Here is a 288358-nt window from a genome sequence, read left to right on the forward strand (position 1 = left end):
TAGTCCAACATATGACCCCCTGCTATTTTCTGAAAATTGCATTTTATGTTCTTAGTAATGAGTCTGTAAATTATGTAATGAATATGTCAATTATTAATAAGCGATTCCCTGCGATTTTTCCCCTTTTATGATAATTTCTTAGTAAGTCTGATTGGATCTTTTTTAATGTTTTTTTAACTTAACTTAATCTCTCTACATATAAAAGGGACATTTGTGGATATGTGTATGTGTCTGTTCGAAATGTTCAGCATACTTCCTGCCATGCTACAAACCTGAAATGTGGCATGTGGGTAGGTTCCATGGCATAGACAGTATAAAATATAACTTTTGCAAATGTTTGCGATCTGCAGTGCTTGGATATCTGTGTGTGTTTGTTCAAATTATTCAGCATAATTCCCAACATGCTACAAACCAGAAATGTGGCATGTGGGTAGTTACATGGTATAGACAATGAAACAAGGAATGAATATATGTTTTTTTGGATTTATTTTTTAAGCGGTCTACAATGCTTACCCCTGCCATATGGCTCTTTGCACTGTAGTTCTGCCATAGTTCTACGTGCATTGTTCCTTAAGTTCAGCAGTTCATGAAAACTCCAGCAGTTCATTGTCCCTAAACTTTCCCACTATCAGCATTCTAGCTGACAATAGCGGCACTCAATTTTGAAATCATACGCGTGGCACAATACAGTGTTTTTATAGTGATGTGGTTGACAGGAAATGGTGCATGTCTCTTCAATAGTGTCCGCAATGACGTGGTCTGTCACATTGTGGAAAATCTCTCATGATAATTACAGAAACCTCATTTCCTATGGAAGTTGATGAACGTATGCCATTTTAACAGTACCAAGTTTACATGCTTCAGCCCTAGACGTACAGCACTTATGTTGAGGTCGCTGCTGCCTCTGCTGCAGATCGGCACACCAATGATGTTGCTGTGCAATCTCAATGCTCCAACTCAAAATAGCTGGAATCGATTTTTGGCATTCATGCTATTCTCATGGTCAGCTTTATGTGGCTTGCTCCAGAGTGAGAAACAAAGACAACTTGTTCACACTAGTTCCCACAGGAAAGACTAGCAATATTGTCTACAAAGAAGCATTGGTTTAGTTAATTAAATAAACTACAAACTAGGACGGAAGTAGGAATTATCGTGCAAAGCACGGGTACACCTTCTAGTTTAGTATATAACATTAATTAATTGATTAATTCTTCACTATACATTTGTGTAATGTGTATGTGCTTTATGGTGAAAACCGAATAAAAGTATTTTAAATAAGAAGAAAATGTGTGGATAAAGAGAGGTGCTCACTATCTTCCACTCATCTGGTATGGTGGCAAGACAGTACAGGAAAACCTGTAATGCCTTTTGAGTTACTTGCAGTAGCTTTGGAGCAGTTACGCTACTCAGCACATATCACAAGGGAATGTCTTGCAGCAACCATTTCTGAAGAATGGTTTAAAATGTTGTAAATGTTATTATTAATTGCTCAGCAAGACAAAAATGTACCGCTGGACATACCTTGAGAACAGTGAGAGGTGCAATACCCCACCCTACAGGCCCATTTCGGCTTTGCATATAGACTGTGTCGGTATGCTCCAAAGCTGCAATGGATATCAATACATGTTTGCGGTCACTTGCCCCTTTTCATGCTGTATAGAAGCAGGACCATGTACCCATGCAGACACCAAGTCGGCTACTAAGTTTGTTGTGTGTGAGTTGTTTCCTCAATGGGGAGTGTGTGAAGTGTTAAGATCAGATAACGCACAGCACTTCGCAAATGAACTGTTTTCTGAAATGGCATCCCTGCTTGGCTTTAAGCACAAGCTTTATTCCGCTTATTATCTCAGGCCAACGAACATCTCGATGACCTTTTGAAGAAAACACTTTAAATAAAAGTTGGTTACATTGCCTTCCCCTGGCTCTCTCTGCCTTACGGAATCAGCCAGGATCAGACCACCACCTCACGCAGCATGAGATTGTGACGGGCAGAAGAATGCACGTCCCCATTTCGCCTCCCTTTTGGGCTCGATTGAATGAAGAAAGCTCGGCAACTGTTCTGGGAAATGAAATGCAGGATTATTTAACTGCAGTGACTAAATGTCTGAAATGTATTCCTCGACAGATCAAGGTACGGGGGGGTGCCATGAAGCAAGCAACGACAACAGAAGAGAGATTTTAGGTATAAATACTGGATTACTGCCACCCCAACTCTTCCCTGGGGACCTTCGATACATTAGAAACTTTGTTCGCATATGCCATGATTTGATGGCCCATATTCTGTCCATTATGCAACCAACCCCCCCACCCCCTTTAAAAGTGATAGGGAAAAAGGCTTGGGGGCATTGGGTGCATATAGGTGATTTAAATATTTGTAAAAGCATGCCCCCCCTGTCAGAGGAAGAAAGACAAGAAAAATAAGATGAGATGACCAGACCAAAGATGAGGGCGAGAATGAGAGCTGACCAGCAACACAAGGTGATGTCACAAACACGAATAATGGACATATCCAGTAAAACAGACCTTGTTCCCCTAATGCCTCAGTGTATGTCCAGAAAGAGAGGAGTTTTGGAGAAGATGGACACAATTAGCACTATGATTGTTGCTTTTTTCTTTTCCCTTTGTTGCCTCTGGTTCATTTATACAATGCAAATTGGCATAGCTGCTAACATGAGTGGAGAAACAAAGAGAGGTAGGAGAGGTGTGTCTGATGAAGAAAACCTTTTAAAAAACCACTTTGATGCTATAATGGAAGATTAAATCATTTGTGTTACTGTCACATGACCAAGGTGGGGAGAAAGAAATCAGATGAGAACTGCTTAGTATGCTCCCTCATTCCACATGCTTTGAGTACCTCCAAAGTGTTTGTGTCCAAAGAGGCACCAGAAAAAAGAGCACACTGCCAAACACATCTAGCAATGTGCAAACAAGAGGAAGTGTTTCAGGGCAAACAAGCTTATATGAAATGGGTTACAAAAGCAGACTTGCCTTATGAAGATAACGATATTAAATGAACGACAGTGAGAGGAACAAAAGAAATGGTAATGAAATACATATTATCAGGGCCACGTAGAGGTGAGGCAGCAATGATCGAACAGCCATTGTTGAAGTGTCCCGATTCAAAAGGGAAAGAAATACCCTTCTGTTAGACCACAATTGCACATAATCGGGGAAGTATACACCTCAAAAGGATGGGTAGAAGGAATAATGAAATGTAGATCAGAAGCCCTGATATGACTATGGGAAGGATTTTGGGTAAATGCAAACAGTGAATGACTTGATGAGAGTCCAACAATTACTAATTTGTTTACATTTGATAGAGGACGAAAGAGGGCATAATAAAGATGGTAAAGGCCTCATTGTGCTTCAGAAATAACAGCACTATAAAGGTAAGTGAGAAAGAAGGGTGCGGTTGCATCCTGGATTTGCCAGGTATGAAAGTAGGATCAGTCATGCTGATGGACCACTGTTAGGCCAGTGGTACCAAAGCTTATATGCAGCATATGCAAGATAGGGGTGGTATACGTTCACTGTCAGTGCATGCACGGGCACTGGCACTGGTAGTGCCACAGAGTAACGTGGTGCAGATTGGTGTTTACCCCCTGACAGATAAACAAAGAAATAAACAATCTTTGATAATATAGTGCACAAATAGAGATACGAAAATTATAAAGTCACTGGGTGCGATACCACCTGAATACAGGCTGTTCAGCAAAGCATCAATGTTCTATGCATCCTCCTTGTCCCTGGCTTGCAAACAGCTGCAAATGCTAAGCGGTTGCAGATAACCATATGGGAGTTATGATCAATGCCACTGCAAAGGGACTTAACACAATTAAGGAGGAATTGAGAGCAATCAGATTGATGACTCTCCAGAACAGGTAGGGTCTTGACGTCCTCACTGCCATGGAGGGTGGAGTGTGAGCAATGATCAGCTCAAGTTGCTTCACATTCAAACCAGCACACGATGAGCAGAATGGGAGCTTGATAGAAGCAATAACGTCACTGCAAGACCTGTATGAAGAAATGGGGCAGGAGACAGATACAACAGAAGATGAGGACTGGTTTGATTACTTGTTCTCATGGGCACTGTAAGAAACCCCAGGGTATCCTCACTCCTACTCCCGATGGATCCTCTGCTCAGGTGGACAGGGAAAGGCCATGGTTCTTGGATCCTGACCCTGGGGTTGGAGAAGCGAGGGAGGATCGTATGGATGGCGGGACCTTGGGGATTGGTAACAGGGTATCCCCAGGTGAGACATGTTATCCCCCTTTTCCCTGTGAAAACCAACCTAACCCTCCCCCGGCCTTTATGGGCTATTGTACAACAATTCCCCTCCATTTTCCTCATTCAGCCTACTATAGTACTGGGACGAGGAAGAGGCAACTAGGATCAGTGAATACTAGCATCCTATTTCACCACTGTAGAACTAGGATGAAGAAGATGCCTGCAGAGTATTGTGAAGGTCAGGCAACGGTTGTAATTGCAGTCAGGCAACTCTAATTGATGATTCACACCTGCAACCTATCAAGTGGTTGCAGGTGTATAAAAGGGGAGGATCCCAGCAACACACAGACCAACAGGGAGGCCTGTGTGGGTGAGTCCAGCAGGGAGTCCAGTCTGTGAGGAGGCAGCCATGGTGGGTCCTGCAGCACAGCCAGGATGCCGGCAGAAGACCCAAATGACTTGGGGTGCCCAGGAGCAGGCGGGACATGAAGAAACTGCAAGAGGCAGCGTCAAGGCCACAAGCAAATTGGGAGATGAAGGTCTCAGGCCTGAAAATAGGAAGTGAGTTGACATCTTCAAAATGAATCACAGCAGTCCCCCCATCTGTCCTTCCCCACCACGCTCCCGGCATCGCTTTAAAGTGCCCAGGTTCGGATGAGCAAACAAGCAGCCAATTAGGACTGGGTCCATCAGGTTGGCCACCAGAGCTTGGTGACAACCAATAAGCAAGCAGAATAGAGTGTAAACACATTTTAGTAGGCTGGCCTTAGGAGTAGCCATAAGTTGAAGACTATCCAATAGTAGAAGGCATTTTGTATAAGATATTTAGGTACTATTTTCCCTTAACCAATGCTAGAAGATGTGTTCTTATCACTATGACTTCATGTGTGACATATTTTGGACTTAAAAGCTTGTGCTTTACATTGTAATGTTGAGAATGCTGTTTTGTGTTTTACCAGCCACTTCATGTTTGAATAAAGATGGGTGTTTTCATGCACTTGAATGTACTCAATTCTCTTGAGTTTCTTTATTGATTATCGATTATTGATTGAGACCACCTTAACAACACGGTCAAGAAACACAAAGGTGTACAATAGCGGATGCCTTAGCAGTCCTGAAATGGCAGGGCAGGCACCTGCCTCAAAAAAACCCTTAAGAGCTGCCAGCAGAGAAATTGCTGTTGGCGCCGAACACCTCCTCCCTACAGTTTTAACCCCTTCAGGCATGAACGGAGCAGGCGGCTGGTGAACGGAAAGGGTGCTGGATCAAGCTGTTCACAGTCAGAGCTCCTTATGACCTGTGTTGTGCCCTTTGTGTATCTAGTGCAATGGAAGACAGGACTGTTAGCAAAATATTTACAACCAGCGATTCGTTCTTGATTGCTGCAGACACAGCTTTGAAGGGATGTGTGAATAATGTGTAATTAGAAAAGGAGGGGTGCAGGCTGCGTGCTGTGAGAAACAATAGTCAGGTGACATTATGCTGAACGCCTTTACATTTCTTCTGGATGGTCCTAAAGCTAGCTCCTATTACTTTGAAGCGCAGACCCGGGTCAGGATGAGCTGTGTGGTAAACATTGCTCCGGCAGGGAGAAGGCCATCCCCCCAGGGCAGATCCTGCATCGACAGAACTGGTGGGCTCTCTGTGAGCAGTGTGTGCAAAAGTTTGCAAATGTCCTTTGTGTTTGTTGTATCTAGATTTTCCGCCACCGGTTTGTGTAGCGATTTACGAAGTGTGAAAAAATACACACACGCAGTTGGGATCTCCTTTAATTCACGTTCTGGGTTCAGAGAATCCTTTGTTCCTGAGGGTAATGTAAAGCTTCAATATTTGTTGACTGTCAGGACTGCTTTCATAAATCCTTGTTCATTTACATTGTAAAACCTAACTTTAAAGCATGATACGCTTTCCTTTAAAGTCATGAAATAAAAAGCTGCTCTGCAATTTAATTGGGTAAGAGGGCACTGCTATCATTTGTTCTGACAGACATTTTAATTATGCAGACTTCTTCAGAGCTCTCCTTGTTGGCTTTAAACCTGTTGGGAAATGTTCACGGCAAAGAGGTGATGGCTGGAAGGTTTAGAATTCATCTTAAACCTCTGGCAATTGCTCTGGACAACCCTCCAGACTGTCGTTCTGCCGAACAATGATAGAAATATGAAAGACCCGTATTTTTAATGTTGTTTAATGTCCAGACCGGGCTACGAGTCCGGTCTGTGCAAATGTCCATTTGGCTGTCTAGCAATAGCTTTAATTAACATATATGTTCCGGGAGGATAGCTCAAGCGGAAACATGCTCGCCTTGGAAACAAGATGACATGAAGCAACAAAGGTTTGATCCCTGGGTCTGTGCTTAGAAACCTCTGGTATTAAGCACGTTATGACATATTCCTGTAACAGTGCCTCGATGCCCCTCGGGCTGTGTGAGCGCTTTAAAAATGCAAATAATTAAACAAATACATATGTTTGATCTTGGGCACCATAACTGACTAGGCTCTACCACACAACATGTAGCACATCTTTTCCTAAGGGTTTAATAGCAACGACAGAGACACATAACTTAGTACCAGAGAAAGCAAGGATGAACCATGTGGGCTTTCATTGCTCAGATAAACGTGAAGTATTTATTTAACCGATTCCAACACTCACACACAACAGCATATTCGTGTGCTGGCACTGAAGCAGTGCAAGCAGGAAGGTGTCATTTACAGGACTGAAGAAGGTTATACGTTTGATGGCACAAACAAGCAATCCATTCCAACCAATGAAAGGAAACATTTAGGAAAACTAAAGGTGATCCTCTCTTCATCCAGGACAGCACGAACCTCAGAAACAGTCGCTGAAACTGACTAATGAGTTTATACGGGTCATTGTGGTCAAGGAGTGATACAGGCAGAGCGAGAGAGGCACAGCGAGAGAGACAGATGAAACTGAAAAAACGGGAAATAAAGAATGATGGAGGCGATATAATGAGTAGGAGCGAGCACAAGGCAAGAGAATGATGTGAGTGTGAGGGAAGCAAGAGATTGACTGAGTGAAGGGGAAGGATAGGAGGAGACAGAGGGGGAGGAAGAGAGAGAGCGAAAGAGGCATACAGCAGGTTGGCAAGCTGGAGAGAGAGAGATAGAGAGAGAGAAAGAGAGAAATAGAGAGAGGGAGAGAAAGAGAGAGCGAGACTAATTATATCTTGCTGAGATGGAAACACCAGGACCGGCTGCCCTGCTCATGGATGGCAAGGGGCAATTTTAGTGCTCTGGAGAAGGTGTGGAAAGAGAGACAACATATATAATTGGAGGTGACAGTAGAGCAGACCAAATGGAGGAGAGAGGAGAGACAGAACGCAAGGGGAGAAAAGAGAGATTAAAAGAGAGTGAAAGAGAAAGAACATGAGAGAGGGTAAGAAAGAGAATGTGAGGGAGGATGATCCAAGCGACTGAACCAAAGTAAGAGTGAGTGAAGAGACAGAATGGAAGTGAGGGAGAACCATGAGACTGTATGAGAGGGGGAGCAAAGAGAATAGTAGGCATAAAGGGAAGAAACTAAACAAAATGTAAAGTCAGGATGGAAGGAAAAGAAGTGATACAGAAGGAGCGACGAAAACACAGGATACTAAATAGTAAGGCAATGAAGGAGAACATTGGTCAAGTATACAAGAGGCAATAGGAGAACACAAACGGGAGTGTGAAAGAGTGAGTAAGAGTACACACAGGACATCCGAAGCAGGGAGAGGGAGGGAAGGGGGACAGAACAGGGGAGGGACAGAAAGAACAGAGGAGGGAGCGTGAAGAATGTAGAGATAGTGGAGAGAGATTAGGGGAAGGTGAGTGATGAGGGAGAATAGAAGGCAGTTTAAATGAAGAATCCAAAACAAAAAAGACATATGTTCAGAGTGAGCCTCTTCCATGCTGTGCAAATTCCATCCTCTATGATCAGTCTTTGGATCTTTTACACTGGAAGTATATGCTCCCTCTCATCCACCTGCAATGAAACAATCTTAGACAATTGGTTCGAGGAGTTGGCTTCAACCCCTCCTCAATCCTCGTGCCGTAGAAGCATGCTATTACATTCCCATGGTGGTGTCCTCCTTGGTACGCATTTTCACCCTCCTCACAAACCAAATGTCATCTGGACCTCAACAGGATACTCCTCAAAAACATCCCAGCTTGTCCTCCCCTTCAATACTAAATGGGTTTAGTAGCATGCATTATAGTGAGGGAAGGTGGCATCTTGGCATGCCGTCACCCACAGCCAGCCCCTGCATAAGGGCTTGCTTGGTATACCACATGCCTCCCTTCCACATGTCTGCTAGAACCCATGACCAGGGATAGGTGGTTTGGGGCGCACCTGTGAAAAGGTTGGCATAAGAAAGTGTGGAAGCCGCTGCCCTATGATGAAGCTAAAGGCTTAAGTGTTGGGCTCAGCTTTTAGACGGCCCACGCCTCCCGTGATTAGCCTCTTTGCTAAGCTACATAGCTTCTGAATTGGGGTGAAAGAGGCATCTAATGGGCCAAAGGAAGCTTACATAGCTATTCAGCCTCCTGGGCTCAAAGGAAGTGGGGGGTCCACACGCAATTGCTTTAATGGCTACACTCACTACCAGCTTTCAAAACTGCCATCCAGCACCCCAAAATGTTGAGTCTTACTCTGCCCATGCTCCCCCACCCCACCTAGTCTACAATCCTGAACAGGACTATCAAGCGGGATGGGCAAGTATTGGTGAGTCTTTCTGAGTTCACCCACTGCACGTGGCAGCCCATTGGCCCCTACCTTACCTTTGGTGAAGCTATTTCTAACACCATCAGGAAATGCTCTGGAGCTTGGCACAGGATGTACCTAGAACCTTGGAATATTGACCCCAAAAGTGGAAAAAATATAGTGCCTATATAGTCTACTCGTAACCACTTATAAATAAATAAGTCAAAATTCTGCTGACAAAAGCAATTGACATCAGAATCACTGAAGAGCCGGTGCAGAATCATTCCTTCTTGATTACGCTGGTTTTGTAAATGATATCAGTAACTCATCGAAGACGAATTGTAAACAAGTTGTAAAGGTGTTTACACGCTGCCAATCAGACACCGTGCGTCAGTCGCTTATCTTCAACTTGGTGCAATGTCCCCGTAAATCCCTCTTGGGAGACCGACCCATTATCAGGCAAGAGGTCTCCTATACAAAGCGCTTGTTTTCCTCCGAGTAGTCGTGGGGGTCTCCAGCAAATGGCAGAGGAGGGGGGTAGTTGTAGATCCCCCCCACGAAAATCACAACAGTTGCCAAAAACATGATCGGCGTGACCAGGAAGAGGCAAAGCCGGTCCACAGTCCTCGCCATCCGGTTCCAATTATCCTTCTCCTGGTAAATTGAAAAGAGAAACGACGAGAGATGCAGTCAGAGAACAAATAGAGTGTCAAGAGTTAGAAAATGGGACTAGAAACATGAGCAAGCCAGGGATTCATTCTCCTAAGTGCTTTTAATGTTAAATAACAAAGGCTAAATCAGTCAGCAAGCAAGCGATGGAGTCATTTTCCTAAAATATGGTCTGATTGGAAAATCCCTCTTTCTAATCACAGTCTGCCTCCTCCACTTGATTTATTCCACATTTATATATAGTGCGTTGTGCTGGCTTCCTCCCATTTTTAAGCACTATTCCTAATACCCTCAGGGACGTCATTTCACCAAAATGCCAGGGGTAGCGGAAGTGACATCACATGACCCTTGACTCCTGGTGACATCACAGGAAGTGATGTAATTTGACCCCACCCCGAATTGAAATCGCAGGATGCGATGGAACGCGACCTTTCACCCGTTCACAAAACAGGAAGTGCTATTACATAGCATTGTACACTACAAAAAATATGGTTATCGTTAAGTGTGTATAGGCCCATATTACCAAATTACTGTGAATGCAAGCAGACGTCCATGACCAAATGATAATGATGTGTTATTATATAGCACTTACGCTTAAGCGCTTTATATAGAAAAAATATACGCCCAATATCACCCAACCTGTGTTGGTACTCATTTATCTATCTCAGAAAGATGAAAGGCTGAGTTGAGGCGTTTTAGAACAGACTAAATCAGTGACTCACCCCCTGAAGTGTGCCTGAAATAAACCTTTAATGAGTCCAGCAATTATTGTATAGAATTCCAGAAAGACACATTATTTGGTATTCCTAATCTTTCTTATTTAGGGTCAGTGCTGGAAGTGTTAAACTTGTGGCACTCCTGTTCTTCTTTTTCTTCTTCTTTTTTTTAAAGGGCTTTAACAAGAAAGCCAGCCACTCCAGAACTAAAGAGCCACATGGTGCTGGCCACAGCCCAGGAGCTTACATAAAAAAAAAAAACTTTTTTTTCTTTTATTTATAGAGGTCGCAAGGGTGACCACTGAGGTCGCAAGGGAGACATCAGAGGTCGCAGTTGCGACCTCTGGCGACTCCTAAATGACATCCCTGAATACCCTATTTAATTGTCCTCAATGTATGGACCTTGAAAGGAAGACGGGCTGAGTTGGGTCTTCCAGGTTTTAAATCTTTATCTTAAAGGATGAAGGTAGATAGCTGAGCGTGCGCTTTACTCTCAGAGCTTATAGTAAATCACTGATAATTGACTGATCGCTGGGCTGAAACATTACATGATTTAATGTCTCAAGGGAGGACTTACAACCGGCCAGGCACTGAAGAATCAGGTGGGGTAAAACATTCTAAAGTGGCCCAAACATTTTTAAAACCTTTTGTTTACAGTCGAGGAAATGGGCACTGGCAAGAGAGTGAACACTAGTGGTGGGCCCCTGGTGTAAACTGTCCATTTCCACCTTGACACTAAAGGATTGAATGGCTAAAAATAAATGAGTGAAACAAATACATTTTACCGACCACTGAAGGAGGTAGTGTTTCTGGAATACCTCTGAAGATATACCAAAAATCCCACCTCTGCCAGTGGTAAACTCTGAATTGGGTGGATTTTGTCTAATACCACCGGCAGAGGTGGTAACTGCCAATCGCGAAATTTCACACACAAAAATAACACAAACCTAAGTTTTCCATTGAATCTGCCTTCAGGGTGTTTCAACTAATTTCATGTTAGCTCTAAGTACATTTTTCTGGCTATGATATTGTTTACATATTCAGTGATCTTCCGCTTCTTCTTATGTTTAATTTCTTTGATCTCCCAGCTGGGATCCACATGTGACGCTAGTGACTTTCCTGACATTCTCAGTGATTTGCACAGATGATGTTACAGGTACTATCCAACATGCATCTCTATGCATTACTCCTGACACGTGCGCACAGGGTGCTCCTGAGAATGTCGGTTGTATTTCCGTGGGTTTACATTATTCATGCATGTGCACATGCTCTTAACATGGGGTTCATTATCTGCCATTTTACTATTCACTGGGTTTCCTTTTCAGAATTGATCATTCTACTGGGCTCTATTCTGACATACATCATCTATTGATTTGTACGGTCACCTGGGCCAACAATTCGGCTGCAAATGGCTTCTAATGAGATTTTTTAATCTATTATCAGTCATTGACACTTTGTATATATCCTTTATTAACTTGAAGTTATTGTGTATTGTAGACTTTCTTGAATTGCACCTGATGAAGGGAGCTTTATTTCCCGAAACAGGTTGTGCTGCTTGCTTATGAACATAAAAGAACATTTTGGACAAAGAATCTATCATTGACGAGTGTCATTTCTAAGCCTACACAAGAAATTGTTTTTACTACGTATGTGAATGTTAGAATGAGTAACTTTTCTGTATAATTTATTGCCTAACACTTGATAAAGGTATTGGCTGATGTTCAGCGGAAAAAGGTGTGCAGGGGACGGGAATGTCTGATAATCTTCAGACACCATCTATTCTTCTAAGTACATCATATACAACTCAGAGTAACACACATCTGGACATATTTCATTTTACCCTGCACACCAGCCTGATGGGTAAAAGATGGTAATAGTTAGGGAAAAGATGGTGAAATTAAAATCATGTGCTTGGTGGCCTCACAATATACATTCAGCAGACTTTGCTCTATTCTGAATCCCGAACCCACAGCCCACCGCTGTTCGTCTAGTGTATGCACACACACACACACACACACCTCCTTGTCATCGCTTGGACATGTAAAGTACACAGTAATCTTCCAATCGTCAGACACCATATCCCCAGGTATGTGCACCCCAAACCTCACCCTTGCTGTTAGGCAGAATCCTGTGCAGTTCCCTTTTCTTCCCCTTTTTAAAACTTGTGAAATGTCATTTTGCTCAGTTTTCATTTAAGTATTTCCTATACTGATGCACTGTCTTGCTTAAACTGGTCCACAAGCTTTTGGGAAGTGTTGCTAGGGTGTGTAAGAAGATATTTCTGTATAACTTGTGCTTTCCCTCCCTTATGAGAAATTGCTAGAGTATCCCTTGTGTGTGGTTTTCACGGTGCCGTTTTGCTCAGTTTTCACTCTGTTTCACCTGGTCTACAATTTAACTAGGGAGTGTGTATATTTTTCGTTGACTTATTTTAACTTGCTTGATGACTGTTATAGATGTGTTTAACTAGAAGTGTATAAAATAAATATATATCTACTTTTTAATACAAAGCTTTGGTCAGTGTTTCCTTGTGCCATAGTATTGTAGTCCTAATGTGTAAACCCTGAATACTGCTCATCTCCCTCTTGAGATAAGTCTGACTGCTCAGCCACAGCTACCAACTAAATCTTTCTGGTACAGACTGATACCAAAGGGGATTTATTGCTCTCACCTGTAGTCCTAATCTTCTGTAGTGCTCCCTAAGGGAACTGCACAGGATTCTGCCTAACACTTGCCAGGCTGTTTTTTACAAACCCCTTAGTCACAACACATGTACATGGATACCCTATTGACACTGCACACGCACACACTAACCTCTTTGCTGTCGAATATAATCATACAAAATTCACTGAACAAATACACACAAACCTCATCAGAGATGTACACGCAGGCCCCATCATGACTTTGCATGTACACAAGCCTCATCATAGTCGAACATGTACAGAAAAATCTCATATGATATATATGCACTGACCTCATCATGACTTGCACTGTACAATGAAACCTCCTTATCACTGAACAGATACCGACACCTTATCTGACATCTACACACAAACCTCATCATCATTGACTATGTACAGAAACACCTCATCAGACATGCATAGAAAACACATGCACAGAAAAAGCTCAACTCATATGTACATGCAGACCTAATATTGGCATGGCATGTACACACAAACCTCCTTATCACAAAACATGTACAGGCAAACCGTATCTGACATCTACACACAAGACTCATCATCATTGACTATGTACAGAAACACTTAATCTCATCAGACATGCATACAAACACATGCACAGAAAAAGCTCATCTCATATGTACATGCAGACCTCATATTGGCATGGCATGTACACACAAACCTCCTTATCACCGAACATGTACAGGCAAACCTTATCTAACATGTACACACAAACCTCAGCATGGATTGACATGTACACTCAATCCTCCTTATCACCGAACATGTAAAGACACACCTTATCTGACATGTACATAAACCTCAGCACTGTTGAAATGCACACTTAAACCTCAGCATGGTTTGACATGTACAAACAAACCTTATATGACATGTACCTCAGCACGGGTTGACATGTGCACATACACCTCATCATCATAGAACATGTACAGGCAACCCTTATCTGACATGTACACAAACATACACCACCTTATCACTGGACACGTACAGACACCCTTATCTGACGGTTTATGGTCTTTCCATCGAAAAATGTTTCCAACGAAACTTTTTCCATCGAAAGTTTTGCACCTTATTTTTTTACATTGAATGTTTGTGTGTGTGTGGGATAAATGCATTTTTAGTAATTTTACCCCCAAACCCTCTGTTTTTTACCTTTTGAAACCCACCCCAAAAAAATGAAACCTTTATCCCACACACACATACATTCGATGGAAAAAAAGTGTTGCAAAACTTTCGATGGAAAGGGTTTTCGCTGGAAACTCTTTCCATGCAAAGACCAGAGACCGTATCTGACATGTACACAAACCTCAGCACGGTTGATATGTACACACAAACCTCCTTATTACCGAACATGTACAGAAAAACCGCATGTACACAAACCTCCTTATCACTGACCATGTACAGACAAACGGTATCTGACATGAACACACAAACCTCAGCGTGTTGACATGTACACTAAAACCTCAGCATGGGTTGACATGTACATACAAACCTCCTTATCACTGAACACATACAGACAAACCGTATCTGACATGTAGACACAAACCTCCTTATCACCGAACACATACAGACAAACCGTATCTGACATGTACACACAAACCTCAGCATGGGTTGACATGTACACGCAAACCTCCTTATCACTGAACACATACAGACAAACCGTATCTCACATGTACAGAAACCTCAGCACGGGTTGACATGCACACACAAACCTCATCATGAGTTCACATGAACGCACACACACATCATCACCATCAAACATGCAAAGACAAACCTTATCTGACATGTTCACAAACCTTAGCACGGGTTGACATGTACCCTCCAACCTCATCATGAGTTCACATGCAGACACACACCTCATCACCATCAGACATGTAGAGACAAGCCTTATCTGACATGTTCACAAACCTTAGCACTGCCATGCACCCTCCAACCTCATCATGAGTTATGAGTTCACATGCAAGCACACACACCTCATTGTAGTCGTTTTTCTCCCTCATGTGCTTGACTATGAAGTTGGCCCCCTCGATGGCGGGCGTCATCTCCTGGAGCAGCAGATCGTCCACATCATTTGAGCTGAGAGGGTTCAGTCCTGGGGGGAGGAAAGAGAACAGCACGAGAGAGACGTGGGATCACAGGCGATACATCTCTGAGGAAGGTCCTCGTGGCTGAATATGTCACTATTTTCACTATAAGTGCAAATACCCGATCCCTATGTGTGCCTGGAGTGTTTGCCCAATGCCAGTTGCATGTTTCCCGTACGGTCTGAGGCAGTTTCCTTCCAGCTCTCGTTTATTAATGAACCGGCCCAGTGTGCAGTCGGCTACCACCCAACGCCTCCACAGCACAACACTAATCACGATGCATTTCCTATCCTTTGAGCGAGAAGGAGCCAAAGCATGCTTCACTAGGCACCAGTGGCGGAAGGGGGTTGAAAGGTGGTGCACCCCGGGGACCTCTTATCTTTCCCCCAAACCCCAGGGAGGATTGATGCAAACACCAGGGCCTGAACCGAAACCACATGCATCCACGGAAAGGTTTTACCAACGGACCCATACTGCCCGAGCGCGCAATAGCGCAGACATGCAACAGTGGAGCCCCTCCGCCTCGAAGTGTTAGTGGGATCCTCCCCACATGAACCTCTTGAAAACCCTGACACTCACGTTGCAGTTTATGGCACCTTTTCCCAAACATATTCGACAAATAATCTATCCTGTTCACAAGGGAATCGCCGAAATAATTGAATACTTCAAAGTCTCCCACACTAAGAGGGAACAGTTTTCCTCTGTGTCAGCAAATGCAGTAAAGTGCTGATAAAAACAAGCATTGGCAACGCCAATAGTTTTGGTTGACGTATATGCAAGGTTCCATGTTCTAACACTGCTGGGGGGCTTTACATCGATATGAGGGGCACAGCTTATTGTGTATTATTTTTTGAGTTTAGAAACCAGGGTAAAACCCTTTCTGCGCCCTCTTTTAAGTTTCTATTTCCCCACTAGCATACACTTTTCCCCAAGCAAAAATTAATTGAAGACTTTTTTTGCGTGCACTAAGTCAATTTTTTCCCTTGTGCTAATACCGTGCACAATTGCACTAGTACCGGTGCAATTCTACTGTAATGTGGCCCCAGAAGGGAACATACTAAAGCCCCCATGGCGGACAGTCCCTTACGTGCTGGGGTAGCCCTGCTGGCCAGTCCATGGCGTTCTGACTGCTTCTCAAACATCAGATCGCTGCGGGACTTGATGTTGAAGTACTCCTCCGCCTTGACGATATAGCCCACGGAGCTGCTGCGCCTCTGGAGGGCGCCCTCCCAGTGTTCGGGCGCGCTGTCTTCCGGCTGGGACATGTGGAGGATGCGCGGCAGCCGGTACAGGAAAAGCTGGGCTCAGGCAGAGAAAAAGGAAGACATTTTGAAACATTAACAAGAGTAACTGAGGAAACAGAAAGACTTTCCAGAGTAAACATCCTGCCCTTCCTATGGGCCACAGGTGGGAAAATATCTGCTGATGTTCTCGCCTCTCAATATTGCAATGAATGATTTGTAAAACAAAGAAAACAGAGGCCCACCACTGTATTCCAGAGTCAAAACAATCAGAGTCCTCTTCAGTTTTGGCTATGTGGTTGCGCTTAAGTGCCACCTGTAAGCTAAAACTATTGTATGGAAGTACAGCTAGGAGGGAGATGACATGTGAGGAGGGACACGCAACTTGTGGGCGTTGTTTGGCTATTTAACAACCATTCACTTCCTATGGCAGGCTAAAAAAACCCATGGAGATACCAAGCCAGTACTTGAAAGAGCACATCTTTCTGTGATCACTTTGAGCTACCTCTTTTGGGAAATGCCGCAGGGCCGCCCAAGGCGAGGCAGGGTAACTGATGTTACCATGTGGCAGGCCTGGGAGAGGGGCAGCCCCCATCCCCAAGCCTGCTCCTTTCCTCCCCACGGACACGGAGACACGCAGTCTCCAGCATACAAAAGCAAGGGAAGGGTGAGGTGTGAAGAATCACCTCACCCTTCCACCAAGCAACAAGGTGATAAGCACCAGGAAGGTAGCTATCAGGCAGGGCGCAGGGTCAGGGACCTGCCCACTCCCCTCCTGGGGGCATAGACAGTCCGCTACACCGGCCTGGGGGCTGGACTACAGCTCCCCCACTACGCACATCAAAGACCCAGGGCTCCCCTGGGTCTTATAAATAAGAGCAGGATGCTCTAAGAGAACACTACTTGTTTGTGGACCCTGAACGGGGACCCAAACAAACAGGAGGTTCGCTGTGCACTCAGCGTCCTCCAATCTCTGTTTCTTTAGCACAAAACCCACCCACCCTACAAAAGAAGGGAGAAGAACAAAGGAAAAAACGAAGAAGGACACTGTACGGTGACCACTACAAGTCGTGGGACAATAAGGAGGCACGGGCCAGAGGGGGTAACCTCTGGACCCAGTGCCCAAAAGTATGATGATATTATGATATGTGATTATTGTTATTCCATAACCATATCTGCACAATAAAATCCTACGGCCTTTTATTGCCAACACTTGACAAATGTGTGCTCTTGCTTATTACTGGTAAGGGTTCGGCCCATACAATTTGCATGCCTATGGGTTCAGCAGTTTCAAGCAGTATTATCAACCCTTGGCCGGCCACTGCTATTTCTAAGTAGTTTGTCGATGGTTAATGGCTTCACTACAGCTGCAAATTCGCTTCTGGTGTAAAAAAAAGCCTTAAGCAAGTGCGCCTTCAGCCACTTGCTTTATATCTATTCCTTACACTGATGTCCTGTTAAAAACAAGCACTGCCAAAGCCAACAGCTTGTGTGTAGTAGTAGATGGACATGTGTTGGGGGCTGCTATCATATGCCAAGGTAATCACCCAATCTTTTAGCTGCTGTGAACTCATAGCCAGGTAGTACCGCTATGATAGTGACTTGCAAATGCCTATCCCATGCCCACACAAAAGCCAACGTGGCTGGTCTTGGCAATGCTTGTTTTCAGTTCTTCCCTGCAACTCGTTTTCTTCTTTCGAGATATAATGCACAGAAGGTTCAAAGTGCTGAGACAGAGCTCCAGACAGCAGGATATTCCACAAAAGGCTCTAAAGTGACATAATGCCTGTAAATAATGTTTACGTGCAACAGTACATGCTTTGTGCTCTGCACATTGGTCAACTAGCTTAAAGTTAGTCCATACAATGTATCACAATTTCAGGTCAGGAAAGTTCCATTGCACTTGAGGTTTCATGATACATTCATGGCAGATGCATATTAAGTCATTTTTAGGCAAAAGGGCATTTTAGAAATGTGAATAATGTTGCCAAAGGCTGGAACACGTAATGTAAACACCAAGGGCCCGATTCATGAGTCAGGGTTTGTGTCGGCAGTGCAAACTCACTATGAACCGAGCAGAAATCCCATGACTAGGGCCCCAAGTTTATCGGGTGGCAATCATCAAGTAACCGGCCAGTAATAACTTACCTCCTTGGGACGCAGAGACTCTCCCACCCCCTGCAGTTTACTGCATGCCTAATGAAGCTTATGAGCCTAAGATCTCAGCAGGTGTAAATCCCCATTCACTGGCCCCCTGCTGAGTCTCCATGCATGACTCACGCTGTGCAATGCCGCTCATCTGATCGCCTGCGTTCTGTACCGCCATCGAAGAAAGCATGGGACCTACTGAATGACGTATATTGGACAGTCGTAGCACTGCATCAAACATAGCTCGACCAAAATGGCCGCTGAGGCGGCACTCTCCATGTTGAGGGGGCACCCCAGCTAAAGCATCGCCTCGCAGCAGAAACACCACAAGACGTGTGTGTATGAATGAAGCCTATATCCTGATCATAGGAATATTAAACAGCTGTGGACACTGGAATTATGGCGGACTGTGGTCAGAGCCGGCTTTAGCGGTGTCAGCGCCCCAGGCAGTGGAAGAAAAATGCGCCCCCCCACTTGCCCCATCCCGTGTCAATGCGAGGGTGGGGGGTGTGGAGGTGCCAATTTCTTTTTAACTACGTGCGCCGGAGCAGGGAGTTAATCACTATCAGCACCCTATTCTAATGAAAACCGCTCAGCTTCCGCGTGGGGAGGTAATCACCTCAATAGTGTGCCGATGCAAAAGCATGTTGGGAAGCCCGGCGCAGGCACATGAGCGGGAAAATTTAATTGCAATAGGACGCCTGCCACGCCTTCTCCCACCACGCCTGCTCGGGGGAGCCCTTGTAAGACTCCAGAAGCTGATGTGGCGGGGGGTTAGTGGCGCCCCGGGCAGTCACCCGGGTGCCCCTGCCCTAAGACCAGCCCTGACTGTGGTAGACCATTGGTTTGATGCCTGAGGGCAATGCTTGATGAGAAACTGACCATTACACCTGAGTCCCGTGTCTTGGGCCTTCATCTCTCATCTGAGAGCGCTCCAAAAGAATAACTGGCTGCTTCCGCCCTCCTGTCGGTGCTTTGCAAACTGATGCATATTCTCAGGGTTCGATGTGGATTCGGCAATCACATTGACTTTGGCCACGTTTTGCTCCACTCATGTAGGTGAGGCGATTTCCACTTTTAATGTGGGGTCCCCTCAGGCCCTCGAATAGTACTGGGGATAGCCGCTGTCACCCCTCAGCCTAAATCGGCACCCCTCTTTTCCACTTTTTCTGTTTGTGAAGGAATACTTTCAAAATGGAGGGAAATGCCCCGCACCCGAAGCTTCCTTCCATCCCTCCCCCGCCTTCCTGTTTTTATTAGTCAGTAATTAAAATGAGTTCATTTTAGCTTTCTCAAGTTTTAGTAAATTTGTATTTACGTGAACATTATTTTTACCTCTTTATTTGCAGTATTTTTTTTATTTCTTTAGGTGTGTTTCTCCTTATTATCAGAATAATATGTTATACCTGTGCTTTAGTCTGCACTGTCCCCGGGTGACAGAGGAACACCCGTAGGACAGAAGGGAAGCCGCTCTTTTATAGGTAGATTTCATTTCTCACGAAAACTGCAAAACACCCAGTGTGATATCAATTGCATGGACATTACAGGAAACACATCTACCTGAAACGTAACCACAAGATTAGAGTGCGCTACCGAAGAATACATGTCATAATTAAAGGTTGCTCTTCGCTGCCTGCTGTGCCTGCTGTTATGTTTCCCAGGACGTCAGTGTTGCGCTCCCATTATACCTCTGAATATCTTGACAAGATTCAATCCTTTTCCTGTGACTCTCATTTTTAATCTGACTCTTTCCATTGTCTGAAGTTAACACTTTTCTAAGACCCATTCTACTATTTGGAATTTTTCGCAGAACTTAATTTTCTTAGCACTGTTTTCTTCGCTACTGACGGAAGGCCTGGTTGAAAAATAAGTTACTGAGGAATCAAAAGTTACCAGGAGTAATTTGACTTACCCAAGACTCACCCTTGAAGAGACACTATCTGCCCGATTCATGGAATTATCTGCGTGAAAAACGCAGATTTGCGCACCTTTCTGCCTGAAAATCCCCATACTTCAAACAGGGATTTTTGGGCAGAAAGGGGCGCAAATCTGCGTTTTTCACGCAAATAATTCCATGAATCAGGCTGTATATGATTAATAAAGAAGTTACGAGAAGCAACTGTGAAATACTCATGAAAATAGAAGAGTTTGGGCCTCATTACAAGTTTGGCGGTAGCGGCTGCTGCCAAACTTGCAATTTTTTCTGGCACCCGCAAATGGGCAATTACCGGGTCATTACGGCCTTGCTGGACCCCTTTCGCGGGCGCCAGAATGAAATGCTCCCATTCCCATTTGAGCCCCATAGGGGTCAATGTGAATGGGGAGCACGGTTGCACCGGCTCACAATGGTGCCGGTGCTACCGTCTGTGTCTGTGGACAGGTGCCGTTCCGCCCGCAAGGTCAGACTTGGTGGGCGGGAGGGCACCCGCCCACAGAACTCGTAGTTTGTGGGGCCAGGAACAACGGTATCGGCAAGCTTACCATTACCGTAGTTCCCGGACCGGCAAACTTGTAATGACCCCCAATGTCGGGTGTAGGTGATAGATACAAGTGGACATTTTGTTTTTACCATTGAAAGTCACTGGTGCACTTATATACATTTTGTATGTTTGTTTGGCATACGTGCTAATTATTTACACCCTCATAAACGGACTCACTACTTGTTCTCATCTTTATGCTATTGTACAGGCACCCTTCGTGGGAATGCTTCCACCATCAGTAAATGTGTTATTATAAGACATTTTTGATCGAAATTGATCTCCCAGTTAGGTGAAAATATGTATCTCTAGACTCCCAAAGGAAACTAGTTTCATTAGAAACTAGTTTCATCGTTGTCTCTGTCTTCCCTCTGTTCCCCCTCCCTTGCCTCGTCGCGCTTTGAAACATTTATAGGTGCGTTATAAATGCTATATCATATTATATCATATCATAACCCAGGTATATATTCACTGCACCTCCATCACCAGGACACAGTTGTGGGATTGTAAATTAATATATTATATGGGAGTGAAAACCACCTATAAGTCAGTGTTTTGGATGATCCTGAGCACTGTGCAACTGTGTACAGTCTGCTGACCTGAATGGAATGTAATATCCCCGTTGGACTCCTCAGCTTCTAGCCAGTTTCCCCACTGTACAATGTGCTGCCACATTAATGGAAGTATCCTCAGTGTAGAGGCTTAAGTGCGAGCATAGCTCAGGCATGTTCAGTCCATCAATGTATGGCCTATGGTATTGGGGCAGAGGACAAGTTCCTGTAGCATCTAAACTTTAAAGTGAATGCCTTTCTCTTGTGATCAAGAACATTGGCGATTCTTAACACACGGGTGGACAGTCAGACTATATTCCTCTGCATTGCCTGAAACGTATGTGGTGATATTCTAAGGCATTTATTACCTTCGTCCTTCTATGGCTATGTAGCTCTTGACTCCTGGAAATTGGCCCAGGTCAGTACTAGATGGAGTTCGGCAAACAATAGCTCTTTTGGAACCTTTGGCTTTTGTTCATCCTCAATTAGGTGTGTGAGGTCAGAAATGCGAGATGGATAGTTTTCTCAATGTTTGCCATTTATTTAAATAAAAAGGGGTGAGATAAACACCTATCACTCCCTGTCCTAATGAGGATGTTGCTACCTAGAAAACTAAACTAAAGAAAGTTGACCTTGGCCCTCATTACGACCCTGGCGGAAAGCAACTGACCTGACCGCCATAGCGTAAATAGCGTTTCCGCCATGGCACGACAGAGTAAAGTGCGGCTAATTCTGACCCATCGGGCACGAGCAGTACGCCTTGGCGGAAGTGCAAAGTCCGCGATGGCGGAAATGTCCCCAAAACGCCCCTCACCGCCGTCGTACGGCGACCTAGGTGCAATTCCGCCACCGGACATAGCGGTCACCGTAAAGAGCGGCAATCGGAAAATACGGTGACCGTAAATATACGGAAACGGAAGCAAAAACATGGTCCCGGAACGGGAAACAGCACGCCGTACACCTATAAAATCAGAACATTCACACAACCATTAAAAACACTACCCTGAGAGACATCCCAACCCGTCATCCACCCTAGTGAAACCAAAACAATGGGAAAAGTAGCGAAAAAAGCGTGCGACCGCAAGCGGCAGGTCCACTTCTCACGTGAGGAACTCACGGTGCTCACAGAGACCCTCCTGGAGAATGCTGCCGTCGTCTTCTCGACGCAAATGACCAGGACGGCACTTGCGAACAAGAAGGCCATATGGGCCCTGGTGGCACAGCGGGTAAGTGCGGTGGGGACCGCACCCCGCAACCCACAGCAATGCAGAAAGCGATGGGACGACTTGCGGATACGCGTACGGAGCATACTATCCGCCAACCGTAACATTGCCACAGCTACCGGGGGAGGATCGGAATCACCCATCAAGCTGACCCCCTGGGAAGAAATCTGTGCCTCCACCATTGGAATGGAGACCAAAGAGGGAGTCGGAGGGATGGAGAAAGGAGTGCAGACATCCGAAGAATCAGGTAGGTGGCCCAAATAAAACTATGCTAAAACCACAATGTCCAATCATGTGAAGTACCATGTGTCCACATAGTGCAACAGAAACACATGTCCAGGAGAACGTCCACTTACATTGGCCTGATAGCGGACATTAAAAGTCAAATTAAATAAATAAATAATTAAAATTCCTAAAAACACCCTCTACACGTGCAGCAGGCACCCCCTAACTGCAGGCTGCAATACAACTGCACCCTCAATCCACACAAAAATGAAACCACCTCCAAGGCCCTGACCCAAATCACCCTCAGGTACCACCCCAATGCATGTGATACATTGCCATTCCAATTTCCACAGACCCATTAATAACGCTCGCCCTCCTTTACTCCACCACAGGGTCCGATTCTAACGACGAACTCCAGGACACAACTACCAGCACACCTGCAAAGAGGGCCAAGACCAACGGCCAAAGACCCTCCACCTCAGCTGCACGCATCAAGACACGGCAGCAGCACAAATCAAGTGGCAGCACACAGGAGGGGACTTCAACAGGCACCCCAGCAGCCAGCATGGCCACAACACCACCACCACCACAGGCCCCCCCAATGGATGCCACAGAAGGCACTGCTTCTGGTGGCAGCAGCACCATAGGTGACACTGCATTAATGGCAGCATGCTCCGACAAAGAAAACGGTGATGTCGATGTACGATTCATCTATGACCTGTCTCAATCCCCCTGTTTGTTTCATCCCGTACAACATGAGGATACCACGCAGGGGCACTCACAAGACGACGACTGGCCATCCCCCACAAGCCCTGTGTCAAGGCAACATGAGGTGATCAGCCCCTCTGTGACACCACCGCAAATGGCCATGGCCCAGCAGAGGCAAAAGTCCCTCGACCAGGTGATCGTGCAACAGCAGCAACTGGCCACGCTCCTCAAGGACCATGCTGATGAATGTGGGGGTACCAAGGCAGCCATAGAAACATGTACAGAGACACTAAGGGCAGAAATGGAGAGAAGCACCGAGAGCCTGAGAGTACAAATGGAGAGAAGCACCGAGAGCCTGAGAGTACAAATGGAGAGAAGGACCGAGAGCCTGAGGGGGGAACTGCATGCGACGTCCAAAGACGTATGTGCTGAACTTGCCGCTGTGCGCCGTGTGCTCACTGAGCTCTCACAAACCCTTAGGGACATGCATGGACGTGAGCAGGCAGAGACATCATCCGTTGCAAGTTCCGTCCAGGGCAGCCCCCAACGTAGATCTGGGAGGAACCTGCGCTCCACAGGCAGGGGTGCCCCTGATACCCGGAGAGGGGGCTTGCAATAGCGTCTGCCCACTGACAATGAGCATCCTTGGACACTGGTGTTCGGGGGGGAGGTAGGAGGGTGGAGGGGGTGTGTTGGGCTTACTTGGGTGGCGGGTCGATGGGGTGTGTAACACAATTTCACATTTGCTATAAACATTTCACAATCATCCAATGAGATGTGTGGACATTGATCTTTGTGTAGGAGGCCATCATAGGCGTACAGTTCATAATGTGCATGTTCCAGACACACACAGTGCCACAACTCCCGTGTCCATGTATCAACCACCAGGCGTGAGTGCTAGAAGCATGAATCTATGATAATCTGATGAATTTCACGGCCCTTCTGTGCCTCGCGGACTCCTTGAGGTTCTGCCACATCCCCACCCACATCATGACCATATTCTGGTGCTTGCAGTTCTGCGTCAGGGGGCATGGGCACATTTCTACGTATGCACATGTTGTGTTGCATGACACATGCCATGACCATCTTAGCAACCTTCTCATGGCGGTACAGGAGTGCCCCACCAGACCTGCTGAGGCAGCGGAAACGACCCTTCAGTAGGCCGAATGCCTGTTCTATGACTACACGGGTACGTGAGTGGGCATGGTTGTAGTCCTCCTCATGCTGGTCCTGTGGGTTCCGGAGTGGTGTAAGGAGCCATCTCTTCAGTGGATACCCGGCATCACCTGTATGTGGACAATAAAGGATGTTTGAGGAATGACATTGCTACGTAAGCACCCCCCCCCTTCCTGGCAGGTCATTGCCGCATCACATACCCCACATTATCATGCATGAAATGAGACTCACCGAGTAGCCAGGATCTGTTCCCTGCATGTCGCTCCATGTAGCGTGGTATTGTTGAGTTCCGTAAGACCATGGAATCATGGGTTGATCCAGGAAATCGGGCACAACAATGTGTAATGATCCTGTTTGAGTCACACGCCATTTGTACATTAAGAGAATGATATTGTTTTCGGTTGCGGTACTGGGCCTCCATGGCATGTGGGACAACCAATTCCACATGGGTGCAGTTGATGGCACCAATGCAACCCGGTATGCCGGCAAGTGCATGGAATCCCACTTTTGTGTTCGTAATTTCCTGCTCCGAGCGTGGTAGAGAGATGTAGTCGTCTGCGTGCTTCAGGAGGGCATCGAGCACTTGCAATAGTGTCCGTGACAACAGTGGCTGTGAAATGCCATGCAACTGTCCGACTGTGTGCTGGTAGGTGCCTGTGGCCAGGAAGTGGAGTACAGACACCACCTTCAGTAGGGGTGGGATGGCGGTTGGGCTATCTATCATGCTGACAAGGTCAGCGTGTGTCATGTCCACAATGGCGGTTATGGTGTCCCGGTCCAAACGGTAGAGGGTGTGGATCTGCTCATTAGTGAGGTTGAACGGATGTGCTTGGAGGCGTGGGATTGCGGGCTGCCTGCGTGGTGGTAGTGGCTGTGCTGGTGGGCCTTGCTGGCCCTGCCTTGCCCTCCTCCTCCTCCTGCGTCTCCTCTGTGCGGCCGGTTGTTGTAGTAGTTGGTGTTCGTCTTCTTCTTGAAGTTGGAGTACTTGCAGTGCTATCAGGTCCCCCAGGGCCAACATCGCAAGTCCTGCCGGTAGCATTTTGGAGTGGGTGTGGTTGTGGGAGGGGGTTGGGTGTGCAATTTATGTGTTTCCAAGCTGTATAGCCTCCACCTGTGGTGATTCATTCCACCTGTGCAAGCTGCAATCCCCTTTGGGCGAGCACGTCCCGCACACAACGCTGAAAATCGACGCATGGCATCTTGCTATTACAATCATGTATTTCATCCCGATGGCAGTGAGATTTTGCTTCATATGTTAATTCTGCTATGCTCCCATTGTTTCACATACTATCTTTGCAGTCGGGAACATACTTGTGAAGGGTCCGTGGAATGTAGTACTCGATTAACGGTAGACCCTCATGCAGCGCTGTACCGCGGTTCACCGACGGGCGGGGCGTCCCATTTGTGAGTGTAGCCAGTTGCCATTTTCACACACTGCCGCACTAAATGGATGGATTTGTGATTTCAAGCGGTCACAGATGCCTTTTCGACGTGATGTTGCAAATGAGGAATTCGAAGGACAGCGCTTTCGGTTTCCAGCTAGCGGCGAGGAGACGCCCACAGGTCTGACTGCAGATAGAAAGTTCTATTGTTTAATGTCCTTGGGACAGGGGCCATGCCGTGAATGCAATGATTGATATGAATAGTATGGGATGCGCAATAGCGTAGTGGAGGATAAGGCAGGACGTTCCCAAATACATGTTACTTCACAACACTAGAATTCCGGCCTGGAGCACAGTGGATTTAGCAGACTGCATTAAGCACAGATTCAATGGAAATTTCTAATGTTATGTGAGTAAATAATCAGGCGTTTTTATACCGGGATGAGGGAATGATGTATGGATGCATGGACAGATGATTTAATAGAGAGTCTGCCATGTACATGGCTTTTTGGAATCTATCAACTTCCTCTGCGCTATGTGATGCAGGGCTGCCATAGTGGGGCCATCGTCTATCTGCCCTTGTTGAACCCTCCCTGTCTCGACGCGCCTTCAAACACTTGTGTCTATGCACGTTACTAATCCCATCTAATGGATTCTGTTTTAACAGACGCATGCACACAAACACTCGTTTGTAATAGTGTTTTCACCTCGATTTATATGGTTATGATTCGCAAGTGATTATTGGGTGCGAATAATCCTTTTGAGTGGGCTAGCATGCATATGGCTGTGGATTTAGTGTGATCTTTGAAGTGAGTAATTCAAATGGAGTTCAGATGCCCATACTATTCTTTTTCGTTTCATTTGGGTGACAGGTATCTCCTCCCCTTTTGCCGCTGCCATCTGTATGCCACTCCTGCAGATGGCTTTTACTCCCGACACCTGCTGCTTCGTGTTAATCAGTGGAGCACCATTACGATCTTATGGGACGATCGCCAATGGCCCACATGCCCTTACGCAGTACTAGTGGCTAGGAGCAACATTTCGAGCTTTCAGCTGGACTAGTGCCTACCTAATGGGACGGCCCTGCGGTTCTAGGCGCTTCCATGTTGCCTTTTTGAACGTGGATGTAGCCCCTGCGTACCATGGAGGAACAGGGCGTCACACAAGAAGAAGCTGGTCATTTATTGCGGATGCAGCCCACAATTATGAGATATGATTTGGAGTTCATGACCTAATAGCTGTATGGCCCGGGTGATTTTGTTGTGCATTAAATTTTGATTATGATATTGACCTTGTAGCGTTATTCTTTGCAAGTAATGTAGCATATTCCTATTTGTGGAGCGATGTATTGTGAGGAGATCTGCTTTGGGTTCGGCCTTCTGAGCATAGTTGCGTGGTACTGTACTGGGCGCGTTTGCCTACGAAGGCCAGTAAGGTCAGGGATAGGGGCTGCCATTATGACTGTTTTAATGATGTCATGCTCATGGGAGGGGGATTGGCTTTTGTGTAACAGATGCCGGTCAGCCAGGTGGATTGGTGGAATGATGTGATTTTCAGAATATGGCTGGTCACAGGTGCCTGTGTTTGCGTGCGTTTCTTGGAGGGAGACTGAGGTCATGTCCATTGGAATGGCTTCTGTATTCGTGCCATCTGTGCCCTGCTGCTCCCATTGGCCCCTCTTGAGATGTGCCTGGCTGCTCAGTCACTCTGCCAACTTGTGTGGTACATGCTTATGCTGCTGGTTGGTTTGTTTACTGGCAGGAGTACAGGGCTGGTGCAGTCTCACTCAGGATACTGCTTTGTATGTTGCCTTGCACTGGTGTCAAGCGATGGGGGGCCTGTTTTTGTTTGTCTCAGTTTTCAGTTCATGTTGCTGTACTTGGAGCTTCACATGCCTGTGCTGCATCAGTACGGCAATGGTGCCATGGCTAATATGGATGGCCACTCACAAGGCACTTGGAGCCCCTACATTCATTTGTTCGTTGGCATGCATGGGTGACTTGTACATTTCACTGGTTGCATTGTTTGACTTCATTGCACCTACGAGGAGTTGTGCAATGTGGCCAGGGAGTGGTGTACAGGCACTCAGTAAGGCCTTTTACGGTTGGTTTGCGATGCCGTACTTATCACCATGGCGGAATGGTACTTTCCGCCATTCTTGATGGCGTTAGGTACATGTCCGCTAGGGTCAGAATTCCCGTACCGTTGCGCCATGGTGGTAATTACGGTTTCGCAGTGCGCGCGTGCGCGTACTTGGTGCAGTTAGCGTTGGCGTTCACTACGGTGTCGCTAATGGCATCGTACTTTACGGTGACGGGTCATAATCGCAACGGGCGGTATTCGATGGCGGTATTGCATTTCCGCCATCGTTTTTCGATTTCCGCCAGGGTCGTAATGAGGGCCAAAATATCTGTTCTTTCCAATGCAACCTTCCACTTGGCAAGGTAAAAGTCTCTTTCATAAACACTTGTTCAAAACTCAACGCAAGTGTTGTTCTCCACAATTTCCTTCTTTGGTACGGCAAATGTCTCTCATAAAACATAAGTTCACAAACCAAGGCAATTGTTTTCCTCAAGATGCGAAGCAATTATTAGCATATCACACTTAATCTTGAAATGGAATACTTATGTCAGCATAGTCCAGCAACCACGTTTGATAATATAAGAGTTTGTCAGAACGATGATACATTTAACAAATACTTTCCAGCACACATTTTTGCCACAACCTCACTTCTTCAAAACATCTCCTTCTTTCCTGGCATACTCGCCTGCCAGGACTAACTATTATTGATCCCTTTCCCGGTTTAGTCACCTGCCAGGAAGGACATGTGTACAACTACAAATGGTTTCAATAGCAATATTTGTTCCAAGATTCTCCCCACCAGTATCCCATGTGAGGAGGACTGAACAATGACTGCCTCTCTTTGTAGTCTCTTGACTCTTGGCAATGTGGGTTACAGGTTTCCCCAAACTGGAAACTCAAGAAAGGAGAATTACTCCCAGGTTGCCTCTCAAATGCTCCTTTACAGCCTTTTGGCTGTTGGCAATGCAGGTTACAGGTTCCACTAGTTGGTGTCCCAAAGAAGGGAAATTGCGCCCTTTTCACTTTTCTCCCATTTCGTCACAGCCTCTTGGCTGTTGGCAATGCGGGTTACATGTTTACCCAAATTGGTATCCCATAGAAGTGGAATTGTGCCTTTGTCGTCTGTTCACTTTATTAGTTTGGTAATTAAAAATATTAACTTCTGCCAAATGTCCTGCTTGGAGCACCCCAGGGTCACCATTAACTTTAGGCCAACTCACCTGTCTGTTTTGGCATTTCAGCTTCACTTTCTGCTTCTGCAACAGAATTCCTTCACCCGGTCCGCTCCGTTGCCGGCTTTCGTGTAACTTCAAATGTCCGCCCGCCTCTTCTCCGGAGCTTTGCAAGATCCATTGGATCTCTACATCCTCTTGCTTACTGCTGCAGCCCACGTCGGTTGGGAACACGTTTCCCATATGGCTGGGCTTCTCCTCCCGTTGCCGTCGATGACACTGCTTCCTACTGTGCGCACTCTGCAATGTTCAACGCCTTCTCTCCTCACGTCGGCTTCAGCTGGCGCTCTTATTTCTGCAGCAATTCCAGCACTCCAGACTACTTCTACCCCTACTACTCCTTCCACACCTCTCCTCACCTGATGCTCATTCTCAGGTTAAAATTCCTCTCAGGTGCCTTGCTCGACAGCAACTAGACTGCACATTCTTTTCAATGGTACCTCAGATCCTTAGTAACTCTGAGTCCCTCTTCCTCATCCCAGTACCACAGGCATTATGGATACTGAAGTGGTTTTGGCACTTTGACATTTATTTATTTATTTTGAGATTTGTAAAGCACCCAGAATTGTTTTGTGAACTGAGGGTTGTCATGGTTAGGGGCTATGTAAAAGGTTTGGGATTTAACATTGGGGCCAGAATCGCCACCTAAAACAGAATCATCCAATTAAAGGATGGCACATTTAATTCCAGAACTCCCAATGCACAATCCTTATTCTTTTTGGATGATTTTTCATAGCATGTTCTTTGAGTAGTTTCATTGGAGGGACTTGTACAATGACAGCATGCCATTAACTATTTGGGAATTATTGGACTTTCATCCTCACAAGAAGATGAATACTGCGTCTCTCCCAAAGGAGTCCCCACTTCCACTGATAGTCATCTCCTCCCATGTGATCCTCCCACATGATACCACCCCTCAGGGTTAGGATCAAGTAGCGTCTGCCTTCCCCTGGCCACATGGGAGGAGATCTTAGGCTGTGGTTCAGTGATGACTCTGCAAGATTCATCACATAGACCACTAGAACATTTCACACAAAAAGTGCCGGGCTGTCACTGCAAACGGAACGACAGGCATCTGGCACCATCCCTCCGTAATTAGCCTCTTTTGCTCCGTCTACATTTCTCTTTCACATAGCCAACGCTTGGCAAGTTTGGCCACAAGTCTTAGCGGTCACATAATTACCATTCTGGAGTCTCAGAATTACTATTCAGGAGTCTCAGAATTACTATACAGGGTCACAGAATTACTATTCTCGAGTCACAGAATTACTATTAGGGAGTCACAGGATGACTAATCAGGAGTCAAAGAATTACGTTTATGGAGTCACAAAATCACTATTCAGGGGCAGAATCACTATTCTGTAGCTACAGAATGAATAGTCTGCAATTTGCTTAATGAGAGAAATTAAATCTAATCTCAGGCAATAAAACCTATGCACTTCATACATACACACATATGGTTTTAACTTTTACAGCAGTTACACTTCTTTTTCATGAGAGATGAGGGTGAACTGCAAACCAGATGTGAATCATTGAAGATACTAGAATTGGAAGTTACATCCAGGTGATTACATACTTATAAGCATGACAGACAGATATGGGTTCAAAATACCTGAGTACAGAATAATTGATTATATATTTTGTATAATTCTTTGTAGGAATAAGCAAGAGACAAAGGGCAAGATCGAACTAAAAAAGCTCCTGATGAAGGGATTAGACCCCCGAAACCCTTCAAGCAAATTTGTGTCAAAAAACTAAGTTTTTGGTTCGACCATGATTGTTTAAAAGAAATTGCTTTTGTTGGATCTAAAAAAAACCTTTTTCAGAATTAATAATTGTGCATACAAGGTTATGACAATTGGAAATTGAATATATGAATGAAATATATTGTCTGTGGAAGAATTTTGATTAATTGAACAGTTAAATTGACAGATTATTACTTTATATTTTTATTACATTTTTATATAAAAAATATTTTCTGTAGTTTTTAAACACACACAGGGTGTGCAAGGGATGGGAGGGTTCCACAAAGTTGTGGACATCTGTTGGTTTTTACATCATGGAGTAATTGCTCATTGTTGTTTGATGTGGGATCATTTCAGATTCCTTCTACAATAGGTCACCATTACCAAGCTGGAGGGTGGTGGCAAGTGTACAGTTCTTCAAAGCTAAAATAAAGCAAGTTGTAATCGATAATGGTCACTTTCCAGCCAATAAATGAATGCAAGGACAAGGCCTCCAGAAAAAAAACACGGTCTAAAATCATGACCCAGAGAACTATGTAAACGACAGCATGATCTACTTTGCTACTTTGTCATTCATTATCAAACGTTGCTTTGCCTGGGAGGTCTATACCCATGTCATTTCATTTGAATAAATGTATGCATCGTTTTTCTCTGAAAACGGTGAACAGAGTGTTTAGAAAAGAATTGGTACAATCACATGATAATATAAAAATGAGTAGGAGCAGAAGATACAAAAGGCAGAAGAATTAGGAGGAAACGGAAGATACAAGACAAGCTTTCAGATTTGATTAAAAGATACAAAGAGATGCTGCTGAGCTTTAGAGCCCTTTTGGCTACAAGCATGCAAAGGGTGGGATGCAGAATAACTCTGACACCAAATGATCAAACCGACTCAGGAAGATGGCAAAGTTTACTGTTTTAACATCAATTGTCTAAAACAGGGAGTTACAACGGGCATCAACAGACGTTTGCTCGAGCTCTCCTACATTTCATGTAAAAAATCACAGCTATATAGTAAAAATTTGTCATAAATGACGTCATACTAGGAAACCTACGAGGGATTGTGATAAGCTCAAGGGGAACATCTAGGTATACTTTATATAAGGGGTTGGGTTGTGATTGGGTCTCTACTGTCGGCAGACATCTTGTGCCTACCTCTAGTGCAAGTCATCCTCAACTTTATTAAGTACATGGTATATCATTGGCTCTCAAACTATAAGGCCCTTCGTTATATGGCCTTCTACAATTGGTTGGCACACTCGTGCCATGTCTGGAACATTCGATTCACTTAGCAGCACAAAAGCTTGATCCCAGGTTCCAGGAGGTGGACTCGACTTTACCTCCCGAGTCAATTAGCCCAACATCTCTCATCACCCATATCTTCTGCCATGAAGATTGTCTTTGAACTTAGCCTTGCAGCATATTCTTGTCTCTGGGAATTTAAGGGAGTATGAGCGCACACTATCGTTATTCTAGTACTCCATGCTCACTCTATTTCCATCCTTGGCTCACTGACAGGAGACCACAATTTGGACCATTTTACAGCAATTAAATATCTTAAATGAATAAAACTTGGCACGCATGGTGTTCTTTCTTCACACCTTAAAAAGGGATGATTCCGCTTTTCATGTGAATCGGCCTTGGCTTGCTTCAACTTTGATAACAGGCCAGACAGCTTCACCATTCAAGTCCGTGATCTCAGCTAATTCTTACTGCAACGCAGTCCTCAGCATTCTTTCTCCATGGGTCTGAGCTTACTAAAATGATGACACCGATGTCCAGCTTCTATATAATGGAGGCTCTGCCTGCAGTCTATTTACCACATATAGCCAACTCCAATTATCACTTAGTCTATTTGAATTGCTGCATCTGTACAGGCTTGCATTTTTTGCAGTGCTCTTCACACGTGCAATCTTCTCAACGCATAAAATAGTTTACTCGATTCTTTACTTCGTCATCATTTTCTATAAGGGTCATGCATCTTCTTCAGCCTGTCTTCTCTGTGCGTCATACTCGCTTCTTGTGACCTTACTAGCTCCTTTTCTTGCTCGTTTTCATATTCGTTCTGGGAGTTCCCCCCTCAGATTGTCATCTCTTCAGGAGTACATCTGATGGGGTTTTGCTCAGAGGGTATCTTCTTTCGAATATTCTCTGTGGAATGGTCACAACTGCTGGTGTCAAGCATGGAACGATCTCAGGCCTCCAACATACAGGTGGGAGGGGGGCGAGACTTTCTGCAGAGACATTCGGCTGCTACTCTACATAGCAGAATGCAAAGAAAGAGGAAGAGAGTTCCAATGTTTAGGAGCTCATAGAGCAAAGGAACAGAAACAAGAAGAGGCCCAGGGGTGTTTAGGGACAGTAAGAAGGAATAGATTCTATGATCTAAGAGAGCGAGACGGAACATAGAATGAGACTAGCGAAGAATAATGACGGAACCAAACCATGGCACATTTAAAAGCAATTGAAAGAAAATGATAAATCAATCAAACCACTTAATTTGAACAAATTGCCAAAAAAGAATAAAAAACATGCATGAATATGCACACAAACATTAAGAATAATACAAATCACCAAAACAATATAAAATTCAGAAGATATTAATTTACAAACTCTGTATGTACATGCCAATACAACAAGGTTAAAAATACATCTATTTTCAATGAGAGAATGGATACGGAGAGACAACTACATAAGTTTACTAAAACCTTTTGCATCTCCGACCTGTTACCTTGATTTGCGCACAATCACAGGTATCTACCTTATTTGTTGTTATGAGCTAGACCAAAACTACCGGTGAGGCATAACACACTGATCCTCCTAGCTGTAGCTTGTCTCAAAAAAGATAATGACGACCAGCTCACAAACAGGTTTTCTGGCCAGAGAAGATATAACAAGGCCCTTTGGCATTGTGCGAGTTGTCTGTCTTTAAAAACTTGAGCCAATGTTCTTGCTCTGATGCCCTTAAAGATTGGGCAAAACAGCACGACATACAAAGTATCCTCCACGGCTGATAAAGAAGATGCGATTCAAATGTAAGCAGCAAAATGGAGAGTAGGGAAGATGGAATCGAAGAACGAGAAGATAAGGAAAAAAGAAGACGAATCGAGGAATTATAGATATAACAAAGAGGGAGAAGATGGGAGGCAGGAAGAGCAAGCAGAAGAGATGAACAGTAGTCAATTCTGGAAAAGACAAGAGAGAAGAGAAGAAGTTTAGTAGCGTGAAAAGAAAGATGGGGCATTCACGACAGATATTGAAGAATGCATAGCCACAAGAATGAGCAAAGGAGGAGAAGTGAAGTGAAAAGGAAAGAGAAAGATCAAATATTATGAACAAGTTGCGCACAGAAGAAGAAAACGGTAGAGAAGACCAAGGAAAATAGAGAGACAGAGGAGAAAGAGTAGGAGGAATAGTTGTAAGAACAGAACCTTAGTTTTAGAAGGGTTGGGGTGAAGAAAGTGGGATCACATCCAGTTTTGGACAGCAGAAAGACAGTTCTCAATTAATGTTCTCAGCCTGAGGTCCGAAAAAAGATATGAAACATTTGCTTAATATCTGTCCTAGGATCCTTTATTTGGATTGAAGGCAGAAAAAATGTGCTATCGTTCTCACCTAAGCTATCCTCATCATCAAGTCCCTTCCCAAATCACATGTCAAAATCCCTTGCCACTGTATGACGCAGGCTGACCTACTCATATAACTCTCCAATGGGCTCCTTTAAATTAGCAGTGTGGTTACTCACTCCATGACCAAAATATGGATTATAAAAATTCATAACGCATATAGGACTTCCATTTCAGCTATTGAGATGTGAACGCTGTTAGAATCTGATTCACAGGTTGTCACAGCACAGCCACCCACATGAGCAATCTGCCCAGGCAACCGTCTTTACGTTGGGCGTGGAGGGGATCTAGTAGGAGGTAAAGACATGTAGAGCCAACTGAAGCTCAGACACTTAATAGGATTTTATTGAAGCTCCTAATCAAGCCTGCCTAGCCACTGTCTATCCGTCTTGCCACAACGCCAGCTATCTTCCAACTTAATAGTTGTACCAGAGGCGGTTAACCTGTCCTCTCAGGGTACCACCCCTTTGAAATGTCATTTTCATCCCCAACATCAATACTAAAATGTACACTAATGGAGATATGTTGATAAAGAATCACAGTCTCATGAGGGAGGATACCTCAGGGGCAACGTGTTTGTCTTGGAAGCAAGACAACGCAGCGCAACACGCGTTTGAATCCTGATCCCACGCTTAGAAACCAATCTCTGGTATTAAGCCCGTTATAAAAGAACAATTATAATCTAATCTTATCATCTTGTTATATCTCTTATGTAGGCTTTACTCCTAAAAGACCAATGTAATTCAGCAAGGTAATTAGGGAGTTTGTCTGGCGTTTTAGGCCAAAACGCGCAGCAAAAAGTCAGGGCAAGCACAGAGCCGATGAACTTCCTCAAGAGTATGTAGTGGCCAAAATCGATTGGAGCCGGGAAAACCCTATGAACGGATCTCTTACATGGCTGCTGCTTTAGTGGTACAACATGAACCAAGCTCTGGATAGACCTCTGATGGGCATCAACCCTTCGCGAAAGTTAATAGGCTTTTTAGGACAGAACCTCCAATATACTCCTTTTCGAGGGGGCTACAGAGCTTAATGGACCTGTGGATGTGGGTGGTAAAATAGTCAGTTGCACCCTGGATTTCATAGAGTGCTCTTTTTGCCGAAATCCTAGAAGATCGTCCACAATCACTGCATTTCTAAAATGGAGCGATACAGCTTACCCACAAGTTGCTTTTTTATTGAAGCCCACCCAAATGGTGCTTCTTTCCGTAAGCATGCTTTTATTCACCCCACACCTTTACTACATGTGGTATTTAAAAAGTGCAGAACCGAAATAATTTAGGATCAGTTGCCTTCGTTAGTGCCATTGCAGGATAGAATGGCGTTGCCTGGAGCAAGGTTAAATGCAGCGGGCACCATCAGCAGTTTTGCAACCCACAGAGGTGGGAGGATTAAGGAATCGATATTGGGACTTTTACCCTGAGGATTACTGCGGTGTGGCACATTTTTCAAGGGGTTTTACAGCATTCCTATTTCCAATATTGGACAATGTATGGCAAGGGATCATAAGTCAGGCAGTCCCGATGGAATTCTTAAAGACTAGAGCTCGACATCACTTAGGGCTCTGTCTTTGAGAAGGAGAGGGGAGTAGTATTTGAAAGCGATCAATTCTCCTAAATGCCCACTCTTAAGCCATCGGGCGGACATTTGGAGGTGAAGACCAGAGTGAAGGCCACCAGCGATGAGGTTTTAAATAGAAGGTTCTTCAAACATATTGAATATAAATATGATGCTGGTGGAGGCGATGAGTTCTAGATTCAGTTTTGGTGAAAAAACTAGGGTGTGGGATTGGAATCTTAACTATTCCCATTTAGAGAAATTAAAGTCCTATCAGGCTGTGCCATGGGTGTTCCATCAATTCAAGTCCCCTCAGCGCTATCTAATTCAATGCACCGACCCAGCAGTCAAAATCCTAATTTTAAGGTTACGTATTAACCAACTTCCTGTCTTGACTGTGACAGATACAACGCTGGGCTCCCACTGGAAAATAGGTTATGTAGGATCTGTATGTTCAAACATGTCCCTGAGTCCACAAAGCATGTGATGACTGAATGTAAGCAGTTGGGCAGGGTGTATATGTAACCTGGAATCTTTTGTAAGAGACTATTAAAGGGCGAAGATTTTTGGTATTATTACCCAAACCCGGGCCTGGTATAGTGGCACATTGCACTTTACTGCATTTGGACAAATGTTGCTCGACTTCTGAGAATGCTTAAAATTTAAAGGAAAATATCTGTTTTAATATTTGCTAATAACTTTATTTTATTTTATTAGTGGTCTTGATGGAAATTCATTTTGTGAAATGTATCCATTTAAGCTTACAATTGTTTTGATCTTGTAAATATGTTTTTTTATGTGAAAGCTCAATGGAGCTAAGCACATTACAATTAAATTAAAAAACAGAAATCCAAATGAAGTAAGACAGGATTGACTAGGCTTTGTCCCTGGGAAGTCACAGAATACATATTACTTGTGCTAACTCCAGCTGACTGAGTCGCCAGTTTATCTTAACCGTTAAGTGCCAAAGAACCAGCCAGAACCTGAGGCTTTAAGGATCCACTTGTTTGCTGGAACTTTGCGATTAATGGCTCAACCACTCCCTCCACCTTCAGGTGCTTTAATGCCAAATAGTTTCTCCCCCCAGGGATCTTTCAGCCTTTGCCCTCTGATTTTGTCCCTTGATTTAGAATGTGGTTGTCATGACTTCCAAATTTTGGGTTTGGCAGCAAGGTTTTTCCGCCATGTCTACGCTTTTTCTTTTTGTTTAGACCTTAGCAATTCATATTTGCGCTGTAAAATGAATTTTGGTTTTGAAGGTTCCCTTGACAACACAGCACCCGCGTACATGCGTACTTGCTATTTGAGAGTACGCATAGGTACCCTTCCCTTAGTATATAGCCATTATTCCAGGAATTTACGAGGCTCTGATTTCTACCCTGCACGCTCTTTGGACAGAGAATCAACAGGGCATTTTTTCTTTTTTTGCCCAAAATACTACCAGATACAATCAATTTAAAACCTATGCCTGGAGAGCACTCTGCAAGACTCACTAACTGCATTGTCATTGGTTATGTATAATGCGCTTAACGCCCAATTGTCTAAACGCAGACCCGGGGATCGAACTTGTGTTGCTCTGCATCATCTTGGTTCCAAGACGAGCGCGTTGCCCATGAGCTATTCTCCTGAGGCATATCAACGGGCAATAATTGCAATGTTGGAGTAGCCAAGTTCCTGTATAGAGTTTGGTTAGCCTGGTCAAAATGCATTGTTATTTCATTTTACCATTACCAGCTGTTATGGCTATAGCTTATTGTTCATGTTACATGATGACTATTTTAAAGTGTGACGCTTTTATTATTATATTGTCGTATAGCATTATTCAACCTACATGTATTTCATGGATTGATTTGATAGTTTATTTTCTGCAAAGTATTGTGATTGTTGTTTTGTAAATTAACTAGCAGAATTGTGTTGATCGTGAATCGTATTGACTTACATACGTTTTGTAAAGCCTTATGACATGGCTCAATAAATTATTGATGATGATGTTGACTAAGGCTTTTCCCAAAATTCTAAGATTTGTTTTCTAATTAAACCAGGATCAAATGGTAACTCAATCAGATTAGCCAAGATAAAAGATAGCAGAATGCATTCAAATGTTAGACCCGCAACAGCCTATATCAGTTGAAGGCCAATCCTGGATGGTTCCAGTACCAGGTTTTGGATGAAGCCCCACTTCATCAACTGGGATTCTATTACAAAGATTGTCATGCAAGGTTGCATACAGTTGCCTAGAAACTTCTAATTCTGAAATAATTAATTTGGAAGCTATGCAAGGGGATAACACAGTACACAATGCCAATCTTTCCGTTTTTTTTTAAATTAAGAGTTTACTCTGCCAGAGTTCTTTTTTTGTTTGAGGTCACCAGCCACATTTCAATTAATTTTGTCTGAGTTTTTTAGTTTCTTAACCTTAACTTTCTCAATGTCAGAGCCTGTTGTAATTTTGTTCGCAGACATATCTAGTACAACTCAGTGTCATTACAGTTCATAGGAGCAGCACAATATTCACAGAACAGAATATTATAATAAAAATGCAAAAGTGATACAACATTAAAAGTTCAATTATTAAAATCTAAAATGCAATTCAGCTCAGGGCGTTGCCCTGCCACGTGTATCCCGCTGCAAGTAGCTCAAGTGTGTAAGCGAATGGTATAACTTCAGCTAGGCACAGAAATGTAGGTTTGGTGGAAGGCTTCACTGATCAATATTCCGGCTGTATCCTTTTTATCGCCATATGCTGATCGAGTGAAGTGCCACTCGCTATATCGGAAAACCATATTTCTGTGATAGCCAACAGGTGGAGGGAGAATTTTAAGATGAAGTTATGGGTGTTTTTGGTTTTGCTAAGAGCAAAGTGAACACTGAGTGAGGCTTCAGATCTCAGAATTGTTGGGGACAATGAGAATGACCCTGGGGTGCGAGGAGAATGGTGTGTACTTTTAGCCTTTAACATTCCAAGTAGAGCTATCCTACTGCTGAGTCAATGAGTAGTCACGGTAAAAAAGAATGTTCAGGCCAAGGGTAAGACTGAAAAGGTTCTGAGGTAGGTTTTGATAACAACCTGTGTTTGATACAGTGTATTCCTGGAGTATCCCGAGATCACTGCGGGACATGGAGGCATGTGATCTGCACTGAAGACCTGTGTTTGAGGCAGTGTATTCCTGGAGTATCCCGAGATCACTGCGGGATGTGGAGGAATTTGATGTGCACTGAAGATCTGTGTTTGATGCAGTGTATTCCTGGAGTATCTAGAGATCACTGAGGGATGTGGAGGCATGTGATCTGCACTGAAGATCTGTGTTTGAGGCAGTGTATTCCTGGAGTATCCAGAGATCACTGCGGGATGTGGAGGCATTTGATCTGCACTGAAGATCTGTGTTTGATGCAGTGTATTCCTGGAGTATCCAGAGATCACTGCGGGATGTGGAGGCATTTGATCTGCACTGAAGATCTGTGTTTGATGCAGTGTATTCCTGGAGTATGATGAGATCACTGCTTATGTGGAGGTGATCTGCACTGAAGATCTGTGTTTGATGCAGTGTATTCCTGGAGTATCTCGAGATAACAACAGGATGTGGAGGCATGTGATCTGCACTGGAGATCTGTGTTTGATGCAGTGTATTCCTGGAGTATCCAGAGATCACTGCGGGATGTGGAGGCATTTGATCTGCACTGAAGATCTGTGTTTGATGCAGTGTATTCCTGGAGTATGATGAGATCACTGCTTATGTGGAGGTGATCTGCACTGAAGATCTGTGTTTGATGCAATGTATTCCTGGAGTATCTCGAGATAACAACGGGATGTGGAGGCATGTGATCTGCACTGGAGATCTGTGTTTGATGCAGTGTATTCCTGGAGTATCCCGAGATCACTGTGGGATGTGGAGGTATGTGAACTGCACTGAAGATCTGTGTTTGATGCAGTGTATTCCTGGAGTATCCCGAGATCACTGCGGGACGTGGAGGCATGTGATCTGCACTGAAGATCTGTGTTTGATGAGGTGTATTCCTGGAGTATCCCGAGATCACTGCGGGATGTGGAGGCATGTGATCTGCACTGAAGACCTGTGTTTGATGCAGTGTATTCCTGGAGTATCCCGAGATCACTGCGGGATGTGGAGGCATGGGATCTGCTCTGAAGACCTGTGTTTGAGGCAGTGTATTCCTGGAGTATCCCGAGATCACTGCAGGATGTGGAGGCATGTGATCTGCACTGAAGACCTGTGTTTGAGGCAGTGTATTCCTGGAGTATCCCGAGATCACTGCGGGATGTGGAGGCATGCGATCTGCACTGAAGATCTGTGTTTGATGCAGTATATTCCTGGAGTATGATGAGATCACTGCTTATGTGGAGGTGATCTGCACTGAAGATCTGTGTTTGATGCAGTATATTCCTGGAGTATGATGAGATCACTGCTTATGTGGAGGTGATCTGCACTGAAGATCTGTGTTTGATGCAGTGTATTCCTGGAGTGCCTAGAGATCACTGAGGGATGTGGAGGCATGTGATCTGTACTGAAGATCTGTGTTTGAGGCAGTGTATTCCTGGAGTATCCAGAGATCACTGCGGGATGTGGAGGCATTTGATATGCACTGAAGATCTGTGTTTGATGCAGTGTATTCCTGGAGTATGATGAGATCACTGCTTATGTGGAGGTCATCTGCACTGAAGATCTGTGTTTGATGCAGTGTATTTCTGGAGTATCTCGAGATAACTGCGGGACGTGGAGGCATGTGATCTGCACTGGAGATCTGTGTTTGATGTAGTGTATTTCTGGAGTATCCCGAGATCACTGAGGGACGTGGAGGCATGTGATCTGCACTGAAGATCTGTGTTTGATGCAGTGTATTCCTGGAGTATCCAGAGATCACTGCGGGATGTGGAGGCATGTGATCTGCACTGAAGATCTGTGTTTGATGCAGTGTATTCCTGGAGTATCCCGAGATCACTGCGGGATGTGGAGGCATGTGATCTGCACTGAAGATCTGTGTTTGATGCAGTGTATTCCTGGAGTATCCAGAGATCACTGCGGGATGTGGAGGCATGTGATCTGCACTGAAGATATGTGTTTGATGCAGTGTATTCCTGGAGTATCCCGAGATCACTGCGGGATGTGGAGGCATTTGATCTGCACTGAAGATCTGTGTTTGATGCAGTGTATTCCTGGAGTATCCCGAGATCACTGCGGGACGTGGAGGCAGGTAATCTGCACTGAAGACCTGTGTTTGATACAGTGTATTCCTGGAGTATCCCGAGATCACTGCGGGATGTGGAGGGCCAATGACTCTCCTGTCCACCATCAGTGAGAGAGTGCTGCTCCTGTCCCACTCTACTGGTGCTGTAGTTCTTGATGAATGTTTACTTCCTCAGTAATACGTTGGAATTAACACATCTTTGTGGATGCCAGCGGAACCCACGGTTCCACCCCTTCTTAAGCCCTGACCTCGATTAACATCCGAATTGTGTTTCTTCCCCATTGGGAGATGCGCTCCCTACCGGCAAGCTCTTGGGAAGAGGTGCTACTGAGAAGGCATAGGGAGTAGCATCCAAGGTGAATGACCTGGGGAGGCCATTGGCATACATGTGGTACCTTGACTGGTTGTGATGGACTATAAGGCAGGGATAGTTATGGATAGTAGAACCGGGATGCTTGTACAGGCAGGCGGAGTAGTGTAGAGTAGACATGTTGCTTTTACCTTGAGCTTCAACTTCATCGCCATATCACAGAGAAGACCCTTTGGCCTGCTTTCTGGTCCTCTTTTCCTGCTCTGGTACTTTAGATTTCTGACACTCTCGCAGTGACATCAGTGTCAATGCCGATAGCTTCTCTTTGCCTTCTCCCCCAGGCTTGCTGTTCCCTCTGTGTGTCCGCAACGCTACTTTTCCTGAAGGTATGCTCTTCTTTTTCCTCCTGCCCAACTATTATAATTTTTCTATGCGTTATTTCGGCCAAAAATCAGCAGCAGAAAACTCAGCGATAAAAACCCTGGCGATGAATGAACATCCTACCACCTACACAACCTCTTCACGCTTGAGTTTCCCACTTGTGATATAGCTCTGGCCTCCTTTCCTTGCGGCGGACTCCAGCCCGCTAGCGGCATGCCATGCCGCATGGTGGTGTTTTAAGTCCCTTTTCATTGCTCAGGTCTGGTCTGTCTCTCTGCTCAGGTCATGTAGTAGCTGTGGCTCTTTAGTCCCTGAGAGAGCCGCTGTGCTGCCATTGCTAGAGGTATCGCCTTCCATGAGTCTTTGAGGGGGTTGAGAGGTGCGGGGATAGTGTGAGATATCTTTCAGCATCTGGGAAACCAGAGTATTTGCACACCACTGCCTGGGTAACACACTCTGAATGTCCTTCCCAGCATAAAATGCAGAGTGTTCTACCCACGGGGGGTGGTGGGGAGGGTATGGGTTGGGGAGGAGAAGCAATTAGTGGATACAGACTCCCCCCCCCTTTATCTCAGCTGTCCCTCTCCAGCTTGGTTTTCTTTTCTTTTCTTTTTTAATTACTCTTGTATTTTATTCTTTCCATCTGAGCTTTGCATGTTATGTCAAGCAATCCACTACCCCTATGAGTTAAGTTTATGCTAGAAACATACTTAGCACAAAATAAAATACAATAAAATAAAAACATTCTTGAGGAGTTTCCGTCACGTGACAGCAACAGCATCTCAAAAGCTGCAGGAAATCGGATGGTGGATGCCTCTCCAGTCAGTGCTGGCCCCATGCCTCCCAGTACCCTGTGTGAGATGTGTGAGTGCGCCTCCCGCCATTCTGGTCCACACACGCATAGTTGGCCCAGAATAAAACGCCATGCCACAATTTAAAAAAAGTGACGTTGGGTACATTAAAAATCATGCCACAGCAAGAAAGGGCTAGACAGGCTGCCCAAAAATGCCAGTCTAGCCCAGTAATAACACATATCATGCTTGCTTTATCATAGATGCGCAGAATTAAGTCATGCCACAATAAAGCCACATCTGTATGCAGAATGTATTCCTCATTTACTCCAACCATACACTTGTGCACACATACACCATACTGCACTCTCTCATTTACAGTCACACACCCACATTACATGATACTACATAACACACATCCTTGCATGCATGCATACATGTAGCACAAATTCACGTGCGCGGGCACACACAGCACTGGTTTCTACAATATGCCCCGAGTCAAACACACCCCTCTCCCAATGTTATGGACAGGCATGTTAAAAATGTCGCAGGATTGGTTCACGTGTAACCCCTGGTTTGACCGTGGTCTGATATTTCTGGGGTTACCAATCATCACCTACAGAATGAATAAACACAAACACACCACATTTTCTGTCCAGATAGAGTTTTATTTGGTATAGCATTCACTGATGTATGAATGCTCACCATAATGATACCTGCAGCTGCCATTTTATTTGGGGGTTTATAGGCAGAGATTCAGAAATGGCTGGTGATCGCTGAGTCCAGTAAAGGGGTTACCTAGAATTTTGAGACACTAGACGGTCTACCTCTGTGGTTTGAACTGTTGGTCGCTACCTTGACCATAAAGTGCACGAAAGTGTACTCTTGACTGGGAGATCGTTTGGACTTCTCTGGACTCTACTGACACGTTGCGGTTTGAATTACGGCTGTGAAAGAAGGAGGACGTCTTATATTGCAACATGGATGTTGCCTGACTCGCGAGAAACTAAAGTAATTATATCATTATACTTCCTTGTAAAGTGCATGAGAGTTTTGAACTGGCTGCGAATACGGCAGAGTCCCATGAATGCGCCCTTGAAGTGACCCTTGACGAATCGTGTAATCTACTTGAACGCTAGTGATGTCACTGTAGAAGCACGCCCCTGTGCTGATATTCTACTCTCTTCTCTTGTAGCTTGAAGTGATTGGATAAGTGGTTGAGGCCCCTCCCCCCTACCTCCTTCAGGAAATCTGAAATACCCAGAGTGCAGCGCACCCGCGCGTGCACCTGGAAGTGCACGAAAGTGTACTGTTGACTGTTCACTGGTCGCGGTGTGTGGAAGTTTGAAAGGTGCTGGATTTTGTATTATAACCATTTGATCATTTTTATTGAGTATATATTGTGTTATCTAATTAAAGATATGGAATTACGTTCCACAAAAAATCCTCAAGAGAAATTGCATGACTCAGTGCAATATAAAATGAAGCAAGCTGATATTAGTAATTTCAAAAATATGAATGATGGGAAGATAAACCGTGCGTACAAACGCAAGATTATTTCTCAACATGGGCTGCTGACAGACTGTAAGTTAGCCAAAATGACTACTTTTTTAAGTAAAATTGAGCCCCCTGGCACTAAAATGATTGAAGTAGGTGAACCTTTGATGACCTCTAAAGAGGTTGAAGGCAGTACATTAGAAATTATGAATGAATTATCAATGGCATTTCCTTGTATTGGTAGTAAATTGTTGTCACATGTGTTAAAATCTATCTCACCTCGCCAAGGGAAGAACAGTATACCATCAGCTAATTATAGTATACCTGATAGTTTGAATACTGTAACGCAGACTGAGTCATTGATAGAGGATAAAGCCTGTGAAAAATGTTGAGCTCCTAAACCCCGGAGAGAGGTTTGAAATTGACCCAAGTTCTGGTTTAATAGTCATAGGGCAAGCACGTCTAGCCAATTGATAATAACATGGCTGAGAAACAATTGGAAAGTCTTCATGAAGGCAAATCGAACTCAGCTAAAGTAGAGATATTAGATGAGACGAGCTTTATGAGTATGAATACAGAAGATCTATTCCAAGCACTTGAAAATGTTTTAGTTGCACTTGTGGAAAAATGCGAATCCATGGAAAGTAAATTAGCAATACACTCACTGTTACTATGTGATATTAGCAAATACACTCACTGTTACTATGTGATATTAGCAATACACTCACTGTTACTATGTGATATTAGCAAATACACTCACTGTTACTATGTGATATTAGCAATACACTCACTGTTACTATGTGATATTAGCAAATACACTCACTGTTACTATGTGATATTAGCACGAATACCATGATAGAAATAGAAAATGCAGGGGCGAAAGAACATGCAAAGACTTGTGATCTAAGCAAACCTAGTGAGTCTCATGAGGGAAAACACGAATATAATGTGACAGAATATATTTTGTTGAAGAAGAAGGGAAGTTGTAATAAGGCAAAATCTGAAAATATGAATTACAAAAAGACAAGTAAAACTGAAAAAGTGTAATAAGAAAATAAGATATGGACAAGCAGCCATGTATAGCTCAAATAAGATAAAACAAGTTAACAATGGTTGCATTGTTGATGTGAATGATATGTCAGCAATAAACAAGATTGGAATATCGGAATCTGTAATAAACCAGAAGAGAAACAAGACAGAAAATACTAACAATATATAAAGAAGCTAATTATGTGGGTGACCATAAAGCTGCGATCCATGAGCCCATGGTGAAGGAGAATAGTAAAGAAAAAAAGAAAAAATTTAAAAAGGTTAATGATACCGACATTAGAGAATTCCTAATCAATACACCAAAGATGCATCCAAGCAAAGACGGAGAAGAGTGGCAGGGCTTACCTAAGAAGGTGGTAATGAGAAAAAAGAAAAAGCTAAAACACTTGGAAATCATTGATGAAATACTTACAGGTGAGCATAAGTTATATGAGAACACACCACGTCCCTCTTAGGAAGGTGGAAGAAAAGAAAGTATGAAAAATACTAAAACATTGAGAAATAGGGTGTCGATCAATGGAATATCACAGTACCCTGAAAAGGCTATCGAAAAGTTTGTTAAAACAAATATACAAGAGAGGGTAGATACAAGTGATATGACACTGGTATTACAATTTGAAAAAATGGACGTAGCAGAGATGATTGTCCTTAATAGACACCAAATTCTGTCATTATGTTCATCTATTGTACCTTTGCGGATGATCGTATCAGACGATCTCAAAATTGTCGATCAGTTGGTGAGTTCTATTAGAGTTATTACGAATGTATGGTGTAAAGAATGGTCAACCCATGAATTCATATTGAGTGTTTGAGAAATTAGGATATACTTGTAATGAAAGCTACATGTATGAGGAGGAAACTTGCAAACAAACAGTGAGCAAGAATACCCAAGTAGGTAAAGAGAAAAATGTGAATACCTTGAATCCCAAGATACATCTAATAGACCGATTAACAAAGAAATACCAGATGGTTATTGGCAGTGGCTTCCCGTTGCATTTAAAGCTCACTTTGAAGCTTGTCCCTGATGACAGTGAGATTATATTATCCTGGAACACTCAAGGCAATGCCCATTATACATGTGAAGATGGGCTCTTGGATAATATCTTGCAAGCAATGCCTGACAAGGACCAAGGGGACGACCTAAGGGATGACTTGTGACCTCAATTAAACAACCATGGAGTGGGATAAATCATAAGGAATCCACCAATATGGTATTAGTAGTAATAGTAACTTGTATATCTTCAACCATAGATACATTTGTATTAGCCAATATATATAATCTGCCTGGGGGGAAGTATAATAACTAAAATACTTCTAGAATATGGCAATAAGTTTCCGTTAATCATAGTAGGCGACTTAAACGTCAAACTTAATTTTGTGTCTGAGATAATAACTGAAGAATATAACTCTGAACCCTTCACTATACGAAATAATAATAGGGAGGGTAAGGCATGGATATCCCTTTTTAATAAATTCCAACTTACTGTTTTGAATGGTAATACACCTGGGGATTGTGAGAAGAATGTGACTCGGATATGTGGCCAGAGTATGAGTACCCTCGATTACATGATTGTGAACAAAAGAGCTCAGGAGATTGTATGGGACATGGCCGTTGGTTGCAGAGAGGAAACTGATCATCTTCCTTTGTACCTTTTGTTAAGCGATAAAGCAACACATAGAAGTATGTATCAAATGAATGGAGAGATTGGAGTAAATACGGCAGGGAATCGAATAAACTGGAACCCTAGGACTATTGAGAAAGGGAATGAGATGGCAATACAATTGTTAGAAAATGTTATCGATGCATATGAATCTAGGCCAATGAAACCTGAGAGGAAGATCTTTAGTGAATTCGAACATGTCACGGTTAAAATAAAGGCGGCGGTTATGATAAAACAAGGTTATAGGTCAGTGAATGAAAAATGGAATCTGACACATCACAAGAAATTCGATAATGACATCCATCTGAAAAAAAAGAATGCTTAGATTAAACATTCATGAATGTATAAAGGAGAATGCAATATATGGAATAGAAAGGATACGTAAACTTAAGATGCAACATAATAGATGGATAAAAAATCATCTGAAAAAGAAAAAGGAAGATATATGGCTTATATGGCTTATATTGGCTAATGCATCAAAAATAAAAATGATCAAGCCATGTGGGATATTATAAACAGTAAAAAAGAAAAAAACACTTCCGGTTAATTGGGGTCCAGAGAGTAGCTGGATTACCTATTTTAAGAATACTTTGGGTAGTCTGGCGAGCGATGCAGTAAGCGTTAAAAATGATGTGATGGTCTGGAAGGGAACATTTACGGTTGCCTCCTTGACAATATTAATAAAGAAATTGCCTAAATCTAGAGCTGCGGGACCTGACAGTACCTGTAATGCCCTTCTGAATTGATCGCCAGAACTACGGGCTAAGGTGTTGTATATTATTTTTCAGTGGATTGGAAGATATGGGAAGGTGCCTGAATCATGGAAGAGGAGAATTATACTACCAATCTATAAAAAAGGAGCCCGCAAAGAACCTGCAAACTATAGGATGCTGGCCATGCTGGATATTCCAGCAAAAATGTTTGCTAAAAGTTTGTTAACTGAGATCAATCAGTGGATTTTAGGCTGTGGGATATTGCCTGATAATCAATCAGGATTTAGAGCAAGGTCATCGACATCCCATAACATAGCCATCTTAGTCAGTGTAATGGAATACTCATGGAAGACTCAAGGGCTGCCCGTTTATGCTGCTTACATCAATTTTTTGGCGGCCTTCGATACGGTTTCACGAAGCAAATTATGGGTCAAATTGAAACAATGGGGAATACCTCCTGGTTTGCTCTTTATGATACAATTATTATACCAGGACATGTCTGTTAGAGTTCGTCTTGACATAGAGGGGAAACTGTCAGATGCCATACCTACATTACATGGTGCCAGCAAGGCTGAACTTTAGCGGCCACTCTTTTTAATTTACACCTAGCAGATTTTTTAAGAGAGGTGGAGAAAACTCAGATGAATGATATTAAAATGAGTGTACTGAGGCTTGGATGGCTAGGGTATGCCGATGACATCCTTCTATTAGATTACACACAAAAGGGACTGCAAGTAAAGTTGGATGAACTTGAAAAGTTTGCTAATGCGAATGAATTAGTGATTAACACTGATAAAACAAAAATAATGAAGTTCAAAGTTAAAACCCTGAATAAAAATAAAAATACAATTTGGGTGATAGATAGGAGATCGATTGAAGTTGTAAATGAATATAAATATCTGGGTATTATTATTGATAATAAGCATAATTGGAAAAAACATTGGAATTAAACTAAAAGAAAGTGCATGATAGCTACAATGGCATTAAGTAAATTTATCGGATGTCAAGGGAATATCTCAACATGTACTGTGTTGAAACTATACTCTGCTAAAATTGTATCATGTATGGTATATGGTGTTGAAATCTGGGGGTGTCATTTCAAAAATTAATTGGATACATTTGAAGCTAAATTGCTGAAGATATTACTGAGGATGCCTAAAAACCTGTCATATGAATATATCTTATTAGAATGCAAGTTGAACAGTGTCAATAGTCGAATCCAATTAATGATTGCTATCTTATATGTCAAATTGACAAGACTTAATAATGACACATTTGTGGTGAAGCTAATAGAGCAATATGGGTGGGTAGATAACAAGGTTGACTTCCTAACGTTACATATCTGGAGAGGGGTCTGTGATAAATGGATAGGGAATGATACCTTTGGCTGGTTGTTATTCTCCATTGCTCAGGCAAAGTGCAAACTGAAAAAGAAGATATATGATTTGGATAGGGAACAAATGGTAGTCAAGTTGGTGACAAAAGAAAACAGTGGGCTATTTCTTGGTCACTTAGCAATAAGAGAGACTAAACCAACATATCAATGTGCATATCCATATTGTAATACTATCCACTGGTATTTGATGTTTAAATTTAACATATGTAATGTCCTAGTAATATTAGGAGCAAAACTTGGTATTCCAAAAGAGCTTAGATATTGTATTCTTTGTGGAGTAAGTACATTAGAAAGAGCATATCATATAATATGTGAGTGTGATAGTCTTGCAGGATTACGTAGTCTCTGGGCCTCATTCTGAGTAGGGCGGTAAGGGATACCGGGCACCGGTATGGAGACCGGTGCCGGTAATCCCTTACCACCCTACTACCAGCTCCCTTAGCGGGTCCCTTCCTTAACGCCTGGTCTGACCAGGTGTTAAGGACAGGACCCGTTAAGGGACCTGGGCGCAAATAACGGGCTTGGCATACGCCGGCCCGTTATTTGCGCCCTCCCCATTCCCATTGAACCCTATGGGGGCTCAAATGGGAATGGGGAATGGTTTGGTAAATGGGGATTTACCGGTCCCTCCAAGGTTGGAATGGACCAGTAAGTCCCCATTGTACCAAACCTGAGTCGGTACTGGTATGGGAGGCAGTCATGGCGCAAATAGCGCCATGACTACCACCATACTCGGAATGAGGACTTATATCTTATGAAATATAATAATAATATGTAAAATTGCAATATACAGGATACTTGGCAAAGACTACTTGACGGGAATGATATGAATTACATTTTTTATAAGATGAAATTTTATGTAGTGACCTTAGATATTTTAAAAGAGTTATCAAATGGTACATTTATGTTTTAATCATGAAGTATATTCTTATTGAGATTGATTCGTATTTTATGTGATTATATATGGAAAACTTTATTGTTGCAAGCATATTATTTAATAAATAAATAAATAAAGGTGATGGTTTGAAGAGTTCTGAAGAAGATACGAGAGAAGCAAGGGATTGGTAGCTCTTCTGGGGCAGTTACCCTGGGCAGTCTCCTAGGGGCTGCAGACAGGTAAGACCTGTTTTTTGAGGACTCTGGACAATACAGAAAGGTAAGATCCCGTCCCCTGCACGCCGTGAAAGGCCTGATAGTAGCCAAAACATGATTATATACATTTTTGGGCAAATCCATGTAAAGAATACCAAACGAGAATTGAATTAGATATTCAAACGAGTATCGAACAGAAAAAAGAAATTCACTGAGGTCTGTTGTCTTCCCAGGTTCTGGTTTCCTCCTTGTCTCAGGAGCATAGCTCAGGGACAATGTGCTCACCTTGGAAGCAAGATGATGCAATGCAATACTGGTTTGATCCCTGGGTCCGCACTTAGAAACCTCCTGGTATTAAGCGTGTTATAAATAACCAATTACAATGCAATGGGAAGCCCAACGTGTTTTGAGTTAAACACTCTTCATCAGGGGTACATTACTCTGATGTTTACTTTTCAAATAAAAAAATCCAGAAATCCTCTGGGATATGTAACCAATGCTCAGGTTTCAATGTGTTGTCACTGTTGTGACCATGAATCACTATACTGCGTTGCCCACCATCAATGCTGTGTGATTATTCTTTGGAATTCACCTACAATTTTCTGACATATGATTCCAGTTTTCTGTTATGCCTCTTCGATATGAACAGAGGTTGCGCGTTCTGGAATTTTCGCTAATACTTTTCTGTATTGTTTCTATGTGCGGTCCACGTGCCAGGACCGGTTTTCTCCCCTGCACCTTAAGTTTTATGTTTAATTGGTTCTAACGGTATACATGACTAGATAACTTTCCAACAGATGTCCTCACATAGGAGTGCGTTGTTACATATGTGTGTTTTTTGAGGACTCTGGGCCATCTCTGCCCAGTCCTCTTCCTCTGAATCGAGGTCCTGCTGGAGAATGAGCTCTCGGTAGAGGAGACTGTGGGAACAGTATGAAGAATGTGTGAGTCAGGGTCTGAGGAGAGGTGCTGATCCGGGGGTCCCACGCCGGTCCCATAGTTGGAGGGGATTTCAGCAGGGGGCCAAGAGTAAAACAATAGAAAAATAGGGGAACAATGCTCCTTCTGCTCTGCCCCCTTCCACCCACCCACAGATCCAATACTCACCATCATTCCCCTCTCCCTAATTCAAACCCGTACCTAGGACCTTCCTTTCTTTCACTCCACCAGAGGACACTACGTTTTACAAAAGTACAATGGAGGTGGTGAAAAAAAGTATGCATTTAAATGACCACCATTACCTACACAGCATGCAGCTTTGCGGAGCCCTCCCATTACCTGCAAAGACCACTGTGATTAGCAATCCAAAGGCAGATCACTGCCGAGCTGGGCTTTTTGTCACCTTGTCGCGGTGTACCTGACTTCAAATTAACGTTCGCGATACACCAGAGCGCTAGAACGTTACTTTGAAGTTGGGTACTTCAAAAACCATGTGCAGGGCCGGCTTAAGGGACGATACAGTGTGTCCCGATGCACTGTTTATTTGTGCGCACCGATCGATCGTGCCTTACGCCAGCCCTGTCTCCAGTAAGCAAGAAGGAAGTGAACGCGGTGCTCCTTCCCTCTGATTCAGTGGGAACAGCTGGACCATCGCACCTGCTCAGAGGCCATGCCTCCGGAAGCTCCAGGACAAGTCTTCATCACTCCTCTTCATCAGCCCCTTTGCAGCTGATGACCAGGAGCTCCTTTGCGACTGCTGGACCCAATCTCCTCCATCTGGGGGCAACTGGCAAGCACCATGGTTGCATCTCCCCCCCTGGGAAGCTCCAGAGGCTGGAGCTGCCGACTGTTGCCTGATCACTTTGCAAAACCTAAAACTCGCAAACTTTGAGATAGCTGATACCTCTCGGATGTGTTCCAGAGAAGGAATCACTGAAAATCATTCTTCCCTGGGCTCTCATTACGCTGACCCCATCATTGAAATCCTGCTCTTGAGCCTGTGGATGGTATAGGAATCAAGCATCTCCGGTGAGTACCGATGCAGCTCTGAAGAACCAACACCCACTTCCAAGGCTGCTGCGTCGTATCCGTGGATAGATTGGTGGAGAATATCTTTAATACTCTGTCTTTTTAAGGGGTCTGCTGGGTCCCTCTGCACCAGTGCATCCTCGCTGAAGCCTTTGAGGGTCTATGGAGAACCTTACCGTCGGACCGCCACTGAAACTGCGCTGCTCACCTGCAGTAAGACTGGCTACTGCACTCAGTGGTTTCTTTCTTTTCCCTCTACATGGCTGGAGGGCTTCATCTTGATCCTCAGTTGGGGATCCCCTCTTGAGATGCACCCTTTAATTTTGAGCAGAACACTGCAACTGCAACTGCTGCACTTTTTGCAAAAGTGAGACAACTTTGCACAAAGAACAAAGCTTTTCTGCAAGCCTTTGTCCCAACGGCTTCCTTTGAACTGCCCTTTCCCTCCTTTTCTAAAAAGAGATGCTTACTGGACACATTGGGCCTCATTACGAGTACGTCAGTGCGGTAGAAATTGTTGTAATACAGCAGTTACCAATGCGATACCAGCACATTACCATACTACCTAGCAAGGAGTTTGGTGGTACCGCCGACAATAATTCCACCAAAATTGCCATGGAGTCCTATTGACTCCAGAAATGGGGACTTCACCCACCTACCACCACTTGTAATCCTCAAGTAAAAAGTGAGGTAAGAAGTGGCGGTAACGGTAAAGCCGCTTGGCAGTATTTCAGCAGATTTACCACCAGAATACTGCCAAACAGGTCATGAGGCCCATTGATAACCCTGAGATTCTAGTGAGGAGGAATCACCTGGTTTCTAGAAATAATGTCTACGGAAAATCGTCCTAACAGCCCTCCTCCCCCACACTCATGCCTCTCAATTCTTCATATGGTCTGCTGACCAAGTTCCAAGATGAAGTTTGAAAGATCAAGAATCATGAGGGTATAGTTGATTGTATACATACACATCAATTAAAGAGAGGTTCGGGTCTTCGTGCTTACATTTCAGTAGTACATTTCTCCATTCTTTATTTTTCTCTTCGCTCATTTGTTTTTACCTTAAGGTTCAGGAAAACAACGATAACTCTTTGGACTGGATATCTATCCCCCCGAATCCACATTCTGATGGCATTTGTATTTGATGAGACCACAAACCATGAGCCCAGTTCCTAGGTCACAGTGAGGTCCAACAGGTGGGGAATTGGTTCAATTTCAAATTTTCAATTTTTCCCTGATTTTTGCTATCACTTGGAACACAAACGTGGGATTCAATGCTTTATGATCCAGGATGGAGAATTTAAAATCTTTGGTCCAGACATTTTCAAAGGATAATGATAAAGACATACATATAATACTGTGTGAGATAAAGAATACACACTGTAAACTAAATCACCTCTAAGATCTGATACTCGATGTCTCAGGTTTTGGCACGCTATATACATGTAAAAATAAATAAAGTAGTGAGGAAGTTCAGCCTAAAGGAAAGGATGGTTATCTAAACCTAAGAGTATAGTACAATACGACGAGGTGTGGATAGGGAATGGGGAGTAGGTTCCATGGCAAAATGCCATCCCCTGCAAGAACAGCAAGTGCTAACAATACAATGCGCAACAGGTTTTGAATGGAGGCATGGCGAGTTGTTCTTGAGGCATTTGATCTGGTCTTGGAATTTGCACACCATATGTAATAGATCTAGCAATGCCCAGATGTTGTGTAATTGAACAAGATGTGCAAACTTGCTAACATAATAATGTTTAAGACATTTACTGAAGGAAATCAAATATTATCTGAGAACATAAAGACCCCTCTCCCCTGTCCAGGCGGCTGGATATAGAAACAACTATGATGGTGATATGATTGGTTACTTATAATGCACTTAATACCCAGTGGTTTCTAAGCGCGGACCCAGGGATCGAACCTGTGTTGCTCCATGTCGTCTTGCTTCCAAGGCGAGGACGTTGCCCCTGAGCTATCCTCCCATGACATGTACTGAATAGCATATTTTTGCATGCCATCCAGATGAGTTTTGACGCATAGTTTATCACATGCAAAGCCTAAGATGTGGGGTACTGGGGTGGAATTCAACTAGAACTGTGAAAATTATTGGCTGGTTCCTTACCGTTCCTTCATGTCAACCTTACCTCTTTCACCCACGCTGGCATGGTGTGTGTGCTAGGGGTCCGGAAGTGGAGATTCAACACAATCACACAGCTCACCACCACCACTGTGACTAGGACCATGATGACCAACAAATACCTGCAACACCAGAAAAAATCCCATTATAGTCCCCTGTTTATTAATGTGTTGCTCCATATACCTGAGGGGTCTTTGTTCTGAGAGTCATGTCTTCTTTTTACAAAAGATACTATCATCGAGATCAATGGGCACATAAGACTTCTTTCTTCTAAGTCAATTTCTCATGAATATTCATGGTGGTCTTTCTTTCTAAAAACAATCTACTACTGGGAGCTTTTGGTACACAAACGTATAGCTTCCATGTAACCGAGGATTAACACAATAGGCAGCGTTCAAAATTGAGGGGAGCTGGGAGCTATTTAGCTCCTGCTTACAGCCAAAAAAAGCCTGGTTATCTTAAAATCAACAGGTGCCAGGAGCTACTTTTGGCTCCACAGGCCAGCTGATGCCAACCAAACACAACTATGTGAATTTAACTCTATGCGTTTAGGACAATCTTAGGACACATCTATATGACATTTAAAGCATAAAGGGTCCTAAATAATGGATTATATGTTTGCAGTTTATGTGGAAGTTAGATTTTCCTAACGGTAAGTATTAGCTCCACGTTCCCAAGTGGTAGCTCCTGGTGACTGGCTACTGCTGGATACCCAGGAGCTGCTCATAGCTCCAGTTTATCCAAACTCAACTTCGAGCCCTGCAATAGGCTTGGGGAACATTAAAAAGGTACTGGTGATAAAGGGAGGATAATGTCAAGTGCAATAAAGCCATTCGGGGATAGGACAGTAACATTTGCTATAGGTGGAGCAAGAACCAAAAGAAATATAGTTCTTCAGAGAAAATAGTCCCAGAACTCCCAGGAGCTAAAATCTCAAGGCCATCAGGCATCCACAGCATGGCTTAGTGTGATACCACATCACACTAGCGATGTTCTCCATACAACATCTGCATATCAACAAGGGACGCTCTCGCTGCTTTTCTTGATTACAATTCCTTCTGATCAAAACACCACAAACCATATGCACCGCCCAACAAGTCCTGTCACTCACCTTTATGTTTTAATTCTGTGAGCAAAGTCTGTGCATTTTTCTCTCCCTGTTTTTCCCCATTGTTCCCCTGTCCCTATCTCTTTGACCTGGATTCCTCTATACCACACAGACTAGGGTCTGGCTGATACCCTGGGTGCGGTCACAATTTGCCAGACAGGTTTTAGTGCTTTCAAACCTCTACGATGGAGTTGTGTGCAGTAATAATAAAACGAATGACATAAGGAAACATTCGAAAGGTATTCATTGGTATGATCTATGTGTTATTCTTCTTTAATGTGCAGTTCCTAGGTCTGCAACATTTGGCCCTCCAGATGTTTTGGACTACAACTCCCATCAGCCCTATCCATCATACTCAATGATGAGGAATCACGGAAGTTGTAGTCCAAAGCATCTGGTGACCCAAATGTTACAGATCCTTTGTGTAGCTGGGGGCATTAGAGTAGCACTCACTTACCCCATTTAAACTACTGGTTTAGGCTTTCACTTAGTTGAGGATACACTTATTCCTTGTGCATAGACAGCACATTTAGTTTCTATGTTATCATGTGAAGATGCCATTAATTTCTTCCAAAGTCTGAACTGTTAGTAATAGAGGCTCCAGGTTTAGCAGGAACATATGGGGTGAAAGGAAGTCTGATAAATGCCACTGACGAGAACACTGGCCTTCAGCACATTTTACGAGCCCTTGGTGATATTACTAGTTTGAGCCATTAGATGGTGCTCCAGCACCACCTATAAACTGAAACAATTGCATTAGAGTACAGCTAGGGAGAACTGGCATATGAGGAGGGACACAAAGCGTGTAAGTGTTGTTTGTTTATTTACCCACCCATTGACTGCCCAGGGCCATGCTAATCCTTATGTCCATTCCCACCCAATTCATGTCACTCTCCTCCCAAAACACAGCCTCACTGAGACACCTTCAGCTCACCTCAATCAAGTATTACCATCAAACTATGCACTCGAAGTGGTTGCTTGTGTTTTTTCAAAGCAGACTTCCAACAATCAATGACTACATTGGCGCTGTAAACACTCTACTGGTCTAATAAAAAATGGCCAGACCACGGCTGCCTTCAGCCACTCAATTTATAAGCACCATGCATGTCCTTCGCTGAAGTCCTGTTAAAAACAACCATTGGCAAAGCCAACAGTTTTGGCTTGTGTATAAGTATTAGGCATTTGCCAGGCATTTCTATTAGATGCCCGGGTACACACACCATTTTTCACCTGTTACCATCAATGGCCAGTTAATACCACTACGGCTATACCCATCCAGTGCCTTTCCCATGCCTAAACAAAAGCCCAAACCGTTGGCCTTGCCAATGCTAGTTAAACTGCGGAATATGCACCAACTTTGCTTCTTTTCAAGAAAAGGTCAAGAGACTTTATGAAAGGCTCTTCCCGCGTGTGGGGCAACTGCAGTTGTAGGTTTCTGGATATATTTGGTTGCTTTGATGAGGTTTTCAAAGAGTGTTAATCATTGCTGGCTAGTCAGCCCTTCAGAAAGTCAGTTTGGGAGAGGTGACCCAAACCTTTTTAGATGGTTTATGAGTACTTTTTTTTACTAAGGTCTATGCATTTTTGTTATTATCCTTAGAGCAAGATACTTTGCTTACTAACCTCAAGCAGATCTGATTTGCTCCCCTGATAAAAAAAAGCAATACCTCGTCTTGACGCACCCAGTCGCTATTGACCATTTGCTTGTATACCCTTTCTACCTCAAATCTTTGAAAATGGTGTTACCTTGCAACCCCAGACGCATATTGAGTCTTGCGATCTTTGCAGTCCACATCAATCCAGATTCCGAGCAGGACGTGCTACTGAAGCCGCCCATTATTGATGTCCGAGAACAACCTCTTTGGAATTTGGATGAAGTCTCGGAGTGTTTGCTCGTCAGGCTCCTTGGAAATCCTGGACCATGATCTAGTCCTTCAAAGGCTGTTTTCCTTGCCAAGGGTGTCAGGCGAACCCATTCAATGGTTTGCCTGATTTCTATCTGACGGAACTAACTGCAAAACTAGAGCCATATCCCGTCCTCGGCCATTGTGTATAGACGCGTTATAAATGCCATATCACATCATATCATATCATTCCCAGCTGGATTCAGGGTCCCACCGAGATCAGTCCGTTCCCTGCTATAATTACTAAATAAATCTCTAAAACCTTTTATGATTTACTGCAATCCCACATAGTGGGCGTTCGTTGTTACGCCACTGACTCCCGGTTCTTCGTCAAGCTCTGAGGGCCCTTTAGCAATTACAGCTTTTGCTTTGAAACAATCTTTGGAAAGATTAAAGATGATTGAAAACTAGTTGAGGCTCAACAGTAGCAAACCCAGGTTGCTTCATGCCCATCCACACTAAAAAGACAGATTCAAGCAAGCCCTGTTTCCTTACATGACCCTGGATTTCCAACATCTCCGCATGGTGCTGGAAGAGAAGACTCTTGGGGTGCTCCTTGATCTCTCAATTACTTTGAGATTTCATACACATTTTATTATTAGTAGCTCTTGTTGCAACATCGGGCTATTCCAACTAATTTTCCTTACTTAGACAAAGAACAACTTGGCCGAATCTCAGGCGGTACTGTCAGCACTACACTTGGGAAAGCCACTGAAATCATTGGTGCTCTCAAATACTGAGCAATCAACTCCAGGAAGAACAAAACTGTGTAGCCAAATTTAACAAGGTGCTCAACGAGTCACAATACAAATCCAAGAGGTTTTCCGTTTTTATTATAAAATGGTGTTACAAAAACAAGCAATGGGGCTTGCAGTGCAGGTGGGATGCCTGTACACACTTCCCTCAATCTTTGAGGGGGCTCCCACTTTCCTAGCCCAGTCTCCCTACTCCAACAGGTTTTACGGCAGTGCCAATTCACCCTCACTGCCTCTTCTATTCCTGTATTATGGAGGGCCTAAAGCCCATTGTATTGTCTCTGTGTGCCCTTCAGGGACCTCCTAGGTGATCTAGCTTGGTAATTTGGCTGTCGTGGTGCCCTTGTAATCAGTTGACCACGAATCAAACTTTTCCTTAGTCACCTTTCTCCTCTCCTCTCCATCCTCCTCTCTCTCTCATTGTCTCTGCACTTTGCCTCCTGGTCTTACCGTTCTCAACCTCTTATCATGTCTCCACCCTCCAATTGATATCTCCTCTCTTTCTAGTCTCTTTTTCTGGTCTTACCAGTCTCTCCCCCTTCTCCGTTTCCACCTATCATTTCCCTCCTGATCATATTCGCTTCTCTCCAAATATCACTCTTCCCAATACTGTATGTCCTCTCCTCTTCTGCCTCCAACTACCCTCTCTCCCTCTTACACACTCTTTTTGACTCCTCCATGTGACCTCTAGGGTAGGTCTGCTTCTGGTGCTGCCCTAGTAGGACACCTACCCAGTTGAGAGGGGATACCTGACCTCCCGTGACACAATCAAATCTATGACACTTCACACAACACAGTGAGCAAGGCACTCTTAAGAGCCAATGCTAACCCAACTACCCACTGCTTACATTCGTCACCTGCGGAGGCCAGAATTAAATTCAGTGGCAACATTATCCTACAAATGCTTTCATAACTTTGCCCCGGTGTGCTTGGCCTATTTGGTTGACTTCTGTATACTTTCTCCAACTTAATGATCGTCCTCTCTACCATTTTGATACTCTTACAAGATTTATTTTCAAGTCTGCAGGTGGAAAATGTTTTTCTATTCAAGGAGTTCTAATTTGGAATTTACCAGAATTTCGTGAAAATACACCTAATTTATTGACATCTCAGAACTTAGCTTTTTCAAACCTAGTTTTCTCCTTGAGCCAAATATCTTCATGCCACTTCAGTTGTACTTTAAGCGCTCTCATGACTCCGGGTGTGAGCACTACACCAACAGACAACAATATAACCTTGTCAATGTTGATTAAAGAAATGAGTCAGTAGTTTGCTGGTTGAAAATATTTCCCTGTTTCCAGAATGACAATTATAGTGTCTGATCTAGTTCCCGAAACCTTCTCTGAAATTATTACATTACTTTTATAGGTTTAAGAGATTTCTATGTAACTTTTAAAGAATAATGCTGTGAGGCCATCAATGCACTAGGCTTTAGCGGATTACATCACTTGTATGGCTTCCACGATTATCAGATTTTCATGAGAAGACTTAATTTGATTTTAATGTTCTCTGGAAGTTTACGTCCAATTCTGCCATTCAGGTAGTTATTAAGAGTAGATTTAGGAAAGTTTTTTGGGTTTTCAGCATGTCTGCTATACGTGTATTGATTGCAGGACCTGTGTGAGATTAAGAAACTAAAATGGATTAATAAGGAGTACATCTACCCATCTACCTTCACTAAAAGAACAACAGGCTGTTTTAGGTTGATTTGAGCCCTTTTACAACTTAAAATCCTCACACCATTTGTATTATTTTGTTGGAACATGTAACAACATATGTATCTACCAATTCTGCATTCAATCTTTTAGCATCAACTTCAAGGACCTATGTATCCTCAAGAAGCTCAAAGCCACATTTTAGGCTGAATAAGTAATGTAGGACCTTTTGCTTTTAGCAGGACGATTTAGACCCTTGATGTTAAAATTGCATCCATTTTTAGATTGATGAACATTGCAATCTAATAGGTTGGTCTGTGATCAGAAAATATTAGTACAGGTAAAATGAGTCCACAAATCAGTCTTATGTTAAAGTAAACTTCTGTGCCGTGTCACGAGTAGGGCTGAACAGAATATGGTTTGAGAGGTATCAGGACTCAGGATATGGAGTAAAACAAACTTAGCACAATACAAAGAGTCCATTTTACCATTGGACCTTTCCCATAGTTGTCTAGAGGCATGTCGAGCCCCGACAACCCTCCCCTTGTCAGGATGTAAGGGTTTCCTATCTGTGTCAAAGGGCTAACAACTTGGGTGGAGTCTAATTCAGTTCTTAAGGATGGGTTCGAAAATGGCCTACTAGAAGTGGCCAACTAAGTGGGAGAGATTTCTAAGCGAAATAGGGAAAGCTATGAGGAGAAAGACAACGTCTGTGATTTAGTTTTGGATTGTTATAAGGTGCCAACCACAGGCAAGCTATTACCTAGCGCCTCCAAAACAAAAGGAATGGGGAAGGGGAAACTGATCTTTCACCGGCTTTGGAAACATTCAGAGCTTTAGTGCTTGGGGAAGGGCCTGGAGACAAGGGTGGTTACATTGCACAAGGGAGAAAATAAAACGATGATTACATACGTGCAGTGCTTATAGGTTAAGTATCGGAGATTCAGAAGTCTGCTGATGTTCAGGATTCCAGTTTAAAGGATTTCCTTAAGAAGAGAGATTAGTACCTCTGGGCTTTTAGACTATGAATGAAAGTCCTGCCATGGTCTAAAATCTATTGTTAAAGACAAGCAAACTGAAGCCAATCCTTTAAGAATAATGGCCAGATAAGAAGATGGGTACATGTAGAGGGGTGAACACATAATATCACCGATTGGGTGTAAGGAATAACATGATCAGACTTTGTCAAAACCCAAGCATAGGTCCCGGAATGATTTCTGGTGGCCGGGAATGCACATTTAATGTGGAAGAGTCATGAGAAACTGTTTGCTGTTTGAGGTGACTGAAAACAACAAAATGAACCACAGTGCATCAAGGACAAGTGTGAGGCTTTTACGGATTTGTCTTGCAAGACAGGTTGCCTGAGAAATTGTGGAAGTTATCAGGTTTGGTGAGAGTATTCAATTGTACTGATTGATCCCCTGTCGAAGTGGGTGCAATTTAAACAATTGACAACATAGAAACTGGCAAAGGATTAAGGTTTCTGAATTAGAGAATAATTTGAGAAGATTATCCATTGGTGATTGTGATGTGCAATAGAGTACGATTTAGATCCAAGTAAATTGATTTTTTACTCTCACAAACCTAATGCAGTGTATCATTCTGAGACCAATGGCACTACTGAGAGTTTGAAAGGGATGTTTAAAGAAGATACACATGTCGCTAAGCATCCTGGCGTAAAGTGAAAGATACTGTTATTGCACATTGGTTAACTCCCAAATCTGTTACAGGGGAAATTCCATCTGAAGTATTAAGAGGTTGCAAGCCAAATACTACACTGTGTCCCCATTGGTTAGGGAGATCTAAAGTGCTTAGATCTGCATTTCTTAGGTGATAGAACAAATGATAAGTAAACAAGTGCAAAAAAAGTAAGATATTAGGTAAGAAAATTGACCAAATATTTGAGAATACATTGTGGAGCTTCGGTGAGAGAGATTTTGGCAGCTGTTTTAAGAAGGGGACATAAAATCATGGCAATGCCCACCCAGGAAGCCTAAGGAGGGGAGGCATAATGTTAGGTTATCAAAATATAAAATGGAAGAATGTGGATCCATATTGGAATGGCAAAATCTGTGGGACTATTGTGGGGTTGGAGAAGGGGAGTGAACATGCCAGGGTCAGACAAGGAAAGGAGTTTGCATAATGTGGCAAACCTGTGTGGTCTGCACATGGACTAGCTGAGTTCTAGAAAAGATTGTTGGAGTTTGGGAGGGTATGGAAGTAAACTGGCAGGGAAGAAATGTAATGGTTGTTCTGGTGGGGTATTTCTATCTGTGAAGCTTAGGAATGATTGTACACACACAAACTTCCAACCTCTGCTGTGGAACACTCCATTCTACAACGGGGATCCTGGTTTTCTATTGGTATTGTTAAATACAGATGAACAGAGAAAGAAACACATTTCTTTCCACTCTGTATTTATATTTGTAAATACTGAAAATAACAGTTTATTGTTTATTGTTTTTAGGTACTTGGGATTATTCAATGCCTGTCTTTCTTCAACCTAATCCTCTACTTTAGGATACCTCATCTCAAGAGTCTCACAACCGTCCATGCTGCTCAAGATAAAGGGAAATAGGTACACAGTCTAGGCCTGCTCCATGCAATATTGTTACAGCCTGTATCCATTTGTATTTAACCCTGTCTCCACCTTACTACAGCTCCTGGTCCTGATCAACCTTGTTCCTAGGGATGTGTCTAGTAGTGCTCCCCCCTTTTGGGAAGAAATTCATAGAGTTGTTGATACCAGCCGATGGGATTTTCTTGAAGGGTATTGCTTTGATAACTTCTGAGAAAAGCACCAATTACCATGTCACTTCCGGCATTGCTGACACCCTAGGCTTCAGAGATACCCGTGCTATAGCTAATGAGGACGGGGTTTGCTAGTGCGCACACCATCATTGTGAATCATCCACTGCACTGGAGGCAACCAGTAAAAAAAAATCACTGGAGGGAAGGCCCTATGTGGGAGGACTGAGGGCTCGAAATGTATGAAACAGAAAGCAGACCTGCCACTTATTAATTTAAACATACCATGGTTCATCTATGTATTGATCAGTCAAAAAATGTTGGCTGGAGTTATTCTGCCCTTTGAACCCATCCAAGGCCTATTTCTAGGTTCACAAATTCATTGTCCAAATAAATGAAGCTAGAACTTGTATATATCAAGGCAGCCCTCTTTAATTGGCTGTATCATTAATTGTCGTCATATCTTTGTTAAATTCATGTAGACAGACATAGTGATAATGATTTGTTTCTTAGCAATAAGAAAGACAAAATTAGCACTATAATGCACCAATGATCTCTGTGAAATGACGTTTCACCAAGAAGGAAGGACCCTGGGTGGGGTTGGAGATTAGGGACAATGACCATTGTTAATATATGAAATAATATAGGTTCTCGCATTTTAACATCCAATTATTTGTTTTTTTATGAGTATGACAATGTATTGTATATTGGTTTATAACACCTGGTGTGACAGGGATTTTTTGAGAACGTCTTGTACCTTCTTCCGGCCAATTTATTTTTGAATAAAGTAAATAAAGCTGGTTTCTTTGCGCATCAAGGTCCTCTGCTTTATTTTGGGATAAGTGAGTGTTTGGGAGCATGAATTTAGTTGCAGGCCCCAGTGAGATTTCAAGAGTCCTCAGGGGGTCCAAGGCTCCTAGGCTCACTCATTGGGCCGTGGTGTTGGCCCATCGAGATTGGAATACATGCACACAAGCAAGGAGGTTGGCAGGTGCCGAATTCTACGAAAAGCCTGCCTGATCTTGCGGTGAACAAGCTGGGCTGAGGGAAGTGCAGGCGGTTGCGGGAGGCTCCATATCGGAGGACCTCGGAAAACCTAGAATGTGAGTATACCCGTGCACGAAGAATAATAGCATTGTATTTATGCATGATTTGTTGTTTGTTTAAGTGTGAGATTACGAAGAGGAGAAAAGAAGCTATCGTTGGTGAACTAGGGAGTAAGGTCCCAGTGACCCAGGGATGCCATGTTGTTGTAGAATAGAAGTTTTATAAAGAGATAACGAAGAAACCTGAAGACGTGAATATCACTGTTTATAATGAGGGAAGACAGCATTGCCCAGTTTTAGTATTTGTGAATAAAGAGGCTATTCCCAGAGGGGGAAGGGCATGCTGTGTAGAATAGAAAAGGTCCTGTATATGAGGAGAGAACCTCATTGTATATAAGTGTTGTTTTTATTAAAAGTTGATGTTGTACAGTTATTGGTTGTTGAAATGTAGTGGGGTAGGATTTTTGTGTTTTGAATAAGGAAAGTTTTGAGGTTTGAGATGGTGTGAGGATATGTGTGGATGAATGAGAAGTGAATTTGTTGTGGTATTTTAAGTGTTTTGGAGTATATAATAAAAGGTGGGAGGGTGATTTGATTAAAGGGAAACATGGGATTAGGTGAAGGACGCTGCTGGAACAGTGTCAATTGAAATTGGTAAGTAGAATGTACTGTAATGTATGATGGATTCCCCGCTGGCAACATGAGCAAGTCTCTCCCCCAATATCGGGAGAAAATAGTAAAATATCATACAGAATGGGTACTAAAGAGAGCAGGCAAGATGTTTAGGACATGGCCCACAGAAGGAACACACACAGAGGTATTGCATCACATGTATACGCATGTGACTGCCATATATAAGGGAAGGAAATTGAAGAATGTATTAACCATTGCCAAGCTGTGGAGAATGTTTGAGGAGGAAGAGGAAAGCACGATCATGCAGGTCGGGGACAGCCCAAGAACATGACATTGCACACATGTGATAATAGATACACGAGAAAGCCCATGAATGACAAATCCCAAAATATGACAGTGCACAAATGTGTAAATCCAAAACTGTGACAGTGTACAAATGTGAAAAGACAAAAAGTATGTATTAGTCCCAGAATAGGAAAGTGGAGGAATGTGACAGTCCAAGAAGGGGAAAGTCCATGCATGTAGTAAATCACAAATGGGACAATGTTAAAGTCTAGGATTGTGATATCCCAGAAATGGCAAAGTCCAAACATTTTAATGTGTAAGAATGCCATGACCCACTAAAGGGAAAGTCCAGGAATGTTAGAGTCTAAGAATGTGACAGTTCATCAATGGGAAATACCAAAAATATGAAAGTCTGAAAATGTGAAGGATATAGTCAGAATATGCTATGCCCCCATTCTAGCATGCCATACAACACAATGACAATGATAATCACTACAGCTTTCGAGCTAAAATAAACTGTAGGTGATTGTGTGTTGAATTACTCGACAAATTAACTTGGCTACACAACTATATGCTGGTCATTGTATTCTCACAAGATGCAATTCTGACATAATAAATATGGAATGTGCAATGAAACCTGCCAACATGTTTTACACACAATCTCCCTTCTTAAGGTTCTTCATGGGGTGCATTTTTCAAATCATTTAAAAAGGCATGCTAGTTCCATTTCAATTAAATGAAACTCAGAAATCCCAGACTCTTATAGAGCTCATAATTAAGTAACGGCTTGGCATGCTATGCATTCACAGCTAGTCCACCACTGGTAACTATATTATTGAGGCGTGCAATACTATAATACAGGAACATTTAAAGAATTGCATAACGTGTTTTAAAAGTTTATCAACTAATTGGAAACATGTCTGCAAGCTGCTTGACCAATAATGGATCTTTAGCAGACATACATGATCTCCTGAAGAGTACAGAACAGCTGGGCAGATAACTCTTGCCTTTGATATGGTGCCAGGGTGCGCGTTACAAGTTCGAATTCTGGCAGTCACCGCTCAGCCCTTCCTCCTTCGAGGGACGATACAATCAGTCATATTAAATTGGTTAACTGGAGCAGCACTTTGAAGTGGGAAACACTTCACATGAAGTGCTATATAAAATAATGACATTATACTTTTTAGATATTGGAGTGCACATCTAGGAATTCAATGAGTCTATTAAGATCTGCAACAGCAGAAAGTATCCTTGATTGATCAGTGTTTTTGTTTAAGTGCCACTAAAACAATTTAAAATAGAGTGATTTTGAAATTAAAATTACACAGCCACAAAAAATCATGTAACACCATAAGTGTCATAGCAAAGGGCACTTTATCGTGGGAACAATTAGCTCAAAAATTGTACATGAAATCCTAACACCAGATTTCCTAACTTCCATTAGTAAAATCTTTTGACCTCTTAGTATCTTTTACACTTGGCCAACAAAAAAAAAAAAAAGCTTGATGCAGCCAAAGCAAGGACTGCTTCTCACTCTCCTAGGAGTTTACAAAAACATTCCTCCCCAGTTCATGCCCCAAAGCCATTGCACAGAGCCTCTCGTAAGGATTTGAATTTGGCGCCCATGAAGAGCATATGTTCCACAGTATCTCCCTGCAATATCAGCAAGAGACTTGTAAGTCTGTTTCTCTTATACACGAATAGGAACCTGTGTTTAGTGACCTGGAGCATAAGACTGCATATGACACATGAAACATGTGTGCAGGCAGGTCTCCTTTCCACTTACATGTTTAGGTTTTGGCTCATAGGTGACACTTTAGTGAGTTGATACAATGGTCATTTAATCAGCAAAGTCCCAGATGTGATAGACCAGTGGTTGTTTTGCTCTACTTTTTTTTTTTTTTAGATGTGTGCCTTTTCTGTGGCAAATTCTTTAATACTTGCTATCATTTGTAATAGTGATGCTCACTTTTAGTTATGGAATTAAGTTTACTGGGGACATTGGAGGCTGCAATCGGAAGGAAGCAGGGATTTAGGAGACTAGCACACATGGAAATGAAGAGCTGTATAGCTGACATTCTATCATACGTGTGCAATGTTAAGAAAAGCGCCTGCCCAGTACAGCACTTAACACATAGATCATCACATGTTTTGCGCAGAACCTCAAACGCTATAACTCTTTTTCAGAGAGGACACAAAACTAGTGCTTATCCTGATTGCTCTCCCAACATAACTGTGTGATGCTTCTGCTCCATGACCTTAAATAGTTAGATATTGCAATGAACAGCACATATTGTCTCAAACGATAAGATGCATAATCAATGGGAAGGTTTAAGATTAAAAGTAGCAGTTCTGTTACCAAACAATGCGATTTCTTGGCCAGCTGCGATGGAGTTGCAGAACGCCCACTTGCGACAGGATGTTGCCATCCACATGTGACCAGGAACGATTATAGATATTGTTCATATAATACAAGCGCGTGTGCAAGCTTTGAATCAAATGCATTGCTTACGTCCCAGTCATGGAACAGCACTCCGATGCTTCAGCTGGTTGCATGTTTAACAAAAGACGGCAAATAAATAAATAAGCAGAAAATAAGTGATGTTTGGGGGACTTTATTAAGGGGTGGGCACAGTAAATCTGTGCTTTTTATTATATTGGCGCAATTTAGATGAATGCAGTCTCTGCCCATCTTTGTGAAATTAAAAAAAGGAGTTCAAGGAGGTTGATGAGGATCATTTTAAAGTAAAGCCCTGAAAAGTGGTTCTTTCAACAATACCTGCCAGACACATAAAAATCCCTCTCTCCCACCACCAACAGTACCGCGTTACTGCATAAAAAGCCAAGCGCAATGCTGGCACAATACTGTGGTAAAGCGCTCCGCTGCTCTTGAGCTAGGTTTCCGCTATTAGCAATCAAATAAAATAAAGCCCTTTAGCACATTCTTTTGTTTTCAGAGAAACTGAAAAGTGGGGCGGGGGTGATGCTACCCCTGTTTTGAGCCCCTCACACCCTTATTCCTTCGACTAAGGAAATGTTTAAGAGGAAATGATACATTTGTAATCAGAGGACTTGGGTTTCGTTCCTGTCTTACCTGTTTTACAAACATGCTATGATCCTGGGCAAATGAGATTTCATACTATATGAAAACTAGAAAAGGGGCATTCTCTTCTGACTGGAATGGTTTAGGGGTGGTTCATCCGGCAGCGTTGAAATATGCACACAGGTTTCCTTGCTGGTAAGTTCACTTATAGCGAAAGATAGTGTGCTGTTCCGAACAAGGAGTCAGATGCTCAGAAGACATGATTCAGGCTTGTTTTTAAATGAAATTATAAGTAGAAGGCCTAACTTTCCATATCACTAAAGAGGATACCCTAAATAACCAACTCATATAAACCACAGGAATCATGTATACCTCCACCTGGTCTATGCTCCAGTTCTTTCAATAGTCTTGAATTATGCCACCCCTGAGTGGAACAGATAGGGCCTCATTACAACCCAGGCGTTAAGGGGTTAACGGCGCCGTAAAAGGTGTTGGCGCCGTTAAACCCTTAACGCCTGATTACGAGGTCCCTTTGCGGGTTGCACTTTAACGCTTTCTTTTAGCAGGCGTTAAAAAACCAACCCGCAAAGGGACCTAGGAGCTAATTACGGCACCGTAATTCACGGTGCCGTAATTAGTGCCTTCCCCAGTCCCATTGAGCCCTATGGGGCAAAAATGGGAATGGGGAAGGGCCATGGCGGCATGGGGAATTACCGCCCGCCAACCTTGGAATGGGGCGGTATTTCCCCATTCCACCATGGCGGACTCGTTACAACACCGGCACCAACCATGGTGCTAATAGCGCTATGGTTTAGCGCCGGGGTTGTAACAAGGGCCATAGTCTCTGGGATCAGCTCTTGTACCTACCCCAGAGCCCTTTTCTTTCTCTTGCTTTCTGTAGTCCTCTTTTCAAAATGTCTTTTGCAATAACCCTTTATTGCTACTCAGTTATTTGCATCCTCTTTCCAGGCCTTCTCCTTGTGAGCAGTTGGTAGGGGTTTACCTCTGCCCCTTTCTACGCTATTACTATCCTCTGTTCTCAGACTTTGAGGGTCTCTTTCTTTACTGGTTATCTCCCAGCGGCATTGATGCAGTGTCTCTCTTCTAGGCTTTTCACCTCTAGTGTAGGGGTCTCTCCACTTATTGCTCATACAACTGTGTGTCTTCTGACCCTCTCTTCTAGGCTTTTCACTTCTTAAATGAGATTGTTCAATATTTGATAACTCATTTTGAGTACTGGGATGCATTTCTTCTGCTAGATAACGATATCCTGCGACCCTCCCGCTTCGTCCAGTCCTCCAGGTCCCTCTTACTTTGTAGGGGCCGGTGTTTGGGTTTAGCTTTGGCTCGGGGCTGCCCTCTCTCTGCTGCTCGGCTTCTTATTGTTGGGTCTTCCTTGGACTCCTGTTTCATACTATTGCTGCTGCTGTGAAGCGACCCTAGCTTCCTGTATGGGCAGCCTCAGCATTGTTGTGGAGCGTCCTGGACACCACGTCCTGCTTGTGTTCACGTCACCACTGGGTTGCTTGCTATTCTCTCAATAGGCGTGAGACCCTTCTCATCTCTGCATGCGTCAGTTCTCTGGCGTCTTCCCCTCGCATTCTCTCTCTTTCCAGAAGTCGCAGGCTCTTTGACTAACGTATGCTCCACCTCCAGTCAGCGTAATGATGTCAGGGGGCTACCCCTGCGCATCAGGCTTCTCCTCTTATCTTTTCCTCCTTGGCACAGTTATATATGCATCTTGTATTAAAGAGACATCTTCCTTTTCTGATGTCATTAGGTTTCGTCTTGGACTGCCTTCAGCCAAAGGTAAGGATGCCACATTCTGAGGCTTATCAGGTAGTGCCATGTATGCGAATACATTAATTGGTGTAGGGAGTTCCTCACAGGAACGGTAGTCCTTGTCCCCAAAGGCGGAGTATCTCCCGGTGAGGTCCCACTTGCCTTGACCCCTATGGAGTGGGTTCACCTCCCTAGCCGCACAGGGGGGACACCCTCCCCTTAAGGTGCTGGCCTCCCCATATTTATCGAGAGAAAATCATCTGAGAAAGTGCTCTGGGATTAGTGTCTTTTCTTTTACTCACCCAGGTCAAGGGACAATTGTCCGTCAGCAATCCAAATTTTCTTTCTGTAAGGTAACACTTTAGGGGGACGAATGCCCATGTGATTGCTAGTGCTTCTAATTCTACCATAGCATAAGACTGCTCTCAGGGAAAGAGTTTGCAGCTTCTATACAAGACTGGGTGTTCCATCTCTTCATACTTTTGCCCCTAAACCCTTCTTTGATGCATCTGTTTGTAAAATACATTATAAATTAAAGTTGGACATCTTGAGGATAGGTTCTTGTCATAAAATGAGCTTTAGGCCCTTGAAACTCACTTGATCTTGTTTAGTCCAAACCAACTTCTAGGCTTGGGAGCTATTTAGTTTATCTGTTAAGTTTGCTGCCAAGGTGGGATAGTTGGGGATAAGCCATCTGTAATTGTCTGTTAGACCCAACAATGCTTGGAGATCTCATTTGGTTTTCGAGGAGGGGGTTTGTCGTACTGCTTTCACCTTCAACGTTTGAGGTTGGATTAAGCCATTCTCCATAAAGTATCCAAGATATTTCACTGCAGATTGGGCTGATGACACTTTCAAGGGTTGGTTTGAAGACCTGAATTCCTCAGAGCAGAGGTAATGGAGTACAGATGGTGCAAGTATTCTGGCCAGCTGTTGCTATGTATGAAAATATCGTCAAGGTGGGCCCAATAGAAAGCCGAGTACATGTTTAAAACTTTATCCATCAGTCGCTGAAAGGTGGCAGGTGCTCCATTGAGTTCAAAGGGTAGAACTTTGAATTGGAAAAGGCCCTGGGGTGTTAAAAAGGCTTTATTTTCCCCTTCTGCTGGATTTAGGGGAACGTGCCAATATCCTTTAGTTAAACTGAGAGTGGAAATGTGTTTGGCCGTCCCTAGCTTTTCAATTAAGTCGTCAATGCGGGGCATTGGGAAGTTGTCCAAAATGGATATTGAGTTCAGCTTTCTAAAATCTATACGGAATCACCATGACATATCAGGCTTTGCCACCAGGATAATAGGGGAGGACCAGGTATTCTCAGAGGGTCCGATAATATCAGCCTTGAGCATCTGCTCTATCCCCTGTTCAATAATCTTCCTCCTGGTCTTAGGGATCTTATGGGTTATGAGGTTTATAGTTTTTCCATCTGGAGTCAGATGTAATGAAAAAAATTATGAATCCTCCCAGTTTGGTCTGAAAACACCACTGAAAATTGAGCCAGTAAGTCACCTAGGCCTTTCTGATGGGATATGGCAACTCGGGTGGAATTAACTTGTTCTGAGCGTATCAGTTAGTGAGGAGGGTCGGCCATAGTGACAGTAGTAGGCTCACTAGGGTCTACTTTCCACTCCTTCAGGAGATTTACATGATAAACCTGGGTTTTCTGATTCCTATCAGGTTGTGAAATTAGATAGTTCAGAGGACCTTTTTCTCTAGAACCACGTAGGGTCTGTGCCACTTAGAGATCATATTGTTTTTCGAAGTTGGCAGGAGGACTAACACAGATTGCTCGATAGAAAAGGATTGGGTTACAGTACGTCTATTTGATATGCCGTTTTGCCATTCTTGAGCTTGACCTAAGTGATTCTTGACAATCTCCCTTACTGTAACCATATGGGATTTACATTTTTGGGCCAATTCGGGAGATGGGTAATATAGCCTCTTCTCCATCCTTCCAAGTTTCCTTAGACATGTCCAAAACATACTGGGGTTTCCATCCATTTAGCAATTCAAAGGGGGGGTATCCCAGGGAATATCTATATAATAATAATATATATAATAATATATGAGTATCTCTGACGGATTATCCTGGCTGTGAACAGTGCCCAGGGAATCATTACATACCAATTTCTCCAATCGGTTTCTACCACCTTTCACAAGATTTTATTTAGGGTCTGGTTAAACTGCTCTACTTAGCCATCGTTCTGGGGATGGTAAACCAACATTCAGAGGGTTTTTATGTTCAATAACTCTTTTACTTCTTTCATTAGTTGGCACCTAAAGGTGGTACCCTGGTCCATAAGAATTTCATTTGGGAATCCCACCCTGGATAGAAAGGGTAGTAGGTGTTTCAGTATTTGATGTGTGGTGTTGTTGCGGAGGGCGAAACGCCTGGTGGCATAGTCTACAATTACTAGAATTTTGCGATTTCCCATCTTAGAGTTTTCGAGTGTGCCTATTATATCCATTGTTATCCTAGAGAATGGGACCTTGATAACTGGTAGGGGATGGGTAGGGAATGTAGGGGTGCTATCAGAACTGGAGAGGATGCTGTACTCTGACAGATTTCACATGCCAGTACATCATTTTTAACATTGGGAAAAACCACCGGCCAATAGAACCGGTTTACAACTTGACTCGGTTTTCACTACTACTGGCTGTTAAGGGGGTATGGACCAATTCTAACACCACCCTTCTATGGCTTTACGGAACCACTATCTGGCTTTGGGCCAAACCATTATTTGTTAAATCCCCTCTATTCGGTAGGCCCTTCTTAATGAAGAGGAAAGCTCTGGATTGATTGTTTCTGGCTTTCTCAGTAGTCACCCTCTCGAAGGCCTCTGTGAGGGCCAGATCGCTCCTTATTGAGATAGCTAAGTCTGGAAGTGTGGAGGGGGGGCTTTTTTCGATTTCCTCATGAGAGGTTTCTGTTGGGAAAACATAAGCTTCCTTTGACCCCCTTGACACCCTCTTGATTCTTCTAACTCATTTATTTCTTGTGTTACGGGAATACATATTTCTCGAGAATCTCTTGGGCGATTTTCTCCCCTTCTTTAATGGTATAGGGATGACTACTGTGGTTGTGTAGTAGGACGTTAATGTCTCCCCTGAAGTCAGGGTCTATTCCTCCAGCCAGGACGTCTAAACCGTGTCACCAGGCTAATCCTGACTATGAGGCTAGCTGAATATATGTACCTTTAGGGTGTGCTAGAACAAGCCCTGTGGGTATCAATTGTCTCTCAATGGGAGGAATCAGGATTTCCCTGGTACTGTAGACATCGGAACCTATGTGCTCTACAGTGGCCACAGTAGGGGCTCAAGCTTAGCTTTATGGCTACTTTAGTAAACAAAACGGGTCGCCAACTACTAATCAGTTGGTTGACATCCCACTTCGACACCATATATGGTCAGGTCGGAAGAAGGAGTCGGACACTCAGAAGACAAGATTCTGGTTTTCTAAAATTAAATTGTAAGTGGGAGGCCTAACTTTCCTGATCACTAAAGGGAATACCCTACCTATCTAAAAAAAGAAAGGTGCTCTTCCATGGTTATAAATTCAAATGGAAACATGGCCTCCATCCAAACTACCCCATATGACCATGCCATTAACTAACTTAAATAAACCAAGGGAATGATTTGTCTTCGCCTGGTCTCCGTGTAGGTCATTCAATTGTCTTGAACTATGCCACCTCTTGGTGGAACAGAGTTTCTGCAGTCAACTCTTGTAGCTACCCCAAAGAGCTTTTCTTTCTCCTGCTTTCTGTGGTCCCTTTTCAAAATGTCTTTTACTATAACCTTTCTTGCTACTCAGATAGTTACTTGTAACCTCTTTCCAGGCCTTCTCCTCGGGAGCAGTTGGTAGGGGTTTTCCTCTGACCCTTTCTATGCTTCTATTAGCCTCTGTTGTCAGACTTTGAGTGTCTCTTTCTTTACTGTCCCCAAAGAGGGAGTATCTCCCGGTGAGGTCCCACTTGCCTCGACCCCAAGGGAGGGTTTTTTACGGAGCCGGCTCACCTTCATAGCTGCACAGGGGGAGGGGCTGCCTTGGGAAGAAGGGCGAATACCTGCGATTCGTCACAATATGTAATGAGGGAACATACACTTTGGTGGCTGGCCAACCCTGTCAGTAATGGCTACCACCGCAGTTTAGCGACCCGAGGTCGCATCAGGGGAGTTGAGGTGAACATCTAAGTCTCTGAGGAGGAGAAGCTTGGAGGACGAGTCCAGGAGAAAAGAGGTAAGGTCAGCCCATTCTGAGAGGAAGTGGGAGACCTGGCCAAGGGGTCTGTAGATGGTGGCCAGAATCAGAGAGAGGCCAGAAGAGACACCAAGTATGCAGAGAAGGCATTCAAAAGAGGAGTAGGCCTGATTGGGTATAATCAACACTGAACACAGATCCCCTTGCCCCCATATATGGCATTGCAGGAGTGAATGAGGTAAGTACATTTTATTAATTTTTCCTTTAGCCGTTAGCACCCACGTGTGCTTACTCACTGATATAAGCATGGGGGAGGAGGGGCGAGCAGGGGAGGCTAAGGGGCATGCAACACTGGGTAACTCGGAACATGGGCTTATACCAGAGAATACAGCCCACTTCCCAAGCTACCTGATTGACTAGTGACCCCACCCAGGGTCTGCATAAAACTGTGTTTCATTCACGTGTGGGGGGGGATGATGTACCCCATTTTCTTTTTATTTGTATTCACCATATTTTGTCACCTTGTTTGACGGAGCTCGACTTAGCAGAGAACAAGAGATAATAGCGCCCGGGGAACGGCGAGATCAAATCATCCGTTTTACCGAAAGGTTGGAGCCAGTACTCACAGCAAGCGTTGGCTTTTTGTGGTGTCCCTTTATTTGTAGTCTATTATTTAGGGGAAAATAGCATTGTATGTGCCTGGCAGCGTATTTATTCTCTAAACAACAGCCCTTAGCATCTCAGTCTATTACTCTGTGTGCTCATTGCGATTAAGCCCTTAGGGACTTCGCTCCAGATATTACCTCAGGCTGGCAGGCGGTTATCAACCGGTAAAGAGTTCTTATTGAAAATTATCTGCATTGGCAGTTTATGTGATGAACGTAATGGCATTTCAAATTGTAAGCAATCATGACCATTGTGTTTTTTCATGATGTGGTCTACCAGATGTAGAAGTGAGAAGAAACTATTGGGAACTGAGTTCCACTACTTTCATTTTTTTACTGTTAACAGTTCAAACGGCTTTTTCAAAAGCATGTGAACATTGTAGATGTGTTCTTTTTAAAGTTAAAGCATACCTCTTCATTTTACCATCCTGTAGCAACTAAAGCTAAACTGAAATCCGTGTGTCCATTTATCCACGAAGCCTGGATGTCACCTCAGCCCGGATGGACTCTAGCTGGCTTCATCTGAGGATGGAGAAAGCGGTGCTAACACTAACACGTAGTCTCTTCTCACACACCATCTCCCACTGATTTTTGGAAAACATGTTAAGTTCCTATCACAGATGAAATGCCTAGACGGTCTAGTTGATAAAGGACCAAACCATTCACAAGGGATGCTATTTTAATATCAGGTGTCTATGTGGGATTTGTCCCTTCGTGCTACTGGGCAAGTGTGTGGTTGTAACAGGAGCGTTAGTGACCAGTCACTTGGACTAATGTAATCCACTCCTGTGGGGTACGCCAATGAAATTGATTAGTAGACTCTAAGTGGCTCAGATTATTTTCTGATGTAGGATAAGTGAGCATGTCCAAGCTGCTTGTACAAGACAGAAGAGTAGAGAATTCAGCTTCAAATTCCCTGCATCATCTTCTGCTGTAGCTGTGGGGTCGCTCCACGGCATCACACTGAATAACCCAGGGTGGACCACGTGGTGTATGGGGGACCACCAGCTATTCATCCCTAGGTGTCTGTCAAACCAGAGGAGATACAGGTCTTTAAGCCATGGGACCTAGGCTTTGGATGAAATGACCAAATTATATGCATAACACTATATATTTCTATTTGGAGGCCCCGTTGAAACAGCATCCCTTCAGGTAGGTGTTCAGTATGGGTTCTATCAGATGTAAGATCGACGAGCAGAGGAAATTGAATTCACAAAGCCCGTACAGGAATCACCGAACTGACTGATCGACTCGGAGAAGAACATGAAATACCATAGAGAGGATCGTCTTCTTTTGCCCATTCCCCCCACTTGGCTGTCGACCCAGCCACAAACCCTCAACACATGGGTTGCTCCATGCTCCTATCTAGCCATCCCTTGCGCGCGTCACAGTGTCACTAGCTTGTTGGTATGCTTCTACCTGTGGGTTTTATTACGTTTGGATGTTCTATAAGTGTTATTTTGTATAATGGTGAAACACAACAACACCACGCAGGTCCTTGCTAGGCTTCAGGCCTTAGGCTTTAGGTCTAGCAAGGACCTGTGTGTTGTTTTGGAGGTTTATTAGGGAACATCTCCTTTCTGTTATGTTATGTGATTTGGCATTTATATAGCTCTCTATATATCATTGGTATGACGTCAAAGCACTTGTGGGTTGAACGCCCTCAGGGACTGTAGTCCAGGTCAGTCGAGAGAGTAGGGTAGCATAGGGTGCTTGGGTGCACTCAATATGTTAGCAGCTGATGCGATTGCCTCAATCTGTTGAATTCTCTGATGCTGTTGAGTTACAGAACTTAACATTCATATTATCCTGTCCCAGACGAGTTACTGATGTTGAAATACCAACACCGATGCTGTCAATGAATGGGTAACTTGGTGTGATTGGACTTACTGGGGATCAAACCAAATATTGCTTTGGTAGAAGAAGCCATGATGGCTAGACGAGAGTCTGGAACCTATGGCTTTACGGCACTATGCACTATGCTGACTATGGCCGAAGGGAGTTGTTGTCCAACATATCTGTAGACCCAAAGGCTGCAATCCAGGATCAAGCAATGAAATCTTATTGCCCACCAGATTCATTGACTGCACCAGCCCTCCAAATCATGTGCACCAGTTCCGATTAAAAAAGAATAGAGGGTGCCATGACTCACTTGCCGATGAGGGGGATGGCGAGAGAGGTCTCCGGAAGACGCTGGGAGATCAGCAGCAGGAAGACGGCCTGGGCCAGCAGCACCGAGATGGACAGGGTCATCTTCTCCCCACCTGGATGGATGGAAAATTATTAGAATTACTGTCCTTCTCACCAATGTCACCAGGTAACAGAGAGACAGACATACAAACAGGGACAGCAATTAAAAGCGAGCACCCCTAGACCCCATCCTATCCACCCCCTTAGCAAACTTTACAAATTCTTAAGACAACAGAGTCTCTGGCTTTACTTTAACGTACCCCTACTAATGGCCTTCTCGGTTTTGCATTAATCCAGTCCACGCGCAAACACATGTTTTTGTGAAGTATTCACACAAGTTGCATATTTGCAAAGGAAATTTGGAGAGTGGTCCAAATTCCACAAGTGCAGGTGCCCAGCAAGTGCAATGGAAGTCAGGTCCTTAACTCAAGTCCCGCCCACCAACCAAAGGGCTGCTTATCTTTGCTTATCTGCTCTAAACTTCTCTATTTGCCTTCCAACCCTACTCGGGTTTCCAGCCTTTTTCTCTTTCATGTTCAGGGCAAGTGGAGCAGGGTCACATGATACTTGGCCCTCCTATGAGCGCAATGGCTGCTTGTCATTGATTCTCCATCTTCAACTACACTCTATGCCTGTCTCGACTGCTCTTTACTTTCCTGCCCGTTTCTCTTTTTCAGTTCCACAGCCGTTGTGCGAGTGGAGTAAGGACACGTGACCCCTGCGCCAGCTAATCACAGCTTGCCTTTGTTTCATTCTCTTGTGCCATTCATTTCACCAGTCCCCTCCTCCTCTCTTCCTTCCTTCACATGGACTCCAATGTTTCTATTCTCTTGCTTGACCAGTGCAAGTGGAGCAAGGTCACATGAACCTTGGTCCTGGGGCCAACCAAACGTTGCTTGGCTATTTTCTCCCTCCTTCTCATGCTCTTTTCACCTTTTCCCACCCATGCCGAACCCACACACCCTCATTCAAACCCACCCTCATTCAAACCCGCCCCCACCCTGCATCCATCCCCCTCTCTTTCAATCTCACCCAACCTCATCCAGAGTCCGTTCATCACCTCATCCTTTCACCATCTGAAAAGTCATATAAAGTGTAATGCTTATTAATAATTAATAAAGGCATGCTCATTAATGCACACTCAAAAGGCCTTCATGCCACTGACATTGATGATCTCGGGAGGATAGCTCAGGGGCAACAAAACCCCTGGGTATTAATTGCGTTATCAATAACCAAATGTATAGATATATATATATCTCAAGACCACACAGCCTTGATGCTCTCTTACTGCCAGGGACCTGCTTCTCCCCTTCCACCACACACATCCTGGACATTCTCATCCCTTCAGAACGCAATACAGTGACCACTTGGGGAAAGCTGGTTGAGGCCTTGCAGTCAGTAAGAGGAGCACTTGAATCTGCACCGTCCAGGCACGTGCCTCATTCACGTTCACCAAAAAATGCTGAGCTGTCACTTCCAGCTCGAATGCAAAGGGGCCACCTTCCATCTGATGGACAGAAACTCTCCCCTGGCAAAGACAGACCTCCTCAACAAAATCACAGACCTGATCGCAACATCAGTCACAAACCCACTCCATCATCATCCTTGGCCATGGAATTCTACTGGGAACCCACACAATCAATAAAACCCAAGAATCCCTCTTCAACATCCTTGACACGAAGATCATCAACAGCTGGTCACCTGCTCCCTTATTTTGAACAGTGCTCTCTTGTTTCCCAGCTAGTTTTTCACAATATAAACCTCATGCGTGGGGCTAAAACCTGCACAATGAAGTGGCTGGTGGTTGTAATAAAGTGCATTATTGAGAAATCAATAATGCTCGCCCTGCGTGCCCTCCTCCCCCATGTGAAAATGTTGTGTCGCTGTCATGGAGAGAATGTTTTTGGTGTAGTTCTGACTGTGTGATTTGACAACCAAAGCACCCTTATCTTTCCCTCTTCATCTGATTATTGTAAATTAAAAAGAATTCTGATCACATTCCAAAATGTTCTGTAGCTTGGCTGGGCCATTAGGGAGCACTGTTCTGCTACCACCGTCCACCCCGCAGTTGAGTTTTAACACAGCTGAATCAGCGCTCTTCCACCCTAATCCCACCACCATCCACAGCAGCAGCAAAGGTGCCAGCATCATGGCTCACTGTCAGCAGGAAGGTAGAAGACAAGATTGGCCAGGAAGGAGATGAGGACGCAGGGGATGATGATGTTGATGATGTAGAAGAGCGGCTTGCGTTGGATGATCAGGTAGAAGGTGATGTCCTGGTACTTGGTGCTATCAGGCTGCACGCTTGTGTCGATGTTCCTCTTGGCTGGTCGATGAACAATCTCCCACTCTCCATTTTCTAGGGAATGAAAAATTGGGTGAGAAGAGTTACAAGGGATCAGACTTTTCAGACTTTTAGCCAGAAATGGAAACAGAAAGAATTTAGTCTGGCATCTCCCTATTGGCAGGCGGGCGCTATAATTGGGGTGAAAGGTAGGACTATGGGTCTTAGTGAACGTCTCTTTCAGACTATTGGTTGATTACTTCAGGAGCCATCATGTCACCGCCACAAACATACCTGCCTTCTCAGAAGGGCTCTCATACTTTTAATAAGTGGCGGCTGGTGAATTTTTGAACTGGAGGGCCGTAAATGTATATGTCTAATAGCTCGGGAGCTCAAACCAAACAAGGCGGACTCAGGGAGGTTCTCAGTTGAGAACATTTTTTAAATGATGGGTTAAAATAGTGCCTTTTGCAGCAATTTCTGTGACAAATTGGGTAAAAAGCCACATAGTTTGCAATCAGTTTTGCACAGTATCACATGAAAAAACCCAATAGGCGCAAGTCACCAACAGTGTACAGGACCATATTCCAACACATTTTCAATATGCCTTTGCCCACAGCATATTCCAGTATATCAAACATTTTCATGCTGGCTGTGTCCATATATGTCCATGCATGCTGCACCAATATTTGCCAGAATTACCATTCTAGGACTCCCAGACAGTAAAAAATGCAAGCAAGTACATCCAAACTGGCTATACCAAGATAGGCAAGGGTACCAAGTAATCCCCACTTATCTTTGCTTTTACTCTTGATGCAAAGTACAAAAATGTCAAGATACACAAAGAATATACGGCTAGACTGGAACCACCAAAGTAAGCAAGTCTAGCCACATAATAACACTCATCATGTTCGCTTTTACCCGTGATGTCAAGTAAAAATTAATAAATGCCATGCCGCAGTAAGAAGGTATATGCACACTGACACCATAGTCCAATTTAGCCAAGTAACAACACTTATCATGTTTGCTTTAACCTTAATGCCAAGTAAAAAATGTTATGCCACATTAAAACAGTAAATGCAGACTGACACTAGTAGTGCAAGTCTGCATATACTTTCTTAATGTGGCATGGTACTTTTTACTTGGCATCCAGGGTAACGTACAGATGGTAAGTGCTATTACATGGCTAGACTGACATACATTCAATTTAGGCCAGTCTAGCTAGGTATTAACGCTCATCATGTTTGCATTACCCTTGAAGATAAATAGAAAATGCCATGCCACATTTAGAAAGTATATGCAGACATGCACTGATAGTGATTCCCAAAGAAGGCAATGAATCCCGCCTAATGCCTGAGAATGCGGTCATGTGAACTGAGTAATTAGGAAGCAGCGGTTACAGTGAAATGCCCCAAATGCAAAACAGTGAATATGAATTTGGACTTGTTTTTTGAAAATGAAGAGAATTTCTTTACAAATAATAGAAGAGGCGTAGTTTGGGAGGGCGTGTACTTATTTGGGTTGTCATGGAAGCACTCTGGTAGGGATAATGTATAAGAATCATGGTTGACATGGTCGGGTCCTAACAATGGAAAGGATGAGGCACTAGCTTTTTCCTACCAGGTATCCTAACTGGCTTTTCTTGCAAGGCCTTGACTGAGTCGCAGCGGTTTCTGAGCACATGGCTGCTATTATTCCTTAGATTTGGCCAAGTTGAGCTGTTCATAATTGCAATGCAGCAGAAAGGGCCATGAGTTCAAGTGTGGCAAGTAGAGCAGTCCTGGCAAATTGACATGCTTTGACTCACCGATAACGCAGAGGAACTGATGAGCCATGGTACCGACCCTCTCAGCTTCCAAACCTTCCCCCAAGAGAGAATAGGCTGACCTGGCTGAGTCGGAAAGTTAAGCAACCATGGACCGTTTGGGCTGGACAGGAGCGCAGTGCGCCCCGTCCCTCGAACCCGAGGCATAGAAGCAGGAAGGCTTTGAAAAGCAGCGGTGCAGTGGAACGCTATTAGGGCTAGGGAGAGATCAGGAATACTCAGGCTTGCCTAGAGTCCTTCCACCATGTAGGTGCTCAGGCCCATTGCAGACCCCGGACTCACAAAGGTGGAAGGTCCGACAAATAATCACAGTCGTCAGAGAAACCTTGGGGCTAAAAGCAGCAGCTGGGATAAGAAACCCAGATGAAACATGGGTGACAAAGTTTTATGTTGGAATAGTGACAGGCATTTGAGATAGCGATGACGAATAACATTGAGTGGAGGAAGATGTAGGCAGAAACCACCCTTCGTCTTGGGAGGATAGCTCCGGGGCAACGTGCTCACCTTGGAAGCAAGACGATGCAGAGCGTTATAAATGACCAGTTACAATTACAATTTTGTAGGCTCGTTGATAGCTGGTCTTGTGCAAAAAACTGTATAAAAGTTAACCCCTGCAGTACTTCCAGAGAGCACAGAGACCTGTGAAGCCAGTCTGCAAGAAGACCTCCACTGATTCTTATTGCCATTCTTCTAAATTACCTCTCTGTCTGTCTCTCTCTCTCTCTCTCGCACTCTCTCTCACTCTCTCCTCCAGTGTCTCTCCAAACAAACTATGATGAAGTCACTGTGTCAACGAGTAATCTGATTTGTGGATCAGCTTTCCCTTTAGCGTTATTGACCCTTGCCTAATTGTTCCACCTCCTCCCTAATTATGAGTTTTTTCTTTTCTTCTGGTTTTAGGCCTCCTCTAAAACAAGCATCAGTCCCTTTGCCCTCAGTCCTATGTTACAAAAGCCTTGTCTGCTCATTTTGGGATAAGACAGCACCATCATGCAGGCAGGCTGGTCCAATGTTCTGACCCTCTCCTTGACAAGTCAGTTTGTTTACCTGCTTTCAGCATCGTGCCGTGTCTCTCTGTCTCTCTACTGCCGTATACTTTCTCTCTGGCTACAGTTTGTGCTCCATGTCTGGGCTCACCCCCCCGTCGTGTACAGTGACATGCTTGCCGCTTCTGGCCTAGAACCACAATTGGAGCAAACACTATTTAAACAAACACCCCATTGTTCTAGAGCTGTAAAACACAGGCTAAACACAAATGTACAGCGGATTTCGCTCTTTTGAGGGGTGTTTGAGGCTGAGCCCAAGGATTTTGACTCATTCTGCTCTTCCATGAAGCAGAAAGCACAGTGCCCCCTGACCTCTCTGTATTGGGCTTTTACACCCTTTGAGGACTGAATTTTAGGACCACCTAAGGAAAGCTCTGTGAATCCCCTTGTAATGCCTCCAAGGGTCACATCATTGAGTTGGTGACTCACCCTCGCCCCCAGATTTCTCCAACCTTCCATTATGGGTGACAAAAGGTGACCTAGTCAAACTTTTTAAATGTGCAAAGGAAAAATGTAAAGACATTGTTCAAGTCAACTTCCAGATACTTCCAAAATACCTTCCTTTTCGAGCCCTACCCTCAGTTACCTCCAACTCTCTAAGGGTCACTTCTCCAGGCAGAGAGTGGAGAGTAGATCTCTCTCCTCTGCAGGTGCCTCCATCTGGAATAGCCTCCCTGCCCTCGCAAACTTGAGCCAAACCACCTGATGTTCTGGAAGCAGCTCAAGACCTTCCTTTTCTCCTCTGCTTTCTCTCTCTCCCTCCCCTGCTGACCTACTGTCTGCTTCACAGACTGGTTGCTTGGTAACCCACAGAGTAACACTGGGTACCAGGCTCCTCCTTGATCAGTCTCCCCCGCACTGCCTCCAGGCATACTGCACACTTAGCGGATGTAACTGTAACCCTAAAGGTCCTTGCCTCCTTCGACTTACCCAGTGCTGCGCCACCCTGGCTGCACTTAGAGCATTGCTGCCCTGATTGCATTTCCCCTTTTCCTCTCCCTGTGCACTCCCCCCTCTCCTTTCCCCCTGCACTTTGCTTGTCGCACTTGCACAATCTGAATGGCACAAGTCCTAGTAAGATAATTTGTCCTGTCCTCTCTCTGTCTTCTTCCCTTGTCTTGTCATGCCTAGAAATACTTGTGTACCGACACGTTATAAATGATATATCATATCTTTCATATCATTGGACTTCCCAATATTGCTAAACTCTAGTGGCAGAATCCTGGCATCCTACAAATGGGATGTTGTTATTGAAGTAACGATCAACCAATAGTCTATCAAAGAAGAATATTGTGCAATTCTGACAAATTAAGTTATCAACAATACCAATTTTGGTCATTGGTTATCGTCAACCATTGACTCACACCCTTGGTTGTTCAGATAGTAGGAGTTTTAGATGGGCAAAGAGTCACCTTTTCTGAACAGCTGTTCTGTGACCTAGCGACTGCCAAGAAACACATTTGTATGCTTCATGTGAGAATGTCACACCCCACGAACCGGGTGAGGCTGGTTTCAAACTATGGGGCTGGGCCACACATAGGCCAGTGGAGCCCACACTTTGACTCCAGGAGCCAGATCATGGGTGGAGCGTAGGCAAGCAGGAACAGTTGACCCATGAAAGCTTGGTTTAGCAATCTTGTATTTTATCATATTTGCTACACTATGCTCTTATGTGGCTTTCGTGGCCTCTGGGAACTGTGGTAAGTGCGCATTGTGATGAATCTGGAGGCTTCATCCCTTCTTTGCTGGGGGTGCCACCCGCTTTGAGACTAGGGAGGTGGGCCTGCTCCGCAAAGACCTCCCCAGGAGTTTGGGAAAGCGGGACCTCGCTGGGAGTGACTCCCCTCTCGGGGACAAGGACTCACATTCCCATGGGGAACTCCCTATACCTAAAGTATTATGGAGTACAGTCTTTATAGCGAAAAATAAATAACAAATGAATGTATAATGAAAAATAAATAAGAAAGAAAATTATGAAAATATATGTGGGGGTGGGGTAAATGGTTAAATCTTGTGGGGAATTTTTTGTCATTATTTTTGTATCGTTATATGTTCATTCATTATAAATTGATTTGTTAATAAGACATGTAACCAGGTACTATCTGCATACACGGGAATCAGAGAAACTGATGTTACACTTATACATGGGACTCAAACTGATATTGGTAGTGCCCATAAACGTTTGGCTCCAGACAATGCTGGATTCTCCGTGGGCATGACAGCTGACGATAAACAACATGCCCCTGTTTGGTCACGGAGTGAGAATAAAGGGTCAATAACCCTTGATTGGAAGAGAAGGAACAATACGCAGAGGCAAGCCTCTGACGTGAGCACGTCATTGAGGGCCGGGGCTGCGCAACACAGCGGAACTGGCTAGGGTGCGCAGAGGACCCGGATATCGAGAGACACTGCCGATCTGGCCCAGTGACACGCAGAGTCGGCGAGGACGAACTGGAGTAAAGCAAGCCTTACCTGGAGGTGCGATCACGCCAAGAACGCGGTGGGCCCGGTGCCCGAGAACCGACGCCGAAACCAGGATACGAGGGAGGGACGAATTCTCTGCTCATAGCAAGAATCAAGGAACTTCCAAAGCGAGCGGAATACCAAACTCACTCGTTTTCTGACTGGAAGACCAGAAAGCCGCAGGGGACGCAACCACTACCGAATAGGCACTGCCTCACTGGAGCAAACCCTGCGACATAGAAGGTAGCCAGGTTGCCCAGGGCGGAAGGAGGCAGAGAGAGGAGAGAACAAAAGGGGGACACAGGAAGGATTGCCTTAGTCCCATACCATGGCCATAAAAGCCCAAAAGACCAAAATAACAAGATTTCAATACCGGTTACGGGAGCCGAAGAAACCTGAATGTTGTAATCATCCAGACAACTCACAGAAACAACCCACGAGGATCGCCATTTGCTATGATGGCTGTTGCACTTACAGCAGTCTGCTGTGCACCCTGAGCCTGACTTCTGCATTGTCCCTAATCTGGCCCAGGATTGGCTACAGCCATCTTCTTAACCTCCAATCCTGCGCTGGTAGTCGCGCGCCGGCTCCATGCACGAAGGCTCAAGCACAAAGGCAGTGCCTGTCCCGAGCCTGCCCAGAGAGTGTCCAGAGGCCAAGGCCGGAACCCCTGCTCAGCGGTCTACATATTCTACTACAGGCACACCCCCAAGCCTATGTGCTTACTCCGGAGCTCTGTGATATTACCCAGTACTCGGTCTAACCGGTAAGCATTGCACCAATGCGTTCTAGCCCCCATCACAATCACTTCTGAACATTCTCACCCATTCTAAGACCTACAGAACTCTGACAAGTGACGCGCATCGTGACATCTACCTTCAGTGCCCGTTCTATGCACAGACTCCTATTTACCCACTGTAATGACTATATGTTAACCGACCTAGTAAGTATAGCTCTGCCATATACCGAACAACAAGGTCCTAGGAGCCATTATAGTCAGCAATCCCCCACCTTCACCAACTACTTCACGTGCCCCATACCCTCTGAATCTGTACCATCTGCAAGTTTTATGCTTTACCTGCCATTTTGCGTTTGCAAAGGAGCATCTTGCATTTTTGTTAGCATTGTCTCTTCTAGCCTGTCTCAACTTATTGTTTGCACAACGGCATCTTGCACTTTAAAATGTCATGCCATTCTGTGTCCTTGGTAGCATGTCGCCTCTAGCATATCATATTATGTCATGCGCCCAGTAGTTGTTGACATTTAGATTCTTATGCTATATTGTACCCCCTGGCACATGTCGCCTCTAGAATTTCAGGCCATACCGTATTTCTAGCAGCATAGCGTACTTAGAATATACTCCTAGACTGTACTCAAACCATCATACTACATTCGTTTCTTTGCCTATTCAGATCTACTAAACAGGGCCCCATTCCTTGCACTGAGACTAATGCCGCCCAAACCCAGCTCTGCTCTCCCACCCTTTCTGTCCTACTCCATACTGAATCTAGTTATGCTAGGCGGGATACTCCTCACTATGCTCCCATATTGCATAGTCCAAGACAACATTCCTTGCACTGGTAACCACTTACTTGCTTTCAAAAATGGCTTGTCCAAACTGGCATGCCCAAGACATTACCCCATACCCTGCCCAACACCTTTCCTCCCACCAACCGCACCATTTCCAACTAGCACAGAACAGGCCCCTAGGGTCAGGTTTACCACTATGATTCCGGGACAAGATCTCGCACCCACCCAGATCCCGCTTCCTGTGGTAGACCACTTACCCACCACTAAGAACACTGTTGGCATACCCCACCCTATTATCGGGAAACAACAGAGTTTTTCGCCTAAGATCACATACTAAATTGATCCACTATAGCCACACCCCAATCTCGTAGTACCCAAGCAACCCAAACTCAATGTCCTTTGGCAAAACAAAAGGCACAAGCCACTTACCACTGGGTCTCCAAAATCTACGCTTAATGCCACTTACCCTCTCATATCTAAGAATGTAACTGCAATGGAACCTAAGACACCCACTAATGTTAAATGTGCCCTCATTAATGCCCGATCCCTGGGAGCACATGCCATTGAAATACATTACCTAATTATAGAACAAAACCTTAATTTATTAGTAATCACAGAATTCTGACTTAACCAAGCTTCGGGACCTCTACTATCTCTGGCCATCCCACCCGATTACACTTTCCTCAGAAATGATAGAGCCCATACCGTAGGAGGCGGTGTAGCCATCATAGCCAAAAGCAATCTGCAACTCAGATCAAGTCCCATTGAAGTCTTCTCAAGGTATGAATTGCTGCTAGCTAAACTTGCTATGAATGAAAACAACTACAATTACCTTTGTGGTGATCTATAGAACACCTAGCTCAAACAGTCATCCCAAAATAGACATCCCATTTCTTCTTGCACCTTTCATCAAACCCAATACGAAATGCACCATCCTTGGAGATTTGAACTTAGGTTTCAATGATGAACAAGACCTTAAAGCCGCAACTCTAGATGCAGCACTTAAACATGTGAATTTCACCCAATTGGTGAATGCTCCCACTCATATTAAGGGCAGAACCCTTGACTGGGTCCTCTCACTTATTACCAGACTAAGGGCCTCATTACGACCCTGGGGGATGGACCATGGTGCTAGTAGCACCATGGTCCATGCCGGTAACTCTCCGACTCCTCCATGGCGGAATGGGGAATTACCACCCCATTCCGAGGTTGGCGGAGTGGTAATTCCCCCTTTCGCCATGGCCCTTCCCCATTCCCATTTTTGCCCCATAGGGCATAATGGGAATGGGGAAGGCGCTAAGTATGGTGCCGCAAATTGCGGCACCGTACTTAGCACCAAGGTCCCTTTGCAGCATGGTTTTTAATGCCTGCAAAAAGCAGGCGTTAAAATCACCATCCCGCAAAGGGACCTTGTAATCAGGCGTTAAGGGTCGGCGCCGTTTACGGCGCTGTAAAACCCTTAACGCCCTGACTCGTAATGAGGCCCTAAATATTGATACCATTACCCCACTTAGTTGGTCAGACACCTTCTGCATTAATTTTACCCTCATGTGTGATGAACCATGTCCTCCCAAGACAATAGTTATGGATACTTTTGAAGCTAGAAACCCTAGAAAGCTCACCGTAGAGAACTTTGTCCCTACTCTTAACAAAACCCTAGCAACCAACTTAGTCACCAGTAACGACCCTAGCACCATTGCTGACTACTACCATAGATACCTCACCCTCAACATCGACCAAGTAGCATCCATCAAAACTAAAACGCGACATGCTAATAAAAAGTCCCATTTCTGGTTTGATGATGAACTAGCCGCCCTAGGAAGAACGAAACGCGCATTTGAACATGCCCACATCAAACAACCCACACCCGACTCTGCCAAAGCTTACAAAGACACCAACAGAAGCTATAAAACAGCCATTATCTCCCATAAAGCCAACTCCTACAACACACGCATCATCAATGCTGCATCAGACTCCAAAGAACTGTTTTCAATCCTTAGAGAATTAGAAAATCCTACCCCAACTGCAGCTCACACCAACGCCAGCAAAGAATGGTGCACCACCATTCAAGATGCACTTGCCTCCAAAATTGTCGTGTTACAAAATAAAATAAGTACCAAAAGACTTTTATTAGCAGACAAAAATGCCCTAGCCACCAGCACCCTCCCCTCTGCCAATGATAATACCAACTCACTATTCCACTTCCCACCTGTCTCTCAAGAACTAGTGTTTGACACTATTGCCAAGCTAAAACCATCCAACTGTAAAGGGGATAACGTCCCAGCTAAATTAGTGAAAGCATGCGCTTCCTCCCTCACCCCTACCATCACTAATTTTGTCAATTCCTCTTTCTGCACCAACACTGTTCCAACCAGCATCAAAGAAACCTGGGTCACCCCACTTCTGAAAAAAACATCTCTGGACCCTACAGTACCCACCAATTATCGTCCAATAACAACAGTCCCATTTCTCCTCAAACTTATAGATAAAATAGCTTACACACAAATACAAGCCCATCTGGAACAGAACCATCCACTAGGAATCAGACAATTAGGTTTCCGGCCCAACCATAGTACGGAAATAGCCCTCCTGCATCTCAAAATCCAAATGGACACTATCAGAGATTCAGGGAAACTCTGCATCATCCTGTTGTTAGACCTGTCTGCCGCATTTGACCTCGTGGACCTTGACAAACTGTGCAACTCATTAGCCAAAGATTTCCGTTTCTTCAACGATGCCACTATGTGGGTGAAATCCTTTCTGTCCGAACGCACCTCTACAGTTGCCATAGGCAAAGTAGTGGCCGATCCCATCCCAGACCCCACTGGAGTACCACAAGGATCATGTCTCTCTCCCACCATCTATAATGCCTATACTAAACTCCTTTTCTCAGCATTAGACGATATGGGTGTTATCTACACTAATTTCGCGGATGACGCCCAGATCCTCATACCCATCTCAGGAAACTATGACCAAGACATCATGATCATTAACAAAATGTACGCCATCATTTGAAATTGGATGGCGCTAAATAGTCTTTGTCTTAATGATGAGAAGACTGACGTTCTCATTGTTAGCTAAAATAGCTGTCCTCCACCCAGACTACTCTTCGATCAATATCAACGGCACCCTAATCCCAGTACTCAAGCAAGTAAAAACATTAGGTGTATACCTAGACTCCAACCTCACCATGACGAAACATATTAGTATGCTCACCTCCTCTTCAGCCTACACATCCAAACTCATAGCATTAAGTAGACAAATTCTGACTCCGACCAAGTGTCTCACCCTGGCCATGGGCCTAGTACTGTCTAAATTGGATTACTGTAATGTGTTATTGCTTGGGACCTCTAACTCCAATCTCAGCAAACTGCAATTGATTCAAAACAAAGCCTTAAGATCAGCCTTAGGGATAAAAAAGTTTGAGCATATTACCAAGGTAAGGAAAGAGGCCCATTGGTTACCAATCAAAACCAGAATTATTTTTAAAACTCTCTGCATCGCACACAAAGGCCTTGTCAAAAAAGCCCCGATCTACCTCAACAATGCCCGGCAGAAAAAAGAATCGACTAGAACTCTAAGGTCTAACGATAATTTACTAGTGACGTCCCGGCATAAAAATACCAGAGCATGGGAAGGGGGGGTAGCATCTTCTGGAACTCCCTCCCTATCTGTATCAAAAAAGAGACATCGCTCCCTGGCTTCAAAAAACTGCTAAAAACCTGGTTATTCGAAGCACACCTGATCTTATGAGTGTATTGTATAATCTTCTGTTGCTGTAATAATGTTTATGCACACTATGTTATTGTATGACTAATTTCTGAGCTGTCTGTAACCAAGCCGTGATATCCCAGGGTCTAGGCGTGTAACAAATGAAAAAAAAAAAACATGAGCTAAGAGAGGCACATGGGAAGAGGGGTTACCTAGACATTGGGACAGAGGAACCAAAGGGAGCCGGATGGGCCCAATAGACCAAGTGAAGAACAGATTCAAGGGGAGTTCAGAGGCACCCAAGACGAGAATCAACTGGAAAGAAACAAAGCCAGGTGGTGGAGAGGGATCAGGGAAATATCCCCACACCTAAAGAAACTTGAACATTTTGTATTTTCAGGAACTTGAGACTTTCTTTGATAAACTTGAGAGACATTTGTGAAACTTTGGTAGACTGCCAAGAACTGTTAAATACTGTGTTAATTACCATGCTGCCAGTGGTGGAGTCAGGGGAGGAGTAGGGAGGGTTGGTCGCCCCCACTTGGTGCAGAGTAGAGATCCTACACTTTCTAGTTACTGTATTGCATCCACAGCAATACTCTGAAGTCTACAGGCATTACTTCTGGGACTGGTACTCAGGATTTAATCAAGAAGGAATTGAGCTTGTTTTAAGATAGTGAGCCACAGTTGGACCTGTGATTGAGCCGCCTGATGCACCAAGCACCTGGCTACCTTCTGAGCCCTGAGCCACTAACGACATCACTTTGTCTGTACATAATCTGCTGCTTTAAAGAGAAGGATCAAGAAGTCCGCTTGAAATTGTCGAGCTTGCTTAAAAGGCTAAGGTCGTGAATTTGTAGACAAGGTACCCTGTCACAGACATTTCGAGGTACCTGACCCCCCTGGTATTTACCGTAGACACAACAGATTCATTAGGTGCCCCTTTTTCTAACTAAACCAAAGCCATATTAAAGCAAATTTAAGTGATTATTTTTGATTTCCCTTTTTCCTTTACCTGTCTGTTTTTGATGTGCTACCTGCAGTACAATTCAGACTTTAACTGTCTGTCTGTTCTCAGCCTGTATTAAGGTGTGCTCTTACCTTGCAGGGGGGCAGATTAGTGTGTTTAGCGAATCTGTGATTTTAGTCAAGTTTTTTGTTTTTGCAGAGCCTTGCCAGGACATTCCTTTTATTTTGGTACTTAACATGCTGCTGTTGTCTATATGTTACCAGTGATGATACATATCTGTATAGCCTGCCCTCGGACCTTGGTACTAACAAAGCGGCAAAGGAGGTATACTATTCACATTATACCCATTATTATTTATGTCTGAAACACAACTGAACCACGTTGTGGAACACGTGCGGGCATAGTACATAGAAGCCTTTGCTCCTCCTTGTACTTCCTCTCCCCAGAATCTGATTTTATCATACACATCATGCTTTCTTTTAACCTGATTTTTCTTTCCTTCCATTCTCACTGGCAGCTGTGATTTATTCATGCACACCTAAGCTGCAAGCCCCAACCAGAGAGGGAACACGTTTCTATTCGCTGTTGTGTCCTGTTAACCCCTCAAAGGGAATTCGCCCATCAAACTTCGAGAGGAGGACTGCATTCCTCTCACTCTGTCAGCCTAGCATCTTGGCAGTTCACCCTGATTAAGTTGCCACTCATACTGCCCCCTTGAGAATTCCGTTTACACGTTCCACTCCTCTATTTGTTCCAGGGTGATATATAGAACTTTTATGTACTATCTCACAACGTTTGCATTGGCTTAATTGTAAATTAGGAACGATTATCAGCGAGGATACTCAGTGTGTAATCGTTTCTGCAGCAAATGGAGGCAGGTATAAGGAGGGAGAAAATACCAGTTGTCCCTTAAAAATCCTTCTTTGAATTAAAACATACCTACTGTCAGGGGTAAAAAGTTAATCTTGCAAGCTACTAGTCATCCATAAAAAGTCACTTGCCACCTCAATTCTACACATACACACAGCAAACAATTTCTTACTTGCCAAGATTCAATTATCACTAGTCAATGGCTACTGATGTGCGCAACCTTCAATCCCAAAAAGTTCTGGGACATCATGCCCATAGTACAGCCTTTCTTGTTCTAGCAAGCACCACCCCACAGAGCATGTGAATGTTACTGTATAACACATACACTGCCATTTTACATGTAACCATGGGTTTGGAAGAAACGTGAGCCCTTACCTGTGAAGGCTTCTGTGTCAATAACAATGTACTCTACCAAAAATGTTTTCTCGGTCTCCACGTCAACGTCTGTGTTTATCTCCATTGTGATCTCCTTGGCGCTGTAGACCAGAGAACTGGGCGGAAACAGGAACAAGAACTGTGTGAGTTATCAATTATTAAAGTCAGGCAGATCTCTGCTAATTATGATTCCCATCGCTCTCAGGGTTTCAGTTCCCCAAGTTCTCTCTGGTAGGTTCAGTTTATAATTCTTGTAGCTCCTTGCTCTTTTGTGTCCGATGCAGGCTTGGTATGAACAGGACTGTTGATTCGTCTAGTGATTACATTGAAGCAGGGATTTTCTGTGAAACCTCTCAACATGAATCCCTATTTGCATGACCAGTTCCCCCTCCCAGCCCAGGCTCACTTCAGACACTTTACAAGAAGAACAGGAAAGAAACAGAACTGTTCATCTCCCACTGCTCTAAGGTAACCACTGAACCACCTCTTCCAGCTGATCCTATGCCTTCTCCAGGCCTCTCTACTAAGCACTGACCAATAATATGCAAAGAGATTAACAATAGTACAATTTGCAGATCAGTAACACCCTGCTAAAGGTAGAACATCTGAAGGGCCACTGAATACAACCAATCTTGCCTCTTACATACACACACACACACGCAATACAAAGTGCTTTTAAGTTGAGTGAAGCAGCAAGGAATTAAATAAATATAATTATTTTTTACCAAACCGACATTGCATTTTCATATGCTCTATTCACTTAACATATATATGTCATCAAACTGTTTTTCCCTATAAATGAAGGATCTGTTCCAGTTGTACTATTACGTCCTGAGAAAGAGACCCATGTACTCTGGTTAGCTATGTATAATAGAGAAGCAGATCCCATGGTACTTCTTGCTGTTGTGAACAACAAGTTACAGTAATTTTTCTGGCAATCAGTAGAGATGCTGTGCTGCTTCCCCAGCACAATTCACTCACATTGAGAGTCACATTCACCTAAACATCACAATCAGAGACTTGTGTTGGCCTGAAACCTGATGTGGAGTGCAACCACTAGCCTTTACTTCAATGCAAATACTCTAATGCATACTTCCACCTACTTAATTGGGGACTGGCTGAGGGGTCTGCTTATATGTAAGCACCTCTAAGGAGTGAGGTACAGTTCTGGGAGTAAATACCCTAGATGATATTGCATACTCCCAGAGCTCTCTTGCGTCTGTCTTTATACTACCATGAGGCCACCCACCTGCATCCAACTCTCCATTCCATAAATTCCATCTCAGATAATGGGGGGGTACTTGTATGTACCCACAAGGTGAGCAGAAACAATGGCATTACTTCTCTCTGACATTGGTAAATGTACTCTTTACTCTCTTTACTAACAAAGTATTTAATGACTTCACCATGTCTGTTGAAGTACTTTCAATACTTTGAAACGAATAACAAGTTTCTAAAGAGATTGTCACCTTGCTTGTTAAATCCTTGCTCACTATTCTTAGAGAGGCACAGCTCCACCCTACTGATGAGGTCCAACCAGACCAAAACATGGCTCTGGGGTTGCTGTTGGTACTCTTGTTCAGAGGAGAATTGCCAAGCATTTCGGTGCTGGACTGCCCCAGGGCAGGACAGAGACTGATATGTTTTGGATATTTCTCCTCTGTGAAAGATAGTGAGCTAAAGACTCTGGGTAAGTCTCTCGTAACCGGGACTAATGTCCGGCAGAGGGGCTCCAGGACCCCCCTTGTTTTTTGTTAAATCCAGCAGCACCACACTCAGCTTTATGGATCACAAATCATGTTAACTGCCAGGCTACTCTGCAAGTCTATGCAAAAAGGACTAGCATACTCGTCCTTGGCACTTAAGGGGTTAAAGTCAATTTGAGCCTATTTTGGGAGTCTGTAGGTGATCCACAGATGTGGGTAGACTAATTTACATTCACATTTTTAAATGTGTACCGCGCACCGCTGGCCCAGAGGCATACAGAGGCTATATGATGTTAAACTCCTCTCTCTGCATGGTATCGGCCATAAGAAAATAATAACATGGCTGCTTCACACATCAAGCCTCTTTCTGTGAAATTTCCCTGTGCATCAATTTGCATAAGTAATGGAGATAAGCCTTACGTGAACTTCAGAGAGCAATTCTGCCAGTCGAAAGGGAAGAAGTTGACATTGATAGGACAGGTGCTGCGGAAGATGGAAGGTGGCTGCCAAGACATGAAGCCGTTGCTGTAAACCAGAACATTGCAGTAATAGGCCATGTTGAAGACTGCATCATTGCTGGTAGGGAGTAAACAAAGGACATGATCACTGGTGGAGAGAAGAGTTTAGTAGGAACCAAATGGATCTACTGGATTTTGATGGAATCCAGCACATAGGCATTACGAGAGGTCTGTGTCCCAAATATAATTAAAATATGATTCCAGACAGTACTTTCAATCTGTCCACAGGTTTCTGAATGTAACATCTGTTCTGGTGACTTCTTATGAACTAGAGCATTATGCAGTAGTCTCCTTTCAGGATTGACAAGAGGAAACCTTCTTGTTAAAGGGTTTATTAAAACCATCAACCAGGACCTACAGCTTTCCTACTCAGTGGGACTCATTTTAGCAGCATGGCTACCTCCAAACTCGTGTCCGGGTCCCGCAAAAGGGGACTTACCGGGCCATTCCGACCTTGGAGGGCCCGGTAATTCCCTTTTACGGGACCCGGTACATTTCCATTCCCATTTGAGCCCCAATAGGGCTCAATGGGAATGGGGAGGATGCTAACAATGGGCCCGTTAATGACGGGCCCGTTGTTAGCATCCTGGTCTGCTAGCGGGTCCCGCTCTGCACGTCTGGTCTGACCAGCTGTGAAGAGCGGGACCCACTGCAGAACTCGTAATGGGGCGGCCTGGTATGAACGGTGCCGCTCCCTTACCGGCACCGTTCATACTGTGGCCGCCTTCGTTGTAATGAGGCCCAGTATCTCTGGAGCAACTGCAACAGGGGGGCCTTGGGGCCAGATGATCCCACGTTTCTCCTTGTGAAAAAAATGTAGCAAATGAATTGAGCACCAATTTTGCTTCTTAGATAATACAGAATGCAACAAACAGGGTTTGCCCAAATTTGTATTTAAAAAGGTTTTCACTAGGACATAAATGAAGCTGACTGTTTTATTTAATATGTTTACCGTGTAACCTGAGGATAAATGCAGCAAACATTTCTTTTTATGTTACAAAGCAAACATATTACAAAAAAAAGACTGCTTCATTTTTGCTTCTAGTGCAAATGTTTTTAGATAATACGGATTGTGACAAAACCTGTTTGCTCCATGCCTGGCTAGCTCAGCGTTTGCTCAATTATTTGCACTGGTGAAAGGTTTGATAATCTGTCCTTTGGGGTATACACTCTCACTGAGGTCTAGAAGAAGAACCAACATTGAACTGTCATTGAGAGCCCTTTAATTTCGGAACGATACAAGTCTGTACAGGCAGAGTAAGTGCATATAATACGATTGACGGTGTAGATAACAACAAATAGGTCTGACGACAATTCTGCAGTTTTCCAAGTGCATTGAGGCACCATCATGCAAGGAAGGGAGAGAGGGAAGATAGATAGACGTGTCCAAGGCATGGTACGTTCAGATCATTGCAAGTGCACGGATGATACAGGAGAGGGGAGGGGGGAAGACAAGTGCAGAGCGTGTCCAAGTGCACCCAGTCAGTAAAAAACTGGGGTAAGTGCTAAGAGATGCTACTCTCATGGTCATTGACCAAGGGCAGTAGCGATGGTGCAAGTGCAGGCCCGGAGGCAATGCGAGAGGACTGGTGGGTGTGCCAGTGATCTGTGAGACTCTGAGGTACACCCGGTGGCCAGTCAGCAAGCTGTGTGGAAAAAGGAGGGAGAGAGGGATAAAGCAGAGAGAGAGGTTAGCAGGGTAGAGGGAGAGAGAAAGAGGAGAAGGAGTATGTCTTAAGGAGTTTCCTGAACTTCAGTAGATCAACCTCAAGATGGAGGGCGGCAGGGAGGCTATTCCAGAGGGTGGCCCCTGCTGAGGATAAACATCTCCCTCCAAAACTCTGGTTGGAGAACCGGCTCATGCGCAGAAGGTTGGAGGTAAATGAAAGGAGGGCTCGAGAGGGACAGTATTTAGATAGGCAGTGTTGCATATAGGAAGGTTCCAGGCCCCAGAAAGCCTTGTGGACACTTCAGAGGGTCTTGAACTTGATCCTTGCATCCATGGGGAGCCAGTGGAGGGATTTCAGCACCAGAGAGATGCAGTCCCTGGACTTTAGGACAAGTATAAGTCTCACAGTTCTGTTCTGGATGAGTTGCAGAGGGTGCTAAGCAGAAGCAGGGAGGTTGAGGAAGAGGCTGTTGCAGTAGTCCAGCCTTGAGAGAACCAGGGCTCTGGAGACATTGAGCCACTGGGGGAAGGTGAGAAAAGCAAGAGTACTTCTGAGGAGGTGCAGCTGGTAGTTGGACTTTTTAGAAATGTCCGAAATGTGAGTGGAGAAGGATAGGTTGGAGTCAAAGATGACCCCAAGGTTTTTGCTTCGCAGGTGGGTGCAGGCACAGGGCCAAGGGAGGCCGGCCAGAGAGAGAGTGGGAAAGCGGGAGCAGGAGACCCAATGCGAACAATTTCAGTCTTACTGTCATTGAGGCAGAGGTTGTTTGTGGCACACCAGGATTGAATTGCGGACAGACAGTCAGATATGAGCGAGGTAGAGGAGGTGGCTAAGGGTAGCCTGAAGGAGAGTTGCGTGAAATATGCATAGCACTGGAAGTTAGAGATGAAGGTGGCAATCACACGTGCCAGGGCAGCCATGTAGACATTGAAGAACCAGGGGGATAGGTCAGAAACCTGGGGAATGCCACAGGTTGAAAGAATGGTAGTAGGGAGAAAGGGCCCAAGTTCCACCTGGGATGGGCGGTCAGAAAGAAAGGAGTTTAACCACGCCAGAGCCTGATCTGTGATTCCCAGGTTGTCATAGAGATGTGCGATTAGGATGTTGTGGTTTACCATGTCAAAGGCAGAGGAGAGGTCAAGAAGAATGAGGACAGAGGAAGTGTTAGTGTCAAGATTTGAGAGCAGGTCTTCACGGTTGTTCAGAAGAGCAGTTTCCATGCCTCTGGATGCTCTAAAGTCAAACTGATGGTTGTGGAGGCAACAAGCAGATTCAGTGTGGAGGGTGAGCTGAGAAATAGCCAGCTTCTCCAGCAGTTTGCCCAGGACAGGGGTGATAGAGATGGGGTGGTAGTTTGCTGGAATGGAGGGGTCAGCCGAGGGTTTCTTAAGCTGTAGGGTGCACAAAACTCCAGTGGAAAAAGAGAGATTGCAGAGATCAGCCAAGGCTGGAGCAAGCGAGTCAATGTTATACTTAATGGTTTTTGAGGGGCAGAGGTCCACCTGTTTGGATGAGGACTTCATAGACTGGACTTGTCTGGTGACTTTATTAGGTGTGACAGGAGTGAGGGAAGAGAGGGAAAGTGGTGGGGGGCAAGGGAGGCTCTAGAGGTGCTGGTGTATGATGTGGTGTGGAAGTGAGAGAGGAAAGGATGTCTTGGGTTTTTGCAGTGAAGTGTGCTGCCATGGCAGAGCAAAGGTCCTGGGTGGGGGTGACAGAAGAGGAGGCTGATGTGGGATTGGCCAGTTCCTTAAAGACTTTGAAAAGTTTGGCTGTATTGTTTGATGCCACAGAGATACAGGCGTGAATAAAGACTTTTCTTGGTATGGATGCATTGTCGATATTGCCTTTGAAGGAGGTGGCAGGCCAGTTTGCCAGAGGGTCCACCTGATGAATTCCATTTCTACTCAGCTGCCCTACACTTGCGTTACACTCCTATGGTTAAGGAGTGTAGCTAGTTCCATAGGAAACCCAAAACATTGAAGTGCTAATAACCTTTGACTTGTATGACGGATTTGGTTGATATTTTGCAAACATAAAGTGTGTCACGGGGCTCCCAGACTGGACATTTTGGAAAAGATTTGTAAAAAAATGAAAAATGATTAAGAAACCAAAAAACACGCTGTTGTCAGCCTACTCCCATTCATTTTCCCATAGAGAATAAGACAACATTTCTGCACAGCAAAAACCGCTGGATGGATTTGGACCAGGTACGAAACAACTTGGGCATGAAGCATTGATGCGATTTCCAGGAGGGATCTGGGGTTATTCTGTCCAGTAATTGATCAAATATTTAACAGCAAAGAGGTGTCCCATTCTCCCAAAATCATAGCTATAGATGTATCCCAGAATTCATCAGAGAGTCCGATAAAGCAGCCATTTGTTCTCCTAATTCTATTGCTGATAACGTTTGACTTGCTGGATGGATTTGGATGACATTTTAAAAAAAAAAGTTTGTCACAGCCCCTCCCCCAACTGCAAATTTTGGGAACAATAAATTATGAAATGGAAAGGTTATGAAGAAAACAAAACACCACAGTTTCACAATGTTCAGCCCATTCATTTTCCCATACAGAAAAATTCCAGTTTTTTAGCAGCTCTAGAGCACAAACCGCTGGGCAGATTCGAACCAAATAAGAAACAACTTAGGCACAAAGTGTTGCCTTAACTATCTTGACTCGTTTGGGGTAAATACATCCAGTAGTTTTGAAAATATTGGACAGCGAAGCATGTGGCCCCTGCTCCTTAAAACCTTTAAATCATCATTGGGGGTTTTTACGGCAGATAGGCTGAGCAAGGCTTATATCCTTTGACTACCTGGATGGATTTAGATGAAATTGACCAGATAAAAGGTTTGTCAAGAGCCCCGCTAGACATGACATTTTGGGAACAATTCATTAGAAAATGAAAAAGTTATTAAGAAAGCATACAAATACTGTTTTCAGCCTACTCACATTCATTTTCTCATATTGAAAAAGTGCGGTTTGGGAATGGGTGTAGCGAGAAAACCACTTGATAGTTTTGGACCAAATAAGAAACAATGTGGGCACAAAGCATTGACTTAATTTCCTTGACTGATATGGAGTAAATCCATCCAGTAGTTTAATAAATATTTGACAGAGACATGGGGTGCCCCTTGTTCCTTAAAACCGTCATATATATCTGCCTTGGTGCTTTACAGCAAAGAGATTTTTCAGAACTGAAAAGCCACCTATTTATTTTTGCTCGATGCAATTGATTCCCACTGTATTGCCAGGAGAAGCCACAAATGAAACAACTAAAAACACTATTTGGAGGAGGAAAAAGCCTGGCATCAAACTTTGGAATTAACTCCACCAGTACCTTAATAACGTTCTTAAGTTCAGAAAGAGATTCAAAACTCTTCTGTTTATGTAGTCACTCCTATGGCAACACGGATTCTTTTGAACCACAACACTTGGATGGCCTGACCGAAGGCGCTATATAGATACCAATAGCAATAGCAATCATATCAGGCTAGAGAGCGGGAGTGGGAAAGAAGATGCCATGTGAAGTTAGAGATTTGGGAGTGGGTTGGGGAGCTAGTTACAGGTAGAACATTTTCGGTTTATCATTTGAAGGCCGTGGGAATATCACGAGATTGCAGCGGCTAAGACGCAAGAAGCGATCAGAAAACAATGTGTGTCACATGAAGCGATATGTGATAGGGGGTAATGGGATAGGTTTAAGGAGGGCAAAAGCAATTTGTGAAAAAAGTGAGACACATGTTGAGTGCCTGTGAGGACGTGGAACCTTTTTTAATTCTGAGTAATTTTCCCCGTTATCGTGGGAATAGGCGAACTGCTACTCTACTGCAGGAATTTCTGTTTTTAGAAATGATTACTGGGAAATTATCGCAGGAATAAGGAGTTCGTAAAAAAAGGTTTAACATATGCAGTGCCTACATCTAATGGGAAGGGGACATTGGGTGTTTTTTAACAAATGAATGATTTGACATGGCCAGTGGCCATGGTTAATTGGAGCAAATGAAAGATATTGGTGAAATTTGCACACAGGCCACGTCTGAAGGCCATAACTAGTGAGACATCAAGAAACTATGTAACATGTTTAGCCATGGCCATTGGCCATGGCTAAAGACCATGGCGAGTAGGCCCAAAAGAAAACTATTGGTACAACATGTGTATTGGCCACAGCCGAAAGCCATGGCTATTGGGCCCTGAGGAAACAACGGTATAGCAAAACCCTTGAGATTCAGTGAAAACCATTTGTTAAGAGAGAGTTAAGGTGATCAGATTTAATGTAACAAATTTCAATGAAGTTCACTCCAGAGAAGAAAATGCATCACACAAACCAAACAGTGATAGGGGGTAATGGCCAGGAGTAGGACGGGGAGGAAAAAAGCAATTGAGGAGAGTGGTGGGACCATCAAAAGAGGAGGGGGCACTTGATGAGTGCCTGTGAGGACAGGGAAGAGTTTGGGATTTTCAAGCATTATACATATATACAGTGGTCACGGCCGAAGGCCATGGCTGGTGGGCTCTGAAGAAACCTATTAGTGCAATATGTACAGATTCACGGCCAAAGGCCGAGCCCACTGTCCATGGACAAAGGCCATGGCTAATAGGCCCCAAAGAAACCTATCTGTGCAACATGTACAGTGGCCATGTCCGAAGGCCATGGCTATTGGGCCCGAAGCAACCAACTGGTGCAACATCTACTGTGGACACGGCCGAAGGCCATGAACAATGTCCATGACTGAAGGCCATGGCTAGTGGGCCCAAAGGAAACCTATCAGTGCAACATGTACAGTGGCCACGTCCGAAGGCCATGGCTAGTGGGCCCAAAGGAAACCTATTGGTGCAACGTGTACAGTGGCACCAATGGTGGACCCTGAAGAAACTATAGTATAACAAAACCCTTGAAATTCAGTGAAAAACCTTTAGGAGAGAGTTAAGGTGATCAGATTTAACACCACAACACCCCTGAAATTGAGCAATCGCATTTCAGTCAAGTCCACCTTACCTATGCACCCCCTGTTGCATATACCCACAATGATGACATCACTAATTACATCCTACATGACATAATTGATGACATCACTAATGGTGTCATTAGTTACATCATGCATGACATCACTCACATCACTGGTTTCATTAATTGCATTCTTAAATATGACAGCTCTGTTTTTACCATAATATATATATGTACATATTTCATACTTAAACAGTACCATGCCCTTGTTTCTCTAAATGTATAGCGCGGCATTCAATTGTAAATACATGCAGACATTATTACAAAAGACGAATACTATGTAAGCATTTATGTACTTTGGAAGGTAATCTGTTATATTGGAATACACATTCACAATTTATTTTCAAAATAAAATGTCTAAAATATTAGTAATACCATTGCTATGTCTATAATTATTTACTTTCTAATCTTCATTTCTTTTCTATAAATGTAATTATGTAGTATCAGTAACTGATATTTTTTTACATATTAACCAAGCTTCAAATTCTTAGATTATATATTTTCACAATGAATGGGGACATGTACTTTCTTTTGTATGTGGTTATTTTTTTAATAAAATAATGAGTTCATGCAATGTTATTTCCAGTAAGGAGAATTATAAATGTAAATGTGAACATTGACTATTTTAATAACACTTACTTTTAAACATGTTTCTACTTCTATCCATATTTTTACTGCTACATGTACTTATTATATTTTGTTTGAAATAAGTAAAATAGATTCACCAGAATCAGGTACTTTCCCTAAAATGAAGCATTGTAATTGTTTACTAATGAATGAAATTCAAACCATTTGTATAACGGTACATATTTTTATTTTAAACTTTATTAGTTGATAAGCAGTAAAAATGAATGCTCCACATGTAATCATATAATACTTCTGTATCAGTGTATTGTTCCATGTCATGTTGTTATTACTGTCAAGTGTAATAAAATATATATCAAAACAGGTCAACAAAAATATTCTACTTTACTTAATCAGCAATGTCACACTTGATGTAATTAATGATCTCATCAGTGATGACATGTATGATGTAATTAGTGATGCCACCAGTGATGTCATCAGTGATATTGTTAGGCAGAATCATATGCAGTACCCTTTGGAAACACCACACACAATTAAGACAAGTGACAGTACAAATTCTCATTTGGTACAAGCCTGTACTACACAGTAAAGTGGTAGCGGTTGCTGAGCAGCCAGACTTATCTCAAGAGTAAAATGAGCAGTATCAGAAGTTACACAAAGGACACGGTTCAAACAAACACTGACTCAAGGTTTCTGAGTAAAATAATATACCTTTATTTACACAATCATTTGTAAAACAGTTCATTAAGTAAAGCAGCAGAAAATCACAATCTTAATACACTACACAACACCCAATGAATTCTGGAAAAGTTAAGATCAAAAGGAAGTGTGTGCAAAATGGCACTCCAGCAATTTAAAAAGGGAGGGAAAGACAAGGTTATTCACAATCAAGCAGCACCAACAAGTAAGTAGGCAGGGCAATCTAGAAAAGGCTTACTACAATGAGGATTCAAATCAATAGGCCTGGGCCAATGTTAATGGTTCAGAGTCTTTGCAGAGGATCACACAGTTCAGAGTAGCTTTCGGTTAAGTCTTTGCCAAGAGTTCGAAACGAAGTTGGTCAGAAGAAAAGTTACTTAGAAGAGTAGAGAAGGTCAAGCCCTCGGATTGGTGAAAGATTTAAAACACTTTCACCGCGGTCAGACAAAACGAACAACCAGGTTTGAACAGTACCTTAGAAGAAGAAGAATGCTGTAGCTGAGGCGGAAGTTCCTGGCAGATCCTGCAGGCTCATGGTTCCTGAAGCGACTGTCGGACTGACACGAAGGAGGAAGACTGGAGGGTCCTGCACTGCCCAGGGAAGAAACTATCAGCAGAGCAAAGCAACAAATACAAGGTGCGCTCCTTAAAACCCAACAGGATCTGGTCCTCCTGGCTATCCGGTTCACTGCAGCGATGCACAGCAAATTCGACCTGGGGAGGGAGGCCTTGCTTGGTGTTTGGCAAACTGGTTGGTCCCACCAGCTCGAGGGAAGAAGATTCCTAGCAGATCTTCTCTGTCGTCGAAGTGTCAGAGATTCGAAGCCCACAACTGGGCTTCACCACGACGTTCACTATTTGCTGCAGTTTTCTTCCTTCAGCTTTTCTTCGGTTCTCTCGATGCAGTGGTGACTCTGCCTTCCAAGTCCCAGAGACCTGCTTTTTATGCAGTTTTCCCCCATTCACACAGCCTGGCTGTCAATCACACAGCAGGGTGGCTGTCCTGGCAGGACAGTCTCCTAGCCATCAAACAAGAGTGCGACTTGGGTTCCAAGGAGACCCTCTGCAGGTGGCCTAAAACCCCTCCCTCACATCCTGTCTACCTAGACTCTCAGACACGTAAGGAGGGCTTCTGTGCAGAAGCCTGCCAAAGCACGGCGAACAAAGCAACCAAACCTGGTTTGGCGCGCAGAGTAAAACACGAGAAAGACCTTTACAAAAAGAAATGGCGAATAAACCCAGCCAGAACCAAATAAAAGTAAATGGGGTCCAGCAGATTAAAGTTCGAGGCTACTAACTTAGCCTAAAACAGTACCAAGGCTATTTTCATAGACCGCGGTAGGAAAAATATGGTAGATACCACTGCCACCAGCCAAATCTTAAAGAAAGGGGAACGAAATAATGTTCCATGAGAAACAGACAAAAAGGGATAACTATTAACCGTGTCCAGTACTCTATGGAAGATAGTTTGTACTGGGTCTGTGAATTTAAAAAGACTAATAAATTCAATGGCAACCTTACATGTTCTGGGAGACAGTAGTCAGTCCCAGAAAATGGAGTTTAAAGTGGGAAGTCTTAAAAAGACAACCCTCTGTCACTGCACTAAAGGTGCTGTGTGACACACAGTAAAAAGATTATGCCTATGGAATAGGTGAGGCTCACACTCTTACCAGGTGAAAAAAATAAAACCTAGAAATGCAGCAAATCTGCTGAGGGACTCAGTAGGTAAGGTAAATTAGCCATTCTGGAGAATTCTCCCTAACAGATATCATCTGTGATGTCATCATTGTAGTCATACGCTGCGCAACAGGGGACGCATAGTTAAGTTGGACTTACTTGAAATGCCATTGCTGAATGTCAGGGGTTTCGTTGTTTTAAATCTGATCACCATTACTCTCTCTTAACCCAGGTTTCTTTTCACTGAATATATATAAATATATTCAGTGAAAAACGTTAAAAGTGATGTTATGGTTAAGTTGCACTAACAAAAACCTATCAAATTCAGTGAAAAAACTTTGTTCAAGAGACGTTAAGATTACAAGTAAAATCGAAAAAACCCAAGAAATTCGCCAGTTATGGTAAGCTATGCAACGATAACTCACGCCACCACTATGCACTGCTAACACTAACACTCAGTATATCAAAGATGATGTCACAAATGACATAACAAATGGCATCACTGTTTGGGGCTTCGGGATAGCGTATGTTTTTCTTTCATATGTTTTTATGAGATCTAGATTAATTTTTGAGTGGCAAAAAAGAGTAAATACTTCAAAACTATAATATATTACGACATGGCAATCGCTGTGTTTGCTAGTTAGGGGAATTGGAGTATTGTAAGTTAATTTAGGAAGCAATTTGTTTGTTTTGTTTTAATATAAAATAAATACAAGTTAACTTAAAATGTGTGGGGGGCATTAGAGGGCTATTAGTGTTTTGGGGTGTTCAATGTACTTTAAAAGCTTTTATTTAATAAATGACATTGAAAAAAGTGTGCAATGGAAGGTCAAGGGAAGCCAATGCTTGTTTAGTATATCCTTTGTTTTGATTGAACAAGCTTCTCACGTGACTCTACAGTGAAGATCTTAATTCCCAATTGAAGTCAGCAGGGAAGATATCTTCATGATCACACCTCCATCTACTTTGTCACAGTAACTAATTAGCAATACTACCTGAACCTCTGCATCCCTCTTCCCCGTACCAGCACTGAATAGCAATCTTACCTATATACCCCCACATCCCATTTCCTCATCACAGTATACACTAGTAATCTTACCTTTACCACACATCCCTCTTCCTTGTCACAGTCCCCCACTAACCCACCTCATTCCTCTCATCACAGTCCCCAACTATCACCATGTCACTTTTTCTTGTCACAGTACCACACTATCACGATGTCACTCTTCCTGATCAGAGTATTCCACTACCACAAACTCACTATTCGTCATCATAGTCCCCCACTATCCCCACTTCGCTCTTCCTCGTCATTGTCCCCATCTATCACCATGTCTCTCTTCCTCATCACAGTACCCCACAAACACCACCTCACTCTTCCTCGTCACAGTCCCAACTACCACCACCTCCCTTCTCCTTATCACAGTACTCCACTACCAGCAACTCACTCTTCAGAGCTACCCACTACCACCACATCACTCTTCCTTGTTACAGTACCATGCTACTTCCATGTCACTCTTCTTTGTCACAGTACCCCAGTGCCACCACACCACTCTTCCTCGTCACAGTCCTCTACTATCACAATCTCACTCTTCCTCGTTACAGTACCCCACTACCACCAACTCACTCTTCCACTTTCGAGCCCAACACCACGTAAGTCTTCCTCCACACAGACCCCCTCTACCACCAACTCAATATTCCTTGTCACAGTTTCCCACTACTGCCACCTCGCTCCTCATCACAGTATAACACTACCACCATGTCATTCTTCCTCGTCACAGTACCCCACCATGACCACGTCATGCTTCCTCATTACAGTCCCCCACTACCACCACGTCACTCTTCCTCAACACATTACCCCACTACCACCACATCACTCATGCTCATCGCAGTACCCCACTAACACCAATTCCCCCTTCCTCTTCATAGTCCCCCAACTACCACCACATCACTCTTACTCATCATAGTACCTCACTACCACTACGTCACTCATCCTCATCACAGTCCCCACTACCACCATCTTACTCTTCCTCATCACAGAACCACACTACCACCAATTCACTCTGTCTTGTTACAGTGCTCCACTATCGAAACATCACTCATCCTTGTCACTGTCCCCCCTACCACCACATCACTCTTCCTCTCCACACCACCCCACTACCACCATGTCACTCATCCTCATCACAGTAACCCACTACCACCAACTCACACTTCCTCTCATCAGAGTAAAAACGACCAAAAAGGCACTCTTCCTCATCACAGTCCCCCACTACCACCATGTCACTCTTCCTCATCACAGTACCCCACTAACAACTCACACTTCCTCTTCACAGTACTACACTACCCCACCTCACCATCCCTCGCCAAAATTCCCCACTGTCACACCGCACTCTTCCTTGTCACAGTCCCCAACCACCCCTTCAATCTTTCTCATTATAGTACCCCACTACCACCACCTCACTCTACCACATCACTGTCCCCCACCACTACGTCACTCTTCCTCTTAACGGTACCCCACTACCACAAACTCATTTTTCCACCCCACAGCCTCCCACCTCCACTATGTCGCTCTTCCTCATCACAGTGCCCCACTACCACCAACTCATTATTCCTCATCACAGCCTCCCACTACCACCACATCACTCTTCCCTGTCACATTACCCCACTACCATTGCTTCACTCTTCCTCGTCCCCAGTACCTCATCTCACTCTTCCTGGTCACAGTCCCCAACTACCCCACTTCAGTCTTCTTTGTCACAGTCTCCCACTAAACCCACCTCAATCTTCCTTGTCACATTACACCATTAGTAATCGATTTTTATCTAGTGGACACAAAGAAAGATGAAATACTTGATAAACTCGATGTTGCGTAGCTGAAGAACAGATATTGATAACACATGATATAACATCAATTGTCTTATAAAAAAAAAGGCAGAGTTACAGGGGGTGGGTGGCATAGCAAAATAAAACCCTTGAAATTCAGTGAAAAAACTTTAGTTAAGGGACAGTTAAGGTGAACAAATTCAGTGCAACGAAACACTTGAAGTGACTTTAAGGTGCTGATTTAATGCCACAAAACCCCTAGAATTCAGCAGGTGTTGGAAGCTATGCCACCTTACCTATGAGGCCCCCATTGCACAACCCCTAAGCACACTGATGACATCACAAATGACATCATTTAAGACATCATCCATGATATCAGTGGTACAGTATAGAGAGATGCAACAAATAAAAAAGTGTGTTTCTGCATGTAGGGGTGGATTCAAATGCAAAGCTTGATTGCAGTTTGCATTTAAAAATACTGTGCATTTACAACCATGGTGTTCTTACACACCGAGTTACTCAGTATTGAATGAGCATTTACCAAGATGAGATACTCTAGTACCTTGATCATTCTCTTCTAAAAATATTCCCCTATACAAAGAAGACCATTGGGTAGGACAGTTATATAATTTTACCAGACCAGTGAAGAAGACAAAATACATGAGAATTAATAGTTTCTGAAATCATTGTATCTTCATATATCAGACTACTTACTGTCAGTATACGAAATGAAAAGGCAGACCGTGACCATGTCAAATGATAACGTGCAGGGCAGTGTGGCAAGGGTCAACAAGGTTAAAAACACATTCATGTTGTGAGGTCACACGTTATCAGGACTAGAGTAGCTATTGTACTAGACAAACGTTGTAATCGGTTTAGTGCTGGAGTTTAAACCCAGAATTCGGCTACTTGTTTTGGACTATGACTCCCAAAATCCCTCACCATTGCCTATGCTGGATAGGGCTGGGGTGGAAGGTGTAATGTAAAACCGCTGGAGATCCAAAGGTTGCGGACTCCTGCTATATTGAATCTGAAATTGTAGATTGCTACATGAAACGGTAGTTCCCCAACCATTATTTACAAGACTTGACAACCTTCATAAAAGACACAGTATAGTGGACAGTATTTTTAAATGCAAACTCCTAACAAACTTTGCTCTTGAATCCCTACGCTATTTTAGATGCAGCAACACACTTTTCAAAGGTTGCATCTCTCTTACTTTCACATGTGATCCGCTATACCAGTGAAGACATTGATGATGTAATAAGTGATGTCGTATATGATGACATCAGTGATGTCATTTGGGATGTCATCAGTCTGAGCTTAGAGGCTGCACAATGGGTAGCCTCATTGTTAAGGTGGCGTTAAGTTTTGTTGCATTAAATCGGCACCTTAATGTCACTTCAACTAACGTTTTTAATTGATTTTCAAGATATTGTTGCACTGGACTTATTCACCTTAACTGTTCATTAATAAAAGTTTTTGCACTTGATATCAAGGGTTGTGCTAGGGTATATGATATGATATGATATGGCATTTATAACGCACCTATACACAAGTGCTTCATGGCGCGACTAGGCAAGGGAGGGGGAACAGAGGGAAGACAGACAATGATCTTACTGGGCCAGGTGTCATTCAGATCGTGCAAGTGCAAGGGAAGGGGGAAAAGAAAAGTGCGGGGGCGGGGGAGGGGAAAGTGCAGTACATGGTATAATAAATAACAAGATAAATAAAAGAACGGCCAGCTGGTGGCAGTGCAGGGTGAGTGCAGACATAAGTGCTGGTGGGGGGACTGTAGGGATACAGAAAACAGTCCCCAGGTGGAGGGGTTGCCCAGACGGCAGTGTAGGCGTGCAACTTGCAGGGCATATCACCCGCCCCTTGTAAGTCTACCGTTTTTTCTTCTGTTATCCTAACTGATGGTATATTCTTTGTTATATAATGATATAATTTGTGTTCTTAAGCTACACAATATCGTGTTTTTTTCCCTGTTCAGATTTTTCCCTCATTGGTGGTCCATCTGGCCACTGTCCATGGGCCATTTTTTCCCAGCGCATGACCCGTATGCTCCGGTTTTTCACCAACAAGCGACTCCTTATGTGTCCAGCTGAACCAAATTTATGTCATAGGTTGTCGCTGTATACTGATGGCAGAGGTGTTGAGGCTTATCTGGTGTAAGGCAGCGAAATCGTTATGTGTCCACCTAGACTGAATTTGTCGTAGGCCGTCACTGCATTCTGATGCGTGCGTGCGGGTATGCCTGCGGCAGATGTCCACCGAAGTGCTGCGTTGATACGTACCTTGAGGCTTGGATGGAGCTTTGTTATTTATGCCACTGTCTGATCAGGTTGTCTGTGTGAGAAAGTCCTCTAGGCACACTAGCCGGGTTGACATAATAGGTCTTCTAAGCGTCATGAACAAGCTATCATAATGCATCTTGTGAGTGTGATAGACCGGTTGCCCTAAATACATCTAAGTACAAGAGATTTCCTGCCCCCCAAATACATCTAAGTCCAACACCTTTCCTGCCCCCAAATTACATCTAAGTGCAACACATTTCCTCCTCCCAAAATGTATCTAAGTGCAACACATTTCCTGCCCCAATACATAAATACACTTGCAGGTTCTGAATTCTCACAAGGCATAGGAGGTTCGGTCTCCCATTTCCCTCACTGTATTTTTTGTCTATTTAATTGTATTGCAATTTCCATGTCCCTCCCTGTTGCCCTGTGGGCGCTTTGAAACAAAATTTGTTTACTGTATAAGCGCCTAACAAGCAAACAATAAACTAAACTAAACAAAACATCTAAGTCCAACACCTTTCCTGCCCTCAAAATATATCTCAGTCCAACACATTTCCTGCCCCAAAATACATGTAAGTGCAAAACATTTCCTGCCCCCAAAATGTCTAAGTGCAGCACATTGTCTGCCCAACAAATAAATGTAGGTGTGACCCACTGCCTGCCCCTTAGATGCCTCAAGTGCAACACAACTTCTGACCTCCAAAATACATCCATTAGCCTAAGCAAGGAGTGCAGCAGGTAATCTACACAATGGGCCTCATTACAAGTGTTGCGGTCCGGAATTATGGGTGCCGTTCGCACCGTACCGGCACCCATTTCCGGACCGCCACACTACAACTCTGCTGGTGGGGGCCATGCGCCCGGCAGGTCAGACCTGCCAGGCATTATGGCCCACGGCCACAGAGTTTTCACAGAAGCACAGGCACTGTTAGCAATGGTGCTGGTGCTTCCATGTCTCCATTCCCGTGGGGCTCCATGGGAATGGGGACTAACATTTTCTAGTGCCTGACTTCCCCATCCGCCGGGACTTGTAATGTCCCGGTGGCACCGGGAAGTCAAGCGCCGGAAAAGTTTTACGAGTCAGACAGCAACCCGCCAGAAGCATAGGCAGGGTTACCGCCGGCTTCGTACTGAGGCCCAATGTTCTGATTTGAAGGTAGTAATGAAGAATTTGCAGGTTTTTAACTGAGCACAGTAATGGCTGTGCTCACCGCCCGTGCTACCTTACCTTGGTTAGTGCTGTAGGGTGCTATGTCAGGTGTCCATGGGTGAACAGGGGCAAACGGGAATGGGTGCCACCCAAAAAAGGAGCCGCCCCTTGACTCTAGATCCTCGCAGGCAGCCTGAGCAAGGCTGCCCTAGGAGAGATCCTGAAGTAGTGATGTTCTGGTTAAATGGGGAAGAGACAAGCCCCAATCACAGGCAAAGGGGAACCAGGGTAGTAGGGATAGTGGGGATTACAGAGGGTCCAAGCAGGGAAAGTAAAAAAATGATGCAATGCGCACATTGTGCTCTAAAGGTAAAATAAATGCACAAAGGCATGTGATAAGAAAGGGGAGGATGCAACAGGATGAAGAAGTGCCACTGCGGTGAGGAAGAGGGATTATGATTAAGAACAGCTAGAGTGACTGTGATGAGAAAGGGGAGGAGGCACCACAATGAAGAGTGTACTGTGATGAGGAAGAGGGATTGTGATGAGGAAGAAGTAGAGTGACGTGATGATAAAGGGGAGGAAACACTGCAATGAAGAAGAGCCACTGCACTTGAGTGATCTTGACGAGGAAGGGGTAGAGTGACTTTGATGAGATAGGGGGGAAGCACCACAATGAAGAAGTGCCACTGCGATGAGTAAGAGAGATTGTGAAGTGGAAGAAGTAGAGTGACAGTGATGAGAAAGGGGAGGAGGCACAAAGGATGAAGAAAATCCACTGGGATGAGGAAGAGGGATTGTGATCAGGCAGAGGGAGTGAATGTGATGAGAAAGGGGAGGAAGCACCACGATGAAGAAGTTCCACTGCACTGAGGAAATGGGATTGTGCTGAGGAAGAAGTAGAGTGACTGTGATGAGAAAGGGGAGGAGGCACTGCAATGAAGAAGTGCCACTGCAATGAGGAAGAGCGATTGTGACGAGCAAGAAGTAGACTAGCTGTGATGAGAAAGAGGCACTGAGACAAGGAGTTGAGGCTGGTCTTGCGATACTATCAATTATATAAATAATTAATTAATAATTGATAATATCCGTGTTAAGACACAAAGTTATAAACAGAGCAATCCAAATGAACACTTAGCCCACACCTCTTTCTTTTTTATGATTCTTGCTTGTTCCTGTCACCTGATTAAACTTCAACTAGACATTTTCTATATGAAGTGTGACATACGGATTTCCATTTTCTATATGTACTTTTATATGTGGATTTTATGTATGTGATCTACATGAATTTATCTAATGTTTACATGAAGATCGAGATTCTCATTAACCGAATCTCTTCCTACAGTTGGCCTGATTCCAGTATCCAGACGGAGATCGCGATCTTTTGACAAAATAGTGCAGATTTTCTGCCTCCTCACTGTGTCAGTTTCCAAAGTGACTCGACCCCTACCTCTCTTTCATGCTCCTTGCATCTTCCCTTGATCCAAAAAATCATAAATTACTGATGAAAGTCACGAACTTCAGCGATGACTTGCCGCGAAGATCTAGACCTTCAGTCTTACGTCACTTGAAACACTGGCCCAATCAAAGAAAAGAATATTGAAAACATGCATCAGTACCACTTGCGTGCCCAATCAAAGAAAAGAATATTGAAATATACATCAGTACCACTTGCGCTTCTCTGGTGCAATTTTATTTCTTCAAAAATCAATTATCCTCAATCCCACTCCACCAAATCCCCCGTACAACAGCCTACCACACATTTTAGGTTAATTTAGGAAGAGATCCCTGCATTTATTTATATATTTTTAATTCACTTGAAATACTTCTCCTCCACTCAACTGTCATATATTACGTTTGCTACATCTTATTATCATATATTTGTTACATACTTGCTCTTTTTTTGTCCCTCAATCAGAATCACCATCAAGGTCACGGGGAAACGCAAAAAAAAACAAAAACAAACTAATCTATGCTATCCCCAGACCCCACACCTTCATAAACCCTGCTCTCTGAGCTGGCCCTCATGCTCACCACCAATACAACTACACTATTGCGTCCTCTTATATCATTTTAAGACAATTTTGCAAACAGAATCTCACATTTTTAGCTCTCGTAAATCGCGATTATCAACATGGTGGATTTTGAAAACGGAAAAGATTTGGGTGCAGCAATGCATCATGGGAGTTATACATACATTTCTGCATGATAGGGGCATCTTGATGGCCACCAAAAATGTTAAGTAAAAATGGTCTTGCAACAATTGGCTCCCTAGATATTTTGGAGGGTCTATGTCTAAAGAGGGATGACCAGTGTAATGCTTCACAAATGCTGACACCCTAATGTCGCTTCCCATATTAGCCCTCCTCTGCCTTCCTCTGAGGGTCTCAGTGCAGCCCACATTGCGGTCCGTGGCATCCTGCCTTCACACCGCTCCATTGTGCTGCAGGCCCCTTCACATCCCCTTTCCAGTCCTTCCACCTGACTCAACTGCCTGGTGCCATAACTGCGGTGCCCGTCCGGCCGACTCCACAACGTCCTGCCGGCAGCGTATTGCATGCTGCCCTTCTGCCAGAAGTTTCCATTCCAGAAACAGTTTTGGTTCTACCGCTCCTATCAGCTCCAAGCAGCGCAGTCGACGTTGAGTGATCATGGGAATCATAGTTCAAAACACCTGGAGATCCCCGGATTGAGGGAAGAGGGTTGGCACTCCATCATTCACTTATGGATATAGGAGAATGTGCCTGTCCATAGGTGTCACATATCATGGAGCCCTTTGATCAAAGCATAATACCCACAATACATATCTAACTGCAAGTGCAAGGACACTTTTGGCAGCCTTTCACACTCAGCACCCCCTCTGGGTGTCAGCCTACTCGTCCGCTGTGCATGCGCTTACTCTCACTGACTTCCCAGACCCCACCGCCTCACTGTGGTCTCTGATTCCCCCTTCCCCTTAAACGCACAATACTGAAAGGGGTTTTTCCTTCTCCCCTGTGTGTAACCCTCCGCTCAACCCTTTTCTTCCAGTAGCCATATGAGAAGGTATTTTTCCTCCTTTGCACCCTCATTTTCACTGCACACCAATGGTTTATCCTTCAGGGTGCAAAGGCAACATTCAGGGATTAGACTTAACACACAGCCCCTCATTATTGCCTCTCACTGTAATCAAGCCAGTTGACCTGGGTTGAGAGCAATATATTACCACTAGTGCTCGCATACGTGAGATCTAAGGTTGGTGTTAACGCCGAATATGAGGGGTCCTCATGCCCTGCTTCCGAGAAAGACATCTCACTAGCAAGACCTCCTTTTCCAGCATCATACCTTTCAATTCTAAATGTGCCCAAGTACCATAAATCATGAAGAGAACTAGGATTATGATATTTTGGAGCCAATTCAACAACTCCCATTGGTGAGCACACTTGCTCACTCCCTCACTTACCTACTCATTCCGCTAATCACTCACACATTCACTCAGTGGCTCACTCATTCACCCACCCACTCTTTTGCTCCTTCACTCAATAATTCCAATAACTCACCTATTTCATCACCCTATCACCCAATTACTTGCTCTTTGATTAACCTACTCTGAACCTCACTATTTCCTAGTTTACATATTCAATAACACACTCAATATTCACTCACTAAACCTCCTTTCTCTGCTAACTCATCCATTCAGTCACACTTACTCTTTCACTCATCTACTCACACACCTGTGCAAATACATACAAACATTTATCTATACACTGAAACGCTCAGTTATGCACCCACACATTAAAACACACTCATGTAATCACTCATTCACTCACCCACACACTTAGTCATCCTTTGACTCAATTACACATCTAATAACTCACTCTCTCACAAACTAGAACATCTATTCACAGATTAACTCACCAGTGCACACTCATTTACTCACCTAGATTCACAAAATATACTCATCATTCATTTATTTGCCTCATAAAAAAATGAGATATCTGATTTCACAGTCTCCCGTTAGAGTAGTCTGTGGAACCTATCTTAAGTTTGGTGGTAAATGAAAAACTGGAGGTATTGGAACTATCGAATTTTTTCCAGCCCTCCTAAATATGCCCCTCATTATGAGTTGTGGTGGAACAATGCATTTTGGAGGGAAATTCTGTTCTGTCAACGCATACACAGGAAATTCCCAAAACCTGACACATGAGAAAAAGTTTGTTTTATTTTAAACAAGTTAGTGGCAGGCTGATGAAGAAGCATGAGGTGAGGTTAGTTGAGGGATGTGACGAAGAGTGAGGTGGAGTTAGTGGGGGACTGTGACAAGGAGGAGTGAGGTGGGGTAGTTGGGGACTGTGATGAGGAAGAGTGAGGTGGAATTAGTGGGGGACTGTGATGAGGAAGAGTGAGGAGGGGTAGTTGGGGGCTGTAATCAAGAAGAGTGAGGTGGAGTTAGATGGGGACTGTGACGAGCAAGAGGGGTGTGGGATATATAGGTAAGATTAGTATTCAGAACTGTGAAGATGAAGAGGGATTTAGGAGTTCAGGTGGGATTCCTAGCTAGGCACTGTGACGAAGAAGAGGGAGGTACGATCATGTAGATATCTTCCCGCCTGACATGAGGCATGGCAAGAGATCTTCACTGTCCAGTCACGTGAAAAGCTTGTCCAGTCACAACTAATGAAATAGTAAACAAGCTTCAGATTCCTCCGTTGTTTCATGGCACCCTTTTTATTAAATTAAGCAATTACAAGGTTTTTAAACACATTTAACAGCATAAAAACACAAACAGCCCCATAATGCACCCTTCCCACATATCTTAAATTAATGTAGGAAGCAATTCTTGTAATCTTTTTCATATTAAAAAAAGATTGCTTCCTAAATTAAATTAAAATACTCCTCTTACGCTATTTAGCAATCACAGTGATTGCCACATCTCAATCTTTATACATAAAGCTGTGTGTGTGTGTGTGGGCGTGTGTCTGTGCGTGCGCGTGCGCGTGCGCGCGCGCGTGTGTGTGTGTGTGTGTACACCACAGTTTGCATGGATTCCTCTATGTTTGCATGCAAAAAAAATCCACACCGTTGAACCCACTGCTACCAAATTTTGCATGGATTCCTCATTTGAGGCAAGAAAGTCTATGTTTGGATGTAAAAAATGCACTCCATAGACACCCTCATTTACTGATGGTCACCCCGATTCACTACAGTAGGTACTAGAAGGAGCCAACATTTGGAAAAGTGTCTGAAGCAAAATGTTCGATGTGTTGGTTATTCCTTTGAAATGTATTACTACTGTATACAGTTAGAAAGTGTTTATTAAAGCATTTTTAAAGGGAATTTTTTAAAAAAGTTACATTTGTTTTATCACACCACTCCAAATATGTAAAATGGCGAGATTACAGTTTACTTAAGTTCATTCCCAAGAAGAGAGCACAATCAATCTTTCTTGGACATTTTGTCAAATGTGCTGAAACCATTGGATGACTGAAACATGGCGCATAAAAAACGAACATGACTTGGAAAAGCTCCATCTGATGCAAAGTGAAAAATCCTATCATATCAGGAGCTTCTGAAACACAACAACAAACAGCAGCACGACTTGCCAACCAGAGGATAAAAGCAACTTTCTCCAGGGCAAATGAGATGCCAGAGCAAACTGAAGCAAGACTTGCCAAAAAAAGGATGAGAGCAACATCTTCCAGGGCACATGAAACACCACTCGATCAGGACATGGGTAATGCCGGGTACCCCAGTTAGTATATTATAGTTTTGAAGCAATTGTGCTTTGTTTTTTGCTGTTCATGCGTACTCGGGAAAAGGCTTGAAAAACAATAAACAAAACTACACCATCCCCAAACCCCAAACGGTCACAAATTATCCTTTGCTACCTTGCCCACATGTTCCCTAGCCCCAAAACAGCCCTAATCACACCTCTATATCATTTATGGGCAGTTTCCAAAAATTATCCCAGAACTTGATTCTCAAATCGGGTAATTGCGAATTTTCAGAAATGCAAAAGCGCAACACAAGGAATGCATCATGGGAAATTGTGAGAAGTAATAAAAGGAGCCAGTGAGCTGAAAACATTATTTTATTAAAAGATAAGGAGTGGGGGAGAGAGGCGGACACTGCCTTGAGCCCATAGACCTCTCTGCCTCCAACCATCACCAGTAGAACATTGGGATGATTGACGCCGGTCTTGAGCGGAGAACCAGAGCGAGCCCAGAGATACAACACTTCTTCCTCTTATCAAATAAGGACAACAACAGCAACAACCTTTAGTAAATTACATAATCCTTGTATTTCATTGGAGGACCCCTCAATATAGATCTTGTTTTTATAAACGTTTGCCCTACACGCTCTGTACCCTCCTCGTCTTGAGCCCTCTCACAGCTGTCTCTTTGTTCTTCATTCATCTAAACTACCGAAATATCCTCCTGTTCACTCTCTCTTTGTCCTTCCACCAATTCCTGCCACAACCATTGATTCTATCCTCACCTGCACTTACACCACCATTACTTGGTGTGATCCCATTCATGTTCCATCTATCACCATTTTCCAAATATACACATTCCCCTACACTCTTTCACCCTTTTAGGACTTGAAAATCTTGACAATCCCATCACAGTCTTTCCAGGAAATTTCACTCTAGTCCGATCACTGCTTCATATTTCAAGCATTTTCACTTGTTATTTGACATCGGTATACCTTTTCTGCTCACTTTGTTTATTTCATACTCTCTCACGCAACTCTCTCTGCATCTCCTCATTCCACTTATATTGTCTTCTTCATCCCCGACCCATCCTGGACACAACCTGTGACAAGGCAACCACCCGCACATTAACTGAAAAGGAGTCACTTCCATTACACTATGAAGAGTGTTACGGTATGAAACAACAAATTTGACCAACTCTCTCTTAATGTTGCAGTTATTTTGTATGCTCATCTGAACAAGTTCTTTCAATCTTCTATTAAACCTTTCAATCATGCCATTGGATTGTGGGTGATAAAGTGAAGTAAAAATATGTTCCACTTCAGCTCACTGAAAAATACTTCCATCTCCCTCGATTTAAATTGCACTCTGATGTCTGACACCACTTTCTCTGGTGCACCCTCATTCACAAATATCTTCTCTAACAAAATCTTCACATTCATGGTATTCACCTTACTCGTGGGTAGTCCATCACGCTGCTAGCACTTGGAATGGACCAGCTATGTCTATGGCAATCTTCTTCCAGGGGCATACTGGCAGATCCACAGGAGTCCTGGAACTCACTCTTGTATTAATGACCTCATCACTATTCTGAGACAGAACACATTGCATCACCACACTTTCTAGCTCTGAATCCATGCTTGTCCACCAAATGTCGGCTCTAATTCTTCTCTTCGTAGCCTATATTCCCAAGTGTACTTCATGAGTAACTTTGATTACTCTTGTCCTTTGCTCAGCTACCTCCAATTCTCTAATGGTTAGAATCTTCCCCAGACAGAGAATGGGGGTAGATCTCCCTCCTCTGCAGGTGTCTCCCTCTGGAATGGCCTCTCTCAAACTTGAGCTGGGCCACCTGAAGCTCCGTAAGCAGCTCATAACGTTCATCTTCTCTTCTGCTGTCGCTCTCTCCCTCCCCTGCGGACCTACCCAACATACCTGTCTGCTGTTCCGACTGGTTGCTTGGCTACCCTCAGAGTCTCATTGGGCACCAGGCACTTTCTTGATCAGTTACCCTTGCACTGCCTCCGGGCCTACCACACATTTAGGGGCTGTAACTGTAACACTACAGTCCATTGTTCTCCTTGCACTACCCAAAGCTGCGCTGCCCTGGCTGCTGCACTTACTCAGAGCATTGCTGCCCTGTTTTCCCCTCCCTGCTCCCTTGCACTTCCACCCTACCTTTCCCCTTGCACTTTTTGTTCTTGCATTTGCACAATCTGAATGACACAAGGACTAGTAATATAGTTTGTCTTGTCCTCCCTCTGTATTCCCTCCCTTGTCTTGTCACGCCTAGAAACACCTGTGTATAAATGACGTATCATATCATATCATATCATTACCCTCAAGGTCCTGGGTGGCATCAACACCTCACCTCTCGCAACACATTCTCCTTGAACACAAATTTCATCTGCTATTATTAACTCAATTCAACTTTCAATCCTCTCACAGACAGCAAACCCTTGACGCAATACTCTTTTATCCAGGTCAGAGCCTCAACCTTACTCACTTCTTCATGCCATTCATCTCTTGTAGTCACTTTTTCCCCTAGCCATCCGATTTCTGAACCAATTTGCTCTTCACTTTCAATCCATGCAACTTCACTTTCGGACTCTACTAGATCAATGGCTACCTCCTTTGGTAGCCTTTATAACCAATCAGCCAGACATTATCTCTACCCAGTATGCATTCTATCTTGAACTTATAACCCTGTAGTTTGAACACTATTCTCTGCAACCTCACACTTAGATGCATGCCTCCACCTGGAGCCAATACATTTAACAAAGGCTTACTGTCTGTTTTTATTGTAAATTCCGACCCCACACAAACACATTCTAAAATGTTCCACTGCCCATGTACAGGGGAGAGCCTCTTTTTTAATTACCGAATGCTTCAGTTCACTTTCAGATAAGGTTCTTGATGCTTGCGCAACCACTCGTTACCGACCATTATCCTTTTGTGATAAGGTTGCACCCAAACCACACCTAACACACATCTTTTCCCACTTTCAAATGTTTTAAGTGGTAATGCCACTTTAATTTCCTCCTTTATCTAAAACATGTGTCTTCTACTTCAGACCACTCAAACGTAGTTTCCTTCCTGAGTAATTTCTTCAAAGGTTCTGTTTTGTGTGCAAATAGCTCCACAAATATTGAATAAAACTCTGTTAATCCAAGAAAAGACCTTCACTGTTCTACATTCTATGGAGCTGGTGCTGCCTGTATAGCATCAACGTGATTCTTTTTGGGTTTGCATTCTGCTCTAGAAATGCTCTGACCTAGAGTCATGCCATTCTTTTCCATTATTGTCAAAACATCTGTCAAAATGTTATCATCTTCCTCCTCATTCTTGCCATAAATCAATACATCATCATGGAAAGCCACCTCTCCACTTAACCCCTTGGGGAGCACATGCATAATTCTCTGGAACACTGAAGAAGCACTTACTAACCCGAATGGCATTCTTTTAAATTGATATAATCCATAAGGTATTATAAAAGCTGTTAAGCGTCTCAAATATTTAGGTAACTTCACATGATGATATACACTAGTCATATCCAACGTGCTGAAATCTTTGGCCTCACCCAGTAGCGCTAACATTTCTTGCAAATTGGGCAAGGGATGACAATCAGCCACCACAAACTCATTAAGGTTCCTTAGATCAACACACAATCTCAGGCTTCCATCCGATTTTCTTTATAAGACCACAGAAGAACCCCATTCAGCACTCACTATGGGTTCAATGATATCATCCATCACCATCTCCTCCAATAACAATTCCAAATCTTTTCCAACTGTAATTGGTACCGTACGCACCTTATTTCGTACAGTCACTGCCCCTACTTTCAATTTGATCTCATACTCAAATGTACTTAGCATGCCCAAATCTTTTTTGAATAACCTAGGATAATCACTAATTATTCCTTGTGCCACTTTATTCCCTAAGCACAGCACGTGTTCCTCTTAACCCAGATGTAACTTAATTTGCAATTCACCCTGCTCAATCCAACCCAGTATGGGTGCACCTGAGCTCGTTATATACACCTTAGCTCGAGTTTTCCTTCCATTATATTCAATGTCACTGAGCATGTATTCTAAAATATATTTCTGTCACCCTCCATATCCTCCTGCATGAATATCAGATTTAAACAATTTGCACTCCCCAAACACATCCTTAAAGTCTTCCAATCCCAAAATGGTATCCTTCTAACACAAATCCACCATTACTCTCTTCTTATGTCCAGCAAACAATACTGCACACCAAGGTTTCTCACGATCGTCCTGATCTGGTCCTGCCCTTATCATCAGAACTTAGTCCGCCACTTCATCTTCTATGCTGACCTTGTTACCCTCGATATAGTGGACCTTGTTCTTATGTCTCACATAACACATCCTTGAAAAATGTCCTTTCCGGCCACAATTTGAACAATCTTTTTCTAACGCTGGACAGTCATTACAGTTTGCAAGATGATCTTCCTTGCCACACTTAAAACAATGTCTCCTGTCACCTCTATATTGATGCATGTTTGAGCTCTGACTGTCTCTTCTACCCGTCTGCATCGCCTTCCTTGCCGGCCCAATGGCATACAAATCATGCTTCTTCTCTCCTTCAAGGGCCTTAATGCTTAATTCTGACGCTTCAATACTCCTAGCAATTTCTATAGCAGAATGCAATTCAGGATTAACTCCCGTCCATAATCTCTCTCCAATGTTCTTATTGAAATCATTCATCAATATCTGGTCATGTAAAACTTGTTTGGGTGTATTTTTCTCAAAGTCGCAATTTGCTGCAAGACCTCTTAATGTTCCTACGTAGTCATCAATGCCTTCATCTGGCAACTGTTTCTTGAATAGAAATTGAAGCATTCTAACACCACATTTGTTTCTCCGCAAATCGTTCTTCCAGTCTTGCCATCCAAATGGTAAATAAATCCTTATCGTCTTCCCACCGACCTGGAGATAAATGGAGATAAATGTTCTAGTAAAAAATTTTATTTAAAAAATAGATAGGCAACATAAAAAAAAAATACTAGCATTCTCTGTTTTAAAACTTCCTATGTAAAATTTTGAGCTATTCAAGCTCAAAATTCGCAAAAGCAAGCACATGGGCGCATCCATTTTGTGAAATGGAGGCCCTCCTGTGCTGGCTTTTGCTTTTGCGGCACTAATGAAGGAAAAGCCAGCCAGCTGTAGTAAACAAAAGCTACCGCTGGGTGGCTTTCCCTTCATTAGTGCTGTAGGCGGAGGACGGGGACCGGAGACCAGAGCAGGAAAGCTGCAGCTGTATCTTGGTAAGTGCTATTTATTTTTTTTTAAAAAATAAGCACTAGCTGGAGGAGCCCGGAAAACTTAGAAATAAAACCGCAGCTTTAAAAACGTTGTATTTATATTTGCGGTCGCTTTTAAAGCCGGCCCGGAGGAGCCTGAGAAACTTGGAAAGAAAAACTGCAGCGTTTTCCAACACAACCGTGTTGTTTCTGCCTGAATCTGCTTTCCCATTTGGGGTTCTCGGGCTCCCCACGGGGAGCCCGAGAGCCCCAAATGGGAAAGCAGATTCAGGCAGAAAGAACGCGGCATTGCGGAAAACAACCGAGCCGGAGGAGCCTGAGAAACTTGGAAAGAAAAACTGCAGCGTTTTCCAACACAACCGTGTTGTTTCTGCCTGAATCTGCTTTCCCATTTGGGGTTCTCGGGCTCCCCACGGGGAGCCCGAGAGCCCCAAATGGGAAAGCAGATTCAGGCAGAAAGAACGCAGCATTGCGGAAAACAACCGAGCCGGAGGAGCCTGAGAAACTTGGAAAGAAAAACCGCAGCGTTTTCCAACACAATAACGTTGTATTTATGTTTGCGGTCGCTTCAAAAGCGACCGCAAACATAAATACAACGTTTTTAAAGCTGCGGTTTTATTTCTAAGTTTTCCGGGCTCCTCCAGCCCGGAAAACTTAGAAAAAAAAACGCAGCTAGTGCTTATTTAAAAAAAAAAATAAATAGCACTTACCGAGATTCAGCTGCAGCTTTCCTGCTCTGGTCTCCGGTCCCCGTCCTCCGCCTACAGCACTAATGAAGGGAAAGCCACACACCGGTAGCTTTTGTTTACTACAGCTGGCTGGCTTTTCCTTCATTAGTGCCGCAAAAGCAAAAGCCAGCACAGGAGGGCCTCCATTTCACAAAATGGAGGCGCCCATGTGCTTGCTTTTGCGAATTTTGAGCTTGAATAGCTCAAAATTTTACATAGGAAGTTTTAAAACGGAGAATGCTAGTATTTTTTTTTTTTATGTTGCCTATCTATTGTTTAAATAAACATTTTTACTAGACCATCCCTTTAACCGCTTCCACTCCTATGGCAATCTTCAACAATGACAATTTCTTCGACACTCACAACTGCTCCCCATCGTGTGCATCTAAATACACCTCAAAACGTCCTCTCCATAATTGCCATTTCATACTGGGATTACCTGGAGAAGTTAGAAGTGGAACTTGAGGTTTGACTGCCATATTTACATTTCTCCATACATTCATTCTGTCCTCTTCTATGTTTAAATGGACAAAAGAAAATGCCCTTATCTATTCAAAGTTCTTCCCTTTTCATCCTTGACATTAAAGTTGTATTCCTCTTTAACTTCCTTTAAATTTATTTATTTGCAAATCTCCACAGATCTGAATACTTGCTGCTGAATCATTATCTCCTGCCCCTCTCTCCCCCTTATAACGCTCCTTACCGACCTACAGAGTGGCTGAAGTTCATGTGCCTCACCGGGTTATTTCCTTCTTCAAATACCCGTTATGTAGAAGGGCGGAGCTCAAACACACCGGCGTGTAGAGCAATGTGAATTACCACAGTTCAGGTACCACCGCCGACGTGCCTTCCGATCTCATCCTCGTCGCCAGTTGTGAGAAGTCATAACAGGAGCCAGTTAGGTGAAAAAGTATTCTTTTATTTATTAAAAGATAAGGAGCGGGGGAGAGAGGCGGCCCCTGCCTGGAGCTGTTCGACCTCCCTGCCCCAACCATCAGCAGTAGAACATTGGGGTTGATCATGCCAGTCTTGAGCGGACAACCAGCGCAAGCCCACAGATACAACAGAAATATAACAAACATTTTGGGCACTGGGGCACCCCTCTCTATACCAAATAAACAAAAACGATTGGACAGTTTTATGCCAAGCTGTTAGGAAAGATTTCATAATTGTATGTAATTTTCCCTCCATGTGTCAACCTCCAAACTTTTTGCTGCTGTTTAGACACCATTTACTGACTTTGCCAGAGAAGCACAGCCTTCAGCTGCACTCCTCTGGGCTTTCCCTCACTTTTTATGGGGAAACTGACATGCCCTTAAGGCAGACTTTGTTTCCTTTAGTCCTTTCCTCATGTTGCAACTTTTGTGCAACATGTAACAAGTGTGCAATGTATTTTACCATACGGCACACTTGGGTCTATAGTCATTTCCTAAGGCCCTAGAAACTCTTTCTGGACTTTTTATGAACTGTGCAAATGTGTCATGGACAGGACTGGTGGCAGCTGTTTCTTCGCATTATTTTTAACCCTTTCCTGCCATGTTAACCGCATTAACCACGTTTGGCACGAATAGGTGGCCTGGCTCCAAAATGGCCATGCCACGAGGTTCTTTGTCCTGTCCTTTGGCCATCTTGCCCCTTCACCTTCCCCAGGTCGAGTCGACCCAGGTCAGTCCTTATTTGGTCATGCACTTTCCCGCGAATCCCAATGCTTTCGCAGGCTTCTGCATGCCTTGTGTGTTTGCCTCCAGGTTGTGGGCTGGAACGTCTGGTTCCAATACACATCCTGGGTGCCAGAGACTCTGGATTGCCCTGAATGCCTGGGACCACCGTGGTCCGTGATTGGTCCACATATGGAGTGTGTGAGCAGATCTCTCCTTGGGTCCTCTCTGTTTTGGCGCAAAGGGAACTTTGGGTAAGAGTTCTCACTGAACAAAGGATAGGATCCAAGTATCCTGCAACTACGAAGCTGAGTCGAGGAACCGCTGGTGACCCGCTGGAAGGTTTGGCACCCTGAGCCCACTGTCGGCCTGTGGGACCCCTCTGCATCTGGTCGTCCTAGAAGGTCTGCGAAGACGCTTCGACCCATTGGAATAGTGGGACCAACTATTCTTGGCACCTTCATCAAACCCTGCAAGTAAGCTTTCTCGGAAGTGTCCCTGGGCCAACCAGTGGACTGACCAGCTTACCCATTTGCTTTGCTCTGTCACTGCCGCTGTTTCGAGGAGGCCATCGAAACTTGGTATGCTGCTATCTCTGTGTCCCCGGCACTCTCACACCGAATTTCATACAATTGCATTCTCAGGTCTGAAGTGAGACGAGTGCACCAGCACCGGAGTAAACGCGGTTGCCGTGTCGCCCTGCAGCGGCAACATCCTTTGCAAGTCTGCAGCATTTGTGACCCTCTTGCTCCTGAAGCCTGCTGCAGTGAAACTGTGTTGATTCATCCACCCGGAGTGGAGAAATCGCCACTGTCCCGTTTGGGAATCATCGCTGTATCTCAGGAACTGAAAAGTGCTGAGGCGTCCTTTTTGCTGCATTCAAACCTGCAAGCGAAGTGGACTGAACTGGCGAAGTTTGGGTCAGCTTGCGTCAGGACCGGTGAGTACTCCATACCCCAACCGGTGGCCCCTAGTGCAAGGGACCATTTTACACACAAGGGGCCCCTGGGGGCCCCTCTCCTTTCCACTGCTATTGCGAAATAGCGACTCCATCTCAAACTCTCGAACTGCCTCTGCCTTCAAGTGGAGGTCCTTCTTGAATAGTGGGAACTTGTTCTGCATCACCTCATCCACCTTCCCGAGCTGCTAGAGACCCCTGAAGAGACCCTATTCTGCACATTGGAACAACCGTGTGCGCTTGCATTGCATGTACTATTCAGCACAAGGCTCCTCTCTTCTTAGGGCTTGGACTGCCTCTTAGTTAGGTGTATTTTCGATGTCGAACTGGGCCTAAAGAATATCTGCACGGCCTGTTTCCTTCCCCTCTAGGTTGTCGACATATTTTGTGCATTTAACCCTTTAGACCCCAATGGTCTTGTATATACATTGTATTGATAGTGTTGTGTTGGTTTACTTAGTGTTACTGTGATTCTTTTGCTATGGTCTATGTTACAAAGGCCTTGTAATAAATGTGTCAATATTTTTGATATAACACCTGTCTGGAGTAATTTGTAAGTCTCCTTGCTTTGTGTGCTCATTGAGGTCCTTCAGTCACCCTCATCCCTCCTGAGACTTAGTCTTGACCGCCTGCCATAGCTACCCTGATTGGTCTGGCTTGTCCAGAGGTTACACAATCAACTCAGAGAGACTAGAGGTAGTAATTTTTACGACCGATAGTGAACAGCCCTCTAAAAGCACGAACTATTAAACAATACACAATGTTCACTCGGTCCCTTGCTTCCCCAAGTCCATAGAAAAGTTTAACCCTACTATATGAGATTAGTCACCATTAAATTCTCATAGGCTGCACCACATTTTATCAAAAATAGTTATTTATTTTTCATATTTCAAAACATAGAAAACTTTTTATCTTTTTTTCTTTTTATCACCACTCTATTTTTATGGAGAGTTGTTCAAGTGTTTATACTAGATCACAAGATCTACAACATTGCGATAATCTATCGCTGTGTACATTTAATCTCATGTATCATTTGACTATTTAATATTTCACAAAATTCAGTTCTTAACCTGGATCTTAAAGGTGCTTATCTCTATCATAGAGGCAAGCAACTTAGTCCGTAAAAACCTTTCACTTCAACTTCATAAAACCCATGCTTACTTTCATACCACATTCAAACCATACCCGACATGTTTCATTCCTTCCACACTTACACACGAATCACAAGGAAATTCTTCAGGGGTAAAACTTTAAGCAACATTCAATCAAATGTACAATCATAATATTCTTCTTATAGTCTTATTCTTCTGTGGGAAACCGCTTTCTATAGGATTCCATCAAGCTTTTCTTTAGGGTCCAACCTTCACAATGGAAAAACTTTAGTTAGCTGATTCCTTTAGTGTATCTTCTTTTTGGGGTCCTTCTGATTTTTGAAACCAGAGGTTACCCTGTTCCAAGAAACTAGGCTGGCCTTCTGAACCTCTGCCCCTCCAGATCAGAGTTCAGAAATCCATCTTAACACGAGCCAGCAAAGGATTTATTTTGAGTGCTTCATGCCCGACTTGTTTCCTATTTCCCTATGGAAAAATGAATGGAAAAACACACAGTTTTTTCCCTTTATATTTTTTTAATGGTAACACGGATATGCATGAAATTTTCCAGTTCTAGGGGGCCGGCCCGAACTCTGGTTTGTAATATTTCATGCTGATCAGTCCTACGTCTGAAGGGTTATTAGTCATATTATGTTCGCATTTTCAATGGATGATAGGTTTCATATTAACTAAAGGGCGACTAGCGCCACCCTATAAAATATATATATATATTACAGGGCCTGCCGTAGCGGCCCTGTAGTTATGGTTACGTTGCTCAACCCACAGGAAGAGCACTTTTTTGGGCGGCTTATAACTTCACCCCTCCCGAACAAATCTTCATGAAACTTTGCAAAAAAAGTATATGGCCCCATCTGAAATGTTTGGCAAGTTTGGTGAGGTTTCATCAAGGGGTGCGGGGGGGGTCAAAGTTATAGATGGGGCCCGGCATTTGTTTTTTCCATAGACGCAAACAAATTTTGCTCACGCCTACATTCCAAACTGCTGGACGGACTTTCACCATATTTGCAGCAGGGGCGGTGGCTTGGTCCCAAAAACGTGCTGTTGTAAATTTGGTGTAAATCCGTCCAGTAGTTTTCTTGAAAACAGGCTAAAAGTAGGTAAAAAAAGAAAAGTGATATCTGGGTTCGGTCTGCAAACTCACTTCCCAGTTCGGTCTTTGGACGGGCCTCAGATTGGCACAGAGGTTGGCGTGATGTCCACGGACGCGCCCACTGATTGGATGGTGAAAAGCATGAAGTGCATCAGATTTTTGGAAATGCTCGCCATATTGGATTCGCAGAGACAAAATAATAAAAAACATATTAAAAAACACAACATTGCACTTGTCAAACTTATCAAACAATCTATGAGGAGGTCAGGGGCAATGAGGAAGGGATGGGATATGGCCGTAAAAAGCCAAAAAACAGTCCAGATGTTCGGGTACAGTCCTGTGATGTTCGCGAACACTTCGGATGTTCGGGGACATCTAATCCTATTTCTCCATTACAGGGTTGGTAAAAAGCAGTTTTTGGATGGCTTATAACATTGGCGCCACTCAATGAAACTGCATGAAATTTTGGAATTGTATTCTAGACCTGATTCTGAATGGTTTTGGAACGTGTGGAACTGTTTTGTCAAGAGGGATCAAAATTAGAGCGGGTTTCCAAAATATTGTAAAGGCTTATAAATGTGGTGCCATTTGATGAATCTGCACAAATGTTAGCAAAACAATTTTGAAATCTAGATATGAATGTTTTTGCAAAGTTTGGGGGGATTCCGTCAAGAGGGGGCAAAATTAAAAGGGGGTCCCAAAATATTGCAAAGACCTAAATGTGGTGCCATTTGACGAATCTACACAAAAGTTTGCAAAATGATTTTAGATCTAGATATAAATGTTTTATTTTTAAAGTTTGGTGGGATTTTGTCAAGAGGGGGCTAAATTAGAAGTGGGTCTCAACATTTTTAGATGGCTTATCACTTTGTTGTTGTTTGACAAATGTGGACAAACGTTTTCAGAAAGATTATAGACCCAACCTTAAATGTTTGTGAATGGATTTTGTCAAGTGGGGGCTAAATTATATGACTATTGTATGTACATACATTTTGACATTTATGAAAAAATAAAACATGGCGGATTTCCAGCAAACTTGTGTAAGAAGCATTGGCAAGGACCTTAAATCATGATTTTGCAAATGTGCACCTGTTTTATTTTTTGACAAGTGTCATAATGTAGATACAAAAAAGAGTGATATACCTTTGGTGACTAAGGTATAGCCTGTGGCCATGGGCAGTGGGAAGATTGATCGGGTCAGGGCATAAGGTCATGATCTGGACAATCTGGCTACTGGCCATGACCACGAGGGATGACAAATGGGGTTAAAGTGGCCATTTCCACCTGGGACCGGCTATATCGTAAAGTTATCTGAAAGTGGGATGGGTTTGAAAAGGAAAAAAAATAATGTGCGTGTGGTAATATTGTCATAGGGTTCTCTCTTCACCTTCTGCAGGCTGCCCTGGAAAGGGGAGAGGGGCTCTGTACGGAGCACCGCCTTCCCTTTCCATGGTGGCTATCTTGGAAAATCATTTTTTTTAGCACCCCAGGTTCCCACTTTGGCCTTTATCCCCTATTGCAGGGACTGGAATGGGGGATAACTTTCCGGAGCCCTCTCTTCGCTTGGGCCGATAACTTGGGCTGTCGGGCCATTATCCCCCGTTCAGAATGAATGCCACATTATTCCCATTAGCATAACACAAAATGCTAATGAAAATGTTGGAAAATCTTCCTTGTCTATGCACTTTACTGAGAAATGTAAAGTAGATGGAGTCTATAAGATTTTTATTTTGTTCTATTTTTTAACTGTGAAAGGTGGTTCCTAAACGAATCTTTCTTTTGTTGTTTTTGTATGTATTTTTTTTTTTTTGCATAAGAGGTTAGAACGTAAGGTGGGGAGGGAAATGAGGGAAGAGGCACCAAGCACTAATATGGAGGGGCAGGTGGACAGGGGAAGATGTTGCATGTGTGTTACTTGTATGGTAGGGGCCAGTGTTTCTCATGCTCCTTGATAACAGCTTTAAAAGCACTTTAAAATTGCTTCCCACTGCAGAGTGCTGTGTTGCAATATACAGAGAGGACTGTTGTCTTCGAAAGATATGGATCAACAGCCTCTTTTATTGCTTGCAAGGTAGCTGGTGGGACTTTGTGTCCCACAGAAGTAGGCTGTGTGGTTACAGTATTGGTTGAGGAAGATGAGGTTGATGAAGACAGCCTACTACTTGCTAAGAAAGGAACAACCTTTCTGAGAGCATTGCAATGGATTTGGTGTGGTGGTGCATGGAGGTGGTCCCGTAGGAGTACTGTCCAGGTAGTCCGTGACTGAGTACAAAGGGGCATTTTACTTTGGTAGCTTTAGCCTTTGGTACATTCCCAACAGTGGTAAAGAACTGGCACACCCATGATTCTCTCTGGGTGCTAGAGGTAGGCACTTCCTCTACCTCATGTTCTTGGTCCTCTTCATTGTCTTTGAAAGTATTGCGCTTTTTTGTTGTTGTGTAGGTCCTCCAGCTGGTGGTGGTGGTTCTTAGTGAGAAGGGATGGCAATAGCTATGCCATTTTTGAGATAAATAGCAGTTTTGCTAATATTCTTTCAAGTATGTGCTTTGTACTAGATTTTTAATGGATAATGAGTAAGTATAGGTGTAGGAGCTTTGCAAGGGTACATTTTGAGCTTGAAAGTTCCTAGAGCAGTAGAAAATGCAGTTCCAAATTGTCCTCAAAGCAAAGACCCAATCGCGAAGTGCGGACGCGTTCGCCGACATGTCTTCATGCTGCATGCGAGCGCATGGTCACTTGGCACTGTCCGGAAGGTCTGCGATGACATCAGACATTCGCGAACCTCAACAGACACAAAAACAGTGGAAAAAAATTGCAAAAAGTGTATAGAAGTGTTACAAATTATGCTATATGGTGGGAAATGGCAGAGTTTTTAGGTGAAATTTTGTAAATTGGACAAAAATGTTGTTATATTGGGGTAAATATGATATTAGTAAGTTGTAGGAATATAGTATGCACTCGTAAAAATCCATGAAATTCAATGAAAAAACGTTGTTAAAGGGACCTTATGGTTACAAGTAAAACCGAAAAACCTCAGAAATTCGCCAGTTATGGTAAGCTAAGCAACCATAACCCGCGCCACCACAGTGCACTGCTAAGACTAACATCCAGGACATCAAAGATGACATCACAAATGTCATTGATGACATCACTGATGACATCACATGTGCAATTAATTTTGAGTCCCTACAAGGGGTTGTGTTTATAATGTTGGTAACAAAATGTCAGGGGTGATCGGGAGACCTATCAGGAACTACTTAATCTATTAAAGAATGTACTCATCGAAACAACAGAATTGGAGTGTTGCTAATATAGGAACCTAATCATATATAAACATAGGCAATGGCTGCAGCATGCACCATAGAAGTACAATATTTATAAGCTTGTAATTCTGTATAGTAAAATAATGAATGCTACCTTATCAGAGTTTTGAGTAATGTTAAACATGTAACAACTAGCTTAACAATTCAAGACTTACTACACACGTGTGCTAGTACAAAGAATACATATGAAGACCCAAAATGCATATAAATCAGAGATACATACAGGGAAACTAAAGTTAAGGAAAAAAGAAACAGAAGCATCAGAAAATGTTAATAACCTTAAAGTTTATTTTCATGTATACAAATTAATTGTGTATTTGAGGCCTGCTCATTTCCCCATGTATGTGCACCATGAGCTGAGACCAAACCCTAAGGAAAGTACTTAAAGAACATATGACAAGGTTAACGTCTAGATATATAGAACCTTTTGAATTTTGATATTCTGTCAGTCTAAAAAAACACCTGGCCTAGATATGTCAGTGAACAAAAACAAGTGGCCCAGATATGTGATGTCATCAGTGATGTCATCAATGAGATTTGTGATGTCATCTTTGATGTCCTGGGTGTTAGTCTTAGCAGTGCACGGTGGTAGCGTGAGATACGGTTGCTTAGCTTACCATAACTGGTGAATTTCTGAGGTTTTTCGGTTTTACTTGTAACCATAACGTCCCTTTAACAAAGTTTGTTCAGTGAATATATACATATATGTATGTGTGTGCTCTCTAAATTAATATTTAATATTAGACACACCTTGTGTAGTCAAAACATCAAAACAATGGGCCTCAATACGAGTTTGGCGGTAGCCGTGCCTGTTTTACAGGCACGGCTACCGCCAAACTCGTTACCTGCACCGCCACCCGCAATTGGGCAATAACCGGCCCATTACTGGTTGAATGGGCCGGTAATTGCCCATTCGCAGGTCAGACTTGGTGGGCTGTCAGGCACCCGCGAGCAGAACTCGTAATTCGGCGGCACGGTATGAACGGTGCTGGTGCCTTACCGGCACCGTTCATACCGTAACCGCCAACATTATAACGAAGCCCAATGTGCTTTATTTTTCCCTGTTTAAGTGGCTGAACACTCAACAACTTATAACAAATCGTCTTAATGACCAAAAACACCTTTAATACATGTCGAGTCTCGCTATCTGTGCCATTTATTTCAAGTCAGCCTTCTTGAAGGAATTAAAACTTTCTGGAAATGCCACATGGATAGTTGAACTGGTTCACAACATGGTCTGTGCAAGTAAAATAAAATCGCATTCAGCATCAAATATTTTGCCAGACGAAGTGAAAATAATTTAAGTGTAATCTCTCACATTTGCCCAGTCTCTTGGCTTGTGGACATACATTAATAAATGTATTTAAGCAATAAACCTTGATGGACAGGAGCGTTACTGGGTCAGGTACTATCCCCAGCACATTAGCAGACCCAGTAATGCCCCCTCCTGGACGGGTTTATTGCTATGAGCATCACTGCATGGGGGCGTGGCCAGCAGCCATGCAGTGAGGCTGCCTTCTCTCAGAGCTCCCGCACAATCCTATAATTGGTTGTTGCATTAGTGCTTAAACATTGTAATTTTCCCTGCAGGGTGCAGGCTGCAGCAGAATTGTGAGCACAATGAAGAGGACTCGGCTGTGACGGCAAATGGAAACTGCAAGGAACGAGAATCCAACTCGGTGGCGAGAGGGGTGAGACTCTCAAGATGGCGATAGGGAGTTCTGAGAATGCCAAAAGTAGCAGAGCCTAGCTGGGGACACGGAAGGCGGTTGACCGACTGATGAGAAAAGGATGTGAAGGGTGACCGGAAGAACTGGACACAGTAAATTCCCTGAGAGATACCTGGGGTTGAAGCACCAGACCCGGTGGCAGGATGCGAGGGGGTGACTGCGCATTCGGCACAGACCAGTGGATTTCTGCCCCTCCACCCCCACTGGGCGAGACTCATGGAGCACCCGGCAGAATCAGCAGGATCCCGGGGCGGCAGCGAAGGGCAGCAGGGCTTCCTTCACAACTGGCACAAGCAGCACTGCACACAGCGGATGCTGCTACGTGTCTTCTGGCTGACACGAGAAAGTGTGCCTGGCAATTGCTCGAGGCCTGGCTCCGGTTGGTGATCAGGGAGGCTGCTAGAGCAGTTCAAGAAGACTTGTGAAAGTGGCTGCATTGTGCGGCTGCTGCGGACGCATCTGACCCTGGGGCCATGGCAGCGGTGGGTCCGTGTTGTGGAGTCACAATGCTGATGCTCAGAGGCAGGCTGGACTAGGGAAGATAACACACCTGGAGGCCGCTGTGTGTGCATGCAAATGCATCCTTACTCGGCTGCCTGAATAAGGATAAAACACCATCATTGTTGAGGTAGGGGGCCAGTACTACCCCTTATGTGAAAAAGATTGAGCAGCAGGCACTTAGGTCACCTCTGATGGCAGCAGAAAAGGCAAAGCCTTGAGGGGGACCTTAACAACCCACAGTTGAAGCAAACAAGAGCTCCAATAGACTGCTGACTTAAGGGGCACCCTGAGACACTGCCAAACACAATGAGGATATATCTGTCATGCCCATGGCAAGACCAGGAAGCTAGTTTGTGGGGTGGATGAGTTTCTGTGCAACAGAGCCTCACTTGAACCTCTTCCTGGGTTCTGGTGGCTAGGTGCGGTGCCCTTGAACAGTTGAATTGGTTAAGAGGTGTATACCTGCTGTGCCAAGCCTGAGAGCGCATTATTATGGAGTGGACAAGTTTGCAAACGATTGATGTATTCCTAGTGACTGGAGTGCGGGACAATTCTGGCCTGTGGCATGACAGTGTGAGTGCTATTCGGGGGCCCACCTGGCGCTCGAGGCTGAGCTGCACTCGGCGAGGCCTGCCGCAACGGTGGACTGTTAGACGACCAGCTGAGGGAGGACAAGTCTGCACAAATACTGGGTAAATATCAACGAGGCAAGGCAAAGCAAACAAACATGGAGGCGTTTGTCAAGAGGGACGCAGAGAAGGGGACCCGTCTGACTGGATAGGGACAGTGGAGACAAAGGTGAGAGAAAACACTTCCAACGTTGCTACCACACTTGCACAGGTGTCTGAACTGGAGGCCAGGATGCGCATATTGGAGCACCGGGTGGAAGACTTAGAGGGTGGAGCTCATAGAAACAACATAAGGATACTTGGGTTACCGGAGGGCAAAGAAGGCAGCAACCCGACTACCTATGTCGAAAAACTTGCTCCTGCAGGAGATGGGCCCTGGGACGCTAACCCAGGATTTCATGGTTGAAAGGGTGCACAGATCACTAGCTCGAAATCCCCCCACCCCCAAAAGCCTTGCCAGGACCAGTGATTGCAAGGATCATGATCTATAAAGATCAAGAGTGGATCCTGGCATTCTGCAGTACAAAAAGAAGAGGGCTATGTTTGGCCCCAAGAAAGAGCACCTGCGGAGAGCAAATGTAAGATATATGCTGAAAATCCGGTGAAACTTAAAGTAATTCATAAAGGGAAGTCATACTTCTTTGAGGACACAGAAGCCGCACACTCTTGGATGGACACACAGTGGATTGCTCAGCTCCCGGAGAGGAAAAAAAGGGCTCTGTGAAGAACGGAGTTGGAAAGGTGGGAAGCGACTGCCTTCACAAACACTTAAAGCAACAATTGGGATGCTATACGCGGGAGCAGATGCTTGCAGATGGTGAGAACTATGTTGAGAAGGCAGATGGTGGCCCTGGCATGCTGCTGGGACACCCCGGTTTACACTCTGTTTTTGATGCCTGTTCTAAGGCATCATGCTGCTGTGCAACTCACAAGTGGGGAAAGAGGGGAGTCCGGGAAGCAGTGGAGCCCATGCACACGTTACGATGCAGGGCACTTGGTTTATGATATGATATGATAGGTTATTTATAACGCGTTTAATACCCAGAGGATTCTAAGCGCAGACCCGAGAACCGGACCTGTGTTGCTTCGTGTCACCTTACTCCCTAGGTGGGCACGTTGGCGCTGAGCTATCCTTCCGAGACAATGGTTGGTGCCTGTACACAGGTGATTTGATGTTTTTAGTCCTAATGTAGGACTTATGTTCTGTCAACCTCTCCTTTGCTTTTCTGATGGTCTTGCCTACATAATATTTACTGTAGGGACAGCATAGCACTTAAATCACATTCTTTGTGTCGCAGGTGGCATCGTTTTTTTAGCATTATCTTTTTCCCTGTATTGGGGTGTCTAATGTGATCCCCTTTAATAATGCAAGAACAATGCTGGCATTTAAGGCATGGACACGTTCCGAATTTCTGTTTACAAAGTATGCCTTGAGTCAGTTGTTTAGGTTTCTCTGCTTTGATAAGCTGGTCTCTGAGGTTTCTTCCTCTTTTGTACGCCATCAGAGGTGGATCCGGAAAGAATTGATACAGTGTGCTGTCTGACCTAATGAGGTCCCAATTTTTATGGATTATCCTTTTGACTTGGAAGCTCTAACTTGAATATTTTAATGTATCAAATTTCTTTCTTCCTTTCTGTTGTTGCTTTCCAATAAGTTTCTTCGTACATGTGCATTCGTTCTCACAATTGCTTTATTGATGGTTTCGATGGGAAAACCTCTTTCTAGAAATCTCTCTTTCATGGTGTTGTACTCATTTTGCAATTGGTCTGAATTTGATGTGATTCTTTTGAGCCTAAGCAGCTGACTATAAGGTAAGTTCTCCTTGAGGTGTTTAGGATGGAAGCTGTTGTGATGCAGACAACTGTTCACATCAGTTGGTTTCCTATAGATTTTGGTATTGAGTCTTGTGGCTCTTCTATCTATGTTGACATCCAGGAAAATTACTGAAGGTTTACCTATTTCCATAGGTATACAATCTGCAGAGTTTTAAATCTAATATTTTGTCAGTGATCGCATTTTTGATCTGACATAAATATTGCTTTATTATTTTCAGAATATTAAGAATTAAGACTACATCTGCCTGGCCACCATGGGTTCGGAGCACTGTCTCCCACTAGTTCACAAGCAGAGTAAATAATACGAAGTGATGTTGAGAGTGAAATGACTCACAGTGAGTATTAGGTAAGAGAGAGGCCCCTCAGACACAGGGGCCCCATATTTCTACTATTGCTGCCTATGACAATTATCAAATACTGAGGACATTCAAAACTCATGTTGAGTGTCGGAAATCTTAGGATGCATTGAACACTAGATTCTACATACATAACCTCTTGAAGGATTAGAATAAGTTATTGGGTTGAAACCTTTTCTTGATTTTCAGATAAATGCAATGACTTAGCGCTTTCTGTTCTTCTTGTTCTGAAGAAATTTAAAGAAAGCAACATAATTCAAAATTTGTATGTTTTGATTTATAACTGAAACTAGAATAAGTACTTTAATTGATGTCCTACTTTATTTGGAAAATACTAAAATTTTCTTCATAAAATGTTTTTTCTTTGTAGAAATTGATTGAAAGAAATTGTTGCCCCTGGTGAAGAGTGGGCTATTTTGTATAATAAAATAATCATTTGTATTTTAAATACTCAATCTTGTCAAATGGTATACATTTGTTAACCTAAGAAATGAACTATATGTCATTATATAAATTGTTACCATGTGAAAAGACAAATTAATGAATGAATACTGTTTGACTACTCTGACAAACACAAGATGGTCTACTCAGTCCCCTGGCACAAGGGGAATAGACATTAGACTGTACTTTATTAATAAACCTTAGGCTTTGGCCATTAAATAGTGTGTAGGGGACACAGGGTTCATAATTCTAACTCCTTTCATCCTACATTTGAGGGAAGGGTGCACATGTTACAACAAGACTGATGGAACTGGGTGCATGGAGCCACAGCAAAGGGCAAGGTGTAAGGTGTAGAATGCAAGGTGCGACTGCTGGCGGCAGCATAGCAAAGGGCAGGGGAGTCCATAAAGAGGCATTGGGTCAGGTGGGGGACTTGTGGGAATTTCAGAGGCGAAGGAAAGAAAAGGGATAGAAAAAAGAAGGAAGTATGGCAGGCGACCTAGACATAATTTTGTGGAATGTCAGAGGGTTGAATGGCTTTGTCAAGAGACTTGGAGCACATACTTACCTTAAGAAATAAAATGTACAAGTGGCACTGCTGCAAGAGACACACTTAACCTCAGACAGGCAGAAAGTGATTAGTAAGAAATGGGGGGGGGGACTGTATGGCTCCAATTACTCGAGGTATGCAAGGGGCGTGTTAATATGGATGGCACCAGGGGGTCACCTTCCGACTGGTGAAGTTTAGGCACGTTGATGAGGGCAGGATGGTTCTGGCACACAGATTCATCGAAAACAGGGAAACATGCATTATTAACACTTATGCACCTAATAGCGATGCCACAACTTTCTTCAGGTCTCTTTATCACAGGGTCGCTGAGTTCTGAAGTGTTATGTGGGTGTAGGGAGGGGACCTCAACTGTATGCTTAATCCCCTACTGGATAGGGCAGAAAACAAATATACCAGACCCTCCCCTACCGCAAGAGCACTGGGAGCCATACTGAGGGTCCTGACACTAGTGGATATACCGAGGGGCATCCACGTTGAGGACAAAGGTTACTCGCATTATGCTGCTGTTTCTGGGGTCTACACTCGGCTGGACTACATTTTCACAGGCCAGACACTGCTGGGGAGTTTGTGAGGGCGGAGTACATGGCCAGAGTCCTTTCAGATCATGCCCCACTGATGGGCACCTGGCAGTGATACTCCCTATGCCTCGAATGCACACTTGGCACCTTCAAGTCGAGGCCCTACAGGCCTGCGAGTTCAGGGAACATCTTAAGGAGAGAATAAGGGAACATTTTGAAATAAATATGGGCAGCGTACGAGAGGGACGTGTACTGTGGGATGCATTCAAGACAGTAGTACGGGGAGCGGCTCTCGGGAAGATGGGGAGGCTCAGGAAGGAATTCCTAGAGACACTGGAGTGAGTGGAGGCGAAAATGGAACTGCTCGAAGAAAACGGGGACAAGGCGGGGAACATAAAGGGATACCTATTGGTAATGAGACAGAATTGCATTAAGGAGGGGGATAGACTCAGTAAATTTGATTATGTCAGATACACCCAGAGAATGCATGCAGAAGGGGATATGGCAGGCAGGCTGCTGCCATGGTTATGCAGTAGGGAGGAACCCCGGAAAATGATAAGCGCCATACAGGACGCGGCAAGGAATCTTGTGACCACACAACAGGAAATACATGGAGTGTTTTACAGGTATCATGAGACATTGTATTCCGCAAAACAGGCAGACAGCGATTGTGAAATTATGGAAGCCCTGGAGGAGATAGGACTGCCCCAGCTGGATGAGGCAGGGGCAGACAGCCTGGAAGTTCCACTTACGTTGGAAGAGATCCTGGCAGTTATACGGTCACTGACAACAGGCAAAACCCCTGGGCCGGATGGCCTGCCGGGAGATTTTTACAAAACATACGCGGCAGAGCTTGCACCGAAGATTCTGGAATTGTATGAGGAGGCATGGCAAAAGGGCATACTCCCTCAAAGTATGCAAGAGTCCGTGGCTGTACCTATATTAAAACTGTGGCTCTTATAGACCGCTGTCCATGATAAACCAAGATTATAAAAGTCTCACGCCCTGCTGGCGAATAGATTAAAGGATGTGATTAGCCGCTTAATACACGTGGATCAGACGGCCAAACAGGAGCACTATGTGGAATTTATGGCAATTACATCATATAATAGACGGTACCCGTCTTTTATGGATTTAATGCAGAGTAGCTTCATTGGATACAATCAAAGCATTTGACTCTGTCAGGTGGGACTGGATGCATGCAGCATTACAGAAATTTGGGATAGAGAGTGGGTTTCACAGATGGGTGGAATTGCTGTATACAAGGCCCCGGGCCCAGGTGCAAACCGGATGACAGTTATCCGAGGAATGGGGGCTGCAGAGAAGTTAATGTTAATGTTAATGTTAAAGGACATTTGTACCATGCACTATCACCACCGGAGTGGTCCCCTGGTGCTCTGGCGGCTCTGAAAGAGGGAGGGAGAGGTGGGTTAGTGGGTGAAGGCTGGAAAAGTGCAAGATTGCAGTGATGTGCTGTTGGCAGCCTCAGCCCGGTGGTTCCGTCGGCTGGGCCTGGGGTGTATGCGGCCGGTAGTCGTCGTGTGCTGATGTGCGAGTCTATGTGTGTTTTTGTTTTGTTGTTGCAGTGTAGTGAAGTTTGTGCGGTTTGTTGTGCTGGAGCTTTGTGGTTGTGTTTGGTTTGGAGTTTGAGAGGTGTATGCAGAGAAGGAAATTGTTAGTGGTATTGGTTAGTTGGTATCTCTACCCTGGATTGACGAGTTGGGCTCGTGTAATCATACACGACGGGGTGCTTGCGCACCCTGTGCCTCAGAAGGTGCCCGTTTTGCATTCGAGGCCCCTTGAGCATTTAGCTGTCCCCTCCGTCCGCTCACTCAATAACTTCGCATGCTCGTCACCCCCATCCACATGACCAGCGCACCTGCTAGTGCCAAACAGGGTTGCCTGTTGTCCGCAATGCTGTTCATCTTGGTTTTAGAGCCACTGGTAGTTTTCCTGCTCAAAGAATATGAGGCAGCAAGAATAATGGTGGGTAGCACTTGGCATCTCATCTCTATGTACGCAGACGACATGCTGGTCTATGTACACTCACCAGCAGTCAATTTGCAGCATATGCTGGTAACAATATACCAGTTTGGCAGGCTCTCTGGCATCCAAGTAAGTAGAGAGAACTTGTTCCCTCTTGCAAGTCTTGTGGGGGTAGACCCGGATAGCTTGCGCGAGTTGGGGCTGAGGTGGCAAGTAGAATCATTTCGAAACTTGGGGGTAACCGTTAAACACAACAGGATTACAGCGCATAAGCATAGCGCACAGAGGTTCATGGAGGGTGTTTATAGATCAATGGCCTTTTGGCAACGCCTGCCCCTGACGATGGTAGGTAGAGCGACCCTGCTTAAGATGGTGGTGTTGCCCCGTCTGCTCTACCACTTCATTAATATTCCATATAATCTCCCCAAAAAGTTCTTCGCAGATTTAGACTCAAAGGTTCGTACCTTCTTATGGGGGAATGGCAGATGCAGGGTAGCCTTGCAGGTCTTCCAAGGTGAATATGACCAAAGCGGAATAAGGCTGCCTAATTTCGAGCTGTGTTATCTTGAAGGGCAGCTACAGTTTGTGTCTCGTTGGCTGGCAGACGAGAATATGCTGGACACGAGGTTGTTGCAACAGTCAATAGGACAATACTTCTTGAAGGAGGTGCCGTGGGTGCCCCACTTAGGTGTCAGGGTAACACTGTGGCTCCTGCAATTAGGAATGATAATATGGCAATGAGTGTGGAAACTGCTGGGGACTGGGAACCCGTTCTCCCTGAACATTCTGCTTATTAGCTTAGCAGAGATAGGACGGGACCCTGAGTTGCAGATCAGGAAGAGATGGGAGACACATTGTTTAGCCACAATAGGGCACTTGCTAACAGATGCGAAACTGGTAGACTTTGGAACATTGAGGGAAAAAGATGGCATACACGGGGGACAGTTCTTGATGTTGCAGACCCTGGTTAACAACATTCAAAGGATATAGGCAAACTTGAAAGAGAGTATTGAGGAAGATTGCATACTGGACACGCTGTAGGACATAGCTGAAGGGGACACACGGTTTCTAGACTGTATGAACTGCTGCTGTCTACACATGATACAGTGGAACAAAAGCTGCATGAGAGATGGGAGGCAGAGGCTGGACAAGAGTTTATTGACACGGAATGGCTGCGTGCACTGGCATACACTAAACAAGTGTCTAGAAGTTCTAGAGTTAAGCTCATTCAGCTCTTTGTGTTGCACAGAGACAACCTGACCCCCCCTCATACGATATCAACGTTTCAGGGTGCAGAGTCATCTAACTGCTCCAGATGTGGACATGAGGTTGCCGACTTCTTTCACATGTTTTGGTCATGCCCTGTCACAGGCAGGTTCCTGCAAGGGGTGGTAACCTGTGCTCTGAGGGAGGAAAGGTGATGTGGACTTTGCCCCCTGAGGCGTTTTTGTTGGGTCTGTATGCTGGAAGGGGCAGACATAAGAGGCACATTACTCGTATGAAATACCTTATTTGTATACTAGGCAAGCAACGCATAGCTATGTCCTGGACGAAACCAGATGGACCCGGCATTGAAGCCTGGCGGGCTGACTTGAGAAAATGAGCTCTGGCTGAATCAGCGGCCTGGACGTCCTTTAGGGGTCACCAGAAGCCGCAAGAGTGACCGCTGCTGATTGGCCAGCAACCTCTGTCAATCTCTTGCGACCTCTGGCCTTTCCTCCGATCAGAGTAGGGGGCGTGGCCACAGCTATCATCAAGCAGTGCCGCATGTTTGGTGGTCGGTCCTCCATTTTGTCAGCAGCCAGCCAGCAGCATGTGTGGTTTCTCTTGCGTGCGTGGCACTCCTGTCCAAGGCCAACTTCTTCCAAGCCTGAAAAACACAGTGGGCCTCATAATAACCCAGGCGGGACGGGGATAACGGCGCCGGTAAAGGTGCCGGCGCCATCAACCCCGTCCCGCCTGATTACGAGGTCCCCTCGCCGGACCCGGTCTGCAGGTCTGGTTTCACCAGACGTGCAGACCGGGTCCCGCGAGGGGAGGAGGGAGCAAACAACGGGCTGCTCGTAATCGGCCCGTTGTTTGCTCCCTCGCCCATTCCCATTCAGCCCTGTGGGGGCTGAAATGGGAATGGGGAAGGTCTTGGTCCGGGTTCCTAGAAGGAGGAATTACCGGGCCCTCCAAACTCGGAATGGCCCAGTAATTCCTCATTCTGGGAACCCGGAACCAGACGCGATTTCGGCGGCAGCCATGCCGCCAATAGCGGCATGGCTACCGCCGAGGTCGTAATGAGGCCCAGTGAGTCTAACTGAGGTCGGGGTGCCTGTGTGTGCGAGTCTGACTGAGGTTGCAGGGCAGGTGTGTGCGGTGCCGGGTTGCTGCTAATGTTTAAGTTGCCGGCATGTGTGTGTGGTCGGTGCCCTCGCCTGTGGCCACGGCGCCACTGCAGTCCCAGGCTGAGGTCGGGTGTGCGTGTGTGCTACTCGCCTACGGCCGTGCAGGCCCAGGCTGAGGTCGGGTGTGTGTGCTTCACTCACCAGCAGCTCACCTGCGGTCACGGCGCTGCTGCAGGCCCAGGCTGAGGTTGGGTGTGCATGTGTGCTACTCGCCTGCGGGCGCGCAGGACCAGGCTGAAGTCAGGTGTGTGTGCTACACACCAACTGAGCTCGCCTGCAGCGGCTGCGGTGCTGCCGCAGACCCCTGCCCCACTGGCAGTTCCAGTCACACAAATCAGCCGCAGGGCGCAGGCGAGTTGAAATCGCATGTGGCCGCGGCAAGCCCAGGCTGACCTGCGTGCTTCAACTGAGCGAGTTCAGTTGAAGCACACAGGTCAGCCTAGGCCTGCCACGGCCGCAGGTGAGCTGAACTCGCCTGCGGCTGACTTGTGTGACTGTACCTAAACTGCAGAAGAAGAAAGGGGTTGGCTTGACTGTGTTTGTGCCCCCCACCCCTATGCCCTCTGTTACCTTGTTTGTACCCCTCCCGCCGACCCCCAGGCCCTCTGTGAACTTGTTGTGCCCCACCCCATGCCCCAGTGACTGTCTTTGGGCACCCCTCCATCCCCATGCCCTCAATGACCTTGTTTGTGACCCCCACCCACCCCCATGCCCTCCGTGACCGTGTTTGTGCCCCCACCCCCATACCCACCCCCATGTCCTCCATGAACTTGTTTGTACCACCCACCCCGACTGTCTTTAGTTGCGCATTTATAAAGCGCTAAATACCCAGAGGTTAATAAGCGCGCACCCGGGGATCGAACCTGCGTTGCTTTGTGTCGTTTTGTTACCGAGGCAAGCACGTTGCCGCTGAGCTATCCTCCGCGGTCTTTGTGCCCCCCTCTACCCCCTGACCACCCCCTGAATGGATTGTGCTTCTCGCCCCCCAGATGGATTGTGTGACCACCCACTCCCCCCACACCCCCTTGATCTCCCTTGTTGTGGTGTTGCTTTACTTATAAGCATTGTGTGTCCATGCATCTGTTCCTTGCACTGATTTCCTGTTAAAAACAAGCTTTGGCAAAGCCAACAGCCTTGACACCTGAATAGGCATTTGGCAGGCACTGCCTTAATATGCCCAGGTACTAACAACCTTCACCAGCTATTGTCATCTTTTGGCCACATCGTACCATTAAGGCAGTGACTGGAAAATGGCTTAATGCCAACACAAAAGCCATAGCTGTTTATTAGTAGTGGTGTGGATATAGCACTTCATGCCAGACTCGTGCTCCAGCGTCATATTCTCAAGGCATGCGCAATGGCTCTGACCTATCCTCCCAACCTTCACTGTGCTTGTTTGTTTTGCTGTGAGGTTGGCCTTGAAATGGGTGGTTGCGTAGCTCGGCTGTCTAAGCTGTTTATCAGCGCAGAGATGACACTTGAGTTTGCGATTAGAGTGGTGAAGATGGACAGTGGACAGAAAAGTTTCCTATGTTAAAAAAAAACCTTGCCATTAACCTTTGAGTTCACTGCTCTTCATCCGCAGAGCACTTTTTTGCCACTATCAGCTTACACTCCCCTGCATCATGAAGGATATCGAGTTCATACATGCTGACATTTAATTACCATTTACTTAAGCTATGGCCATCTGCTACTCTGTACATGTTTCTAGTTTCCTCTCTTTCAGGCTGTCGCCAATCACGTCCTTTCCACTGCAGAGATGTCATGGCTCAGTTGGAGCAGGTACCTCTTAAATTGCAAGAAATTAACACTGAAGAGCCATTTTGTCTTTATCTTTCAGGACCTTTGCAAAGCCAGATTTATTTTGCAGATCCAGAAAGACTTTCCCCATAAGTTATTTGTTGCACATGTACTATTTAAAAGGATTGTAACTTAATACTTGCTGTGGAAACCCATCTGTTGGTGCCACTTAAATCTTATGAATTTTAGACAATTTAGTAACTTTGGGTTGAACAATAATTATCCAACAGCTTATGCAAATTAAACCGCTTAATTTAACCACAGGCAGATGAAATCCAAGTCAATTGTGGCCTGCTGCCTATACATTTTGCAATGCAGTTGACTTATGCAAGCACTTTGAAGAGATACAGGAAGATGACCAGGCGGCAGTATTTGCCAATGCACTAATGAAACCCATTTTAAACTTAGCTCTAGGTTCTGAAGGAAATGAAAATCGGAGACGTCTGGCTGTTTTGTGCAGGAGTCATGAAGTCCATGAAACAACTGCAAACAGTGCAACACAACACTGAAGGTAACTTTTCGAATCAGAAGAAAATGGGGTAAGTGCCAAAATCATTAAAGACTGTGGATGCCATCAACTAGAAGAACACATGTTTTCTGGTGAAATATTCTCCCTCCCCATTTTATCCTGGCTTTCCCCTATCCCCATACCCACCTACCCGCCCCTGTCCCCCCAGAATGTGATTTTGCTCTGTAGTCCCATTGAAATAACAGGGCGAATCGACATAAAGAGGGGATTTGGGTTCATACACTTCCCATGGCAACATGGACCTTGACACACCGCTACATATGATGATCCGTTCTTGTGTGAAATGTGTCACAATACAGTGATATATTACCCATATTTTTGTAGTGTACTGATGTCACAGGGGTGTGTGGTCAAATGACATCACTTCCTGTGATGACACTCTTGGCGACGTGGCATTGTGATGTCACTTCCGCTACCCCTGGCATTTTGGTGAAATGACGTCCCTGGCGCAGGGCTGCACTGCGCGGGTCTGGAGAGGGATGCGCAGATTTGAATGCTTGGGATGCACTGGTGCAGGCAATGTTCCCCCCATCGGATGCACTTCCACCGTAGATCTTTGGTTGTCAATGCGTATGAGAACAAAAGTTTAGACCGGACCATTGGTAGGAGCCTGGGAGGGAGTGTGGAGGGAGTGGTCTTGCCTGGATGAGGGATCTTCTTAGGAGATTGCAGAACACATGGGACACTTGAGGTGCAATGAAGGAGCTCCCTCCCCTGAGTGTGGGGCGCGAGACTTAAAGACGGGTTGGCACTGGCCCCCATGATATGGTTTCACTCATGCACATGAGTAAAAAGCAGACAGTCGCTACTAAGGGCGACAGGAACATGCCATGAAAACCAGGGTGGCAGACTGTGGAACGCACGGTAATGGGGTCACTGTAGCAGGAGAGCCTGTCGTAAGAGGAAGTTGATTTGACATTATTTGAATGTACTCAGACATGGGATTTGCTGATTTGATCTATTTCCTTTTTGCCTCTTTCCTTCTTCTTTTCGTTTATTAAATGCAAATAAAGAGTTAAAAAAAAAGCATCACTGCGTGGTTTGCCGGGATGCTAATAGAAAGTTGAGAAACAGCGTGTTTGCCATTTCTGAACTTTAAAAAAACACAAAACAAGATGGGCGCCACAGACATGGTAGAAGGGAACTACATTTAGCCCCTTCTCCCTTTCCATGGCACCCACTACAGTCCCAGGGTAGCGCCGGGAATTCCAAGGGATGTGGAAAATGGTGGTGGGGTTGGGGGGGAAGGCACGGGGGAGCTCAGGGTGCACTTATCAATTCTCCCAGTGGGGAAGATGGTGGCCTCCCACTTCTCAGGAGGCTCGGAACAGGGGCTTTAACAGTAGGTAAAGACCCCGTTCTGAGCTTCTTGATGGGCTGGGAGGCCGTCTGACCCCCAAACTCCCACTAAAGTGAGAATAGCTAATCATGAGATGTACCTGAGCAAAGGCATACCTGCTCAGAAGAAAGCAAAAGCTGAATGGAAAAATAAAAGTTTCACTGTAAAAGAAGAAAATAAATAAAACATAACACGCTTCCAGCTGGGCTCTGCAAGCTACATGTTCAGAAACATTCAGAACTACTTTTGAAAATTACTTAAAACAGGACATGCCTCCTCAATTACACGCAGCTGGTAGTCAAACCCCTCTTTAGTTTCATAGCTAAGGATAGTTCAAAACGTGCTGTCAGGCCACTTAAGTTAGGAACATTTCTTGAGCAAACCGAAAATCTTAAATCTTGCTTGGTCCTAGCAACCCAACTCGTCATTGCAAATAAGAAGTTTTTAGAAAGGAAAATCTGAGCACAAGGTCTCAGGGCAAAGTCATAGGGCCTCATTACACTGACCTTGGAGCATGCCGGTAAAATACCGGCACCGCCTTGGTGGAAAGGGGAATTACCGCCCTATTCCAAGGTTGGTGGGGCGGTAATTCCCCCTTGCCCCATTGCCCTTCCCCATTCCCATTTTTGCCCCATAGGGCATAATGGGAATGGGGAAGGAGCTAATTACGGCACCGCAAATTGCGGTACCGTAATTAGCTCCCTGGTCCCTTTGCGGATTGGTTTTTAACGCCTGCAAAAAGCAGGCGTTAAATTCTCCAACCCGCAAAGGGACCTCGTAGTAAGGCGGTAAGGGTTAACGGTCACCGGTACCATTAACGGTGACCGTTAACCCTTACCGCTGTCCGTGTAATGAGGCCCAAAGAGTGCTGAATCCAGCTGTGAATTTGCCAAATTGTGAAGTCATTTATCTCAGATGTTGTGACGCTGTGCCCATGAGCTCCAGAAGTCAACTAGAGCTCAGAGAGTGGTAGCTACACCACAAAGCTACAAAAGATGACTTTACTCAGGTGCCATTTTAATCCGACAAATTCTCGTAGTTTGAATAGAAATGCTAATCTGTGTTTTATTTGTTCATGTTAATGGATATTTATACTGCGCGCTATCACCACCGGAGTGGTCCACTGGCGCTCCGGCGGATCTGAAAAGGAAGGCGAGAAGGATAGGGTAGGATGGGTTAGTAGGGAGGAGCGGGGAAAAGCGCAAGCGAGCAGTGATGTGCTGTTGGCAGCTTCAGTTCGGTTAACACTGTTCTCTTTCATTAATTGTTTTGTAATTTACACTTGCTCTATGCAAGTATATAGATGGGTGGGGATAGCACACACTACGGAGGGTGAATAAATCCCCCGTCGTATGTTCTCCCAAGAACACTAATTTTTATGCCATTTCTTTATGCTCCTAATTGGGAAAGCCTTATAACACTCTGGCAATACTGATCAATTACTCATTGTAGGGCTAGGGCCAGTTTTCCCTCCTTGTCTATCCTCTTTTAGATAGGCAATACTCCACTCTCAAACTAGGGACAGAACACTCTGTATGGTAAGGGTGTTCTTCCGGCCAGGGTCATAATAGGTAACTCAATCCCAGTATTGCCAAACTGAAGAAATATTAGTAATACCTATAGTCCTGTTCCTGTTTTGTGTGATATTATAGGCTGAATCCTGACAGAGGGAGGGGAAGGATTCAGGAAGAGGGTCTGGCCAGGTAGGGGAGTGGGCAGCGAACGCCGAAAATGGCAAAAAAACACTTTAAATTGTATACTGGCACAGATATTTAACATGGCTGGATGGGGGCAGCTGGGCAGGAAAATGCACTTACTGAGGTGCAGCAGGCAATGGAAATGACAAATGACACAAAAAAGAAGAACAATAAATCTTTGCAAAGGTAAATGGTAGAATGTAAATGGTGTAAAAGATCAAATCTAAATAGCCACTAAACCTTCGTAGATAAGAGCCTGCTCAACTTATTCAGCCACTCGATCAATTCATTGAGCCCACGATCATGACCTTGCAAACGTAGAATCCAATTTTTCTCATGGTACAATAAGCACGCTTTGGTAGACCAGTTAGTCCTATCGGGGTGAATGCTATTAATTATTAGCCCAAAAATATCGCTGTCAGAATCATGGTGGTCCAAATAGTGTTGGACTAAGCTCGCTTGTCTGTTGGCAATACGAATGTTGGACCTGTGCTCACATATGCATGTAGTAACTGCAGTACAGTATATCATATTTTTTGATTAACAGACTGTGTATCTCTTTAGTTCCCAAGTGAAATCAACATGTTTTTCTTGTGAATCTACACGATGCGCAGTGGCCGTGGGGTATTGTCCTTTGACAGCTGGCAAATGCAATGCTGCACAATGGCATTTCTCACTGGAGATGACTGTGAACAAGCTTATCTAACAGATGTTTGCCTCTCTTTATAGCACAAATGGGTTTGGACGTAGACATAGCAATTCTGCGCCAAAAGTGACAGTTTTTGCCATACAGCATGCTATATCTAAGCAATATTTACTGCACACTGGGGAATGCCAGATCTGTGGTCAGCAATGCTACTGCCATCGCTAATTTCATTAATGAATATAAGATAGATGCTTAATTCATCACAGAAACGGGTTATCTGATGTCTGTTTTGCACTACTCTCCATTAATGGTCTCAGATTGCAATCTGATCAAATGGGTCCTTAGGGTAAATTACTGGGGGCGAGGGATGGCAGCAATTTACAACTTCCATATTCTTGCGTCAAATTTTCGAAATTCTAAACTCGGATGAGTTGTCACAAATTTGTTAAATCAATTTCAAATTCTCCCATTCTAACTCTATAAAGTCTGTCATTGGCTACAGCACCCCAGTCCCTGCAAATAGATTTTCAGCTGGGTTGGAGGATTTTCTCTCCTCAGCTATCTCCTCAAGCAATAAACTCAAACTTGTATATTTCATAGGATGGCCCTGCTGATGATTTGAATTATTAGTTAGGGTCTTCAGCCCACAAGAGAACTTTCCACCTCCAGTCCTGCCTTTCTGAGATTAAATTTTGGTTGATTAACACTAAACTCCAATCTAACCCTCAAAGTTGGCGACCATGTTACTAGGCATTGTGAATCTTTTGAGAGACCCATTGAGATGCCCTCTGCCACTTTCCACATTCGGCCTGCGTTCCAAAACTAGCAAAGTAGATTAAGAACCTAGCAGTCCCTTGGCACCCTGAAATTAAACTAGCAATCCAAGTTAAGGAGGTTAGTAGAGCCGGTGTATGCTTAGATGCATTCTTCCTTTTCTCCTGCATGCCACCTGTGCAGTGGTGGTTTGCACCGTAGTGAACTCTCGTCCCAACTGCGCTAATGCTCTTTATGCTGGACTGCCGAATTACCTGCTCAAACGCTTGCAGGTTACCCAGAATATCACTGTCAGGCTTATTTGCAACGTACCAAGTCTGCTTCTGTCTCCGGCTCTTGGCGATTATTGCATCGTTTACCTGTTTCTCAACAGATTGCTTTCAAAGACCTGTGCTTGGTTTTCAAATGTATCCATGGTTTGGCACCAAAGTCTTGCACTAAAAATGAAGTCTTATCATTCTGGACGTCCTCTTCGTTCCTTCACTCTAGACCTGTTATGTATTAATTCCTCACACGTCTAACTAGAGTTGATTAACGCTTTTCCATACTGGGCGCTCATCTCTAGAATATCTCCCGGTCCACCTTCGTTCTGCAAATTCTCCAAAGATTTTTCCTAGATGATTGAAAAATCACCTGTTTACATAAGTCTCCCTTTATGTTGTAATTATATGTCATCACTTCTCAGGTAGCTTGTTTCTCTATTCTATCAGTAACCAGATGCAGCTGTAGCTGCCTGGTACATTGTGTTATGCGCTTATTTTTCAAATCCAACTAAATCTTTCCGGTGTACCGGGTGTAAGTGGTAACACATGTCAAAGTGTCAGACTTTTCAAACCCCAATTTAGGAGACAACAAAAAGTATTGGTGATAGTGGGATAGTCTTTTTACAGCCTGCATTCTCTTAGAGCCACTTTTGTGGTCAGTAACGGAATTACTGCAAACTTTACTGCTCTCCCAAATTCTGAATTTCGAGATGAAGTGGGGGAGTTACCTCAAGGTTGCAGCTAGAGATAATTCCTCAATTTTACCTCTAAAACTTGGTTGATTGACCATGGTGGAATTACCACTCAGAGTAAGGGCCTCATTATGAGGTCGACAGTAAAACCCATCGGTAGGCGGTGGGCTACCACCGACCCTGTAACACCATTTCCGTGGCCCCTACCAGCATATTCGTAGTTTGGCAGTCCAGAAAGGGTGCCGGTACGTTGCTAAAGGCACCCTTATTTCCAGACCGCCAAGTTTATAATGAGCATGTAAATCTGCGAAAATCACCTGGCGTCCTATGCTCTGCGAAAATGGTGATTAAAACCACCTTACCACAACTTGAAATTTGGCAGAAAATTCACTCGACTGAGTTGCGATAACAGTAAATGAGTTTGGCAGTAATACCACAGAAAATCATGGAATTAGTACCATACTGGCATTTAGGCCCAGCGGGCACCATTCCGAGTTTGACAGACTGGTAAAGGGGAGTAGTGGAATTACCATCATTTTTACCACTCTGCCAAATCCTGAGTTTGTCGTTGAAGTGGAAGATTTACCTCAAGCATGCATCAGTATTAGTAGTAATTGCAGCAGTAATTCTGACAAAATCCCCATGGAGACCTATGGATTCCAATCATGGGGACTAACACTGCCTTACCCCCACTTGTAATCCTGTGGTTAACCCTGGGACCAAGTAGCGGTAACAGTAACTGATTTTGTCAGTAATTTGGCAGAATGATTACCGAATTACCACCAAACTTGCATGAGGCCCAATGTGTTGCATGCTCATATGGAGAAAGTACCTCCAGCATATGCATGAAGGTATTACCTGCAAAGGTAATTGAGGAATTACCTCTGGTGGTAATTCCTCCATTCCCTAATGAAGTCCCATGGGACTTCAGAATGGGGACTAAGCACAACTCATAATCAGGTGAAAATTCACAGTTACCACTGTTGGTAACTCTTAATCAGTAGCAACGCTAATACCCCCAAACTCATAATGAGGCCCATATTTATTTTATCTGCATCATATGTTGATGTACCTGAAATGGAAACACTGAAACACTGTAACAAACGGTTAACATGCTTCACTCTCCAATCCTAAAATAAAGGTGAGGAGAGAGAAGAAAAGCAATTTGAGTGCAAAAACCACAAAAACATATTGATGAGAAGTATACCTTCAACAACATATGAAAAGGATAATTACTAAAAAAGTTGAAAAGAAAAGCAGATCGCATCTTTGGTTGATGTATAGAATTAAGCAATATATGAGAGATATATCAAGGAAACCACAAAATCCTTGGGAGGATAGCTCAGGGGCAATGTGCTCGCCTTGCAAGCAAGACGACACCGAGCAACACAGGTTCGATCCCGGGTTCGCGCTTAGAAACCTCTGGGTATTAAGCGCATTATAAATAACCTATCATATCATATCATATCACAAGGAAACTGTGATTATAAAAACAGTCAAATAAAATAAGACAATCAGCCCTGAAGAAGCTCACCATAAGACCCAGTAATGATCCATATGAGCCCACGAGTGAATCACATGTCAGCCGTTTTAGCAGGTCAGGTTAGTTAACCGGTTACTTTAGCAGGTTGTTCCAGGAATATAACAAGTTTGCTTGGGCCGCATAGACACGTAACTGGTTTAACAACACAGTGGACCTCATTACGAGTTTGCCGGTACAGTAACAATGGTACCGGTAACTTTGCTGGGACCGTTGTTACCGTACCAGCAAACTACGAGTTCTGCTCGTGGGTGCCTTTGCAGCCACCAGGTCTGACCTGGTGGCTGTACTGGCACCAGTGAGCAGAACATGACGGTTGCACCAGTACCGTTATTAACAGTACCGGTGCTACCACCTTCCGCATTCCCATTGAGCCCTATAGTGCTCAATGGGAATGGGGAAGACTTTTTACCGGCTCCCAGAAAAGGGCAATTACCGGGGCCGGCAAGGTCGTAATGACCCAGTAATTGCCCTTTTCTGGGTACCAGAAAAAAATGGATGCCGGCAGCAGCCGTGCCTGTACTACAGGCACGGCTATCGCCAGCCTCATAATGAGGCCCAGTTTGTTCTAATATTGTCAATACTCAAAAATTGAACATTGTTGGCACTAAAGTGGTATAATAGAGTGATACAAATCAAACTATTGATTGAAAACGTTTATGTTGAGTGGACAAAGTATGTGGATTTCATTGTGTTTACAAATGTGAACAAAATTCATTTAAAAATCAATTGCAATGAAAATTCACAAAAGGATGAACGAATAAAAATTAGAACGAGCCTCCTTAACACAAGGCTAATAAATAAACATGCACATGATATCCATGACCTCGTCTTGGATAGAGATATCGATACCATGTGTCTCACAGAAACCTGGATCCTAGACTCTGGTGGTCCCATGATTGAGAGAGCCGTCCCGGAGGGCTATTCCATTTTCTGCGGCAATAGGGAATCTGGATATGGAGGGGGAGTGATTTTCATCTTTAGAAATAAGTATAACTTCTTCCAATCCCTGTGTTTATGTCAAGGGTGCAAAATATTGCACATCAAAATAACGCCCCCCAATCAAAGCTGTGTCAACCTCATCTTGATCTATCGGCCACCGACAGCTATGCCAGGTTTTAACGAGGAAATAACTAGCCTATTAGGCATATTTAGTGGACCAAACTGTGGCACCTTATTTTTGGGGGACCTGAATCGTTGGAGGGGTAACCCCGCGGACAAAGATGCCGTGGACCTGGAGCGGTCCCTTAATAACTTCAGTTATGTCGTTCTTAACAATGAACGCACCTTGTACAAAAAGAACATACTAGACCGGGTACTGTCGTGAAATCTGGAAACCTTCCTTGATAAGACCCTGCCTTTTACCCAGTCAGACCATCACCGCGTCGACTTTCACATCCTTTTTCAGGGGACATTACCTCAGATTCCTAATAACCCTCACAAATTACTGAGTATGAACTTTAACAAGATCCTCCCGACGCACATCACCACTAGCATGCAGAACCTCATGATGCAGACCTCGGACACAGATTTGTGTAATTCCTTAGTGTCTGCGTTTTCATCTCCCTTTCTGGACTTGGTAGATAGAATAGCTCCCATTCGGTTCAAGTGGGTCAGTGCAAACTCCGGCCACCAAAAATGGATCACACCAGCACTTAAACTCCTTAAGACTGACAAAAGGAACCTGGAAGACATTTGGCTAAAATGTGCCTCAGTGGAAAATAAAACCAACTGGAAGCTAGCAGAAAAAACATACAAACTGAACATCTCAAATGCCAAAACAGATGTTTATAATGATCAAATCAACAAGGCACGAAACTCCACCAATCTTGAGATCTGTAGAGGAGCCAAAAGCCCTGGCTATTACGGTCCAGCCCAGCCACAGACTGTGCGGACGTACAAAACATGTTCAAAGCTAAAATTCACAAAGCAAGAGAAAAGATTATTCACGCATTGTCCCAGTCAGACGTGACCTCAGGACACCTGACAAATGATGTCAAATTACCAGAACAGGATACATTTGTATTCTCTCCCGTTACAAACGTGGATATGAGAGCCATGTTGAAAACCATGCGACCTACCTCATGCGCCAAAAATATTCTTCCCCTACGATCATTCTGGAACATCGAGAACTGTTCATCCCGTTTTTGTCCCATATGGTTAACGCCTCCTTTAGAGACAGTTATAGTCCTGAAGCCATCAAAGTTGTGATGGTCACTCCCCTGCTAAGAAAACACAGGCTTGGACCCCAAAGACTGAAGTAACCTTAGACTGATCAATAACTGCCATTTCCTGTTGAAAATCCTTGATAGTTATGCTGCAGGGCAGCTCCAACACTTTGTTGAGGCTAATAATATCCTACACAGGCAACAATCCGGTTTCAGGCAACCTCATAGCACGGAAACAGCATTCATTGATCTGCAGACCCACATGCTGAAGATAATGGATGATGGGAAAGCTGGAGTGATGGTGTTACTTAACCTGTCCGCTGCATTCAATTTATTGGACCACAACAAACTACTGCGATCCCTCGAACAGGCAGGAAATTGTTGAAAGGGGGTGATCGATTGGATCCACTCCTTCCTTGCTAATCAAAAATTCATTGGGGCGAAGCATTCTCATCACTGGCTGCAATTAGCTGTGGAGTACCCCAGGGTGCTAGCCTATCACCTGTGCTCTTTAACTTGTACCTCTGAGCCTTAGGTGCCCTTCTGGAAGATACTGGTACTTTCTTTATTAACTATGCCGACGACACTCAGCTGGTCGTAGAGCTGAGTGACAACTATATTGAGGACTCCGTTAAAATCTCAGGGGCCTACGATATCATTGAGGGTTGGATGACTACCAACTGTATGTGCTTTAAAGTCAGTAAGACTGAGCTTCTCATCTTTGGCTCCTGGCGGGCCTGCGCCAAGCTGAGCGTGGACTTCATAACCTTTGAAATCAAGAATAAGGCTATCCCAGTTTTAGGCAAAGTAAAGACCTTGGGCATCACTTTGGATCTTCCCTGAGCGCTGAAACCCATGTAAATCAAATAAGCAAGAACTGTCAGTACATCTACGTTTGCTTAGACACATCAGGCCCCTTGTCACTGAAGAGAACTGCTGTACCATTGCCCAAGCTACCATACTTTCGAGACTGGAATACGGCAATGCGTTATTGATAGCGGCAAACACCACTTGTCTGACAAAATGTCAGACAATTCAGAATAATGCTATACGCATCATTAAAAACATATGAAGAGGCGAACATGTATCAGCCAGTGGAAGGAACCTACACTGGCTGAATGTGAAGGATCAGATTGCTTTTAAATCTAGCTCCCTGAAGGATCAGATTGCTTTTAAATCTAGCTCCCTGGTACACCATTGCATTCATGGCACAGCTCCTTTCTATTTGAAATCATTGGTCTCCCCTTATGTCCTTTGAAGACCTCGGCGTTTGGGAAATCAGGGTCAGATCAATAGTGTAACCCACAAATGGGCCAACACACTAGGTAGGTATTTCCCCGTTAGAGCCGCCAAGATCTGGAACACTCTCCCTACTGCATTAAGACTGGAAAATCAACCACCTAAAGTTCCGTCGGGCTCTGAAGACTACCCTATTTAAGTAATCGTTAGAACAGACATGTATTCTCCTTTTTCTGTGTGTCCCGTCTAACTTTCCTGTTTTTGAGTTGGCGCCCTTATGCCTGCGGCATCTTATGAATATATAACTAAATAAATAAACTAACTCAGTGCAAATGGGCATTCCTTAGTAAGTTGTGATTTATATTCAGTGGCCACTTACAGGTGTGGTGTTCGTAAATTTGGCTAAATGCAGCAGAGGTATTAAAAGACATTAGTAATTGGCGCAACCAGGCTCAGAATAGTCAACTATGCCATTAGTAGTACCTGAAATGATGACATTTTTAGCATGGGAGCCATGGATCAGTGATTTTGTTATAACGGATCACTTTTGATCAAAAGGACACTTAGTGGTCTTACTTGTTCTCCAGAGTGATCTTGGGCAGCCAGACGAGGTCAGCAGGTATGCGAATAATCTCGATGCCATAGAATTCCGTCACATTCCATGTGAGCCTGTAATCATACCAGCCCTGAGAAAAACAAACATTAGTGCTTTAGTGATATTACAGCCCCACTCAGTGATTCCTGAAAGAATGATAGTGTTCTAGGGAGCAGTGAGACCCCCCTGAATGATCATGTCTAATTCCCCACCACACTGCAGCATCCACCTGTACATGACTGAAATAGGACCTCGTGGATCATCACATTCACCCATCTCCCCCTCCATGCTGTGGGGCAGAAATAAAGTAGCAATCACCCCCCAGCTTGAGGCAGCGTACATGGGTGGTAACAGCCCGCCAGCCCAAGCCTAGGCAGGCCCGGGTGAAGCGAGGGACTCGGCAAGGGATGTGGGCCATCTCCAGCCTGTTCGCCCCCATGTTTGGGAGTGATTGATATTCACAGTGGATAGCTTCCCAGTGAAGGCAGCTCAGCTTTGGAACTCCTTGCCACCCCCTTTGGGAGCTGACCAAACATTTATTACATTTAGACAGAATCTTATCATCTGGCTTAAAGATAAGGACCAGTAAGTCACCGGCTTCCTACCCTTCCTGCATTGTAAATAGATCTCAGTCTGCCTTTAAATGATGTTCCTTCCAGCACTGAGTCTTCCCTGTGCTATATGTATCTATATACCTACTAAATACCTATTATATTGTGTATCTCGCAATTTGTATGTTGTTCTTGCTTATAATGCCTTCTTGAAGTATATGCATCTTTATACTCACCATGTACCTACTTCACTGTATATTTTCACAACCGGTATGATATTTGCCACTTGTAACCAAAGCTGAAAGACTTATTGTATCTTCTGCGCCCTGATACCCTTGGGTCTGGCGCGCACTGTAAATAAATAAACAAAACAAACACTGCAGGGTTTGCCCGGGGTGCAAATAGTTTATTTTGTTCTTGGGTGAGGGGTTTCAACACTATTGGGCAAACCCAATCTACCAAGAAAATAAAATGGCTGCTGCCATTTCAAAATGGACTTGGTCCCTTTTCCATTTCCATGGGGACAGCTGTGGGCGGGAAGCGCTGCGGTCCAGAAATGGAGGTGCTAATATCATGGGGGGTGTGCACATGGGGCGGCAACAGGGTGAGGTTCCCTGTTGCCTCCCCACAATCAAGATGGCGCTGCCCGGGAAAGGGCCTCGGGTGGCTGCAAAGAGCGGGTGGTACACACTGTATTCACGCCCACTCTTCCAGTCACCTAATTGGCTGAGCGCCCTTCCCAGGCTGCGAATGTCTGTACTGTTATGATTGATCATGCACAAACCCTGTTATAGTTCATAAATGTTTCATAAACAAATGTCCAAGGAATTCATTTTCCATTGTGTTCAACCCCCTTCCTGTCTGCAAGCTCTTTCCTTATGTTCATATATTATGGTCCATGGAGTGTTGTGTCTAGCCCCTTGCTTTGCTGCAGGAAGAAAAAAGGTTACCCTGAAACAGTAGCTCTGTAGCCTTACCCTATTTCACAGCATGTTAAATGAGAGCCCCAGCCACCAGAAGGGAACCCCTTCTACTACTTTGCACCTTTAAAACAAGTGCTAAACATAGGCACTCAGACCCTATGCTGTCTCCAGATCTCCTCACCCACCTCACCACACCGTCTGCATGCAGATTGTTATCCTTGCATTTTATGTTAACAAGACCCCTGTAGCATCGGCCTTCAAGCCTAATTAGCCCAATCACGCACCGACACCAACAACGGACTCTACACAGGGGCTTTCAACAAGGAACTAACTTTATTCCGACCACCTCCTTCACGACATCACCTCAGGTCACATGAGCACACGTGTCCCACATGTTGCGTGCACCAGAACATCACAACCTCTCCCCAAATGAAATTGAGTAGAGATGACCCATTTCTTCAATCCGCCTTTTGGTGTGCTGTATGACTCTGCGTGGCCACTCCTCAGCGACTGGGACCATCTTGTTTTCTGGGTCGTCTTTTTTCCCAGTACCCTCGTCTGTCGACTCATCTTCACCACGAGGGTAACGCAAAGCTTCACTCTCCCTCGGAAACCAGGTGTCCTCTCTGCTCGCATCAGAACTAGATCCGGGTTCCGGGAGTTCTCATCAAGCAGGACAAGGATGTATATGCCCAAGTGAAGTCAATCGGCACTTCCTCCCACACATGGTCTGTTAGCGGGGTCATGTGCAGCGGTTCCGGGAAGGTGTGTGGCTGCAAGCTGAGACAGATGGAGCATGACTTGAGTGTTTTCTCTAGTAGGCTGTCCATGCCAGCGAACCACACCTTTTGGCTGAATAGACTTTTGGTAGACACAATTCGCCGGTGTCCCTCGTGTGCTACATCTATGGCTCGCTGATGCAGCAGAGACCATAGTATGATTCTACTGCATTTTAGTATGAAGTTGGAGGGAGCAACAGAGAGTTCTTCCCTCGCTTGGGACAACGTGCTTCACAGGCGTGCACCTATGGATGGGTTCAAAGGCACTGTATTGCCTGCTGAGAGCCACCACCCATTCTTGATGCATCTGGATATCAGGGACAGGACCGGGTCTTCCTTTGCCAGTTTTGAGAGCTCTTCCAGCGTGATCGTGGGTGTGCAAGCATGATGAACAAAATTGTTGATATACCCATCAGCACGGTGGCTCAACCTCCCCAGGTCTTGTCTCGGATGGCGAGAAAGAAAATCTGCATATTTAGCCTCTTTTCCACACTTGTGAACAATGTTGAACCTGTACTCCTGTAACTTTAGGCCCCACCAAGAGGTGCAAGGGGGATTTCACCCTGATGGTTTTCCATATATGGTGGTCAGAGCATGATGGTCGGTAATGTTCTTGCATGCCCACACAACGTTGCTCAGCTTCCGTAAGGCTCTTGCTGGTGTATGAGACAATCTTCTGCCGTGTGTGATCACTGCCAGAGTGCTGATCAAGAATGGCACAGAGCCCCATGGGGCTGGCGTCGACTGCCAGTTCCGTTGTCAAGTTCGGGTCAAAATATGATGTGCACACAGCCTCTGCAATATCTCGCCTCATGCAGTCCAGTGCAGTCTGATACAATGCATCCCATGAGAACTGGTGGTCTTTCTTCGTGAGTGTGCGCAAGGGGCTGCTGATGGCGTGAACTCCGGCAGATAGCACTTGCAGTAACTTGCAAGCCCCAGCAATGAATCCACTTGAGTCCACTGAGTACATTACTGTATTAGGAACAGTCGAATTATTCATCAAGAATTAATTAAAGCTAATAAAAATGAAAAGGAAATAAGGAACCTTGTGGACTCTACCTACCTACCCAGCTGAGTACGGACAAGAAGGTACTGTATATCAATTACAGCACCAGCGCCAATTGAGTAGAAACTAAAACCAAACGACCAGGACATACACATCAGGCACCACGAGCACGAGCATTCCAGCTTCTACCTGCCAGCTGCAAGTGCATTCAAGATTTGAAACAACAACAGGCGCGGCTACCCACAGTTCCTAGTGCTCAAAACTTCCCCATGAATGCACTTGAGCCACACTCATTGGGCGTGGGGCCTCCGTAAATGCTCTCATTTTGTCATGGTCTGGTTCTATTCCTTTGGCTGAGAAGATATGCCCGAAGAACTTCGGGGTGGATTTGTTGAACTCGCACCTATCTCTATTTAGTGTCAAGTTTGTGTCCTCCAGTGCTCTACACACCCTCAGAACTGTGGCATCATGAGCTTCTTGTGACTTGCCAAAAATCAGTATGTCGTCACTATAGTTTATGCAGTATGAAATGTGACATATCACCCTTGTTAGGCAGAAACCTGTGCAGTTCCCTTTGGGAACACTGCAAAAGATTTAGGACTACAGGTGTTAGCAGTAAACCCACTTGGTAGCAGTCCGCACCACCCAGATTTACCTGGTAGCTGTGGCTGAGCAGTCAGACTTCCCTCAAGAAGAGTTAGGCAGTATGCAAAGTATACACAATAGGTACTCAGACACGATAGCACAAGCAAGCGCTGACCAGAGCTTTGGTATCAAAGTATATAATTATTTATTTAAAAACACACTGTTTGAAACACTCGAGCACTCTTATTGTAAAACACTCTAAACACAGTTACTATTATAATATATACAACCCTTATTACTTATCAGACAAGTCTTAGTTAACACCACTTATTTCCAGACAGAGGTGAGCGCTTAACTATAGATGGCACTCCAATAAGTTCATGAAGAAGGGAGGGAAAAAGACAGAATATGTGAAGATACACCACTCTAAGATTTAGGAACACTTTTAGCAAGGCTGAAGAGCAAAAGTCACTTGTGAGCCAAAGTCCATAGGCTGGGCCCACTCTTAGAGAGAGCAGAGCACAAATGCGCCCAAGATCACACAGTTACACTAGGCTTTGAAAGTCTTGCAGAGAGTTCGAAAAGAGTTTAGAGAGGCTCAGAAAAGTTTAGCCAGGGTGTCCCAGGCTAACCCAGGTTCGAAAGCCGGGGGCTAAATCTACCCCGTACAGTCGGTGGCAAGGGAAGCCAGGCGGAACACGGTACCTTAAGTGGGAAGGATCCTCCAGCGATGGCAGTTGTTCCTGGCAGCGGGTGCAAGTCTCGGCGTCGTCCAGTGGAAGAGAAGATCTCGACTTGGAGGAAAGATGAAGTTTGTTGCACTGCCAGGGAAGAAACCAGCCGCAGAGTTTTCCGGTTAAAGGTATTACCCTTTATTTCGCGGTTGTGGTAAAACGTGGTATTCCTGTTGCCGGGGTGCTTGGCACAGGCAAGGCGGCCACGAGATGCGTCGGGAAGGCGAAAAGACAGTGAAACTGGTTATCCCCACCAGTTAAAGGAAGAAGACTCTCCGGCGGGAGATCTCCTCTGTCGTTGGGAAAAGTGGTGAGACGGTCCAGCAGGGCTCCACCGGTGGTTTCGTCATGGCAGGTCAGCTCAGCTTCTCCCTCATCGGATTCTTAGGTCCTGTGGCGACTTCTGAAGTTCCAGTCCCCAAAGCCCTGCTTTTATGCAAAAAAAAACCCATTCACTCAGCCTAGCTGTCACTCAAATATGCTAAGTGGTGAACCGGCCGGCTCACCACTTGGGCCAATCAGGACGGAGTGCGACTTGAGTTGCCTAGGCAACTCAGTCCAGGGTGCCTAAATCCCCCTCCACTCCTCCTAAGTACCCCAGACAGAGTGGCACCACTTTGGAGGGCTTCTGTGGAGAAGCTCGCCAAAAGGTGGAACAAAGGGCTCGACTTGGGTTGGAGTCACAGAAGAGAACACAAACGCCATTTTAGAACCGAGTTTTGGCAAAAAATACCAACCGGAGAATTAATAATAATTAAATAAACCGGCGGTATGTTCGAGGCTATCATAATTAAATAAATAAAGATAGTAGCCTCGAACAATGGGAAAATCCCATAGAGAAATATTCGTGGTTGAATATAAAAAGTAGTATCCACTGCCACCAGCCAAAACTCGATCAGGGGGGACGGAGACGTGCCCCCTCGACTAACAGACCCCGGGGCAATCGAATTGCCCCAGCCAGTACGTCCACAATATGATGGTTTGTACTGGTTCTGTTCAGAATTCAAGACTAGTAAAGTCAATGGTGACTTTACATGCCCTGGGAGACAGTAGTCAGTCCCAGGGTATGGAGTCTATACTGGGGGGTCATTATGACACCCCTGTGTTACTGCACTGAGGGTGCTGTGTAACACACATCAAAAAAACACATGAAGCCCTATGGAGCAAAAGACCCCATAGCCCATTAAACACATCTAGAGTCAAAGGAACACACTCAAATCATGTCCAAGAGTGAGGGTAAAAGAGTCTCACTCTTGGCAGGAGAAAAAAATAAACCCCAGAAATCCAGCAAAGCTGCTGGGGGACTGACTAGGTTAGGAAATTCAGCCTAAACAGAGAATTCTCCCTAACAACCCTCCGTATTTCTTCCTGGAAAATCTCTGCGGCTGATGATATTCTGAAACTCATTCATTTATAACAAAACAGTCCCAAGTGAGTGGTAAACGCTGCGATGTAGCGAGATTCCTCAATTACCTCGATTTAGTGATATCCCTTCGATAGGTCTAACCGGGAGAAGACGGTTGCCCCATTCAGTAAATGCATCATATCTGTGATGCGCGGTGTCTGATGTCGCTCTCTTAGGATTGTTTGTTTGGGCATCCTCATGTCTGGGCTTTTCTTGAGCACTGGGACCACTGGGGATATCCACAGAGTGGGCCCAGAGGCGGGCTTGATGATGCCCTCTCTCATGAGCGTTTCCAGCTCTTTCTGTACCTGTGATGAATATTAAGGGGTATTCCTCTGTAGTGTTGCACCACCGGCTTGATGCAAGCGTCGATATGTAATTTCATCTGTTGTCCTTTTAGCTTGCCTATTCCCTTGAACAGGGACGGGAAGGTTGCCTCTATTTTTGGAGCTGGAGTGATGGACTTGTCGACCATGATGTGGTATAGGATATGGATCAGCCCCATCTGAATGGATGACCTGAAACTAAGTATGCATCCACTTGTGGCTTCCGCAGCAATAACATGGACTGTGATGGCATCAGATTTATCCTTACAGGGACAAGTAGTGGTAAATGTACCTTTACAATGCAATGGCTCCTTGGTCCCATAGGCGTAAACCTCTATCCGTGCTTCCTTCAAACGCGGTGGCCCATTCAGTCTCATGAACACATCCTCAGGCATCACATTCACTGTTGCACCTGAGTCTATGAGGAAATAGTGTGTCTTTCCAAGTATCATCAAATGCAATTTTGGACTGTAACCCATTGCTGTTGGGTTGCCCAGGGCATACAGGTAACCCTTTTGTCACGCGTTGATGGGGTTGTCGTATGCCTGCAGGCTTTTGGCGCATTACAAATGCACAAATAAATAAATGTAGGGGATGTATTCACTTCTTTCCTGTCCTGCGTAACTCGGGCGAGCGGGAATGTCTTGACTTGAATCTGCGGTGTTACCGGGATGCATGTTTCCTATCAGAGTATTTATGTCTCTCCTCCCTTGACTGGCGGGCAGGTGACTTGTGCCGATATGACCAGTGTTCTTTACGGTACATCCCCACCCCCTTCAATGCCCTGCACGTTGATCTGAAATGGTCTTTGCCCCCACACGCTGAGCACTCCTGTCCCAATGCCAAAAATTAACCTTTCATAGGGAAACTGAAACCCATAGAGGAAACATTGTTTCTCATTCTGCTTATCTTCTCCTACTGGCGTGGCGTGAGCAGTAGGTTTAGGCGCCAATTCCTCCTTTACTGTTCCTTCCTGTTATCTGCAGCTTGCTCGGAGTCGATACCTGGTGCTCTAGTGCTCTGGTGGTTCTTGATAGTACCAGAATTCCAGCAGGGTGTGTGTCTTCTGTAACATTTTATGTTTGAATGTCATGGAGAGGCATCCTGTAATGATCTGTGAGTGGATTGCCTCCTCATTAGAGTAGCAGTGAAAATCACAGTTCCCGACCTTGGATCTCAGTTCCGTTACAAATTTGTCGTTAGATTCACCTTCCATCTGCATGGTGGTGTGGAAGATATGACGCTCGCCATGAACATTGTTGTTTTTTGCAGAGTGTTTGAGCGCTGGATAGGTGTAGTCCAAATCTTCAGGCAGCTCGAAAATAATGTCTCTCAACTCAGGGCCTGCAGTAAGCATGAGGAGTCCTCTCATCTCGGGGACCTTCAGCGTCTAGGCATACATCAAATTTCCTTATCCACCTAGACCATCTTGGCCCTATATTCGACGATTATGACATATCAAAGGGGAGCAGCGTTGGAATGGGGAGTTAGTTCCCTACCTGTTGTGCCAGCTGCTGTGTCACACCTCCTGACGCAGGGCCTGGGTTTGCCAGCACCTGGTCCTGACCTTCCATCCTGTTGCTCACCCAGGATACTTGTGTTTAATTAGCTGAAAGATTCTGGTGCTTTGACTGAACTCTGTCCTTTCACGTATGCAAATGTTTAGTCCCTTTTCAACCTCATCCCCTCTTGAGTGAATGGAGGCGCACAGGGTCACACAGGTCCCAATGGCTACTCACAGGGAACATGCACGAACAGAGCAGCGCACGTCTGCGCCTCTGTGGGAGATCCTCATCTCCTTTGTTTCTTCCTTGTTATTTCTTGAAGCTTCAATGTTTGTGGGTTTTTTTCCTGCTCTGCTGAATTCTGCACATTGTTTGTGCCCCACTCTTGGATGCAGAGGGTACTGCGACCACTCCCGATGCCCTCTTCTGGGCCTGTTCCCTTAACCAGGGCCAGGCTTAGGGCAGGGCAGGCCGGGCGACTGCTCAGGGTGCTATTCCCCACAGGGCACCATTAGGCCCCAACAAGCCAGCTCGGGGGAGTCTTTCAAGGGCTCCCTCGAGCTGGCGTAGTGGGAGAAGGCGTGACAGGCGCTCTTTTGTTATTAAATGTACCCGCTGCGGCAGGGCACATTTAATAATAATAGAGTCAGCACCCTATTCAGATGATTACCTCCCGCTCTGATGTGGGAGTGAGGACATTTTTATTGGAATAGGGCACTCATACATTAGCATGAGTGCCCTATACCAGCGATTAACTCTCTGCGAGGGGCCAGAGTGGGGAATTAGTAAAATAAATTGCTGCTCTGAATGGGGGGGCACCAAATTTAGTTTAAACAGCAAGGGGCACTGCCGCTGCTAAGGCCGGCCCTGCCCTTGACAGTTGGGCTGCGGCTCTGCCCAGTGGCTCCCCCATGAGTCAGACAGAGAGATGCTCGCTCTCTCTGCAGCTACCAGTCCTCTGCTTGCTGCGCTGAGCGAAATGCTGCTGCCAACCTGCACAGCAGCAGGCGTGGTCATTCGCCTGGACAAGACCAAGCGACCGCCATCTGCAGGCGTGGGACACTCGGGTCATTGCTAGGCTGTGGGGCACAGTACCCCTTCGTCACCAAATGTAGCATTGGCCTGTGGGCCTAATTTGGCAATCACGCACCAACACCAATAAAGGACTCTACACAGGGGCTTTCAACAGGGAACTAACTTTATTCCGGCCACCTCCATCACCACGTTACCTCTGACCACACGTGTCCCACATGTTACGTGTACCAGAACATTACCCCCCCCCCCGCCCCATCCAGCATGTGTGCACTCCAGCTTCTGCTCGTTCACCCTACTAGGCCGATACCACTGGAACTCTCCAAGCATCTGAAACATCACATTCTGCCTCCATCCTCCATGATCCTAAATCCAGTCCTCAACTGCTGCCACTCCCACATTCTGCAACTTGGAGGCTTCATTGCACAGATTGAGTGCCAGGGGACCACTCTGGTGGTGATAGTGCACGGTACAAATATCCTTTAACATTAACATATGAATCATGTGTCCGCCTGTGCCATCCACACTTATATGCTCATTTTAAATAACGCGCTGCAGAGGACATTAGTGCTAACACTTGCATGTCCGCGGTCCTCTCCTTGCAATGTTGATTGTATTTTGCTCTCCTGGGTGTAAACGATGCCTGGGAATCGGGGCTGTCCTGGATTTCCACTTTTGTTTGCGTCCATGTAAAGAAAAATCATTAATACCGGTTGAAGTGTAAGTGCATTGCAGGCAATATCAACATGAAAGACTAAGGATTCTACAACTTGCTGGTATCAACATGCATTGGCAATGCCACCAGTCTGGGCTTTTGTGTAGGCATCTGAAAGGCACCTGCCAGGCAATGCCGTAGTGGTATTAACTGGCCATTGAGGGTAGCAGGTGCAAAATGGTGTGAGTACCTGGGCATCTAATAGCAGTGCCTGGCAAAAGCCAAATATTTATACACAAGCCAAAACGGTTGCCTTTGCCACTGCTTGTTTTTGACAGGACTTCATTGAAGGATACAAATAGAGCTGATAAATCAAGTGGGCATACCTGGTTAAAACATTTTTATTTCACCAGTAGCTGTTTACAGCACCAATTAAACCATTGGCTTTCAGAAGACTGCTTTGAAAAAACACTGGCAGGCACTTTGAGTTCAAAGTTTGTTGGTAATGCTTGATCAAAGAGTTTCCATGAGGAGGTGTTTTGGGTGGGGAGGGGCAGGAACTGGGTGGGAATGGCCATATGGATTGGCATGGCTATGGGCAGTCAATCGGTGGGCAAATAACCAAACAACATCTACAAGCTGCGTATCCCTCCTCATATGCCATTTCCCCCTCTCTGTATGCAAATGCCATAGTTTAATCTTATTGGTAGCGCTAAAGCACCACCTAATATCCCAACCTAAAAAACAGGCAGAATTCAGAGGGCGTCAAGCATCTCTGCCAGCATGAATACTCGAGGTGGGCAAAGATGCCGGTGTGGCTGCAGTGCAGGGCTGATGAAAGAGGAGAAACAGATTCCGCCCTCTGCGTCTTCCAGCTCTGCTCAGTAAATGCATGAAAAATGGCACAACTGGTACTGGCTCCACCCGTAAACTACTATCCGTCAATTTTTATACCAGATCTAAAATGAACACCTCTGGCCTCATTACAACATTGCCAGTCCCGAAACAAGGGTGCTGGCGGGGATGTCATTTAGGGGTCGCTAGAGGTCGCAACTGCGACCGCTGTGGTCTCCCTTGCGACCTCTGTGGTCTCCCTTGCGACCTCTAAAAAAAAAAAACATTTTTATTTTGTAATACAAGCTCCTGGCTTGTGGCTCTTTACTTCTGGAGTGGCTGGCTTTCTTGTTCAGGCCCCTTAATAAAAAGAAGAAAAATAAGAACAGGAGTGCCACAAGTCTAACACTTTCAGCACTGACCCTAAATAAGAAAGAATAGGAATACCAAATAATGTGTCTTTCTGTAATTCTATACAATAATTGCTAGGCTCATTAAATGTTTATTTCAGGCACACTTCAGGGGGTGAGTCACTGATTTAGTCTGTTCTTAAACGCCTCACTCAGCCTTTCATCCTTCTGAGGTCGATAAATGAGTACCAACACAGGGTGGGTGATATTGGGTGTATATTTTGTCTATATAAAGCGCTTAAGCGTAAGTGCTATATAATAACACATCATTATCATTTGGTCATGGACGTCTGCTTGCATACACAGTAATTTGGTAATATGGGCCTACACACTGATCTTAACGATACATATGGCGATCCATTCTTACATGAAATGTACATCACATAGTGATATCGTAACTATATTTTTCGAAGTGTACAATGCTATGTGATGCCACTTCCTGTTTTGTCAACGGTTGAAATGTCGTGTTCCATCGCTACCCGCGATATCACTTGGGGTGGGGTCAAAGGACACACACTTCCTGTGATGTCATCAGGGGGTCAAGGGTCGTGTGATGTCACTTCCGCTACCCCTGGCATTTTGGTGAAATGACGTTCCTGGGTGCTGGTAAGTTCGCCAGCACCCTTGTTTCCAGACTGGCAAATAGCAACCTTGCATGCGGTCGCCTCTAAGCCTGACACGTCTGAGCCTGCCGTGCGCAGCGGCCACGATAGGCAGACTCTTCACATAAGCACCGGCACCGTTAGCAACGGTGCTGGCACTACCATGAACCCATTCCCATGGAGTCCTATGGGACTTGTAATGTCCCAGTGGCACCGGCAAGCTAGATGCCAGTAAAATGTCACGAGTCCGGCCGAGTTACCGCCGGACTCGTAATGAGGCCTAAGACATTTTTAGAGCTAGTGGGCCTCATTTTTCAAGCCCCCGGGATCAGAAAACAAGGTTAGTGTAAAAAGAGACGTTAGCCATTATAGCCTTTCTTAGTGCTTTGATTTGGGCTCTTTTCTTGGTGGGTGGTTTAGGTGTCAGGGGGCACACATCAGACTGGCCATTCCCAGCGTGCATTCCGCTCTGCTCTAAAAGAGTACATGGTTTTTAGTGTCTGCAAGACATGCTCATGCTGGCGTTAAACCAATGGATTCCTAAATAAATGCTTCTTTTCTAAACCTGGAAATAGCAGGAGGATTCCATCAGGATCCCTTACAAATGTCTCCTGAAATGTTTAATTGAAGCAGGAATTAACACTTTTTCCCCCACACGTTGTAGAAAAGAAAGGTGGAATGGAGATTTCATCGGTTTTTACAATTTTGCTTTCCACTAAGGGGCGAGGGGTCTAAAATGAAAGCGTAAAAGCAAGACGTGTTGCTTTTATGCTTCCATTCTGCGCTGGTGCCCTTCCTAGGTGTAGAGGCGGCGCAGATTGCTGCAGTTGCATCTCCGCTGTGTTCCTCCCCCGTCTTGGAAGGGCACCAGGATTTATATCTGCGCGAGATTTTCATGCAGGTGGAAAACCAATGGATCACTATTTGTACGAGGTGGAGAGTAAAAGTGAAGGTGATTTTGCCCTGATTTACTCTTCACGTTTACACTACGCTTTTCAAATTGTAAAAATGCATGCAGGGGACCCAACATTACCTAAGTGCTAATGTCGGTGGCCTCGGCATGCGATTTGCATTTCTTTTAAAAAGACCCCCTGTGTCTTAGAATTGATTACAAGTATGCGGAGGGAACATTTTGCACGGAAGTGCAAATGTAAATGGCCTCCGCCACTCCTCCGTGCAATTTACTCTTGCTATTACACTGACCACGAATGTATGCAAACGATTGCAATGCCACCTCTATGGCACAAACACACAGGTCACATCAACAATTTTCCTAACGCAAATAAAGTCCATCTGACAGCAAATTAAACGTCCCCTTACGCCACCACACTCCGCCACAACTCTGACTTTATAGAGCGGATATAAGGTACGGAATAGGTACAGCCTGTGTTGTGATGTAGTGCAGTACAGTCTTTTAAGGTTCAATTTGCAATGGGCTGGACTTTGTAATAGGGAAATGCCTTGGCTGATGGAGCCAACCACGTGATCCTATTTTCATCACGTCAAAGGGGGTCACGTTGCAAGTCGTGCACATTGCATGGAGCAGATCGCCTTAGTTAGCATTGCCATGCATCTGTGCCCTCCATGCAATTTCTATTAATTTTGGGAAAGGGTACAGAAGCAACAGGCGAATCTGGGTGGACCCAGGTTGATGTGTCACTTTGCAACCCTTTCCAAAACAAATCACAACTGCCTGCGACCATGTCCATGCAGTGCAGGATGCATTAACAGGGATTGTATTGGAATCCCTGTATTCCCATCAGCATTTACCCCCTAAGTGCTGAGAACGAGCAGGCTCGTCCTATTTGCATAGTGCAGGATACATTAATAGGGACTGCTTTGGAATCCCTGTATCCCCATCAGCATTTACCCCTTAAGTGCTGAGGACGAGTAGGCTCGTCCTATTTGCATAGTGCAGGATGCATTAATAGGGATTTCTTTGGAATCCCTGTATCCCCACCAGCACTTACCGCTTAAGCGCTGAGGACGAGTAGGCTTGTCCTCTCAGCATAGTGCAGGATGCATTCATGTCATTGCTTTGGAATCCCTGTATCCCCATCAGCATGTACCCCTTAAGTGCTGAGGACGTGTAGGCGCGTCCTATTTGCATTGTGCAGGATGCATTAATAGTGATTGCTTTGGAATACCAGTATTCCCATCAGCATTTACCCCTTAAGTGCTGAGGACGAGTAGGCTCGTCCTATTTGCATAGTGCAGGATGCATTAATAGTGATTGCTTTGGAATCCCTACATCCCCATCAGCATTTACCCCTTAAGTGCTGAGGACGAGTAGGCTCGCTCTATTTGCATAGTGCAGGTTGCATTAATAGGGATTGCTTTGGAATCTCTGCATCTCCATCAGCATTTACCTCTTAAGTGCTGAGGACGAGTAGGTTCGTCCTATCTGCATAGTGCAGGATTCATTAATGAGATTGCTTTGGAATCCGTACATCCCCATCAGCATTTACCTCTTAAGTGCTGAGCAAGTGTAGACTCAATATATTTGTATAGTGCAGGATGCATTAATAGTGATTGCTTTGGGATCCCTGTATCCCCCTCAGCATTTACCCCTTAAGTGCTGAGGACGAGTAGACTCGCCCTATTTGCATAGTGCAGGATGCATTAATAGGGATTGCTTTGGAATCCGTACATCCCCATCAGCATTTACCTCTTAAGTGCTGAGGACGAGTAGGCTCGTCCTATTTGCATAGTGCAGGATGCATTAATAGGGATTGCTTTGGAATCTCTGTATCCCCATCAGCATTTACCCCTTAAGTGCTGAGGACGAGTATGCTCGTCCTATTTGCCTAGTGCAGGATGCATTAATAGGGATTGCTTTGGAATCTCTGTATCCCCATCAGCATTTACCTCTTAAGTGCTGAGGACGAGTAGGCTCGTCCTATTTGTATAGTGCAGGATGCATTAATGAGATTGCTTTGGGATCCCTGTATCCCCCTCAGCATTTACCCCTTAAGTGCTAAGGACGAGTAAACTCGTCCTATTTGTATAGTGCAGGATGCATTAATAGGGATTGTTTTGGAATCCCTCTATTCCCATCAGCATTGACCCCTTAAGTGCTAAGGACGAGTAGGCTCGTCCTATTTGTATAGTGCAGGATGCATTAATAGGGATTGTTTTGGTATCCCTGTACCCCAATCAGCATTTACCCCTTAAGTGCTGAAGAGGAGTAGGCTCATCCTATTTGCCTAGTGCAGGATGCATTAATAGGGATTGCTTTGGAATCCCTGTATCCCCATCAGTATTTACCTCTTAAGTGCTGAGGACGAGTAGGCTCGTCCTATGTGCATAGACGTGCATAATAGACCAGCAGTTAACAGATGCTGGCAGAAATGCATTCAGTTTTGCAAGGCAGAGCGGATGGGGTGGAGGAAGCAGGCATTCAAATCCTTGCCCTCACTCCGCCACACAAAGCATTGGAAATGACCTATAGCGTTACAAACATGCGCACAAGTTGTAAACATATTTTATGAATGTTATTTATGAAATGACCCCAAAATGGTTTAAAGACAAATAGTTCGGCCACCAAGCACTCAATTCTCACAGTAATTTTAAATACGAATTTAAAACAAATAGATTGAGCGCTTTGCCCTTAGCATCTGCCATATTCACACACAAGACCATCCCCACGTCTGCCCACCAAGAAGACCATTACCTGTCCACCTCCACAATCTGCTCACCTGTGGCCCTTTTTTGGCATTGATTTCCTATACGGCCCTGTTCCTTAAATCTGCCCTCTCCCCCTCCCTTACCAGTTTTGGTCTCCACCTCTTAGCTAGTGTGCTGTGTACTTCATGTGACTGATGGCAATACCCACTGTCGCAAAACGTCCCTCTGGTTCCGCGATTCTACCCTGATTCTACCCTGAACTAAATATGTGAGGCCTGTAATCCTGCCTTGAATGCTGGGTAACCTCATATGTTCTAACCGCATGTGTTCTGCTTACTTCCGGTAATGCAATCCTGCCTTGAAAGCTGGGTAACCGCATGTGTTCTGCTTACTTCCGGTAATGCAATCCTGCCTTGAAAGCTGGGTAACCGCATGTGTTCTGCTTACTTCCGGTAAATAACAAACACTGAGCCAAGGAATACAAACGCCATGTTAGCAGGACCTTTTGGAAAATCTGCAGCTTTTCCATAGGCCATTCCCAGTGAAAAGCCCATAGTGTTGTTGCGGAGTCAGATGAAGGTCAGATAGTGCCAGCCCACTACTGCTTTGCCCCAAGGGCTGGTCTGGTGGTGGAGAAGGATTCAAGTGAGACTGTAAGGTGTGGGGGTTCAGGGCACGAGCGGAGTGGAGACGGCCACTGACTGAGACTTGTGCGAGGCAGAGGGCGTGCATTCAAACTGCGACCAATGAGAGTGCTTCTTTCTCTTTCTCACAACAGTGGCAGCTCTTCTATGGAGGCTGGCCAATTATTGACGGAGAGCGTCCTAATGGGGTTTATTGAGAGCTGTGCTGCTCACGCCAACACCGACTTGCAGGTCCCTGTGTAGGACAGGGCACCGGCCAACATTGGTGCTTCCAGGGCCTCTGTCCCTGCGGTCACTACACGGTGCTATGGATATCTGACCCTAAGAGGCAATTGGAGCCTCTTTTGTGAACCCTCATGGGCAGGACTTTGGAAGGAAAGTTGTGAATCTGCTTCACTCCCTGCTTCCTGATTCTGCACCGCAAGGCGTTGAGTTGGAGGGAGTTTCAGAGCTGTGCCATTGGGCAAAGAAAAGGTACTTTTAAAAACAAAAGGTGTTAGTGTGCATGAGTGGGTGTATGTGTGTCTGTGTATGTGTGTGTTTGTGCGTCTGCAAGTACGTTGTGTGATCGTGTGCCCAAGTGCAGGTAGCCCAGTGCGCGCGCGCGTGTGTGTGTGTGCATGTGTGCAAGTAGTGTGCATATGTACGTATGTGTGATCGTGTGCCCAAATGCACGTAGACCACTGCATGCGTGTGTGCATGTGTGCGTGTGTGTGTGTGTGTATGTTGGGTGAAGGGTTATGAGGGCCATCACGTGTGGGCAATTCAGCATGTTTTGGATCAGTAAGAACCAAGTAGGACAGAACTGGGGGCATTGAGAGTGCATTGTGATAGAATGGGCACTGAAAGCCAGATGTGGAAGTAAAGGCTACTGAGAGACACACAGAGCAGCAGTGGGAGAAGTGAGAGACACAAGGGGATTGACTTGGGTAATGAAAATGACACTGTGTCAAAACTGCCCACCCCAAAACTAATGGGGGCACAACCGAGGCAATCAGATCCACACAAGATTAGAACTAGGCCCCAAGAGCCACACAGAGAAAAACCTGGTCAGGGACAGTGGCAAGTTTCAAATCTTGGGTAGGACCAGACCTGGGACAACAATCAGTATGGACATGTGTTTTACAGTGGCAATGCAAATCACGTGATTTCCTTTGGGCACATGCAGCATAAAAATGTGTTTTAAAGTGGAAATGCTGGCATAAATTGTTGAGACAAGCTTCATGATTTTCTCGGGGAACAAGCAGCTTAAAAATGTGTTTACAATACCAATTCTGGCATATATGGTTGGGACAAGTCTCACGATTTTATTTGACCACAACCAGTAATTAAAAGGGCATCATTGGTATATACTGTTCAAACACATATCTCATGATTTGCTTTGGTCACAGTTAGCATCAAAGTGGGACAGCGATGACATTAACGTTTGACAGATGCACCATGATTTTCTTTGACTACAATATGCATGAACTTGTGTTTTACAGTGGCAACTCTGGCATCGCTGCTGAGACTATCCTAGCAAATTTCTTTGGGCACAGCCAGCATAAGAATTTGTGGAGGTAGCACCCTGTATACTGCTGGTCTTCTGGCAATGAATGGGGTATCTATTGTCTTTCACCCACAAAACTGATAGTTCAAATTCTATGACTTTCTCCAGCCTTTTTCTGGGATTTTGCTTTAAAATGCAACATTTTAAACTATTAATGAAAACATGATTGGTTGGGGAGAGGGGCGCAGTCCTGAATCCCTTGAAATGGTGTGGGTTAGTTGCCCGTACTCCCTCCCACGAGCCAATTCGGGGAAAACATGTACACCCCACCACTTTAAAAATGGGGCATCAGTCCATGTGTGCAGTGTTATTAGAGCATGCCTGCTGCCATCTGGTTGTGCAAAGGGAGAGTCGGGTGATGTACTGAATCAAGTCACCTCTAAACTTCTTGCACTCTTTTTGGTTCACATTCATAACTTAACTTGACTCGCGTACAATTAGATTGTTCACACTTGCACACCCACACACCTGAATAACCTCCCTTGTTTATTACTTGTCCCCTCAAAGACCTTCCTAACATACTTGCAATGCCTGATACCTATGTTGTTTATGCTTGAATAACCTCACAGCTGAATTCCCTCACAACTGGATGCTGATACATATGTATCCACTCCCAGTTGGCCTAACTCACAGCTGAATTGCCTTACAGTTGCATTCTCTCACAACTGTATTCATCCATACCTGCATTTCCTCATGGTTAGATTGCCTGACAGTTGCATTTCCTCAGCGTCACATTCGTTGGTACTTTTCTTCTTTCACAAATGCATTTTCCGTCACACTCCTTGGCACCTGCATTTCCACTCACCTGCATTCCTTCACATCTGCATTCTCTCACAGTTGCTTTCCTTAGAACCTGCATTCTCTCCCTTCTGCATTCCCTCACAGTTGCTTTCCTTGGCACCTGCATTGTCTCCCTTCTGCGTTGCCTCTCAGTTGCTTTCCTTGGCACCTACATTCTCTCCCTTCTGCATTCCCTCACAGTTGCTTTCTTGGGCACCTTCATTCCATCCTTTCTGCATTCACATACAGTTGCTTTCTTGGGCACCTGCTTTATCTCCCTACTGCATTCTCTCACAGCTGCTTTCTTGGGCACCTGCATTCTTTCCCTTCTGCACTCCCTCACAGTTGCTTTCCTTGGAACCTGCATCCCATCCCATCTGCATTGTCTCACAGTTGCTTTCCTTGGCACCAGCATTCTCTCCCTTCTGCATTTACTCACAGTTGCTTTCTTTGGCACCTACATTCCATCCTATCTGCATTCCCTCACAGTTGCTTCCTTTGGCACCTGCTTTCCATCCCTTCTGCATTCCCTCACAGTTGCTTTCTTGGGCACCTGCATTCTCTACCTTCTGCATTCTCTCAAAGTTGCTTTCTTGGGCACCTGCATTCTCTCCATTCTGCATTCCTTCACATTTGCTTTCCTTTGCACCTGCATTCTCTCCCTTCTGCATTCACTCACAGTTGCATTCCTTGGCACCTGCATTCTCTCCCTTCTGCATTCCCTCACAGTTGCCTTCCTTGGCACCTGCATTCTCTCCCTTCTGCATTCCCTCTCAGTTGCTTTCCTTGGCACCTACATTCTCTCCCTTTTGCATTCCCTCACAGTTGCTTTCTTGGGCAGCTGCATTCCATCCTTTCTGCATTCACACACAGTTGCTTTCTTGGGCACCTGCATTCTCTCCCTTCTGCATTCTCTCACAGCTGCTTTCTTGGGCACCTGCATTCTTTCCCTTCCGCACTCCCTCACAGTTGCTTTCCTTGGAACCTGCATCCCATCCCATCTGCATTCTCTCACAGTTGCTTTCCTTGTCACCAGCATTCTCTCCCTTTTGCATTTACTCACATTTGCTTTCTTTGGCACCTACATTCCATCCTATCTGCATTCCCTCACAGTTGCTCCCTTTGGCACCTGCTTTCCATCCCTTCTGCATTCCCTCACAGTTGTTTTCTTGGGCACCTGCATTCTCTACCTTCTGCATTCTCTCACAGTTGCTTTCTTGGGCACCTGCATTCTCTCCCTTCTGCACTCCCTCACAGTTGCTTTCTTTGACACCTGCATTCCAACACATCTGCATTCCCTCGCTGTTGCTTTCTTTGGCACCTGCATTGCAACCTATCTGCATTCTCTCACAGTTGCTTAGCTTGGAACCTGCATTCCCTCCCACCTGCATTGTCTCTCTGTTGCTTTCTTTGGCACCTTCAATCTCTCCCGTCTGCATTGTCTCACAGTTGCTTTCCTTGTCACCTGCATTCCCTCCCATCTGCTTTCCCTCACAATTGTATTCCCTCACAGTTGCATTTCCTCGCTTGTTTATTTCCTCATGGCGCATTATCTCTTTAATGTATTCACTCAGAGTTGCATACCCTCAAGCTTTTATTCTATCATCATTGCTCTCCCTCACAGTTGCTCTCCCTCACAGCTGTATTCCTTCTCACACACACACATTGCATATCAATATTTGCATTTCTCAGTCATCAAACAATATATTTCTGAACTATCTTAATCACACACCATCTGAAAAAGTAATACACCTACAGTATAAACCTCTTTGTGGATTTTATCCATACAGTCTGCTGCTTTACATTTGTTCTTGGCAGTGAGTTGTAACATAATCACATTAATAATAATAATAATAATAATAATAATAATAATAATTATAATAATAATATCTTACATGTCTCAGCCACACGTTTGATGTGAGGGTCTCGTCAGCCTCTTTCTGTAAAAGTGGAAATCAACAAAAGATAGAGTTACTTTAGATGATTCTTGTACCTCATGGAGCACTACTATTTAAATGGATTAAGTAACTCTGAACTATTTCCAATAAAGTCAATGTAAAGTTGAGGACCTCCATATTGCCACAATTATCCCCTGTTAAGAGCGTTCAAGTCGTGCTGTCATCTCGCAGGACCTGGAGTGTCATGGCCTCCATGTGGAGACACTGCCTCCTTTCTTTGGGGGCAAGTCCAGCAGTTCTTATGAAGGCACACAACATCAGATGGTGACTCACCCGGGAAAGCCGCCCTCAGGGAATCCCCAGGATTGTGGACGGTTCAGGGAATCAGAGCTGTAGCAATGGAACAGTAGATCATTAGTCACCGGGAAAGCCGCCTCAGGGAATCCCCAGGATTGTGGACGGTTCAGGGAATCAGAGCGATAGCAATGGAACAGTAGATCATTAGTCACCGGGAAAGCCGCCTTAGGGAATCCCCAGGATTGTGGACGGTTCAGGGAATCAGAGCGATAGCAATGGAACAGTAGATCATTAGTCACCGGGAAAGCCGCCTTAGGGAATCCCCAGGATTGTGGACGGCTCAGGGAATAAGAGCGATAGCATATATCATTAGTCATGGATGTTTCTGCAGGACTCACATGCATATCTTAAGTCCTTGGACAGGTTTCACTCCTAAGGGTTACACTAAGGGTTCTTCAAGATGGGCCTCTACTAGATATTGTAAGGGAGTTTTTATCTGAGCCTCCGTAGAAGGAAGACTCTGCTCCAAGACACTGGGCAAATGCCTGGAGCATTGCATTGAGGAAGTAGCAGATGCAGGCAAAGTCTCACCAAGGCCCTGCGTTTACTGCGAAGGAGATTGAAGAAGTTTGAACGTTCCTTACATCCTAAGAGAAATTACTTGTTTTGATCTAGAGCACGAGGTGTGGCTGCCTTCGTCTAAAATGGGGGTATTCTCTGCGGATGTGGCACAGATGTCCACCAAATGTGAAGGCAACAAACAAATGGTGGGGGTCCTTCTTTAAACTGCTGAGCAGAACTTAGAACAATTTCCATATCCGTGAAGCACAACTGATGGTGCATTGACCACCATGCACTCATCCAAGTGATTGCGAGCGGAGAAGCACTGAGGAGTCGCTGCATGCATGCAGTGAATGGCATGGGAACACAGGGTCTGCCCAGGAATCTCACTTCACGCGTGTGGAGAGTTTGAAGCGATCTATGAGCACGGTGGATATGTGCAATCAGGGCTGTCATTGCTCCGGTCATTCCAATAGCTGCATGTGGTAGCCACGTGGTTAATGAAGACGCTGACCCAAGGCTTCTTCAGGTACGTTTATTCTGTGCTCCAGAGTACCAGGTAAGTGGTAGCAGGTAGGTAAGTATCCTGACAAGCACTGGCACATTCAACACTCTTCAGCATCCAGATCTAACTGCCATGCACAGAACACTCAATGAGACTCATACCATCAACATTCAACATGACCTCACAACATTCCACACACACAGTGCAATGCAAACCCCAGAACATGATCACCACACGGCACCTGCTTTTTTATGATGCAGGAAAACAGGCACAATCCAATGAGGTCTTGCAGGTACTCAGGTAATTAAAGGCTGATCCTTCTGCACCAGCATGAGGAGTTCCTGCACTGTGCAGGAATCCCACATGGGAAGTCAGATGATGGTGATCTGTGTACTGTGCAGGAATGATGGTGCAGACGGTATGGGCCCTCTTCCTGCTCCTTCCTCTGAGGCTAAGAACCTTGGTGTCATCTTTGACTGCACCCTTTCCTTCTCTCCTCACATCTCTGATGTCTCTAAGAAGACAAACTATCAGCTGCACCTCCTCAGATGTATTCTTACTTTTCTCACTTCCCCCAGAAGCTCACTGTCTCCAGAGCTCTGGTCCTCTCTAGGCTGGACTATTGCAACAGTCTCTTTATAATTTTCCTGCGTCTACTGTTCGACCATTGCAATTTATGCAGAACAGGACTGTAAGACTTGTCCATAGCCTCAAGCCCAGGCATAGTATCTCTCCAGCTCTGACATCTCTTTACTGGCTCCCCGTGGCTATAAGGATCAGCTTCAAGACCCTCTGAATTGTCCACAAGGCTTTCTGGGGCCTGGGACTGCTCTACCTCCAGCGTTCTCTTCCAAATCATCTTCCTTCTCGAGCTCTCCACTCATCGACCTCCAACTCTCTGAGGGTCAGACACTTCTCCAAGCAGAGAGTTGGGGGCAGATCTTTCTCCTTGGCTGGGGCCTCCCTCTGGAACAGCCTCCCTGCCTCTCTCAAACTTGAGCAGAACCACCTCTGGTTCCAGAAGCAACTCTAGACCTTCCTTTTTGCTTCTGATTTCTCTCTTCTTCTCCCCTGCTGATGCACCTGACTGCTCTGTACACTGGCCACCAGGTCCAATTGCCCTTGCACTTCCTCCAGGCTCCCCAGCACATAAGGTTCTGCATCTGCAACCCTACAGTCCCTTCTCTCTGCACTTATCCGCTGGCTGCCCTTGTGAGTTAACTGCACTTCCCCCTTCCCCTCCCCCCTGGCACTTCTCCCCTTCCTTCTTCCCTGCACTTGCGCGATCTGAATGACACAAGGCCTAGTAAGATCGTTATTTTGTCCTCCCTTGTTTCCCCTTCCTTGTCTTGTCACGCCTAGAAACACTTGTGTACAGGCGCGTTATAAATGCCATATCATATCATTCCTGAATGAAAATCTTCAAAATTGGGAACCCCCACGGTCGCCTGTGATGCTGTGTGTCCCCCCCCCGGTCACCCGTGATGCTGTGTGTATCACCACCCCCCCCGCTTGGTCACCTGTGAAGCTGTGTGTACCCCCACACCCCCCTGGTTTCCTGGTAGCCCCCCGCCTGGTACCCCCACCCCTCCCGATCACCTGTGATGCTGTGTGTACCCCCCCGCCTGGTACCCCCACCCCTCCCGATCGCCTGTGATGCTGTGTGTACCCCCAAGCCCCCTGGTGGCCTGTGATGCTGTGTGTACCCCTCCACCCCCATTGGTCGCCCTGTGATGCTGTGTGTAGCCCCCCCGGTCGCCTGGCCTGTGATGTTGTGTGTATCCCCCCGGTCGCCTGTGATGTTGTGTGTATCCCCACACCACCTGGTTGCCTGTGTTGCTGTGTGTACCCCCTCCCGGTCGGCCTGTGGTGCTGTTTGTACCCCCCAAGTCACCTGTGATGCTGTGTTTTCCCCCACAGCCCCCCCATGTCACCTGTGATGCTATGTGTAACCCCCCCCCCCCCGGTCGCCTGTGATGCTGTGTGAACCCCCACTTTCCCAATGACGGACCTTCGCATTTGTGTGCTGCTGCCGCCCTGCAACATGGGGTAGGCAAAATGTATTAGCCCAATCATTGACTTTCGCTTTTGTGTGAAGCTGCCACCTTGCAACATGGGGAAGGCACCATGTATTTACCCATTGATTGACTTTTGCACTTGTGTGAAGCTGCCGCCTTGCAACATGGGGTAGGCACCATGTATTTACCCATTGATTGACTTTTGCATTTGTGTGCTGCTGCCGCCCTGCACTATGGGGTAGGCATAATGTATTTTCACATTGATTGACTTTCACATTTGTGTGCTGCTGCCGCCCTGCACTATGGGGTAGGCATAATGTATTTTCACATTGATTGACTTTCGCATTTGTGTGCTGCTGCCGCCCTGCACCATGGGGTAGGCACCATGTATTTGCCCATTGATTGACTTTCCCATCTGTATCCTGTTGCTCCCCTGTAACATGGGTAGGCACCATGTATTTGCCCATTACTGGACTCTCGCAATGGTGTGCTGCTGCCGCCCTGCAACATGGGGCAGGCATCATGTATTTGCCTGTTGTTTGACCTTCGCATCTGTGTGCTGCTGCCACCCTGCAATATGTGGTGCAACATGTATTTGCCCATTGCTGAACTTCTGCATGTATGTGCTGCTGCCGCCCTGCAACTTGGGGCAGGCACCATGTATTTGCCTACTGATTTCACGTTGCATCTGTTTGCTACTGCCGCCCTGCAACATGGGGACAGGCCCAATGGATGTGATCACTGTGTACTTCATGTTTGCACTTGGCGTATGATGTAGTACCTTTTGCACGTTCCATGATGTAATTTACCTCTTACATTTCCTTTTCTGTAAACTGAAGCACTTACTGTAACCTTATTCTTAAATTAAAAGCGCCTAGACACCTCTGGGTTTTGTGCGCTATATAAGTGTCAAAATAAAATACAGATAAAAATAAGATCTCCTTATCCAAAAGCAAACTACAAGGAGAAGCTCTACCCTGTACAATCCTGACATTTTCCAAAACCTTGGGATTGAGAGGGAATGGCTGAAAAGCATAAATCGTCCCATTCTGCTCCTGGACCATTAGAGCTTCTGCTGTCAACACCAACGTATACAGAATGAAGGGAGCAGGGCTTTCTTTTAAGGGGCAAAATTGTACAACAATGGAACCTCAAACCTGTGAAAAGTCTGTTGGTAAGGCAGCGTAAAGAGGAGGAACGTCAGCAAAGATGGCAACGTCATGCTTACTGATCGGCTCTCGGATTGCATATCCTCTACAAATGGGCAGCTGCCTGGTAGGAAAGAGCCACTTAGAATCTGCCTCATGGGCTACATTCCCTGAGCAGTCCTTCTATGTGCCATCATGCTTGCATAGGTCATGGCCGCTTAGGGTGTAGAGGGTTAAGGGGTGCTATGTACTCACGAGATGGTGGAAAAAGCCACCACTCCAAGCTCCTCCTGATCTCTCCTGAAAAACCGTAAAAACAGAGACCATCTCCTCGAAAGATTCCGTTGATTCCAGTGAAATTGAACATGATTAGCAATGGGCTTTGGTGAATCCTGGCCCACGCCACCAGGGACACTGTTGCCGCCAGGCCCCTCTCGACTGTCGACCAAGCTCTGACCGACACCTCCTCACATGCAAGAAGATCCAGACTTCTACCTCTGAGCTGTTATCTCTGAGAAGTAGGTAGAGACGCTTTTCCTATGTTTGTTCAAACCCTCACTTCAATACCATCCACACTCCAAGCCTGGCAAATTAGTGGTTTCTTCACATTCACCCGAAATCCCAATTGACAAAGATCAGCACTCACCAGATCGGTATCCCTCGCTGCTTGATTTGTTGTTTCGGCACGATTTGTTGTTTCGGCACGATTTGTTGTTTCGGCACGCTTGAGCTGGTCGGCGAGGTACGAGGATTCATATCTCTTCCAGATGGAACAGTCCATTACCATCTTGGTGAAGACTTAGCGCAATCTTCAATCGGAAAAGGTAGCTCTTTAATAAACCGCCATTGATTGCTGCTAATCAGGAGATGGCGACATACTTCGTGTACATCTAATGGTGCCCAGGACTCATCCTGATTCACAGTGGAATAACCTGCTGAATGTTCTCCATTGAAGTGGATTTTAGGGAGCTACTCGTTGAGCAGCATTAAAACCAAAACTATCCTCCATTAATGTTTCGCTATGGGACGTGCTACTGCTTTTGTTGCTTTTTCTGGAGCGGTTTCCCTTTCTCTTTGTTACTGGTTATATGTCTTGTTACTACCCACCAGTCCAGTGGAAGGAATGGAAAGCCTATGGTATAACTGGGTTTTGTTACTCGAGATCAGATTCCTTGATAGGATTTTGTTTAGTCTGACACGTAGACACCTTCAATTTTCCAGGATCCATCCACTCCTGGGGTGGTCATTTTTTCATAGACCTCAGAAAGGTTCCTTGGCACATTGTGTATCAATTCTGCCCAAACATCATTCCTCTGCCCCTTTCTCTTCCACTGGCCAAGTGAGGTCCAGAATCACCCGAACATGGTCAAGAACATCTGTTCTTTTCTCTCTGAAGTCATAACATTCTTTAGCTCAATTCGTTCCTGGGATTATCTACATACTAATCCAAATTTGTCGAAAACTTTCCATGCAAGACGGAACCCCAATGGCACCTGCTAAAGAAGGGTGCTGACTTTACAGGGACCAGGGATCAAGTTTAGGGTACACACGGGTGGGCTTTTTTCAGGTGACACCGTGATATGCTAATTTGTGGTGATGCCATATTCATTTGGTATGTTAATGGTTCCCCCTACTGTTTTTGTTATGTTAATGAGTCCCCCACTTTTCTTTTTAGGACTTCACCCACTGAGGAACTGATGAAGCAAAATCCACGCTTGATGAAGTGAAACATACCATAGTGCACACTCAATAACTTGGGCCTTTTGACCCAATCCCTTCCACCTGCATTGCTTCTGATGCCAGTGAATATGGCAAAGGAGTTACTCTCATCCAACGTTAGGATAGTTGCAAGAGGAGAGTCATGTTCCCCCTGCAAAACGTTATCTCCATTGGACACAAACTACTTGGTCATCAAAAAATGGGATGCTAACATGTGCTTGGGGAGCCACCCATTTTGGAGCATATGTGTCCTGGTTTTCCAGTCCTGCATTCTGATGCAACCATTGGTCCACATGCTGAGCCCAGGAGACACCAAGAGATGCACTCCAAGCTTAGCTAGGCTTGTAGCTAAACTGCTAGAACTCTCCTTTGAAATAACACACCTTCCAGGAAGACAGAGCTGACAGGGTTGCTCATCTATAATGGGCGACAGGGTGCTGACAGAATCGCCACTCATTGTGGAGGAGTCCAGACTGCCCAGTGAAAACACTGGACGCTCCCCCAATTGCTTGCTGCAGCTGAGGGAGCTTCAGGGACTGGCTTTAACTATAATAACTTAGATAGTTTAGATCCCCAGTGCGGGAGTCCAATGCACCATTCAAGGCCTGGGGTGTTTTGCTTCCCCAGCTTTGCATGGCCCATTGGGGATATAGGCTGGGGAACTGCACCTCTGAATAGGGGGCTCTCGTGCACCTCCCTGCATATTCAGATGGCATGGGTGCTCTGGATGGAGTGCTCCAGCTCCTCCGTGCATGTGCAAGAACCAGGAAGTGTTCTGTGTAACACAGAGAGGAGTGGACCATGGCTGAATGCATCCCGTTGAACTGCTGCATGCATTCCTGTGAACTCTGCATGGAGATGCTTGGACTGCATCTGCATATGTCCCAGTGCATGAAGTAGATAAAGGTTTGGACTGTTGCTGCATTCATCCCATTGGACTCAGCGTAGCGAGTCTAGGGCTGCAGCTACAGACCATCGCTGCATTCATCCCAGGGGACTTACCAATCAGAGGCTCTGGCTGAAAATACATGCATCTTAAAGAACGTAGCACAGAGATGACTGGGCTATTGCTGTATGCATCCCGATGGACTCAGCAAAGAGAGGCTTGGGCAGCCTCTCCACGCAACCCTGTGGGCACAGCATACAGAGGCATGCACTTCTGCTGCATGCAGTCCTGTGAACTCTGCATTGAGAGGCTTGGATGGCAGCTGCATGTGCCCCAGTGCATGTAGTAGACAGAGAATTTGATAATTTCTGCATGAATCCCAGAGGACATAGCTTAATGAGACTGGCGCTGCATCTACACAAGTCCCAGTGAATGCAGCAGGGAGACGATTGGACCATCTCTGCATGCATCACCGTGAACATAGCACAGAGAGGGCTGGATTATTACTGAACTCAGCCCAGGTGACTCAGCATAGAGAGGCTGTACTTTATAAATGTGTACCACACACCAAGTGACCCGCAACACCATACACACAAACAACATGCATAGTTACTAACAACAATACAATAAGCTGCCCAGAAACATATCTCAAACTAGAAGCCTTATCTAAACATCAGAGTCTTCAATTACTTCCTAAATAATTCCATGGAGCACTTTGCTCTCCGATCTGGAGGAATGGAGTTCCAGGCTTTAGGAGCAGCAGCAAAAAAGGTTCTCTTACTGACCTGTGATGGGGAGCATCTAGGCTCCTTTCACTGATTAGTATTATTGGACCACCTGAGAGATCTAGAATTTGATTTGTTCATAAGTATTTCCGATCAATACGTCATGTGTGAGTGATTACCAACAGGCGAGACTCAAACCTGGCCTCAATCGGAAACCAGTGTAAATCCTGTCTCGCTTTAGTCACATGATCTCATCGTCGAAGGCCAGCTGTTACCCTGACCGCGCTATTCTGTACGACTTGAAGTCTGGCACAGTCTGCCTTCTTAATTCCAACTAACAGTCTACTACAGTAGTCTATTTTAGATCCTATGACTGCTCTTGCTACTGTCTCACGGGTAGTCTTAGAAATATATGGGCATATTTGTGCTAATAGCTTGATATAATATCCCAAAGCAGAAACCAGGCTATTCACTTGGGCAGTCACGGTCATGTAGGGGTCCAAATGAACGCCCAAGGTTCTACTTTCTTTTTAGTCTCAATCGTACAGCCGGCCACATCAAATATCTTGTAATCTGCTCCTAATTTTGTAATTTTGTTAGGGGTACCTACAACCATCAATGTGTGTTCTTCTGTATTCAGTGCAAGGCCATTCTGAGCCATCCATTCCTGGATAACTTCATAGACCCCATTGATCTTTTTAGCATCATCCTCATATGGAGATGAGCCAGATAGCGGAATGACACACTGGGCGTCATCTTCATAGTTTGTAAAACCAATGCCGTTCTCCTGCAGCACATTGCATTAAAAAGGGGAACTGTAAAACTATTAAAAAGCGCCGGGGACAAGCAAGCTCCTTGGGGCACTCCAACTTGCAACAATACTGGTGTAGCCTCTGCCATTTTGCTACTTACCCTGCACATTCTAGTACTAAGAAAAGAACAAATCCACTCAGCTGCCTTGTCTGAAAAAGCAGCAACTTCTTTCAACCTGGAAATAAGTGGTCGGTGGCCCACCAGGTCGAAAGCAGAAGAGGAACCCAGTAACACGAGGAAAGCTGATTGTCCTTTATCCATGGCATGCAAAGGTCTCGACTTCAAGTCTAGCAGGGCCGTTTCAGTACCACGCCCCTGCCTAAAACCAGACTGCCTTTTGTTTAAAATGTTAAAATTATTAAGAGCTTCTAAAATCTGCCTACATCTATTTAATCTAAAATTAGGAATACAAAAGGGGTATTAGTAATAGGGCTCTAATGAGACGACCCCAAATGGGAAAGGCCTGAATTTTTAAGTAAGGGGGAAATCCACGCACTCTTGATTTCCTCTGGAACATGGCTTTCCACAAAAGAAGCATTAACATATTTCGCTAACATCTCTATCAGCGTAGTCGAACAGGCTTTCATGGTACTGGAAGGGCAGGTATGACCTTTACAATTCGTCGGTTTAAGGTGATTCAGAATATCAGATAACTCAGCTACTCTTACTGGCCGAAAGTTAAACTGGGTCTCTGCGCACTTCTGCCAGAACTGGGCAAGATAGGGTCCGATAGCCCCAGTATTCTCACCCTGTCCCCTATATTCTGCTTGACCCTGTCAAGCTTCCCCAGCATGGCTGCTTGAATTCAAACACACCACGCTGTATCCTTAATTGGACCCTCCAAATTGCTGGGATAGGGATATTCTAATTATTTTAAGACTTTGAATAGTTCTTTTGAATCGAACTGAGCCTCCCGTATTCTGGTGTCAAACATGATTTCTTTTCACCTTAATCACAGCTTGTTTAAATTATTTGGAAGCCAATTTATTTGCCTCCAAACGCTTCCTATTTCTTGGAGGATTTCCAAGTATGACATTTTTTATTGTTTTTACCTGTTAACTTTTGTTACTCCTACGAGAACCACTTATTAGTGTTATTTCTTACTAACACCAACGCTAACTTAAGTGGGACAAGAGTGTTAGTCTCCTGGAAGGCTTTAGCAATATCATCTGCCTTAACCAGCCTCTCAACATCTGCCTTAACCAGCCTCTCAACTACTGCCACCAGCGGCGAGTGCCAGAGTGTATGTTGCTTTACTGGTCTTCTCCTGGAAGGCTTTAGCAATATCATCTGCCTTAACCAGCCTCTCAACTACTGTCACCAGTGGCGAGAGCCAGAGTGTACGTTGCTTTACTGGTCTTCTCCTGGAAGGCTTTAGCGATATCATCTGCCTTAACCAGCCTCTCCACTTCTGCCACCAACGGCGAGAGCAATCCCTCCATCAACGCTGGGGAAGGTTTTCTCACGTTTCTTGAGGTAACCATGATTCTTTTTGGCTTCCTAACCCTTATCTTCTGTTCACATATTATGTTTAACTGAACAAAGAAATGATCCGACCAGGAACATGGGTGTACAATCACATGATTAGTGTTAATATTGTGTGTGGCCACCCAGTCCAGTGTGTTACCCTTAATATGTGTTGGTACCTTGACCAATTGAGTAAAGCCGAGGTTATTCAAGGATGTCTAAAGGGTTTTTGCACTGGGTCATCTTTACACCCCAACTACAAATTGACATCTCCCAGTAACATGACCTTAGTATTTGATTTTAGCATTGGTAATACAATGTTGCTTAGAAGATGCACACAATCTTGCAACTAAGATCACATTCAAGGTAGTTTCAGGATTAGTCATCATTTTCACATGCAGCAGCTCACATCCTTGTATATTTTGCATATCAACCTCCCGTACTTCTAATTCCGGCTTAAAAATGATAGCCACTCCACCACCATTACCATTCAGCCTGTCCTGACACAATAAACTATATCCTGCGGGTATGGCCAATGCAATGGTGTGTCCTGCTGCACTATGCAGCTCAGTTTCAGTCAAGGCAGAATTTGCTGATCCATTATACATGAACCCACATCAGTGGCATGCTTCATCACAGATCTAGGATTAAGCATCACTACTTTTAAAACTGACTTGGGAGTCATTTCTCTGCCTACACATTTGGTTAACTCTTCCACATCTCTCCCCTTAAGCCCATTACCACTAGGCGACACATTTATCTGATTCAGTTGAGTACCTTCCGTAGTATGCGATACAATGTATATTGTATTAATTATCTGCCCTGTCACCAGTTCAACTGAGGCATTTCCTGCAGACCTAGTTTCCCTAGGTAAGTGTATTTCCCCCTGCTGAGAATCTATGTCCTCTGGAACATTACTTGCCATGAAACATTTGTTTGACATGCGCTCATTTATATGAGTGCCCCCAGAGGAAGCAGCCTCTGCGTAAAAAGCGGGCTAAAATATCCGCTCTCCGTGTTAAAGCCTCCATCGACCTTATGTTGGCTAATACTGCCAACAAGAATTAGTTCTCCTTAGCAATTTTTATCGCATCAAGTGGATGCATAGTACTGGCATTAGATCACTTACCCAAAAACAGGGAAACTGACTCCCGCGCCGCTAGACGCGTGAAGGACCGGCTCAGATCGGGATTGACCACGCGCCGGCGCTCACACGCCGGTTTGCAATTAAATAACAACAAGAACTACAATACAGAAGAATTAAAACACAATAAAATGCAGCGAACACCAAGGCAAATCTGACCTAAATGAATTCTTAGCTGATACACCAATAAAATATACTTATAGACTCAGCATAGAGTGTCTTGGACTGCAGCTACATGCGCCCCAGTGGATGTATCACAGAGAGGGTTGGACTATTGCTGCATGTATTCCAGAGGCCTCAGCATAGAAAGGTTTAGATTGCAACTACATGCATCCCAGTGCAGGAGAGTGTAAATGCATCGCCCATAACAGAGAGATGATTGCCTATTGCTGCATGCATCCCAGGGGACTCAGCAAAGAGAGGTTTAGACTGTGGTTACATGTGTCCCAGTGTACATGGAACAGAGAGGGTTGGACTGTTGCTGCATGCATCCCAGGGGACTCAGCATAGAGAGAGTTGGACTGTTGCTGCATGAATCCAGTGGACTTAGCATAGAGAGAGTTGGACTGTTGCTGCATGCATCCAGGGGACTCAGCATGGAGAGAGTTGGACTGTTGCTGCATGCATCCCGGAGACTCAGCATAGAGAGGGTTGGACTGTTGCTGCTTGCATCCCAGGGGACTCAGCATAGAGAGAGTTGGACTGTTGCTGCATGAATCCAGTGGACTCAGCATAGAGAGAGTTGGACTGTCGCTGCATGCATCCTGGGGACTCAGCATAGAGAGAGTTGGACTGTTGCTGCATGCATCCCGGGGACTCAGCATAGAGAGGGTTGGACTGTTGCTGCATGCATCCCGGGGACTCAGCATAGAGAGAGTTGGACTGTTGCTGCTTGCATCCCAGGGGACTCAGCATAGAGAGAGTTGGACTGTTGCTGCTTGCATCCCAGGGGACTCAGCATAGAGAGAGTTGGACTGTTGCTGCATGAATCCAGTGGACTTAGCATAGAGAGAGTTGGACTGTTGCTGCATGCATCCAGGGGACTCAGCATGGAGAGAGTTGGACTGTTGCTGCATGCATCCCGGAGACTCAGCATAGAGAGGGTTGGACTGTTGCTGCTTGCATCCCAGGGGACTCAGCATAGAGAGAGTTGGACTGTTGCTGCATGAATCCAGTGGACTTAGCATAGAGAGAGTTGGACTGTCGCTGCATGCATCCTGGGGACTCAGCATAGAGAGAGTTGGACTGTTGCTGCATGCATCCCGGGGACTCAGCATAGAGAGGGTTGGACTGTTGCTGCATGCATCCCAGGGGACTCAGCATAGAGAGAGTTGGACTGTGGCTGCATGCATCCCAGGGGACTCAGCATGGAGAGTGCTGGACTGTCACTGCATGCATCCTAGGGGACTCAGCATAGAGAGTGTTGGACTGTTGCTTCATGCATCCAAGGGGATTCAACATAAAGAGAGTTGGACTGTGGCTGCATGCATCCTAGGGGACTCAGCATAGAGTGAGTTGGACTGTGGCTGCATGAATCCAAGGGGACTTCGCATAGAGAGAGTTGGACTGTTGCTGCATGCATCCCAGGGGACTCAGTGTAGAGAGCGCTGGACTGTTGCTGCATGCATCCCAGGGGACTCAGCATGGAGAGTGCTGGACTGTTGCTGCATGCACCCCGGGTGACTCAGCATAGCCGGGTTTAGACTGTGCTAACATGTTTCCCAGTGTGCATAGTACAGAGAGGGTTAGACTATTTCTGCATGGTCCAGTGCAGAGTTGAGCCGGATCACCTGAAGTTCCAGAAGCAGCTCAAGACCCTCCTTTTCTCCTCTGCCTTCTCGCTCTCCCTCCCTTGCTAACTAACCTGTCTGCTGAGTCAACTGGTTTCTTGGTTTCCTAAGAGTCTCACTGGGCCCAGGCTCCTTCCATGACCAGTCTTAATTTGCACTGCCGCCTGGCCTACCGCATACTTACGGGCTTTATATGTAACCCTTCCTGCCCCCCTGCCTCCTTGCACTCACCCAGAGCCGCGCTGTCCTGGTTTGCACTTACTCAGAGCCAGTCTCTCTCTCTCTCTCTCTCTCTCTCTCTCCCCCCCTTCCTTCCTCCCCCCCCCCCTCTCTCTGCTCTGTGAGATCCTAGGAATAAGGTGGGGAGGCTTGCGTGGCTCTTGCCTTGACATTTGAATGCACAGAAGACAATGTTCAACAAATACACAACAGGCTCAAATGATAAACATCTTTTTGTTGTGTATGTGAAAGGTGTGTTAGCTTACAAGAGAAATGAGATTGGAGAGGGTGAGGTCCAGCTTGACCTCCACCGTTTCATCCTTACTCCTCACAGGCCGGAGATCCTTGTTGTAGCCTTTCTCGATGAGAAGGTAATTGATTAAGTCTTCCTCCTGGCTCCGCCCACAGGTACCTGGAATGTGGTAGGAGAACAGCTACATCAGTCATATACAGCAGTTGCAATCGCCTTTAGTACATAGGGGTGTTTTGCTCTGCCAGGAAATTCCCTTTAGCTTAGAATATAACTGGGGTGAAAAAAGAAGAGGTGGTGGGGGGGTTCTAACATCATGCAAGAATATTTATTTTGCGGCTTTACAAATATGCCATACATGTAACTGGATCTAAAATTGGGGATTAGGTATAGGATCCAATAGTTCACCGTTGCAATATGCACACAAGGTTAGCCAGAGCAAAGGCAATAGCAGGCAATCTTCCCAAATCAGCAATTGATGTGGTCGGTCCTCAGGGGATTGCCTAAGGGTTCGGGGGGAGGGTGAATTAGCAGCGGTATGCTGGAAAGGGAGACTAGTCAAACTTCACACCTTATTGATCTTTTTTGGCTCATGCTTCTGCCTGGTAATACATTAATTTTTACTTTTATGAGAAGTACCCCAAAATCACTCCAATTTTTTGTGTATGTCCGAAACCAGCTTGAATGAAATGTGATATGGTGTTTTGAAAGAAATTAGCGGAGTTGTACAAAATAATGGAAAAAGAGCAAAGCTCTGACATAGAAAACAAGCATTGGCAATGCCAATAGTTTTGGCTTTTACTGCTGTTCTTTGCATATATAGCACCTGGCTGCATGGAGGAGCATGGAACGTTTTAAAGTGGGGTTCAATTAGGGGTGTAGGTGTGCAATAGAGCAAGGAAGGAAGCCATTCAGAGAGGGCGTCATCGATGATGAGCAAGAGGAAATATATGCGAGAAAGGGTGAGAGTGAGAAATTAAGGAATAAAGCAAGCCTGTGAGAGGAAGGATGAGAAATAGTGAGGGGGGTTTGATGGGGTGGGGAATAGAGAGGGTAGGGTGGGTGTTTGGGGGATTAAAGAGTATAGGGTGGGTGAGGCTAGAGAGAGGGGTAGGGTGTGTGGTGGGGTAAAGAGAGAAGAGGTATGGTTGAGCAGAGAAAGAGGGGTAGGAAGTGTGGCTGTAGAGAGGGGTAGGAAGTGTGGTTGTAGAGAGGGGGTAGGCTGGGTGGGGAGAGAGGTGGTAGGGGGTAGAGAAGGTGGACGGAGTAGAGCGAGTGGGTGGAGAGAGTAGGGTGAATTGGTGGGATAGAGAGTGAGGGTAGTGTGGGTGGGTGGGGTAGAGAGCGGGGTTGGGGGTTACGGTAGAGAGAGTGGGGGTAGTGTGGGAGGCGGTAGAGAGAGTAGGGTAGGGAGAGTGGGGGTAGGCTGAGGGGATTCTGGTTGAGTGGGTAAGGTTGTAGAGAGAATGAGGTTTAGGTGGGTGGTGGTAGGGAGATTGGGCTAGGGTGGGTGGGGTAGAGAGGATGGGGTAGGGTTGGTGGATAGAGGTAGGGAGAATGGGTCGGGGTATAGAGAGTGGGGGCAGGTAGAATGTAGAGTCAGTGGGTTTAAAGAGAGGAGGTAGGGTCGGGGGTTGGGGGTAGAGAGAGTGGGGGTAGGGTGGGTGAGCGGGTAGAGCAGGTTGCGGTAGGGAGAGTGGGGGTAGAGAGAGTGGGGGTAAGGTGGTGGGTGGGGGGCGGCAGGCAGTGGTTAGGCAGTGGCAGGTAGTGGGTGGGTGTGGCCTCAGGGATTAGCATGGCATGGGGCTGTCAATGGGGGAGGGGGCAAATACAAACAACTCCCACACACTGGCCCTCATTACGACCCTGGCGGATTTTTTCCGCCATCGGCGGACTTTTCCGCCATGGCGCAAAGTCCCTTTACGCCATGGCGGATGGCGGACTTACCGCCCCATTCCGAGGTCGGCGGGGCGGTAAGTCCCCATTGACCCATTTACCCTTCCCCATTCCCATTTCGGCCCCATAGGGCTCAATGGGAGTGGGGAAGGTGTTAATTACGCCACCGTACACTACGGTGGCGTAATTAACACCGAGGTCCCATAGCGCCATGGATTTTTACGCCCGCAAAAAGCGGGCGGAAAAATGACCATGGCGCTATGGGAACTCGTAGTTGGCGGTAAGGGGTCGGCGCAGCTAACGCTGGCGCAAACCCCTTAGCGCCAGGGTCCTAATGAGGGCCACTGTCTGTCCCTCCTCGCATGTCAGCTCCCTCCTGGCTTTACTGCAGTGCAATACTTTCAGCTCACAAGTGCAGTGAAACCTGATAATAGCCAAACTCAAAACAACCTTTCACAAAGCAAATAGTTTGGGCTTTTAGAAAACTAATCAATAGATATTCGGGAGCCATGTGCCAGCTATGTATGCCAGCATAGGACCAGGTCTTCCCGTCATTTCCTTTGGTACCCAAGTGACGGGCATTCGTCTCAAATACCCTTATTGTATCAATACAAGAGGGACCATATCGCAGAATCCACACAGTTGCAAGTGAAATTTCCCATGTTAATAGCACTAGTGAAATAATTGCCCTAGTGCAAAAACATCCTTGCGATCATGTTTGCAGCAGGGCAGTATTTACCATTAAGATGAATACTGTAAAAACATATCCTTGCGATCATGTTTGCAGCAGGGCAGCATTTACCATTAAGATGAATACTGTAAAAACATATCCTTGCGATCATGTTTGCAGCAGGGCAGCATTTACCATTAAGATGAATACTGGCATGTATTAGCACTGGGGCAAACTTTCCCCCAGTGCAAATATGCATTGGAAGAATCATTTGGTTTACAGTGGGCCAGTGTTGGCCCTAATGCTAATAGCGTCCAAAATGTCTTTGCACGGGTGAAAATGGAGCAGGTATTCACACCATTGACAGGTTTTCCTGTCACACTTCCAGGTACTCGCACCATTGTTGGGTGCTGCCATCAAATGTCCATGGACCATCTTCGCCACTAGGGGTTGCTAAAGAATTCCATTGATGTCCCATCATTGGTCAGAAAATGATACGCTAATACGGAAAGCGGAAGCTTGTCTTCCCAGCTGCAGCCCACCTCCGCTATTTATACTGCAAGGGCACGCCCAGTTTTTCGCCTTATCTCCAGGGCCTCGTACACCACAGTGTTCTGTGCTGTGTGTTTAAGTTCACTGGCATGGATGTGGAAGGATACACACTGTATGGAATGTGGGGTCAAAGCATTTAGTCTAGTGAATCTCCTCGGCTACTTGCCACGACTTGGTAACTGATGACTGTGCCACCAACTCACCAAAACTAAAAATGAAGTCCGATCTCAAAAGGGAATGGCACAGTTTGAAACCACTTCTTAGGTCCTTTGCCATCTTTAATGTGATTTGAGCAAAAGAACTCTTTGAGGGTTGAGCTGCACTTTTAATTCATATGGCTAGTTTTAAAGCAGTAAAAAAAAATGGAAGGCCGATAGCAGAGACATGAGTAAAAGTAGCCAAGATCACACACATTGCAAACTGTAGCCTGACCGTGGTAGGTCTCTTTCTTCGGCAGGGGCCTCCCTCTGGAACAGCCTCCCTACCTCCCTCTGGAACAGCCTCCCTGCCTCTCTGAAACTTGATAAGACCCATCTCCGGTTCCGGAAGTACCTTCAAGACCTTCCTCTTTGCTTCTGCTTTCTCTCCTCCTCTCCCCTGACGAACTCATGGCTGAAACTGAAACTGCACTGGTTACCTGGTCACCCTCTGATCTCAGGCCCAGGTCCCCTCCCCGCCAGTTGCACAACTGCACTGCCCCTGGTACCTCCCTGCACTCGGGGGCTGCACCTGATGTCTGCACTTACCTCTGCACTTGCCCCCACTTGACTACACTTGTTGTTTATTGTATTTATTAGTTTTTATTCATTCTTTGTTATCCTATGTACTGCACTGCCACCTCCCCTTTGCCCCTCACACTTTTTCCCCTTCCCTCTCCCCTGCACTTGCCCGATCTCAATGTCACCCGGCCTAGTAAGATTGCTGTCTCTGTTTCCCCTCTGTTCCCCTTATGTATAGGCGCGTTATAAATGCCATATCATATCATATCATACGGTTGCACTGTTTTGCGAATTTAATGAATTGATTGTTTGTTGTTAATTTGAATAAACTAACTTTAAAAAGCAATTTTTAAAAAAACTATTTCCTACTAGAAATGTCCAAGGATTGCAGCGGGACCTGCTTACCAGAAGGACTTTTATTCCTGTTTGGGAAGCATTTTAGAGATGGGGCAGGCGGGGGAGCAAAACTGCTGCGCGCTTAGACCAGTTTTAAGTGGCGAACATACATTCCTTGCCACTCAGCAGGAGCACATTTATTTTAAAATAATACACAAGTTGGATTTTAGTATTAAAGGCTTGTTTAATCGAGGTTCATATTTGTTTCATTTTCATATTCGGAAAAACCTGCATCCATTTTCAGTTACATAAAAAATTGAAATCTATCTTTTCACAAAGCACACGCACGCTTCAAGTGAAGGGTTTCGCCAAATCACACCAAACGATTGTGAGTCCCGTTTCACACTTTTAAATGCTTTTTCAAGGTGCGAAAACAATTCTAACAAGATTGAAAGCAGTCCTACCACCGCGGTGTAGAATTACAAACAAGCCAGGAAATATAGACTCATTGCACGCATGTGCAAATCGCCACGACAGTAGCAAATCTCCTAATTGCACACTTCAGGAACGTATATAGTTCACTGATGACTATAAAGCCAAATAAACATACAATCAAATCCCTCCCAAATGGAAAAGCTGTGGGAATGGATGGCTTAATGGCAGAAGTCTATAAAGAAAATGCAGAGGAAATAGCTCTGTGCCTCTATGCGTAGGCAGTAGACCTCATTTCAGCGAGGCATCCTGCCCGAAACCATCCAGGCAGTGCTAGAGACTGCGCTTTTAAAAGAGCCATGGACGAGTATGCTTGTCCTTTTTGCATAGACTTGCATAACAGCCTGGCAGTTAAGGGGTTAAACCCTGATAAACAACCACAGTTCTTGAGGCACTGTATCATCCACGTGTTGCTTCAAACAATTGATCGCATGGCAACTCAGCGTCAATCGCACAGAGGTGAAAAAGCAGCAAAGCAAAGAGGCACAGGGAAAGAGGAGAGAGTGCGTGCAGGGTCTCAGTCATGCTCTCTGTCTCTTTGGGACTGCTGCTCCTATTTGCAGCCGGCGAAGATATTTATGGACATGTGGCTTGCAGGGAGCAACAGGAGCGCACTACCGACATCGCCTGGAATCTACAGAGCGGCGTGCAACCGGCAGCTCTCACCTCGCCCGGAGGCTTGTTCCTCATCTGCAACGTAATCCGCTTCTTCATATCCATCCTTCAGTGGTCGAAGTGTACAAAAAGAAGTAGTGGAACTATGTTCCCTGCTGGCCTGCACCCACTCCCTACAAACCCCATCACCACGCCCCTTCCCACACACAAAACAAACCCCCAAACTCTTGCACCCACTGTTTAAGGGAACGTTCAGTGCAGTGCACTGAAAGTGCAAGCTGCAACGTCTTCCTACACTTTTATTTTAAAACGAAACCGCTCCGGAGCGGTTTCTTTTTAAAATAAAAGTATAGGAGCTGTAATACGCAATTTAAAAAAGTAGAGGAGCAGCGCTCCCAACCGCTCCCGCTCACTTCGACCTTTGCCTCCACTTGCACAGCGGCTCCGGAGATCATTATTTTATAATATGAGTTGAGTAAATCAACCAGCAATGTGATCCTTGTCTGTTTCATTAGCCGTCTCTTCAAATAAATAACTAAAGTTGATAAGCCTTACCTATCTCACCCAATTGGGAAAGAAAGAAAATGGCTGCCGTAAAGAGTGCAAAAAGGGGTGTGGTTTTCGGAGGAGATGCGTGGGAATGGGAGCCAAATCCTACAGATTTGACTAAGGGTGGGCATTAACTGGGTGGGACACAGAGCCAAACAACACAAATTCATCCTCATATGTCATCTGCATTGAGAAGCATTACAGACCCTCATTTAAAGTACCCATTTAAAGATCTTATGTTAAAGCTCTTATTTTAATGACAACAGTGCGGCTTAAAGGTAGCGCTTTTAGCGTCACCTATTAGCCAACACTAAAAAGGAGCAGCCTTGAGAGCTGGCTTTGGACCTTTCCAGCAGGGCTCTGCCATTTTTTTTATCTTATATTTATTTTTTCTTTCTATCTGATGTAAAAAGCATCAATATGGACTAATGTGTATGTGTTTATGATATTATAGGTTATTTATAACGCGCTTAATACACAGAGGTTTCTAAGCGCGGACCCGGTGATCGAATCTGTGTTGCTCCGTGTCGTCTTACTTCCAAGATGAGCACGTTGCCCCTGAGCTATGCTCCCGAGAAAACAAATATTGATCAAGTGGTCAGTGTCATTCCACTGCTGGGATTAAACCTCAGAGCCAGTGCACTGCTGTCTTTTCCATAGTAGTCTGTGTGTTTATGGTCAGACAGTTTGGTGTGTTGCCTCAGGGCTGCCAGGCCGTGCCGTGATGTCTTTCTTGCATGCTATTGCAATACTGGCTGCACGCCTCACTGATACGCGCTCACGTGTCACCCTCCTCTGAAGTGTGGTGACCTGCATGACGATTGTGTGGCCTCTGACATCTTGCCTCCTGCAAGGTGTGGAGTGGCATCTGTCAGATGGACGATTTCTGTTTATTCGGGATGCAAAAGCCAAGTGGACAGAATCAACGAGATGCCAAGACTTGCTTTTTGTGTTCATCCCTGTGCTCGATCAAACGCCAGACTTTAGAGTCTTTTGATTCCCACACCCTCTTCCCCATCTGCCTTTAAAGGACCTTTTTGCTTTGCAACCTGTTCCCTACTTAATTTTGTGTGCTCTTCAGTGACTAAATTACTAATTGACAAACCAATGACTCCAAATATTGGGACTTACATGAGCGCCAGGGTAAAGAAGTGTTTTGGTGCTGGGCATATCATTAGACCAATCCAGCAATGGCTCTAAATGCTCACAAGCAGGGACTTAGCCACCCCGGCCTATCCGAGTACTTGCCAAAATGCACACATTCATTATATATTCATCTGGCCAATCTCTCATACCTCAGTCCTCGGTCCTCCAAGGGCGTTCACATACAGCGATTTGAGAACACGCCAATGGTACGTATCACACTCCATGCCACTGGAAAATAGCTGTAGGGCACGGCCACCCATCTGCACGCATCTGCAATCATACGCCACATGATGACACATCACACATATTTACATCTGGCCTCTAATCTGTCTCATTGTCCCTCAGCATCAGGTGCTATTCTTATGCAGAAGACACTCAGATCCTGATCCGTTTAGATCTTGATCGGACTGAGATGTGGTTGTGCCTCCATCAGTGCCTGACTGCTGTGGGTGTGTCGCAATTGGCAGAAGTTGAATGGAGACAAGATGGAGGTGATGGTAGTAGGCGCCCCCCCTGATCCTGCTGAATTGTACGATCGGACTGAAAAAAAAGGTCTGACGATACAAAAAGTTCCAAAAATGCTACCACCAAAGGTTTGAACACCAAAAATACAAACCTTTGGTGGTAGCATTCTAGGTAAGTATAATAAACTGTGTGGTATAGTGAGTGGGGTGTTGTGGGGGACAGCCCCGCAGCACACCCGAAAAAAAAAAAAACAGGGGCTGCACGGGTGTCCCCTGCAACAACCCGCTCACTATACCACACAGTATAGTGAGCAGAGGTTGCGGGGAAAACCCTGCAGCTCCTGAAAAAAGAAAAGGACCCCACGGTGCTGGGTCCCGATCACAGGAGTGAAAGGGAACCTGCGCCGCAGGGACACAGCGTGAAGAAAAGGTGAGTAGGGTTTGCTTATGTTGGGGGGGTATCCAGTCATAATTTCGAATACAATATATTCGAAAGTAAAAATGTCGAAAATATTTAGTCTAAAAACAAAAATGTCGAAAAACAAAAATGTCGACTTTTTTTCGACTTTTTTCGATTTTATGTGTTAATAATAAATATTTTATTAAACTTTTTTTAAAAAATAATTAAAGGTATTTCCATGGGGGGTGGGGGTGATGGGGAGGATGGGGGGGGTTGGGGATAGGGGTTAGGGAGGGTTTTTTAAATAATTAATTAATTATTTAATATTATATTAAAGATTTTTTTTAAATAATTAAAGGTATATCTATGGGGGGTGGGGGGATGGGGAGGAGGGGGGGGGGGGTTGGGGTAGGGGTTTGGGATGGGGGGGTTGGGGGGGACCCCCCCATAATAAATGTTACTATCTGGGTAAAAAAAAAAAAAAAAGTGTTTTGGGTTTTCGATTTTTTTTTCGACATTTTTTTTTCGAAATTATGACTTTTCCTATTATATGTATGTTTTTTCGACTTTTTTACATTCGACATTTTTTTTTCGACATTTTTGCTATTCGACATTATGTTTTCGACTTTTTGACTATAAACCGTTGGGGGTGTGTTGTGGGTGTGGGTGGTGGTGTGGGTACGTAGGGGTTTTGAACGTGTGTTCGCATGGGAAATGTACGAAACTTTTGTGGCTCATACATTTCACATTCAAACTTTTCGGCTGCGGGAAAATCATCCGCGGTTGGATCACATAGATCCTGATCCTGCACTTTCGGTGTCTTCTTTTGGCCTTCTTCTCTTGGCTCTCTTCCTGTTCCAGTGACCAAGGTGAAGAATCTGGTAGTGATTCTTTCGGTCTCTCTCTCCATGAATGATCAAGTATCTGCAATGTGCAAAGCAGGTAATTTTCACCTTAAAACCCTAAAAACGGTGCTTCCCATGCTACCGGCCACACTTCGTCCTCCGGTGGTTGCCGCCCTAGTGCTGAGCAGATTGGATTACTATAATTCTTTATACCTTGCTCAGCCCAAGGGCATAATCCAACGGCTTCAGCGCCTTCAAAATCTGGCCGCCCGGGTGGCAACAGGGTCTCCTTATGGGGCCCATATCTCTCCAGTGCTGCACACCATGCATTGGCTTGCGGTGGCGCAGCGGATCAAGTTTAAGGCACTTTGCATTGTCCATCGGGCGCTGCCTGGATTGAGGCCAGAATACCTCCAGAACAAATTTATCTGGTACCTTCCTACCCGCTCTCTACATTCAGCCTTGGCCGGTCTGCTGTGTGTGCCTACTTTTCGCCGATCACGCATTGGTGGGCAGGCTTTTTCAGTGGTTGCTGCGCAAATCTGTAATGATTTGCCAATGACAGTAAAACATTTGTCAAATCACTTGGCATTCGGGAAGGCTCTAAAAACATCTTTGTTTTAGCCGACTGTTGCTTCTGGATGATAGTTCTTTGTACCTCCCTCTCTAGTGCCAAGATACCTGCGGGGAACCGTGCACTGTACAAATTTCCATAACATAACACAGCAGCACAATACCACTGCCACTAAACTACAACTAAATCCTGCGATAATAATGTGGTCTAGCTGGACACATAATCTGTGTCCTTGACTTGTGTACTCTCCCAACAGCCTTCACAACACCCATCCACAAGCCAGCTCTACGTGGATCGATATCAGGGACTTAGCCACCCCTACCTATCTTTGTATTGGTTAAAATGTACACACGCATTGTAAATTCCTCTAACCAGTCGCTCATACCTCAGACTCTGGTCCTCCAAGGGCGTTCACCTACAGCGCTTTGAGGCCATACCAATGGAAAAAAGCCCTATACAAATGCCATCTTACATTAGAATGTCGCTCCCATAATCTGCTATTTACATACCCATAGAATAGAATAGTTATGCGTCGGATGTGCTATAGGGTGTTCTACAGGGAGGGGCTGAACTGTAACATATATGAGAAATCATATGGCTCGGGTGATTCTGAACACGAGAATGTATTTCACTTGGTTTACTGTACTTTTAGGTGCCTTCGTGAAATCATTGATTCTTTTCTCCAAGAAAATAACGAAAGAACGGTGTCCTCCCTGACATTTCTTCTGTCCTCAAACCGCGAGATCAAAGCCACACATGGAGTGATATATCATGCTTGGCGAGCTCTGGCTTGCATATTGTGCTCTGTATGTTGGGTGTATCAAACAGTGCTTAATATTTGGGGGTGTTTGCCTGGGCTCAGCACCAGCACTTATCTTTAAGCCCTGGCACTTATTGTCTCAGACTTAGTTTAATTGCTATGCAGTGCTTTGGAAAATTTATTGTTTTAACCATCAGTCGGCCTAGTCAAACATGAAGCGACTACAGTGTGCAATGGGTAGGGCCCCTGAATCCTGGGCCAGCTCATTGCTATTCACGAGCCTGCGTTGCAGTCAAACATCAAGCGACTACAGTGTGAAATGGGTAGGGTCTCTGCATCCTGGGCCAGCTCATTGCTATTCATGAGCCTGTGTTGCAGTCAAACATCAAGCGACTACAGTGGGAAATGGGTAGAGTCTCTGCATCCTGGGCCAGCTCATTGCTATTCATGAGCCTGTGTTGTAGTCAAACATCAAGTGACTACAGAGTGCACTGGCCAGGGTCTCAGCATCCTGGGCTAGCTCATTGCTATTCATGAGCCTGCGTCGCAGTCAAACATCAAGCGACTACAGAGTGCACTGGCCAGGGTCTCTGCATCCTGGGCCAGCTGATTGTAATTCATGAGCCTGCGTTGCAGTCAACCATCAAGCAACTACAGAGTGCAAAGACCAGGATCTCTGCATCCTGGGCCAGCTCATTGCTATTCATGAGCCTGTGTCGTAGTCAAACATCAAGCGACTACAGAGTGCACTGGCCAGGGTCTCTGCATCCTGGGCTAGCTCATTGCTATTCATGAGCCTGTGTTGCAGTGAAACATCAAGCCATTACAGAGTGCACTGGCCAGGGTCTCTGTATCCCTGGCCAGCTCATTGCTATTCATGAGCCTGCATCGTAGTCAAACATCAAGCGACTACAGAGTGCACTGGCCAGGGTCTCTGCATCCTGGGACAGCTCATTGCTATTCATGAGCGTGCATCACAGTCAAACATCAAGCGACTACAGTGTGAAATGGGTAGGGTCTTTGCATCCCGGGCCAGCTTATTGCTATTCATGAGCCTGCACCACAGTCAAACATCAAGCAACTACAGAGTGCACTGGCCAGGGTCTCTGCATCCTGGGCCAGCTCATTGCTATTCATGAGCCTGCGTCATAGTCAAATATCAAGCAACTACAATGTGCAAAGTCCAGGGTACCTGCATCCTGGGCCAGCTCAATGCTATTCATGAGCCTGCATCGTAGTCAAACATTAAGCAACTACAGAGTGCATAGGCCAGGCCCTCTGCATCCTGAGACATCTCATTGCTATTCATGAGCCTGCGTTGCAGTCAAACATCAAGCAACTACAGTGTGCACTGGCCAGGGTCCCTGCATGCTGGGCCAGCTCATTGCTATTCATGCGACTACAGTGTGAAATGGGTAGGGTCTCTGCAGACTGGGCCAGATCATTGCTATTCATGAGCCTGTGTCAGAGTCAAACATCAAGCAACTATAGTGTGCAATGGCCAGGGTCTCTGCATCCTGGGCCAGCTCATTGCTATTCATGAGCCTGCGTCAGTGTCAAAAATCAAGCGACTACAGTGTGAAATGGGTAGGGTCTCTGCACCCTGGGCCAGCTCATTGCTATTCATGAGCCTGTGTCACAGTCAAACATCAACCAACTATAGTGTGCAATGGCCAGGGTCCCTGCATCCTGGGCCAGCTCATTGCTATTCATGAGCCTGCATCATAGTCAAACATCAAGCAACTACAGACTGCACTGGCCAGGGTCTCTGCATCCTGTGCCAGCTCATTGCTATTCATGAACCTGTGCCGTAGTCAAACATCAAGCAACTACAGACTGCACTGGCCAGGGCCTCTGCATCCTGGGCCAGCTCATTGCTATTCATGAGCTTGTGTTGCAGTCAAACATCGAGCAAGTACGGTGTGCAATGGCCAGGGTTTCTGCATCCTGGGCCTGCTCATTGCAATTCATGAGCCTGTGTCGCAGTCAAACATCAAGCGACTACAGTGTGAAATGGGTTGGGTCTCTGCATCCTGGGCCATCTCATTGCTATTCATGAGCCTGTGTCACAGTCAAACATCAAGCAACTATAGTGTGCAATGGCCAGGGTCTCTGCATCCTGGGCCAGCTCATTGCTATTCATGAGCCTGCGTCGCAGTCAAACATCAAGCAACTACAGAGTGCACTGGCCAGGGTCTCTGCATTCTGGGCCAGGTCATCACTATTCATGAGCCTGTGTCACAGTCAAACATCAAGCAACTATAGTGTGCAATGGCCAGGGTCCCTGCATCCTGGGCCAGCTCAATGCTATTCATGAGCCTGTGTCGTAGTCAAACATCAAGCAACTACAGAGTGCATTGGCCAGGGTCTCTGCATCCTGAGACATCTCATTGCTATTCATGAGCCTGCAATGCAGTCAAACGTCAAGCAACTACAGTGTGCACTGGCCAGGTCCCCTGCATCCTGGGCCTGCTCATTGCTATTTATGAGCATGCGTCGCAGTCAATCATCAAGCAACTACAGTGTGTAATGGCCAGGGTCCCTGCATCATGGGCCACCTCATTGCAATTCATGAGCCTAAGTCACAATCAAACATCAGGCAACTACAGAGGGCACTGGCCAGGGTCTCTGCATCCTGGGCCAGCTCGTTGCTATTCATGAGCCTGCGTCGCAGTCAAACATCAAGCAACTACAGTGTGCCTGGGTTTCTGCATCTTGCACCAGCTCAATGCTATTCATAAGCCTGCGTCGCAGTCAAACGTCAAGCAACTACAGTGTGCAATGGACAGGGTTTCTGCATCCTGGGCCTACTCATTGCAATTCATGAGCCTGTGTCACAGTCAAACATCAGGCAACTACAGAGTACACTGGCCAGGGTCTCTGCATCCTGGGCCAGCTCATTGCTATTCATGAGGCTGCGTCGCAGTCAAACATCAAGCAACTACAGTGTGCATGGGTCTCTGCATCCTGGGCCAGCTCATTGCTATTCATGAGCCTGCGTCGCAGTCAAACATCAAGCAACTACACTGTGCCTGGGTTTCTGCATCCTGGGCCAGCTCATTGCTATTCATGAGCCTGCGTCATAGTCAAACATCAAGCAACTACAGAGTGCAATGGCCAGGGTCTCTGCATCCTGGGCCAGCTCGTTGCTATTCATGAGCATGCATCACAGTCAAAAATCAAGCAACTACAGTGTGCAATGGCCAGGGTTTCTGCATCCTGGGCCAGCTCATTGCAATTCATGAGCCTACGTCACAATCAAACATCAGGCAACTACAGAGTGCACTGGCCAGGGTCTCTGCGTCCTGGGCCAGCACATTGCTATTCATGAGGCTACGTCACAGTCAAATATAAAGCAACTACAGTGTGCCAGGGTTTCTGCATCCTGGGCCAGCTCATTGCAATTCATGAGCCTGCGTCGCAGTCCAACATCAAGCAACTACAGTGTGCAATGGCCAGGGCCCCTGCATTCTGGGCTAGCTCATTGCTATTCATGAGCCTGCGTTGCAGTCAAACATCAAGCAACTACAGTGTGCACTGGCCAGGGCCCCTGCATGCTGGGCCAGCTCATCACTATTCATGATCCTGCGTCATAGTCAAATATCAAGCAACTACAATGTGTAAAGGCCGGGGTCCCTGCATCCTGGGCCAGCTCATTGCTATTCATGAGCCTGTGTCGTAGTCAAACATCAAGCAACTACAGAGTGCATTGGCCAGGGTCTCTGCATCCTGAGACATCTCATTGCTATTCATGAGCCTGCAATGCAGTCAAACGTCAAGCAACTACAGTGTGCACTGGCCAGGTCCCCTGCATCCTGGGCCTGCTCATTGCTATTCATGAGCATGCGTCGCAGTCAATCATCAAGCAACTACAGTGTGCAATGGCCAGGGTCCCTGCATCATGGGCCAGCTCAATGCTATTCATGAGCCTGTGTCGTAGTCAAACATCAAGCAACTACAGAGTGCATTGGCCAGGGTCTCTGCATCCTGAGACATCTCCTTGCTATTCATGAGCCTGCAATGCAGTCAAACGTCAAGCAACTACAGTGTGCACTGGCCAGGTCCCCTGCATCGTGGGCCTGCTCATTGCTATTCATGAGCATGCGTCGCAGTCAATCATCAAGCAACTGCAGTGTGCAATGGCCAGGGTCCCTGCATCATGGGCCACCTCATTGCAATTCATGAGCCTAAGTCACAATCAAACATCAGGCAACTACAGAGTGCACTGGCCAGGGTCTCTGCATCCTGGGCCAGCTCGTTGCTATTTATAAGCCTGCGTCGCAGTCAAACATCAAGCAACTACAGTGTGCCTGGGTTTCTGCATCCTGCACCAGCTCAATGCTATTCATAAGCCTGCATCGAAGTCAAACTTCAAGCAACTACAGTGTGCAATGGCCAGGGTTTCTGCATCCTGGGCCTGCTCATTGCAATTCATGAGCCTGTGTCACAGTCAAACATCAGGCAACTACAGAGTACACTGGCCAGGGTCTCTGCATCCTGGGCCAGCTCATTGCTATTCATGAGGCTGCGTCGCAGTCAAACATCAAGCAACTACAGTGTGCATGGGTCTCTGCATCCTGGGCCAGCTCATTGCTATTCATGAGCCTGCGTCGCAGTCAAACATCAAGCAACTACACTGTGCCTGGGTTTCTGCATCCTGGGCCAGCTCATTGCTATTCATGAGCCTGCGTCATAGTCAAACATCAAGCAACTACAGAGTGCAATGGCCAGGGTCTCCCTACGTCACAATCAAACATCAGGCAACTACAGAGTGCACTGGCCAGGGCCTCTGCGTCCTGGGCCAGCTCATTGCTATTCATGAGGCTGCGTCACAGTCAAATATAAAGCAACTACAGTGTGCCAGGGTTTCTGCATCCTGGGCCAGCTCATTGCAATTCATGAGCCTACGTCGCAGTCAAACATCAAGCAACTACAGTGTGCAATGGCCAGGGCCCCTGCATTCTGGGCCAGCTCATTGCTATTCATGAGCCTGCGTTGCAGTCAAGCATCAAGCAACTACAGTGTGCACTGGCCAGGGTCTCTGCATCCTGGGCCAGCTCATTGCTATTCATGAGCCTGCGTTGCAGTCAAACATCAAGCAATTACAGTGTGCACTGGCCAGGGCCCCTGCATGCTGGGCCAGCTCATCACTATTCATGAGCCTGCGTCATAGTCAAATATCAAGCAACTACAATGTGCAAAGGCCAGGGTCCCTGCATCCTGGGCCAGCTCATTGCTATTCATGAGGCTGCGTCGCAGTCAAACATCAAGAAACTACAGTGTGCATGGGTCTCTGCATCCTGGGCCAGCTCATTGCTATTCATGAGCCTGCGTCGCAGTCAAACATCAAGCAACTACACTGTGCCTGGGTTTCTGCATCCTGGGCCAGCTCATTGCTATTCATGAGCCTGCATCATAGTCAAACATCAAGCAACTACAGAGTGCAATGGCCAGGGTCTCTGCATCCTGGGCCAGCTCGTTGCTATTCATGAGCATGCATCACAGTCAACAATCAAGCAACTACAGTGTGCAATGGCCAGGGTTTCTGCATCCTGGGCCAGCTCATTGCAATTCATGAGCCTACGTCACAATCAAAAATCAGGCAACTACAGAGTGCACTGGCCAGGGTCTCTGCGTCCTGGGCCAGCTCATTGCTATTCATGAGGCTGCGTCACAGTCAAATATAAAGCAACTACAGTGTGCCAGGGTTTCTGCATCCTGGGCCAGCTCATTGCAATTCATGAGCCTGCGTCGCAGTCAATCATCAAGCAACTACAGTGTGCAATGGCGAGGGCCCCTGCATTCTGGGCCAGCTCATTGCTATTCATGAGCCTGCGTTGCAGTCAAGCATCAAGCAACTACAGTGTGCACTGGCCAGGGTCTCTGCATCCTGGGCCAGCTCATTGCTATTCATGAGCCTGCGTTGCAGTCAAACATCAAGCAACTACAGTGTGCACTGGCCAGGGTATCTGCATGCTGGGCCAGCTCATCACTATTCATGAGCCTGCGTCATAGTCAAATATCAAGCAACTACAATGTGCAAAGGCCAGGGTCCCTGCATCCTGGGCCAGCTCAATGCTATTCACAAGCCTGCGTCGCAGTCAAACATCAAGCGACTACAGTGTGAAATGGGTTGGGTCTCTGCATCCTGGGCCATCTCATTGCTATTCATGAGCCTGCGTCGCAGTCAAACATCAAGCAACTGAAGAGTGCACTGGCCAGGGTCTCTGCATTCTGGGCCAGATCATCACTATTCATGAGCCTGCATCATAGTCAAATATCAAGCAACTACAATGTGCAAAGGCCAGGGTCCCTGCATCCTCGGCCAGCTCAATGCTATTCATGAGCCTGTGTCGTAGTCAAACATCAAGCAACTACAGAGTGCATTGGCCAGGGTCTCTGCATCCTGAGACATCTCATTGCTATTCATGAGCCTGCATTGCAGTCAAACATCACGCAACTACAGTGTGCACTGGCCAGGTCCCCTGCATCCTGGGCCTGCTCATTGCTATTCATGAGCATGCGTCGCAGTCAAACATCAAGCAACTACAGTGTGCAATGGCTAGGGTCCCTGCATCATGGGCCACCTCATTGCAATGCATGAGCCTAAGTCACAATCAAACATCAGGCAACTACAGAGTGCACTGGCCAGGGTCTCTGCATCCTGAGCCAGCTCATTGCTATTCAGGAGCCTGTGTCGCAGTCAAACATCAAGCAACTACAGTGGGTAATGGCCAGGGTCCCTGCATCCTGGGACAGCTCATTGCTATTCATGAGCCGGCGTCGTAGTCAAACATCAAGCAACTACTGACTGCACTGGCCAGGGTCTCTGCATCCTGGGCCAGCTCATTGCTATTCATGGGCCTTCATCACAGTCAAATATCAAGCAACTACAGTGTGCAATGGCCAGGATTTCTACATCCTGGCCCAGCTCATTGCAATTCACGAGCATGCATCGCAGTCAAACATCAAGCAACAACAAATTGCATGGGTCTCTGCATCCTGGGCCAGCTCATTGCTATTCATGAGCCTGCGTCGCAGTCAAACATCAAGCAACTACACTGTGCCTGGGTTTCTGCATCCTGGGCCAGCTCATTGCTATTCATGAGCCTGCATCATAGTCAAACATCAAGCAACTACAGAGTGCTATGGCCAGGGTCTCTGCATCCTGGGCCAGCTCGTTGCTATTCATGAGCATGCATCACAGTCAAAAATCAAGCAACTACAGTGTGCAATGGCCAGGGTTTCTGCATCCTGGGCCAGCTCATTGCAATTCATGAGCCTACGTCACAATCAAACATCAGGCAACTACAGAGTGCACTGGCCAGGGTCTCTGCGTCCTGGGCCAGCTCATTGCTATTCATGAGGCTGCGTCACAGTCAAATATAAAGCAACTACAGTGTGCCAGGGTTTCTGCATCCTGGGCCAGCTCATTGCAATTCATGAGCCTGCGTCGCAGTCAATCATCAAGCAACTACAGTGTGCAATGGCGAGGGCCCCTGCATCCTGGGCCAGCTCATTGCTATTCATGAGCCTGCGTTGCAGTCAAGCATCAAGCAACTACAGTGTGCACTGGCCAGGGTCTCTGCATCCTGGGCCAGCTCATTGCTATTCATGAGCCTGCGTTGCAGTCAAACATCAAGCAACTACAGTGTGCACTGGCCAGGGTATCTGCATGCTGGGCCAGCTCATCACTATTCATGAGCCTGCGTCATAGTCAAATATCAAGCAACTACAATGTGCAAAGGCCAGGGTCCCTGCATCCTGGGCCAGCTCAATGCTATTCACAAGCCTGCGTCGCAGTCAAACATCAAGCGACTACAGTGTGAAATGGGTTGGGTCTCTGCATCCTGGGCCATCTCATTGCTATTCATCAGCCTGTGTCAAAGTCAAACATCAAGCAACTGCAGAGTGCACTGGCCAGGGTCTCTGCATTCTGGGCCAGATCATCACTATTCATGAGCCTGCATCATAGTCAAATATCAAGCAACTACAATGTGCAAAGGCCAGGGTCCCTGCATCCTGGGCCAGCTCAATGCTATTCACAAGCCTGCGTCGCAGTCAAACATCAAGCAACTATAGTGTGCAATGGCCAGGGTCTCTGCATCCTGGGCCAACTCATTGCTATTCATCAGCCTGTGTCAAAGTCAAACATCAAGCAACTGCAGAGTGCACTGGCCAGGGTCTCTGCATTCTGGGCCAGATCATCACTATTCATGAGCCTGCATCATAGTCAAATATCAAGCAACTACAATGTGCAAAGGCCAGGGTCCCTGCATCCTGGGCCAGCTCAATGCTATTCACAAGCCTGCGTCGCAGTCAAACATCAAGCAACTACAGTGTGAAATGGGTTGGGTCTCTGCATCCTGGGCCATCTCATTGCTATTCATCAGCCTGTGTCAAAGTCAAACATCAAGCAACTGCAGAGTGCACTGGCCAGGGTCTCTGCATTCTGGGCCAGATCATCACTATTCATGAGCCTGCATCATAGTCAAATATCAAGCAACTACAATGTGCAAAGGCCAGGGTCCCTGCATCCTGGGCCAGCTCAATGCTATTCACAAGCCTGCGTCGCAGTCAAACATCAAGCAACTATAGTGTGCAATGGCCAGGGTCTCTGCATCCTGGGCCAACTCATTGCTATTCATCAGCCTGTGTCAAAGTCAAACATCAAGCAACTGCAGAGTGCACTGGCCAGGGTCTCTGCATTCTGGGCCAGATCATCACTATTCATGAGCCTGCATCATAGTCAAATATCAAGCAACTACAATGTGCAAAGGCCAGGGTCCCTGCATCCTGGGCCAGCTCAATGCTATTCATGAGCCTGTGTCGTAGTCAAACATCAAGCAACTACAGAGTGCATTGGCCAGGGTCTCTGCATCCTGAGACATCTCATTGCTATTCATGAGCCTGCATTGCAGTCAAACATCACGCAACTACAGTGTGCACTGGCCAGGTCCCCTGCATCCTGGGCCTGCTCATTGCTATTCATGAGCATGCGTCGCAGTCAAACATCAAGCAACTACAGTGTGCAATGGCTAGGGTCCCTGCATCATGGGCCACCTCATTGCAATGCATGAGCCTAAGTCACAATCAAACATCAGGCAACTACAGAGTGCACTGGCCAGGGTCTCTGCATCCTGAGCCAGCTCATTGCTATTCAGGAGCCTGTGTCGCAGTCAAACATCAAGCAACTACAGTGGGTAATGGCCAGGGTCCCTGCATCCTGGGACAGCTCATTGCTATTCATGAGCCGGCGTCGTAGTCAAACATCAAGCAACTACTGACTGCACTGGCCAGGGTCTCTGCATCCTGGGCCAGCTCATTGCTATTCATGGGCCTTCATCACAGTCAAATATCAAGCAACTACAGTGTGCAATGGCCAGGATTTCTACATCCTGGGCCAGCTCATTGCAATTCACGAGCATGCATCGCAGTCAAACATCAAGCAACAACAAAGTGCACTGGCCAGGGTCTCTGCATCCTGGGCCAGCTTGTTACTATTCATGAGCCTGCATTGAAGTCAAACATCAAGCAACTACAGTGTGCCAGGGTTTCTGCATCCTGGGCCAGCTCATTGTAATTCATGAGCCTGCGTCGCAGTCAAACATCAAGCAAGTACAGTGTGCAGTTGCCAGGGTCCCTGCATCCTGGGCCAGCTCATTGCTATTCATGAGCCTGCATCGCAGTCAAACATCAAGCAACTGCAGTGTGCAATGGCCAGGGTCCCTGCATCCTGGGCCAGCTCATTGCTATTCATGAGCCTGCGTTGCAGTCAAACATGAAGCAACTGCATTGTGCAATGGCCAGGGCCGATGCATCCTGGTCCAGCTCATTGCTATTCATGAACCTGATGATTCAGGTGGGCAGGGCAATGCTAGTTATCTGTTTTCAGGGAGGAGGAGTTGGAAGGTCAATTATCTGTGCTTGTGGCCAGGACAGTGACCATGCCAGCACCACCAACACAGGGCAAAGGACAGGGAAAAGGAAAAATGCCCAAGAGCAGTACCTGTCATGAGTGCCACCCCATACAGAAGCATCTAGCTGCAGGGAAGTTCATTAGTTCAGATATGATTTTTCCTGAATTTGCTCATCAATTTCCTATAGGAGGAAAACACATTTTCTCCTTTTTCTGTGGATAGATGGTCAACAAGATCCAATTGTCACTTATAGAATCAGAGCCACGTGTTAACAATGATGTGCCTTAAAAAGCACAAATATTTCCATTACTTCAAGACACAACCAGCATGTTGCGTTATTTTGTGTTAAGTTGATTCATATCTGTAAAACGCGCACGTGCCTTGGGTAGTGTATCCATCAACCCTCGATGAGCTGGTGAGAGTTACAGCTTTAGCCCCAAATATCCTGACATAGGGAGCAGCCCATGGGGGATGGTAACAGTAGACTGGGAGCTGCCGACCCAATGTGCAACAGGCGTGCTCGAAATATGTTTGGGCCCTGGCACTGATTCTTTTGCAAATTAAGCACTGCCAATATATATATATATATAAAAAAAAACAACTGATATGCCAAGAATAGTGCTCAGCCTTCACGTAGCTGGTGCTAGGGACAGAAATCTTGGCCGGATTTCTAAATATGTAAAAATACACATGTGTGAAGGAAAGTTGTAACACTACAAAAAAAACCCAACCACAACATGTAGAAAATAAACCCTGCACACACGACCAAACCGCTTGCTACAAAAAACGTAATTTATTGCATTTCAAAAAGACTCGTGCAACCAACACTGCCTAATGGCTTAAAAGGGGCAGACATAATGACCATGCCTCCCTTGCTGACAATCAGGTAAAAAGAACACTCACCCCACCAGGGTGGAAACCGCCACGCGTTCCGCTTGATTAACAAACTTCCTCAGGCTATTTACTTCCCAATACGTGAAAACACATTACTTTTATAAACAGGAAATTGTAGTCTATGCAATCACATGTGAATGCGGGCTACACTACATTGGTTCAACTATAGGAGTTCTGAAACTGCGTATATTTCAACACTATAGAGCTATCAAAAACAGGGACCTTACTAATCCCCTTACGGGGCACTTTATTAGGCAGTGTTGGTTGCACGAGTCTTTTTGAAATGCAATAAATTACGTTTTTTGTAGCAAGCGGTTTGGTCGTGTGTGCAGGGTTTATTTTCTACATGTTGTGGTTGGGGGTTTTTTGTAGTGTTACAACTTTCCTTCACACATGTGTATTTTTACATATATATATATATATACATATATATATATATGATCATTCTGAAAAATGTTTTTGGTTCAAAGCAGTTCAAACTGCACCCTGATCGGGTCTAAATGTATTGTTGTAAGAACAGGTTGGAGTGGCTATAATCAAAAACATTTAAAATATGTTTTTTAGTTATGGTTTCACATGTTAATAGCGGGCACTCCTCTCAAAGTTGACCAGTTTTCAATTACATAGCAGCCTTCCTCAGGACTACTTTTAATCTGGTTGAATAATTAAGCACATCACAGTATTGCTGTAAACACTTGTTTCTTGTTCCACTCCCTTGTTGATCAGTAGATCGGTTTTCATGTTCTTTGGGTTGTTAGGTTTGCTGTCATTTCAATTAAAAGCATGGCCTAGGATTGCAACTATCCAATGTTAGTTGTCACTGTGGTGTATTAGTTTATTATTCAATTCAGTTGGGCTGCCACATCTTATTAGACAGTAGCACGGGTATGGTAGGTAGTCAACCTCAACACCCGTATCCTGGTGGTCATTTCCTGATCATGCCAGAGTCTGCTGGGATTGTGATTGTACACAAAGGCTTAGAAATAATGGTGCTACAGAAGAGAAGACAGCTGATTAGAAAACGTCAGAAAACACATTCATTGAAAGCTCTTGTCTGGTGGGGCATCCCCAGGCATGGACCAGGACCCATAGTTACCTTCATGTGTACAACAGACCCCTCCTTCTTCATGGAGAACCTTGTCTGTGGGGGCTGGTGTCACACATGACAATAGTTTATGCCTAGGACACCAGGAAAGTACAGTTAATCTGGATCAATAACCCAACACATGCCTCTACTGGGTCATTCATAGAGAGACAAGGGCTCTGGTGTGCCAGGGCTCTGCCAGAGCGGCAAGACCTGAATCCAGCTGACAGGGTCTGAACACCACTCAGGGATCATTTGAATTGCATTCGTAAACCCAAAATCAAGGCAGAACATGTTTACCGATGGCAGCATTGACAGAAGCACATCATTAGCCTCCCGGATCAATGTGGCGTGGGATCCACAGAAACAGCATCAGCAGACCGCCCTGGGAGGAGCCGCCCAAGGGCCATAAAACATGAACTCACCAGCGGCATTTTGTGCAATGGAGTTTGTGGCCTTATCAGTATTTGTCCATGTGGGCCTAAGCTATCTGTGGCCTGCATCTCAGGTGAACCCTCTATGAATTTGCCAACGATAAGGAGTGAATTGGTTGTTTCTAAGTATTACGACTTTTCGATGGGTCACTGTGACACAGAGAAGTGATACCACCTCTTGAAGATAGACCTTTTCAGCACAGAACACTGCCCAATCAAACATTCTAGGAATACACAGAGAAAATAACCAAGAACTCAATGGATAAAACCATGACTACAAACACCAATGTCATCAAAAATTAAAAGTGTGTCTTTTTGTCCTGATGAGGACTGTGGCAGGAGACTTTTCTCAAACCTGGCCCGAAACTCGAGTCGACACGACAACAGTTTCGAATCTTTTCAGGATGAAAAATTGTATTTTTTTTCTTGCATTATATACAAAGTTGTGGCAATACAACACATTAGAATGATTACAATATATGCCAATAGTGCATTAAATAAGAGATGTATTTTTGAGGGTGAAAAATAACGTCGAACATCAAGGTTCTAAAGGTTAGGCCTGTCGGTTTGTCTTAACCAACTGGTCACCATTGCGTCTTTGCACAGGTTTGAATGGGTTCTTTTGAATGAGGATAGAAGTGATTGAGATGGATGGGTTTATATGAGATCACAGTATGGTGTGGTGTTTTTAGATAATTAAATGGTACCAAATTAGATTTTAAGTTATTGGTGCGTCATTCAGGCTTTTTATGTAATGTCAATGAATGATTGCAAATTGTGTATTTTCGCATTATTGTGTTTTTGAAAATGATGTTTACAAAAGAAAAAAAGAAAACATTCAAATCAAATCAAACTATTAATAAACATGTCATGAAAAGAATTAAACTTTTGAAATTAAATTTCTTTAGAAGATATTGTATGTTATCTATTTGGAAATTATTTGAATGCATAGAGAGCCAGTACAGGTCTAGTGACAACTGTACCTTTTGATTTATAACATGTTTTGGGTGCAGGTACAATTTGTAGACATTTGCTGCAGTACAATTTGTCTGTGAAATAGGTGATTCCAATTGTCTTTGAAGAAAATGGGGATATTGTGAGCATGTGAGCCTGATATGATATGATATGGTATTTGTAACGCGCCTATACACAAGTGTTTCAAGGCGCGACGAGGCAGGGAGGGAGGGAAACAAGGGGAAGACAGACAAACGATCCTACTAGGCCAGGTGTCATTCAGGTCGCGCAAGTGCAGAGGTAAGGGGAAAAGGAGAAAGTGCAGGGGGAGGAGGTGGGGGGAAAGTGCAGTACAAGGTAAGTAGCGTAATAAAAAAAAAAAATAATAAATGATAAATAAAAAGGGCCAGCTGGTGGCAAGTGCGAGGTAAGTGCAGAGCAAGTGCTGGGAAGTGCTGGGAAGGGGGCTGTAGGGATACAGTGACAGTCCCACAGTGCAGGGGGAGCCAGGGAGGCAGTGCAAGTGGAGAGTGGCTGGGCCCTGGACCGAGGTCGCTGAGCGTGGCCCAGATGCAGGTTTAGTGCAGGATTCAGTGGGGAGTTAAGAAGGTTTAGCAGGGGAGAGGGAGAGAGAAGGCAGAAGCGAAGAGGAAGGTTTTGAGGTGCTTCCGGAACCGGAGATGGTTCTCCTCAAGTTTCAGGGAGGAAGGAAGGCTGTTCCAGAGGGAGGCCCCTGCTGCGGAGAGAGATCTACCCCCAGCTCGTTGCTTAGAGAAGCGGCTGACCATGAGGGAGTTGGAGACGGATGAGCGAAGGGCTCGTGAAGGAAGATATTTAGGAAGAGAGAGTTGAAGGTATTTAGGCCCCAGGCCCCAGAAGGCCTTGTGGACAATGCAGAGGGTTTTGAACTTAATCCTCGCAGCCACTGGGAGCCAGTGAAGAGATTTCAGTCCTGGAGAGATACGGTCCCTGGGCTTGAGGCCAAGGACAAGTCTCGGAGTTCTGTTCTGGATAAGTTGCAGAGGGCGGAGAGTGGAGGCAGGCAGATTAAGATAGAGGCTGTTGCAGTAGTCCAGCCTTGAGAGAACCAGGGCTCGGGAGACAGTGAGCTTCTGGGGGAAGGAGAGGAAGGGAAGAATACCTCTGAAGAGGTGCAGCTGGTAGTGTGACTTCTTAGAGACGTCAGATATATGAGGAGAGAAGGAGAGTGTGGAGTCGAAGATGACCCCGAGGTTTTTAGCCTTGCAGGTAGGGGCCGGAAGGGGGCCAAGGGAGGCCGGCCAGAGAGCTGCAGGGAAGGAGGGAGTGGGTGCGCCGATGAGTAGAATCTCAGTCTTACTGGCGTTAAGGCAGAGGTCATTGGCGGCACACCATTCCTGGATAGCAGACAGACAGTCAGAGATGAGGGAAGGAGAGGAGGAGGCCGAGGGTAGCCTGAAAGTGAGCTGGGTATCGTCCGCATAGCACTGGAAGTGGGGGCAGAGAGCGGCGATGCGGTGGGCAAGGAGTGCCAGATACTGGTTGAAAAGCCAGGGAGAGAGGTTGGATCCCTGGGGGACACCACAGGTGGAGAAAAAGATGTCAGAGAGGAAGGAGCCCATTTGGACCTGGGAGGGTCGACCGGAAAGGAAAGAGGTCAGCCATGCCAGAGCCTGACCAGTGATACCCAGGTTATCACTGAGACGGTTGAGCAGGATGGCATGGTTGACAGTGTCAAAGGCAGAGGAGAGATCGAGCAGAATGAGAACACAGGGAGTGTTGGAATCGAGGTTCAGGAGCAGGTCCTCACGGATGTTCAGGAGAGCAGTTTCCGTGCTTCTGGCCGCTCTGAAGCCGGATTGATGGTCATGAAGATTACCAACAGATTCAGCATGGAGGTTAAGCTGGGAGATGGCCAGTTTCTCCAGGAGCTTGCCCAGGAAGGGAGTAATGGAGATTGGGCGATAGTTGGCCGGGCAGGAGGGGTCGGAAGAGGGTTTCTTGAGGAGGGGGTGCACAAGGGAGTGCTTGAGGGGGGATGGGAAGACTCCAGAGGCGAATGAGTGGTTGCAAAAGTCAGCCAGGGCAGGAGCCAGGGAGTCGATGTGGTCCTTGATGGTTTTGGAGGAACAGGGGTGAACCTGTTTAGACGAGGCTTTCATAGATCGGACTTGTCTGGAAACCTCATCAGCAGAAAAAGGTGGAAAAGCAGAGAAGGAGGGCGGAGGGGCGGCTGCAAGAGAGCAAGAGGAAGAGCCGGGAAGAGAGGGAGGGAGGAGAGAGGAGGAGAGCGAGGACAGGATGTCCTGAGTTTTTGAGATGAAGTGCGAGGCCAGTGCAGTGCAGAGGGCCTGGGAGGGGACAGGAGAGGTAGAGACTGCAGCAGGGTTGGCCAGCTCCTTGCAGATTTTAAAGAGTTCGGCCGAGTTGTTAGATGCCTCAGAGATGCGGGCTTGGATAAGGGCTCTCTTCTTGGTGAGAACGGAGAGCCGGTATTGCCTTTGGAGCAGGCGGCAGGCCAGTTTGTCAGAGGATGAACATGAAGCACGCCATTTCCTCTCTGCCACCCTGCACTTGCGTTTTAGGGTGACGAGATCCGAGTCATACCAGGATTGAATTGAATTACAGGTTTGAATGGGTTCTTTTGAATGAGGATAGAAGTGATTGAGATGGATGGGTTTATATGAGATCACAGTATGGTGTGGTGTTTTTAGATAATTAAATGGTACCAAATTAGATTTTAAGTTATTGGTGCGTCATTCAGGCTTTTTATGTAATGTCAATGAATGATTGCAAATTGTGTATTTTCGCATTATTGTGTTTTTGAAAATGATGTTTACAAAAGAAAAAAAGAAAACATTCAAATCAAATCAAACTATTAATAAACATGTCATGAAAAGAATTAAACTTTTGAAATTAAATTTCTTTAGAAGATATTGTATGTTATCTATTTGGAAATTATTTGAATGCATAGAGAGCCAGTACAGGTCTAGTGACAACTGTACCTTTTGATTTATAACATGTTTTGGGTGCAGGTACAATTTGTAGACATTTGCTGCAGTACAATTTGTCTGTGAAATAGGTGATTCCAATTGTCTTTGAAGAAAATGGGGATATTGTGAGCATGTGAGCCTGGACCCCGTGAGCACCATTACTGTACCATACCTTCCCGCCTACCTCCCTTTGATCTGGGAAGGACAACTACTGTACAGCACACACTTAATTCTCATTACATTTATTTTTTACAAATAAATAGGAGATAATAAAAAAATAGTATCTTGAGTCTTTAGAACAGTGCTTCTATTGGTCATTAAACATTCACTTCCTCCTCCATCTACTAAAATTAGCCCCTCTCCTAGCCGTTTCATTCAAGTATAAGGAGCGTTCTGTCCAAATGTTACTCTTAAGTAGAGTGTGGCATTGCCTTTCCTGGAGCAGCCTGCTTTCAATGTGCGTCAGGGGTGTTGCTAGGTCTGGAAAAGATCTGGGCCTACACTAATGTACTGACTGGCAGGACTCGGGGCTAGCTAGCCTTTTGGTAGTAAATCCTGCGCTTCTATGCGGGCTATATCAAAAGATCCGGGGGTATAGCCCTCACCAGGCCCCCTGCCTAGTGAAGCTACTGATGCGGGGCACGGGACACACGCGCAGTGTTGATCGAATGCAAAGGCAGCCCCTCACTTGATTGTTCCCACAGAAAACTATAAATATATTGAATTAATTCTGGTGAGTGTTTGTGAAACAATACAACAGTGCTCACAGCATGTGCTGGGATGGCCAAGAGAATGGCAACATGCGTCCTTGGTGTGGAGTATACAGTGGTAGTAGATGTGAACAGTGGTACTAGATGTGGACAGTGGTAGTAGATGTGGAGTATACAGTGGTAGTAGATGTGGAGTATACAGTGTCAGCAGATGTGGAGCAAACAATGGTAGTAGATGTTGAACATACAACAGTAGTAGATGTGGAGCATACAGTAGTAGTAAATGTGGAGCATTCAGTGGTGGTAGATGCAGAGCAAACAATGGTAGTAGATGTGGAGCATACAGTGGTAGTAGATGTCGAGTATACAGCGGTAGCAGATGTGGAGCATACAGTGGTAGTAGATGTGGAGTATACAGTGGTAGTAGATGTCGAGTTTACAGTATCAGTAGATGTGGAGTATACAGTGTCAGTAGATGTGGAATATACCGTGGTAGTAGATGTGGAGTACACAGTGGTAGTAGATGTGGAGTAAACAGTGGTAATACTGGCATTCAAGGCTCTCTCGCATACATGACTTGTTATCTACATCCGTGCTGTGACTCAAAAGACTTTTTAAGGCCTCTTGTACTGTTCTGGCTCTGATGCAGATAGATGTGGAGTATATAGTGGTAGTAGATGTGGAGCATACAAAAGTCGTAGATGTGGAGCATATAGTAGTAGTAGATATGGAGCATACAGTGGTGGTAGATGCAGAGCATAAAAAGGTGGCAGATGTGGAGCATAAAGTGGTAGTAGATGTCGAGGATAAAGTGGTATTAGATGTGGAGCATACGGTGGTAGTAGATGTGGAGTATATAGTGATAGTAGATGTGGAGCATACAGTGGTGGTAGATGTGAAGCATACAGTGGTGGTAGATGTGGAGCATACAGTGGTGGTAGATGCAGAGCATAAAAAGGTGGCAGATGTGGAGCATAAAGTGGTAGTAGATGTCGAGGATAAAGTGGTATTAGATGTGGAGCATACGGTGGTAGTAGATGTGGAGTATATAGTGATAGTAGATGTGGAGCATACAGTCTCAGTAGATGTGGAGCATACAGTAGTAGTAGATGTGGAGCATACAGTGGTGGTAGATGCAGAGCATACAGAGGTGGTAGGTATGGAGCATAAAGTGGTAGTAGATGTTGAAGATAAAGTGGTAGTAGATGTGGAGGATACAGTGTCAGTAGATGTGGAGCATACAGTGATAGTGTCATGGTGCGAGCTCCGAAATCCCTGGAGCAGTTGGGCCCATCCCAGTCCCCACCACCCAGAAGAGCTTGTCAGGCCCGAAGGAAGCGCCCTAGAGCCTCATGGACTCAGTCCTGGCGCCGTTGGCGCCAGGCTCATGAAATGGGCTGAACTCATGGAACTATTTAACCTGCCTAGTGAGGCTGGGCCTTGGTATAATCCAGGGAGGGGCAGAGGGACTATTTTTCTTGGGAAGACAGGGTGTGGCAAAGGGACTACTTTACCTGGAACTACTTACAAGGCTATATAAGCCAAACCCTGCATGCAGAACACGCTTCGCTTTATTCTGCACTCCTGCAGCGTAACGCTCACCGTGTCTGCTCTGTCCTCAAGCTTCTACAGCCACGCCCGTCAGTGCGTCCCTATATCGGAGCCTGGAATAGAAAAAGAGATGAACAGGTGTTACTTCAGCAACCAAACACTTACCTGCAATTCGGTCCATCAGTCGCATCTCCAGCTGGTTTCCTGATCGCCGCCCCTGTTGAAAGGACGTCCACGCAGGTGCCGATACTCACCCAGGATTCCGCGTTCCTCCTGGTTTCATTGGAGCAGTTCTTCCATTCTTCATCTAGGGACCGCGCCGCGCCTGCAAAATGGAACAGAAAAAGAAACAGCAGGTTAGCCGCGCACAATACTAAATGAACATTTATTCAGCCACTCAGCGCCTTTCATCCGCGCTATACTCACCTGGATGCAACCAGTCCATTCTTCATCTTGGGACCGGGCCACGCCTGCAAAAGAGAACAGGAAAAGAACAGCAGGTTAGTCGCGCTCAGTACTGAACGAACATTTATTCCTGTCACTCAGCGCCTTTCATCCGTGTTATACTCACCTGGGGGCAACTATTTAGCATCCTGGGAGAGTCGAATCTTCTACTTGATTTCTGCACCAAAACTGCATCTACAAGAGAAAACAAATACGTTTAAACATTGGGACAATAAGACTTTGAGCATCTATACCAAGCTGCTATTGAGGTAGATACTCACCCGATAATCCCAGCATTCCGAAATGTACAGTAACAGCACCCTGGAACAGTGAGGTAACTGCGCCCAGAAAAAGACTGTGCCTACTGCACCCCTGCTGAAGGTTACGCAGGACAGAGAGCCGGCCTCATCAAACTCAAAGGTGAGGAGGAGAGGAGTCGGGCATCAGGTGGTGGCAAGTAGTGGGACCAATCCAACCCACTCATAGCTAACATCTTGTTTCGCCATTGCAGGCTAACACCTCCTGGGGAGGTTAAAAGGTAGAGGATGCCAACATACCATCAAAACTGCGCCAGTACAGATATCGGTCATACGACTACGTGCTACGCCTCCGTGGAGACCAGGTGAGCGTAACAGATAGTAGATGTGGAGCATACAATGGTAGTAGATGTATACAGTAATAGTAGATGTGGAGCATACAGTGTCAGTAGATGTGCAGTATACAGTGGTAGTAGATGTGGCGCATACAGTGATAGTAGATGTTGAGTATAAAGTGGTAGTAGATGTGGAGCATATAGTGGTAGTAGATGTGGAGCATATAGTAGTAGAGACGTGGTGAATACAGTGATAGTAGATGTGGAGCATACAGTGGTAGTAGCTGTGGAGCATACAGTGTCAATAGATGTGGAGTATACGGTGTCAGTAGATGTAGAGTATGCCGTGGTAGTAGATGTGGAGCATACAGTGGTAGTAGATGTTGAGGATTAAGTGGTAGTAGATGTGGAGAATACAGTGTCAGTAGATGTGGAGCATACAGTGTCAGTAGATGTGGAGCATACAGTGTTAGTAGATGTGGAGCATACAGTGATAGTAGGTGTACAGCATACAGTGGTAATAGATGTGGAGCATACATTTGAAGATGTAGAGCATACAGTGGGAGTAGGTGTGGAGTATACAGTGGTAGTAGATGTGGAGCATACAGTGGTAGTAGATGTGGAGTATTACAGTGGTAATACTGGCACTCAAGGCTCTCTGGCATACATGACTTGTTATCTAAATTGATTCTGTGACTCAAAGGACTCTTTAAGGCCTCTTGTACTGTTCTGGCTCTGATGCAGATAGGTGTGGAGTATACAGTGGTAGTAGATGTGGAGTATACAGTGGTATTAGATGTGGAGTATACAAAGGTAGTATATGTGGAATATACAGTGGTAGTAGATGTGGAGTATACAGTGTCAGTAGATGTGGAGTATACCAAGGTAGTAGATGTGGAGCATCCGAGACTTTTCGGGTCTTTTGCAGGAGACCCGAAAAGGTATGCTGTTTTCATGAACCAGTGCCGACTTCATTTTCTATGCAGGCAAGGGGCCTTTCCAAATAACCAGTCACGGGTAGCCTTTGTATTGTCTTACCTCTGTGGCAGCGCGGCAGATTGGTCGGTGCCTCTAGTCAATCGGGATGATCCCATCTTGCGAGACTTCCAGGGGTTTCAACTGAACATGGAAAAGTTGTTTGCCCGCCACTCTCAGGGTCAGGCATTGGATAATGAACTCTTATCTCTGCGCCAAGGCAACCAGGATCTGTTAACGTACATTGCAACCTTTAATAGGCTGATAGTAGAAACTGATTGGCCCAACGATAAGAGAACAACTCTGTTTTACCGGGGCTTAAGAGGGGAGTTGAAAGACGTTTTAGCTCAAGTGGTCAATCCTCCTAGTGATTGTGCGGAATACATTGATCTGGTGGATCAGCTTGATCATAGACTACAGAACCGTAAGGCGGATCGAGCTAGGATGGACACTCTGGTGTTTGTACGCCCAAAGGAGAATGCATCCAAGACTTCCGACTTGGCCGAACCCATGCAAATTGGGGGAGTGCGACGGCCATTAACTAAGGCCGAAAGAGACAGAAGAAGACAACAGCATCTACCGCGGCTCGGCCGGTCACTTCTTTCGAGACTGTCCTGTTAAGCCACCTAAGAAGGAAGTTGGAGTTGCCGGCAAGGTGGAAACGGAGCAGGAATCGGAAAGCTTCCTCGCCGACAAGCGTAGAAGTCTGCTTGTTGAGCGAAAAGAAGGACTCTCAGACCTCGCACCTCCTCTTGCCAATGATCCTCATAAATCACCAGCAGCCTTCCCAAATGCATGTAGTCAGGGCATATATTGATAGTGGCGCCATTGGAAATTTTATGGATCACGATTTGGCTACAAAGATGAACCTTCCCCTGTGTGAAAAGGCAACTACAGATTTAGTCACTACTGTCGATGGAACTGAAATTACTTCGGGCCCAGTAATGCACTCGACAACTGAAAGGACACTTTTGTGCCAAGACGGACATCGGGAAGACATTGTGTTCGACCTAATCAAGGCTCCACAATTTCAAATAATCCTAGGAATGCCATGGTTAGAATCACACAATCCTTGTATTGAGTGGCATGCTAAGAGGCTGACCTTCTCAGTCAAATGTGCTCGTACCTGTTACCGAACAAAGGAACCTTTGGTTAAAAAGGTCGCAACTCTTTACGCTGCCCTCTTGGCCCCCCGGGAGGGATCAACCAAAAGCCTCAGGAGAAAATGGGAAAAGGACCTGGGCTGTGGAATCGGGGACAGTCTCTGGGGACGACTCTGCAGCAGAGCATTTAAAACATCAATCTCCTGCCAATATAAGACACATGCCATCAAACTGCTCCACAGGTGGCAGTATGACCCGATCACCCTCTCAAGGATGTTCCCAGATGTAGTTCTGTTGTGCTGGCATGGATGTGGAGAAAGAGCCAACTATTAGCACATGTGGTGGTCATGTAGGAAGGTCCAAGCCTACTGTTCTGAGGTGCTCAGCTGGCTCAAGGAGGCGGGGGAGGGGGCGTTCCCACAAGACCCAATTCTCATATTGTTTAGTCTACAGCAAAACGAGGACCACTGGGAAAGGTTACCAGACCTCGCACACTCGCTACTGCTCGCAGCCAGAGCTGCTAGGGCAAGAACATGGAAGCGGCCTGCCCTCCCGATGAGAAAAGAGTGGGTGGCAGTGGCCAAAGACATATACTTTATGGAAAAACATACTGCAGCAATACACGGCTCAAGTGCCCAGATCGAGACCGATTGGCTGCAATTCAACGAGAAGTTTGTTAACAGGGGGGATCCAACTGAAGGCCCTCAGGGGCACTTGACCCGGCCCAAAACACACCTTGGTAGTGAACAATCTGATTCAGAACTAGAAGAGTCGGTTTAATCACTGACGACCTGAAATCCGGTCGGAGCTGCCCCAAATAAATCAGCATAGACAAGCGGACTGAGTCCCTGAGAAAATTGGTTAGGGAGTCTGGGGGGAGGTTGGGAAAAACATTTCAAGGAACAATGGCATTTCTTTTTTCTGGTTACGGGCTCGTGCCCAGAAGTTGTGTTTGAATAAAATTGCTGTTAATCTGAAAATCCAATAAAAATTGAATAAAAAAAAAAAAGGTCGCAACAGTCATGGATCAGCCTAATCCGCTACCTCCAGAATACCAAGATTATCAAGACGTTTTTCAGAAGGATCAAGCGAATACCCTTCCTCCCCATAGATCGTACGATTGTCAGATCGACCTTATACTTGGTGCTCAGATTCCATGTGGCAGAATCTACGCACTTATGGAGCCTGAAAATCTGCATTTGAAAAAATACTTGGACCAGTACCTGGCTAACGGCTTTATCCGCCCATCCAAGTCCCCTGCAGCCTTGCCTTTGTTCTTCGTGCCAAAAAAGGAAGGAGACCTTAGGACTTGGTCGATTACTGCGCATTAAACCAAGTCACAGTTAAAAACCGTTATCCCTTGCCTCTGATTCCTGAGCTCCTGGATCAAGTTAAAGATGCCTGCATTTATACCAAGCTAGATCTTAGAGGGGCATATCATCTGGTACGAATAAAAAAAGGGGATGAATGGAAGACCACCTTCCGCACCAAATATGGATTATTCGAATACCAAGTGATGCCTTTTGGACTTTGCAATGCCCCAGCAGCGTTCCAGTATTTCATGAATGACGTCCTGCGTGAATTGATTGATGTGTGTGTCGTGGTATACAGGGGATGACATTTTGGTATATTCATCGTCGGAACAGGAACATGTGAAACACGTCTGTGCAGTTCTGGACAAACTTCGTCAACAAAGATTGTTTGCAAAGCTGGAAAAATGCTTCTTCCATGTAACGGAGGTCGAGTTCCTTGGGTTTGTCCTAACCCCACATGGTGTACGCATGGATTCACGGAAGGTTGACGCCATTCTCAACTGGCCTTCTCCAACCTCGATTAAAGGTGTTCAGAACATGCTCGGATTTGCGAACTTCTATCGCCGCTTCATTCCAGGGTTCTCACAGCTTGTTCATCCCATTACTTCTCTACTACGAAAGAACAAATGTTTCCAATGGTCAGAAGAAGCCGAGAAGGCGTTTCAAGACATAAAACAAAAATTCATCTCAGCCCCGATCTTGAAACATCCACGTCCAGACCTACCGTATGTGGTCGAAACTGACACTTCCAGTTCAGCAATGGAAGCGGTCCTATCGCAAAAAGATCCTGGGACAGGTCAGCTCCATCCAGTGGCCTTCTGGTCACGGAAATTCACAGCGCCAGAATTGAATTATGCCATTACAGACAAAGAACTCCTGGCCATCAAGGCGGCCTTCAAGGCTTGGCGGCATAACCTACTGGAAGCAAGACATACAATACCTGTAATCACTGACCACCGCAACCTACAATATTTAAAGGTGGCAAAGGCCCAATCATCTCGCCAACTCCGATGGGCATTATTTTTCGCCGAATTTGACTTCGTAATTACCTACCAACCTGGTTGTCGAAATGGCAAGGCAGACGCCCTATCCCGCATTGGGGTAGAAGAGGAATCCACCAACTAAGACCCAGTGTCCATCATTCCCGGAGAAAAGATATTAGGAGTGACGACGTCTCTAACCTTAGACGACATCCACGAAGAAATCACACATCTCATGGACACAGACACTATGAAAGACTGGTCTGCTAAAAGTGTTCATCATTCGGTCTCAAGCCATTTACCTTATTTTCAAGGACGTCTCTACCTACCCAGCAAGGAACTTCAGGAGAAGGTCATCTCGACTTACCACGAATCACTAGTTGAAGGCCATCCTGGGATTGCTAAGACTGAAGCCAAGATCAAGCGATACTATTGGTGGCCGACTTGGCGTAAGGACATAAAGCAATTTGTGTTATCCTGTGGAGTTTGCGCTCAAAACAAGGCCTCGAAGAAGAGGTCACCAGGTCAACTGCAACCACTGGATATTCCACCTACGCCTTGGCATACATTGTCTCTTGATTTCATAACTGACCTTCATCGTTGTGACGGGTTCAACACAATCCTGGTGGTGGTGGACTTGTTTTCAAAGATGGCTCATTTCATTACACTGAAGGGCCTACCCTCAGCCTCAACCCTAGATAAGGAATTTTTAGCACAGATAGTCTAATTACATGGGTTGCCTTCCATCCTAATTTCGGATCGCGGCAGCCAATTTATCTCTCGATTTTGGAAAAAGTGTTGCGAATTAGCGCAAATCGATGTAAGACTCTCTACTAGCCACCATCCCCAGACCGATGGTCAGACTGAGAGAACCAACCAGACTCTTGAACAATACCTCAGATATATGTTGCACCAATCAGAAAACAGTTGGAAAGACATCTTATGAATAACCAAATACGCCTACAACAACTCCCTGCACTCCAGCATCGGACAGACTCCCTTCTACACCATTTATGGACTGTCGTCACGCTTTGGAAATGCCAGCAGTGAAAAGCTTGCACACTACCATAATTCAAGCTTTTAAGCAAGCATCGGACCAGCTGAAACAAGCCAAGGAAGGATACAAGAAGTCAGCAGACGTCCATAGGAGTGAAGCTCCAAGGTATCAAGTTGGAGATGAAGTCTGGTTGGCATCCAAACACATACCCATGAAAGGAACCCGAACCTTCAATCCCAGATACGTAGGTCCATACAACATTAAGGCTATCATCAATCCGGTAGCCGTAAAGTTGGATTTACCTTCACACATCCTGGGTTTCATGTCTCACTTCTGAAACCAGTACAACCAGGAACCCGGATACTGAAACCACCAAAACCGATCTTGGTCGACGGAGAACCCGAATTTGAGATCAAGGATATCCTGGACTCGAAAATCGTCAAATCAAAACTATTTTATCTAATAGACTGGAAAGATTATGGACCACAAGAAACATCTTGGGAACCTAGTGAACACATTCATGCACCACGATTGTTAAAGAGGTTCCATCCTAGCCACCCGAACAAACCAGGACCAAGGGAAGACCCTGCTTTACGGGGGCGTTAGGGGGGGGAGTGCTATCATGGTGCGAGCTCCGAAATCCCTGGAGCTGTTGGGCCCATTCCAGTCCCCACCACCCAGAAGAGCTTGTCAGGCCCCAAGGAAGCGCCCCAGAGCCTCATGGACTCAGTCCTGGCGCTGTTGGTGCCAGGCTCATGAAATGGGCTGAACTCATGGAACTATTTAACCTGCCTAGTGAGGCTGGGCCTTGGTATAATCCAGGGAGGGGCAGAGGGACTATTTTTCTTGGGAAGACAGGGTGTGGCAAAGGGACTACTTTACCTGGAACTACTTACAAGGCTATGTAAGCCACACCCTGCATTTAGAACACGCTTTGCGTTATTCTGCACTCCTGCAGCGTAACACTCACCGTGTCTGCTCTGTCCTCAAGCTTCTACAGCCACGCCCGTCAGTGCGTCCATCCATCGGAGCCTGGAATAGAAAAAGAGAAGAACAGGTGTTACTTCAGCGACCAAACACTTACCTGCAATTCGGTCCATCGGTCGCATCTCCAGATGGTTTCCTGATCACCGCCCCTGTTGAAAGGACGTCCACGCAGGTGCCGCGATACTCACCCGGGATTCCGCGTTCCTCCTGGTTTCATTGGAGCGGTTCTTCCATTCTTCATCTAGGGACCGCGCCGCACCTGCAAAAGGGAACAGAAAAAGGAACAGCAGGTTAGCCGCGCACAATACTGAATGAACATTTATTCAGCCACTCAGCGCCTTTCATCCGCGCTATACTCACCTGGATGCAACCAGTCCATTCTTCATCTTGGGACCGTGCCACGCCTGCAAAAGAGAACAGGAAAAGAACAGCAGGTTAGTCGCGCTCAGTACTAAACGAACATTTATTCCTGTCACTCAGCGCCTTTCATCCGTTTTATACTCACCTGGGGGCAACTATTTAGCATCCTGGGAGAGTCGAATCTTCTACTTGATTTCTGCACCAAAACTGCATCTACAAGAGAAAACAAATACGTTTAAACATTGGGACAATAAGACTTTGAGCATCTATACCAAGCTGCTATTGAGGTAGATACTCACCCGATAATCCCAGCATTCCGAAATGTACAGTAACAGCACCCTGGAACAGTGAGGTAACTGCGCCCAGAAAAAGACTGTGCCTACCGCGCCCCTGCTGAAGGTTAAGCAGGACAGAGAGCCGGCCTCATCAAACTCAAAGGTGAGGAGGAGAGGAGTCGGGCATCAGGTGGTGGCAAGTAGTGGGACCAATCCAACCCACTCATAGCTAACATCTTGTTTCGCCATTGCAGGCTAACACCTCCTGGGGAGGTTAAAAGGGAGAGGATGCCAACATACCATCAAAACTGCGCCAGTACAGATATCGGTCATACGACTACGTGCTACGCCCCCGTGGAGACCAGGTGAGCGTGACAGATAGTAGATGTGGAGCATACAATGGTAGTAGATGTATACAATAATAGTAGATGTGGAGCATACAGTGTCAGTAGATGTGGAGTATACAGTGATAGTAGATATGGCACATACAGTGGTAGCAGATGTGGAGTATACAGTGGTAGTAGATGTCGAGTATACACTGTCGGTAGATGTGGAGTATACCGTGGTAGTAGATGTGGAGCATACAGTGTCAGTAGATGTGGAGCATACAGTCGTAGTAGATGTTGAGTACACAGTGGTAGTAGATGTGGATTATACAGTGGTAGTAGATGTTGAGTATACAATGGCAGTAGACGTGGAGTATACAATGGTAGTAGATGTGGAGTATACAGTGGTAGTAGATGTGGAGCATATAGTGGTAGTAGATGTGGAGCATATAGTGGTAGAGATGTGGAGAATACAGTGATAGTAGATGTGGAGCATACAGTGGTAGTAGTTGTGGAGCATACAGTGTCAATAGATGTGGAGTATACGGTGTCAGTAGATGTAGAGCATGCCGTGGTAGTAGATGTGGAACATACAGTGGTAGTAGATGCAGAGTATTCAGTGGTAATACTGGCACTTTAGGCTCTCTCTCATACATGACTTGTTATCTACATCCATGCTGTTACTCAAAGGACTCTTTAAGGCCTCTTGTACGGTTCTGGCTCTGATGCAGAGAGATGTGGAGTATACAGTGGTAGTAGATGTGGAGCATACAATGGAAGTAGATGTGGAGTATACAGTGGTAGTAAATATGGAGCATACAGTGGTAGTAGATGTGGAGTATACAGTGGTAGTAGATGTGGAACATACAGTGTCAGTAGATGTGGAGCAAACAATGGTAGTAGATGTGGAGCATACAGTAGTAGTAGATGTGGAGCATACAGTGGTGGTAGATGCAGAGTATACTGTGGTAGTAGATGTGGAGCATATAGTGGTAGAGATGTGGAGAATACAGTGATAGTCGATGTGGAGCATACAGTGCTAATAGATGTGGAGCATACAGTGTCAGTAGATGTGGAGTACACAGTGGTAGTAGATGTGGAGTATACAGTGATAATAGATGTGGAGAATACAGTGTCGTAGATGTGGAGTATACCTTGGTAGTAGATGTGGAGCATACAGTGGTAGTAGATGGGGAGTATACAGTATCAGCAGATGTGGAGAATACAGTGGTAGTAGATGTTAAACATACACTGGTAGTAGATGTGGAGCATACAGTGGTAGTAGATGTGGAGCATACAGTGGTAGTAGATGTGGTAGTAGATGTGGAGTATACACTGGTAGTAGATATCGAGTATACCATGGTAGTAGATGTGGAGCATACAGTGGTAGTAGATGTGGAGTATACAGTGGTGTCCAGTCATTTGGTCGACTACAAACTGGTCGACTGCAATTTGGTCGACGTCATTTGGTCGAAAACCAAATGGTCAAATTTTTTTTTTTTTATTTATATATGTGTTTTGTGGGTTTTCGTGTTAAAAAAAAAAAAAAGAAAGAAAAAAAAGGGGGTTGGGGGCGGACCCCCCCAAAAAAAAAAATAAAGGGGTAAAAAAAAAAAAAAAAAAATTCGACCATTTGGTTTTCGACCAAATTGATTCGACCAGTTGTCCAGTCGACCAATTGATTTCGACCAAATGACTGGCAACCGTATACAGTGTCAGTAGATGTGGAGTATACCGTGGTAGTGAATGTGGAGTATACAGTGGTAGTAGATGTGGAACATACAGTAGTAGTAGATGTGGAGCATACAGTGGTGGTAGATGCAGAGCATACAATGGTAGTAGATGTGGAGTATACACTGGTAGTAGATATCGAGTATACCATGGTAGTAGATGTGGAGCATACAGTGGTAGTAGATGTGGAGTATACAGTGTCAGTAGATGTGGAGTATACCGTGGTAGTGAATGTGGAGTATACAGTGGTAGTAGATGTGGAGTATACAGTGGTAATACTGGCACTCAAGGCTCTCTCGCATACATGACTTGTTATCTTCATCCATGCTGTGACTTAAAGGACTCTTTAAGCCCTCTTGTACTGTTCTGGCTGTGATGCAGATAGATGTACAGTATACAATGGTAGTAGATGTGTAGTATACAGTGGTAGTATATGCGGAGCATACAATGGTAGTAGATGTGGAGTATACAGTGGTAGTAGATATGGCGCATATGGTGGTAGTAGACGTGGAGTTTACAGTGGTAGTAAATGTGGGGCATACAGTGTCAGTAGATGTGGAGCAAACAATGATAGTAGATGTTGAGCACACAGTAGTAGTAGATGTGGAGCATACAGTGGCGGTAGATGCAGAGCATACAGTGGCGGTAGATGCAGAGCATACAGTGGTGGTAGATGTGGAGCATAAAGTGGTAGTAGATGTTGAGGATTAAGTGGTAGTAGATGTGGAGAATACAGTGTCAGTAGATGTGGAGCATACAGTGTCAGTAGATGTGGAGCATACAGTGGCAGTAGATGTGGAGCATACAGTGGTACTATATGTGGAGAATACAGTGCTAGTAGATGTGGAGCATACAGTGGTAGTAGATGTGGAGCATACAGCGGTACTATATGTGGAGAATACAGTGGTAGTAGGTGTGGAGCATACAGTGGTAGTAGATGTGGAGTATACAGTGGCAATACTGGCACTCAAGGCTCTCTGGCATACATGACTTTTTATCTACATCGATTCTGTGACTCAAAGGACTCTTTAAGGCCTCTTGTACTGTTCTGGCTCTGATGCAGATAGGTGTGGAGTATACAGTGGTAGTAGATGTGGAGTATACAGTGGTATTAGATGTGGAGTATACAAAGGTAGTATATGTGGAGTATACAGTGGTAGTAGATGTGGAGTATACAGTGTCAGTAGATGTGGAGTATACCAAGGTAGTAGATGTGGAGCATATAGTGGTAGTAGATGTGAAGTATACAGTGGTAATACTGGCACTCAAGGCTCTCTCGCATACATGACTTGTTATCTACATCCATGCTGTGAGTCAAAGGACTGTTTAAGGCCTCTTGTACTGTTCTGGCTCTGATGGCGATAGATGTGGAGTATACAGTGGTAGTAGATGTGGAGCATACCTTGGTAGTAGATGTGGAGTATACAGTGGGAGTAAATTAGTAGATGTCTAGTATACAGTGGTAGTAGATGTGGAGCATACACTGGTAGTAGATGTGGAGTATACAGCGGTAGGAAATGTGGAGCATACAGTGTCATTAGATGTAGTGTATACAGTGTCAGTAGATGTGGAGTATGCTGTGGTAGTAGATGTGTAGTATACAGTGGTAGTAAATGCAGAGTATACAATGGTAGTAGATGTATACAGTGGTAGCAGATGTGGAGCATACAGTGGTAGTAGATGTTGAGTATACAGTGGTAGTAGATGTGGAGCATACAGTGGTAGTAGATGTGGAGCATACAGTGGTAGTAGATGTGGAGCATACAGATGTGGAGGATACAGCAGTAGCAGATGTGGAGCATACAGAGGTAGTAGATGGTGAGCATAATGTTGTAGTAGATGTGGAGCATAGAGTGGCAGTAGATGTGGAGTATACAGTGGTAGTAGATGTGTAGAATACAGTGGTGGTAGACGTGGAGCATACAGAGGTAGTAGATGGTGAGCATAATGTTGTAGTAGATGTGGAGCATACAGTGGCAGTAGATGTGGAGGTTACAGTGGTAGTAGATGTGGAGCATACAGATGTGGAGGATACAGCAGTAGTAGATGTGGAGCATACAGTGGCAGTAGATGTGGGGTATACAGTGGTAGTAGATTTGGAGCATACAGTAGTAGATGTGGAGGATACAGCAGTAGTAGATGTGGAGCATACAGAGGTAGTAGATGGTGAGCATAATGTTGTAGTAGATGTGGAGCATAGAGTGGCAGTATATGTGGAGTATACAGTGGTAGTAGATGTGTAGCATACAGTGGTGGTAGACGTGGAGCATACAGAGGTAGTAGATGGTGAGCATAATGTTGTAGTAGATGTGGAGTATACAGTGGCAGTAGATGTGGAGTATACAGTGGTAGTAGATGTGGAGCATATAGTGGTAGAGATGTGTAGAATACAGTGATAGTAGATGTGGAGCATACAGTGGTAGTAGATGTGGAGCATACCGTATCAGTAGATGTGGAGTATACAGTGGTAATAGATGTGGAGTATACAGTGGTAGTAGATGTTGAGAATACAATGGTAGTAGATGTGGAGCATACAATGGTAGTAGATGTGGAGCATACAGTGATAGTAGATGTGGAGTATACAGCGTCGACAGATGTTGAGCATACACTGATAGATGTTGAACATACAATGGTAGTAGATGTGGAGCATACAGTAGTAGTAGATGTGGAGCATACAGTGGCAGTAGATGTAGAGCATACAGTGGTGGTAGATGTGGAGCATAAAGTGGGAGTAGATGTTGAGGATAAAGTGGTAGTAGATGTGGAGCATACAGTGGCAGTAGATGTGGAGTATACAGTGGGAGTAAATTAGTAGATGTCTAGTATACAGTGGTAGTAGATGTGGAGCATACACTGGTATTAGATGTGGAGCATACACTGCTAGTAGATGTGGAGTATACAGCGGTAGTAGATGTGGAGTATACAGTGGTAGTAGATGTGGAGTATACAGTGTCAGTAGATGTGGAGTATGCTGTGGTAGTAGATGTTGAGTATACAGTGGTAGTAGATGTGGATTATACAGTGGTAGTAGATGTTGAGTATACAATGGCAGTAGACGTGGAGTATACAGTGGTAGCAGATGTAGAGCATTCAATGGTAGTAGATGTGGAGCATACAGATGTGGCAGGATACAGCGGTAGTAGATGTGGAGCATACAGTGGTAGTAGATGTGGAGTATACAGTGGTAGTAGATGTGGATTATACCATGGTAGTAGAAGTATACAATGGTAGTAGATGTGGAGCTTACAGTGGTAGTAGATGGTGAGTATAAAGCTGTAGTAAATGTGGAGCATACAGTGGCAGTAGATGTGGAGTATACAGTGGTAGTGGATGTGGAGCATATAGTGGTAGAGATGTGTAGAATACAGTGATAGTAGATGTGGAGCATACAGTGGTAGTAGATGTGGAGCATACTGTGTCAGTAAATGTGGAGTATACAGTGGTAATAGATGTGGAGTATACAGTGGTAATAGATGTGGAGTATACAGTGGTATTAGATGTGGAGAATACAATGGTAGTAGATGTGGAGCATACAGTGGCAGTAGATGTGGAGCATACAGTGGTAGCAGATGTGGCATATACAGTGGCAGTAGATGTGGAGTATACAGTGGTAGTGGATGTGGAGCATATAGTGGTAGAGATGTGTAGAATACAGTGATAGTAGATGTGGAGCATACAGTGGTAGTAGATGTGGAGCATACAATGGTAGTAGAGATGGAGTATACAGTGGTAATAGATGTGGAGTATACAGTGGCAGTAGATGTGGAGCATACAGTGGTAGTAGATGTGGAGCATAGAGTGGTAGTAGATGTGGAGCATACAGTTGTAGTAGATGTGGATCATATAGTAGTAGTAGATGCAGAGCATACAATGGTAGTAGATGTGGAGTATACAGTGGTAGTAGATGTTGAGTATACCGCGGTAGTAGATGTGGAGCATACGGTGGTAGCAGATGTGGAGCATACAGTGGTAGCAGATATGGCGTATACAGTGGTAGTAGATGTCGAATATACAGTGTCAGTAGATGTGGAGTATACAATGTCAGTAGATGTGGAGTATAACGTGAAAGTAAATGTGGAGTATGCAGTGGTAGTAGATGTGGAGTATACAGTGGTAATACTGGCACTCAAGGCTCTCTCGCATACATGACTTGTTATCTACAGCCATGCTGTGACTCAAAGGACTCTTTAAGGCCTCTTGTACTGTTCTGGGTCTGATACAGATGGATGTGGAGGATACAGTGGTAGTAGATGTGGAGTCTACTATGGTAGTAGATGTGGAGCATACAATGGTAGTAGATTTGGAGTATACAGTGGTAGTAGATGTCGAGTATACAGTGTCAGTAGATGTGGAGTATACAGTGTCAGTAGATGTGGAGTATACCATGGAAGTAGATGTGGAGCATACAGTAGTAGTAGATGTGGATTATACAGTGGTAGTAGATGTGAACTATACACTGGTAATACTGGCACTTAAGGCTCTCTTGCATACGTGACTTGTTATCTACATCCATGCTGTGACTCAAAGGACTCTTTAAGGCCTCTTGCACCTTTCTGGCTCTGAGGCAGAGAGATGTGGAGTATACAGTGGTAGTAGATGTGGAGAATACAGTGCTAGTAGATGCAGAGTATACAGTGGTAGATGTGGAGTATTCAATGGTAGTAAATGTATACAGTGGTAGCAGATGTGGAGCATACAGTCGTAGTAGATGTTGAGTATACAGTGGTAGTAGATGTGGATTATACAGTGGTAGTAGATGTTGAGTATACAATGGCAGTAGTCATGGAGTATACAGTGGTAGTAGATGTGGAGCATGCAGTGGTAGTAGATGTGGAGCAAAGAGATGTGGAGGATACGGCGGTAGTAGATGTGGAGCATACAGCTGTAGTGGATGTGGAGTATACAGTGGTAGTAGATGTGGCGTATACAATGGTAGTAGATGTGGAGCATATAGTGATAGTAGATGTGGAGTATACAGTGATAATACTGGCACTCAAGGCTCTCTCGCATACATGACTTGTTATCTACATCCATGCTTTGACTCAAAGGACTGTTTAAGGCCTCTTGTACTGTTCTGGCTCTGATGCCGATAGATGTGGAGTACACAGTGGTAGTAGATGTGGAGCATACAATGGCAGTAGATGTGGAGTATACAGTGGTAGTAGATGTCGAGTATACCATGGTAGTAGATGTGGAGCATACAGTGGTAGCAGATGTGGAGTATACAGTGGGAGTAAATTAGTAGATGTCTAGTATACAGTGGTAGTAGATGTGGAGCATACACTGGTAGTAGATGTGGAGTATACAGTGGTAGTAGATGTGGAGTATAAAGTGTCAGTAGATGTGGAGTATACAGTGTCAGTAGATGTGGAGTATGCTGTGGTAGTAGATGTGGACTATACAGTGGTAGTAGATGTGGAGTATACAATGGTAGTAGATGAATACAGTGGTAGCAGATGTGGAGCATACAGTCGTAGTAGATGTTGAGTACACAGTGGTAGTAGATGTGGATTATACAGTGGTAGTAGATGTTGAGTATACAATGGCAGTAGACGTGGAGTATACAGTGGTAGTAGATGTGGAGCATACAGTGGTAGTAGATGTGGAGCATACAAATGTGGAGGATACAGCAGTAGTAGATGTGGAGCATACAGCGGTAGTAGATGTGGAGTATACAGTGGTAGTAGATGTGGAGTATACAATGGTAGTTGAAGTATACAATGGTAGTAGATGTGGAGCTTACAGGGGTAGTAGATGGTCAGCATAAAGTTGTAGTAGATGTGGAGCATACAGTGGCAGTAGATGTGGAGTATACAGTGGTAGTGGATGTGGAGCATATAGTAGTAGAGATGTGTAGAATACAGTGATAGTAGATGTGGAGCATACAGTGGTAGTAGATGTGGAGCATACCGTGTTAGTAGAGGTGGAGTATACAGTGGTAATAGATGTGGAGCATACAATGGTAGTAGAGGTGGAGTATACAGTGGTAATAGATGTGGAGTATACAGTGGCAGTAGATGTGGAGCATACAGTGGTAGTAGATGTGAAGCATACAGTGGTAGTAGATGTGGAGCATACAGTGGTAGTAGATGTGGATCATACAGTGTCAGTAGATGTGGAGCATAAAATGGTAGTAGATGTGGAGCATACAATGGTAGTAGATGTGGAGTATACAATGGTAGTAGATGTTGAGTATACCGTGGTAGTAGATGTGGAGCATACCGTGGTAGCAGTTGTGGAGCATACAGTGGTAGCAGATGTGGCGTATACAGTGGTAGTAGATGTTGAATATACAGTGTCAGTAGATGTGGAGTATACAATGTCAGTAGATGTGGAGTATAACGTGGAAATAGATGTGGAGTATGCAGTGGTAGTAGATGTGGAGTATTCAGTGGTAATACTGGCACTCAAGGCTCTCTCGCATACATGACTTGTTATCTACATCCATGCTGTGACTCAAAGGACGCTTTAGGGCCTCTTGTACTGTTCTGGGTCTGATACAGATAGGTGTGGAGAATACAGTGGTAGTAGATGTGGAGTCTACTATGGTAGTAGATGTGGAGCATACAATGGTAGTAGATTTGGAGTATACAGTGGTAGTAGATGTCGAGTATACAGTGTCAATAGATGTGGAGTATACAGTGTCAGTAGATGTGGAGTATACCATGGTAGTAGATGTGGAGCATACAGTAGTAGTAGATGTGGATTATACAGTGGTAGTAGATGTGAAATATACACTGGTAATACTGGCACTCAAGGCTCTCTTGCATACGTGACTTGTTGTCTACATCCATGCTGTGACTCAAAGGACTCTTTAAGGCCTCTTGCACCTTTCTGGCTCTGAGGCAGAGAGATGTGGAGTATACAGTGGTAGTAGATGTGGAGCATACAGTGGTAGCAGATGTGGAGTATACAGTGGGAGTAAATTAGTGGATGTCTAGTATACAGTGGTAGTAGATGTGGAGCATACACTGGTAGTAGATGTGGAGTATACAGTGGTAGTAGATGTGGAGTATAAAGTGTCAGTAGATGTGGAGTATACAGTGTCAGTAGATGTGGAGTATGCTGTGGTAGTAGATGTGGACTATACAGTGGTAGTAGATGTGGAGTATACAATGGTAGTAGATGAATACAGTGGTAGCAGATGTGGAGCATACAGTCGTAGTAGATGTTGAGTACACAGTGGTAGTAGATGTGGATTATACAGTGGTAGTAGATGTTGAGTATACAATGGCAGTAGATGTGGAGTATACCGTGGTAGTAGATTTGGAGCATACACTGGTAGTAGATGTGGAGTATACAGTGGTAATACTGGCACTCAAGGCTCTCTCGCATATATGACTTGTTATCTACATCCATGCTGTGACTCAAAGGACTGTTTAAGGCCTCTTGTACTGTTCTGGCTCTGATGCCGGTAGATGTGGAGTATGCAGTGGTAGTAGATGTGGAGTATACAGTGGTAGTAGATGTGGAGCATACAATGGTAGTAGATGTGGAGTATACAGTAGTAGTAGATCTCGAGTATACCGTGGTAGTAGATGTGGAGCATACAGTGGTCATAGATGTGGAGTATACAGTGGGAGTAGATTGGTAGATGTGGAGTATACAGTGGTAGTAGATGTGGAGCATACAATGGTAGTAGATGTGGAGTATACAGTGGTAGTAGATGTGGAGTATACAGTGTCAGTAGATGTGGAGTATACCGTGGTAGTAGATGTGGAGTATACAGTGGTAGTAGATGTGGAGTATACAGTGGTAATACTGTCACTCAAGGCTCTCTCGCATACATGACTTGTTATCTGCATCCATGCTGTGACTCACATGACTCTTTAAGGCCTCTTGTATTGTTCTTGGTCTGATACAGATAGATGTGGAGAAAACGGTGGTAGTAGATGTGGAGTCTGCTATGGTAGTAGATGTGAAGCATACAATGGTAGTAGATTTGGAGTGTACAGTGGTAGTAGATGTGGATTATACAGTGGTAGTAGATGTTGAGTATACAATGGCAGTAGATGTGGAGTATACCGTGGTAGTAGATTTGGAGCATACACTGGTAGTAGATGTGGAGTATACAGTGGTAATACTGGCACTCAAGGCTCTCTCGCATATATGACTTGTTATCTACATCCATGCTGTGACTCAAAGGACTGTTTAAGGCCTCTTGTACTGTTCTGGCTCTGATGCCGGTAGATGTGGAGTATGCAGTGGTAGTAGATGTGGAGTATACAGTGGTAGTAGATGTGGAGCATACAATGGTAGTAGATGTGGAGTATACAGTAGTAGTAGATCTCGAGTATACCGTGGTAGTAGATGTGGAGCATACAGTGGTCATAGATGTGGAGTATACAGTGGGAGTAGATTGGTAGATGTGGAGTATACAGTGGTAGTAGATGTGGAGCATACAATGGTAGTAGATGTGGAGTATACAGTGGTAGTAGATGTGGAGTATACAATGTCAGTAGATGTGGAGTATACCGTGGTAGTAGATGTGGAGTATACAGTGGTCGTAGATGTGGAGTATACAGTGGTAAAACTGTCACTCAAGGCTCTCTCGCATACATGACTTGTTATCTGCATCCATGCTGTGACTCACATGACTCTTTAAGGCCTCTTGTATTGTTCTTGGTCTGATACAGATAGATGTGGAGAATACAGTGGTAGTAGATGTGGAGTCTGCTATGGTAGTAGATGTGAAGCATACAATGGTAGTAGATTTGGAGTATACAGTGGTAGTAGATGTCGAGTATACAGTGTCAGTAGATGTGGAGTATACAGTGTCAGTAGATGCGGAGTATACCGTGGTAGTAGATGTGGAGCATACAGTAGTAGTAGATGTGGATTATATAGTGGTAGATGTGAACTATACACTGGTAGTACTGGCACTCAAGGCTCTCTCGCATACGTGACTTGTTATCTACATCCGTGCTGTGACTCAAAGGACTCTTTAAGGCTTCTTGCACTGTTCTGGCTCTGAGGCAGAGAGATGTGGAGTATACCGTGGTAGTAGATGTGGAGCATACAGTGTCAGTAGATGTGGAGCATACAGTGGTAGTAGATGTCGAGTATACACTGTCGGTAGATGTGGAGTATACCGTGGTAGTAGATGTGGAGCATACAGTGGTAGTAGATGTGGAGCATACAGTGGTAGTAGATGTGGAGTATACCGTGGTAGTAGATGTGGAGCATACAGAGGTGGTAGATGTGGAGCATAAAGTGGAAGTAGATGTTGAGGATAAAGTGGTAGTAGATGTGAAGCATACAGTGTCAGTCGATGTGGAGCATATAGTGATAGTAGATGTGGAGTATACAGTGGTAATACTGGCACTCAAGGCTCTCTCGCATACATGCCTTGTTATCTACATCCATGCTGTGACTCAAAGGACTCTTTAAAGCCTATTATACTGTTCTGGCTCTGATGCAGATTTGAGCCTTGCCAGGCATGCACTGGTGTTCTGTGTATGTTGCAGTATTTGTATGCCTGCCGACGGCATATGACGATTGATTGTGTGATATGTGCTATGTTTTGAGATTTTGTAAAGTGCTTTTTTCACCTGTAGTCATGATGTCATTACCAAGTAGGGAAATAATCATGTAGAATGCAGGGGGCGGATTTCAGTTCTCAAATAATCCTATCTTTAATTTTTTACTTTTAAATGTCAATGAGTTACACTTGAGAGATAAATACGGTGGTAATGCATTAAATCTCAAGGCAACCTCATTAAAAGAGAAACCCGCCCCACTCTTCACTTTCTGAAACATGTAGATTGCTATCTTCTTTGTCTCTTTGGGTGAAAAGGTGGGAATCGATCAGAGAGGGCTGTTGGGGTCTTTTTCAATAGATGATCTGAAACTTAAACAGCACCCCCCTTTCTAACCAGTTGTATCTCTTTAACTACAAAGAAAGCATAGCTGCAGAATTTAGGACCCTCTGCAGTCAGGATATTTGTCTTTCATGGAGGGCCAAAATAGTCTGTTCCCTTAATCAAAGTGGGAAGAAACTAATGTTTTTATGGCCGCAAGTAATTCTCCTCCTTTTCTCACCCGGATTAATCCTTCTGGCCCTGTCCCGTCTTTGATGGATTTGTCTTTTGTGTATGTGTTTCGGTCCCAATGCCTGCAGGCTTTCGACGCAGTACAAATAAATGAATAAAACTTATGTGGGAATTATAGAAAATTGAGTCAATATTTCAAAATTATGGAATTGAAAAAAAAACATGGTTCTACCACCCAAGAAATGTGCGATATCATGGAGAAATTGGAGCCCTTGAGTATCCCTAAATTCTTCTGATCGAGAGGGCGATGGATATCAACCAGAGGATTCTGGCCAGAACATTTCATTCAAGGAAATCTCATGAACATTTATAACATCAGGACATCTGTTTAGCTGGGTTTGGTTTTTAGGGAGCGCTTATCCATCCAGTCTTAAATATTCTCCAGGCAGTCCTTACATTTCTGTGAAGTTAAGAGGCAGGTACCTTTCAAGAATACCAGCATATGGGTATCACCTACATAGTTCAAAAAGCAGAAACCACTTTTTGAATCATGGCTGCCAGGGCCTTTAGGCGCACATAAAATGTTATATTCCTTGTACAACTCCAGCTGGGACACACCTTAATTCCTTTTACCAACTCTGATACTGCATTTTTCTCCGAGGGCCCCCTCTCATGTGTTGAGACTGGGCTACAACTTAACAAGCGTGCCAAGCAAGGCCGCAGAGCTGTGGAATGCATGTTACGTCTCAGGCTGCTCAGCTGGCTCATGGCCCCCTCCTGAGAGGTACGCAGCTGACGACACTGCTGCAACTTGATCGGATCCCCAAGGCCAGAGGCTGCCTCACAGATATGACAGGGAAAGCATTTTGCAACTGCGGCTGCACTCCTTCCCCCTTTTCTCAGGAATGGACCTCTTTGTTATTCTACGTGCATTAGGTACGGGGATGGAGCAGTGAGCAGCCCTCCCATGTGTGGTCTGTTTGCATTACATGCCATTTCGCTCTACTTCTGGACTCCTGTGTATTATTTGTGTCCGAGTGCCCGAGGGGTCGTGTGGGAGCAGGACGAGCCTGTAACAGTCCCCCTCATATTGGATGGACCAACACGGATCGGCCAAAAGCTCTCCATTATTATGAAGGACACTCATATCCTGCTACTGTAAACTGACAGTGCTTATATAGTAGGTGTATAGTCTTTCTCCTCAGTGTTTTTCAGGGAAGGGCAACAGTGGTGGTGGATGACATAAGAGAAGCATGAGACTGGGAGTCTAGAATTTACAGACTTACGCCGTTTTACTCTACCTCTGAAGAAAGCAGCCGAACTACATCCAATGCGATGGTACGTATTCCGTACACCACGTCTGTGGACACAGACCACAGGCACGGCCACTCATCCATGCGCCCTAGAATGCAGCTACGGCTATGCTATTCCAGCCTAGCAGCACACATAGCCATCCACAATGAAACCCCTAACGTACCTCAACACCTCAGCCATTAGTATACAGCAACAACCAACGAAAATACATTTGGTTTAGCTGGGCACACATCGAATCTTCAGCACTAGGACCCTATACTAAAACACCAACAACACCGACCCACGTGCTTGACCTCCAGGCTGCTTACTGGAGCCTTGCCAGCCCACCTAAGCCCGAACCTGGACAAAATACACATATGCATCTAATTCAAACTCTTAGATTCTCCTGCACATGGACTACGGTCACCGAGGACGTTCCAACCACAAAGTGCATTGAGGCCATACCAATGGGGAATGGGCGCTATATAAATGACAAATACAATACAATACAAAACAATACCGGATAGCAAAGTTTTGGCCTCAAGATTTTGCTAAAGTGACACCATATATGCTAAAACAAACCATTGTAAACCGAGGATAGCACAGGGGCGATGCGCTGGTCTTGGAAGCAAGACCATGCAGAGCAACAGAGGTTCAAATCCAGGATCCGCGCTTAGAAACCAAACTCAGGTACGATATAAGGCCCATTATTAAAAAAAAAAACAATGAAAATAATTCACGTAAAGTGTACCTAACACTCAGGCATTGAGGAAACCAGGGTAAAACAAAACTTACTGGATCCCCCCACCCCCTCCACAGAAGTGTGGCATACACAAAGTGCCAAAATGCACAGTGTCAAATTCAGTGGAATATATAGGTATCAAGTGCATTCTATACTTCAGCTTTGACAGTCAAGGAAATAGTCCCATTGGGTTGAGTCATGTGCTCAGTATCACAGATTGGCCAGAGAGGATGCCAGGGTTTTGTGGCCAGATTTTCATGTTGCGCAGTTTGGAGTTTTTAGGTTTCAGACTATTTATCATCCCATTGCATCTTTAGTTGTGCACCAATGGGGGTGGGAGCCAGTATCAAGGTTCAAGCTTTCGTACAGCTGGGAGTGGCCTCACAGGAGAGAGAGTGCAGTAGGGTGTACCCTGGCCTTCAAAAACATCCCTTTTCAGTCCAGTCCATCCCCGAAGCCCGAATGAATCAATATGGGGACAAATCACTAACCCAACGAAAGCGCGGCTTATTTACACTATTAAATGCGCAGAAACATGGATCTTGCGATATCTCATGCAAGGATTAAGGCGTCCAAGTCTTGGCTCTTTTGCAAATGCCACCCTGTATGCCACCCTGTATGCCACCCTGTATGCCACCCTGTATGCTTGGGTATTATGATTATTATTAATAATAATATTATGGCATTTATTGAGCACGGACCTAGCTTCGAGAAGCAACGGAGCGCTTTATAGAGGTATACAACAGTACAGATGCACAATGGAGCGCTTTATAGAGGTCTACAACAGTACAGATGCACAATGGAGCGCTTTATAGAGGTATACAACAGTACAGATGCACAATGGAGCGCTTTATAGAGGTCTACAACAGTACAGATGCATAACAGCGCGTTATAGAGGTGTACAACAGTACAGGTGCATAACGGAGCGCTTTAAATAGGTCTGCAACAGTACAAATGCATAACAGAGTGCTCAGCAGAGGTATACCACGGTACAGATGCATAACAGAGCACTTTACAGAGTTATACAACAGTACAGATGCACATCGGAGCGTTTTACAAAGGTGTACAATAGCACATATGCATAACAGAGCGCTTTACAGAGGTGTACAACAGTACAGATGCATAACAGTGCTTTTCAGAGATAACAACAGAACAGATATACAGCGGTTGTGGGATACAGAGGGGCGCAGACAAGGGGTACAGGAGTACCGTGTTTCGGGGGAGGAGAGGGACGGGCAGCGCCTAGCCAGTCAGGTGGTGCGGGTGGCGATGCAATGGCCTAGGTGTTGAGGAGAAGAGACTCACTGAAGAGGTGGGTCTTGAGTTCTTTTCTGAATTGCAGAAGCGTGGGGGCAAGTCTGATGCTGACGGGGAGGAGGTTCCATAGTCTTGGGGCGTAGGCAGAGAAGGCTTGTTATCTTTTTCTTATTACAATTGAGGACTAAGTGTACCAGAATGCTAAGGGGTGGCGGTCTAAAAAGCAGGACTGGTTGAGCAACTCGCCCTTCACCCGGGCCCACCTCAGATGTCTGTAAACAGCCATCTTGGTTACACTTGTGTGAAAAGGACACTTGTTCTTAGGCATTGTTGAATGCAGGTATGCCACGTGCTATTTATTATACATGATCTGAATACCTGCAAAGACAGCATGCCTTCAACGAGAAGATACACTACTCACGGCCAAACCGCAGCATAGCATGCACTCAATAATAGACCGCATGGCTTTAATTAGAGGAGCCGCTACTCACAGCCCAGCTTCAACTAATGCGCTGCAGGGGAGTTGCTAGGTCTGGAAAAGACCCGGGGCTAAGCTGCTGTCGGAACTGTTGGGACTGGGGGCTAGCTAGTCTTTTGGCTGTAGCTCCTGAGATTCTATCCGGGGCTACAACCAAAAGATCAGGGGCTATAGCCCTCTTAGCCCCCCCCTAGCAACGCCCCTGATGCGCAGTAAAAGAAGGTCAGTTTAAGAACACGCCCTAGAATAAGGCACCCAAAGGAAGGGGTGGGAGGGCAAGAAGGCAAGCGCATGTGTGAAGGGATCAACGGCTCCCTCTACCTCCCCCACAGCCCCTCACCCCCCCCCCGCCCCCACGCCCCCACGCCCCCACGCCCCCATACACACATTATAGTAAACAACCGGTTGCTTCGCATTTCATTGAATCTGTTATTGCACGCAGCTACGTTTAGGAATCAGCAGCGTGCCAAGTCACGTGGAAAATCCGCTTTTATTAATTACAGGCGGTAACTGCCACATCGCCTTCGAGGGACTACCTCAGGTCCCAGAAAAAAAGACAGCCTCAAAAGCCGACATGGAGTGGGTGACAAATGCAACTGCTCGCCGCTGTTCAGATGGGTATCATTTAGGCTGCGTTTGAGGTGCGTTCTGCCCAAAGTGCGCCAAACCCGTGGGCACAGCATAAAACGTGGTGGTGAGGGCACGCATGCTGGCAGCCGGAACACATTAAAGTTGCACTAGACCTCTTGGACGTGAAAGAGAGGCACGCGAGCTGCGCCAACCCAGGGGACCGCCCGCACCATAGAGGTGACATTTCCAGGGCCCGAGACAGCTCCCAAACACCCCCCACCCCGCCACACACCTCCCACAGCAAGTAAACAGCCGTACCTGTGAGAGCGCAGGCGGAGAACAGGGCCAGGTACACAAGGGTCCTCCACATCTTGACCGTGGCTAGTTGACACTGCTCTCCCACCGGTGGCAGCGCGGCCTGGGCAGTGAGCCCGACCTTTCACCGCTATGTTTTCCATTTTCGACGCCAGATCGGATCACGGGATCGGAATGCGCATGGACATGCCGGGTGCCAGGGACCGTCGGAGGAAGTGAAAATAGACCAGCTCGCGCCTCACACTGAGTGGTAGGGGTCTGGGATCGTGTGTTGGAGGCACGCCTTTAATCTGTGCTTCATTCATGGACAGGGAGTCCAGAGCATTGGCCGCCACGGAGTAACACTCTCAACAGGTTGACTCACTGTGCAACTCAGTGCCTCATTTGTAAGAAAATAAGTGCCAGGGCCCCAATATTTTCTAGCACAGAAGACACAGAGCCCCTGATTCATGGAATTATTTGCACGTAAAATGCAGATTTGCGCCATTCTGCCTTCAAACAGGGATTTTCGGGCAGAATGGCGCGCAAATCTGCATTTTAAGCGCAGATAATTCCATGAATCAGGCTGAGAGACTTGTGCAGTCGCACTTGGAGCATTCCAAGTGCCAGATGCAATTACCAATAAACGAACTCAGACCCAAATAACCAGACAGACTCAAAGAATATGGCAAAATACTATTTTATTATCAGCGCAAATAAAGTAGGGAAAACTGTTGAACAAACAGATTGTAGCTCTCTCACGCTCATCTACATTCTGATTACACAAAGGCTTTATACCTCGATGTATGTCAGCTATGACATCACCCAACCTATCGAAAGGAGGGATTGGTTAAGGGAACATCTATACCTATACCCTATACTTTAGTTAGGTGTTAGTAACACAATTGGCTGCTCCCTATCAGGTAGGCAAGCCTTGAACTACCTCCTAATACATGGAATACAGATGAATAGAATAATAACAGCAACGGATTGGCTTCTGCAACAATATATGGTACACTGCTACATAGGCCCTCATGATTGGTTGGCATTCTCTCCCACCCTTGGACATTCGGCTCAGCAACACGTAAGCAAAATGAAACCCATGTGCGGCGAGCAACGTCAGACCACTGCCCACTTGCTCAATTAGCCTACCATCTCTCATCAGTTACGCCCTACGCCGAGGCTTCTTCTCTGTAGTTGACATTGCTTACTGTTCTCTTCCTTGGGACTTTTAAGGGAGTGTTAGTACATCACAATCTTCAGTTGGAGCTTAATGAATAGGCCTTGTTTTCGAGTCTTGCACCATGTGCGAGGAGACCACGATTTTGTCAATTTTGACCATTTATTTAGTGCTATTTAATTTAATTAAGCTGGGTGCTATTACTCCTTTGGGCCTCTAGAGACTTTTCTAGAGACTTTTCTCTGTCTTGCATATGCTTTCTACATCATCAATTGTTCAATACTTGGCACTTGCAAATGTTTTCTCCTTCACTTTACTCTAAGAGAAATATGTCAGGTGCATGAAGCTTATCCTCTTTGACTCCCCTTGTGCCGTGCAGTTGCCTCTTGATGTGGCATCCTTGATCCCAATCCAAACAGATATTCATTGTTCTTCGCACAAGGCTGTTTTTCCAGCACCTGTCAGCTCTGCAGTTCTGGTCTCTTTCTTCAAGGCTTCTTGCTTGTTATTTATACACAGTCGATGTCCATCTTTTCATCATGGCCGCTTCACTGGCATTACATTTTCTCCTGCAGCAAGCTTCTATATGCCTGATCTATCTTGCGTTTCTGTGTATTTACATTTGCTGATTCTCTCCTTACTTATCTTCTTAATGTATATGATTTCTTTGCATTTGCATATATGTTTCTCTTGTTGCTTCAGTTACATCTTCTTTAAATATTCGCATATCGTTTCAGTCCGTCCTCATGTCTTCACTTCAGGAAATCACTTTACTCAGCGTCAGTGAGAGGGTACATTCAATACGGTTGTCTGAGTGCATAACATCTCTCATATCTTCGATGTAGTATTGGGACAATACCTGGTGTCACACACAGAGCTCTCTTGCTGTTCTTCCAGTATGACAGAGGTGTGGGGACGGGCGCTAGAGATGACATGTACATCTGCCTCTAAATTCCCCCCTCTGGTTGAGTCCTCAACCAGAGGGGGGAATCTTTTTCACCTTTTCTTCACACTTTGATTTCTTTGGAATCCATATCTTTGTCACCCCCCTCAGGTCACCTGCACCTGGAATGCTCATCCACACTCTAGGTCCTATGGCAAGACTCCTCAATTGGTTGACAGAATACCCAAAGTTCTACATAGTTGTGATCATTAGGGTAAAAAATGTCATTCCTGCAGGTGGCAGAGGACTTCTTTTCCGGTGCTCACGGGTCGTACTTTCAGTCTGGATGGCTCGCCAGTCTCAGCATTCACATTGACCATTATCTTCATCCCAATAGCTTTCTTTACTGTCTTCTTGCATTGTCCTATGATTATTCTTACAAGACAGAATCCTAGCAGTACTAACACTGTTATTGCTCCAAGCAATTTGAAAGCATTCACCAACCAGGTTGGAACCCACAAAAACAGGGACGAAAACCAGTCATTCTCTTCAGTCTCGTCTACTTCTTCCTCCATCTTTGTATGCATGGTCGACAGCATAGTTATTGCCTCTGTCAGGCTTCCACTTTCTCCATCATGTGCAGGAGTGTATGTGCAACAGGAAAGCCCAATAGTGGAGCACATGCCACCTTCCAGTGCGGTAATCAAATGCAACACAAACCTGTTATGAAGGGTCATGAGTCTGAGAGCCCACAATTCTTCTTGAATTGCATTAAATCCTTTTATTGTCATGCTTATTGTTTGTGACAGTTCTTAGCTGGTTATTTGTCACCACTTGGCGTTCACTGCAGTCTGAATTCCTGGCATGAATATTTCTGTAAATATCAATGCTGTTTTACTGGCTAGTTTATGCTCAGCTCGAATGTCATCATAGGCTGCTATTGATGTTGCGCTGAAGTAGCTCCCTCTCTTCAGCCTAAGGGGGGTAAGCAACCTTTTCTTTCTCTGGTGTGCATCTATCTTCAGAAAGTCTTCAATATGGAGATCACTTTGGGGAATCACCAGTGCAGGAACATGTATGACCACCAAAGAGCAGATTCCTCCCCAATTTCTAGGCAGCTGCATATAATCTCTGGATCCACAGGCACAATAATGATCCATCACCACAGCAGCTCATCCATTAATTCCTGGTAAATCAATTATGTGTTTGCATTCCCTGTTTTCTCCAACTTTAGTCAAACACTTGTTCCTGAAGCACAATGTGGCATTCTTCATTGGCAGTATGGGTACAGGTCTTGCTGCATTTTTGACCCATGTTAATAACTTTGCATACTTGGCCCATGACTTCAGACATTCATCATTCACCTTTTGCACCATCTGCACTGGTGCTGTCATTAATAAGTGTGCACCACAGGCTAGCATTCCGTCTTCCCATCCTGTGCTGGTTGCTACTCATCTGTATACTAACAGCTGAGGTATTTCCCAGCATCCTGGTAATCCTGGCATTTCCCATGTATCTTCACAACCCAGTCTCTTTCTTTTTGACAATCCATATCTGGTCGCCAGTCATACCACTGAGGGAATACATGAGCATTCTACTTAACCAGGCTGGGTCTTTTGCATTTGCTGTGTTTTTATGTATTCATCTTCATAAGAAAATACCTTCCCTGACCTCCATCCTAGGGTTGCCCATTTTCCTTCAAGTTGTCCTCTAGGTGTTCATCCTGCTAAATGGCTGAGGCACTTTGCATCATGCATAGGCATTTCTTATGCAATAAATGTTCTGGCTGTGCTCATGGCATGGGTTTGAGAGAACACACACCGGACACTCTCCTCCTTACCTCCTTCATGTGCTAATACCACATTGTATTCTTTAAATGAGCTGAATTATCAGAGTATGCATTTGTATCCTCATGATTTTCTCCAGCATCTCTCTTGAGTCAGGTAATTTGTTTAGGGATATAAGGGAAAATATTACTCATACTTTCGTTAGGGATAAAAGGAGAGGTCTCATTGCTCAATATTCCTTCTGCATTGTTAATCATTATTTGGTGAAATGCCATGATAATAAGGAAGAAAAGACAAATCATTATACAAAATGAGGTTCCAAGAAGTATTCCAAAGAAACATATCCATCTTCTTGCTGGAAGTGATTCTCTTATAACTTGGAAAACTCCTATTTGTTTATTCAACATGTAATTTTTGTCACTTTTATAAACCACACTTTTTTACTATCAGAAATTATAAAATGATTGTAATAATGATCCTGAAAATAATAGGAATGTTTTGAGGATTTCGAAAGAATGTTACAACATCGTCTCGTCTTACTAAAGCTTGGTAAGACTGCAGTATGTAAGTGAAAACAACATTCAAGAATGTGTGCAACCTTACTATTATAGGTAAGATAAAGTGTCATGTGCTCTTATCCTTTGTATTTTATCACCAACACATTGTCTCCTGTGCCTATCTAGAATAGTTCTGGAACTGCTGTAAAAGTTATTAATTCTTTCCCCTTATACTTGGGAATTTCTTTAAATTTCAGTAAGTCTTTATTTTGGCTATTTGTAGCTGATCTCGCCATCATCAGTTGGGCTTCTTCATTTGCTTCACTGTCAGGGGGTGCAGGAGTGGTCAGAGTCTCTGCTTTATGTGGCTTTATGTCATTCAGATGCAGCCAGACTCTTCTTCCTACAAGTTCTGCTGCGGTGGGAGTGACCCTCTCTACTAGGTACAGTTCTTCAAAATGGCACTTGTTTCAAGTGCTTACAAAATTTCTTATAAGCGCCTGGTCCCCGGGGTACACAACGGGCTGTTTTAGCAGGTCACTAGGGTTCTGTTTGGCTGTCTTCTTCAATCTTCTTCCACCCATCCCTCCGATTTTTGATCTGTTGAGAAATAAAAGAAACACTCGTGGTCATATTTATTAAATAATCATGCATCTTGTCACCTAATGTTTTTGCGGGAATCTGTTTCTATTTGAGTGGGAGGAGCAAGAGGTGTTCTCATGTGGCTGCCAGTCACCAACTCATGAAGAGTCAAGTGGTGATCTCAGTCAGGCTGATTTCTAAGTGCAAATAATGCAAGGGGTAGGCAATGAAGCGACCACTTCTTCAAAGTTATCTTGATATTAGCTATCCTTTCTTTAAGGAGTCCATTTAATCTCTCACATACACCGTTCACCTGTGGGTGATAGGCAGATGAAAACATTTGCTTTATACCTACTAAAAGTGTGACCAGTTCAAATAGCTTATTTACAAAAAGCAGCCCATTATCAGACCGCAGAACTTTGCACACTCCTCATCTAGTAAACACCTCATCTATGAGAACTTAACAGCACATGTGGTGTCAGGGTGCGTACATAGACCTGCCTCAATCCATCTGGAAAAGGGAAATACTTCAATTTACATATATCTATAACCATTGCATGTTTGTAACATATCCACATAATCTATATGTAGATGTTGAAATTGACCATTCTGTCTAGGGACAGCTCCCCTCACTTTTCTAAAAGTATGCCCTGCTGTGAACCTCTGGCATACAATGCAGTTCACAATAATTTGTGCCATGTATTCTTATAATTTTGGTGAGAACCAGTCTTCTGTGATCGTGGCAGCAAGACTCTCTCTACTTGTGTGCAATGTGTAGTGAAACTGCTCCAGCACCACCTTCAAAACTGCTAGAGACATTGGCTTTCCAGTGCTATCCTGTGTCTATGTAGCCTCAGTGGGGGATAAGGAACATCCCTGTCTCTTCCATAAGCACTCCAAGAGGTGCTTGATCTTGTAACTCAATTAACTGAACAATGGATAACATAGTAAAACCTTTCTTTACCATCATACATCATCCTGACATTTGCTTAACACTTTCTACTTCAAAATCAGAAATGTTTGGGAAATGTACTGCCCTTTTGGCTTCAATGGCTGTGGGTTAATTACCACGAGAAATCATGCCTGCCCTCTTAGTATGGGCTGCGCATTTCACTATGGTGATAGTTAATGGGAGCTTTAGTGCCTTAATGCGTTTTCCCAATAGAGACGCATGTTGCACTGGTGTGCCGGATTTGTGGAGGAAACTCCTTCTCTTCCAGTGTGACAATCCTGCATGTACGGTTGAGGTCAGATAGGCAGAGTCAGAGTACACTGTTATTTCCTCATACTCATATCTCTGAAGTGCATTGATAAGCACCACTAATTCTGCAGCCTGTGCTGAACAATGTGAAGTCAGTCTTGCAGTTTTCACTACTTTAAATTTACCACTCCTATTTAGCTTCACGACTGCCATTTGCCATATGTGTTTCTCACGTTGTTCGGCCAATTTCCAAAGAACCATAAATGAATAGCATTTCCCCCCTCCGAGAGCATTTTCTCTAGCATGGGGGATGTCATCATAGAATTCAGTAAATGTTGTTCAGTCATGTGCATAGTCCTCTTTCCCCACTGGTTCTGCTACAAATGTTGCTGGATTCACTAACCTACATCTAACAATTTTGATCGCTGTGTTTGAAATAATTACCTCATATCCTGATGATCTTTGTGTAGTCAATATACTTTTGGGCTTCTCTAAATGGCAAATAAGGAATGCTCGACAAATAAGATCATTGAGCACACCCTGGTAATACTTGCAGACTTTTAAATCATTAAAGCAGCAGCTAACGCTTGTTCGCAAGGATCATGTCCTTTCATTACTGGGTCTAAAATCCCACTATAATAAGCTAATGGTTTATTTCCATGTCCTAATGTCGTTTTCTTTGTGAGGACTGCTGTCACTACTTCTCCTTTTGAGTGTGAGAATAAATAAAACTCTTAATTATAGCCTGGAATTCCTAACACAGGGGCTGCACAGATAGCCCTTTTAAATTCTTCAAACCCTTCAGTCATCTCATCTGTCCATGTTATCTTACTTTTGCCTGTTTGTGCTTCCTTAAATCCTTTAAAAACTGGTTGAATATATGTACCATAATCAAAAACCCAGGCACTGCATTAATTACATAAGCCTTAAAAATTGTTCCATTTTCCTCACTGTTTCTGGTGTTGGAGTTTTCCTGATTGCTTCTGCTCTCTCATGTGTCTCCTTTCTACCTTCTTGAGGGATTAGCTGTCCTATGTACATAACCTCTTCTTGACAATATTTGAATTTCTCTTTGTCTACTTTATATCCTTTCTCTTCTAATATGGTCATTAGTTGAACTGAGTCTTTTCTGCACTTCTCTTCTGTCTTGCTGCACACTAATAAATCATCTATGTACTGAATTATTGTTCTCTCAAGTTGCACGTTACCCACGTCATCGGGAGGACCCTATTAAAGATTTAGGTGGACTCATAGTAACCTTGAGGCAATCTCATGTGTTTCCAGAACTGGCTTCTATACGAAAATGAGGTAAAATCCTGTGAGTCCTCATGAAGGAGAATTGCGAAAAAGGTGTTCTTTAAGTTTATTACTGTAAAATACTTGGCTGTGGCTGTAATATTGCACACCATCATAATTGGATTCAGAACCAGAGGAAACTCTGCCTCGACTATATTGTTTAGGGGACGTAGATCCCTAATAAATCTCCATGAACCCCTGTTGATTTGTTTTCTGGGTACAAATCTGTGTTGCATGGGAATTCTGATGGTACCAATATTCCCAGATGTACTAAAGTGGAAATGGTTTCAAAAACACCTTTATCTGCTTCTCTAGACATGGGATACTGCTTTGCTCATGGCAAAATTGCTCCTGGTTTGAGCTTAATGTTAACTGTTCCTGCTCCACTCAATAGGCCCACGTCATATGGACTACTGGGCCAGCAAGATGCATGCTTGGTACCTTTTCTAAATCTTCCTGGAAAAAATGACAGTTTCATTTTTACAGTGCCATTTTCTGGGATATCTCTCAATTCTTTACTTTAATCCATTAAGTAAGACTTATAAAAAAAAGTGACCTCATCATCTGAATAATCATCTCTGAAAAGTTCTTTGTCTGTCAAGTCTGTTAGTCTATATCCTTCAATGGGAGCTATTACTGCTGTCCATCCTCTTCCCTCATCATCTGTCCCATGGAAAACTACCCTTTCCTCTCTGACCACTGCTGCCTCTAACTCTAAAGAGATAACCTGTCCTTCATTGTCATCCATAGGTATCTATGACCTAAAATAAAATTCTTCAAGTATTCTCAACACTTTACCTACCAGTCTAGAAAGCCATGTCTACAAAATATTTACTCCATACACAAATACTTCAGGGTCTAAAGGAACTTCTCATAATGCTTTTTGACCTGAAAATGCTAATATAACTCTTAAATTTATATAATGTATCCCTGGAGTGCAACACACTATTCATTTGTCAGTAAACGATATTGGCTTGTTAGGTTTTGTCATCAAATCACGTCCTGATATGTTAACCTGTCTCTGAATAAAATACATTAATGGCATAGACACGTTGTGTTCTCCTGTATAAATTGGTAGTTCGTCAGTATAAGGAGCAAAACTCATAGCCCCAGAGTATCCCTGCACATTCATGGCAATGCCAGACAGTGGGTAGTTTCCCTTTCAAACACAGGAACGAGTTTCTCTAGTGTCTACAAGGAACAAAAAATGTCTTGTCTCCTATCGATACCCTGACCCTTGGTTCTTCCTGGGGGTCTGTGTTACTGATAGTACTGAACACATCAGGTCACCCTGTGAGCTTTCCTATTGTTGATATAACTTCATCCCTGTACCTGTGAAAGGATTTCCTCCTACCATGGTTACACTCCCTATTCTGGGTGTGGATGCTTGAGGGACTCCTTTATTCATATTCCATTGTGGCACCATAACCTGTAGTGTCTGTACTTGCTGTGTTTGCCTACCCACTTGCTGTGGCTACGCTTGTGGCAACTGCGCCTACAATGGAAATTGCTGTGCTTGCTGTATTTACGGCACATTTGTCTGATTCTGCATATGATATTGGGCAAAATATTCTTGTGGTTCTGTACTGTACTGTGGAGAATAACCCATCCCCCTCTTGGATCTTGCCAGGTCTTCTGCATGTCTCCTCTGCTTCTACACATTCGGGCCATATGTTCTATCCTCTGACAATTCCAGCATTGCTGCGGCTGTCCTTCATTAAATCCTCCTCCTCCTTGGGGACCTTGAAATCCACCTCGTCCTCCTCTAGGTCAAGTCCCTCTACCCCGTGGCCAAAGATTATAGCCACTTTTATATACAGGATAGCCTATATTGCTGTGCTGCGCTGACTGTGCCTCTCATATTGCCACACCTTCACCGCTCGTCAATACTGCTCCTTCTATGGCAAATGTTGACAATTCTTTCTGAACCAACTTTGCCGCCTCCTGCTTTCTGCTTTCTTTTTCTTCTTTTCTTATAACAATCAACAATGATGTACAATAGTAAACTGTATTTTTGGCCATGGCTTTGCTTCCATCCGTACCTGTTTCTTCACTTTCCCACTGCACTGGCTCGGGCAGTCCCTGACATAAAATATGATATAATAATGATACTGTTTTATCCCGCGGTTCTCTCGTCACAAGACGACAATGTTCTTGAATCTCTTGGATAAAGACAGCAGGATCTTCGTCTTCACCCATTTTCCTTGTCAAAATCGCACCCATGTCTGATGTGTCAGGATATTGTACTCTGAGAGCCCTCCATACATCTGCTCTACAATTATTAAATGGCGCTCCAACGTGTGTCATGTTTTGTGCTGTTACATTCACATACCCGGCTCGTCTTCAAATGTCATTAGCTCTCTCTCCTAGAATGGCTGCTAGCAGATCTTTTATGTCACCCACTGCTAACGTCATTCATGCTGGCATTCTCCCTTACTCATGAATCCATTTTGCTGCACCTGCAGTCAAACTAGGTAATTTACATTTCAAATTGTCTTTATCTATTTGTGGCCATGGTATATATTATGATCGTCCTCCCCTTTCTCTAATAACGGCAATTGTGTAAATCCTGTTCCGCAATCATACCCACCTGCGCTTCTCATCTTTCAGGTGGGGCTTGTTTTTCCCCATTCATCTCCGTCCTGGTAATGACCTTAATCTACGGAACTGCAGCAGGGATATATGGCCTGCACTACGCGACTATGCTTGTGGTCGCCAGTATATCTAGTTGGTTCTCGTGTTTTTTCTTTGGGATCTTCTAAGTCTGATCATTTCAACCCTCTTTCTTTGCTTGGGTTTATTGAATACCACATGTGCCTTCTCTTTGTGCTCTTTCATTTTCCTCCCTTTCTTCATCTGACATCATTATACCCCCGCTTGTATGCTGTCACCTCTTTCCTCATCATCAAGATCTAGTTTACTTAAGGACAACGTTCTATGCTCGTCTGTTATAATATCATCCAATCTCCCTCCTGTTTCCTTTGGTGGAGATCCTGCGCTGCTCCCTTTGGTTGTATAACCATCTTTATCCCTAATTTGTTTATATGAATCCCCAACCCTTTTCCCTATGTCTTCTGCCTCACGCTAATCAGCCCATGACTGTATTCTTGGTATCCCTTGCAGCTCCCTGCAGGGCTGTTGTGACCCTCTCTCTTCTTCCATCATTCCCGTGCATCGATTGACGAGATGATCTATTTCACCATCCCTTTGCCCCCTACTCTTTCTCATTTCTTCTTCCCTTCTTCTCATATCCTTTTTCTTTTCTTTGTCTCACCTTCTTTACAACCTATGTTCTTTCAATCTCTGTGTTTCTATTTCATCATGTTTCTTCTCCTCTAGTCTCTCTTTCTTTTGTTCCTCATACCTTCTTCATTCTTCCTTTCGCTTCCTCTCTCTTTCCTTCTCTTCTTTGTATGTTCTCTTTTGTTCCTTTTCCTTCTTGTCCCGTTCCTCTCTTTCTTCTCTTTCTCTAATACCATTGATGCCTTTTCCGTCTAACTTGAGTAATATTTGTCCTCCCATCCACTCGTTCTGCACTATTGTTACTTCCTTGGCTTTGACCTTCCCTTCTTTTTGTCTCTTCCCTTCTTCCTCTAGCTCTATCTGTCTGTCCCTTCTTTCATCACGCTCATTATATTCATCGCGTGATTACATATATTTACGTTTTGTAATCTTGCTTTCTTCCATGTTGTCCTCACTGTTATAAGCGGGAGGCTCATATGTCGGATTAACATACCCCGCTGCTGCTTTTCGCCCCCTTAAACGATAAAATCCCTGTTTCTCAGTATCTTTACTCTTGTTTTCAAAAGGAAAAAGAGGAGCCAAGGGCGTTTCATCCTCCCCTTATGCTGATTAATCATCCACTCCTTTTGGGCATATTTTCCTTCTCGTGCTGATACATTTTCCATAGCTCTAAAATGGCTAACCTTTTTTGTAAATTCTTCCCTGTATATACTCCATGGACGTATGTCTTCATGTGTGGTAATACGGTTCTTGATAATGAACCTTCTTGGGGCCACGGCATATACATACTTTTACCCATTCAGAATGGCACTTCATAATCTTGGGTGTGTATCTCTGTATTGTCTTACGCAGGTGTAGCAGGGGTGTGTCCTTGATGATAAGTCGTTTTGACTGTCAATAATTACCAGATTTATTATTCCTTTATTACTTTAATCAAATACACCACAATAATCAATTTGGGCAAGCACCATCAATCACCACCCATTATCAAAACACAATTTTCTAACCAATTTTTAAAACAATGATGTTCTCTTTATTCCTTTATTTATAATTCCATTGATTCTTGCTGTCCTGCTTTTCTTAACACTCTAAGAATCTTCTTTTATTTATGTATTTATTTTTCTCAACTTTTATCATTCTCTGATTAACGTCAATCACTTGATTATAGAGTCTGATAACCAGCTAGAATATTACTATTGTTGTATGTCTCCTAATTTAAACACAATAGAAGTTGTATGCTGACATATGTATAACCCCAAACAAATGTGCACGTTTTATTTTCTGTGATTGCCTTCATTTACTTTCTCTAGTAAATGTATCTCATCTCAAATGTACCCCATTTTTGAGTTTGGCAATCATTCTTCATCTTGCCATCGCCTCAGGATTCCCTACAAATACCCAACTTAGAGTTTAATGAGTGTTCTTCTACCCCCTTGGAACCAGGAATCGAGGTATCGCTCTCTTTCTTTAACCAAAATCCTGTTATTACATATATTTACACTAACAATACAATCCCTCCCCTTTGTTTTAAACTTTCGATGCTCTACTTACATCCCTTGCTCAGCTTCAGCCCCTCGGTGTCGACTCTTCCCCAATCGCCCACTTTGCCTTCTGTCCGCGGGGTGCCTGTGGGGACCAGACAAGAATTTCGTCAAAGGGGCACCTGCCGACAAACTCTTTTTCACACGTGTGTCTTTTCCTTGTTATCCACAGGAAACGCTGCGATCTTCTCGCTAATGGTGGAAGTCGTCAAAAAACAAGAGTCTGGATCTGGGCCCAGAGACTGGATCAGAACCATCTGTACGCTACCAAAATGTGCAGTCGCGCCTGGACCGTTCCAAGTGCCAGATTGAATTACCAATAAATGACGTCCGATCCAAATAACCGGATAAAGTCAAAGAATATGGCAACTACTACTTTATAATGAGCTCAAATAGCTCACTCACTCTCATCTACATTGCAACTACACAAAGGCTTTATACCTTGATGTACGTCAGCTCTGACATCATCCTATGTGGCAAACAGTAAAAACCTATTGAAAGGAGAGATTGGTTAAGGGAACATATGTACCTACACTTTATTTAGGTGTTACTAACATAATTGGCTGCTCCCTATCAAGTAGGCATGCCGTAATACAGATTAATAGTATAACAGCAGCAACGGATTGGCTTCTAAAACAATGTATGCTACACTGCTACATAGGCCCTCATGGTTGTTTGGCATTCTCTACCAAACTTGGACATAAGGCTCGTTAGCAGCACGTAAGCAAAACGAAACCCATGTGCGGGGAACGTGAGACCACTGCCACTTGGTCAATTAGCCTACCATCTCTCATCAGTTAGGCCCTAAGGGAGAGGTCTTCAACGTGAGAGGTCAGTATGAAATGTTTAAAAAAAAAATCTTTTTCTTTTTAGATTGGAGGAAATAGGCAGGGACGGCTCACATTGTCAGACTGGACCATAAAACATTCTCAGGTAACAATGAAAAAGTGTCCCACAGTTGCAAATGGATTATCATTCCTTTATTCACAAACTGTTTGAATAGTACCCATGGGGGTGTTTTTTGATAACATGTAAGGAAATTGTGATATTTAAAGAATATTTATTCTGCAACAATGGTGAAAAATACTAGCTGCATAGTTAAGTAACTCATCAAACTGTCTCACATTGGCCAGAAAAGTGGCCCATTTTAACTGGTCCACACTAGCATTTTGCATTTATGCTACATGCATTGCCCTATTGCCCTATAGGCCAGTTTGAGCCTGGCGGCTCATCCATAATGGGCGAGGGGGCGTCCACCCAGTGGCCCCCTCACTCTTTATGGAGGAGCCGAGGAGCCAGCCCAGTGAAACATTGAGCACTTCCTCAGCTGCTTTTTCTAGCTGAGGGAGTGTTTCCCTTTGACAGGCCAGTCCCCCAGCCACACATGCTAACTGAACCATGCAACGCTGGGTGAGTTTTGCTTCGCCAGCCTTGCATAGCTCATTGGAAATGCTGGCTTGGGCACTTTATGTCTGTATGGGCGAGGGGGAGCGCCTGCGCCTCCTTGCACATACGGACAGAGCAACCTGGAGTGGGGCATTTCCGCACCCATGTGCAAGCCTCCGCAGAAAGTAAGTTTAGGTTCATTTATTTTTTATTTAAATATGTGTATGAATGCGTGTATGCTTGTGTTATAAGTGCGTGTATGGTGATGGGTGCTCGTATGAATGATAGAGTGATTGCTGTGTGAATGTGTGTGTGTTTGGTTTATGTCCGTTGAGCTGATTTTGTAGGGGGTTAGAGGGGTGAAGGGGGGTTGTACAACAAAGGCATTTTCAAAATGCCTTTGCTGCAGGATCTGCCTACCCACCTGACAAAATCAACTCTCCTTCTGAGGCGCTGTGGAGCCCAGGGATGGTATTTCTTTTACTGGATATCAATCATAGATGTCCAGTCAAAAATATCATGCTTTCCCTCTTGGCCCCCCAGTGCCAATTACAAACTGTTTGGCTTTTTACACATTTGTTTTTTAAAGTATGCTCTAAAATTCAACATTTTAACCCATAATTAAAAAAAAAATCATGGTTTGAAAAACCCCCAAACCCAACTTTTTTGCTTCGGGCTCCCTAACTGCACTCGGCCGCTTGGCATTTTTGTAGTAAATATTTATGCACTTCCACTTAAAAAATTCACCAGCTCCCACTGGCCCTTGGACTGTGTTGGGAACGGGGTGGGGGGAGCCCAGGGACTGTGATGGGGGTGAGGAGAGCCCAGGGACTGGGTAGTAGTGAGGTGAGGGAGCCCACCGACTGTGATGTGAACAGGTGGGGGAGCTATACTGGGAGTAGGGTGTGTTGACGGTGCACAATAGTTCATAGCCATTTGTGCATACTGTCTATTTGGGATTTTTGGAAGGGCTTGTCCTGCTCAAAACTTGCTCAGGGGGGGCCCAGGCCAAAAAAGTTTGAAGACCACAGCCCTAAGGCAAGGCTTCTTCTCTGTAGTTGACTTTGCTTATTTTTCTCTTCCTTGGGACTTTTAAGGGAGTGAAGGTACGTCACTATCTTCACTTAGTGCTTACGGAATAGGTCTTGTTTTTGAGCCTTGCACCACGTGTGAGCAGACCACAATTTTGACCTGTTTATCCTTTTGTTTAGTGCTATTTAATTCATTTAAGCTGGGTGATATTACTCCTTCGGGCCTCCGGAGACTTGGTTGCTCTCCCTTGCACATTCTTTCTGCATTTTTAATTGTTCAATGCTTGGCACTTGCAACTTTTTTCTCCTTCACTTAATCTAAGAGAAATATGTTATGCATGTGTAGCTTATCCACTTTGACTTCGCTTGGGCCTTGCAGTTGCCTCTGGATGTGGCATCCTTGATCCCAAGCTAAACAGATATTCTTTGTTCTTCGCACAAAGCTGTTTTTCCAGCACCTGTCAGCTCCACAGTTCTGGTCTCTCCCTTCAAGGATTCCTGCTTATTATTTATAGAGAGTCGACGTCCATCTTTTCATCATGGCCGCTTTACTGGCATTACATTTTCTCCTGCAGCAAGCTTCTATATGTCTCATCTATCTTGCATTTCTGTGTATATACATTTGCTGATTCTCTTTTTACTTGTCTTCCTAGTGTATATGATTTCTTTGCATTTGCATACATGTTTCTCTTGTTACTTCAGTCGTATTTGTATATCATTTTAGTGCATCTTTGTGTCTTCATGACGTCACTTTACTCTGGTCTAATTTCACTTATAGCTCTTCTATGTTCAGTGGTGTTTGCAGACATCCTTCCACCATGTCAGTGTGAGGGTACATTTTATACGGTTGTCTGAGTGCATAACGTCTCTCATATCGTTGATGCGGTATTGGGACTATACCTTGTGTCACATACAGTGCTCTCTTGCTGTTCTTTCAGTGTGATGGAGGTGAGGGGGCGGGTACTAGAGATGACGTGTACATCTGCCTCTTTACATACTCACATTCACAACTGCAATATCTACAGTTGTTAACAGGACAAAGGGCTAAAACCGGCAGGCTGCTGCCAGAGTTGTAATTTTTTCCGGTGCCTCACTTCACGGAATCACAGGGGCATTAAAGCACCCGGCGGTCCGTGAAGTCAGGCGCCAGAAAATGTTACTCCCATTCCCATTTGCATCCCATAGGACTCAATAGGAATGGAGAGGACGGAAGCACCAGCACCGTGTGCAACATTGACGGTGCTTCCGTCAAAGTCTGTGAGCGGCTGCCGTCCCGCCCACCAGGTCTAACCTGTTGGGTGAGACCGCAGCCGCTCACAGAACTCGGAGTGTGCTGATCGGGTAACAATGGTGCTGTAAGCTTACCGGCACTGTTGTTACCGGACCGGCACACTCGTAATGAGGCCCAAGTTTCCTTATGTGTTGAATTTCCCTCTTGTGTATCAAATTGAGCCTAAGGGCCCGATTCATGGAATTATCTGAGAGGAAAATAGCGTACTTGCGCATGCAACTGCACACAAATCGGCCTTCGTCGATTTGTGGAATCGAATGTGCAGTACTTTTCTTGGACTTGCATGGAGTTTGCGTTGTCTCGGCACGTCTGTGCGAGCCGTCGAGGCCCTTGCACAAACTCCAAGCAGAGCATGGGCATGGCTCACACAGAGGGCTGAGAAGGCGGCAGGACACCAAAAATGTGGAAGAAGTTGCAAAAAATAAGTGTTCCGAGGGACAGCCTGCATGTAGTCCTTTGCATGCCCACAATTGCGTGGTAAGCAATGCATTCATGGATTCCATCGTGCAACGTCTTGGCTGGGAAAGGGCCATGCAAGTCCTTCATGCGATCCACCACGCGAAGGCAGGCATATGCACACTTGAACATAGGCTTTGCAGCATGCAGGTGGGGTTGCATATTGGATTTCACGGTGCATGAGTGTAGCAATGTAGCTGGTAGCTATGATGCAACTAGTGCTGTAATGTTAGCTTATGTGGAATGTGGGTGCTCTGAGTGTTCTGAGAGTGGCGGTTGGGAGACCAGAGTGAGAGTAGCCATTAATGGGTGTGGGGCAATCCTGGTGTTCCTCCTTTGTAACCTGTCTTGTGGACCCTACCATCCCTGTGTTTGTACTACGGAAGTTAGCACTGGCTTGGACAATAAACCTTGTTGAATTTACCTGCTTCTCCTGCGACCCACGTTATTACAATGTACTCAATCAGGGTTCTTCTGTAACTTAGGGGTGCGCGTAAGCAGTGTAGCGGGATGCAGGAACGTTTTACGGGGGTTCACATGCAGATTTCCTGAGTTAATGCAGAGTTACGATTTTTCACACACGCATGTGGTCGGGGTGCCGGATACAGTTACGGGGGACCCCTCTCAGGGCGCCCAGTTGCAGGCCTGCTTACGGGGGACCCCATGCACTGTTTGATGGGTGCATGTATTCACGCGCTAAGGTAGCTGTTCTGGCTGTTCATGCTTTGTGTGTGGGCCTGTCAGGGGCATTCCAAGCGCGACTTGCGAATATGGTTACTTTGCGCTGTAAATTCCATGAATACACGTGGCACGCATTTTTCTTCCTGCGTGCAGGCTCGTGCAGTGTCCTTCTCAGTGCGCGGCCCTTGCAGGATTTCTGCGCTCATTTGTCTGCGGAATGCCTTTAAGTAACGAGCATCCGGGCATCTTTCTATATAGGATGGTATAGACCCATACCTCTTATTTTCAGTAGCCAAATATTAAATAATGTATAGTTACTGCTTTTGCCACACATCTGGATCCAGTCCCATTGATACAGCTTTACTTTTGCTGCTTTCGGATTTCAAATCAAATCAAATTTTCATTATTTATATTTAAAATAGTCAAGGTGTCCTCACAATTCTCTTTAAAACTTTTCAAGCAGCCGGGATCTGGTTTCTCCAATTGCTGCCGAAGGATAGAAAGCAAAGTATTTTCCTCTGCCATGATAATATTTCCGTAGAGGATAATTACTTTCCAAATAGTCATTACATACATAGAATGAATGCCCAGTTCATATTATCATCACAGGATGGGAAAAAAGCTTTTCAAAATTGAATTCTTCTGACAAGGAGCTGATTTTAGCACCCTTCATCTCTAAACTAATTAATGCTTCATTTAAATCTAGCATTGTACCATCTAACCTCAAAGAATCTTGGGTACTACCCCTCCTTAAAAAACAGACCCTCGATCCAGCCATCCCTACCAACTATAGGCCAATCACCACAGTCCCATTCCTCCTCAAAATCATTGATAGAGTAGCCTACCTCCAGATCCAAAACTATCTGGAGACTAACCAACTACTAGGTTCTCGCCAATCTGGTTTCAGACCATTACATGGCACTGAAACAGCCCTTATCGATCTCAAAACACAAATCGACGAGCTGAAGGATAAAGGTAAAACAGCTATGCTCCTCCTCCTTGATCTATCAGCGGCCTTTGACCTGGTGGACCACGCAGTGTTGTGCAACCACCTAGCGTCTGCCGCCCATTTCTCAAGTGAAGCTATAGCCTGGGTACAATCCTTCCTAGCCAACCGTACGATGAGAGTGTTCTCCCCTTTAGCCTCAGCGGACCCAATACATATCACCTGTGGCGTCCCACAAGGTTCATGTGTCTCACCTACCATGTACAACATCTTCACTAAGCCACTCTTTGACAAATTGGACAGACTAGGGGTAACCTATACCAACTATGCGGACGATACGCAAATCCTCTTACCACTATCTGGCAACTTTGTCGAAGACACAGCTCTAGTAAATAAGATCTACCTCATCATTCAGGCATGGATGGCCTCCCACGGCCTCTGCACGAATGACGACAAAACTGAGATACTGATCCTGGGCTCCGACTCCAACCTTAGAAAACTTAGCCCAAACTACCGTGCCTTTAACATTGATGGCAACATAATCAAAGTGGCAACAGAGGTAAAAACACTAGGTTTCTACCTCGACTCCACGCTATCTCTCAAAAAACAAGTTAATTCCCTAGCGTCCTCCACAGCTTACACCTGCAAATTAATCAGGGCCTGCAGACCCTACCTCTCGAAATCTAATTGCATCACCCTAGCCAATGCCTTAGTAATGTCAAAACTGGACTATTGCAACGCCCTCTATGCAGGAGCTAACAAAACTGCCATAAACAAAATGCAAATACTTCAGAATAATGCTCTTAGAGCAGCTCTGGACATACCCCATAGAGCCCACATCTCTAACATCAGAAAAGGCCAGCATTGGTTAAAAATCAGTGATAGAGTTCTTCTTAAGACACTATCCCTCACCCACAAAGGCCTGAATAACAATGCGCCCCCATATATCTCGGCCAGACTGACAAGAAAATCCTCCACTCAACACACTAGAGCCGCTAACCAATTTCTGCTTGAAACACCCAGATTCAGACTATCCAAAGCAGGTGGGGCAAGCTTCCCGGTTAGAGCTGCTCACGCCTGGAATGCACTGCCCACCGCACTGAGAGCCAACCTACCCTACACCAGATTTAGATGCAAAGTGAAAAGTTGGCTTTGGACCAACAACGCCTTACAACAGCGTTAGGCCAGGACCTATCAAAATTTTTACCAAACTAGGAACTTGTACTTCACTTATCCGGCACCGAATGCACTCTGTATACCTACTCTGTAATTTCTTCATGTACTGCACTCCCTGTATGTATTCCATGTATGTAACCTAAGCTCAAGTATTCTTATGACTGCTGCGCCCGGCTACCCCTGGGTTTTGTGCGCATTATCAAATAAATAATATATAATATAATTTCAAGCCCGTACAAATTGCTGGGATGAGCTTAGCTTTTTAGAATTGTATAAGTGGGACTAAGGCAAAGTCACTTTGCACTGTAAAAGTACACTTTGCACCGCTCTGTGACTCAGGGTGTTTTTTGGCAGAACAAAGTCACGTTGTCTCCAGTGCAAAGTCACGTTGTCTCCAGTGCAAAGTCAGCTTTTCTCCAGTGCAAAGTCACTTTATGTTCGGAAGCACTTCCAGATTTTCACCCCCCCAACTTTCAGCAAAACCCCACATGCGGTTTCCTAATATTCTTAAAGCATATAATGCTTCTTTTTGATGGATTAAGTTTCATTTGATTTTTAATTGTGCAAGACTGAAAACGTCCAATGAGGCGCTGCAAACCTACCTCATCGTGGTCTATTAGGATGATGTCATCCACATAACTTAGCCATATTCATTTTTCTATATGTTTTCTTTATATGTAGCGGTACATATAGAACGTGGTGGTGGGCATCCGTGTCACTAAAACCATTGTCACCTTGCCAGCGAGCTAGCAGACTAGGATCGGAGCCATTTAACAACAGGGAACCAACGGGGGTATCCCACTATTTCTCACTGATCTAGCCCCGCACCACTGTTGGCACAAAGCTTTGGGGTCAATTACACACCGAGCAGAACCCCGGCCAGGTCAGAAGTAATAACATGGGGAACCTTTTCTGATGCTTGACATTTTATTTTAAAAAAACACCGCACACAACTAGATCCAGTGTCAAGTGGGTGTGGCTCGCCTCTTCCTGTTTTTTCCTTTGCATGCTGGGACTTGCAGTGCTGAATTTATATCTGAAAAGGACAAACACAACAACTGGAATCAAAAGATAAACACAAGACTGATTGGCCGCACCAGCAGGATTTGGGACCGCTTGAGAACTATGGAAACGATGGACCTAGGACACTAAATGGTCAGAGGAAACATGTTTTGCTACAGGAGGAAAAGGACAAGCTCTGATTCAATTGCCCTCATCTGATCAAATAGGAGTGACTCATCATGAGTCATCATAAACCCTGTGCATGACATCACAATGAAACCTGCATTCAGGCATCGTATTGCAGTCTGCTGCCAATATTATTGAAAACCCATCGGGCCTCCTTTATGGTCCAGTAAAATCAGTGGGTTGAAAAATACACCAGGATCATCCAAGTAACAGGGGGAAGGGGGTGGGGGGGCGTAATCAGTATATCAGGGTGCTGCAAGCTACACGCTATATGCTAACTAAAATATGCCACGGTGCAACCCATGCTGTGCTCATTTCAGGTGCACGCAAAAGCAGTTGAGTGAATATTGAGGTCTCAAGCTGTAGCGTGCAAGCCGTGCGCAGCACCTCAAGTCCACGATTTATTCTTTGCATTTTGGGAAATGTATCTTTTCACAAGTAGAGTGCAGGATTTCAAATCTCCGAATGCAAAGAATTGGGTGGCTATTCACACTTGACAACTTGAGCTCCGTAGAATGTGTCGCTGTGCTATATCCTGGCAAATTGGGCCTCATTACGATACTGGCGGTAGCCCTGCCTGTGATACAGGCACGGCTGGCGCTGGTATAATTTTTTTTCTGGCACTCAGGAATGGGCAATTACCCGGTCATTACGGCCTTGCTTGACCCGGTAATCGCCCATTCCCGGGCACCGGAAAATATTCTTCCCCATTCCCATTTGAGCCCAATAGGGGGGAAACCGGATGCACCGGCACCATTCAGAATGGACATGCTCTGCTCGCGGGTGCCGGTCCGCCCGCCGGGTCAGACTTGGCGGGCGCAAAGGCACCCACGAGCAGAACTCGTACTTTGCCAGTCCGGTAGCAACGGTGCAGGTAGCTTACCGCCACCGTTACTACTGGACCGGCAAACTTGTAATGAGGCCCATTGTCCTTCTACACAGCCTCAGTATATTAGTTTTGGCTGTCAGGCGGTTTTGCAAGCACTTGGAACATTTCTGAAAGTAAGCACCAGAGGACATGATTTATTACAAAAAGTATCAAAAATATTTATTTAGCTTGATACAAATTTATTATATGAACAATAAATGATCAAATTAATCTAGAAAAGCACAGTTAAGTACAGGTAAAAACTACACAGTGACCACACACATAATCAAAGGCAAGAAAAGGAAAAGTGACCTACTCCTTTTCACCCATCCAATATTCAAAACATCCTACTGCATGCATCTAGAATAATTCCTAAGACTGTCAATTGTGAGCATGTGATACTACTTGTATCTGTTTTTCATTGGCAGACTGTAGTCCACACTGCCACATGTACGGATGAGTGAGTTATTTTATTCTTTTAGGGTTGGCATTACGAGTGTGCAACTTGCCATGATCCCCTGGATTGCAACTGTTGGAGATCAGCCTATACCTCAGAATCGTTTGTAGGCTCACATTGCGTAAGATTGGCCCTTTGATCTTGAAGACATTACAAACCCACACAGGTAGTTCTGTGTGTTCTGTACAGCACCTGCTCTTCGGCTCTTCCATGTGCACATTAGTATTTCGTGCCTTGGGTCTCACTAAGGGATGGTGTTGGTTTCACAGCCCCCGCTTCACCGTGCACCGTGCACCGTGCACTTTGTAGGTGTGTCCAAGCATGGAGCATCCCACTATGGTATTGATTGCTTTCCATGCATGTGAATGTAGAATAAGGCCATTGGGCATCCACAGGAAGTAGCAATTGTTTCACTACACTGTTGATTTATGTGGCCATATATAAATATTCAGAGCAACAAGGACACCAATCATGAGATCCTGTCAGGGTTTTGCACTCCAAACGAAACCAACGCCAGCTCTGAACTCTGCCAAAGAATTTACAAAATCAACCCAACAAATGCAAAATCTTCATAGTTACAGTTTATTTTGACAAACAAGTTTAAAAGAGGATAAAACACACACGGAGCGACGCGTTTCACGGCATGCTTGCCGCTTGTTCACACACAAAATCAAAATCACCCGATGGCGTTACTAATACAGGACAGTCTCTATGGTCAGCCACATACCATTAACCATCTTCTCTTTCCATATTTCACAATTCACCATTTCTCAGGCAAGCTAAGGTGCACTGTGGCAGCCATTTTGAAAAGATCACCTAGACATAAGAAGTATACTAATATCTGTACATATACATGCAGTCAACGTATATTATTTGGTATTTTGCTAAGGCCATACTCCAAATTGTAGACCAGACCGTTGAGCGGATATGCATAGCAAACTTTGTTTCATTGAGCCATATATTCAACCAAATGCTGCATGCACATGTTTTTTTACTGCCATGACATCTACCCGTAACCGGATATATTACCAAAGTTAGATTGTAAAGTGCAAGTGCCCATGTATTTCTTTTAAGCTGGCACAGTGTACTCTTGTATGGGCCATACGCATCCATAATACCATCTCTAAAGTACATAGTGCATAACTAAAAAAGGATCAGGTATACAGTGCAAGTGCATGTTATTAATTTAGCTGCCACGACATTCTTCAATTTAGGCCATTATACAGGGCCCTAATCTAACTGTGATTAGTTCAGTACTCTATTAATCCCAGAAACCTATCACTACCTAGCTTAATCAAGTCCCATTCCACCAGACCGTTCAATACCCTAACCCTCCCCGACAGTGCACCCTTAGGAAACACACCCTACCCACCGACAGAAATGACAGACTGAGCTAGAAAGCACCCAGCGTATCCAGAGAAGGAAAACACCAAGATCACTGCGCCTGCACAACACAGCATAGAGGACCAACTACCCTACTACGCCTGCACCTTAAACTGAAAAATGGCCCGACCCAGAAAAGGGCGCCGAGAAAGAGAACAAGATCGCGCAACAAGAGACGCGAACACACACCACACCGACAGAACCCAGAAGAAACAGCCCCATTGGAAGGATATACGCCTAACGCAACCATAACCGGAACAAAATCTTTAAGAGATAAATCCTTATACCTCACACCTTACCTCGCAACAACAGCAGAACACCGACGCCTCAACACGGAAACCTTGAGACATGCAAAGAATTTCCCGAGACACCTGGAAAAAAGATGGGAGCACTCAACAAGAGAGTGCGAGGGCTCCAACCCCATCACCCCTTACATCACAAGAACAGAGGGGCACCATCGATTTCCACAACATCCCACACAATACGGCGAAGCCCTGACAACCAACAATGCTACCTCCGACCCAACAATCGGACTCAATGAAGAAGCCATCGCTGATCTTCATCCGAGCAGCATCACAGCAGAAACACCACGACTGATCAGCCCTGTTATTAACCTATTGGACCACTTCAATGAAGAAGCAGCCGTCGCCGTTCTTCATCCTACCAACACCAATGCGGAAACACCACGACCAGAAAACTACAAACTTGAACAACAAATAACCACAAAACAAAATCAGACCCGGGGAATCCACTGTAACTTAATAAACGCAAGGTCAATGTCCAAACATTCAACGGAAATATACAACCTCCTATCAGAAGGAGGCATAGACATCCTATTTGTAACCGAAACATGACTAGACGACAACTACAAGATCACCCTCAACAACTGCCTGCCTGAAGACTTCAAATGCATCCAAGCAAACAGGAAATCCAAAAGAGGGGGGGACTAGCGATCATCCACAAGGAACAACTGCCCATCAAATTGGAAGATCGCTAAACACCGATAAATGCAAATCCTTAATACTACGGCTATCAGTAAACCCCAAAACGAACCTGACATTCATACTGATATACAGACCACCAACCTACGATGCGACTTTCATAGATGCATTCACGGAAGCAATCACCTTCCTAGCCATCAAGTACAATCATCTGATCATCCTCTGAGATTTCAACATCTGGTTCGACGAAGAACCCACAACCACACAAAAATCCTGAACCGCTCAACTAGCAGCCATGAACCTACAACAACTAGTCAAAGGAGCAACACATTCAGCAGGGCACACACTTGACTCAATCTTCGCCAACAAGGATCTCATCACCACGGCACCCCCAATTCAAATACTCTGGAGCGACCACCTCATCATTCCATTCATAATGACAACGGCCGCTCCAACAAAAAAGCAACAAGAAAAAACACTGATCATGATGACAAGAAACTGGAGAACCATAAAAAAACTCCAACCTAACCGAGCTCCTAGAACTCAGCAAACCACAAGCATCAACCATGGAAGAAGCAGACCTAGACAAAAAAGTTGCCCTGCTCCACACCTGGATCGCAATGACTCTAGACAACATCGCCAAAGAAAAGCCCTTCACCCCATCACATAAGAAAACAACAGCAAAATGCTTTACCCCACTACTCAATACCATGAAAAGACAAAAACGAAAACTAGAATCTGAATGGAGGACCAACAACACCACTGCAAACAAATTGAAATTCCTGCAACAGATCCGCTCATATAAAAAGGAAATACAAAAAGTGAAGAGGAAACATTACGACAACCGAATCTTCAGAGCACCAAACACACAAAAAGAACTCTTCAAAATCATGATGAAATAAAAAACCCACCGGGCTGCAACAACACGCCAATTCCATTGATTAAACTTTGCGATGACTTAGGAGACCACTTCAAAAACAAAATAACCTCCATCCAACACACCATACAAAACAGACCAAGCAATCACAGCTCAAACCCCAGCAACACCGATGAGGAACACCCAAACAAGCTACGTGGCTTCCCAGAAATATCAGTTGAGGCTTTCGTCAAACTGGTGTACCAAAGCAACAAATCAGGCTCTCCTGAAGACCCTTGCCCCCCGGACATATACAAAACAATTCTCAAACAAGGAACACCCATTGAATACCACAGGAATCTCCTGAACCTCTCAGGCTCAACAGGTAAAGTACCATAGGCCTTCAAATCAGCGTACATCAAGCCGCTACTCAAAGACACAACAGGAAACGTAGAGGACCTATTCAACTACAGACCCATCTCCAATATACCCTACATAGCCAAATTGCTAGAAACGTATGTCTACAAAATAATCAATCAATATGGGACGACCTAAAAACGAACGCAGACTCGGACAACAGCAACGCCCTGATTCTCCTTGATCTGTCCGCAGCTTTCAACACTGTCAACCATGACATCCTCATAAAGAGATTAGAAGTACTAGGGGTAACAGACACTGCCCTACTATGGATCAAATCCTTCCTTACAAACAGAACTGAAACCGTATGGATGAAACCTTTTAAATCCAAACCTACAGATTCCACGTGCAGAGTACCACAAGGATCATCCTTCTCGCCACTTCTATTCAACATCTACATGTATCTATTAATCCAACTCATCAAAAAACACGGCCTCACAGGCTACAACTATGCCAACGATACTCAAATAATCTTCAACGTACAAGACACCAGAGAAGAAAACACTACACTAGAGAATTGCCTTTGTGAGATATTCAACTGGATGAACCTCAACCACCTCAAAATCAACCCAGGCAAAACAGAGATAATGATTGTTTCAAAAAAGGGAGGAGACATCAGCTACATTCCCTGGCCAAGAGAGCTCGGCACCACAACAGAAACAACATCAACTGTAAAAGACCTAGGGGTCCTGATGGATAACAACCTCACTCTAGAGCCACAAGTAAACTCTCTACTCAAGAAATGTTTCTTCCTCCTGCAAGCATCAAAAAGGATCCTACCGTTCCTGTCGTTCGCCAACAAAACACTTACCATCATCGCTCTGATCATGTCCAGTGTAGACTACGCCAATTGCCTATACCTGGGCATGCCCGAATGACTTCTAAAAAAACTACAACGCATACAAAATGCAGCAGCCAGACTCTTCCTCAAGGTACCCAGAAGAGAACACATCACACCTGCGCTAAAAATACTACACTGGCTACCATTAAAACAGCAAATAAAGTTCAAGTCCATGTGCATCACGCACAGAGCAATACGCAAACAAGGTGCAGAATTCCTAAGCGATAAACTACGCCCACATCAACCGACAAGAACACTGAGATCAAGCACCGACATCCGCCTGGAACCAAAACCCTATAACAGAAGATAACTCAGAGGACCCTCTTTCTCTCACAAGGCACCGAAAACCTGGAATGACCTACCTAAGAATATACGGAACACAACAAACCACCTAGCATTCAGGAAACTCCTCAAATCATGGCTCTTCAAAGCGTAACCACAACAGCGACACACTTGAATGCCCACCCCATTAAAACAACAACGAAAATAACACCAACCTCGGCCACTCTCAAATGGACAAACACTGAACCCAAATAACCGAGCACACGACAGACCATAAGATATCATGGTAAATAGCCACAAAAGGGGGCCCCATGGACTGATCACATACTCAGACCCAGACGAAAGCCCTAAATGACTCACCCACTCCCCCTGGATGTACCATATCCAAAACGGCAGATGCATTTAGATAGAATGTTTGAGAGGAGTCCGCCACACCAGCCCAGCACCCAAGGAGGAGAATAGACACCCAACCCACATTAATCAATCCATCAGCATTAGAACACCTACAGAGCTGGCTAGAATAGAACGGCGAGGAGCAATCATAACACTTACAAAGTGCGTTAGAACAGCACAGGGAGCGCCTCACACAAACCAAAACCCTGCCAGGCATAGCCCATTTGCCCATCCCGATGAAATTGGGAGGATTGGCGAGTGCCACACTCGGACAGATTTCTGAACTTCTGTTCACCTTCACACAACCGACTAACAAAAAACTCAGCATTTAGGCAGACTTATCACACTCAAAATCTCACACAACGATCTCTCACACAACAACCTGCACGCACTTCACAACACTGCAACAACACATAAGCAACACCAATAGCACACGAGGACAGACAGACATTGATCCAATACTCGCACCGAAGCTCAGCACCCGGTGTATACTGAGTTGAAGCTGCCAACAGAACACCACTCCTCTCACTATCCTACTCCCGCTTCACCTACTAACCCATTCCACCTTCTCATTTGCAGATCCGCCAGAGCGCCTGGGGACCAACTCTGTTGGTGACGGTGCGCGGTACAAATACCTTTAACATTTAACATTTAACATACAACAATAATGCCTGCTCTAAAGTGCATAATACATCATCTTGAAAATCAGGAATAAAGGGCAAGTGCCCATGTTATTCATTAAGCTGCCACTATATCTTTTAAATATATATATATATTTGTCTTCTAAAATGTGGTTTTAAAAGCCCTGATGAAGACGTGGTGAATCAACACCATTATGCCGAAACCGGTTGGTTATAGTCTTGGAAATACAATAATATTGCACAAACAACTTGGATGTATACCTAGGCAGAAAAACAGTGGGGGTGGGGGAAGGAAATAAGAAAGATGCATCTACTGTGGATCATAAGTCTTTTATTTGATGAAATGTGCTTTAGAAATATTATGAATTTTGTATAGTGTGTTAGTGTGATTATGGAATTATTTTGGATGCATGCAGTAGGATGTTTTGAATGTTGGATGGTTGAAAAATGAGTGGGTCACTTTTCCTTTTCTTGCCTTTGATTATGCGTGTAGGTCACTGTGTAGTTTTTACCTGTACCTAACTGTGCTTTTCTAGATTCATGTGATGATCACGTGTTCATATAATACATTTGTATCAAGCTAAATAAATATTTGTAATACTTTTTGTAATACATCATTGCTTCTGGTGCCTCCTTTCAGAAATGTCCCAGTTGTTGATTCTCCACTCCAGAGAGTTCAGATGCCCTGCTTTTTTGGTATAAAAGGCTTTGCAAGAACTGCCTATTATAATAAACTATTGGAACGGGAAGGGAAGCTCAGAGTGAGAGGGCATATGAGGAGGGTGTTGTGTGGCTGTTCAGCCATGGCCTAGCTAATTCCCACTGTCATTCCCACCCAGTACCAGCCCCTCCCCACCCCAAAACACTCCTCCCCCATGGGGTCTTTTTGAGGTTGCTAAGTGAGGGGATGCCAACGTTAATTATAACCTGTTTTCTGAAAGGTAATTGTTTAATTGAAGCTGAGAAACAGTTCCTAAAGTGACACCAATGGCTTAACCAAGTGTGCTGCCATCCCCTTGGTTTATAAGCAATGTAAGTGTTCTTGCCTTTGTTCCTTGCACTGTATTATTGTAAAAGCAAGCATCGGTAGAGCCAGCATTTGTGGCTCTGGTGTAGTTGCTAGAAAGGCATTTGCTAGGAACAGTCATAAAATGCTCATCTTCTAAGACCACAGCTGTTGTCATCTCATAGCCAGGTAGTACCATTATGGCAAATGATAATGCTGTGCAAACACACATCCAAAACTGTTGGCTTTGACAATGCTTGTGTGTTTTGTGGGGTGTCATTCAGGATACTTTACCATTGGCACTGTAAAATCATGTTTAAGTGCCATTCCTACCCTTTTCCCTGCATGCAGCTTGTCCGGAATCTAGGTGACAGGTCAAGATGTTGTGATCTGGGATCGTGTGCTGGGGTGCGGGGGACATTTAGAAATATCTTAGAACCCTTTTTGATATCTTAGATCTGTGTGGATAAGGTCCAGTGACCTGGCAACTCTAGACGCAAATGCAGATCTTGCAGGATGTGGCGGGGATAGAAGCCCCCTTTGTACCAGAACAGTGAAAAGATTACACTAAACCGTGATGGCACAGCCATGGCTGTCTACCTTTAGCGTCCCCAGGGCGGGTGGAAACATCAGCCCATTGTGTGTTTGGCGGGCGAGAGCCCATTGAAGTGTATGTGCGTGTAGGGGGCTTGGTGGGTGGGTGACCTGATTATATGGCGGGTGACACCCGGCCAAAGTGTGTGATTTGCGAGCTATGCTGGAATCAGGCTGTAGGGTTACTAGCAGCTCCAACCCTGCTGACCCTGGGAAGCTGCAGATTGCAATCCCTGCACCGACCTTTTGCTGTGAGCCAGGTAAGCCCTCTGTGCACCAGAGGCGTAGGCAGGGTAGGTTCCTGAGGAGCAAGGCCCACCCAAAATCTGTAAATGCCCACTCAGCAGCGCTGTGTGGGCATTTACAGATATTTTTGTCAGTGCAGTGGGTCCAACTGCATTAGCTTTAGGCCCCATTTGCTAGACAATCCTGGCTACGCCTCTGCTGTGCACTCGAGATAAAAATACCAATTGATTTCTGAAGCCATGTTTTTTGAAGCCCCGGGGACAGCTGGCCTCCCCTGATGAAGCCGGGCTTAGTTTGTTTTGGGTTTGGAAACAGGACAGGCAACTGCCAGGTCCTTCCCCCAGCTGGGCGCATGTGTGTGCATAGAGTAGAGTTTGCTCATTCGCCATCTTGAATGGGTGGGTGTGCTTAGCTTATGCCCAGCCTGCCCTGTCACCTGTCACTCAAGCACCAAACCTCCAACAGCTGTGTCCTCTCCTAGAGAAATAACTGCCCTTGGCATGCCCAGTTGTCCCCCCACCCCCTCCATTAAGGCAAGCGCAAAGACCCTGTGGTATGCCGCCCTCGGTTTATTTCATTTGTGGGCATTTTTAAGCCTATAAAAGGGAAACAGCTTTCACAAAATAGGAGGCAGAAGGTCGAGGACTTATATCGATTGCATTCTAACAATTTACTTTCATTTATTTGGCAGGAAGTCGTTTACTCCCACAATTTTGAGAAGTATTTTGTTCCAAAATGATGGCATGATTGCCACATTTTTAGGCTTCAGAATGTAGCTATAAGACGTCTCCTCCCAAAAAAGTAACGGAAGCCCTGGCTGTTTTTTCTTTAATTTTGCACTTTATTTCATGGACCAGCAGGTCAGGTTACTCTGCCAATCTCTCTACACATAGGCCATGCACGGTCTCAAGCTTTACCCTTGATGAGAAAGAATGTGCTTTCTATATGACTTTTATTCAGCCAATGCTTCTTGTTTATTATCAAATCAAAGTCAAAGCTATTTTGGACTTGTTAGTCCATGAAACCACACGAGCCAATCAAAACGTTTATCAGCATCTCATTTATATTCAAATAATCTAATAACTGGTGCATTGCATTTAGAAAAATAAACTAGAGGTACAACAAATTCGTACACAATTGAGAAGAGTGTGCATTATAGAGCTGACGAAAACAGCTGAGAAAAAAAAACTATGAAAAGCATCTCACCTCAATGTATAATGAAAAATTAGCAGCGGTATGGATGTGACAGGGAATCAGGTTGATCAACCCGGGTGCAATATGTTCCATGCCAAGGAATAAAGCAAGTGTGCTTCTCACACCCACCCTGACATCTTCACCCCTTCTCCTCCTCCTCACTCTGCTCGCTGCATCCCATCCTCTCCCCTCACCCCTGGCTCCCACTCAACTGTGGTTTTTTGGCACCTCTATGACGCTAATAGGATCCCGTCCTACCAAGGAAGAGGAGCTTTGCTTGGAGTCCCATCTTCCATTTCCATAGTGGCCATCTTGGGTGAGTATTTGTTTGGAATTAACGGGTTGCAGTGAGCACGCAACCTGTTGATTCAAACAAATACTGTGCTATCAGCACTCCTGTTTATAAACTTGCAGTGCTAACAGCAATAATCACCCCTCGCCTCCCTTTGCTGGCTTAAACAGTATTTAACAGTGCTAGTGCCTGGCGTTAACTTGGGTATGGGCCGTTACTGGCCGATGGAGCCCCCAGGAGGAGTTATGATTGCTATAGTAATGCCATAAGGGCATTTTAAAGGGCTCTCCAAGTGAACGATGCTACAATAGGTCCAAGCAGACAACATCCCAGGGAGCTTACAGAATCCCTTAAAGTTGATGATGAAGGGAAGGGTGCGGAGAACTGGATCTGTTTCCTTTCAACAGCTAATCCCTTTAAGAAGGGAATGGATGATGTCACCATGGCCAGGAGAACATTAACAAACTCTGGGACATCCTAAAGTCCTAAAGTCCTTCTTGTTAATATTGGTTGAGGAGGCAGCTTTGGGAGAAGGGGATAATATCCGCCTTGATGGGGGCTTGGCCTACAATGTCCTGCCAGCCTGAGATAAGTAGCCCTATGCCAGCGAGGGCCATTAACCAAGGCTATGCTGCACTGTTACCGGCCAGGATGGCATGTCTAGGTGGGTATTATACCCATTGGCAGCCGTCTATGGCATTCTGATTTTGGAAAAGATGTTTGTGAAGGGGTGTTTACCAAAAACAACCAAAAACTACAAAAAAGATGGCTGTCGTGAAGAAAAGCAAAGGGAGCACTAGAAAGCGGCCTTTTCTCTTTTAAAAGTGGTCAAAGTGTGAAGAAGTAGGTGTAGCCGAGAGAAGCAGACCAAGAAGTAGGTGCTGAACGGATCCTTTTTGAGGAATCTTCATTTTTAAAAATGTTTTTATGGATAGACGAGGTCTTAGGAACTATAGTCAGCAGGGTGTTCTCTGACCGAGCACATTTAGTCAATGAGGCGATATGACCAAAAGCACACGAGGGTCCCTTAATGCACGCAGTGACGCCATTAACGACAGAGCTGGCCCGACGCAGAGGGTCATATCGCCATTAGCACTCACGAGTCACTACAGGCGGGTGCTAATGGCTAAGACAATAAAAAAAGGAAAACTTATATTTTTCTTGTCCTCCGAGGCCGTGTCAGCAACATGAGTCCATTCTAAGTGTTGATTACAATGACAGCGGTTACAGTCTCAGGTGTGGCGTCAGAAGGGAGGGTGCAAGAGAGGCACAGGGCGAGTGGCGCACAGCCTCGGGGGATCTCAGAGGGTGGGCTTTTACCAGAGAATGCAGCCCACGTTCCGAGCACCCTGATATCTTGTGCCCCCTCCCAGTGTTCTAAGGCTGATTATGTCGCTGAACAGTTCCAATGTCCTGGCACCAAAGAACAAATCTCCAGTTTGACTTCTGGAATCAAACTGGTTCTGGAATCCTGCTCTGGATCTCGCAGAGCAGGAATGTTAGATTGTGATGGTCTGCGCCTTTTTGGAACCTTGAAAAGTGCATGTTCAAGGCTCTGCTTGGCTCAGCCTGTCAAGCTCCTGCACTGCGTAGACCTCCTGGTGCTTCTCAGCATGCCTCACTGATAAGTTAATGAACCAAATTACAGCCCATGATCTATTTCAGTTTTTGCAACATTTCCTTCCCTCAAATCATGCAAATGCAATGGTCCTGAGGTGAAGATTTAGGTGCTTGCAATTGGCTCAGTTTCCAGTTGCTTTCAGCTGTGATCCTGCCTTTATAGGGCTTCTGATTTTTTAGCTCAGTTTTATAGCAACTGCGGTTCAACCAGACCCTTGTTGCTCTGAACCAGAACTAGACCTTTTGCGTTGCTGACTGTTACTGGGTACTGCCTCTTTAAGATAGAGGCAGCAGTCATTTGGGACATGACGTGGGAAGGAGGGAGGAGGAAAGGGATAGTGAAAGCAAGTCAGTATGCTCCAGAACACGAATAAAGAAAGACGCATTGTTTCACCAGTGTCGAGTCCTTCATTATCATAGAGCCGCCCAGACTGAACAACTGGCGATGAGGCCATTCCTCCCTCACACTGGGTCCTTCTGATTCATGCGAGCAGGTGATCCCACCGTGCTACGCTACGCCACTACATCCTGCTCCTGCCCGCTCCCACAGAGGACTCCCACAGAGATGGTGATCCCGTCGTCAGCCACACGCCTGATCTCAAGCCCCCCCCGATGACGCCATCTCCAGGCTCCTCGTGCTGTCGAGTGGAGTGAAAGGGAAACCTCCAGTTTCCCCGTCTCACGGCAATCCGCCCGTGGCCCCCATCCCCCACATGTGCTGGAGCACGGCTGCATGCACGACCAGCACACAAACAGGAAGGAACAAAGTCAACTCGGTTCCTACCTCTTCAAACTCTGAGGCACATGCTCATTAGGCGCACAGCCACCGACCACAGCCGCACCCCCAAATTAAAGGGGCAGGTCATCTCCACTCAAAGTGTAACCTGCAGGCAACATCCAGGATCTCTGTGACACACACTTCTGACCATTATAACAACCACAGGAGGCCGTGCTTAGCTACTCTACCTCATGCAGTCACCCCCATGAGCACTAACGACACACCTGTACCCCCACCTCCTGCAATCCAACCACCCACTATGCCAGACCAGACCATTAAATCCACCGCCACAGCATGGCGCATGCCGCCCCCATTCTCGATGACTCAAGTGGACAAGGGCCTATGGTGGGTTAGATGGAAAGATAACTTTAACAATTTCATTAAAGCCGCAGGGGAAGAAAACTCACAGAATTTGCATAATATGTTCGTCAACATCACTGGCAGTGAGGTCAAGACAATCATCAAGACCATTCCCCCTGCAGAGCAACCAGACTTTGTCACTCTCATAGTTGCCCTCAACAAGAGACTGGTCATTGAGCCCAACCGCGACTATGAGCGATATATGTTTAATTAATGTACCCAAAGGGGGGATGAGACTGTTGACAAGTCAAGTTCATCACCCGCCTGTGGATCAAAGGAGCGCACTGCCAGTTCCACGCATTCTTGTTAGAGGAGGCCATCCGGCTGAGGGTAATTGAGGGGTGCCTGTCCCAGACACTGACAAAACAACTACTCAAGAAGCCTCTCTCCATTGACGAGGTCAGCGAAATGGCCCGCATCTTCGGTAGGGTAGAAGCACAAGCCACCCAAATGTCAGGAGGCACTGCCTCAAAATGAGACAAGAGTGAACTGATGGCGGCACTCCAGCCAACTAGCAACAGAACAGGTGACAAGGGAACCACAGGAGGGTACCAGTCAACTCCCAGAATGCAGAGGCAGTGCTGCCAATGCGAGATGGGGTTCCCCCACTCAGGGACGTGCCCCGCCCTCTCCCAAACATACAGCAATTGTGGCAGAGATGGACACTTTCAGGCAGTCTGCAGAGAAGGCAGGCTGTTCCTCACCCCGAGACCACTGCCTGCGCCACAATACAGGACGTTCAGCCGGACCCCACAAACCCCTATGTACCAGATTCGCCCATACCAGCCAGGGCCGAGGCGGTATGTGAGATTGGTTGAAGACCACTATCCTCAAGACGACCAACAAGATCCTGAAATTTATGAACACAACGCACACCTCAGAGATGAGTATGATGGACCGCCTCAACTACGGGCCCAGCCGTATGCCAAGGTCCCGCATAGACACACATATGAAGGAGTATACTAAGACCAAAATGAGCAAGACGACTATGTCAACCTCATCCAGGATGACAGAGAAGCGAGAGAAGCACCCAGGATACCTGTCAGCATCTGTGGCAAACAATTTTGGTTCCTGGTCGATTCAGGAGCCACTGTCAATATCATGGGCGAAAAGGAATTTATCTAGATACCTGACAGACCAACACTGACCTGGATGGTCTCCAATATCTTGCAGTGGGGAGCAGACCTTCCCCTACAGTCCATAGGACACTTTGGATGACGGGTCATAGACAAAGGGCTGTCCACTACTACAATCATTCACGTAATCAGAAGCCGGACGAAAGGGAGATGCCCTATAAGCTTCCGCTCGGCGTCCTACCTGGGACTCATTGACATACACATCCATGAAGGTGACTCGATACAATCAACCGCTCCCACGAGTGAGCTGAAGGAACTCCTCTGCACAGTGGGGATTGAGTACCCGCTTGACAAACCTGTTTCAAAAGACACTATCCTGGCAGAGTTCTCGCTCCTCTGCAAAGGGCCAGGAAAAATGAAAGGCCCCCGTCAAACTGCACATAGATACGACAGTTCGACCAGTTCCCCAACCTCCGAGAAGAGTGGGATTCCACCTACAAGTGGCAGTCTCGCGTGAACTCATACAGCTACTGAATGACGACATCATCGAACCGGCCACTGGACCAACCCCATGGGTCTCACCATTAGTGCTTGTACCAAAGGAAGGAGGCCGGCTAAGGTTCTGTGTAGACATGAGAATGGCCAATACCGCCAACCAAAGAGAACGCTACCCAGGGCCGCACAAAGATGACATGATCGTCCAGCTGAAAAAGTCAGTCCTGTTCTCCAAGCTAGATCTCAATCAAGGCTACCACCAAATGGTGCTCCATCCTGAATCATGAGGCAGAACCACCTTTGCAAACCATGACGCCCTATTCTGATAGAAACGCCTTAACTTCAGAATCTTGTCGGCGGCCGACATTTTTCAGGAGCCACATCTTCTATGCGGAGGGTATGATGCCGGACCCTGACAAGGTCTCCACCATTTTCAACCTACCAGAACTGACCGAAGCAGCAGATGTCCAATTGTTCCTGGGAACGGCAGGGTATTGCGCCCAATACATCATTCACTATGCCTCCATCACCGAACCCCTATGCCGCCTGCTCCAGAAGGACACAGCGTTCGCCTGGGCAGTCGAATGTCAGGAAGCATTTGACGCTATCAAGCTGGCACTGGCCGAGGCCTGGAAACTGGCCTACTTCGACCTAGAGTGGCACACCGAGATCGTGGTGGATGTAAGCCTGGTGGGTTTAGGAGCCATACTGGCCCAGATCAGTGGGACTGACACACACCCTAGGCACATTGTTGCCTATGCCAGCAGGAAGCTAGCCCCACTGGAGTCCACCTACTCACAGGCAGAGAAGGAGAGCCTAGCTTCCATCTTGGCATGCAAACACTTCCACGACTATGTGATCGGCAAAAGGTTCACACTCATTATGGATCATCAGGCCTTGCTCTCATTGTTTGGAAACCCGAGGACCAAGATGTCTCCCAGGATCGAGCGATGGGGAATCAGGCTCCAAGAATACGATTTTCAGATCATCCACAGACCTGGGGTGACAACAATCCTGTAGCCTATCTGTCGAGACACCCTGCGGGCAAACCGATCGCCAGATCCGGGGACGCTGAACCTATCAACTATGTTGCCTCAAATGCACTCCCACCAGCTGTATTACTGGAAGCAGTGGCGTTAGCCTCCTCAGCAGATCCCTCCATGGTCGTGGTGATCAGCCTGATGGAGAACAACAGATGGAAAGACTACTGCCAAGCACTACTAAGACACCCGGGGCCTGCAAAAACGAGTTAGAGAGGCTCGCCAAAGTACACACAGAGCTAGCTGTTAAAGACAAGACTGTTCTATTGAGGGGATGCAAACTCGTCATCCCAGCGTCCCTCAGAGCAGAGGTCATCAAGACTGTGCACGAGGGACACCAGGGTGCAGACAACACAAAACGACAGCTCTGGTGCCATGTGTGGTTCCCCTTCCTGGACTCAGGGGTCGACCGGTGGGTGAGATCCTGCATAGCTGGCCAGTGCACAGCCAGGACAGAAGCTCCAGCCCCAATTCATCCCACTCACATCCCTGACCATCCCTGGCAGAGGGTTGCAGTTGACTTCTACGTACCACTAGAGTCAGGGGAGTACCTCCTCCTGTTCATAGATGAGCACTCCAGATTCCCCATTGTGAAGAGCACTCTAGGTTCCCCATTGTGAAGAGGACACCATCCACAGCCTTCGCACAAGTAGCAGCGATCTTCAACAAAGTAGTAAGTGATTGGGGAATCCTGCTCATCATCAAGTCTGACAACGGGCCCCCATTCAGTGGACACGATTTCGCAGTCTTCGCAAAACACATGGACTTCACCCATCCGAAAAACACGCCTGATGGCTGCAAGCCAATGGGATGGCTGACCGGTTTATGGCCTCAATTAAGAAGACTCTGCAGATAGCCCGTGTGGAGGGAGCCAACCCACCTCAAGCCCTATGCCGCCTACTCCAGGACTACTGCAAAACACCCCCCATGAGGCACCCAATAAGACCCCGGCCGAACTCATGATGAAGTATGGTGTCTGCACACGGATCGTGAGGCACCCTGCACTTCAGGCAGAAGGGGACCAGACAGCTATAAGAAGAGACACTGGTGAAAGAAGAGGAGCCAGGCCTAGAGAATTCCAACTAGGGGATGAAGTGTGGGTACAGCAAGAGATGTCGAAAAAGACTGATGCCCGATTCAAGCCATGGCCGCTGCAGGTCACAGCAGTAAAAGGAACGATGGTCAAAGCGGCCAACGCAGATAGGAAGTGACAAGGAATAGCTCCCTGTTCAAGCATGTCGTCAGGAGAGAAGTCGAAGGCCCCCCCCTCCTGAACCTGACCCAGAACCTCACGAACCCAGCGATGACCTGTGGAGACCACTAGGAGGAACCTTTTGCCACCAGTCCGAACCATCCAAGATGGATGGGTCACCCAAGGAAGGCGACGCAAGCGCCAGGCCCAAGCGAACCATCAGGATGCTGCTTCGCCTAGTGGAAGAATTCTAGGTGGACGTCAGGACATTTGACTGTGGGTGACGTTGTTACTGGGTACTACCTCTTTAAGATAGAGGCAGCAGACATGTGTGACATGACGTGGGAAGGAGGGAAGAGAAAAGGGAAAGTTAAAGCAAGTCAGTATGTTCCAGAACACGAATAAAGAAAGACGTATTGTTTCACCGGTGTCAAGTCTTTCATTATCATCGAGCCGCCCAGGCTCAACACTGCCTTCACTTTGTTACTGGTTAGAAGAGCCAGGGGCACTGCTTTCTTGCGTGCCAATCTGATTGCAAGTTCCCTATTTTCAGGTTAAAGCCCAGCTAGCTAGCTCCTTGTAAGCAATAATCATTATTAGAACACCCTAGCGGGCATTTCTCAATCTTGATTGGTCAATCTGCGGGCTATACAAACTGGTATAGCCCACAGATTAATAGCCTGAAAATCGGGTGTTCACAAAGCAAGCAGCTTCAACGTTGTATTCTGCAACGTTGAAGCTGCTTACTTTGGTGTGTATGAAAGTGTTTATATACACCCGTGTTCTCAGCAGCATTTTTGTAAATACAAATATGTCGTTATTTTACAAAAATGCTGCTGAGATTTCAGGATTGCGCCCATTAATCCTGACGGTGCACTGTCGTGCACTGCGAAGACGCCCAGGCCCACTTGAAAATACTGGTGGAGCCTGGGCGTACTGATTTGGCGCAGTGAATCATGCTCTTTAGCACATTCACTGCGCCAAGTTCAGAATCGGGTCCTGAGGGTGTTCTAATAGCTTTATAGACCTGCAGCGAGGGCCGTACCAGGCATTATGGTCACTCATGCCTCATTAAAGCCCTTGCTTTGCTCAGACCATTAACTCGGTCTCCAGGGCCCATAACGCCTGGTAGGGCCCTCGCCGCAGGTCTATAAAGTTATATTATTCTATGTTTGGAATGAGGGCATTTATCGGTAAAATAGCTCAGTGGGTTGAGCGCTTGCGGCTGCAATCTGTGTGTGATCTGCAGTTCACAGGTTTGAATCCTGGTAAGGCTAACTCAGCCTTTCATCCTTCCGATGATGATTAATGAGTACCACCTGCGGTTGGCTAAAAATTAAGCAATAAGCCCTGAGCTCAGGGGGCATTACCAATTCAAGCAATGCCCTGAGGGGGAATTACCAATTCAGGTAATGCCCTGGGGCCCATAGTTACAGGCCCGAGCACAGCAAGGTCCTTAACACAGGCCCCGGGGCATTTCCTGAAGCGGTAATGCCCCGTGCCCCTCAGCGAGGGGCTTATTACTATAAGTAATCTGGCCTGGGAGACCGGAGTACTAATGGCATCTTTATTCAGTTGCGAGACGCTCCGGCAAAATAAGGATTTTGTTGGTACTCTCCAACAGTGGGATCTTACTTTGACCAATACGTAGTGTATCCATAGTTCACCTTGCTTAATTCCCGAGGTGGCGCATTTACATGTAATTAAAAGATTAGGGTTGCCCATCAGAAACCCTCATATGCACCCAATTTAGGTGCAAAAAGGTCACTTACCTCACCGTCTAGTCCATATTGAAGCCATATTGAGAAAATCACTGGGGAGGCTGAGGTCCTAGTTGATTACGATGAGTGCTGTCAAAGGCAATATTTAAATCCATAGAAACAAGTGGACTCAATGTATGTTTCACTAATCAAATTGAGATTTAAATCTTGGTCTTCGCAGCTCATTCTGTGCCTTTACCCACATACGGTATCTGAAGTTACATTGATCCCTATTAATGGTTTAAGTCTGGCATCCATGACTCTCTCAAAGATCTTGGTTACCCCCTTAAGTAGCATAGGCTTAACCACTTGTGTACAGGTGCGTTATAAATGCCATATCATATCATATCATATCATATCTAAGACTGCCCACCTGAAACTATCTCTAGTTGAACAGATTACACAAGAGGAAGTGGATTGTATCATCTTTATATCTAAAATGACCACCCCCTCTGATTTCCAGTATCAATGGTTTGTGGTTGCTATCCAGGCGGTTTACAACATCCATCTCAATTATTCTGTACCACTTTTTGTGGGGGGCAAATAATCAATAGTACTTGAATTTTAGGTTTAATGCAGGCACTTGCACAGTTGATGATAAGCTCCCACTGCCTTTGAAGTATAGTAGCTGTATGTGTCTACTCATCCTGTTTGCTTTACACTGCAGACTCCAGCCAACTCCACTCCCGTAGTCCAGGCCATTTCTTATCTCAGTCCCGTCCACAGGCATTGCCCAGTCTTGTCACATCATCCTCCACACTGCCTACAGCTCGGATAGTAGGGACCTTAGTCTACCATAGGTGACACTGTCCCTCCTCCTGAATTTCTTTGTTAAAGCCCTGTGCAGAGGCTTCTCTGACCTGCTTTTCCCCCTGGTCCTAACCCACAGGTTGTGTTAGAGGAAGGGAGGTGTGGGAGGGCGAAGCCTTCAGATTTCTCAGAAGGTAGCTTGTACTGCCGGAGAGAGCACACGTTTCAAGCAATTTCCTTGGCTGTGTCCCACCACCAGGGTACTAATTCACTATATGACTAATGTCATGAAAAGGCCAACTGTTAAGTAGAAGAGGGGAGCTGTTTATGAAAGCTAAAACCAACCCAAAATGGCAGTTGTGGGCTGCAGGCTGTAGGGACAGATTGATTGGTGAAAACAAGGCGGCATGCGACTTTACTGCGTGGAATGTACAACTATTTGAAAAAAGTGGGTGGTCTCCTGTATTTAGCTCTGGTACCGATTACCCGCCTTTGAGGGCCATTTTTAGGGAAAAGATTAAAAGATGGGACTGGGGAAATAATTATCTTCACTTGTTTACATTACGCACCTACTGTTATGTGGCTAATGTTACTCATTGCTTCCTACGAGCGCAAAACTACCCAGCGACTCGCAACTTTATGCTTGGATTGCGGACAAATCAGTTACCTCTGCTATTTATCAAGGGGGCAATTCTGAAAATACCGCTAAAAGATGTGTCGCATTTGAAACACGGAAGGGAAGCTTGAAACCCCGAAACATGTTTTCACAGAGTGTTTTGTTTTGGGCTCTACCCATCTGCGTCTACTCCCTGCTGCACTATAAGCGCTTTGACACAGAATTTATTTTCTGTATGAGTGCCTAACAAGCAATAAATAAATAAATAAACATGCTGAGGAATTTGAGTCTATAAGTACAAGTGAGTTTTGGGACTTATGTCTGAACTCGAGTCCGAAAGTCTCCATATAGGCCTGTATTGGGCACGGCTACTACTGCTAGAGTATTAACTTGAGCTTCTAAGTCATGCCATGGCTGATGTTTTATGCACTGATTGTATTATTATGTATTTCTAGGGCCTCATTACGACTGTGCCTCTCTGGTAACTACCGGCCCCATTGTTACTGGACCAGCACAGTACGACTCTGCGGACGGGTGACCTCCTGAGTGCCCTCCCGCCCACCAGGGTCAGACCTGGCGGGCGAAAGGGAACCTGCCAGCAGAGTGTTACGGGGGCACCGGCACCGTTATTAGCGGTGCCAGTGCTTCCGTGTTCCCCATTCCCATTGAGTCATATGGGACACAAATGGAAATGGGGATTAACAATTTACCAGTGCCTGAGTTCCCGTAATGCTTGGGTTGTAATCCCCGGTGTTACCGGCAAGCCATGCGCCGGTAAGTAATGCAAGTCCGGCAGCAACCCGCCGGTAGCACCGGCAGGGTTATCGCCGGATTTGTAATGAGGCCCATAGACTTTTAGGAAATTGTAGGAAATGTTATGGTCATTTTTAACAAAGGGTATGTGTTTTTAACGATTGATAATGTGGATTTTAATATAATGATGTGATATCTGATGTAATTTTGTAAAGGTTCTTTCAGAACCATACACAAATAAATGAACCAGACAGCCTATTTAACATCACAGAGAGTGATTGATTGGCCCTACATTTTGCTGAGAATATCCTAAATTCTTACTTCAATCAACCAAATGTACAAATGCTACCCAAAATAAACAGTGCCGGGTCGGCTCTTATGCAGCTCTGGAAAGCTCCTGGAGTGCCCATCCCCCAGGAGACGTGCCTGGAGCAGTCTAGTTAGCCTCAGGCATGCCTACTGCAAATGATAACAGAGCACAAGGCTGCCAGGACCAGCTGAAGCAGCATTATGCGTCCCTTGCTGCTACCTTTGTCATGGACACGTGTTCAACCTGCGAGAAGACATAGGCCATGCAGGTTGCGGCAGAAGAACTTTACTCACCATATTTACGAGAAAAAAAAAACACAGCATGGGGAAGATTGGAGGAATTGGCTAGAGTCTCTTTGAGTATGTGCTTTTAGCTTCTTTCCGCTATATTTTAAGTTTCAAGGAAGATGTTAGGGAAATTATCCCAAAAACCTCTGATGAGGGCTTTGGAAAACCATCCTGTAGAGTTAGGCAGGGTTTCCCGCAAGCTCCTCCTGACTCTCGCCATGGTAGCTAGCAGAGCAGTGCAGGTTTCACTCTTATGCGAGGCACAGTTTACCAAAACATAAACACACAGTAAAGGAAGGTCTAAACAGTATAGTACTAACATATACTCTATATAAAAAAAAGTTGTGTCTCAAGAAATCTCTCCTGTAACAGGAAAGTACTTTAAAATTAGAAAGGGGTATTATGATAAAAAGTGAAGTGTATCTAAAAGACACAAGCAGCCATCTTAACAAGTATTCGATGCAAGCTTTCAGGCAGAGGAACTTTTAGATAATTTGGTAAAGTTCAGATAGTTTTAAAAAGTGTGTTTTTAGGAATAGACTGGACAATACGCAGCCCTCAATTCGAGGGAAAAACAGGCCATATGTTACTAAATTGCAGGGGGAGCTGCAGAAGAGATACCCTTTGGGCTGGCGGTGATGAGTAAAGGGAGAACTGGGTTTGTGGTCCTTGTCAAGAAGATGGTAAAGGTGGCTACAGAAAATGGCAGCTGACAGAGCCATGGTCGAGGTACCTGGGAAGAAGGTCTGCAAGCAAAGTCCCGAGTCACTAAGGCAACAGAGATTAAAGACCCTCCAGAAATTTGCACAAGGCGGTTGAGCTGTGAACAAACAAACCAGGGTTCAAGAGTGCACAGGGGAGCTGAGACGTCAGGTTTTCTGCAAGTCTTGGTGGAAGTTCTAGAAAGGGGGTCTGCAGGTGATGCCACTGATGAAGAAAGGATGTGACCAAAGATGCAGACTAAATCATAGGACTCACAGAAGATGAGTCCCATGTTGGGTGAGGAGCAGCAAGTTATGCCATTACTGACCCTTCTGGACAGGTCAGTGGATATACCTGTTGAGACAAAGGACTGCCGGACAGGTACCAGGAGGTTCCTCTAAGGAAAGCCAGCTGCAAAAGTCAAACCTGCAGAGTCCAACATTGAGGCAACACTTGTGGACAGCAGCCACCATATTGTGCATGTTCAGGCAGCACTTCTGATTCGGTGATACAGACCGACCAGGAGCCTTGGAGAGCACACGTTGGCTACACGCGTGGATTATCCATCCATCCCCATCAAATCAAGGGAGAGCCTGAGACAGGATCCCTTGGTTCAGGAAGGAGGAACGCTTCACCCTCAGGAGAACCAGGAGTCAGCATCAGAGCTTCCAGATGGAATTCAGAGCATCATATATTCATTAAAGCTTCTTCAAGAGCAGCTCCAGGGTGAATCTCACAAAGGGCTCTGGGTCTCCCCAAGATACTTACACTCACACTCACTAGCCCAATCTTCCAATCGGATCCAACACACCTTTCAATCCTTTGGTGGCCTCTCAACGCGGGGCCCAGCCTCACACCTGTTTTGCGGAACCGTAACAAGGGGTGACCCACCACAGACCTGGTTCCATTTGTACAGGGAGGCCGTGTTAGCTCTGATTCAGAGCTCACACAGGCAAAACAGCCAAAATGGCCATTGCCTTCGTGAATCATGAACAACAGGGCCGCAAAGAAAATTGCCACTTTACTGGGATTTGAAAACATTTGCTAGCCACTTTGCTCTTTTGCGTTAAAAAGTCCACGTTAGTGGTATATAGCTGCCACCAGCCTGAAACACTGCCATCTTTTTACTGATCAATATTCACGGAACATATTGACCACACTTTTTTATCCCACAAAAAAAAAGATGGTAGGTTTGGGCAAGGTAATATTAGTTGGGGAGATAGCGGGCGGTGATGAAGGTGGCGCAGCAGGGGTCTCCCAGTTTTTTGTGAGTAAAATAAAGGTAAGTAATGTGCGGTAAAATATTGGTTGGTGAGTCATTGTTCAGTAAAAAGATAGAGAATCGAAACATTGACACATTATATAGGCCGGGAAAACTCAGTCAGGGACAAAATAGGTCCCTTTGTGAGAACCACTGTCCTGGTAGCCTTATGGGATACTAAAGCAAGCAGCACATTAAAAAGTGAGTCTCAGTCTTCAGTCAGACTTTGAAAAAAGGTCTCACCTTCCAATAATAAGCAAGCCCACCAAATAGCCAGCATGAAGGTTAGGGGACTACCAACATTAGTCAAAAGTAAACAAAGGAATTACTTATCTTACACTTGCCCCTCCAGGACTTTGGATGGATGACTAATTGCCCAGGAAATGGACCGCTATTCTAGTCAGTTCCAGTGTTCAGAAAGACCAGAGTCATTTCTGGGATTAGTTGTATTTCTATTTTCAGTGATGACGTCCAGGCTCCGTAAGCCAAGGGGTCCTAGAGCATGCCTTGGCAGTTTTCATCTTCTTTTGGGAAGGGGCTCTTTTCTCTAGGACACCCAGGAGAGATAGATTCAGCTGAAATCACATGGAGATTTTTCTCTGTAGAACTTTCCTCACTAGATAGGACTGAGAATCCAGCAGTGTACCTGGTAGTAGACCATGTAGGTACCTAATCTTCTTCCACAGTAAGGGCAGGCAAGAGAAGTGGCTCATACTCAAGGGAAGACACTGCCTTCTTCTGTCACACGGATTAACCTTCCCTGAAGAGCTGGCCCTTTTGGAGAGTTCTTTTATGCCTCAAAACTCCAACGTCAAGTTGGAAATCTCTGAAGAGATATTTTCTCTTCCAAATTGTTTCACACCACAGGTACCTGGGACATTGTGCTGGTAACTGGTAGGAATGGCTGCATGTCTGTCATTCAGTTGCATAATAAGTTCAGTAATAGAGCACTGTTGCAGGGGTTCACTAGCCAGTATAATTAACTTTAGGAACCCTTATTACCAGGACCCCTTTCCTACCCAGTTTACTAATTACCACAGTACAGCTAGAGGCAGTATTTCTCCGGCCATTTGTCTTTTGAGCATGGTGTGATATGATATGATATGATAAGCATTTACAACGTGCCTGTACATAAGTGTTACTAGGTGCGACAAGACAAGGGAGGGAAGAAAGAGGGAGGACAAGACAAACGATCTTACTAGGCCTTGCGTTATTCAGATTGTGCAAGTGCGAGAAAGAGAAGTGCAAGGGGAAAGGGAGGGGGCAAGTGCAAGGGAGAGGACAGGGGGAAATGGGGCTGCAATGCTCTGAGTAAGTGCAGCCGTGGCAGGTTGGATCTGGGTAGTGCAAGGAGAACAAGGACCTGTAGGGTTACAGTTACAGCCCCTAAGTGCACAAAAGGCCCAGGGACAGTGCAAGGGTGACTGATCAAGAAAGAGCCTGGTACCCAGTGAGACTCTGAGGGTAGCCAAGCAACCAGTCGGTACAGCAGACATGTAGGTCAGGTAGGTAAGCACAGGAGGGTGAGAGAGAAAGCAGGGAAGAGGAAGGATTCAGCTGCTTCAGGAACTTCAGGTGGTCCGGTTCAAGTTTGAGAGGGGCAGAGAGGCCATTCCAGAGGGAGGCACCTGCAGAGTAGACAGATCTACCCCCCACTCTCTGCCTGGAGAAGCATCTAATCCTTGAGAGTTGGAGGTAGCTGGCCGAAGGGCTTGAGAAGGAAGGTATTTTGGAAGAGAGCGTTGTATGTAGTGCAGGCCCAGGCCCAGGAAGCCTTGTGGACAATGCAAAGGGTCTTGAACTTGATCTTTGCAGCCATCGGGAGCCAGTGGAGAGATTTCAGGGACGGGGAGATGCGGTCCCTGGGCTTGAGGCCAAACATAAGTCTTGCAGTCCTGTTCTGGATTAATTGCAAAGTGCAGAGAGTAGAGGAAGGCAGATTGATAAAGAAGCTGTTGCAGTAGTCCAGCCTAGACAGAACCAGGTCTCGGGAGACAGTGAGCTTCTGGGGGAAGTGAGAAAGGGAAGAGTCCCTTTGCGGAGGCACAGCTGGTAGTGGGACTTCTTGACAATGCCTGAGATGTGAGGAGAGAAAGAGAGAGTGGAGTCGAAGATGACACCAAGGTTTTTTGTCTTGCAGCAAGGTAACAGAAGATGGGCCAAGGTGGGTGGCCCGAGTGAGAGAGGGAAAGCAGGGGGAGAGGTCCCAATGAGAAGGATCTCTTTCTTACTGGCATTAAGGCCGAGGTCATTGGAGGTGCACCAATCCTGAATCTCGGATAGACAGTCATGAATGAGCGAGAGATGAGAGGAGGCTGAGGGGAACCTGAAGGAAAGCTGAGTGTCATTTGCATGACACTGAAAGAGGAGAAGGTAGAGATCAGGTGGGCCAAAGGGGCCAATTAGAGGTTGAGAAACCAGGGTGAGAGGCTAGGGAATGCCACAGATGGAGGGAGAGGTGGCTGAGAGAAATGGACCAATTTGTACCTGGGAGGGGCGGTTCAAGAGGAAGGAGGTCAGCCACTCCAGGGCCTGATCCGTGATGTCCAGGTTCTCGTGGAGTCGATTGATCAAGTTGATGTGGTTGACCATGTTAAAAGCTGAGGAAAGATCAGGGATGTCCTTTAGGAGTCGCCAGAGGTCGCAACTGCCTCCCTTGCAACTTCTAAAAAAAAAAAGTTTCTTTAAAAAATATTTTTTTAATGCATGCTCCAGGGCTGTGGCCAGCGCCATGTGGCTCTTTACTTGTGGAGTGGCTGGCTTTCTTGTTCAGGCCTCTTACAAAAAAGAAGAAAAATAAGAATAGGAGTGCCACAAGTCGAACACTTTCAGCACTGACCCTAAATAAGAAAGAGTAGGAATACCAAATAATGTGTCTTCCTGGTATTCTATACAATAATTGCTAGACTCATTAAAGGTTTATTTCAGGCACACTTCAGGGGGTGAGTGACTGATTTAGTCTGTTCTTAAATACCTCAACTCAGCCTTTCATCCTTTAAGGTCGATAAATGAGTAATAACACGGTTGGGTGATATTGGGTGTATATTCTTTCTATGTAAAGCACTTAAGCGTAAGTGCTATATAATAACACATCATTATGGTCATGGACGTCTGCTTGCATTCACAGTAATTTGGTAATATGGGCTTATACACACTGATCTTAACGATACATATGGCGATCCATTCTTTTATGAAATGTACATCACATTATAGTGATATCGTAACCATATTTCTCATTGTGTACAATGCTATGTGATGCCACTTCCTGTTTTGTCAATGGGTGAAAGGTTGTGTTCCATTGCTTCCCGCGATATCACTTCAGGGTTGGGTCAAATGACATTACTTTTTGTGATGTCATCGGGGGTCAAGGGCCGTGTGTTGTCACTTCCACTACCCCTGGCATTTTGGTGAAATTACGTCCCTGGGAAAGATCAAGGAGGATGAGGACAGAAAGAATGCTGGAATCAAGGGTAGAGAGCAGATATTCATGGGTGCTCATGAGAGCAGTTTCCGTGCCTCTAGCAGCTTTGAAGAAGACTGATGGTCATGGAGACTCTTAGGAAAGATTTCCCTTAGGTGCAATTTTCCCTCTATTTATTGATACTTTGCTTTTGTTTGGCTAACCTAAACTGACTTTTTCCGGTGGAGCACACCCTTCAGCTGCGCTCCTCTGGGATTTTGCTCATCTTTTATGGGGAAACTGACACGTCCATCAGACTGTCAGTCCTGGGAAACTATGTTTTCCTTAGTCTTTGACTATGGTGCCATTGCTTAGTAACTTTTAATCTATGAGCCACATACTTTACAGTACCGCGCATAGGGGTCATTTTGTTTGCTGGCCCTAGACACACTCTAAGGATTTTTGCTGATTGTACAAATGTGCCTAGGACGAACTGGTGGCAGCAGTTTACTTTTATAGTGTTTTACTTCTTTTTATTGAACCATAACGCATTTACCGCGTTTGGCTCAAGACTGTAGCCAG

The 288358-nt window shown here is 45.1% G+C and overlaps 1 protein-coding gene across 1 annotated transcript; it reads right to left on the reverse strand.

Moving 5' to 3' along the window:
* Positions 1-6821: 6821 nt before the first annotated feature.
* On the reverse strand, positions 6822-240759 carry LOC138491165 (acetylcholine receptor subunit delta-like). The gene is made up of 12 exons (XM_069617540.1): positions 240625-240759; positions 187371-187516; positions 173810-173854; positions 153946-154055; positions 93865-94020; positions 91739-91854; positions 78823-79023; positions 76627-76738; positions 54663-54777; positions 16173-16383; positions 14975-15093; positions 6822-9577 (listed from the first exon to the last, which is right to left on the reverse strand). The coding sequence occupies exons 1-12, from the start codon at positions 240674-240676 to the stop codon at positions 9395-9397; spliced, it is 1566 nt and encodes a 521-aa protein (XP_069473641.1). The 5' UTR covers positions 240677-240759; the 3' UTR covers positions 6822-9394.
* Positions 240760-288358: the final 47599 nt, after the last annotated feature.

This window comes from Ambystoma mexicanum, chromosome 10 (assembly GCF_040938575.1).
Source record: "Ambystoma mexicanum isolate Mex_15411 chromosome 10, UKY_AmexF1_1, whole genome shotgun sequence".
Classification (NCBI taxonomy): domain Eukaryota; kingdom Metazoa; phylum Chordata; class Amphibia; order Caudata; family Ambystomatidae; genus Ambystoma; species Ambystoma mexicanum.

Bases quoted from the DNA above. Each gene is read 5' to 3' on its own strand.
- LOC138491165 (XM_069617540.1), bottom strand. From the start codon at position 240,676: ATGTGGAGGACCCTTGTGTACCTGGCCCTGTTCTCCGCCTGCGCTCTC. The intron at 79,024-91,738 runs GTAAGGGCTCAC...TTCATTCCCTAG, and splicing joins TGACACAGAAGCCTTCACAG to AAAATGGAGAGTGGGAGATT. The intron at 76,739-78,822 runs GTGAGCCATGAT...CCATCCATCCAG, and splicing joins CTTCTACCTTCCTGCTGACA to GTGGGGAGAAGATGACCCTG.